General features: G+C 35.9%; 7 protein-coding genes and 1 long non-coding RNA gene across 24 annotated transcripts; 4 read left to right on the top strand and 4 right to left on the bottom strand.

The window, feature by feature from the left end:
- Nucleotides 1-4500: 4500 nt before the first annotated feature.
- tp73 (tumor protein p73) lies at nucleotides 4501-68371 on the bottom strand. 8 transcript variants are annotated; one of them, XM_048210700.1, is made up of 14 exons: nucleotides 68240-68371; nucleotides 56430-56525; nucleotides 54433-54571; nucleotides 45025-45270; nucleotides 29527-29713; nucleotides 27117-27232; nucleotides 22561-22670; nucleotides 22124-22266; nucleotides 20399-20487; nucleotides 20164-20288; nucleotides 18492-18640; nucleotides 15540-15672; nucleotides 9768-9861; nucleotides 4501-7055 (listed from the first exon to the last, which is right to left on the bottom strand). In XM_048210700.1, the coding sequence occupies exons 1-14, from the start codon at nucleotides 68269-68271 to the stop codon at nucleotides 6729-6731; spliced, it is 1986 nt and encodes a 661-aa protein (XP_048066657.1). In that variant the 5' UTR covers nucleotides 68272-68371; the 3' UTR covers nucleotides 4501-6728. The 8 variants fall into 8 exon arrangements, with proteins under 8 accessions (XP_048066657.1, XP_048066656.1, XP_048066659.1 ...); XM_048210699.1 differs by having other exon boundaries at nucleotides 20399-20508; XM_048210702.1 differs by lacking the exon at nucleotides 68240-68371 and adding an exon at nucleotides 60473-60680 and having other exon boundaries at nucleotides 20399-20508.
- Nucleotides 60870-94661, top strand: wrap73 (WD repeat containing, antisense to TP73). Of its 3 annotated transcripts, none has more exons than XM_048210709.1 (13): nucleotides 60870-61011; nucleotides 62963-63060; nucleotides 63167-63319; nucleotides 68349-68465; nucleotides 74753-74825; nucleotides 77544-77647; nucleotides 80169-80255; nucleotides 80500-80634; nucleotides 80725-80802; nucleotides 81139-81241; nucleotides 83597-83722; nucleotides 85317-85508; nucleotides 94011-94661. In XM_048210709.1, the coding sequence occupies exons 2-13, from the start codon at nucleotides 62992-62994 to the stop codon at nucleotides 94118-94120; spliced, it is 1347 nt and encodes a 448-aa protein (XP_048066666.1). In that variant the 5' UTR covers nucleotides 60870-61011; nucleotides 62963-62991; the 3' UTR covers nucleotides 94121-94661. The 3 variants fall into 3 exon arrangements, with proteins under 3 accessions (XP_048066666.1, XP_048066664.1, XP_048066665.1); XM_048210707.1 differs by lacking the exon at nucleotides 60870-61011 and adding an exon at nucleotides 61161-61317; XM_048210708.1 differs by lacking the exon at nucleotides 60870-61011 and adding an exon at nucleotides 61174-61227.
- Nucleotides 94662-99349: 4688 nt separating this feature from the next.
- Nucleotides 99350-106974, bottom strand: tprg1l (tumor protein p63 regulated 1-like). Its single transcript, XM_048210710.1, has 6 exons — nucleotides 106667-106974; nucleotides 104922-105013; nucleotides 103978-104028; nucleotides 103772-103897; nucleotides 103382-103535; nucleotides 99350-100261 (listed from the first exon to the last, which is right to left on the bottom strand). The coding sequence occupies exons 1-6, from the start codon at nucleotides 106865-106867 to the stop codon at nucleotides 100067-100069; spliced, it is 819 nt and encodes a 272-aa protein (XP_048066667.1). The 5' UTR covers nucleotides 106868-106974; the 3' UTR covers nucleotides 99350-100066.
- A 10032-nt stretch (nucleotides 106975-117006) lies between these two features.
- On the top strand, nucleotides 117007-119131 carry LOC125280493 (serine/threonine-protein kinase pim-3-like). Its single transcript, XM_048211064.1, has 6 exons — nucleotides 117007-117337; nucleotides 117536-117630; nucleotides 117797-117847; nucleotides 118028-118400; nucleotides 118565-118735; nucleotides 118856-119131. The coding sequence occupies exons 2-6, from the start codon at nucleotides 117568-117570 to the stop codon at nucleotides 119002-119004; spliced, it is 807 nt and encodes a 268-aa protein (XP_048067021.1). The 5' UTR covers nucleotides 117007-117337; nucleotides 117536-117567; the 3' UTR covers nucleotides 119005-119131.
- LOC125280494 lies at nucleotides 118475-130244 on the bottom strand. Of its 5 annotated transcripts, none has more exons than XR_007187627.1 (7): nucleotides 129815-130244; nucleotides 129631-129709; nucleotides 129195-129326; nucleotides 120494-120718; nucleotides 119125-119302; nucleotides 118819-118953; nucleotides 118475-118709 (listed from the first exon to the last, which is right to left on the bottom strand). It is a non-coding gene; the product is annotated as an uncharacterized LOC125280494 (long non-coding RNA). The 5 variants fall into 5 exon arrangements; XR_007187628.1 differs by adding an exon at nucleotides 121638-121702 and having other exon boundaries at nucleotides 119125-120718; XR_007187629.1 differs by adding an exon at nucleotides 129432-129534 and having other exon boundaries at nucleotides 119125-120718.
- Nucleotides 130245-135430: 5186 nt separating this feature from the next.
- kiaa2013 (KIAA2013 ortholog) lies at nucleotides 135431-148928 on the bottom strand. Of its 3 annotated transcripts, none has more exons than XR_007187571.1 (3): nucleotides 147364-148928; nucleotides 142144-143301; nucleotides 135431-137236 (listed from the first exon to the last, which is right to left on the bottom strand). XR_007187571.1 is itself a non-coding variant. In XM_048210718.1 (3 exons), the coding sequence occupies exons 1-3, from the start codon at nucleotides 148340-148342 to the stop codon at nucleotides 137219-137221; spliced, it is 1851 nt and encodes a 616-aa protein (XP_048066675.1). In that variant the 5' UTR covers nucleotides 148343-148928; the 3' UTR covers nucleotides 135431-137218. The 3 variants fall into 3 exon arrangements, 2 of the variants coding, with proteins under 2 accessions (XP_048066675.1, XP_048066676.1); XM_048210718.1 differs by having other exon boundaries at nucleotides 142448-143301; XM_048210719.1 differs by having other exon boundaries at nucleotides 142397-143301.
- A 1304-nt stretch (nucleotides 148929-150232) lies between these two features.
- Nucleotides 150233-175232, top strand: plod1a (procollagen-lysine, 2-oxoglutarate 5-dioxygenase 1a). The gene is made up of 19 exons (XM_048210716.1): nucleotides 150233-150472; nucleotides 151097-151188; nucleotides 152810-152943; nucleotides 153068-153231; nucleotides 155735-155847; nucleotides 156043-156106; nucleotides 160807-160904; nucleotides 160992-161093; nucleotides 163377-163508; nucleotides 165351-165472; nucleotides 165652-165756; nucleotides 166306-166431; nucleotides 166665-166806; nucleotides 166944-167057; nucleotides 167163-167228; nucleotides 168865-168969; nucleotides 169052-169198; nucleotides 171593-171718; nucleotides 174578-175232. Exons 1-19 carry the CDS (start codon nucleotides 150385-150387, stop codon nucleotides 174731-174733), a joined length of 2196 nt encoding a protein of 731 aa, XP_048066673.1. The 5' UTR covers nucleotides 150233-150384; the 3' UTR covers nucleotides 174734-175232.
- Nucleotides 175233-177050: 1818 nt separating this feature from the next.
- mfn2 (mitofusin 2) lies at nucleotides 177051-208385 on the top strand. Of its 2 annotated transcripts, none has more exons than XM_048210720.1 (18): nucleotides 177051-177435; nucleotides 183800-183978; nucleotides 186186-186321; nucleotides 187251-187413; nucleotides 192885-193009; nucleotides 193339-193447; nucleotides 193713-193820; nucleotides 194078-194231; nucleotides 195011-195078; nucleotides 195164-195285; nucleotides 196733-196859; nucleotides 197619-197723; nucleotides 198090-198192; nucleotides 198279-198499; nucleotides 199212-199367; nucleotides 202827-203023; nucleotides 203568-203702; nucleotides 206881-208385. In XM_048210720.1, the coding sequence occupies exons 2-18, from the start codon at nucleotides 183804-183806 to the stop codon at nucleotides 206948-206950; spliced, it is 2274 nt and encodes a 757-aa protein (XP_048066677.1). In that variant the 5' UTR covers nucleotides 177051-177435; nucleotides 183800-183803; the 3' UTR covers nucleotides 206951-208385. The 2 variants fall into 2 exon arrangements, with proteins under 2 accessions (XP_048066677.1, XP_048066678.1); XM_048210721.1 differs by lacking the exon at nucleotides 177051-177435 and adding an exon at nucleotides 178021-178475.
- The last annotated feature ends 1204 nt before the right edge of the window (nucleotides 208386-209589 follow it).

Here is a 209589-nt window from a genome sequence, read left to right on the forward strand (position 1 = left end):
TTGCGGTCAAAAATGACCGACATAGGAAATGAATGGGAAATACGAAAACTCAGAGAATCTTTAGTTGGTACAAACTACAAATCAGCCACTGTGCATATCGCATATTAGTTATCGACACTTAAACACAAATTATCGGTGTCGGTTCTAAAAAAATCAATATCGGTCGATCACTAGTCCTAAGTTATTGTTACTGTGACTTTAACTGTCTACCGCCTGTAAACTGTTAGTGTCTTAAAGCAGAACTAAGTAACTTTTTTTACCTTCATAAATAGTTTTTTACGAGTCCTTAGGATGGTTAACTGACTTGTAGTGGTGTGTTTGAGGCGAGCACTAACCCCCTCTGGCACGTCTACTCCAGAAAACAGCACTTGCAAGTTGAGCTGCGCCTACCCGACACAATCTCGCCTCATGTTCACGTTCACGCGAGAGTGACAAAATGCTTTACGGTAATTCAAAAACAATGTATATATTATGACTTTATAAGACAATTTCGAAAATTACCCACCTCCATCGAGATTTCTTGTACTGTATTTGCAAAACTACTGCGCTGGTGAGTGTTGTAGTCGTTGTAGTCCAGAGCTGCGCTTGGAGTATTTACGACAGTGTGATTCACTGAAGGAACCTGTAGGGGGAGCTTCGCAAATCTTACTGAGTTCCGCTTTAAAGGGGTCATGACATGAGAAATCAAATTTTCCTTGAGCTTTTGACATATAAGAGGTCATCATACTATAAGAATATCCTGTAAGTTTTAGAGCTGAAAACTTCCTTGTTAGTCCAATAAAAGCTTTTATTGACACCAGACCAAGCAAACGACAGGATTTACAAAGTGGGGATCTATGACGTCAAAGGGCAGCAAGCACCGCCTCTGCAAAAGAAGATCAACGCCTACTTCATCACTGCCTGTTTAGCCCCGCCCACCGATTCACGCATGACATGCAATAGAATAGGTAGCCTAAGTAACATAGGCCTATGTGGTACTAAACCAGATCGAGCTCCCAAGCAATAAACATGCCATTGAGGATTACAAAATATTGTGCAGTGCCTGGACTCGACAGTAATGCAACAACATGTTAGTAACTGTGTTAATACTAATGCCTGATCTGATATTAATGATATTAATTAATATTCATGTACAGTCAGATGTTCTTTGTCTATGTGTCAGTAAATCAAACCCGTGACTAAACGTCAACTTGCGTTGTTTCTCTTAGTAGGATGAAAATAATGTTATTTAACTGTGATTCAATTATATAAAGAAAGCGATCAAAGAAAGCTCACTTTGCAATCGTTGGAGCAGCTGAAGCTGTCAATCAAACAGTGCATGACTGACAGCGTAAAACTCCCGTTTTATTCAACGAATCTTTTAGTTAAATCGCGTTTGCACTGTTAGTGAAGGTGAAAGCATTCGTTAGTGTGCAGAAATTGAGTTGCAATGATGAGATCTCTGCTTTCATGCGCTCAACATGTGATCGGCTACACAGTGTTCACCTCTGCAACCTTTCATGCCACGATCTCAATATAATGCTATAGATCTAAATGTAATGCAACACTTTTCACGATTAGTTAACCTTGAGAGCTGTAATAGTAAAAATGCGCTAAAAGAGAGAGTAATACTTGTCTATTTCAAATGGAAAGATGTTAGCCAATCACAGTAGTGGGCGTTTACACTGAAGTCTCACTGCAGACACGCCCCTTAAAACAGAGCGTTCAAACCAGAGGCTAAAATAAGGGTAGGAAAAATGCCTTTTATTTATAAATTATGACAATTTTGGATGTAAAAAGCATACTAACATTATAAGTGCACCCCAGGAAACATTCTAAAACAATAAAACAACGCAGTTCATGACCGCTTTAAAGGTTCACCCAAAAATGAAAATTAATTACTTACCCTCATGCCGTTCCACACCCGTAAGACCTTCGTTAATCTTCAGAACACAAATTAAGATATTTTTGTTGAAGCCCGATGGCTCTGTGAGGCCTGCATAGGGAGCAATGACATTTCCTCTCTCAAGATCCATTAATGTACTAAAAGCATATTTAAATCAGTTCATGTGAGTACAGTGGTTCAGTATTAATATTATAAAGTAACAATAATATTTTTGGTGCGGCAAAAAAACTAAATGTGTGAAATAAAATAGAAAATTCAGCCACAAAGCAGTAAAAAAAAGAACAGCAAGAAAGAGGTTGCACTCAAAAACATCGAGAGTACAAAACAGAAACACCCACTCAAACACACACTCACAGACAAACACACACACAACACACCATTATACACACACACAAATGAACCGGTGTGGCTGTAACAATATGGTCAAATTGAGCCAAAACTCAAATAAGAGGTTGAAATCAGATCAGACCCAGATTTATTAAGCTGTAATAAAACACAGTTTTGATGTTATGTGTGACAAAATGTCCTCCTCTGTGTTCAGGTTTGACTGTAGTAAAATTATTGCAAAAAACGACACTTCAAATCAACATTTCAAACAAAAAAAATCTAAACTTTGACAAAAAGTAGTCTTTGAGAATGTCTAAGTATAAATCCAAATCCAAAACTTAATAAAAAAATAAGTAGTTGTGTCTAAAAACCACTAGAGAATTTATAAGCCACTTTATATAGAGCTCTAGGAATCTAGTAGTTACGACATGGCATTACATAAGTTTTTCTCTTTTTACCCACACCAGATGGCATTAATCTACCTTCAAAAAATTGGATTTTAAATGCCTTGTCTCTATTTTAACAAGGAATACTGCTTTAAATGAAAAATAATTAAAATATATATTAGAAAAAATTGTGTATTATTTTCAATGGGGGAAAAATAGCTAATAAAAATTGTATAAATATTGCATAGTATCATAAAATACCCTCATTTTATACAATAATTAAAAAATATTATTGAACAAAAATATATTACATTGGTTTTCCTGAAAAACAAAAAAGTTACATTTCAAGGCTTCGGCCACTTTAGACCGTAAAGAAGATAAGTGTGACTCCTAAGCAAAGAGGACCAGAGGGTTAAAGGGATAGTTCACCCAAAAATGAAAATTTTGTCATCATTTACTCAATCTTGTGTTGGTCCAAACCTGTATGAGTTTTTCTTCTGTTGAAGACAAAAGAAGATATTTTGAAGAATGTTGGTAACCAAACAGTTGACGGTAGCCACCGACTTCCATTAGGAAAAACAAAACATACTATGGAAGTCAGTGGGTACTGTCAACTGTTTGGTTACCAACATTCTTCAAAATATCTTCTTTTGTCTTCAACAGTAGTGTGTGTGTGTGTGTTTTAAAGTGTCATCAATATAACACTAAATCAATTAAAATTGTGTTTTGGCAATTATTTAAACAATTGAATAAGTGATGACAGACCAAGCAAAGAGATTCATCTGAAAGGTGAATTATTCTATGATTTATATAGCCTACGGTCATATTTTTTTACAGTCTATGATATATACATATTTATTTGCCAATATTCTAATTAAAGATATGTCATCATATCATTCAAATTGAATGATTTTACTCAATTAGCCTATAGGTTTTAATGAATAAAGATGTACTTCTAACCCACCAAAATTTGTAAGCATTCCATGATTGTTTACTACGGAAGAGGATTAGGGCCAAGCAATAATAAAAAAAAAAAACATCTCGAGATTAAAGTTGTTAAATTTTGAGAAAATATTTTTTAAAATTTCGAGAAAAAAGTCTAAATAAAATGTTGAGAATAAACTTGTTAAATTACGAGAAAAACTCGTTAAATTTCGAGAAAAAACTCGAGATAAAATGTTGAGAATAAAGTCATTAAATTACGAGAAAAAAGTTAAATTACGAGAACAAATTGTTCTCGAAATTTAACGGCATTTTTCTCATAATTTAACGAATTTGTTCTCGTAATTTAACAAGTTTTTTCTCGTAATTTAATGAGTTTATTCTCAACATTTTATCTCGACTTTTTTCTTGAAATTTAACAAGTTTTTTCTCGTAATTTAACAAGTTTTTTCTCGTAATTTAACGAGTTTATTCTCAACATTTTATTTTGACTTTTTTCTTGAAATGTAACGAGTTTTTTCTCGTAATTTAACGAGTTTATTCTCAACATTTTATTTTGACTTTTTTCTCGAAATTTAACGAGTTTTTCCTCGTAATTTAACGAGTTTATTCTCAACATTTTATCTCGACTTTTTTCTTGAAATTTAACATTTTTAATCTCGAGATGGTTTTATTTATTTATTTTATGCTTGGCCCTAATCCTCTTCCGTAGTTTACTGGGCATAACCAACCAGTTTTACTAGTTTTACATGGTGATAAATGGACCAAAGTCCGAAAAGAGCAAATTCTTCACTCAGGTAACTGGCAAAAGTCAAGTGCTCTTTCAGATCTCATAGATGGCTAATCTTGATCATACATTTTAATATGAAATTTCATGTCTGGAATGACTGTCCACTGCTTTCTTAACCCTCAATAAGGGTGATCCTCAACCGTTACTGACCTTGCATTAAAACACCCTCATTTTTGCACACTTTAGTATTTATTGAAAAAGAAATCACTTTACATAATTCAAACATGGTGATATAAAAAAGAAACAGCATTACAACTCTTTAATTAATGAAAACACAAGATAATAACTCTTAAAAACATTTCTAAAATCTGTAGTTGTCAAAATGACACAGCATGACATAATACTGACTGATATTTACTGTAAATATAACATTGTTTACAATATCCTAAAGCCATAAAGTGCTTGGATCTATATGATGGCATTTCACCATCACGGCCAATTTAAAAACTCATTTTTTCCTCCTGAGACCCTTTAGCGGCGTCCAATTTAAGATGTGCTGCTGTTATCATCACATGAATAATATGGTTAACACTAGTTATTTACAAATGCATTTGCATGTTGAATAAAGGTTACAAATGTACCTTTGACTACATACAATCCACCAAATTTTTAATGTTCAAGACAGCTCTTAGTTCAGTTTTATACACAGACTGTACAGGAGTAAGAAATATAAATACATTCCTTATAAACCACAGAGGGCAGTGTTCTCCTCTGATGACAGCTCTGCCTGAAACACTTTTCTGCTTTTCCATTTTAGTTTTCACCTACACAAGACAGTAGGAGTTTGATGGGATCATATCATAATTGTTTGGGTCGGCTGAACAAAAGTATTTCAAACTTTGTCTTCTTAGTACTAGTTGTAGTAAGTGATATTAGAGTAAAGTCTGGGTCTTAAAGAGTTCATATACCAGATTTAATTATTTTGTCTTTGCAAAAATGATGCCAGGTCATATTTCAGCCACAAAATAAGACCAATTTTAGAATTTTTAAGGCAATTACCATTTTTATCCCAAAAAATATTATTGGCATAATGCACAAAATATTTATATGTATTATAATTTTTTATTTGTTTATATGTCTACAGTATTTATACATCATGGCAGCATTTGCTGTTCTTTATGTTGATTTATAAAATGCATTACTACAATGAGAATTTTGTCATGAAATTAATGGCAAACATTATAATGACCCTAATATCAAAATTTTTATTTATTAAGTATATTTTTTTTCTTATCTTTCTGGGATGAAATGTGACCTGGAATTTTTTTTTTTTGTAAGATTCACCTTAATACCTTGGATGAGCCATCATTTAACTATTAAAAACATCATAAAATTAGACACAATTAAAACAGTAACATAACAAGACCATCTGCTAAAGGAAAAATAGATATTACAACAGTACAGCATGATAAATAAAACCTTGTCCTGCAAGGATAATACCACAAACAAGTGAACTCTAAAAGTCTGATTGTAAAGGCATTGAAAAACCCTTATAACGATCCAGTGTCTCTCTGTCAACATAATACTTAACAAATACATAAAAAAATAAAAATAAAGTACCATTTCAAAAGCAGTAAAAGATGTCTTGTTAAAAAAAGATGTTTTTCTTTCAGTTACCTATAAATTCACATGTACATTTATGGTGCTGTCTTCACTGTCATTGTGAAACTTTGATGACATACGTACAAATAATAGGTATGGTAATGACATATTTTAATAAGAGAATAATTCAAATACACAACGCCTTTTGATCTAGCCATACACATATGGCTTTGATAAACCTGCGTTTATCAAAATAAGTAAATATAAAGTATGATTTTGTGGGTCAAAGCATCCACTTTATCTATGGGCATTACTTCACACACTGTTTTTCAATATCATACACGATTGCACACTTATTATTTACACCAAGCCAAAAATAAATAATGTATGGAAGCTTGTTTCCGCCACTAAATAAAAAATGGTAACTGCAACTTTTTATCTCACAATTCTGACTTTTTTCTCACAATTTTGAGATTTAAACTCTCAATATTGAGTTATAAAGTCAGAATTGTGTGATATAAACTGAAAATTGTGAGTTATAAAGTCAGAATTGCAAGTTATTCTGCTTCTAACCATTCATGACTATGTCCTAATAATTTCATTCTTTTTAGTTAACGATTCTTTTTTTTTGTGTGTGATGTAATATTAGCATAAGGCCACAAATGACAATCAAATAAAATGACTGGTTTGAACCCTGGAGCTCATAAAAAGGGAATTGTTTGCACAAAGATTTCTACTCCTCAAATCATTTGTTGTCAAATATGGAAGTGCTGCTATATGGAAAATAAAAACCATCCATTGCAGTTTTAAGAACCCAATACGGACAATATAGAAAACAATGGATGAGCGGTCCTTCTCAGCGAACGTCGCTTTCTGCGAACTCCTCCTTGATGGAGTGCTTGTGTATCCTGCAGTCGGGCATGTCAAAGCCAAAGTCAGCCCATTCCTCTCCTCCCGTGGATGGGCCGCGGTTTGGGATGGTGATGGTGTGACGCACTCGGAAGTGCACGGCCTCCATGACGCGCTGGCGCTGCAGCTCTCCTCCGGGGCCGATGGCCATCGTGGCCATGTTACTGCTGGAGCGAATGAGCTGCTGTCCGTAATCGTGGCCCTGCTTCATGTCCTGCAGGCCCCTCCAGATCGCCAGCCGGAACTGCTCAGGAATCTTCAGGGCCCCAAGATCCTGAGGAATACAAAATCAACAGTACATTGTACTTACAGTAAATACTATGAATACGCTTTCATGGTAGGGAAAAAAAAAAACAGGCCTTTGTGAATCATATCTTACTATAGAGTGCAACAGTTGGGCTCCGGAAGTAAAAACTCCATTCATTTTCACCATAGGGAAATTAATTTTTAATAACTTTTAAGTCTTTAAAGACAGCCTTATGGGGCGTTTGACGCTTGGACGCTTTAACATTTTGAGTTTACTCGCTTCATTCGCACGTGACATTCGCTTCATTCGCGCGTGAAATTCACTTCACAACAGACACGAATTCACGTCTTGAGAGGGGCTCTCCCTCTCCTTTATGTGTCCCAGACTCTTCTACTTCTTTCTGCACACTTCCTCTGAATAACACAACTCGTCAGTGGGAAAGTAGGCGAATAAGCTCAATTTGCCGGCTTTAACTAGCTTGTAGTCTCAGTGTGTGTATATATATATATATATATATATATATATATATATATATATATATATATATATATATATATATATATCCACAGGAGGAGAGGAATTATATATATATATATATATATATATATATATATATATATAGCTCAAATTGAGTAAAGACCGTTTTTTTACAACTTACCAGATTGTCCAACCTCACTCACTTTCTTCCAAGCAAGATCCTTTTTATTCCTGTTTCTATAAAAGTATGAAGATGTACAGATGTACAGCGACAATGATTTTGTCCTCCATTGTTGTTTCGGATTTCTGCCTCCACTCGTAATCACATCACTACTAGAGCAAGCTCCTGATTGGTTAATGCGGCGTGAATTTTCGGCAAAGTTCAGATTTTTCAACTCTATTCGCGCGAATCACGCCGCAGTTTGTCTATTCACGTCTTTGCATTGACTTAACATGTAAATCACTCGCGCTTAACGCTTCATTCGCGTCTGGTGTGAACACACCATTACTGTGAGCTACGAAGTTGTTAATTGAAAGTATTTGGTTCTGTCGAAGCCTTCAGCCCACATTATTTAACTTATTTTTAAAATAATTGTGTTTAACTGTGGAATTTGTGGTGAAAACTACATTACCCATGATGCTGTACAGAAAATTCCACCATAGTGCCAAAAGAGCTCTTTAGCTCCACCCACTTCCATGAAGCACTGGAAATGACGTAATGAAGTCTCCCTATGCTCTCAAAATACTTTAATATTTCTCAATTGTTTTTTAATTAGATTATGCTGTTCAGTGTTCACAGTGCTTCATGGGATTGTAGTTCTTTCCCAACTGCGCTGAAAAAGTGTATGGGCACTGTTGCACTCAATTACAAGACAAATATACGTATCCCACTAAATTTAGTGTTGTTATACAAAAAGATTTGTCCACAAAATGCTGCTGACCAATCAGAATCAAGTATTTCAGAGTGACTGTGTAATAGAGTGCAACATTTGGGCTCTGGAAGTAAAAACTCCATTTATTTTCTCCATTGGGAAATTGATTTTTAACGGTAACTTATAAACCTCTTACTGTGACCTATGAGGTTGTTACTTGAATGTATTTGGTTCTGTTGAAGCCTTCAGCCCGCATTATTTTAACTTATTTTTAAAATAATCATGTTTAACAGCAGAATTTCTGGTAAAAAACCTACATTACCCATGATGCTGTACAGAAAAATTACACCAATCAGAGAGTCAAAAAAGCAACATGCGGCAAAAGATCTTGTTAGCTCCGCCCACTCAAATGAAGTACTGTGAATGGCGTAATCGAGTCGATCTCTCTACGCTCTCAAAACACTTTTTGCTAAAGACATCAGTTTTCATTATTTATACTTATTTTACAATAATCATGTTTAAAGATGCAGTGTGTAAATTTTAGCGGCATCTAGCGGTGAGGTTGCGAATTACAATATAGAGAAGCTACGGTGGCCAACACAGGACAAAGATGTCGTCTGAGACAACAGAGAGTAGCCAGTAAAGCAAACGTGCTCTGTAGAACAGTTTGTCCATTTAGGGCTACTGTAGAAACATGGCCGTTCAAAATGGCGACTTAACATGTAAGGGGACCCGCAGCGTATGTAGATAGAAATGGCTCATTCTAATGTAATAAAAGCATAACAGTTTATGTAAGGTCTTTAAACACCACTGAAAACATTTCTGTCAATAGATCCTGCTAAAATGTACACATTTCACCTTTAACTGCTGAATTTGTGGTGAAAAACTACATTACCCAAAAAATTCCACCAATCAGAGATTCGCACCATAAGAGCTTGCAGGGAACGCCCACTCCCATGAATTGCCACGAATTAAGTGATTGTGTCGTAAAATACTTAAATATTTCTATATATAGGTATTTGTCACTTTTTTTATATTTTTCCATCGTTTCTGAATTGATTATGTCATTCACAATGCTTCATGGGATTGTAGTTCTTTCCCACACTAAAGCTGTTAAGTACACAGTTTTGTACCTTCATCTGGTTTTCGAATACTTTTTTGCTTCAAATCAAAGTTTGTAATGTTGTGTTTCTCCTTGTAGCTGATTGGCTTGGTTCATGGCGCTTATAAAACTTTAATAAAGACTTTTTTAAAATCCCTATAGAAAAAATGAATGGAAAAAAATACTTCCGGAACCAACGAATATGGACGGACACAAATGCACTCTACAAGGATAAAACACAAATGATACAAGAATGAAAAGAGCATATTGACTGAACTGTTGGTTTACCTCCATAGAAAGAGTCTGAAGATGGTAGACACTCTGGAGTCCCTGTGACGTGAAGTAGTCGATACAGTTTTGGCAGCCCAGGCTGGTTAAGAAACTGTTCAGAGAGAAAAGGAATCCCACTAAGACCAAGCGGCTGCGTCCTGTGAATTACATATTCACCCATGGAGAACATAACAAGCAAAGCACCACGGCATTTGCATCTGCACAGTGATTATTATCATCAAGTACTGATGGAATAATAATGTGATTGTATTTAGGCAACAAAATACTTGATTAAAAGAAAGAATTTGTATTTTAATCATAATTATGATTAAAACTTTGATGATTCAAATACCAGTTAAATATGGTGAAATGTTCAGCTGGAAGTGAATGTAATATACGCTACCATTCAAAAGTTTGGTAAATGTTTTTGAAAGAAGTCTCATATGCTCACCAAGGCTGCATTATTTATTTATATAAATACAGTAAAAACAGTAATATTTTGAAATATTATTACATCATTTAAAATAACTGTTTTCTATTTCAATATATTTTAAAATATAATTTATTCCTGTGATCAAAGCTTAAATTTTAAGCATCGTAACTCCAGTGTTCAGTGTCACATGATCCTTCAGACATCATTCATATTTCAAATCATTCTTATTATTATCATCAATGTTGAAAACACTTGATATTTTTGTGGAAAGTGTAATTCATTTTGATTAATGGAAAGTACAAAAGAACAGCATTATTTATTTGAAAGAGATTTTTTGTAAGAATGTAAAAGTTTTTACTGTCACTTTTGAACAATTTCATGCATCCTTGTTGAAAAGAAAAAGAAAAAAAGGTTTTCTGACCCCAAACTTTTGAACAGTAGTTAAATGAAATGCTGCATGCAAATGTTTGTGTGTTATTTTTCCAGAATTTGTATAGGATTTCATTTTATAAATAAAAATGCAATCAAAACATGCAATTACATTAATGATGCGTAACAAGTTTTTCATTGCATTGATCTTTTTATTATAAATATTTCACCAAAAAATTATTTGCTTGATACAATCAAAACAGGAAATGTAGCAAATATAAAGCCGACAGAGTTATTTTAAAGGTAGAGCAAATGAGACAAACAAAACTACAAGAAATTGAGTATGTGTAGTAAATTCAACATCTGACTGTAAAGTGTTTTGAATGGCTTAAAGATCACAAAATCTGATTTAATATTAGCAGTTGTGCAGTTTAAGTCATTTTAAACAAAACATGGATTTGAAAACAAATGTTAGCTTTGTCATAATTATAGACGCTGCCCTTAATTTTCACCCTGATACATTGATAATTAAATGGAGATGGAACATTGATTTTAATAAATTAAATTTGTGACAATGGAGTCGGTAAAACAATGCAATGTGCATGGGAAATGACACATTTAATTTAAAAATAAATATCACTCTTGGTGCCAATATATAAGACTTATGATTGGCAAAGTAGCACAAATGACAACGCTATTAACTTTGTAGATAATGTAAACAGGTTGTTGGTGTCAATGGACTAAAAAAAAAAAAAAAAAAAAAGCGAATCTCAAAAAACCTGTCTAGAATTTATCATACAGGGTCATATTTCAATCCAAAATCAAAAGGAAAAAAAAATATATTTTGCTGAAAGAAAAATGATTTTAGAACCATTAAGATTGTGACATGTTTGACATTTATTATATTACCATTTGTTTATATTACACATTTTAATTATAATAACATTAATTATAATACATTTCTCATAACTGTAATAAAAAAAGAAATGTTTCTTAAATTGTAAAGAATTTAAATAAAATTGTAGTATTTGTTATGCTATCTCTAATGAATTCTTATTTAATAAAAAAAAAAAAAAAAAAAAGTACTGTAGTGAGAATTTAATAAAAATGAGAATGAAAAAAAAAAAGATCTATGAGAGTAATGAGTATTTTTGGGCGAAATGTTCATGAAAATAATATCACAATGCAAAAACCATTAAAGGTGCTGAAAGGGTTGGTTCACCCAAAAATGAAAATTCTGTCATTAATTACTCACCCTCATGTCATTCCAAACCCACAAGACTTTCGTTCACCTTTGGAACACAAATGAAGATATTTTTGATGAAATCTGAGAGCTTTCTGTCGCTCCATAGACAGCTACGCAACTGACACTTTGATGCTTCAAAAAGTTCATAAAGAGATCGTAAAACTAATCCACATGAATTGAGTGGTTTAGCTGAAGTTTTCTGAACAGACTCGACCACTTTATATGATGAACAGATTGAATTTAGGCCTTTATTCACATATAAACATTCATCAGCTCACACATCAGTTGTGGTAAACAGAAGCTCAAGCATGTTTGCTTGACATGCGAGAACCAATGAGGTTCATTCTCGTGTGTTATGCAGCATGTCTGAGCATCAGCAAGAAGTTTGTTCTTGCCATCAAGCAGGTTCAGTTGAGCTTCTGTTTGTGTTCACTGATGAATGTTTATATGTGAATAAAAGCCTAATTCAATCTGTTCATCATATAAAGTGATTGTGTCTCTTCAGAAAATGTGGGCTAAGCCGCTCAATTCATATGGATTAATTTTACAATCTCTTTATGAACTTTTTGAAGAGTCAAAGTGTCAGTTGCGTAGCTGTCTATGGAGCGACAGAAAGCTCTCAGATTTCATCAAAAATATCTTCATTTGTGTTCCAAAGGTGAACGAAAGTCTTACGGGTGTAGAACAACATAAGGGTGAGTAATTGATTACAATTTTTGGGTGAACCTTTTAAAACAAATCAAGCAAAAGGTATTTTTTTCCTTTTGATTTTTGGATGTGCCAGACATTTTTTGTGAGATTCATCTGATGAAAACTGCACAGGCCATTTAGGCATCTCGCCACCCCCTACCCAGCCCAATGTGATAAACAACTGCGTGCGATCGGCCGTATGTATAATGATGTAAAATGTAAACACATAAAGTGTTTGAAATTTGAATATGTATATTAATGAAAAATGCTAGGTTTGATATGTTTTGCACACTGAGGTGTGATTTAAAGTCAAAAGGTTTCTCTGACCAGCAGAGAAATATTTACAAAGATATTACTCTTATGTACAAATTATTAAGTCTGAAACAGAAACTTCTTTAAAAGCAAAGATTTCGTTTTAGGGTGAATTCAGGGTGATTATTTAGTACACATTTTGCAATTGAGATGACTTGGAAAAAGTGTCCCAATCAACCTGAATTCAGACTAATAAAAACCTCTTTTGTGTATTAGCACAAAAGAAAGCATCAGTATACTGTAATTCCACAAGTTTATATGTAAAGATAAATGATCAAATTGAGGAGAAATGGAGATGCATCTAAAGTGGCATTTTGAATGATTTAAAGTTGCTCTTTATCTCCATGGCCCTGTTTCCACCTGGTATCAAGATGCGTTTTGGTCTGTCGGATCACAAGTGGACGAGGGAGTCACATATCATTTACACCTGGTGTTTTAATCCGTCTCTTTTGTCCACTTTCAACCAATTCTGTCCTGATTTCTTCGAGGGGAGGATCTATGGTTGAGTAAATGTAAGGGTTTTTTCAGATCTTTCGATCTAATGGACAAAATAAACTCACGCAGTTTCCATATGAACGCACCCGGAGACGACAGAAAAGCATATGGTACAAACTCATTTATCAAACGATCGTACACCAGAAAACTGTGCGTATACTCGTTTCCATGCAAAATTTGGCATTTGATCAATATGAGCGTGAGCTCAAATCTCACGTCAGCTTGTGTACGCACATTTTTGAGTCAGCAGGAACTTGCGTGTGCAGCATAGTAAATCTGGTAGAGAATTGTTATGAGAACATTTAGATTATTTTCCTGACCGACAATCAATCAATCACTCACTAACCGATCATTAACCATTAAACGGCACAATTAAAACGTCAAATTAAAATAGATTTGTGTCTTAAAATACCACAAATGTTTTTTTTCTTTCGCTTTGTATGCGCAAATGGCTGCATCAGCAGAACATTAGGATTGCAACGCAGAGAAAAACAGAATAATATAGCCAACAAGGAATAAAAAAAAAAAAAAATAGGACTACATGAAATATATTTCACTGAAATAATTAACAGATTAACAAAACAAAAGAGAAAAACTGCATCAAGTAGGGCTAGTACAGACTACGCTCGCGTTGTATTAGTTTTCTTTATTTTATTCAAATATTTATCTTTATTTTATTAAATCCAATTGATCGCGCAGGCGCCTCACTCACACACGCAGACCCAACATATCAGTTCTAGCATTGCTAAATTTAAATTTCAGCCATTTATCAGCAAACTAAAATGCAGACAAAGTTAACACTGCTCAGTTTAATAGTCCGCTATTCGTCTGTACCAGTCGGTGCACGCAACGCCCAACCAAACATTTTGCGATTATGTTTTATGTGGATTTTGAAACAAGAGTGAAATAGAAAGCCTTGTTTACATAGTGAACAGTAGTTCGATGCAACCAATAAATGTTACATTGTGAATATGGAAACGTTTGGATTCCTCCCAAATGAGAGAGGTAGGCTATGTGAGCCCTTTAAATAAATTCATTTCTGCTTTATAATGAATGCCACTATAGCCTAATTTGTGTTTCAATTTATAATATATAGCTACTTATTTTTCGTTCTTGCTCTGTTCTGAATAAAATAAATTTTAAGGATTTTCTGTGGAGTGAGGTACTAAAATAACTACATTTATATATATTAATAATGTTTGTAAGAAGGCTATTTCGTTTTATTTACCGGTATTTTTATATTTTTTGTATTTTGTTTGCAATTACAAGGTTGAGGGGTGTTTTTAGAGTAAGATAAATTTCTTTTTCATGTGATTACTTCCTCTTCATGGCCAGGTTACGTTTCTCTGTGTCGAAAACTATAGGGCAAGGCTCCTAAAATTTGGGGCATGATATTTAAATGAAGAGAGTTTTTAGCCGTCACATTTATCAACACCCGTTCATTCATGCGACGGAATTGGCCGCATACGAAAGTTTAATGAATCGGATGTACGCTGGTTTCTACGTTCGTTTGATAAATGAGGGCCATGGAGAGCAACAGCTGTCGTTTCTGCTCTGACAGCCGAAAGACCACGCCAAATGCAGTGAGTGTGTGTTAGAAATCAGGATTGGTGAGAGAACATTGTGTTTGGTACATTTTTATCTTCAAACTAAATTTGGGTCTTCAGCCGACAAAGTTTAAATTCCATCTGGCTAGCACGCTTCCCATAATGTTTATGCATTAGGTCAGTAGGCGGTCTTTTGTGGTTGTTTGAACACATTCGACCACATGAGCGTCTACACTTCGAAAGCAATCCGGTCGAATGCGTTTTCGACTGCCTCTGGAAGTGATCGAAAGTGGACATGCTCAAAACGTTTTTTTTTTTTCACACCTGTATTTAGTGTCGTCCACTTGTGATCTGATCAACCAAAATGCATCTTAATACCAGGTGGAATCAGGGCCAAACTTCACTCCTGGAGGGCCACTGTCCTGCAGAGTGTAGCTCCACAACACCTGCCTGGAAGTTTCTAATAATCCTGAAGACCTTGATGAGCTGGTTCAGGTGTGTTTAACTAGGGTTGGAGCTAAACTCTGCAGGACAAGAATAAGACAACCTGAAGCCACTGTTGATGAGACACATGAGGCTAATTTCAGTCACACTGCTGTAAGAATCCATATGAATTGCAGTGTTGTAAAAAGAAGCTGAACATCATTTGTAGTCTGTGTACGCGTGTGTCAGGTTGGTGCTACTGCAGGGTGAAGTACCTGACGAGGCTGGGGTCAGGGTTGTAAGGTGGGGGAGGGGTACAGTGAGAGGTGGACACTATAGACTGTGACGGGTGAGCTCCATTCACATCGCCGTTAGACTGCATGTGGTGTCCACCCAGCATGTTTGTACCTGCATGAACAAATCCACAAGAGACAATCAATAAAAACACAAACATCAAATGAGCATCATATAATGCTTCGCTATTGGCCAAATGTGTTGTAGTTTTCATGAATGCAGATGTAACTGCTGGAACAATAGTGTCACTTTTCAAATCAAATCAAAGAGATACTCTTGTGAAAATGAAGTGCGCTTGATTGTATTAAATGTGCAGTTGTAGTGTACTTCAAATCTTAAAAGTATATATATATATATATATATATATATATATATATACATATATATATATATATATATATATATTTTTTTTTTTTTTTTTAAGTACTTGCAGATAATATAATATTACTGAAATAAAATGTCACTTAAGTCTACAAACCCGATTCCAAAAAAGTTGGGACACTGTACAAATTGTGAATAAAAACAGACTGCAATGATGTGGAAGTTTCGAATTTCAATATTTTATTCAGAATACAACAGAGATGACATATCAAAAGTTTAAACTGAGAAAATGTATAATTTTAAGGGAAAAATAAGTTGATTTTAAATTTCATGGCATCAACACATCTCAAAAAAGTTGGGACAAGGCCATGTTTACCACTGCGTGGCATCCCTATTCTTGTCTAATACAGGCTTCTAATTGCTCAACTGTCTTAGGTCTTCTTTGTCGCATCTTCCTCTTTATGATGCGCCAAATGTTTTCTATGGGTGAAAGATCTGGACTGCAGGCTGGCCATTTCAGTACCCGGATCCTTCTTCTACGCAGCCATGATGTTGTAATTGATGCAGTATGTGGTCTGGCATTGTCATGTTGGAAAATGCATGGTCTTCCCTGAAAGAGACGACGTCTGGTTGGGAGCATATGTTGTTCTAGAACTTGGATTTACCTTTCAGCATTGATGGTGCCTTTCCAGATGTGTAAGCTGCCCATGCCACACGCACTCATGCAACCCCATACCATCAGAGATGCAGGCTTCTGAACGAAGCGCTGATAACAACTTGGGTTGTCCTTGTCCTCTTTAGTCCGGATGACATGGCGTCCCAGTTTTCCAAAAAGAACTTCAAATTTTGATTCGTCTGACCACAGAACAGTTTTCCACTTTGCCAAAGTCCATTTTAAATGAGCCTTGGCACAGAGAAAACGCCTGCGCTTCTGGATCATGTTTAGATATGGCTTCTTTTTTGACCTATAGAGTTTTAGCCGGCAACGGCGAATGGCACGGTGGATTGTGTTCATCAACAATGTTTTCTGGAAGTATTCCTGAGCCCATGTTGTGATTTCCATTACAGTAGCATTCCTGTATGTGATGCAGTGCCGTCTAAGGGCCCGAAGATCATGGGCATCCAGTATGGTTTTCCGGCCTTGACCCTTACGCACAGAGATTGTTCCAGATTCTCTGAATCTTTGGATGATATTATGCACTGTAGATGATGATAACTTCAAACTCTTTGCAATTTTTCTCTGAGAAACTCCTTTCTGATATTGCTCCACTATTTTTCACCGCAGCATTGGGAGAATTGGTGATCCTCTGCCCATCTTGACTTCTGAGAGACACTGCCACTCTGAGAGGCTCTTTTTATACCCAATCATGTTGCCAATTGACCTAATAAGTTGCAAATTGGTCCTCCAGCTGTTCCTTATATGTACATTTAACTTTTCCGGCCTCTTATTGCTACCTGTCCCAACTTTTTTGAAATGTGTAGCTCTCATGAAATCCAAAATGAGCCAATATTTGGCATGACATTTCAAAATGTCTCACTTTCAACATTTGATATGTTATCTATATTCTATTGTGAATAAAATATATGTTTATGAGATTTGTAAATTATTGCATTCCTTTTTTATTCACAAAGTGTCCAAACTTTTTTGGAATCGGGTTTGTACTTAAGTAGATTTAAGCACAGATTTTAAAGGTCCCGTTCTTCGTGATCCCATGTTTCAAACTTTAGTTAGTGTGTAATGTTGTTGTTAGAGTATAAATAAAATCTGTAAAATTTTAAAGCTCAAAGTTCAATGCCAAGCGAGATATTTTATTTAACAGAAGTCGCCTACATCGAACGGCCAGTTTGGACTACATCCCTCTACTTCCTTCTTTAATGACGTCACTAAAACAGTTTTTTGACTAACCTCCGCCCACAGGAATACACAAGAGTTGCGTTTGTAGAGTGTGTTTGTCGCCATGTCGTCGAAACGCTGTTATTTTCATCCCGCAGTCCAATCACCGGGTCTGATTCCGGCTCAAATTGATAGGGTAAAATTAAAGACATGTTTACAATAACACTGAGCGCGTGCATCTCCACGTTATGGTAAGAGGCGTGACCTTTCCGGGCAAGGTTCGCTAAGCTGCTGTCGAATCACAACACAGGAACCGCTGGCACAATCAGAACTCGTTACGTATTTCTGAAGGAGGGACTTCATAGAACAAGGAAGTCATCAGCCCGTTTTTATGACAGTGGAAACAGCGGTATACAGATAAGTAAATTATGTGAAAAATACTGTGTTTTTTTACACGCGAAACATGAACACATGTTATATTGCACACTATAAACACAATCAAAGCTTCAAAAAACCACGAAAAACGGGACCTTTAAAAGAGCTGGTAAGACATGAACTGGTATATGATAAGAGTATATGACAATGCAATGACTTGCACTATTTGCAGGAAATAAAAGAAGAAAAACTGCAAATATATATATTTTAAAGGAATAATAAATCAAGTTTCATGACCAGTAAAAGCTGGTAAACTTCCTTGTTCATAACCCACTGGCAGATCTGTCAAAAAGGTAATTATATAAAAGGTATATAAACATTCAAATGATGTGGAGGAGCTTACCCATATGTGACATGGATGCAGAGGGTCCTGCACTCTGCTGAGTCTGTTGTGTCACCAGCTGATTCACTGAGGGAAGCTTGCTAATGGGCCCGTGAATCTTATTCATGTTATTGAGCGTGCCATATGGAGACGGAGAGGCAACATGACTCCTGTGAATCACGTGAGAGGAACACAATTACAATAATAGGTGTTAAAGAATGAGCTGAAGGAGGCCATATCATGAACAGCTGAATATGCTTTCCCATACTGATATGTCAACATACTGTACTTTAAAGGCACAATATGTAATTTTTGCTGCTAGAGGTCGCTTATCCAAAACAAAGGCGTATCTTTGTCGTTTGAAAGTTATGTTATAACGTTATTCTGTGCGTTCGCTCGGTGGCTGCTATAAGAGACTTGTTGCACTTTGCAGTAATCTAGATCCATATTATAATATATTAAAGCTGGATGACTTGTGTTGCTAAATGATATGCAATTAATTTTAAAATATATTGTATTATGGAGAAAGCTCTCTCTGATTATGCTATGTTAGCCACTTGACAAAACAGTGTTGTCTCTGAGGCATGGTAAAACATGGTACTCATGGTAAAAATCAAGAAAACAAGCGATTCAAACAATAAGACTAAACGTTTTGAGCTATATAACAATGATTAGTTTTCTGTCGATAAATGTATCCAAACAGTCACTCACCTGTCTAATAAAACACATAATATATTAAAGCGCCTTTGGTGTTTACGTGGTTTCAACAAAACTAAAAAGTGGAAAATAAAGGTACGTCATTGACAGGCGACGCAATGACACGGTCCGTGTCCTAGTTAAAATTGTTGATTTCTCTGGATTTAAGCACTGTTGGAAATGTTTGAGGTAATGCAAGTAGACAAGTCAACAAAATATATTACATTGTTGTAGTGTTTTTTGGATATTTTAATCTAAAAATTTTACATATTGTGCCTTTAACATTCACAGTGAGTGCACAGTTAGTTATGGCAGTTATGATATTACAGTCAACACTGTAACATGACTCTTTTACATACCAAGGCCTGTATTCAGCAACTCATTAAATTACTAATTTTACATGCAATTTTGTCAGCCAATCATAACAGAGATCATTTGCATAAGTCTTAAAGTTACAGTAGCAAAACTGCTTTTTTTGTGCAAAAAACTTTACTAACATAAAAAGTGGTGTTGTATATGTTGTATATGTATATACACAGTACTGTTCAAAAGTTTGAGGGCGATCAAATGTTTTTGAAAGTCTCTTATGCTCACCTAGGCTGCATTTATTTGATCAAAAAGAGTAATGTATCAGTAATCAGTAAAATGATAAAATTGTGAAATATTATAATTTAAAATAACTGTGTTCGGTTTTAATATATTTTAAAATGCAGTTTATTCCTGTGATCAAATCTGAATTTTCAGCATCATTACTCCAGTCTTCAGTGTCACATGATCCTTCAGAAATCATTCTAATATGACGATTTGATACTCCAGAAACATTTCTGATTATCATCAATGTAGAATACAGTTGTGCTGCTTCATATTTTTGTAGAAAATTATACATTTTTTTCCAGGATTCTTTGATGAATACAAAGTTCAAGAGAACAGCATTTGTTTGAAATGCTTGACTCTGAACTTTTAAACAGCAGCGTATGATGCACTTATAAACACTCACTGTCTCTGTAGGAGCTGCTGCTGTTGTTGTCTGTATGAGTCCACTAACTGCTGTGGTACAAACTCCACAAGTTCCAGACTGTCCTTTATCTTCATCAGGATGTCAAAATTTTCCCGACCACGCACCTTCAAATCAATCCAAAAATATTACAAATATTATTATTATTATTATATAAAATATTATAACTTAAGACATTTGAGGGGGGAAAAAATGTTTTGCACGCTTCCACACTCACTGGTATGTAATACATCTCTTCTTCTCCATGTCGCCTCTTCTTGATGTTGATGGAAGGGCCTGTAATATTGGCTGGAGTCTGTTTGAAATCTGTAAGTTCATAAACAGAATCTCCAGTTTTAACCAGAGATGAAATAACTAAGGGTGTGTTCACATTTTCAGTTCGGTTCCCTTTGTTCATTTGGTCTGGACCAAAAAAAGAAAATAATACATTTCGTCCTGGTTCGCCTAGCATTCATACCGTCAAATTTAACAATAAAGATAATAAAAATAAAAAACGGCTATGACGTATATTTTGCAACGGACATCTAAAACAATGCTGTGTGCTTAGTTAAATGCATTCGTTGCTTGCACGTACATATGATGGTATTTTGACCAGCTGAGAACTCACAAAGAGCTTAGAAAATGTGTAAAGGAGTCAAAACAGCAGCAGGAATTCCTCAGTTGTACACAAATGAAGATCTGCTGCAAGGAGATTGTGTTTCTGATGCCTGTACCAAATTGTAATGGGCAATGTAGCTCCTATGATGAGAAAAATCAGGTATACTTGTGCATTCTGTCTTTTTTAGACTCGCATCTTATGACATCATGTTCTGTTTTTGGTTTGTTTACATGTCTTCGAACCGCACCAGAGTTTGTTTGGAAGCGGACCAAGGGCCCTATCTTGCACCCAGCGCAATTGACTTTGTACACCGACGCATGTGTCATTCCTATTTTGCACCCGCGCAAAGCGCGCTTTTCCCTCCACAGAAGCACGTCGCTAAACTAGTGAATGAACTTGCGCTCCCTGGGCGGTTCAGCGCAAAAAAGGAGGTGTGTTCAGGCGCATTGCGAGCGCATTGCTATTTTAAGGAGCTGAAAATAGACTGCGCCATAGACCAACTCAAACCTGGTCTAAAGTCAATGGCGCAATATTTTTTTGTTAGAGCGCGTTGGTAGAAACTGCGCCTCTGGGCGCGTCCACAGTGCGCGTTGACTTTGCTTATTACACACAGGGATGCGCATCACACAAACATGCCAAATATTAAAAACAAAAGGATTACAGTGTAAAAGAATATTATTGTGTACATAAATATAAAAATGTAATGATGAATAGTCATTGCGTGTATTAGAATTAGGCTACCTATTTTCAATTCAGCCTATTACTACTTATAATGATGAACGAAATTGGCTAATTAATTGAACAATCGTGCCAATACACACACATATATATTAACTGACTCATCGCGTGTACGCAATGTAAATAGCAATCCGCCATGGCGCGAGCGCATCTCGCTCTTAAAGGGAATGAGAGATGACACTCTGATTGGTTTATTTCACGTTACGCCCAAACCACACCTATGAATAATGAAGCTACTTCAGACCAACCCATTTTAGATTTGCGCCGGGCGCAAGAGCCATTTATCCCGCCGGGAAAATAGCAACAGCGCCGAGACCCGCCCACAAAGTTCCTTGCGCTTCGCGCTTTGACACTTGCGTTTCAGATCGTTAAAATAGGGCCCCAAGACTCATCTTTTCAGGGGTTTCGGTCCACTTGTTTGGTGCTCACCAGGGTTCAGATGGCAGCATTCACACTTATTCAAATGAACCGTACTAACTGAGCAATCGCACCTGAGTTTGTTTTAACTGAACCAAACCTGCCAAGTGTGAACACACCCTATGATCACATCTATAAGATTAGGAACTTATGTGGAATATGAAAGTATGAAATACATTCATGGCTCACTTCGTTTATTGGCATTTCCATTTTTGGCCACGCTCTCATTTAGCGCCTGTTGCTCCCTGAAATGATCCTCGTCCGCTTTGCGGTCTCGACCCGGACATGCACAAATCCGGCCCTCGAACGAACGCCTACCGAGAACCTGTCCGCTGTGGAAAAAGATGGTAAAGTTCAGCTTTAACTTCTGCCATAAGTGAACCAAATCTTCCTATTCAGTTTTCCTAGTCATGGAATTGTTGACATGCAGTTCACAGTTAAATGAATACATTTCAATGCTCATTTTTAAGTACATTTTTCTTTACTTTTGTTGTTCTGAAGCAAAATAAGTGAAGAATCACTGTTTTACACAACACACATTTCAGCATGTGACGAGCAAGTAAAGTTTTCAGTGCTGAAGACAACTTGTCTGTATGGAATGAAAGAAAGTAAAGCTGTTCACTCACTCTCGTGTCTCCAGCGTGATGATGATGAGAATAGGCCTGCGGTTCATTCCACCAACACAACTGCTGTTGCACATGAAATTATACAGAATCGTTGTGAACTCAGTTCCCACCTTGAGAAAGAGAAACAAAGAAACAAAGAGAGACATATTCAGTTTCTAGCATTATATTATATTGCAAATATAGCATATAAATATAGCATTTCAGACAAAAAAAAAAGGCATTGGGTAGTGAAATTCACTTTAATGAATTCATTCAGGTTCACTCAGAAGCACTGAAATGAACCAGTTCAATAAAATAGATACATTGATTCATCTGAGTCATCAGTCAATGATGTTCAAGAAGTCCCCTTTTTATTTTACATGCATTTTTTGTTTTGAAAATCAATTTTTAGTTGAAAGCTGCTGTTCATCACTATTTTTGAACCCTTGATACATTTTATTCAAATGATCCATTAAAAAGAAATAGAAATGTATTTATTAATCAAACATCAGCACTGACAGAACGCAAGATATATGTATCTGTAGGTGGCGCCACCAATTTGCCATAAAACACAAAACAGAGCAACAGTGTAAAAAGAGGAATAACTACAGGTATACTAGTTACTGAGAATAATCCTTGGGCTATTTATAGCCAGTCAGAACATGTTAAACATCCTGAACCAAATGATCATTGCATGTATATTGTACATTTACACATAGATTGTGTTCTGAGATTATGTGCATGAATGCACAATATGTTTATATATGTGTGCTTTTGTGACTGCACATAGAAAACTACAGAAACAGTTTGTGACCTAAAACAGCACTAGAACATGTTCTCTACGAAGCATACCCTTGTAAAAAGAAGTGTGCTTAAAGGGTTAGTTCCCAAAAATGAAAAATACTGAGCCTGCGTTCAGACATAAATACTGAAGCTCTGCAATGAAAATAGCGTAGCAGTATGACAGGGGACAGACAAAACACACACACTTTTTGCACACAAAAAGAATTATCGTCGCTTCATAAAATTAAGGTTGAACCACTGCAGTCACGTTGGCTATTTAATTGATGTCTTCTTTAATACCTTTCTGGACCTCAAAAGGTGCAAATGTCGTTGCTGCCTATGTGTGGATCAGATACCCTTGTTTTTCATCAAAAATATCTTAATTTGTGTTCGAAGATGAACGAAGGTCTTAAAGGTGTGGAACGACATGAGGGTGAGTAATTAATGACAGAAATTTCATTTTTGGGTGAACTAACCCTTTAATTGTACTGAATTAAACCCACTACACATGTAGTATACTTCAAATCTTTTATATTTTTAGAAAAATGTTCTTGTAGATAATATAATATTACTCAAATAAAAGGCCACTTAAGTGTACTTAAAGGTGCCCTATAATTAAAAATTGAATTTATCTTGGCATAGTTAAATAACAAGAGTTCAGTACATGGAAATGACATACCGTGAGTCTCAAACTCCATAGTTTCCTCCTTCTTATATAAATCTCATTTGTTTAAAAGACCTCCGAAGAACAGGCGAATCTCAACATAACACTGACTGTTACGTAACAGTCGGGATCATTAATATGTACGCCCCCAATATTTGCATATGCCAGCTCATGTTCAAGGCATTAGACAAGGGCAGCCAGTATTAACGTCTGGATCTGTGCACAGCTGAATCATCAGACTAGGTAAGCAAACAAGGACAACAGTGAAAAATGGCAGATGGAGCAATAATAACTGACATGATCCATGATAACATGATATTTTTAGTGATATTTGTAAACTGTCTTTCTAAATGTTTCGTTAGCATGTTGCTAATGTACTGTTAAATGTGGTTAAAGTTACCATAGTTTATTACTGTATTCACGGAGACAAGAGCCGTCCCTATTTTCATTTTTAAACACTTGCAGTCTGTATAATGCATAAACACAACTTCACTCTTTATAAATCTCTCCAACAGTGTAGCATTAGCCGTTAGCCAAGGATCACAGTCTCAAATTCATTCAGAATCAAATGTAAACATCCAAATAAATACAATACTCACATAATCTGACGCATGCATGCAGTATGCATGAAGAACACTTTGTAAAGATCCATTTTGAGGGTTATATTAGCTGTGTGAACTTTGTTTATGCACTGTTTAAGGCAAGCGTGAGCTCCGTGGGCGGGGAGCGTGAGCATTTTAAGGGGCCGCAACCTGAATCGGCGCATTTCTAATTATGCCCCAAAATAGGCAGTTAAAAAAATTAATTAAAAAAAAATCTATGGGGTATTTTGAGCTGAAACTTCACAGACACATTCAGGGGACACCTTAGACTTATATTACATCTTGTAAAAAATGTTCGATGGCACCTTTAAAGAGAGTACATTTTCATGACTAAAGCGTCCCAATTCAGAGGCTGCATCCTTCGAAGGCTGCTTGCGTCGCCGCAGTGTGAAGAAGGCTGTCCCAATTCAAAGGCTCTTTCAAATGCAGCCTCGAAATGCGTCCTTTGTTTCGCGGGCAATGAAAGATACAACGGATGGATATTTTGCATCCTACCCAACCCAGAATTCATTGTGTGCCATAAAAATTATATATATAGATTGCCCATTTTGGAGAATTACGTTAATTGAAAGCAAAGAAATTGAGTTTAGAAGAGAAACGCAATTTTGTTGCGTAGATTGCAAATATTATAATTAAGTAAATTTGACAATATGTGTTTTTCTATGATTTCAGTGTACATTTAAAGCGGACTTTAAATTCACTTTTGCATGGTGTTTGGCCATAAATGTGTGTTGGCAGTGTGTGTACACAACCACCCTATAATGATAAAAATCCAACCACTCCTTTTTTTAATCCCCATAAATCATAAGCGGTGTCTCAGAACAAGACGTTTGCAGGTTCCTGGCAGTGTGACGTCACATTAGCCACAGGCCCAGCCCACGAATGTTGACAGACACTGCCGTTTTAACATAGAACCGCCCTGAGCGAGTTCATAGCCAGTTGTATAGTCTGCCATTGCTGCACTGACAGGTGTTCTGTAGCTGGATGGATTAATCCACATAGCTCTCTCCATTTACTCCCTAAATCTGAGCCACTGAAGACGAGGTGGAATAATTTTGTTTTCGAAGAAAATGCTCCCTCAACTCTACCAAAATTTGTTTATGTCTGCACGAATCATTTCACACCGGACTGCTTTGTGAACGAATGTCAATACAAAGGGACAATACAAAATAGAGGTTGTGCTAAAAAGTTGTTACTCAAGGATAGATCAGTACAAACTGTTCGTGATCCAGCTTACAGTCTCCAGAGTGTTACTGAATACGGCAGTATTGAAGGTGAGAGCACTTTATTACAGTTCATCGGAGTTGATTAACGGATATAAGTTTACCAGTTTATTAAGCACCACCAAAAAAGGCATAAGGTCTTTATATATTTGTTTACTGTTAGTTGTAACGAGTGTTTCTGTGTACTTCGCTGTGTATGTTGATGATAATGCAAGGGAGAGAGAGAGTTTATGGATAATATTTTAATCCACACTTGCACTGTGTTTTATTAAGCTTTTACATTGATTTTCTAGAGTGAAAACAGACACTTCATATTTTGTGTGAAGTACAATAAATGTTATAAAAGCTCATCGGTAAGCAGGCTTGTACTAATGCAGTGGATAAAAACAAGAAGACAATATTAGTTATAACCGTAATTAAACTAAACTATACCTGTTCTATCTCTACGCAGCATATATTCGCAGTTTCTGACATTATAGTGCGTCCTGACTCTTGACTGAATCCTGACACCGGAGAATCAGCTCTTGAAGCTCCGCCCTCCTAGGCTGAGCGCAGCAGCTCATTTGCATTTAAAGGGCTCACACTGAAAAGGCGCGTTTTTGCTCAACCCCAAAAAGTGGCAATTTTAACATGCTATAAAAAATTATCTGTGGGGTATTTTGAGCTAAAACTTCACACACACACTCTGGGGACATCAGAGACTTATTTTACATGTAAAATGGGGCATAATAGGTCCCCTTTAAAGTTAATATATTTTAAAAATGCTAAATTGCAACTTCATAATTTCAAATTTGTTAATTCAAATATATTTAAATACAAGTTTCAACAGAAAGTGCATTAAAATATATTTTAGTTTTCCATAAAATCTTGTCAGTACATTCTACAGTAAACTCTAACTATATTTCAAAGACAATAGAAATAATTATGAAGTAACATATAAAGATGTACTTAAGTCCTTCTTAATGGGTCAAAAACGACACTCTTAAGTTCAACTAACTGCATTTAATATCAATTTAAACTAAATTACTTTCATTTAATTGCAAATAACAATTAACAAATAATTGCAATTATATCACACTTAAGTATATTCTTTTAAAGTATCTTATTTCTGTGCAAGTACTCGTTTTTCACAAAGGTAAGTGTGAGAAACAATATGCATTTTTACATCATCTGATGAAAATGTGAGTGATTCACCCTGGTTGCCAGGGTGTTGTTTTGTGTTTACTGATGTGTTCTGAGTAGGTTTGAGAATTGTATAACATTGTGCTGTAAAAGACACTGTAGAAATGCAACTCTTCCACTAACCTGTGGAGACTCATATGGAACTAGTACACTCTGTCGGCCTGTCACAGGATCGTCCACATACTGACTCAAATTATTGCCCTCCACCCGTATCAAGTGACTGGCAGGAGCCGTCTGACCTGGACAGAGAGCAGGAAAAGAAAGCTCCTGAATTAGAGGAGGAAGGACAAGAGGAATATTTCTGTTTGTGTTTGACAATCTTTGAAATAACATATCAGGAAGAAAATGATGAGAGCTTAAAGGGTTAGTTCACCCAAAAATGGAAATTCTGTCATTTATTACTCACCCTCATGCCGTTCCACACCCATAAGACCTTAGTTCAACTTCGGAACACAAATTAAGATATTTTAGTTGAAATCCGATGGCTCCGTGAGGCCTCCATAGGGAGCAAAGACACTTCCTCTCTCAGGATCCATAAAGGTACTAAAAACATATTTAAATCAGTTCATGTGAGTACAGTGGTTCAATATTAATATTATAAAGCGACGAGAATATTTTTAGAGCGCCAAAAAAAACAAAATAACATCTTATTTAGTGATGGCCGATTTCAAAACAATGCTTCAGGAAGCATCGGAGCACAAATGAATCAGTGTGTCGAATCTGCTGTTCGGAGCGCCAAAGTCACGTGATTTCAGCCGTTGGCAGTTTGACACGCGATCTGAATCATGATTCGATACGCTGATTCATTTGTGCCCCGATGCTTCCTGAAGCAGTGTTTTGAAATCGTCCATCATTAAATAAGTCTTTATTTTGTTTTTGTTTTTGGCGCTCCAAAAATATTCTCGTCGCTTTATAATATTAATATTGAACCACTGAACTGATTTAAATATGTTTTTAGTACATTAATGGATCTTGAGAGAGGAAGTGTCATTGCTGGCTATGGAGGCCTCACAGACCCATCGGATTTCAACTAAAATATCTTAATTTGCGTTCTGAAGATTAACGAAGGTCTTACGGGTGTGGAACGCCATGAGGGTAAGTAATAAATGACAGAATTTTCATTTTGGGGTGAACTAACCATTTAAATATTATTTACCAGCAATGAAACAACTACATTAATCCTTATTAAAGTTACAAAAGTTATTCAGTCAAAAGCATTGAGTGAGTTTTCTTTGTCATTTGTTGTTTGATTAAAATTAAAGGATTAGTTCACTTTGAAATGAAAATTAGCCCAAGCTTTACTCACCCTCAAGCCATCCTAGGTGTATATGAATTTCTTCTTTCTGATGAACACAATCGGACAGATATTAATAAATATCCTGACGCATCCAAGCTTTATAATGCCAGTAAGTGTTGCCAAACGAATATGAAGCTGAAGAAAGTGTCTCCATCCACATCCATCCATCATAAACGTACTCCACACGGCTCCAGGGGGTTAATAAAGGCCTTCTGAAGCAAAGTGATGTGTTTGTGTAAAAAAATATCCATATTTAACAAGTTATGAAGTAAAATATCTAGCTTCCGCCAGACCGCCTTCTGTATCCAACTTACGAAAAAAGTGTAAACTGGCATCACGTCAGTTACACTTTTTCTGTAAGTTGAATAGGGAAGGCGTAGGACGTAGCGCAAGCTTTGTGCAAGAGTTTTACACTTTCTTCGTAAGTAGAATACAGAAGGCGGTCTGGAATCGAGATATTTTACTTCATAACTTCTTAAATATGTTTTTTTTTTTTTTTTACACAAATGCATCTCTTCTCTTCAGAAGGCCTTTATTAACCCTCTGGAGCCGTGTGGAATATGTTTATGATGGATGGATGTGGTGAACTTTCTTCAGCTCATACTTGTTTGGTAACACTTACTGCCATTATAAAGCTCGGATGCCTCAGGATATTTATTAATATTTCACAGACTGTGTTCACCAGAAAAAATAAGTCATATACACCTAGAATGGCTTGAGGGTGAGTAAAGCTTGGGGAATTTTCATTTGAAAGTGAACTAATCTAAAGTAAATGAAATGTTGAGTTCCCTTTCATGTCTTCTTGCGTTTTCGTGACAATGCAGCACTGGCCCTGTCATCAGTGTTGTTCATGTTTTTTTCATGTTCATGTTCTCACAACATTGCATTGAATCCATAAAAATTTTACCGGCCAAACTGCTGATTGACACAGTGTCATACACATTTTTACTCGCATTTGGCGCTTGGCGAGTGTTATTTTTAGGCCCTGTATAGTAGAGTGAATAATGATAATAATATGTTCAAATGTCTTTGTTAACCAATATGGTCCATTTTCACTTATAAATTTTTTCAGATGTCTGATCCAATCTGTTATGATGTTGTCACATCATATAGAGAAAGAAAGCATGTTTAATTTGACATTTTTTCCCATTAACATGAACAGTCAAACAACAGAAAAAGTTGCTGCATTCAGACCACGAAACATCACAATATCAAACAAGAATGAAGTTTACAAACTTTCATTGAAGTCCCGTCCGAGTTCATGGTTAGGACACCGTTTGACCACCTCTGTGACGTGTTCAGCCTTCTTGTAGATGGGCATGGCTCGTATCACGCTGCCGTTTGGGGGCGAGGAAGCCAGTTTGATCTGAATCGGACAGGTCTTGGCGATCTGACAGTACAGTTTCTTGAGCAATGGAGAGTACTGAGGAAAAAAATGGAAAACCATTGGTTATGCATAAGCATTTGAATCAGTACAGCTTACACAGTGAAACCAAGACAAAATGTTATAATTGCACATTTTTATGAAAACTACTAGGGTCTGTTATGGCAAAATGAGATAAGTTTCCTTCTTTATAAAAGAAGACAAATTCATCATCATCGGACAAGGTCTCTCTCTCGCTCTCTCTCTCTCTCTCTCACACACACACACACACACACACACACACACACACACACACACACACACACACACACACACACACAAGGCACATGTCAGAGCTTGTTTAAAACTATAAAGACATCCCAAATATTCCCTCAAAATCCAAATGTACAGGACTGCTTTGTGTGGACTTGTATTAATGTGATTCAGATTTTATGAAAGGGATATTGTACTCCAGGTGCAGCAACAGAATCGATGTCATGAACACCGTTTGCTGAATGCTACTGATGTTGCAATCAATCATACTCTATAAAATCATAAATGTTTCCCATGAACTAAAGATTATGAAAGCTTTGGTTTATTGAGCTCTATGTTATTCAGTTGTGTAACGTAAATAGTACAAACAACATCTGATCTGGTCATAAAACCTATCACAAGTGTCAGAATTAAACAGAAACCGCACTGTAAAGGAATTGAAATACCCCAAAAAATAAAATGAATGTCAACAAATACTTGCCGATAAATTGTGACAAAAAGAAACTACAAAGAAAATAAAGACAAAAGAAATATTTATATTTCTTACTCACTTTCTAATATACTGCTAGAGAAACATAAGATTAGCATAATTCTATTGGAAATTCAATACTGCCTACAAAGTCCAGTTCAGCCCAGATCTGCCAATTTCATATATTGAATGATAAATTGATAATTTCATAATATTTGAGTTAATATCATAATAAAATCAAAGCGACGCAAGGCATATTTAGGGGGTGAGACTATCATAGAGATTTGACTTGGGTAAGCAAGCATCCAGAACACCCTAGCAAACACATAATAATTTGTGGCATATTATCATTATGACTGTTTCATCATTCAGGCCTATTCTTTCATCTACAATTTCCATAAAAACAACAAAAACACCTCAAAAAGTGGTGCAATAGTCTCTTTTCTGTGTAGTATTGTTTAACTTTGCAGTTATTTTACTATAAGAACACCAGCACAACATCTTCACACACTTTCACTGAGAGATTATGTAAATGAGTAACAAACACAGTCTTTCATAAACACACATACACACACACACACACACAGAGAGCCACACAAATCATTGGGTGCAGACGTGTGAGCACAGGGAGACGTCTCAACACGCCCATGTAACACACACCCCCTTATTCACATCATCTTGCCACTGTTTTACACTTAAGCCATATTTTTTTTTTATATGCACCATTTATCATTCAGTTGAATTTAGCTGAAATGATTGTTGGGTTGAAAGAAGGTTAAATAATTAAAAAACTGACTGATTGAAAGATAAGAACATTAATGCGTTTATACTGACAACTGAAACTGGAACAAGAAGAGCTCCATTAATGATGAATAAAGGTTCCAAAATGGGGGTTTCACAACAATGCCACAGAAGAACCAGTTTGGGTTCCCAAAAGAACCTTTTAGTGAACAGTTTCTAAAAGAACCATTTTTTTTTTTATTAGTGAGAAAAACATCCACATCTTCAAAAAACAGACTTCTTGTCAAGAACCACTGTTCTTGAATTGCTACTCATTCTTGAAGTTACATTATAGGTGCTCCAGATCAATGTATTGGTTTCTGGATTATTTAAAGTGGACATATAATGCCCCTTTTACAAGACGTAATATAAGTTTCTGTTGTCCCCAGAATGTGTCTGTGAAGTTTCAGTTCAAAATACCCCACAGAACATTTATTATAGCTTGTCAAATTTGCCCCATTTGGGTGTGAGCAAAAACACGCTGTGTTTGTGTGTGTCCCTTTAAATGCAAATGAGCTGCTGCTCCAGAAGAGGGTGGAGCTTTAACAGCTCGCGCTTCGGTTGCTCAACAACAACAAAGCTGGAGTATCTCACGCAGCCAAAATGAGGATTGTCAGTAATGGTGTTCAGCCTTACATTGTTCAAACAGACACTGATGGAGAGACTGAGGAAGAAGTTACAACTTTTAGAATGAAACTGGACGTTTCTGAATGGTTAGTGGATAAATTGATGTAGTTGCTGTGGAGTTGATTCAACTCATCCACTAGCATGTGCCGTCATGTTCATCTTTTGTGCAAATCTAACATTGAATTGACCCTCGTTTGTGAAGCAGTCCGGCGTAAAATGACGGCATGGTAACAACACTCTATTACAACAACTCTTCCTCTTCTCTAAAGCAGCCCAAGATGGCCTCACCCCCTCTGTTGTGTGTTCTCGGGGGCGGGGTTTATGTAAATTTTAGGATTAGTGATGTCACCAACCCGGGAAGAAGCTCGTTGTAGTCTCTACCAGCCATTTGTTGTAGTCCTCCTTAAACAAAATATCTCCCTTTGCATTGAACTTTGAGGTTTGTAACTTTGCAGATGTTGTTTATGCTCAAACAGCAACATTACACACTAACTAAAGGTAAAAAAGTGAAATCATAATCAACCACCCCTTTAAAGTACTTAACTTTTATAAAGAACTAGAGAAGGCTGAAAAGACTCTCCTACACTCTTAGAAATAAAGGTTCTAAAAGGGGTTTTTCAGAGCAATGTTATAGAAGAACCATTTTGGGTTCCCAAAAGAACCATTAAGTGAACAGTTCTTAAAAGAATCACTTTTCGAAGTGTGAAGAACATTAATAATCTGAAAAATCTTTTCTACTATTTCCTACTTAGAAACTTTTGTGAAATCAGTCCATGGGTGTTAAAGGTACAATATGTAATATTTTCTGTCCGCTAGAGGTCGCTAGAGGCCTATTCAAAACAAAGGCGTAGCTTGATGACGGCAAGTTTGAGAGCGGAATCTTGGGACATGTGGTCTTCACCTCAACGGCCGGTGGAAAACAATCGGGATAGGACTCGGGAAGAAATCATGTTCATGGATGTGATTATTAACGTTACTGTAGTATGAAGCAGAGCAGGAGCGAGTGTTGTGGAGCTGAACGAGGCGCTGGGGCGATTGTGCAACACACGCCTCATGAGCAGCGGGACTTTTATTACGTCACAGTCGCCGGCACCGCTTCCACTTTTCCGGTCATGAGTATGAGGTAACACAGCGCTGTTTATCATATTAGATACATTTGAGTGTGTTGAAAATGATGTTATAACGTTACTCTGTGCATTCACTCAGCGGCTGCTGTGAGACACTGTTGCACACTGCAGTAAGATAGATAGATCGATTTTACAATATCATATTAAATACTGGATGGCTTGTGTTGATAAATGGCATGCAGTTCATTTTAAAACGTATTGTATGATGGAGAAAATGCTGTATTACTGTTACTAAAAATAAAGCTGCATCTGATTATGCTATGTTAACTACTTGACAAAACAGTGTTTTTCTCTGAGGCGTGGTAAAGTGTGGTACTCACAAAAAAAAAAATCAAGAAAATTAATTTAAATAATAAGACTAAACATGTTGAGCTATATAACAATAATTAGTTTTCTGTCTATAAATATATCAAAACAGTTGTTCTTGTCTACTAAAACGTGTAATATATTAAAGCGTCTTTGGTGTTTCCATGGTTTCTACAAAATAAAACCGGAAACCGAGGGTAACGCGGGTATGACGCAATTGACTCCTCACACGTCCCGCAGCCTTGGTTAAAATTGCAATTTTCTCACGATTTACAAATTGTTGCAAACACTTGGGATATTGTAAGTACTGAAGTGAACAAAATATATAACACTGGCCTAGTGGTTTTTTGGATATTTTACAGCAAAATTCTTACATTATGCACCTTTAAAGGCTCTTCAAGGAATCATATGACAATAAGGAACCTTTATTTTTAAGAGTATATGGCATCAGATGGTCAGAACCCAACCTTTTTGGTTGCTTTTAAAAAATTGCTGCTTTTAAAAACAGCTTTGGGTTTCATGATCATTTTCAAAAACCTTTTTCCACAAAAAAAAACAAAGTACTATACTTGATGTCGTGATAACCATATAGCCCCTCTAGGCCCCTATGATGCTGCAAACAACCCCTGAAGAACTTTTATTAAAAAAATATGATATAATATAATATAATAGTTATTAATTTGAAGAAGAAACAAAGGCTAAGCATTACATGTATAAAGCCCATCTACACTGCAAGCAAACAAAAACACACAAAGCCATTTGCACTGTAAGCACATGAAACAAAGCATAAAATGTGCACTTTGTAGACAGCTTGCTTGATTATAATGGCAGCGCTGCATCGCTCGCCTGCAGTGCAGACACGGTGTAAGTGTTGTAAGGTAGAATAAGATGATGGGCTGGAGGAAGGTGAGCATTGGAAAGGCGCACGTTCGGGCAAGCTTGGCGGCCTAAGTGATAATGACGAGTCTGACAGCCTGATGGACATGTTTCAGCATGCCACCCGCAAATTCAGCCAACTCCCCATCTCCGTCAATAAATTCACAAATGTGCTGCCTATGCTAACGGCTGTGAAATTGCAGCCAGCATCACATACTGCTCCATTGTCCCTCCAAGGACACACTTGGGAGAAATATTTGCACTCCACAAATAAAGAAAATTTCTTTATAAAGTTATTATAAAATGAAATAGTAATAAAGACTTACATGAGCAAGAAAAACCATACATCATTAAAAAAAAAATAAAAATCAGTCATCATTTAATTGCCCTCATGTCGCTCCAAACCTATAAGACTTTCTTCTGTGTATCACAATAGAAAATTTTTTTTTTAAATATCCCATGTCCATTGTTGTTTCCTATGTTTCCCTGCATGCACATGACATGTTGGAAAATATGTTTTTTAAGAATTAAGAATTAATGAGGAGATGAATTACTAAATTGAGGGAATGAATTAATAAGTTGTGGGAATTAATTCTTAATTTGTGGCCATGATATATTTGTCTGCATGTCATGTGCGGGGCTCTGAAGTTTTGGACTCCATTGACTTTCATTGTACAAAAGCAGTTATAACACAATCCAGATGTTCTTGGAGGAAAAGGCCCTCCAGTTCACATCAAAAGTAATATCTGGCATTTTTACAGCACGCCGATCACATTTATTCTCAAGTTTTTCAGATTCACTTTACGTCCATTTTTGCAGCGTCTGAGCTCAGCACATAACTCATTTCCATATTTTTGGAGGGCCTTACTTTGGAGTTGGCTGCTGTTTGCTGACATGTGGAAACAGGTATTCTTTACAGGGAGGGGCAGACCTTTTTTTCTTAATACAATTCTTGTTTTGTTCAAATATTCAACTTAGTTCACCCAAAAATGAACATTCTGTCATCCTTTACTCCCCCTCAAGTTGTTCCAAACCTTTGAAATGTCTTTCTTCTGTAACCAAACAGTTGGTAGCCACTGACTTCCATAGCATGGAAACAAATACTATGGAAGTCAATGGGGTCCATCAACTGTCTGGTCACCAACACTCTTCAAAATATCTTCTTTTGTGTTCATCAGAAGAAAGAAACTCATGCAGGTTTGGAACAACTTGAGGGTGAGTAAATGATGACAGAATTTTCATTTTTGGGTGAACTATCCTTTTAAGAACCCAAAGACACATTTCTTTCTAGATTTCTTTTCAGTTTTATGTCAGATCTCTGAATTCAGAAACTGGGTAGTTGAAAAAACATTTTTGCGCAAAATTTTAGGTTCAATTAAAATTTTTATGTTAAAATAAATTTGTAAAATTAAGAAATATATATATTGTGGATGATGCTACTGACAAATTTAGCCTTTGAATGTCCAAGATGCACATTTATATGCAATGAAAGTGAACTGATAGTTCCCATTTACTTTCACTGTATGGAAAAAAAGCAGCTTGGACAATCTCCTAAATTTATCTTTTTGTGTTCTGTGCAAGAAAAAAAAAAAAGTCACGTGGTTTGGAATAACATGAAATTGAGTGCATGATTTTTCATATTTAGCGGAACTATCACTTTAGTTTCATTGCGAATAAGGTAAAACCGAACTAGAAGAATGATGGGCTAGCCTGATTTCACATCTGAAAATGCATGTAATACGTGTGCGCATTCGTAGGAAATCTCATCATTTGTGTGTGCTGTTAGGTTTTGTCATTTGGAGAGGAAAGGATGCGCTGGCTTTGGGGCGTGTTTAGACCCGCTAGCTGGCTATGAGGGTAAAAGCTAAGAAGAGCAGCCTCAAATACTCCAGAAGCAAAAACTTGCTCAGACTTGCCCTACTTATATGCCAACAATGAAAAAAAAAAGTGTTGGGGTCTTTATTGGAAAAGCTGAGGTGTCAGAACTCATTTTCATCCCTTATGACAGCTCATGCTTTAAGCCTATAATGTGCATTTGAGAGCGAGCTTTTAAACAGTTATCCCTAACACACAATTTGTTTTTATGATTCACTCGGTGATATCATGCTATAATTGGGGCCTAAAAAGACAGAGGCAAAAGCCCAGGCAGAAACAGACATGATTTAGAAAGATAACATGAAATGACCTTCTCAGCGATGAAAAAACCTTTAGGAGCTCGCACAAAGTCCTTTAAGAAACGCACACAGCTGAATGAACGGAAGGGGTTCAGAACCAAGGACAGGGACGTGGTCTCTGAACTCTACACCAATCTGACTGTTACACAGGTCCATTCTGAGCTTGACTGTCTTCGATCTCTTTCATTATTACTAAAACAGGTAGGGAATGGTGAGGAGAAAAGTGTTTGAATGTGTTTTTTTTCTTTCACACAAAAATAGATTCTCAATTATTCACACACAAATTGTTCCAAACCCAAAATATTCTTTTCCATTCAACACAAAAGTAGTTATTTTGCGTAATATCTTGTCTGCTGTTTTTCATTAAAATGAGGGGGGTTCACGAAATAGTATCATAAATAGTCATGTCATATGTCAAAAGTTATGTGATCTCTGTGTGATGAATTTCATTTGTTATTCCCTAAAAATCTCCCCATCCCATGTCAAACCTGGTGTAACATGTCTTGATGTGCCGACAGGAATGTGTTCAAGGACTAAAGACTAAAACTTCTGGTCAATTCTCACACAAAATTATTGTACGACTTCAGAAGACTTTGAATATTGTGCAAAAGTCGTATGGAATAAATTTAAGGTTTTTTTTTTTTGTTTGTTTTCTCTACAGTCCCCATCAGTGTTGTTATTTTTTTTTAACTAAAACTATTAAAAATCCTTTTCGCTAAAAAAAAATATATATATATATATATATATATATATATATAAATAAAAATGCTGCCTTGGCTACTAATTGGGAAAAAAAAATTAAACTGAAGTACTGAAATTACTAATACTAAAAGTGAAATAAAAACTAAAGTTAAACTGAAATATTTAAACAGAAATAAATTTGATAAAAGCACATAACAAAATTACTAAAACTTAAAAAACAAAATGGAAAATGAAAACTGAAAATATAAAATACAAGCTAATATATTTATAATATAAATAATACAGTACTATATAAATAATTCTAAAATAACACCATTCAGTTCCACTGTGTAGGAAAGAGCGGCCAAAACATTCTGCAAAGCATCTCCTTTTGCATATTTATACATTTTACATTTATACATGTCACTCAAACACTCCTTTAGAGTGTTAGCTCACCCAAAAATGAAATTTCTGTCATTAATTACTCACCCTCATGTCATCCCAAACTGTAAGACTTTTGTTTGTGTTCAAATTAAGATATTTTTGATGAAATCTGAGGGCATCTGATCCACACATAGGCAGCAACGACATTGCACATTTTGAGGTCCAGAAAGGTACTAACTGCAGTGGTTCAACCTTAATGTTATGAAGCGACGAGAATACTTTTTTTGCGCAAAAACAAAACAAAAATTACTTTTTTTATATTACATTATTTATGTTATAAATATATTAGCATGTATTTTATATTTTCATTTTTATTCAACAAATTCATCTGTCCTCTGTCATACTGCTATGCTATTTTCGTGAGCGCGGGCTCATTATTGGCCAACTGTTACTGAGCCGCTGTTCGTATGTAAACACTGAAGCTGAAACTGAAGCTCTGCAACAAAAATAGCATAGCAGTATGACAGAGGACAGAAGAATTTGTTGAATAAAAATGAAATGACACTGGTCCCCATTCAGTTCCACTGTATGGAAAAGAGCAGTCAAGACATTCTGCAAAGCATCTCCTTTTGCATACGTTTACATTTATACATGTCACTCACACACTCCTTTTAGCAGGCTGTGCGCAATTCCTGATCATCGGTTTTATTAAAACAATTTATACAAGCATGATTATTGGCAAATATCACAACCAGAGGGATACAAAAGAGTGAGGAAACATTACCCCAACCATTCTAACACAGTCGATTGTGCAATCCTCAGAATTTACGAATGGTTTATCCATGAGGTTGGCTAAGAGGAATGTTGTTTCAGGTAGCGGTGAGAAGCCCACTGCGGATCAAGTAGATTACAGTCAAAATGCCCCCATGCCTCTCCCAAAGCATCCCGAGGCTACACAAATCCAAGAGCATCATGTTTTAACCCTTCATTTCACCGCACAATGAGTCACTTACCACTTACACTGTAATCCCAGATATCCTCATCCTGCAAGCCTTTGTATACCTGGAAATTCCCTGAATTTGAGGTTGCATTGAGATTTTAAATATTGTGATAATAATCCTGAGTCATTTTTACCATTCTCTGTTTCTTTTGGAGGATAAAGTAAACAGTTTAATGGTCTTTAGAGTGGGCGGCAGAGTGAAACTGAAAGCTGTTGCAAAAAAGTAGCAAGGCAAGCAGCTTCTTGTCTTCCTGTGATGGATATTCACATTCAGTAGATGTTCTAAAGTTACAAACAATAACTAGAATCTATGATATTCTTTACATGAAACTATGTAAAGCAAGGGTCTTCAACCGGGGGTCTGCAGTAAAAAACATCATAAAGTCAAATTTTAAAATAAGCACCCTCAAACGAAAGCAAGAGCACCCTCTGTTGATACTGTAATAATATCATACTGGTGAAACAGATTTGAGATTTGGCAAACATGCAGTGTTTTTTTGTGTTTGCGCTCTGGAGAGCTCAAATGTTTCTATTTGCAACTTGTTTTTGCAGCAGTGAGAAATGTAGCCAATCACAGTCATGTTTGTTGATCTTTTGAATGTAATTGCCAATTGGCAGGGTTGCCAGGTCTGTGCAACAAAAGTAGCCAAAAATAGCATGTGATTTTCTCCATTGGGCGACTGAATTCTGCACTGAATTTGTACGTCTGGGGGGTGTTTTGGGGGTGTTGGAGCAACAAAATTATATGTACGGGGGTGAAAATCAACCCATGAAAAAAAAAAAAATTACCCGCGGCAACAACTTAAAAGTAGCCGGAAAACCGCGGACTTGGCAACGGTGATCAGAGGTGTTTAATTTAGTAAACAATACTTAATAATTTAATAATTTAGTGGAACTTTGTGAGATCGTGAACTGGGATGATTGAGAGTTTTTTAGTGATTGTAAGTGACTTTCAAGGCTATATATTATCCATTGAATAAAAGCTTTGTTGTTCACGCTGCTAAGGACCGACGGCCGATTACATGCTACAAAATTTTAGAAGTGACATCTACATATAAATGCGGGATTCACTCTTAAAACTGCAGTTGACATAGTGATAACTAGCACGTGACAAAAATGTGGCATGTCAAAATAGATACACTTGTACATGCAGACTAATAGATTAATAGAAAAATATTCGTATAAATGTATTTTTGATATTCCAGTTATTTGTGTACTTGTAAATAATCTAAACGTCTCACTATTGTTGTTGTGGTGGAGCCGTTGCTGACACAACACATCCGCACTTGACTAGAGAACCCGCAATAATTTCAGATGCTCAGATTCTTAATCATCACACAGTAAAATTAAAATGTGAAGTTTTAGTAAACTTTAAGCTAAAGTTCAAGTAAATGTTTAATTGTCCATCTGACTAGTAAAATTAAAATGTATGACTCTGCAAATACATTAAAATGATTTACAACAACTTTGAACGACTTATGAATTGTGATTTTATGATGCATAAATCTAAATTTTAACAATGAAAAGTAATATACAGACAATGATGCATGTGCAACAACAATAACGTGCATAGTTCTTAACATAACTATCATAATATGGTTGGTTTCTATTAATATCGAAGGCTATATGCTTAATATATCTCTGTGACACAATTCGTATCGGGGTCCATGCTCCATGTCTTTTTCGCCTAAGGGGTCCTTGCCCTAAAAAACGTTGAAGACCCCTGATGTAAAGAATATTTCAGAACAGATATGGCTTTAAAGACCCTTTGTAGCATTTAGCATGTATTTTAGCTTTGAAGCCAACACACTAGTGTGCTAGTGTACTTCTACAAGATATTGAATTTGTAATTTAACTTTTAGCAGACACATACTCCCAAATTTACAATTGGGAAAACAGACCAAAAATAATGATCAGTCATCTTGCACTCATGATCGTGTAGATATTTCTGTCAAATCAAATGCAAGAATGAGAATGTTCCTCCCCTAACACTGCCTTTAGATGTTACTTTGGCTAGAAAAACCAATACTAGGGCTGAATCCGGAATCGCATACTACCCTATACTATATAGCAGGCAAAAAACAGTATGTGACAAAAGAAGTATGTCTGAATTCACTCATAAAAGTCTGAAGTACTCATAAGTACTCATAAAATATGTCCAAAGTACTCATAAAAGAGTAGGCAAAAAGTATGCAGGCGACCTACTACTTCTGCCGAGATTCTGCATCTGATGGGCCCTTTACTATCCCATGAGGCCACGGGAGAGGATTTTTGTGAATGCCAATGAAGCAACGCAACTAAAGCTGGTAGGTCACATGATAATGACAACATGGTTTGCATTCATACTACACACATTCATACTTTGTAGAACATACTTTTGTAGCAGTCACGAAGTAATTACTTATTCAAAATAAGTACCTACTCAAGAGAGTATGTGATTTTGGACGCAGCAAATGTTCTGACTTTATTTGAAACTCCTTTGAAATCTCCCTTCAATTTGTATATGTGGTGAAGACATCAATGACAGCTCACAAATTTGAAACTAGTTTGTTTATAAGCTATGCAACAAAACAAGGAAAGACAAATGTTAACATAATGTTTTTAGTACAATCGCTGGCTATAAAACAAGCTCAAAATAACTGCTTTAGATGTATTTTTCAGTTGCAGTTTTTATGAATGAGTGATCTCCACTCATATGATATGAAGATGCCAGTTATATCATTACTCTATTTTTGACATGTAGCAGGTCATCTCATGTCACATGATCAGCTGGTACTCTCTTTATCTTGATGACCCTTCTATTACTGGACTCTTGGGGTTGCAGAATGAATAAATCATGGCAAAATTAGGTATTTCTACAATGGCAAATTGGTAATTGACTTTGTTTTCTGCTTCAACACCAGTTGAAAAAAAAAAAAAAAAAAAAAAAAAAAATCATATTAATTCACGTGTTACTTGTTGTTTCCTTGTAATTATTTGTGAAATTTCTAAGTGAAAATTAAATCCTCCAACAAATTTGCTTCGGTGTATCATACCAGCTAGCGCAAAATAAAAATACATCACCTTTTTGTTTATGTTGCACTGTATCATGCAGCACTCATCTTGGACTTATAGTGACAACTAGTGGCATGGAGCATCATTTGCATGTAGCGTCATGCAAAAAAGAAAAAAAAATGCTAATTGCAGTCAGCCATTGTTAATTTATTCTGTAAGACAAAGTGTCCAGTAACAGGTAATCTTTCACGAGTTCACACTTACAAATGATCAGACAAGTTAATAGTATGCGTATCGGATAGTAATAGAATGACTGGATTGGATAGACTGCTGATTAGATAGACATGTTGATTGCTGAATGATGACTGCTGGCTGGAGTGATGATTAGTTAGATCATTTGAATGTGTTCCTCCTGAACTTTGTTAATAAAACATCATTTATTTTACAATATTTTTTTCCATATTTTGTTAAGTGTTAAACTGTTTACTGCAGGAAAATTATTTAGTGCATTTTTAAAGGGATAGTTACACAAAAATGGAAATTCTGTCATCTCATGTATGGAGCATGTTTCCGCCACTGAATAATAATAATAAAAAAAAAGTAATTACAACTTTTTATCTTGCAAGTCAGTCTTTTTTTCCTCAGAATTGGACATATAACTCGCAATTACGAGTTTATATCTCACAATTCTGAGAAAAGAAGTCAGAATAGTGAGATATAAACTTGCATTTGCAAGTTATAAAGTCAGAATCAGAATTGCAAAAAAAAAGTCAGAAAAAAATTGCGTCAGTTTCTGACTTTATAACTCGCAATTGCAAGTTTATATCTCACAATTGTGAGAAAAAAAGTCAGAATTCTGAGATAAAAAATTGCAGTTATCTTTTAAATTGTTTTATTCATTGGCAGAAACAAGCTTCCATACTCATCTCTCTTTTACAGAGCCTCGCACACAACATGCAGGAAAGGCCAAATCATGCGTACGATTTACTAATTTGTTCCCTCGATTTATGTGCACGATTTATAAATCGAGGGAAAAAAATCAGTAAATTGTGCACACGATTTAGCAAATTGAGGGAATGAAATTATAAATCATGCACATGGGTTAGTAAATTGAGGGAACAAATCAGTAAATTCACAATTTACTTTTTTTTATTGCATGTCATGTGCAGGGCTCCGTACGTTTCAAACCTGCATGACTTTCTTTTTTCTGTGGAACACAAAATATTTTTTTTTTTAAAATTCAGAATGTTGGCAATTAAGTGGTTTTGGTGATCATTGACTTAATTGTATGGACAAAAAACACTGAGACATTAAATCAAAATATCTTATGTTCCACAGAAGAAAGCTAATGATGTGATTTCTATATGATTGAAGAAATGTCAAATATAAACATATACATTTACTTAAAAAGCACAGTAAAGCAAAGTAATTTTTGACTGGAAATGCTAAAATTAATATTTTGATTCATGCACACGAAACACTCCAAAACATGAGGTGATAGCTCAAAGTCCAGAGAAGTATGATGGGTAATCCGGACCAATCAGGAATTTGCGCAACAAGACAGGCAAGTCTTTTTTGAACAGGGAAGGAATATTCCCATAGAGTTCCACAGATTTAATATAAAAAAAATAAAAATCAAGACTAATAGTATGTACCAGTATCATTATTTAGCTATGGCGGTAAGTGAGGTGTCAAACGCACTCAAATTTAAAGCCTGCTTCTCTTATCCTAAAACGTAAACAGCAATCTGTGCTGGAAACTCCACTCATGCCCATTGTGGAAGCTTATCCTCATGTTATTGTTGTTCACAGAGGCCTAGTCTTTGAGAATGAAGCGGAACGTGGCGCGTCAAAGGTGACAGTCTTCACAGGCAGACACTGAGTGATGGCCATAGCACTCACCTTCCTGGAACCGCTATCACCTTACACATTCACATCAAGTCAGAGACCAAGCCTCACGCTTGACTTCATCCAACAAACAACCTAAGAGCCACCGACACAAGAAAGAGCCCCATCTCCTGTTTCAGAGGATCACCTTCATGACAGACTGATGTAGCACCTTTCTTCATGGCGACACTGGACTTTAGGGAAAACACTGACTGCTCTGATTTCAACCATCTCCGCTGTGATTTCTTTTCTTCGGTGGATGCAATATATGTATAAGAAAAAAAAGCATGAGCGCTATCTCATACTCTCATACTAAAGATCTGAACTAACCGCTAAACCTACAACTTTGATGCAAAATTCTGTAAGCAACCGACCAGAACCATTTAGCAATGCTGTGGAAACCACTCAAACCAAACATTTGCATGAGCAACCATCGAACACTTTGGACCACTTACGAGGAAAATGTATCAACAACGTTAAAAAACTGATGAAATTCAGCTCCTAAGTTCTTTCAGACTCCTTAAAACTCAAGAAGAACCACTTGGAAATGGTAACAGTGTAGCGTATAATGATATACATCTTTATAGTTTGTGAATAACTTGCTTTGAGCTCAAGCAAATTCTAAAATCCACTCAGACACATTAAAGAATTTAAATGTATGTTTCTTTAATTTAAATATTTAACAGGGAATTCCAAAAGTGCATGGTGTTTCTGATAAGGCAAACTAAATTGACACTAAATATAAAGGTTTTGCACTTTTTGAATGATTGTTTCTCTGAGAATTGTGCTGAATATTAGGGAAGTGACTGTGGCAGTTTACTTTCAAAACTACAATCAAGGTAACCAGAGAAATTATTATTAAAAAAACATTTATAGGTAGCTGACAACTAAACTTACCAGATGTTGAAGGGAAGGAATATATTTCAGTTTTTTTTCCTTGTCATTTAAATTTTTTATTTTCTCAATTTTTCAATTTTTCAATTTTTTTTCGCAGTTCACTTTAATAGTCATGCTGCATGACAAGAGTTTTCAATTTTTATGTGCTCATAAAACTGCATATATAATTATATAAATAATTAAGATACACTACTGTTGAAAAGTTTTGGGTCAGTAAGAATTTAAAAAAATAAATTGATACTTTTATTCGGCAGGGATGCATTAATCAAAATTGATCTAAAAGTTGTATGTTTTAAATAAAAGCTGTTGATTTATTTAAACTTTCTATTTCTATTCAGTAAAGAATACTGAAGAAAGAAAAACATATCAGTTTTCACAATTTTTGATTTCTAAAGGATCATGTGACACTAAAGCCTGGAATAATATATTTTAAAATGTAAAGAGCTATTGTAAATTGTAATATTATTTCACAGTATTACTGTTTTACTGAATTTTTAAATTAAATGAATGCAACCTTGGCGAGCATAAAATAAATTTTTTCAAAAACATTACCAAACTTTTAATTGGTAGTACAGGCGATAAGGAGAATACTAGCAGGACACTGCTGTCACTGCTTGAAATTTCATGTCATCTACCCATATACAGATGTTTAGCTCTAAGAAACACATTTAATAAAAGAGGAACAAAGCGGGAACGCAGCCAAAATGAGAGTCTTGAAGATGAGCCACCAGAGACAGACAGCGAAGAAAGGGCAAAAGCAACCAAAGAAAAGTAAAAGTTCTGTGTGCATTTTGAAACGAAGATCGTCAGTTAGTGTGGGAAAAGCAGAGTGGGTGCACGGGTTCGCAACGAACCTCACGTGATACGGTTGCGCCACAACAGAGACGCTCTACTCACCGTCCATGTGGCTGACTTGGCGGTGCTAGACTGCTGGAAGGTGACCTCGAAGTTGTGCGGCCCAGGGTAGTCGGTGTTGGAGGGGATGGCCGGAGCTGGAGACATGGCCTCAAAGGTCGAGTTTGGCTGGGAGTAGGGTGACGGCGTTGGCACGTTGGAGGTGGTCTCGGAGCTGTAGGGACTGGTAGACGCTGGTCTGTTCCCCAAACCTTGTTCCATACTGCTGCTCAGTAGGCTGTACTGAGACTGAGTGAAAAGGCAGAAAGAGAAGGAGGGTGAGACAGGTAAAGGAGTGGGAGGGAGACAGGTGAAGGAGGGAGGCAAAAAAGTTGACACTGAAGGAAAGAGGGAGGAGATAAGACTCCATCCACTCCACTTCTACAGCTCCGGTTACACCGTGTTGGGACGTACGAGAGGGAGCCATGCCTCCAGGCAAAGGGTAGGTTGTAAAACACAACCATAATCTGTCCAATGTCTAATTGCCTGCCATTCTCTTCTCTAACTTACAAACACAAAACTCACAGATCATACCCACCACTCATAAATTACGTCTCCATGTGTTGGGCTAGTAGTACCTCAACAGGTGTGTTGAAAGTAAAGTTCAGATGGACTAATTTGGTAACAAATGATGTATTCTCATGCTTTTGATGAGTTCAAAGTCCTCAAATATAGACTTCACTTTTACATTTGTTTCATCTTTTTTTTTTTTTTTTTAATTAGAGGATATATACATTACAGATAATTTAACAAAAATCATATCAGAAGTTCCTCCGAATTTTCCATATGCAAAAAAAAACAAACAAACAACCAAGTTATAATTTCTTCTGCAGTTAACTATACATATTTGTACATACATATACACACGTGTACACCAATAATTGCTCCTATACATGCACATATCATCCAAGTATACACTGTACATATAATATATGCACATATTCCACCATACATAAAACTACTAAAACAAAACTACCCACCCGCCCGCCCAACCATTCTACCACCCACCCACCCACCACCTCTCCGTCTGCCTGATACGCACCACATAGGAGGAGTGCTTTAAGAATCAAAAAAGATAAAATAAATCCAGGAGTGGAATGGATCTTGGATCCAACTAAAGTTTAATCAGCATCCCTTTCCTCCAGGTCTCCTCCTGTATCCTCTCCCCTTAAATATCTTATAAAGAGATCCCAAGTTTGAACAAATTGTTGTCTCTTATTCCTTAGACAGAGCCGTATACGCTCCAAATGTAGTGTATTTGTGAGTTCGTCAAGCCAAAACTGGAAAGAAGGTGGCAGTTTATTTTTTCCAGAATGTTAGAATATGTTTTTTGGCTGTTAAAAGTCCATAGGAAATAAATCGTTGTTGAAACTTGGACAGACAGAGCTCATGTCTTGAAACACCAAAGACGATTAAAAACTCATCTGGTTCAATATGTTGCCCAGTGATTTTAGAGATGACACCAAAAATCTTGCACCAGGAGCTTCAAAGACTGGGACATAATGCATACCTGTGAAGCAGGGTCGCATCTGCCGTCCTGCATTTGTCACATATTGAAGAGACTCCGGGAAATATTCTAGATAATTTTGTCTTAGAGTAGTGTGTTTCATCATTTTTAATATTTATAGCTTTATAAATATTAACATCTCTTAACATTACTCAAACTTAGGGTTAGTGAATTATCCCATACCAGTTGTGTGGACATTAATGACATTTCAAACGGTGTAGTTTGTTTAAGAGAGGTGTGTCATTATTTTTCTAAAGCCGCGTTTCCAGCAAGGGACTTTCCCCAGGAACTAGTGACTTTGGGGTTGTACTCGGTGTATTTCGACCACAGGGATCAGGGTCTAAATGAAGTTCTGGGTAAAAATCTCCACCTCAGAAAGTCCCTGCTCGTGAAGTAGTACTTTTTCAAAGTTCAGGAACTTTTGGGGGTGGGACTTATTGAACATGCTGATTGGTTGAGTTCACGCAGCATTTTAATTGGATGACTCCACGTAGCATTTTAGTTCAACCACCATTTTTAAAAGTCTGTTGCGGTGCGTTCAGTAAGAGTTGTTTACTATTCAAATCAACAATGGAGTTTAAAAATACGACCAATGGAATGATGACGAGGTTCCGAATTTATTAAGCTTATATGCGGACAACGAAATCCAGCTGGAGCTGGAAAGTCGCGCACAGCCCTACGTCATCGGAATTAATCTTTGCGGTACTTAAGACCACGATGGAAATGCAGACAGCAACAGGTCTGGGGGGGGGGGAGTTCCTGGGACAAATTGTTCCAGGTAATTTCAGTGAAAAATCGGCTTAAAGGGATAGTTCACCCAAAAATGAAAATTTGATGTTTATCTGCTTATCCCCAGGGCATCCAAGATGTAGGTGACTTTGTTTCTTCAGTAGAACACAAATTATGATTTTAAACTCCAACCGTTGCGGTCTGTCAGTCTTATAATACATGGCAATGGGAACTCCATCTATAAGAGTCAAAAACGATCGGTTTGTACGAGAAACCGAACAGTATTTATAATTTTTTACCTCTAATACACCACTATGTCCAACTGCTTTGCGCATCCGGTTGGTGAGGTCTGAAAACGCGCTCTGATGACGGAAGTGATCTCTCGTGTGTATGTCTATGAGTGCGAGTGATCACTTCCGGCGTCAGAGTGCATTCAGACCTCAGCCAGATGCTCAAGGCGTTGGACATAGTGGTGTATTAGAGGTAAAAAAAAAAATGATACAAATACTGTTCGGTTTCTCGCACAAACCGATCGTTTCGTGTCTTAGGACATCAATGTGTCGTCACGAGCCGCAGGGTTTAATTTGGATTTGCCTATGCATGTTTTTTTTTAATCTTATTGATAGAGTTCCCATTGACATGCATTATAAGACTGACAGACCGCAACAGTTGGATTTAAAAATCATCATTTGTGTTCTACTAAAGAAACAAAGTCACCTACATCTTGGATGCCCTGGGGGTAAGCAGATAAACATCAAATTTTCATTTTTGGGTGAACTATCCCTTTAAGTTATCAGATGTACAATTTCACCTGACGGACTACAAAATGCAGAAACAAATGTTGACAAACAAAGTCAGACTTGGAACCCAGATTAAGAAGCCACTTTTCCACTGAAATTACCCGGAACAATTTGTCTCTGGAAATTTTTTCCCCCAGACCTGTTGCTATCTGCATTTCCATTGCAGTCTAAATTGAAGATTAAGTACGGTGACATAAGACTGTGCGCGACTCTCCAGTTCCCGCTGAATTCCGTTCTCCACATATAAGTGATATATGCCTTAATAAAGCCTGAACCTCGTCGCCAATCCATCAGTCGTATTTTTTAAACTCCATTGTTGATTCAAATAGCAAACAACTCCAACTGCACACACCGCGACAGACTTTTAAAAATGGTGGTTGAAATAAAATGCTGTGTGGAGTCAACCAATCAACTACCTCGCGAGCAGGTACTTTCTGAGGGGGGAATTTTTGCCCAGAACTTCATTTAGACCCTGGTTCCTGCGGTCGAAACACACCGAGTACCACCCCAAAGTCCATAGGGAAAGTTCCTGCAGTGGAAACGCAGCTATAGCTAAAATCATAACATTAAAGAGACTTTAGGTGGGATCTTTTGACTTGGGACAGTGAGGACCCACCAAAAAAATAACCCCGAACAACTTAGAAACACCCTAGCAACCACCCAGAACACTCTATCAACCACTCTAGCAATGTCCAAGAAACCACAACACTACCATCATTGCAGAGGTTTTCACTGACAATCACCACTTGCATTTTCCTCAGAAATCAAATGTAAAAATCTACATTTTGCTGTTCTTATATAAATATGATATAAAAATGATCTTCAAAACCTCAAAAAAATTAAAGCAAATAAATGCTATTATCACTTGACTCATGCAGAGCAGAGATGTCTTGATATAATGACTCAAAGTCCAGGAAAAAAGCATGATGGGTAATGATTCCCACAAAACCTCTAGACCAATCAGAGCCATGTGAAATAAGATAACCAAAACTGAAACACAAGTCAAGCAAAGGGTTGTCTTTACCTTCTTTTTCAGATAGTACACTGTCCAAACCGACAGAACCACATGTCCTCTGCTGTCAAACGACACACTGACGAACCCATAGGAACCATAGTGAGTAAAACACTCATCTCTCAAAGACATTAGACTTTATCACCTGTTTTCGCTAGTCTCTCTCTCCCCAAGACATCTCCTCTGGAGTCATGATCCTTGTGGACATAGTGAATGGGAGCGGGTGGAGTCCAGAGGGACGGAGGTCAGTAACCACATATTGTCCTAATTATGGCATATAAGCAGTCAGACAACACCTGCACAAGTATATACTTGCTGGAAAACACTTTCTCAAGACTCTTCCTGTGTGAATAACACAAGCATGCACATGAGAAAAGGGAACAAGAGAAACATAAAGCAAATGGTTCAAAGGTAGAGAGATGAGTTTTTCATGCATGCAATTCATTGCAAACTAGAACCATGTGGTGCTTTCTGTGCAAAACTCACCAATAAAATTCTAGGGTGTTGCCAGGATGTTGCTAAGTGGTTGTTAGGGTGTTCTGAGTCATTATTTACTGGCCCAAGTCAAAAAGCTCACTCCAAGTTTTTATATCCCTCCTTCAGTGTAAGTCTATGGGACATTTCAACTTGTTTTATCGTCCACCAGAAGGCAATTGCAAATCTGACCACTAGAAGCCACATCTCTCCTCAACAAGTAGCAAGACTTGAGGAATCATACATGCATGCGAGTTACATACTTAAGTTTAAAACTTTGAGGTTTGTTCAAATCCATAACCGTAAGTATGTTCAGCAGTAATTGTGATGCTTGCTTTAGCATTTACCTACAATATATCCTATATGTCCTACTAGTTTTCTGAATTTAGTTTTTGCCTGAAATAGGGGGCTTTCCATAAAGGATCTCTTCAAATGAACAAGAAAATGTGAGAAACGCTGTTTCAGAGTTAACCACACATACACACACACACACTCAGGTGTGCCTCATCAGTAAGTCTCAACATGTTCTGTGACAAGTTGAAACAGAACGGAAGCATTGTTTTGTGTGTGTGTGTGTGTGTGTGTGTGTGTGTGTGAGTGAGTGTGAGAGAGAGAGAGAGAGAGAGAGAGAGAGAGAGAGACAGATGTGTGCTTTGTGAGTAAATGATTCAATGTTTCATTTTTGGAACACACATGCAATGTCTCTCTCTCTCTCTATCACTCTACATATAATGAATGAATGAATTGTCCATTAAACTATAATCCATATCAACATTAAATATCAGCATTTTTATATAACTGACAAGAGTACAAAATAAAACCAAACTGACATTCATTCAGACAAGAAATTCAACTATATAATGAAGGCAAATTTTCACCGAAAAGTTGGAGAACTCACTGCAAGTTGTCACATTCGTTTAAAAAGTTAAACATTTATTTATTATATAATATTTAATTTATTAATTACATATTTATTCAATTTTATTAAATATTTGTTGGTCGAAACAATGGTATCTTGGATTTTACATCATTTCTTTTCACTTATTTTTTTTGTGATTCATTTTTGTTTTTCTGTTTATATTTTGCTGTAAAGCCTGTAATATGCTGCTTAATGCCAGGACTGTTGTGACAACTTACCCCATATGATGTGAGAACGTGTTCTATGAACTATGTGACAACATGCCCATGAATATCTGTCAGATTTTGCCATAACACAGTAAGCAGTATGCTGATGCATCTGTGGGCTGCAGAAAAGTTTTGTATAATAACATGTAAAAACAGCACCCTCTGCTGAAAACACAAAGAATTGCCATTATATCCTAATGAAGATTTATTTTTTGTACTCCGTAAACAGGTGTGAGATCAGATGACCGAGCTAAATTGCAAAATATTACTAAAACCAAAACAATCAAATGTTGCATTTGCTTAATTCAACTAACAAAATCTCTGAAATCCCTCAAAAATTAAATCAAAACAATACCAAAGTTCACAGAAAGGAACATCAACAGGTGTCCATCTTACAGATGTGCTGGAGATATAGCATCAAAACAGATCAAGCAACATAATACATAATCAAGCCAAATTAATAATAAACGAACATGTTTTAATTATAATTTAAGTATGTATATTCACCAATTATAATCAAATTATTATTTGTAAATCAATTACAGATAAACTTTGCACTGAAGAGCCTTACCAAAGACTGCTATATCAATATATGGTGCAATAGGAGATCAATTTAAAATAAAATAAAATAAAATAAAATAAAATAAATCAGCGAGTAGAGAAACAATATTGCTCCGGAAAAATCAATGGAATCATTCAGAAACTGCTCACCTACCGTGCTGTAGTAATGAGGCAGGTCACCGATACACAGCATTGTAACGTTCCCGCTAGGCAGGCAAAAGACAGGGGAGATTCTCCCACTGGTCTGGTCATGTGACCTCACAGAATACACAGGTGAGTTCTGCAATTCTCAGTTCTTCCCGTCTCACCTCTTCACTTCAGATGCTCTGAATGAAACTAACTTGACACAACAACTCAAGGAAAGGTAACGCACTGCCAGTTGCTTTTTCTGATTTTCCGCCAGTTCTCCTTGCCCTGTCAGCTTCTAGATGCAGCCAACAACAAATCTTTGGCCCTCCCACTTTTTGGCCTCATGACTATTCATTAACTAAAAAAGCAGGCCTAGACTTGCCCACTTGTCTTTTAGACTATACCATTTTTTTTTTCAAGGGGGTTGGTTAGTTTGCTTTGGCTTTCCGGTTTTTTGTCCGTATATTTTTTAATTAGTTCTGAAATTAACTACATCTTTTTAAATAGCTAGATGTCACAAAAAGATAACCAAGAGGTTGGAGCAATTCCCCATAAGCACCAAGTGAAAAACAAACACTTGAAAATCAATAGATTCTTGAAAATGCTTGTCCAAGTCTAAAGTCAACAACCAAAACATCTCAATAAAGAGAAGGAAATCCATATGCCCTAGAACGGATATTTCATTGAATTCTGGAAGCACTGATGCAGAAAGTCAAATATGCACAAAAGCAATGCACAAGATATATAATGAATTAATCTCGCAAAACCGTCATATTTCACCTCAAAAAAAAAAAAAACATATATATATATTTTTTTTTATTATTAAATATTTTATGTATTTGCTGTACTCCTTTATGCTGATTTAATTAACAAATCTTTTATAATCCATCATTATAAGTAAGAAACAGTAAGAACAGCAAGAAATGCTTTATTACAGTAATAAGAATCTAATGAGATTCACAATTTAAAATAATGGAAATTCAAAATAAAATGTTTGGTATGCATTAATATTGTAATGACAACTGTGGGAAATGTCATATAACATCATATAATTAAAGTCACAACATCCTAATGGTCCTAAAATAGACTTAATTTTCTTTATGCAAAATATAATTTCTTATTTCTTTATTTTGATTTTGGGGTAAAATGTGACCTTGTGAGATTTAGCCAAATATCCTGTGTCTCCATCTATTCATCCATCTCTCCTGCTCTCTGTTTCCCGGCACGTGCGCCCCAGATGGGAGGCAGCAGCAGGTGTCGTGTTCCTGGCTTGGCTTTTCTCTCTAATTAAGGCATCACAACCTCCCACTCATATACCCTGACCTGCTGCAGAGCCCGAAGGGAGGGAAAAAACAGCACAGGAGAGGGAAACTAGGGACTGAGGAGGGAATCCTGATGGATAAGGAGGGAAAACCAAGAAGTTTTTTTTTTTTTTGGTGGATAGGAGGATGACGTTGCTGTACTCTATGGAGCCCCACACATGACATGCAAGGAAAAAAATTGTAGGCTAAATTGTGCACATGATTTACTAATTTGTTCCCTCGATTTGCTAAATCATGCACGCGATTAATAAATCAACGGAATGAATCAGTAAATTGTGCGCACAATTTAGCAAATTGAGGGAACGAATAAGTAAATCTTGTGCACGATTAATATATCGAGGGAACGAATCAGTAAATCATACTTATGATTTAGCAAATTGAGGGAATGAATCAGTAAATCATGCACACGATTAATAAATCAAGGGAACAAATCAGTAAATCGTGAGTACAATTTTGCAAATTGAGGGAACGAAACAGTAAATCGTGCACATGATTAATAAATAAAGGGAACAAATGTGTGTATGATTTAGTAAATCAAGGGAACAAATTAGTAAATTGTGCACACGATTAATAAATCGAGGGAACGAATCAGTAAATCATATATACGATTTAGCAAATCGAGGGAACAAATCAGTAAATCGTACATACGATTTAGCAAATCAAGGGAACGAATCAGTAAATCTTATGTACAATTTAGCAAATCCAGGTAACAAATCAGTAAATCGTGCGCACGATTAATAAATCGAGGGAATGAATCCGTAAATCGTGCATACATTTAGCAAATTGAGGGAACGAAACAGTAAATCGTGCAGACGATTAATAAATCGAGGGAACAAATCAGTAAATAGTGTGTACGATTTAGTAAATCGAGGGAACGAATAGGTAAATCGAGGGAACGAATTAGTAAATCTTGTGCACGATTAATAAATCAAGGGAACGAATCAGTAAATCATGCACATGATTAATAAATCGAGGGAACAAATCAGTAAATAGTGTGTACGATTTAGTAAATCGAGGGAATGAATTAGTAAATCTTGCGCACGATTAATAAATCGAGGGAACGAATCAGTAAATCATACTTATGATTTAGCAAATCAAGGGAACGAATCAGTAAATCTTACGTACAATTTAGCAAATCCAGGTAACAAATCAGTAAATCGTACGTACAATTTAGCAAATCAAGGGAATGAATCAGTAAATCACGCGCATGATTTAATAAATCGAGGGAACGAATCAGTAAATCATGCGGCGATTAATAAATCGAGGGAACGAATCAGTAAATCATACGTACGATTTAACAAATCGAGGGAACGAAACAGTAAATTGTGCTCGCAATTTGGTAAATCAACGGAACGAATTAGTAAATCATGAGCATAATTTACTTTTTTTTCTTGCATGTCATGTGCGGGGCTCCGTAATAATCTAACTAAACCTTTTCACTTAATTTTTGTAATTCATTTATTAATTATTATACCTTCAGTTTTATGCTTTTATGCTTTTCACCATCTTAATTGACAGATTACATAGAATTAATTCATATTAATTATGCTTGCATAACTGCAAAAAAAGCTAATTATGAACAAAATACAATAAACAAATATTAATACCGCAAAGATAAATACTACCGCATTCTGTCAAGTTGAATTCACTTCTCTTTGATTGGTTTTACTGACAATGTATTGTATGTTTGTAAATCAATAGATTGCAGTTGTATTTGCTTGACACTCAGAGAATGTTCCGCCGGCTTCTTACCATCACGTTGTCGTTCATGTCTCTCATGTGGTAGACGTCCATGCAGACTTCAGCGCGGTTGCTGGGCAGGCTGCTGGAAGCCACCCTGTCCCCTGAGTGTCCTGCCTGAGGAAGCTCAAAATATGTGCTGTCTGGCTCACTGTAACAAGACAAAGAGACTGTACGTGAATCAAAAATGGATTATATAAGCAGGTTTAGCTTATATTTAAAGGTCATGTAAAAGATTTCACATATGTTAATTCAAAGAAAACAAATTGCAGTTTATCTTGAAATAGTGCAAATTAATTGTTACTAATATCAAAACGTGCTGCTGATATCACACACATTAATAAAACATTGATTAATTTTTCACACCTGTTATTCATTTCATTGATTGGTTTGTCTGTGTATTTAAGCTCTGGATTACTTTCTGTTCATTGTCTGTTCTCATCATGCTGTAATCAGTTGTTCTGTTCTTGCTTTTCCAGTGTTCTGAGTATTTTCTTTTGAGTTTTGTTAATAAATCTGATACTGCTGCTTTTAAATCCGTTTCCTCGTCATTCGCAACTGAAAGTTGTCAATGACCAGTGTTGGGAAAAGTTACTTTTAAAATTAATGCATTACAAAATTGTGTTACTCTCTTTATGGAAAGTAATGGGTTACATTTCTTTTGCATTGCTTTTTCTCACCTGGGCTGGGTTTGCTTGTTTGCTTTATAATAACAAACAAACGTTTTATTTTTGGCAAATATAAAAGGCCAATTCACACCAAAAGGCTGAAGGAAATGCAGATTCACGCCTGTACAGAGGGAGCAGCTCAAACAAACCTTTCAGCTGTGCTGCTATTCTGGGGTGTGTTTCCCGAAAGCATCGTTAGCCAACTATGGTCGCAAGTCCCATTGAACTCTATTGGTAACGACGGAACTTGCGACCATAGTTCGCTTTGGGAAACGCACCCCTGGATTGCAAAAGAATAGGATGCAGGAGAAAAAAAAAGTTACACCCTTACTTCAGCAATCAAAAAGAAACACAAATGTGACGTTTATCTAAGTAATTTTTGCTTATTAGTATGGTTCAATTTATTTAACATATTTAATTAATTCAGGTTTGCATAATATTCTGAGTTTGCATTTCACTATTTCATTTATTTTGAGGAATACTGGATCTTTTTTGCACAAGTGAGATGAGTATATGCATGTTCACATTTAGTCTAGAACTACAATAACCATTATGTTCACACAGCACACACAACGCCTCTACATTTAACAACAAAAGAGCTGTCAATCAACAAATGGGAAAACAAAGTTACTTATTTGAAAAAGTAACTCAGATATTTTGTTGTAAATTGAAAGGGATAGTTCACCCAAAAATGAAAATTCTGTCATCATTTACTAAACCTCAAGTTGTTCCAAATCTGTAAAAATTTCTTTGTTCTGCTGTACACAAAGGAAGATGTTTGTAACCAAGCAGATCTCGCCCCCCATTGACTACCATAGTATTTTTTTCCCTACTATGGTTGTCAATGGGGGGTGAGATCTGCTTGGTTACAAACATTCTTCCAAATATCTTCCTTTGTGTTCAGCAGAACAAAAAAATGTATTCAGGTTTGGAACAACTTGAGGGGGAGTAAATGATGACAGAATTTTCATTTTTGGGTGAACTATCCCTTTAAAAGTAATGCATTACTTTATTAGTTACTTGATAAAAGTAATCTGATTAAGTACTGATTAAGTCGCATTACTTCTTAAGCCCGGAACACATCAAGCTGACGCCGACGAGCTAGTGGTGACAAAAGCAGACTGACCGACGAGCTCCGACGCCGATTCAACATGTCGAATCGGCAGAAAAAATGCAGACAAGAACCAACTTCACTCAGAGAAAACTTGGTCGGCCTGACGAACAAAAACCGCCTGACGGCCGACCGTCAGTTTGGTGTGTTCCAGGCTTAATGCGTTACCCCCCAACACTGCATGTGACAACACAACAAAAATGCATGTGACTGCCAGTAAATAAACTCACAGGGTACTCCACAAGTGTTCAAAGGTTGTACCCTCATCAGCGGTGGTTGACTGGGACATCTTGGATGTTGGACAATCCACCGCAGGGCAGATCACACTGAAAAACACAAACCAAACAAGAGGGTTACATAATAAAATAAAAGCACCAGTGACAAACAAAATCATCAGTAAAATGACACATTGCAGTCAGTTACATACAGTATACATGCAAACGTAACTAGCCAAATATGCAATACAGTGAACATGGACTTCTTTAGTACACTTTCCAAAAAAATATAAATGGTTAACTGATAATAACATCTAAATTAATAAAAAATAATATTCTTTAATATTGCTGAATCAACCTAAATACATAAAATGTATTTTATTGGTATAATTTAATGTATTAAATCATGTAAAAAACAAACAAACAGCTCTTTAAGGTAAACAATGGCACTTTTTACAGTGAAGTGCAAGATCTTGACAGTATGAATCACCATCCATTTTTTTGTAAGGGAAAAAAATATCTTGTGGTTTGAAATGGCACGAGGGTGAATGAATTATTACAGAATCTTGATTTAAAGGTGAACAAGTCCTTTAAAAATTATTGTGAAATTGGTATGAATACTCTAAAAAAGAGGTTAATTCAAATGTTTAAAACTACATTTGATATTATTTGATGTTAAATTAAAAAAAATAAATGGATAGTCTTCCAAATTATATTTAATACCTATATAATGATTAATCACAATTGTTATACATTAATTGACCCTGTAATTTTATACTGGACCCAGATTCTAAAGAGAGAGCATTATAACTGCTCTGTACTCATGCTCTGTAAAATAACTCTACATCTTAAATGCATCTTAAACTGCATCACTGTGTAGAAATTGAACACACACAGGATTCGATTTAAAAGTAATTTCCACCCTGCTGCCCAATGCATCATCTGAAGTTTGAATCCCAGCAGATTTTGAGGCTGGACGCAGAGATTCAGAATAAAGATGCCAGGCTTGACGTGTCCAAACCTGCCTGGCACTGTTCCACAGTGACCACATACTTCCTCCATCATATTACTCATAGGAAATGAGGGCTAGAAAACTGTATCCTAACCACGCAAGAACAAGTCAACACAGAAAGTGAGTCTGTTGCAGTTGTGAACCATCAAAACTGTAACACACTACACACCTAATAGAAAATCCTCAAATTTTCATTCATTCATTAGGTTATGCCATTTAATTAGCTATATATTGATCATGATTTTGCAATTATTTTATATTCATTTGAAGATAAGAAAAAGCATTAATGTTTATTAATGTTTGTTTTTTTTTATTTTAGAAAAAGGCAAGATAAAGGACTCAAACACACATATTAAATGCCCATATCCTATTACTAAAAAATATCAACATCCCTTATATTGTGGATGATATTTAAAGTAGCTATTTTAAAGATGATTCATTTCATTCATGTTCATGTAAATTAGATAAATTTAAAGATGACAATCACAGTGCTATTCTTTGATACACTGTTATGTTTCCACATACTGTAGGTTGAAACTGAATAAAAAAAAATAAAAATTAAAAAAAATTCATAGGAGCATAAATTATGCATTTTTAAAATGGTGTATTCACCTTATCAATCAATCAATCAATCAATCAATCAATACAATCAATAAAAGGCAATATTTTTTACTCCAGTAAATATTTCTCATAGGCTTATTCAATTCTTATTCAATTTCTGTATGTGCTAAAAAAGATACTGAAGATTCCCTACATTTTTGTCTAGGAAAAAAGTTAAATAAAGTAAGCTTAGTTTATTAAACACACATTGACTTTGAGCCTGGCATAGGTTCTTCAGCAAAATCCCAATAGTAAAATAACTGTAAAACGCACAAAAATGTAAAAGTAAACTTAATTAATTATAATATATGTATAATGTATAATATATAAATGTATATATATTAAATGTATACATTTATAGCATGTATATAACATTTATAACAAATACTCTTTTAAAACAGTTAAGCGTTTCAGTTAAATACCGACTCTGTGGTTTTATTTTGTTCACTTGATAGCTATTACAAAACAAAAAGATGAGATTATAGGCTCCTTGTAATTTGGATGTAACAAAATAATTTTAAGCGCTTTCAGAAACGTTTAAAAACCAACATTCTGCTATAGAAAACATTTATTTTTACTCAAGATATTACAGAGATGATTCTTGTGACAACTTCAACTAGCCCGGTGTCCCCTTAATTTAAAATAGAACAGACAGGTAAATCTAAATGTGCTAATTTAAAAAAAATATAATAAAAAAGAATAAAAAAGAAAACGTTTTCTCATACAATAAGTGCTTCAGGCAGAACACACAGCCTGTTTACTGTTGTGCAACGCGCGTCGCGCCTGTTCCCTCGGTAACGCCGAGTGCAAAAGACGACCTATTAGCATAAGCTAAATTAAGGTTTACTCAAACAAAACTTATCGAACACTTTTCAAAAGACTATTATATGATCACAAAAAAAAAAAAAAACACCTCATAAAACTATCGTTTGCTCCTAAATGCTTCTCAATATCTGCTTTCGTTGAGGATTTTAGTCCAATCTCCCTGATTTCGCATGTCAAATTTTAAAATCAACACAGCAAAACTAAAATAGTTTAAAAAAATAAATAAATAAATAAATAAAATAAAACGTGGCTAAATAATTAATTCCAATCTGGGAAAGACAAGTGAATTGGGATGAGGGCATTGGGATTTCGTTTACATCACCTCAAAGTGAAGTCCGACCTCTGTATTTTTACGAACGAGGCAACATCGTGTTTACTAATTTTGAGCAGTATTCCCGTGATAGCTGCCACCTTGAGATGAGTTAAAGCTCTGCCAGCAATTATACACACACAACAGGGATTCGAGCGGAGAATTGAATTATCACCTGACGAAGGCCTTGAATTTTAGAGCTAATGAAGCTGTGTCTTACCGATGCTCACACCGAACAGCCCCAAAACTGATCAGCCATAGCCAGGAGTATAGCCCACTTCACCGGTTAATGCGTCATGGACAAAAAGTGCAAAATTCTTCCTTTGTACCGGTTAATTTCAGGGTGGATTCATATAAAGCACATGTTAAAACAGAAGAGCCTTGAAAGGCATAGGAAAATTTGCGAAAATATTCATAAAGATTGCAAACTCCTTCGAGCGACCATAACTCAGCGCAGTACTGAACTAATACAGCGCCCTTGACAACGAGTTACACAGAAGCCGTCACACATCACCTGCCTTCATTTCACCTCTAACATTGATGTTTAATTAAAATACATACAATTATATATATATATATATATATGGTCCCCAAAGGCCTATATAATATTAATATATTAGCCTATATATTTATAATAATATTATAAACATTTTAATGTATTTATTTAATTTTCTTTACCGTCTATTTAGGCCTATATTGTTTGGAAATAATATTTAATACCTGTAACATAATATAATATAGGTCTAATATATTATCTGTAAAATTATTAGGCTAGACAAACACAAATAGATCAAGGTCTAGTGGGAAAAAAAAACATAATCGCTCTCAACAGAAGTTCATGTTTCTTATCAAGCTTAAGGTTTAGTCTACTGTAATACATGTTGACAGACAATTATCATAGTGAACTCTGACCACTGCATCACCTTTCTAGGACACTCATCGATTTTCTAACTGACAGATAAAAAAGAACAAATTAAAATGCAGAATACACTTATTGTTTTGTGCTTTAGCCTTTAAAATAAATAAATTAAGCTACATAAATGAAAAAATAAGTCGATTAGTGGAGTGATTTAAACATATTTATACATTTTAGCATTATTAACGTAAAAAAAAAAATGCTATTTTTTTTAACACATCTAGTCTAAGCTATTGAAGTGAATGATGAAAACATGAGGAGATCTTACTGCGTTCACTTAAAGTGGGTGGGTTTAAATGCTTACCTTCAGCAATGTGAGCACTGTATACTATTCCCATACCGTGAGTACTAACGAACCACAATACTAGATTTATATTAGATTTGACGTTACTTACCAAACAAGTTATTTTCCTGGCTTAACAAACTATGCCGATGATCCCAAAATCACTTCCTTGACTTGCAGCTGACCCTTGTAAACTACAGCCTTGTCTTGTAGCAAATGAGCTCCGAATTAAGCCATTGAACAACAGAACGTAACTTGAATCACTCCTTATAGTTAAAAAGCAGATGAGAGAGTGGCAGATGAGGCTGATTATGCAGGTATAGGGTAAATAGGCTCGCGGAGTGTGAGTGCACTTGGCTGTGGAGGGTTGGGTTGGGGGAATTGGTGGGGGACGGGAGGAGGCGTTAGCCGCCGTTTGGGCTCACACGAGCGGGAAACACTAATCCCATATGAAGAGGTCGCTAAAATGTGATGAAAGCTTTACGTTTACATTCTCACTTGAATCTGTGTGCGGTTTGACAGTCTAATTCGGTGGTAGAAAGACTTCTGTCCATAAGAAAATCTTAGACCGCTGCCTCTCCTGACAGCATAAACACGTTTTTGCATTTGCTTTGAAATGCATATACGGTATAATAAAGTAATTCAACGCAGGTAAGTAATACAACTACTTAAGATGTGCTTGATAAGCCGTATTTATTGTTAATTCTAGAAAATAGAGATGAAACATCATTTCCCACAATTCCCTTGCGACGCCGACAATTAGCTCGGCGCTGATTGGCCGTCAGCACAACACATATGACGTTTTCGTAGACGTCACTTCCGAAACAATAAGAGATTCGGTTGAGGGCTTTAGCGCTCCTTGGCTGGGTCAGTTGAATCTTATGAGTATCTTTTTGTTTTGTCTTGCAAAGGTCTTAAAAACTAACCGTTAAATTCTTCGGATCAATACACTAAAAGGTAAATTGTTAAAACGCATATAACGAGTCTTTTGTTAACTTAGACGTGTAACCAGTGTTGTAACTTAAGTAATCACACTGATACAGAGCCGTTAACGTTTCCTAAACCTGACAAAAGAGAATTTAGGGATTATTACTGGTCGTTTCTAAAATCCAATACAGTTACAAAGTAGTCGTAATATTCATACCGGTAGTAAACTCAGGATTTGTGGTAAGTAGAATAGGTTTTGTCTTAAATTCTAGATTTAAAACAGGAATCTCATGAATAACAACCTGTTATTAAGACACATGTTTAGCATAAAGCAACATTTTTATTCATTGTGACATTATTTCCATGTCTGTCGAGCACCTTTCCCCTCTAATTGGTATTAAAAATATAATTTTCATTACTGTACTGTGAAAAAAAGCATACCAATTGAAATTGAAATTATTTATCCATAATGGTATTATTAATAATTAAATTCTAAAGGATTTACGCATAAAGGTATTATTTATAGTACAATTTATTAAATTACCCAATGATTACTGATTATAATAAAAATATTATAATTAATATAGTTTAGTAATAAGAATATAATAAGAATCACCTCTGAGAATAATGGTGTTCTCTAAATAGTATTTTTATTATTACCAAAAATGTATTATGTTTATTTGATTTGATTTCTTTTTATTATTTGTTTGTTTTGATTAACTATGAGGTGTTCTTTTACTCGGATTAGACACAGTCTTTGTGTCTCTGTTTGCAATCTTAAAGGGTTAGTTCTCCCAAAAATGAAAATAATGGAATTTATTTATAATGTAATTTACTCACCCTCATGTCGTTCTACACCCGTAAGACCTTCGTTCATCTTCGGAACACAAATCAAGATATTTTTGATGAAATCCGATGGCTCAGTGAGGCCTCCATAATAATGACAACAATGACATTTCCTCTCTCAGGATCCATTAATGTACCAAAAACAAATTTAAATCAGTTCATGTGAGTTCAGTGGTTGTATCTTAATATTATAAAGTGACGAGAATACTTTTTGTGCACCAAAAAAATCAAAATAATGACTTTTTAACAATGTCTTGTGATGGCCGATTTCAAAACACTGCTTCGGAGCTTTACGAATTGAATCAGTGATTCGGATCTCCTATCAAATGGCTAAATTGCTGAAATCATGTGACTTTGGCGCTCCGAGTCACTGATTCGATTTGTAAAGCTCTGAAGCAGTGTTTTGAAATCGGCCATCACGAGACATTGTTGAAAAGTCGTTATTTTGTTTTTTTGGCGCACAAAAAGTATTCTCGCCACTTTATAATATTAAGGTAGAACCACTGAACTCACATGAATCCTTTCAAATGTGTTTTTAGTACATTAATGGATCTTTAGTACATTAATGGATTAATGGAGAGAGGAAATTAATAAAACTGTTGCCGTTTCATTCATGGATGGATCACTGAGCCATCGGATTTCATCAAAATATCTTAATTTGTGTCTATTTATTGAATTAATGACATTATTTTCGTTTTTGTGTGAACTAAACCTTTAACATTTTGGTAGTATGTTAAGGTCAAAATTTTAAAGTATGCATCAACACAGTAGTCAATATATTTTATGTTGTATTTAATTTATAGTTACATTTTTATATTTGTCTTTTCAGTCACAGACTAATCAAAGATTTCCAGTAGCATGAATTTCTCAGAGGTCCTCAAGCAGTCCAATCAATTGTGCAAAGTTTCTCCTGATGGGAAATATTTGGTAAGATGTTTTTCTTACAGGCAATAACATCATCAAATTATGACCATGATCAGCACACTGATCTTACAGTTTCTTGTTAATCAGCACATTTAATTTGGACTTGTAGGCCACCTGTGTTCAGTACCGCCTGGTTGTCCGTGATATCAACACCCTTCAGATCCTGCACCTGTACACATGTCTGGACCAAGTGTTGCACATGGAGTGGTCCTCTGACTCCCTCTTCATCCTTTGTGCCATGTACAAAAGAGGACTAGTGCAGGTATGTCAAGTTGCCCGTTGCGTTTATTGATACAGTAGTAATGATTTATCTTGAACTTTGTCATGGAAACTAGCATGTATAAACCTTAAAGTCCCCCTGTAGTCAATAATTTTATCCCTTAAAACTCATCTTTGATCACCAAAATGTTAAATGTTTTTTCCTTGTTTTTTTTTTTTTTTTATGCCTAAAAATAGCTTGAATGTAACTCTACACCCTTGCCTCATTTAATATACTTGGATCAATGAATATGCAAACTAGCCCCGCCTCCACTCACTCACTCACGGCAGCTCAGAGATCCACTCGGTCAACTTACTGAGGTAAACGCTGCAATGGTATCGCTCTTTACAACATCGGACACATAACGTTAATTAATATGATTAGCCTTTTGCTTGACTGTTATCAAACAGCTAATAATGTGTTGCTAATGTTACACAAAACATGTTCCCGTTCGCCATGTCAGAGTCAGACAGCTGCCTTCTAACAATCAGTATCCTTACAAACGCTTTAACAACTCAGGATGTCGGTGGAGAAAGGCATATAATTCATCATAACATCGTAATATACATCATACACCTGTCATGTTGCTAAATGTACGTGATTTATCATATCAACAGAAAAATATATCGGGATAACCTGCCTTCTCTCGAGACTCCCCTGCTAAATCGCTGTTAATGATATGCTAACTGCGGGTTTGACACTGTCTTTTTTTCACTGCAGTTTTAAGGAGAAAATACTCAGCAATGGTGTTGACTTATGAATGTGCACTTGGTTTGTCTAAAAGCATATTAAAAACACCACATAGACATATAAACAACATTAAAAACTTGATTTTCACAACAGGGGGTCATTAATTAAACAATTCAATAATCAATTAAAAAGGAATTTATACCTGTATGATATTAAGCTGTTGCCACATTGGACCAGTGGTTTGGAAAATGGATGGATGGATGATTCAGCTGAGGGCGCCATCTTCTGGCAAGACGTGGGAATTCATTTGGCACGACCCTCACAGTGCAATATGGGTATTCTCTAGCCGTTGAGTGTAAATCAGGTGTACACTCGTTATTGTGGTGCATTATGAATGAGTGCACTCAATAATAACCACTATGGTTTCGGACACCACTACAAGAGGCTGTCCCCTCAAATGGTGCCCTATTTAACGGTATAAGGGGCAATTTTGACACAGCCACTGTTTTTGAACGAATCTCTTGAGTGAATGATTCAATGACAAATACATTTAAGTCACTTGTCGCCACCTACTGGCATAACGATGTAATTCATAAAATCTTTATTTGAAGCATGTTACTTTGAAAAGGTGAATTTACTCTATTTTGATCGCTACCGTCGACATCAGTGTTTATATGCGAACTATAAACTTTTATCCCAGTACTTCTGTGATAATTTGAATGATTGTAACACATATAAATAATGATACTGTGTGGTTGAAAAGACTGTTTGTGAAGCTGTTTCATACTTGTGCATGACAACTTCTCTCTCTGGATCTAAATGTGAGTCGGGCCGATAATGTGGAAAAACAATGAAAAAATCGATTTTCCCTTTATTTTTTAGCTAATTTCAAAGAACAGACATTCAATAAATAATCTCCCAAAGCAGGGCTCAACCAAGCGGCAACCTCCCCCAGTCTCTCGTGAAGCCAATACGGAAGTGACTTAAACTGCGATTCATCGACTGGCCGCTAGGGACAGGCTCCAAAAGAGAGCAGAATCTCATTGAGTCCCATGTTAAATTGGCCAAGTTTATAGCAGAAAAAAACATGTTTACAAGTTGGTTCAAATTGTGGTTTTGGTCTATACTGCTAATGTTGCCCTTCATGACAACTCTGAGGGGGGTGAATTTTTTTCTAACTCATTCTTTTGAATTATATTAAGCCTTAAAGTTCTGCATAATTAAGGGTGTGGTCACTTGAGTGACAGGTAGATGCCGCTGCTGTCTGTGAGCCGTCACTTACGTAGTGGTTCCATATTTTTTTACAGTCTATGGGCTCAACACTAAGGATTTTTTCTGCTGGCCCGGTCGGGCCAGTGGTTCAAAATTTTCAATGGCCCCTCAGTTAATTCCAGCCGCTGAATTTGGCATCTCAGCCGTATTTGTGCTCGATTATTTTATACAATTATAAAATATGGCTTGCTGCATAATATTCGAGACTGATGTGTGTCTGTGTAGATGTGCATGCATGTGGAAGAAACAGAACACACGTTGTTGGATCGTGGCATTGGCTAAAAGTTTTGTTTGTGAGATTTACTACAGTGACAATAGCGGGAGGATATCAAAATCTGACAGCACTGCTTGGATATTATAACTAAAACTGCTGCACTATTTTGAAAAAAATATACTTTGGACACGGGCTCATTTGTTTGTTAGATACGATCGTATAGAGTTTTACAACATAAACGCTGCTCAGATTGCATTATTTCTTGAAGAATGATGACAGAGAGCAGATCATTCAGAAGAAATGTTATGCAAACAATGGATAATATATCAATATTTCATGGACAAAAAGTACTGTTTTGCAATGGACATTTATATTTTACCCAAGTGCCACAGATTGGATTCATCTCGCGATCTCTATTATAAAGGTATGAAGTCTCATTTCGATTTTCCATGTTGTTATTTGCACCCAACACAAATTACTGGTGTTGGAGCATCTATATCTTAAAAAACACAGTAGATTAGCAGTAAACCTTTAGAACTTTCTGATGATAAAACGTATCTTCATTAATAATTTAGATAGTATCTAGATAGATAGCTCCTTTGCTTGCTAACATGGTCACGTCGAGCTAGGCGGGCATGGTTTCAGCAACCAGTCACATCAGCTCAAACCACCTACCCGCCTCTTTGCCCATTTTCAGTTATCCGGGAGTGACGTGCGGTGACGTGCAACTAAGATGGCAGCGGCCTCATTTACGCGTCAAAACTGCTGTTCAGAAATCTATGGGTGACGTCACGGACACTACGTCCATATTTTTTTACAGTCTATGGGCTCAACACTAAGGATTTTTTCTGCTGGCCCGGTCGGGCCAGTGGTTCAAAATTTTCAATGGCCCCTCAACAAAAAATTAATAAAAGTAAAAGACAAGAACATGGGCCTATAAATCATTGTCTTTGTTACATTTAACCTCAATAAATAGGGTTATGACACCAAAAGCTACTAGATTAACTTATATTTTAAATATTGTTAGACAAATAAACATTTGTAATAAATAAAATATTAACAAATAATCAAATTACGAGTAATAGCACAAATAAATAAAACAGAACAAACAATGATATAAATGTTGCTTTTCAAGTTTTTCATGTAGGTTTAAACAGGAGATTTTCAGGTACAGAAATTGTAATCTAATGTATAACTATAGAATAGATTAAACTTTATTAAAGTTAATCAGTCAAGAGCAGTTACAGATGCATAAAAATGTTTTTAATGTTGAAAATATAAATCGTTAAATACTGTTATTTGAAATTATAAAAAAAAAAAATGAAGACACTTTAAATGTGAAATTAAACCCGCCAGTAGGTGGCAGCGAATCACTGTTAATGAGCGAATCATTGAGATTCAACCGATTCATTCAAGCAGCTGATTCATTCAAGAAGTGTTGCTCAGAGACGCAAAACAATTCTGTGGACTTTGGAATATTTTCTTTGGCGAAATACATATCTATGGGCGAAATAGACGATTTGGTGTCTTAAATGTAAGTCACTTTATATTAAGTTCTTGTTCATTAAACTGTACGCTGAATAAAATCAATATCACATCTGTAATCATGCTAATATTTGGAGATGTACACAAACAGTGACATAAACGCTGGTCATTTGTCAATGGGAAGCCTCGTTTCAACTGACCGGCACGCGATTGGTCCAGCCATCCTCCTGTCAGACTAGCAGCGCTCTGTGTAAACAAGCTAGCAGATCTCCTCAGAAAGATAGTTCAATACTCTGTAGTGTACTATACTGTGTTTAGTATACTAGTTCTGTTTATTAATTTGAGACATGTCGCTGTCAAAAGAGAGCAAAGTCGCCAAAGCGTTAAACTCATTCACTCTCTCACACGCTTTCTCTCAGTGACTGTGTATATGTGCGTGTACGCGCAAGGTGACAGTCAAGGATGCACACACACACACACACACACACACACACACACACACACACACACACACCCTCTCTCAAGCAAAAATGTAGCACCTGTGTTCAATCTTTCTGATTTTAGCAAATCTTTGTAAAAGTGCCTTTTAAAATATTTATTCAAAAAAATACTTTAAAATAATTTGAGCTTCAGCCTGGTTTAATAGCATTCATATATATACAAATGTCTTTGGTCAAATTAAGCTGTAAAATTAATAGTTTATCCCTTTAAATGCAATGGATTTTTGAAGGATATCAACAAAAAACAGGCAAAAAACTTTAAAAGTGATTTTCTCAGGTTTTCAATTGGAAAAAGAGGGCAGACAACCATAGTACAAATGGGTATATATTTAAAACCATTCAAGGTATGACTTTGACTAGGATATCATTTTAAAGCTCCTCTTTCCATTGATACCAAAATCTCAGTTTTGAAATTTGGGTCACTGTGACTCATTTTGCTGGATCAGGTCACAAATGTTCGCTGTGATAGACAGCAGAATTGTTGTTATTTAGGAATAAGATCACGTGTGTGTATGAATCAAAATCATGATCTTTTACATAAGACACATGATTAGAGGTCTCATTCACATCTGTTGCACAAATGGTATGAGCTAGACACCAATTTTAAAACTTAGGTTTAGGCGTTTGTTCAAATAACCATTGCTTCAGCCTAATAACCCCTCTAATAACTTTAAAGTATTAGGTTATAACTTTAATTATCACTTTTTTAACAATTAGATAAATTCTTCTTTATAGTTTAATTTACACACAAAATGATCTTACCTCTGTAAGGGAAGCCAGCGCCAGTCTTTCATGTTGAGCCTTTCAACAGGGCAACAGGACACAAATATTTTATTTAAGAGCCTTTGTGTTTCTCTATATTTGCTCTCAGGTATGGTCTCTAGAGCAGCCGGACTGGCATTGTAAGATAGACGAGGGTTCTATTGGACTAGTCTCGTCACGCTGGAGTCCTGACGGGCGACACATACTCAACACCACTGAGTTCAATGTAAGTATGGCAGTAGGAGGAGTCAGTTCTGCACCGTGTCAACTGTTGCTGCTCATAAATAAAGACCTGAAAATAACAGACAGTCCATGGGCAGGACTGAGTTCAACTCTGTTGATTAATTCTGTGGGGTCACAGTCAGAATGCACTGTTCTTCTGAAAATTACTTTTTTTATTTATTTTTTTTTTAAATTTTTTTTACTGAAAATTATTATTATTATTATTTTTTTTTTTTTTGTTATTGTTTATATCTACTTGAATGAAAAATGCCCATGTTCACTACTGCTCAAAAATGTATGGTTGGTAAGATGAAAAAAGTCTCTCTTGCTCATTAAGTCTGCAATAATTTGATAAAAAAAAATACAGTCAAACAGTAATATTGTAAAATATTATTACAATTTAAAAAAAAAAAAAAGCTTTCTATTTGAATATGTTTTAAAGCATAATTAATTCTTGAGAGGACAATTCAGCCTTACCATTACTCCAGTCTTCAGAGTCACACAATCTTTCATATATTTAATATAGTGATTTGGTGCCCAAGAAACATTTCTTATTATCAATGTTTAAAACAGTTGTGCAGCTTAATATTTTTGTGGAAACCATGGATAACCGTGGATTCAGGATAATTTGATAAATAGAAATTCCAAAAGAACAGCATTTATTTGAAATAGAAATATTTTGTAACATTATAAATGGCTTTACTGTCACTTTTGATCAATTTAATGCATCCTTACTGAATAAAAGCATTCATTTCTTGAATAAAAATCTTACTAAACCCAAACTATTAAACTGTAGTGCACTCTAAAAAATAAAACATTGGTTCAACAACAAAAAAAATATGTTAACGTTTTCCACTAGAATTTTTAACTTAAGCCAATTGGGAGAATTACATTAATTCAAAGCAATATTTTGAGTAATTTTTTAAGTAAGGTGAAGAAGTTTTTTTGCCACAATAAAAACACATTTCTAAGTAACATGAACTTAATAATTTTCAACATGAATGCAAATATTTAAGTTGATCCAACATAATGTTTTAAGTAAGGTGAAGACACTTTTTGGACACAATAAAACGCATTTCTAAGTAACATGAACTTCACCATGATGGTAAATCTCCAAAAACCCACATTAACAGAAACTCTTCTAAATTAGCATACTGCTAAATCTCCCTTACCATTAATCTTGTGCAAAAAACATTATATAACACTTAATTTTAGCATTTACTCTCCCTTTCAAATGCCATGGGCAAAGCATGATGGGAAATATAAATCCCAGCCCAGTTTCACTTAACTTAAGTTCGTCTAAATTAAAAGAAGTGTTCGTACAACTCAAAACAATGAAACACGTTTACACGTCATCAGATTGTATTTTACATTAACAGAACTTAAAATTAAATACATTTTTGATTAACTGAAAATGTTCAACTATGACAAGTCATGATAGCATATCGAATCAATTGGCATAATTTGTGTGTCATCCAAGCTCAATAAAATAACAATTACAAGTAAAAAGTCTAACAGCATTTCAGAACTTGATTTTTTTTATTTCACAACAATATATATATTTAAGTAATGACTAAAGGTCCCCTGAATTAGTTTTTAGAGTGTGTATTATGAAATCTCGATGCCACTCTCTTTCTCTCTCTCTCCTTCTCTCTGTCTGTCTGTCTGGATTACACTTGGGCTGAGTTCCACAGTAGTTCTCTGTCGCCTGAACTTGATTCCAAGAATTACTGACAGGTGTTGAGATGATGGACAGCTGTGTGTGTGTTCACCATACACTTGGAATGAAGTGTCTGTCTGTCTGTCTGGAATTCTTGCTCTTTGTCTAGTGTGTGGGTGAATGATGGCTGGACAACTTGTCTGTTGTCTTCCATCTGACGTCTCTGTTACAGTTTTCCACACTATTTGTTTTAATGACAGCACACGCAGTATTTATGAAAGTAATTTTGCAACGGTCATGTTTAAAGCAGCTTATCAAGGTTGTCTAAGGCAGTGGTACATATTCGTTGCAGTTTGAAAAATGGACAAAGGCTGAAATCATAGACCATTCAAGTCAGCTTGCTTCTCTAGTGTGCCACCTAGAGGAGTGCCAACTGAACAATATAAAGGTGGCAAGTGCATACTAGATTTCTAATACTGGGTCATTCCATGTCAAATCAACCAAATTTCGGAAACTCAGGAAAAACTCAGAATTTTTGATTTTGTTGATATTTCTGTATTTCTGAAGAAATACGAAGATAAATAGTGATGAAAGCCAAAAAATTAAATGTCACAGATGTATATTTACTGAGTATTCCATTATTTTGTAGAGGGGGGGTCAAAATTACCATTTTCACCTAAAATTTAGAGCCAAATTACAGGGGAGTAAAATTACTTTTAAAAAATGGCAGAATCTTTATTTTATTTTTACACTGAGATTGGTAGGTCTATTATTCTGTTTACTTCAGAAATTATATGCCAACAGTTAGGGTTAGTTTCAATTATATATGCCAACATTAGTTTCATTATATGCCAACGGTGCAGTTCAAAAATGGCAAAAAGCACTTCTTGTGTTTTTTTTGCCCCAAGTTTGCATGCATGTAACTCAAGAAGTATTAAAGATATCTTAATATCCTTTTATATTTTGGTTTTTAATAAACATGTCTTTTGGTATCTTCTTTTTAAAGGCCCCATATGATACAATGCCAGAGATTTTAATTCGGCTCCATGCGTAAATTGGTCAGTTGTACACCTTGTCAGTGGCCAAAAAGAAAATATGGGTCAGTCTGCATACAGCTGATACTTTTTTTTTGTTAAAGAGGAATATCTGAACAACAAATAATTTTGAAACTAGAAATTGATCTTGTTTTTTTTTTTTTCTGTTAGCACAATTGCATAAAACATACCTGTCTGAGTATCATAAATATTACTTTTCCAAAGTTTGCATGCCTGTCACTCAAAAAGTATTAAAGATATCTCAATATTTATATTCTAGTTCTTAAACTTTTCTTTTGAAATCTTTTTCAAGGCCCTATATGGTTCAATCCCATAGATATGGGGATGTCAATGAGACTCCATGTTCGATTTGTTGTCTTCAATGGTCAAAAACCAAATGTGGTTCACTTTGCAGTTTGCACACAGCTGATACATATTGCATTTAAAGAAGAATGTCTGAAGAAAAAATTATGTTTAAACTAGAAATGTATCTTGTTTCCCTCTATCAAAACAATCGCATACAACATGCCTCTCAACATGCCATATTCTGTAAGCGCAAGGGCAGTTGCAGCTCCAAATTCTTTTATGATGCAAAATCAATGTAAACACAGTCCGTTATGCCTTAAGGACTGGACAAAACATCTGATTTGTTCAAATGTGAACACAGCCTATTAGACATGCCACTATCGTCATCAGAAACAATCAAAAAGCAATAATGCAGAGAAAAAGAGAAAAATTCTTTACTTCCCTTGTCTGGAAAACTTTCAGGTACTTAAAGGATTAGTTCACTTTCAAATCAAAATTTCCTGATAATTTACTCACCCCCATGTCATCCAAGATGTTCATGTCTTTCTTTCTTTTTTTTCGAAATTAAGGTTTTTGATAACTTTTTTTTTAGGGTTATTCTCTTTATAGTGGACTTCAATGGAGCCCAAATGGTTGAAGGTCAAAATTACAGTTTCATTGCAGCTTCAAAGCATTCTACGCGATCCCAGACGAGGAATAAGGGTCTTATCTAGAGAAACCCTCGCTCATTTTCAAAAAAAAGTTTTTTTTTTTTTTTTAATTTTATACTTTTTACCATAAATGCTCATCTTGAACTAGCTCTATTCTTCTTCTTCTCTATTAGAATTCCAGCAGTGTAGAATTCCAAGTGTATTACTGCCCTCCACAGGTCAAAGTTTGAACTAATTGTTATATACTTGCACTAGCATATTGTATATGACAATTTAGTTCAAACTTTGACCTGTGGAGGGCAGTAATACTCTTAGCAGCGTCTACACTGCTGGGATTCAAATAGAGAAGAAGAGAGCTCAAAATGAGCTTTTATGGTTAAAACGTATACATTTTTAAAATGTATTTATTTTTTTTAGAAAATGAGCAACGGTTTCTCTAGATAAGACCCCTATTTCTCGTCTGGGATCGCTGTAAACTGTAATTTTGACCTTCAACCGTTTGGGCTCCATTGAAGTCCACTATATGGAGAAAAATCCTGGAATGTTTTCATCAAAAACCTTAATTTCTTTTCGACTGAAGTAAGAAAGACATGAACATCTTGGATGACATGGGGTGAGTAAATTATCAGGAAATTTTAATTTGAAAGTGAACTAATCCTTTAAACGACTCTTATATACTGAAAGCACTTTTTGTTAATTGCTTGTAATGTGTTATTTGTTCCCATTTACTTCTTTATATCTGCTTGTATGTTGTTGTGAAACTATATTTAGTTACAATTGTTTTAATTTATTAATTTAATCATTTTAGTACTTATAATTATCAAAGTTGTTTAAAAGTTCTCTAAGCGATCCTGAACGGAGTAACTTCCTGTTGACGTTCGAAGTGTTGTCAAACAAAACAGAGGCTAGCTAGACACCCCCCCCCCCCCATTCTTCCTGAAACAGTCATGAACGCATTTAAAAACATTCTTGTCGGTTATTGGCTGGAGCATGTTTATTATGATTCGTGGTCCAGGCTGCACCAGTTTGTTTTTGTTGCCGTTTGTGCTTGTGGCGACTACAGAGACCGCGTTTTTTACAGTGTGCTCAGGGGACAGGCAGCTAGCGGATAGTGAGGAGATGTTTGCTGTAATGTTTTGGCCTAAAAACGCATGACATCGCTTATAGGACCTTTTGATAAAATTCAACATATTTGATATTCAAAGTTGGTAAACTTATTCATTGATAAGAAAAAAAAAAAATGTTTTAGAATCGAATCAGAATCAGATTGTGAGATGAGATGCCCAAAGATTCCCACTCCTAATACACACACCTATTAATTAAATAATATTTTGCACAACTATTGTGTCTTGTTTAATATATAATAATAATTTAATATTTTATTTATCATATCTTTGGGTCTCATTCACTAATAATTAAGTAGATTATTTCTTATTTGTACGCACAGGAGAACTTCTCATGAAAAAATTCCGCCTAATTCGTAACATGCACATGAATTTGTTCTTAATCCCGTTCTAATGTTAGTGAATTTGAAGTATTCTGAATGAGCGGCCGCGTGCACAAGGTTAGTCATTTGCATAAAACACGCCCAAACCATCTCCATATAAGGGCTTTCTGCATACCTTTCCTTTACAGCCTTTCGTCACTCACAGACCTCTCATTAGCCAGCTGTGCATACGTGTAAATCTGCGTTATTCAGAGAAACCTCGCAGCTGAAGCCATAATGCAGCTTTTCTTACTCTTCCACTGTATATGATGAAATAAATTTAAGATGAAATTATATTTACTAATAATATAATATATTATAATATATAGTCATGTTAAGATTAAATATAACTTAACACGATTATAAGGTCACACAGAGAAAGTGCGTTTTGCGAATGTGTGGTTTCAGTTGTTCCTATATATTTTCATAAATTTAGAAAAAACTTTAGTACAAAAGTTTTTGGTGAATCATGATTTGTTCGTGAAAATGCTCTTACACAGATTTCATGCACAAACTTGTGCGTATGCATGAATGAGTCCCATTATGGACATGGCTTTGTTCCAGTAACAACAAAACTGTGAAATATACAGTTTGTTCCTCTCCTACTTTTCCTCTCTCTCAGGATAAAGGCATATCATTGTTTGTTTTTAGTTTGCAAAGAATTGAATTCATCCAAATGGAAGTTGTTTGTAACTTTTTGGATTTTGGGCCCTATCATACACCCAGCGCAATGCGGCGCCAAGTGCGACGCAAGTGTTTTTTGATAGTTTCAGGCTGACACAGTTATCATTTACATGTCCTCCGCCACGTTGTTTAAATAGCAAATGCATTTGCACCTATCTGCTCGCCTATGGGCGTGCTGGTCTGAAAATGAGGTGTGTACTTCAGGCCCATTGCTGGCACGTTGCTATTTTGAGGCAACTGAAATAGACTGCGCTATTGACCAACTGAAACCTGGTCTAAAGTCAATGGCGCAATATTTTTCCTGCTTGTCCAATAGGCTTTGTCAGTTAACTGATACTGGGGATTTTCTGGTGCTTAAACCTGTTTGTACACCACTGACCATAAGGTTGACAACTTGAAGGTGCAAATTGGGTTTCAAATCATTACATTTAAATATTTATTTCTCCATAATTTTTTGCTTTATCTTCACAGTTGAGGATCACCGTCTGGTCCCTATGCACAAAATCTGTATCCTACATCAAGTATCCTAAAGCCTGCCAGAAAGGTGAGTGCATGTGAGTAAGTGCAGACATTCAGTATCTGAACTAGTTATACTAGTCTGGGATGTAGCTAGTTTTATAAACTATTTGTCGGAGGGGAGATGTAAGGACAGGGTCACAGAAACATGAATCATGTGAGAGTATTTACCTGTAATATAAGTCTTGTCCCTGGACGTCTAGCCAGACGTGAGCTCTCTCAGACAGCTGGTAAATGGCACATAGTCCTCATAACCCTCCTGTCAGCATAGAGCGAACTTACACTCCAGAAGACATTAGCTTCATATCATGCATTACTGCCAGAGATTCTCATTTTCTGGCCAACAGCGTGTGGATCCAGCTATCTGTCACCTCTGTCGCTCGTGGATTGAGCTGTAACCTTCAGATCAGCTGATGGAAAAGTTGTGTTGAAAGGTGCTTCTGTGCTAGCATTGTGTTGTCTGTCTAACAGAGTGAATTATGAAAATTTTAGTCATTTATTGTTTGCAGTCATGGGTCAAAGTTATGGATCCGAATTCCATTCATAACATAATTGACCTTCGCCCAGTGTTGGGGAAGCTACGTTGACAATGAAGCTCATAATGTAGAGTAGTTCAACAACAGTCAAGTTACTTTTTGAAAAAGTAGTTTGCTACACCAGAAGATACTAACAAAACTGAGAACTACACTTAAGCTACTTCTTAACTTAAGCTAGCAATATTTTTTAATATGTATACTAGCATTCAAGTTGTATTTCAGTGTTTTTGAAAGAAGTGTCTTATTTGATCAAAATTACAGTAATACGGTAAAATTGTGAAATATTATTACAATTTAAAATGACTTGTCTAAGTTAAAGGTGCTAAAGAGGATGTTTTGTTTTATACATTTTTGCAATATTATTTGAAACTGTCTTTACTGACTGATAAAAGACTATTTATTAGGTGCACTGAAAGGAATAATATTAATATACATCATCTGTGCACGAGGTAGGGCCTTAAAAACATCAGCCAATCGTTTACGCGATTGGCCCTCTAGCTTGTCAGTCACTGCCATGACGTTCCTTGTGAGAGACGTGCGCGGCTGCGTGCTCCAGTAACTTTCCACACTCCACAGGCGCCGCATGCAATGTTTTTGTCAGGAGACAGGAGTAACAACTGCAGATTATGAGTTACCTGCGGTGAGTCCGACATAATGAATCCACTAACACGACACAGCGAATGCCGGTGGTAAACACTCGTGTTCCAATACTCGTGCACGAGTTTTGGGAGGCGTTCCCTCGAAATGAGCTGTGAAGGAGGGGGGGGGTTTTCTTACGCATGCGCTCATTTCAAAAACTCACTAACAGTCTTTGGTTTCTCAGTCGACGAAAAGATCCTCTTTAGCACCTTTAATATATATTAAAATGTAATTTATTCCTGCAATGGAAAAGCTGAATTTTTAGCAGCCATTATTTCTTCAGTCTTCAGTGTCACGTGATGCTTCAGAAATCATTCTAATATGCTGATGTAAGAAACATTTCTTCTTATTATCAGTGTTGAAAACAGTTGTGCTGCTTAATATGTAATGTAATTCAGGATTTTTTTCAGGATTCTTTGATAGAATAGAATAGAAAAGTTCAAAAGAACAGCATTTATTTAAAGGCACAATATGTAAGATTTTTGGACTAAAAATCCAAAAACCACTAGAACAGTGTTACATATTTTGTTGACTTGTGTACTTACATTATCCCAAGTAAGAGTTTCCAAGAATGTTTAAATACAGAGAAAAAAGCTATTTTAATCAGGACACAGACCATGTCCGTGCATCGCCTATCAATGACATCATACCCGCATTACCCTCGGTTTCCGGTTTTATTTTGTAGAAACCATGGGAACACCAAAGACGCTTTAATATATTATGTGTTTTATTAGACAGGGGAGCAACTGTTTGGATGGATACATTCATCAACAGAAAACTAATCATGTTATATAGCTCAACACAGTTCAATGTAATGCATCCTTGCTGAATAAAATTATTAATTTTATTATATTAATATTAATTCTTACTGACCCCAAACTTTTGAATGCCCTTGTAACTTGTAACTGTCAAATTATGTTTTTGTTTTTTTGCATTTATAGTACTGAAAACATGTGCTTTAGTGTGATGCTCTATCCAGATTACTAGGTGTCAGTGTAAATCCAAGGACTGCTCTATCAGCCAGCACTTCTAATCCCTATTGGCAGTGTTTAATGTTTCTAAAGCAGGTAAATCTGTCAAAATGACAGAAATCACTTTGAACTTGAAGTATTATCACTCAATGTTCCAGTTAATAAACATTTGTTATATGTTTCAATACAGACATATATTACTAAAGTGATATTTAACACATCCTCAGTATTGCTGCGGAAATAATAGAGTTTTGGGCTTATTCATGGTCTGTTGTAGTAATTTGTTAATGCTTTTACACTTACTACATGTCCTTTTAATGTTCAATGGTTGAAGGGTGAGTAGAATAATGTCATAATCTCATTGTACCCAGTTTTTTGAAAATGCTTATTGCGTTCATAGAGCGAACCTTTCGCTGATTGTTTACAGTTTTTAATGGAAGTAACTCCTATAATTTGCTCAAAGCGTCAAAGAGGTGGATACTGTAACAGTGCCCCGGTCAGTTGCTGCTCATCGAAAAAAGCAACCACAAATCTCATGAAACACAATCTATAAAATATATGGCTGACTGTTTATGCTTAATGCATAAATGTGTTTTTTAGGTATGGACTTCACTGCAGATGGCCGTTATATGGCTCTGGCGGAGAGACGGGAGTGTAAAGACTACATCAGTGTGTTTGTGTGTGATGACTGGCATCTTCTCAGAGTGAGTGCAGTTATCAAAGGTAGTATGCAGTTGTGTCAGATCTGTGGTCTAATGGTTAGCACACGTGCTCCAGAAAATTTGAGCTTTGGTGAACATGTAGAAATAGGTTCAAATGCAGCCTACAGTGTGTACTCATCATTTCCACACTTCTTTCTCCTAAAATGTCCTGCCCTTTTGTCTATTGTTTTCATTAGTAAAAGTGGCAAAATGTCATTATATCACTTCAGAAGAAGATGAATGATGTGATTCTCAAATACAAAAGTTTTATCTGTTAAAATTAGTTGATGCATGGCTTTTCAATCTTTTAGATGCTACGGACCCCCAAATATGATAAATGGCAGCTATATATTTTCATGCATAATGATCCCATTAGTACTGTGAAAACTTAAAATTATAAATAAACTTTTTTTTTTTTTTTCTACTAGCTGTACTGTACTGACATTTGTAAGTTAGAAGCATTGGATTCATTTATTTTTATCAAATTATTTTAATCAAATGTATTTTAGTTACTTAGTTTAATCTTATTTATTTATTTTTACATTTTTACACTGGTTTTCTAATTGTAATTTATTTAAATCAAGTTTTATTTATTTATGTAGTTTTATCAATTGTATTTTTTTTAATCATGTTTTATGTAGTTATTTATTTTTTTTATTTAAAGCATGTTTTATTCATTTATTTTAATCAAAAGTTATATTTGTTTGATTTTATTTAAATACAATTTTATTTTTATTTTAAGCCAATGTATTAATTTATTTATTTAAATTAAAAATATTTTAATCAATTTTTATTTTAATCAAATTTATTTAATGCAGTCTTATTTTTATTTTTATTGATTCATTTGTACATTTTTACACAGCTTTTCTCTAAACCTTTCCATGGACCCCCTAGCCCTATTCCCTTGTGGCTCCCTGGGGACCCCTGGACCCTAGTTTGAAAAACCCTTGAGAACATTTTTATTAAGCAACAGTAGCAGAGGTTAATAAATGCTATAAAAAATACAGTATATTGCTAATTGTTAGTTCATGTTAGTTAATGCAGTAACTTATGAGATATTATTGTGAAGTGTTGCCAAACATTCTTATGTTTTAAAAGAACAACCCTTTGTTTTGGGAACAATTGTTTTAATTAATATTTTTTTCTTTAACATTTAAGTACTATTATTATTATTTTATTTTTATCACTTTTTGTAAATAACCATTTTAGAAATTCACAAAAAACATCTACATTTTAAATAACTGTATATATTTAATATAAATGCATAAAGGCAGTACAACAAATATTACTTAAACTTTACAATTTTAAAATTAAAATAAATAAATTATTATTATTAATAATATATACAGTGGTGTGAAAAAGTGCTTGCCCCCTTCCTGATTTTAAATTTTTTTGCATGTTTGTCACACTTTAATGTTTCAGATCATCAAACAAATTTAAATACGAATCAAAGATAACACAAGTAAACACAACATGCAGTTTTTAAATGAAGGTTTTTATTATGAAGGGAAAACAAAATCCAAACCCACCTGCCCCTGTGTGAAAAAGTGCTTGCCCCCTAAACCTAATAACTGGTTGGGCCACCCTTAGCAGCAACAACTGCAATCAAGCGTTTGCGATAATTTGCCATGAATCTGTTACAGCGCTGTGGAGGAATTTTGGCCCACTCATCTTTGCAGAATTGTAATTCAGCCACATTGGAGTGTTTTCGAGCATGAACCGCCTTTTTAAGGTCATGGCGCAGCATCTCAATAGGATTGAGGTCAGGACTTTGACTAGGCCACTCCAAAGTCTTCATTTTGTTTTTCTTCAGCCATTCAGAGGTGGACTTGCTGGTGTGTTTTGGATCACTGTGGTTCGCTGGAGTCCCAAAGCTTTAGAAATGGCTTTATAACCTTTTCCAGACTGATAGATCTCAATTACTTTCTTTTTCATTTGTTCCTGAATTTCTTTGGATCTCAACATGATGTGTAGCATTTGAGGATCTTTTTGGTCTACTACACTTTGTCAGGCAGGTCCTATTTAAGTGATTTCTTGATTGCGAACAAGTGTGGCTAGAGAAACTGAACTCAGGTGTGATATACCACAGTTAAGTTATGTTTTAAAAAAGCACTTTTTCACACAGGGCCATGTGGGTTTGTATTTTGTTTTCCCTTCATAATAAAAACCTTCATTTAAAAACTGCATGTTGTGTTTACTTGTGTTATCTTTGATTCATATTTAAATTTGTTTGATGATTTGAAACATTAAAGTGTGACAAACATGCAAAAAAAAAAAAAAATCAGCAAGGGGGCAAGTACTTTTTCACACCACTGTACATTATTCTCAGAATGAGAAATGAGGGTGATTGTACTTTAAGGAAAATCAGTATTTTTTTGTGGGGAGGGGGGACTTTGGGGGGCATGTTTTTAATCGGAGACAGTGTTAAATAGCCAGGAAAAATTTAGATATTACTTTTTTTTGCAAGAAACTTGGTTTGGCTAGCATTTACAAATGGAGTTCCATTTTGCCATTTTGTCTGTAGCATTTTGAGAGCGAGACTCAAGATCTGGCAGGGCTGGAGTGGTCTCCTAATGGCTGTGTGCTTGCTGTGTGGGACAACTGTCTCGAGGTAAAGAAAATCAATGCTTATGGTCACAAAAGATTTTTTCACAAACAGATTATGGTCATTGATCTAAGATGTAGATCAAATACTCTGTGAATGATTGACGCTCATTTTGTCTGATGCAGACACAGGGTTTTGAATGCCTTTTATCATTGATCAGCAAAATTTGACTTTTTGTCATTGAAACAAGTTTAGTTTAATAAAATTTTGAAGTATTTAATAATCAGATTAACTCTGTTTCTCTCCGCAGTATAAAATTTTATTATATTCACTGGATGGCCGCCTGTTGGCTTCTTACAGTGCATATGAGTGGTCTCTAGGCATAAAGTCTGTCTCTTGGAGTCCCAGCAGCCAGTTCTTGGCTGTTGGCAGCTTTGATGAGAAGGTAGGAAATCTATTAAAGAAACGGATGGAAAATATCTGTTTAATATAATATAATCTGTATAAAAGAGAGTTTTGATGGGCTTTCCATCAGGTTCGGATCCTGAATCATATCACCTGGAAGAAGATCACAGAATTTGAGCATCCAGCCACCATCGTAAACACCAAAGCTGTAGGTGTTTTTCTCCTGAGTGAATGTCTGAGGGGAGTAGATCTGTTATTTAATGGGGGAAAACTCGCAACTTTACTTTAAAGTGACTTCTTTTCATGAGGTTCCTTGCGCAAAACTATGTTAAGACCTCAAAACACTTTTACCATAGTTCATGATTTGTAAATTTGATACATTTTAACATTTGCATCACATAACCAGCTCCATATGACTTTTCTGACATAGTAAACCTGCTTGCTACAACAACCAAAGTAATAAAATGTTGCCAGATTCAGGTTCATCTTTCTTTTTTTCTGACCGAATACTGTTGTTTTTTTTGTTTTGTTTTGTTTTTTCTAGGTGGTATTTAAGGAAGTGGAGAAAAGACCTGTTGTGGGCAGTGAAGATCTTTCTATTCATCAGCTGACTATGGATAATTCACTATTTAGCACACAGAGCAAGTGTAAGTTTCATTAATCTTGTGTTCAGTGCTTGTAGGTAAACTATGTTCCTAATGTGAGGAGGGTGTCTGTTGTGTGTGTTTGCACTAATATTACCTGCTATGCAGACAGCAATGTCTCGGTGGATGGCAGAGATTTAACTTGGTTGTAGGTCATTAAGAATGGGTAACTATTTTTATTGCTGGACTACTGACAGAGGTCCGAAGATACACTACATAAATCTCACCAACATCATAGTAAGATCTCGTGTTACAATCAGACCTAGCACCCAAACTCTTGACCCTTTTGAAATGATGAGTATGTTGTGCTGTGTAGACATGCTCTAACGTTCATGGTGCAAAGCTCTCTCCAGTCCATCTTGAACATTTGAAACATTTTTTCATGTATCATAAACTTGAGCACATTTATATATGACTGCACATCATGTAATAGGTTAGCCAATCACAACAGAGACAATTTACATATAGAAGTTTTAAAGGTACAGTACCAAAAATAGCCTTTTTTGGTGGGGTGAATTTCATGAAAACATGTTCTTTCTATATTTCACCCCAAAATTGTTGGTAGTTAACAGAATATATTTAATATATTTAATAGTAAATGGGGCAATGACGGTCATTTTTTTTTGTCCAAAGGCCTTAATAATAATAATAATAATAATAATAATAAAAAACAAAGATATGACATCCAAAGTATGTAAGGTAGTACAACTAGATCCAAAAGATTTTAATTATATTTTGCTACATATAAAGGTATTTTAAAGATTTTGAAGTGTCAAAAGTTCATTCAGTTTATCCGTCCAAAGGCCAATACAGCCATTTCATTTGTGATTAAAATATCTTAAAATGTAATAAATATATATATTTTTTTATTCTATATCAACATAGTGCAAAATGTTATTAAAATTCTGTGTAGAAGTCATTGCTTTTATGAGAAAGAATGAATTTCATTGATGTCATTCGGAGTAACCAATATAAAGGGACCATTTTGGATCAAGTCATGCGGTCAATATCATGTGACAGAATGTGACATCATTCAGATTCCTGCAAAGGACCACATGGTCATGAAGCAAAGTAATTAACTCTTATAGCTATTTGAAAAAATTTATGTTTTCACTTGCTCATCAGGTCATTCGGTACAACTACTATAAAATATGGAAAATGTTGTAATATTTTAAAAACTTGTACTAAGTATAAAATGTTTGATTGTCCGTTTGCTAGCTAGCAAGCTAACTAGCTAGCTAGCTAGATATCAGCCTGTTAGCATTGTTTGACAATATTGTCATTCGGTATAACCAAAAGTGTTATTCGGTAAAACCAAAATTTTGGATAAACCGAATGACTTTTTTGGTGACATTTTGTCCATCTTGATTTATAAAAACCACATAATCTCATTGTTAACACTTTAATAAATCTTCAAAAATGAATTATATCTCCATTATTTTTTTCTCTTTTAAAAACCTTATTCGTCAATGACCCAAATACAGTGATTATTTTAAAATGAACATAAAGGCAGTACAGCAAATAATACTAAAACTTTAGAATTAAAAAGAAATCAAATAAATGTTTCTATTATCATTAATATATACATTAATACCAGATTCTGGTATGTAATATTAATTATTTTAGTAGCCTAGATGTGCATTTACAATATGTTATATATGTGTAATTAGCATTTGGACTGATGTACTAATTACTTGTTAATGTATATAATTTTTTAGCCACAGAATTTTTGTTAAAGCAAGCAAATTAGATTGCAGCTTTTTGGAGCAATTTTGGATGGCTATTGCTGTTTCTGAGTGCAGTAGGCATAAATTAAATATATATAATGTTGTTATTATTATTAATGTATACATTAATAATTTTGGGGGAAATCGCTATTTCCTTGGATTTTGGAGTGCATGTTTTTGATCATAGAGAAGGTGGAAATTGGTAATAAAAAATCAAGATATGCAGTGTTGGGGGTAACACACATTACAAGTAACGCAAGTCTGAGTTACTTTTTCAAACAACTAATGCAAGTTACTTTGTTTTCCCATTTATTGACTGACACCTCCTATCCCCATGTTGAGAGAAACGAAGTACGCAATTAGTTACTTATTAACCACAAAATTGTAATGGATTACTTTTAAAAGTTACTTTCCCCAATACTGAAGATATGACATTGTGGTGCAAGAAACATTGGCTAGCATTTATAAGTAGATTGCAAGGAAAAAATGAATGCTATCAAAAAAGTGTAAAATATGGCTTTAGCATTAATGCCCACAATCTGTAAGCATTAGTGAAAGAGATGGTGAAATACAAATAAATTATGAAAGTTATTCTTTTACATTTTGATCAGACTTCAATACCTTGTTTCAGATGAGATCACACAACTGCCAACCCAGGTGCCAGTAATCAAGCCCGATCCAGACCGTGCCAACCCTAAAATCGGTGTCTCTGCTATGGCTTTCAGTGCTGATAATCGCTACCTTGCTACAAAGAATGGTGAGGCTGTGTGTGTTGTGTATTCATGAAACAATCATGAGTCCTGAATCCTTTCAACCTATACATTTTCTTGACTTGGATTGATAGGTGCAGATTTTCAAACGTTGATAGATCACAAAGAGCTATTTCGAGTTGATGAAATATTTTAGAGCTGTGCATAACTACAAACATATTCACTCAAGGCGAGACACTACAGTTAAACATGTAACTAATAGATATCTCTATACTTTTCCCAGTTGATTAATCACAGTACATTAATAAAGCCATGTTCAAAATTCCTTGTTTCATTTTGTTGACATTAGAGTTGGTTTTTACAGAGGGGATTTTGGAAATCTCTTTTAATCACTCCGTAAATCAGAACAAAAAAACTCTCAACAGCTATAAAAAAAAATAAAAATAATTACCTTGTTTTTAGGAATGAAGTGTTCAGCATAGTGTTAATTTTGTTAACAAAATCTATGACAAAATGTTTGTTGACATCCTTTTCCATGACAAAGACAACGGATTGACAAGACGACACTAACATTATTAATCGATAACTGATAACAGCTCTGTGAGACAATATAAAGTCTTTTTTTGCTGTTGTTTTAATAGAAGTCATTTATTTTGGAATTATTGGAATTAGGAATTTCGCTGTTGTATTTTTTGAAATAAGCTTTTTGATTTACCAGTTTTCATAATGTAGAGAAAATATATTTATATGATATATTTTCAACAAAATATCTGAGTTAATTTTTCAAACATGTAATGCAAGTTACTTTGTTTTCCCATTTATTGACACCTCCTGTCCCCATGCTGAGAGAAATAGCATTACTTTTTATAAAAAGAACTACTATTAGTTACTTTTTAGGGAGTAACACATATTGTAATGGATTACTTTTCAAAAGTTACTTTCCCCAACACTAAAGATATGATATTTTGATTCAAGAAACTGGCTAGCAAGTGGATTATAAATAGCCGATAATAAATCAAGAAACTAGATGAAGTAAGATAAACCGTGTATAAGATGTTCTCTTGATTTGTGCTTATAGGTGAAATAAAACTAGACTAAAATGCCCGGACTTTTATTCTATTAAAACTTGACTAAAGAAACAAGGTTGACCAAATGTGATAAACTAAAAAGTACATTTGACACAGGAATAAGACTAAATTTAAAAATAGCTGACAAAATTAACACCAGTTCAACATATATGAGGCAAATTTTATATGAACAAACTCTTCTGTAAAAACCTTCAAATAGATAGATAGGAATACAATTTGCAGTATGTAAGTGCTACTGAAGATTTCCAGGCCCTTAAATCACAATTTTAAAATTGTCCATTCCACCTAGCTGTGTAGTTCATCTCAATCTTCATGCCCCTTGTTCCATTTGGCAACAATAGCCATTACGAGAAGTATTACATTCTGCCAACGCCACCCTGGATCGGATTTTCAGAGCCATTTGGTGCCGTTGCTTCCTAGGAAATTCCCCTAACAGACCTTATTCTTCCTATTCAGATGTCCTAACAACTGTGCTTCCTAGGCTTGTGTTTGTGAGGGTGTTGTTATTGAGATGCTGATGGTTTCCAGTGACGCTGTGTCCAACTTCTGTCAGATAACATGCCTCAGAGCCTGTGGGTGTGGGACATGCAGAGACTCGGTCTGCTGGCTGTCCTGGAACAGACGGCTCCTGTGCGCTGCTTTGTCTGGGACCCACGCAGACCTCGACTGGCTCTCTGCACCGGAAACACCAAAGTTTATCTGTGGTCGCCAGCTGGCTGTGTGTCTGTGAATGTACCAGTTGAAGGTATGGATCCAGTTTCACCACAGTTCATGTTTCGACATAAATTTCAAACAAGCTTTTACACTATTGCTTAAACAACACTTACAGTTCTGTGTGCTGTTGGTAAATTTGCCTAATTTTTTTTTACTGGTCATAAAACTGTTTTGTATATATTTTATAAAGAATATATGTAATCTTTATATATAAGTGTTTGGTTCCAAAATGCTATAAATCCATTTTGATTAATTTGAGTAAAAATGTTCTTTACCAAGAAAGTGGCAAGATGAACACCACTATTTTCTGTTTTAAACTTTCACATAGCATCTTTTGGTTATAAAAACATTAAAATCTAGATTTTGATTTTCAAAAGTTTATTATAAAAATGTGTAATTTTCCCCCCAAAATGCAATAAATCCATGCCACGTTTGTTTTCAAAATGAAAATATTGAAAAATACAAAGTAAGTTGATTCATATATGATAGCCTCTGAACTTTGTCAATACTAATATTTTATAAAGGCATTTGACTAAAAATACATTCAGTCGTCGCTCCCAAAATGAATTCAACAAGTCATCTTGTTAATGTTATAAATTACTTATCTTCTTTTCTCAAGTAAATGATTACATTTCGATGACATACGTTTCTTCCCCACCGCAGAATCCACCACAGGTTCATCAATGCTGCCAAAATTAGTAATTTTTCTGTTTTTGTTGATCACAAAATACAAAGTAGATAAGGAAAACTAGGATGCCGGGTGTACTCAGAGTGCAGCATTACCGTTTATAGTGCGTGGAATGGTGCGCTGTGATTGGTTGAGCGGATATATCGCATTCTGCAGAGAAGCGAGACTGGCCTTTGTTGCATTTTGGAAAGAAAGGGAGAAAACATGACAGAATAACACGGTGGAAATTGCATTTTGCGCAAAATTAATAAATGACTTTTCAATACTGACCAAATACAATACTGATTTTGGAAACTCAATTTAAATTAAAAAAAAAAAAAAAAAAAAAGCTCATATATATATAATATTTTAGGGCTGTCAAACAATTAAAATTGTTCATCTAATTAAATTACATGATGTGGCAATTAATTTGGACAGCATTTCTCATGAAAAAGTGGATAAGTATAAATAACAGCGCAGATCATAATCAGCGAGCATGTTTTTAAATAAAGTTGGAGACTGTTGTGTAGACTAAGTATTTAAAATGTTTGATGTTTATTATGAATAAATAGCACTCATAAACGGCCGTCGATGGCATTCTCAAGTGAAACGAGTCGAGGCTTGGACCCGGAAACGGCGTTCCTTACGTCATGACTTAACAAGCGGATAGGGCGTCTAGTGCAAGCGGCAACCTCCCCCAGTTTCTCGTGAAGCCAATACGGAAGTAACTTAAACTGCGATTCATCGACTGGCCGCTAGGGACAGGCTGCAAAAGGGAGCAGAATCACATTGACCATCATGTTAAAAAAGCCAAGTTTACAGCAGAAAAAAACATGTTTACACTCTGGTTCAAATTGTGTTTTGGTCTATACTGCTAATTTTGCCCTTCATGACAACTCTGAGGGGGGTGAATTTTTTTTATAACTCATCTGTTTAAATTATATTAAGCCTTAAAGTTCTGCATAATTAAGGGTGTGGTCACTTGAGTGACAGGTGGATTGGCACTGCTGTCTGAGAGCCGTCATGTTACCTCAGCTAATTCCAGCCGCTGAATTTGGCATCTCAGCCGTATTTGTGCCTTTTTTCTGGATTATTTTATACAATATATGGCTTGCTGCATACTCGAGACAGATGTCAGTCTGTGTACATGTGCTCGCATGCGGAACACACGTTGTTGGATCGTCGTGGCATTGGCTAAAGGTTTTGTTCCTTAGATTTACTACAATGACAATACTAGGAGGATATACAACTCTGACAGCACTGCTTGGATATAACTAAAACTGATGCACTATTTTGAAAAATTGTACTTTGGACATGTGCTCATTAGTTTGAGAGAACATTTGAGAGTTATACAGATATCTGGTACCTATACGTATAGAGTTTTACATTATAAACGATGTTTTATGTTTTGAAATGGACATTTTACCTAAGTGCAACGGATTGGATTCATCTCGCGATCTCTATTTCATTAAAGGTATGAAGTCCCAGTTGATTTTTTTGTGTTATTTGCACACCCCACACAAATTAATTAGCCTACTGGTGTTAGAGCATCTACAGGGAGTGCAGAATTATTAGGCAAGTTGATTTTCTGATCATATTTTTTTCCCAAGCACATTTTACCAATTCCAATCCACATCAATCTTAATAACTACTATTAATATTGTTTTTAATCATTTATAAGTGATATATAATTGTTCATGAAGGCTGGAAATGAAAAATGCCTTATATTCAGGTGTGCAGAATTATTAGGCAAGTTTTCTTTTACAGGCAAAATGAGCCAAAAAAGAGATTTAACTCAGACTGAAAAGTCAAAAATTATTAAATACTCATGAGAAGGACGCAATACTAATGCAATACTAGAAATTGCAAAGTTAAAGCATGACCAATGGACAGCAAAATGCTCATTGGGTCAGCGGGGTCAGACAAAAACAGGTGGAAAAGAAAAGACACATGTTAACTGCAAAATAATTAAGAATTAAGGTGAAGAATTAAGTGTGAAACCATCAGGAACCCTTTAGTCTCCAGCGCCACCATTTTCCAGAGCTGCAACCTACCTGGAGTCTCCAGAAGTGCAAGGTGTTAGGATCTCAGAGACTTAGGTTAGCTAAAGAATCCTAAAAAATGACCTGCACTTGATAAGAATCACAAGCTGAAGTGTTATAAAATACATGAAGACTGGGTTTTAATAGGGCTTATAGACAGACAGCTTGAGAATGACTCCTGATGGACCAGCACCACATCCTCTTGTACCGCTGTTTGAAGAATTTATCCAGAATCTGGCAGTAAGGTGTTTGAGTTCACTTTTAGTCCATCTCTTATCCTGAAATGTCTGTCTTGCAGAGATGGACTAAAAATGATCTTCCAAAACTTACTGCCAGATTCTGGAAGATAAATTCTTCAAACAGTGGTACAAGAGGATGTGGTGCTGGTCCTTCAGGAGTCACTCTCAAGCTGTCGGTTTATAAGGCCTATAAAAACCCAGTCTTCATGTATTTTATAACACTTCAGCTTGTGATTCTTATCAAGTGCGGGTCATTTTTTAGGATTCTTTAGCTAACCTAAGTCTCTGAGATCCTGAGACCTTGCACTTCTGGAGACTCCAGGTAGGTTGCAGTTCTGGAAAATGGTGGCGCTGGAGACTAAAGGGTTCCTGATGGTTTCACACATAATTCTTAATTATTTTGCAGTTAACGTGTCTTTTCTTTTCCACCTGTTTTTGTCTGACCCCGCTGACCCAATGAGCATTTTGCTGTCCCTTGGTCATGCTTTAACTTTGCAATTTCTAGTATTGCATTAGTATTGCGTCCTTCTCATGAGTATTTAATAATTTTTGACTTTTCAGTCTGAGTTAAATCTCTTTTTTGGCTCATTTTGCCTGTAAAAGAAAACTTGCCTAATAATTCTGCACACCTGAATATAAGGCATTTTTCATTTCCAGCCTTCATGAACAATTATATATCACTTATAAATGATTAAAAACAATATTAATAGTAGTTATTAAGATTGATGTGGATTGGAATTGGTAAAATGTGCTTGGGAAAAAAATATGATCAGAAAATCAACTTGCCTAATAATTCTGCACTCCCTGTATAACGTTATGTTAAAAATCACAGTAACGTTAGATTGACAGTAAACCTTTAGTACTTTCTAATGGTATTGTTATCTTTATTAATATTTTAGATAGTGTCTAAGATAGATATGCTAGGCGGGCGTGGCTTCAGCAAAGTTGCATGGGCTCCAACTACATCCCGCCTCTTTGCCCATTTTCAGTTATCCTTGAGTGACGTGCGGTCACGTGCAGCTAAGATGGCCGCGGCCTCATTTTCGCGTCAAAACTACTGTTCAGAACTCTATGGGTGACGTCACGGACACTACGTCCATATTTTTTACAGTCTATGGTCTAGTGTTTATTATATGTCTATGGGCTTTCAACGAGGGAACCCGTGCGCCGCTAACTTCCGGGTTGGCCTACAAAAACGTGCAATATGGCGGAATAAGTCCCGCCTTCAAAATAAGAGCCAATCGCCGACTGGTAAAATCATCGCGTCACTGCAGCGGCCGTTAGAAGCACTGGTTTCTATAGAAACAGTCAGACGCGCGCCTCCGAAATAAGGCACAAGAGACGCGCATTTAGGTCTGCATATGCGCATTAGCTTGATCGAGCCTAAAAAATAAAAAAACTGTCATGATTCGAGCGTTTGGAAAAAAAAAATTATGAGACAGTTGTCAGAATTCATTGGTGATTTCAAATATGAAATTTAATCGAAAGCTTGGCAAACAGCTTTGGAGAATTTGATGTTTCCCCATTGAGCTCTTGCCCTTTGATCGTTGTCCTCCCCCGGAACGCGATTTCTTCCGAGGGAGACCAACAACCCCCAAATTAGCTCCATTATATCACAACATCATATACAAAATGAGTCACCCTGTGTCTCAATCAGCTCCCTAGTTCAGTAGTCAGGGCACTGACCAGGGAGTCAGCCATTTTAAGGGCTGTCTCAATCGCAGAATCCTTCCAGGGCACTGAAACGTTCGCTCCCTGAAAAGTCCCACAATGCACCGTGAAAACCAGGGAGCATCGATGCTCACTATGCTCCCTTAAAGGCAGGGTAGGCAAAAAAATGTATAAAAAACTTTTTTTCAAAATTTGTTTAAACTTTATTTATATATCAATACATAATTAAAATGTAAGTACTCTGAAAAAGAAAGTATAAAAATCGAGTGTCTGTAGACCTCTCACGACTGTTTTAAAGACAGCTCATTATTTCCATTCACTCCACCCCCTCCCTTCTGGGCTCCTTACAAAGCCACGCCCCCAAAACGCATGAACGTGCGACTCCGACCACTGAGCTGGAAGACGCATTATTTACCTGAGACGAGCGGAGAGGAAGGAGCACAGTGCATGTAGTGACATCATGTCAGAATCACATGTAATAAAAATAACTTTATAATTATGAAGATAAACAAACAAGATGTATTTTAGTACTCACTATCAAGCTAGCATATTGATATTGGTAAAGTTTAAAATATATATTTTTTTGATTTGCTAACGAGCTAGTTATCTATAAGGCAAAGCTAAAAACAGGTTGCATGATACACGTTTTTCCATTACCATCATTTACACTGTGATGAAGATGAATTTCGTGTAAGATTCATAACATATACGTTGTTCTACAGATCAACAGAGTAACATACACTCAAATATCAACTCACAACTGCATTGCAGACACAAAATAATAACACACACATACAACAAAGTGTGTACGACACACACAGATACAAGATAAAGACATCAGTAAACATAGGTAGAGAATATAAAAACAAAACAAAGGCGAAAAAAACGTGCAGGTAAACTTACAGGTGAACATGGTAAAAGAGTTAGACAGAGGGTAAAATTATGCACAATTCAACACTGTAGCTATCATTATTTATCGTCTCTACTACGGCTCGCTAAGTAATGTTATGTTAGCTATATTACGCAGTTACGTGTGCTAATGACACATGCTTCATGAAAAAATAAACAAAAAAATATGTATGATCAAAATACAAAAAGAAAGATTTACCTGTCCAGCAGAAATAAAGCCATCAAGGAGTCACTTTTCAGCCCCTTGAGTTCCCTCAGTTCTCGCCATCGCTGGAAAGCCACGCCGATATTAACTCGCGTTTTATTTCTTTGTTTATCCAAAGACTTTTTGATCATTGCCTTTTCTTGTACTGTTACTGTCTTCCTTTTTTGCCTGGTTTGCCTTCACTAACTGCATAGGCCGGTACTGTGAATTTAGCTTGCTGTTTCTCTGCCATTGTTTTGGTATTCCTAGGATCGCGTGCCTCTTGGATTCCCCAAATCAAACGTGCGCGCGCAAGTGGGCAGGTCATGTGTGGCAAAAGGGTGGTTGCCATGGTTGCGAGAGAGTGACAGCCGCCTAAGCCAATCCTATGTTTCGTCCCGGATGGAAATAATGAGCTGTGTTTAATACAGATTAAACGGTCTAGAGTCACTCGATTTTTATACTCTTTTTATCAGAGTTCCTACATTTTAATTATGCATGTATATATATAGAAAGTTTAAACAAATTTGGAACAAAATTTCTTACCTACCCTGCCTTTAACGGAAGTTCTGAAGCGCGAAACTTGAATCACGTGAGCCAACTCACTACACACAACGATACGATAGATGTTTTTAAAAATACAAACCGTTATTTTACTATATTTCAGCATAAACATACATCGCTAGACAGGTAATGAACATAATCTAGCTAACACTTATAATTTATTCACGGCTGAAATGTTGCACGTAAGCAAATAATTAATCATAATGTACTTTAAATAACATTACAAGTAATGTCAGAAAATATCAGCTCTGTTGTTGTTCATAAATACCAGTAGTGATGTTGTACAATGAGGACGTTGTCACGTCGCCGGAAATAGAGTCATAAGTGTCCCAATGTGTAGTGAACCAGCATCTTTTACTGTCCTTATCAGTGCCCGAATTCGTACACGATATACTGATTCACGAGCTCGGGAGCTAGGGAACTGATTGAGACACACCCTCAGTCTGTTTCTTGGTGAGATTGCACCAGTCACAAAATCCTTATTTTCAGTCAGAAAATCATGATTTTCTTTCTCATATTTTCATTTAAGTGGCTTTAATGTGACAAATATTTCACCCGTATCACCACATGAAGTTCTGGATGAACATAGGGTGGTAAATTTCTACTGATGTAAAAGATGTGCAGATTTCCCATAGGCAGATGTTTTTGCCCATCAACCATGGTAAAATCACTATAATGTACAACCTCTCATTGCTTAATGCTTTATAAAATGACAGCAAAGCTAGTGTGATGAAAATGGTCCATAATTTCATTTATTAATAATCACTGCAATTAATTCTAGGAATATACAACTATTAATAAAACAAATGTTGTTACCGTATCAATTATTGGCTTATATTAGAATGTTTTTATTATTATTATTTATTTAATTGGTATCAGTGAATATCAGTGATATTTAATCAGTGGTATTTAATTATACATGCTTATTAAATTTTTTGTTTTGATTTTTAGATTACCTTTGCTGTCATCTAATTCTCATTTAAAGGGGACCTATAATGCCCCTTTTACAAGATGTAATATAAGTCTCTGATGTCCCCAGAATGTGTCTGTGAAACTCAAAATACCCCACAGATCATTTATTATAGCTTGCCAAATTTGCCCCTATTTGGGTGTGAGCAAAAACATGCCGTTTTTGTGTCCCTTTAAATGCAAATGAGCTGCTGCTCCAGAAGAGGGCGGAGCTTTAACAGCTCAACAACAACAAAGCTGGAGAATCTCACGCAGACAAAATGAGGATTGTCAGTAACGGTGTTCAGCCTTACATTGTTCAAACCGGAGTCGACACCGATGGAGAGACTCAGAAAGAAGTTACAACTTTTAGAATGAAACTGGGCGTTTCTGAACGGTTAGTGGATAAATTTATGTAGCTGCTGTGGAGTTGATTAAACTCATTGACTAGCATGTGCCGTCATGTTAATCTTTTGTGCAAATCCAGCGTTGAATTGACCCTCGTTTGTGAAGCAGTCCGACGTAAAATGACGCCATCGTAACAACACTCTACTACAACAACTCTTCCTCTTCTCTAAAGCAGCCCAACATGGCCTCGCCCCCTTTGCTGCATGTTCTCGGGGGTGGGGTTTATGTAAATTTAAGGGTTAGATACCCAGGAAGAAGCTCATTGTAGTCCCTACCAGTCCTTTGTTGTAGTCCTTAAAAAGTGATTTTCTGTAAAACAAAATATCTCCCTTTGCATTGAACTTTGACTTTGTAGATGTTGTTTTGCTCAAACAACAACATTACACACTAACTAAAGTTAAAAAAAAAATAAATCAACCACCCCTTTAAGTGAATCTTCTATATCACATCTCTAAATAAATATCCATTTTTGTGATGCCTAAATTTACTCATAGGATTGATTTTAGTTTTATTTATGTAGACAAAATAGTTTTATTTTTTTACATTTTATATTTTTTTATTATCTGCCATAACTTATCAATTATGATATTATCAGTCATAACATGATAATAATTACAGCTTTTTATATTGGCCAGAACTGTAATATCAGTGCATCCCTGAGCAATTCATTCATTAGGCTGATCACTGTTGCCATTCATTCTATAAGGAAATTATTTCTTCAATTAATATCAAACATAACTGATGCGCAGACACAGGTTTGAGTATATCAGCCTTTTTACAACTTCTGATCATATATAGTTGTTTTAGGAAATATGTTACCTCCTAAGCAATACAGGAAGCTACTTGCATAAAAAGAAGTTGTGTGAAAACGTCTAACTTCTTCCTCTGTTTCTCCTCACAGGCAGTTTTCAGGTTCAGTCTCTATTTTGGCACTGCAGTGGCAGCTCACTCATCCTCCTCTCAAAAGAGCAGCTCTGTCTGTGTTACATGGAAGCAGAGGAGGAGAAATAAACCAAAGCACTCCATCACACTCCCAAGAGTCTCTCTGCTCGCATTTGAGTACGAGACTCGTGTAAGAGATCTGATCTCCAAAGAACTCAAGACAAAAACACTGTCTGCAGATATACCTCAGCACTTTTGTGGTTTTCAGGTAGGGTTTTTATAACATTTTCATCTTGACACAAAATGTTGATTGTCAATACAGCACATGCTATGAGTAAAATATTTATCAGATATGTGTGATTCTACCCCACCAGCCTGGTGCAAATGAACTGCTTTCACTCAGATCTGTTTCTTAAGGCCTTAGACAAGCGAAATAGCTGATACACGTGCTCTGTGAAGGACCAAGTATATCATACAATCGAAAATCTAATTTATGTCACTTTAGATCTGCTGTGATTTATAGATGAATGTGAGTTGCTGTGAATGTGAAGCTTTTTGCTTCATGACAATAATGTCTGTAGAATTTCATTGTTTTTCCTGACAATGTTTCAAAACTAGATTTATTTTTATAAAACTTAGATCTGTTTGTAATAAAGTTTTCTACATTGTTTCCCACAATTGTTTTTCTTTTACAGAGATTACAGGCGAGTCTCACAACACCTGACAAGAACATTTTACAAAAATGCTTATTACTTTAGATATTGTCTGGATGTTTTTCTTAGTGATGATTCTTATTACTGTAATAGACTGCTAAAGGATTACTGTAATAAATCTAAAAATTAAAATAAGAATTGAATTAAATCATCAATACACTAAATACAATTAAATACTAAAAAAAAAAAAAATAAATAATTGTGCTTAACTGTCATCAAAATCTCTCGATGTAAAAAGACTATAGTCTTGATGTTTCTGTTCTTGCCAGGTTTTGAGATTCACCCTTGCATAAATCATTTTGAAACAAATGAAAGAGTCCCAACAAATGAAATGCATTAAAATAACCATAATTTTACTTAAAGCATGATTATATTACATAAATTACAAAAACAAAAAACAAATATCAGGTAGTAGGTAAATCAATTTTTAAACAGAAACCTGGTGGAAGAGTTCAGAGCTAGGCTTTATTTGGGTAATAGAAACAGTATTGTAATGTAATACCATGGTTGAATGGATATTCAAACAATTTATCATTTAAAACAAAAACAAAAAAAGACATGCGTTTAAGCAGAGGAAAAGTGCTTACGTTTCGGTGAATTGAGGCTGTGATCTACAAATATCAAGTTGCAGGCATAATCTTCATGCACAACTTTACATTACATTAAAACAAAATATGTATGTAGAAAACAAACAAGAGATTTCATTTCAACAAGCCACTATTTCTTTATGCATAGCAAAAAAGCAAACAAAAACAAAAGTGCATAAGCATGAAAAATACTCTGAACCCGTAATCGCTCAACAGCGGGAAACCTTCCTGGTCAGAACGTTCCTCCGTGTCATGCATCCTTAAGCAAACGTTTTATTTAAAGCCAACCTGTTGACCAACATCACCTGAGAAATTAACAGCATATCTATTGGCCTTAGATAAATAAAAGCATAACTTCATTTTAGCTTTAAATAATGTTGTAGTATCCAGTATCATCAATATTTTCTGTAACTTATAAGAGTACAGACAATTTGTCTACATGAAGGTTGCAGAAATAAGGCATGAATAATCAATAAAGCACATAAACATGTGTAACAGTAGTACACTACTTTTCATGAGGTTAACATTAACCACAATAAGAAATTCACTTTGAAATGCACAGCCACTGGACTTGAACAGAGTGTGAAAATAAATGTCAGGCAGGTGCTTCCTGTGGACATGTTTGAGAACACACTATTCTCAATCTAACAATGATTTTTCTTTTTTTTGGCACGGGGTGGGGGGGGGGGGTTGGGGTAACTTATGGAAGCTTATTTCCGTCATGAAATAAAGTAATTGCGACAATTTATCTCACAATTCTGATGTTTTCCCTCGCATTTGTGAGTTTATATCTTAAAATTCTGACTTTAACTCGCAATTCTGAAGTTTAATTGAATTTAACTCACAATTGCAAGTTATAGTCATAATTAAGTCATAAAAAGTCAGAATTATGACTTCTGACTTTATAACTTGCAATTCTTAAGGAAGAATATAACTTGAATTGTGAGATATAAAGTTTTGTTTTATTTAGTGGCAGAAACAAGCTCCTTAGTAACTTAAACAGGCTTTTCTGAAGAGATCATACTGTTTGGAAAGCAGATGAAGTTGTATCCTCACAGAATTATTTTCATAACTTTTTGTTACACTAATGAGAATTAGATTTTTCACATTACATTACTGAGAATTGAGAATTTTGGAGTGAAATATGACCCAGTCATTTCTTTGTGAAAATAAATTGTGTAAAGACGATGGTACTGAATGTGAATTTAAAAGATTTAAATTTAAAAGAATTTAAAAGATATATGGGTCTAGACCTAAAAAAAAATTATTTCTTTTTAATTAATATCTTCAGAAAAGGTCCAAAGAGTTGCACACCTTATCAGAGCACTGCAGAACAGAACATACATACATTTTACAGAATGCAAGCCTTAGTTTTAATTTGATAGTAGTGCTGTTCAGAAGGCATGCAGTTTTTCTATGACAAGCTTTGAAACCTTTTTAGTCACACTGGACCCCATTCATCAAACAAACAGAACGAATTTCCATCCAAATCGTTCATAAAGCGATGTGCGATCAATTGCATACTTTGAATTAAATGTGACCTATTATACAAGTTTTAATATAAGTCTCGGGTGTCCTCAGAATGTGTCTGTGACGTTTCAGCTCAAAATACCCAATGGATTTTTTATTATACCATGTTTTAACTGCCTATTTTCGAGTGGGAGAAAAATGCACTGATTTGGTGTGTGTACCTTTAAATGCAAATGAGCTCGTACTCCCCGCCCCTAAGCTCTCAATTCCAATACACTGAGGCATAAATAGGAGAAGCTCACACAGCAAATATAACTCTCAAAATGGATCATTACAAACTGTTGGTGATGCAGCATATCAGATCACGTAGGAACGGCATTTATTTTGGGTTAATGTTTGCTAACATTAGATTCTGAAAGAGTTTGTTAGTGTGCTGCACGGCTAACGTGGCTAAAGCAACACACTGTTGGAGAGACTCAGAATTCTACAGACTGCAAGCGTTTTTGGGTTAAAAATGAAAATAACGACATGGCTCTGGTCTCCGTGAATACAGTAAGAAACAATGATAACTTTAGTCACATTTAACAGTACATTAGCAACGTGCTAACGAAACACATTCACAAAGACAATTTGCAAACATCACGAAATATATATGAAATTAAATCATGAACAGCTGGTATTGGTCCATCTCTTGAGAATCAACTTCTGTGCAAATCCTGTTTTACTGACCCTCATGTGCAAAGCAGTCTGGTGTAAAATGACTTGCATATACTGGTATATGAATTTATTTGGACACTTTCCCTTCATAATATATACATTTACTTAATTTATTAATTAAAAAAATAAAATTACACCACTGCATCTTTAGTGGCTCAGATGCCAGAAGTTTATGGAGACTCATACTTTACTATTAATTTAATAGTAATTTTACTATAAACCTTTAAAGCAGAACTAAGTAACTTTTTTTACCTTCATAAATAGTTTTCTAAGTCCTTACGATGGTTAACTGACTTGTAGTGGTGTGTTTGAGGCGAGCACTAACCCCCTCTGGCACGTCTACGCTAGAAAACAGCACTTGCAAGTTGAGCTGCGCCGACCCGACACAATCTCGCCTCATGTTCACGCGAGAGTGACAAAATGCTTTACGGTAATTCAAAAACAATGTATATATTGTGACTTTATAAGACAATTTCGAAAATTACCCACCTCCATCGAGATTTCTTGTACTGTATTTGCAAAACTACTGCGCCGGTGAGCGTTGTAGTCGTTTTAGTCCAGAGCTGCGCTTGGAGTATTTACGACAGTGTGATTCACTGAAGGAACCTGTAGGGGGAGCTTCGCAAATCTTACTGAGTTCCGCTTTAAATGCGTTAATTTACCAAAAAAAAAAAAAAAAAAAAAAAAATCACAAATTCTGTTTTGTCTTATGAATGAAGTACAACATTTTAAAATTGACGAATCTCCAAACTCCACTAGTATTTAAAGTTGGCATGAAATGAAAAAAAAATAATAATCACCCTATTTTCTAATATTATAAACCTTATTATAAACAATCCATCTGTGCATATTGCAATTTTGAAAATTGTTTTTGACCTCGTAATGTTTAATGAAAATACCATAACTGGACCTTCCGGTGAAAACGACAGACTTCTATCTGGTGACATAAGCCGATTCCTCCAATTATTTAAACTGCGTCCGAAATCGAATACTTCCCTACTATATCATACGCGGAAAACAGTACGCCAACAGAGTAGTTTGTCCAAGTGCACAGTATTCAAAAACAGTAGTCCCCTGATAACCTACTACTTCCGCCGAAATTCTGAAGTGCGCATTTGATGGACCCTATACTATCCCATAAGGCCACGGGAGAGGATTTGTGCATGGCTGTGAAGGGACACAACTGACACTAGAAGGTCACATGACAGTGAAAACATGGCAGATGTAGTACATCCAAATTTCATTCATACTACTGTGACGAGCAGGGCAGGCGAGAGCCGTGAGGGAATGGCGCGAGGCCGGTGACGCGAGTGTTAACGATCTTCAGCTGCGAGTCGCACCGGCCTCGAGTCTCTCACGGAGGAGCTACGGAAGCATAAAAGGAGGAGCGACGACAGTGAAGGACGAGAGGTCTGCCCTGCTCATCACAACTACATACATTCATACTATACAGAATGCATTTTTTAATGGTTGCTAAGTAAGTTTCATTCAAACCAGATGTAGTACTTACTATACATTATACGAGTTCGGACGTTAGTCTGCTTAAACCCACCCCCTGCAAACTCGCGTTCAGCTGCCTCTACTTTTAATTGCCACACCCACAACTCAACATCCAATCAACAACCTATTCATACAACCCAAGTCCCATCCTTACATTTTTTTGGTTTTTTGATAATCCAATACACTCAACGTACATCACAACATTGGAAGAAAAATCTGTTACTACTCCCATTTCATCGCTTCAACTGGAAAACCTACATTTAAAAGTAAACGCAACAAGTCTTAGCCCTAACCCTGAGGTCAGAAAGTTTTTATAATTTATATTTTTGGCTGCAATGCTTTAATTAGCAAACTGTGCTTTAACTGTTTTGACTGTTCACTTGGTAAAACACTTTTGAAATGTTTTTTTTTTTTTCTTTTTCAATCTGCACTATAGTCATACACATGCAGATATATGTCTTCGGTCATTGCATTGCATTATGTATTTTTGTTTGTTTGTTTGTTTTTTGTTTTTCTGAGCATCCTTCTATTAGTATTGGCTTTTTTAGCTTTTCAACTTTTTTTAAAAACGCATCTCGAAACCCCAGGGTTTTGTTCCAGTGCACACAGTCAAGCTGTTTTCAAAGGCAAGAACATGTCATTATCTAAATGCCCCCTTTAGAAAGTCAGCAGAGTGGGGTCAGGTGAACCCTAAACATATCTAAACTGAAAAAGACTTCCTTAAGTCATTCAAATCAACCTACAAACTAGTCGACTGCCACAATATTTGTTAAAAATATTCAATGGTCATCAAAGCATGCCATAAAACAGACACAAACTGCCTCTCTAAATCATTCGACCAAATTAGAAAGGCTTTTTTACTACATGTGAATAGAGGAAGAGGGCATGTAGATTGGCATCGGGTTAATCCAGGCACATCCTGCTGCAGTGACCATGTCTTACTGCCTGGCACATTTCACACGCTATATACATCCAAACAAACAACAAAACAAGTAGTATGTACTCAACTCACATACTCGAGTGTAGCAGTATCACTCAAAAACAGCACTTGACTGGAGGATGACGGAGATGGAGGGAGAATTCAGTAGTTAAAAGCCGATTTTTCCCCTTGTCATGGCGTAGCCCAGTTTGGCTTCATTGTTGATAAAGGACATGATGCCCAGGTAAGTCTCGATAAGGAGGGGCCGCTCCAGTATCAGCACGCCATTGGCTCGTCCTGGGATAGGGAATTCTTTATGGGCTTTTTTCACAGCCTGGATGAGCTGGGTCTTGAAATTCTCAAGCTGAAATGGAGGAGAATGAAATCTTTTTTCGGTCTTCCTATGCATATAGCAAAGTATGAAGAGCACGCTGAATGATTTTAGCATCTGAGATTAAGGGTACGTTTACATGACAATGATGTAATAAAAACTGATTTTTTTTGTGTGTGTGTGTTTTTCATGTACAGACAACAATGTTGTCAAAACGATCCCAGTTCACACGGATCTGCAAAAACAATTAAAAATGCTGTATTATGCTGCCAGGCCAGTAGTTGGCGATGTCAATTTGTAAAGAAAAACTACATGCTTATAGAACCGAACACGTAATACAGATACACGTGACGTCACAGTTTTTACAAATTTGCATTTTTGTTGTTTACACAGTACGGAAGAGGATTAGGGCCAAGCAATAATAAAAAATTAAAACCATCTCGAGATTAAAGTTTTTAAATTTCGAGAAAAAAGTCGAAATAAAAATGTTGAGAATAAACTTGTTAAATTTCGAGAAAAAAGTTGAGAATAAAGTCGTTAAATTACGAGAACAAATTCGTTAAATTATGAGAGAAAAACTCATTAAATTTCGAGAAAAAAGTCGAGATAAAATGTTGAGAATAAACTCATTAAATTATGACTTTATTCTCAACATTTTCTCGACTTTTTTCTCGTAATTTAACGAATTTGTTCTCGTAATTTAACAACTTTTTTCTCGTAATTTAATGACTTTATTCTCAAACTTCTCTTTCGACTTTATTCTCAAACTTCTCTTTCGACTTTTCTCGAAATTTAACGTTTTTTTCTCATAATTTAATGAGTTTATTCTCAACATTTTATCTCGACTTTTTTCTAGTAATTTAATGAGTTTATTCTCAACATTTTATTTCGACTTTTTTAATTGAAATTTAACGAGTTTTTTTTTTCGAAATTTAACAACTTTAATCTCGAGATGTTTTTTTTATTATTATTATTGCTTGGCCCTAATCCTCTTCCGTAACACAGAGACACCAAAGGTAATTTTTTTTCAAAAACTTGCACTTTGAAACCCGTTTTCAAAAGTTTCCATTTTCAGGCCCCCAAGATGCAGTTTTTGTGTAAATGACATGCCAAAACACATAAAAGGTTTTCTGTTTTTAGTTAAAAACTGTGTAAGCTTTTGCATCCCTGAGATTGCAAAAGATTTCTTGAAGTTGGGCAAAGCCTGCAGTCTTTGATTGCTAAGTTGACTGCTGAAGGATTTTGAGGGGCGAACACCACTCACATTTTCCTTTTGTGAATTGTGAAATTCTAGTTATGGATACCATCATGATTTTTTTCAAATTTCCTTAAAGGGTTATAATTCAGTTCTGTCATTAATTACTCAGCCTCATGTCGTTCTAAACCTGTAAGACTTTCGTTCATCTTCGGAATACAAATGAAGATCTTTTTGATAAAATCTGAGATTTCTGTCCCTCCATTGACTGCCTTTGCAACTACTACTTTGACACTTCAAAAAGAGATCAGAAAACTAATCCATATGAATCAAGCGGTTTAGTCCAAATTTTCTGAAAGGACTCAAGTCACTTTTTATAATAAAGCATGCAGCACGTTTGAGCTTCTGGAAGAGGTTCACTTTTGTGCATCATTCAGGTTCGGTTGAGTTTCTGTTTATGTTCGCTGATCAATGTTTATATGTGAATAAAAGCCTAATTTCAATCTGTTCATCATATAAAGCAATCAAGACTCTTCAGAAAATTTGGACTAAACCGCTCGATTCATTTGGATTAGTTTTCCAATCTCTTTATGAACTTTTTGAAAAGTCAAAGTGGTGGTTGCAAAAGCAGTCAATGGAGGGCAGGGTTGCCAGGTTTTCTCAACAAAACTCGCCCAATTGCTACTCAAAACTAGTCCAAAACTAGCCCAATGGCGTTTCAGGGGGGTCCCCTGGTAAAAATCAAGTTCCAGGGGGTAAAAGCCTCGTTTTTGGCGGGGCTCCCCTGGTAAAATTCGCTATTCAGGGGCTAAATTTCATGTTATTCAAGTTTGTTTCAACCCGCAGACATGAAAAACAACCCACGGCAACAGTGTAAAAGTAGCCCAATTCCGCAGGAAAACCGCAGACTTGGCAACACTGATGGAGGGACAGAAAGCTCTCAGATTTCATCAAAAAGATTTGTGTTCCGAAGATGAACGAAAGTCTCACAGGTTTAGAACATCATGAGGGTGAGTTATTATTGACAAAATTTTAATTTTGGGGTGAACGAACCCTTTAAAGGGTTTTAAAATTGGCCTTTGTAAGAAGTAGTGTTGTCACAATACTAAACTTTTTCATTTTGAGGAAAAATTGCCACATTCAGAACATTGTTCAAAATTTGATCCGTATCCAAGTTAATTTACTTCTGATGATAGACAAAGTATCTTATCAACAGAAACTGTCTGAGATTCTTTTGACCCGATAGCTCTGAGTAGGATTATATAATAATAATAATAATAACCACAATTACATAACTATTATAATTATTCCAAGATAGAAACATTACTATTGTAATACAACTGCACTGTAAAATAAAAAAATGAATATTTCATAAGTATATTAAATATTTTATTTTCTAGTTTCTAGGACAGCAGGTTTACAGACACTTCTGCAATCATTATGCACATGTGAAAAAGTGTAACTTTACGTGCTGCGTTCTCAAATGCATGTTAAACTCACAGCACAGGCAGCACAGGCACAGATGATCACTGCATTACCTCTAAAATGTTGAAAACATCGAATCATGAACCTCTCATGTCCATTCGTTCACTCTTTATTAATTTAATCAAGGTTGATGTAAAAAATAAAAAGAGATCAATACATAAATACAAAATTAATATACTAAAATCCCTATAAATGTTCACAATTTTGATTCAACAACCAAATTTTAAAATTTCTAGAGAACACAGTGCCACACTCCATGCATTGCACTGCATGGTCTATAAACTTATAACTTATATTAAAATACACTGCAGTGTGTGTCAGCTTGATATTGGAGAGCAAGAACACAGCTGGTACCAGTGTATCAATAATGTGGAAAATGAGTATTGAAACAGTTTCAAACAATTCAGTATCGATATGTATAGAGAAGGAAAAAAACAATATTTTTGACAACACTACATTGAAGGCACATTTACCTGGCAGAGGGAAGCCACCTTTTCATCTGCGTGTGCCATGGGGTGTTCAGTGAAGGTGGCGAAGGGGATGTCAGTGGACCAGGGGTTCCAGCGATTTATGAACGAAGGTCTTGGTCGCTTATCCCACTGGACACGGATTCCGGTTCCCTCTCTCCTTCACACACACACACCTGATCATACTACTATCCTGCAGTATAATACTACCTAAATCTCATTTTGTTTTGTTTTTAAATGTTTGTTATATAATGTGTCAATTAATATGTTTGGGTAATTAACAAAATGTTGAGAAAACCCTCAGATATTTGTCTAGATGTTGAGCAGCTATAGTGGGCCAAAAATGTACAAAGTCACATCAACAGAACTGTGTGCTTGAGAATGAAAGCGTCTTACTTGTTGAGGGATTTTGGAGGAAACTCAAACTCGCCGACAGAGATTGTGTCAACAGCGTTCAAGGAAATTCTGATGACCTGGTGACACTGGAGGTTTATGAAGTCATATTTGCACACCAACAAAGACCTACAACATAACAGAAGCAGCTCATTCAGGACTGACTTCCTGCTGCTAATGTCATTTTCAATAATTAATTACTTTCGTACCTCTCAGTTATAAGTACCAGTCTCTCTTTTTCATTGTTCCAGTGATCAATTCTGTGGTAAAATAAAAAGAGGACATGGATCTGGTTTACATCTGTCAGTTTTTATCAAGAGGTAATTCTTGATGTTATTAGATGGTAATATCACAGTATTTTGATGCATGTTATGGTACTGGCGGATCACTTTTCAGTAAATTCACACTGTACTTAAAGGGTTAGTTCACCCAAAAATGAAAATTCTGTCATTTATTACTCACCCTCATGTCGTTCCACACCCGTAAGACCTTCGTTAATCTTCGGAACACAAATTAAGATATTTTTGTTGAAATCCGATGGCTCAGTGAGGCCTGCATAGCCAGCAATGACGTTTCATCTCTCAAGATCCATTAATGTACTAAAAACATATTTATGAAGCGTTATGAATCTTTTGTGTTGAATCAGTGGTTCGGAGCACCAAAGTCACATGATTTCAGCAGTTTGGAGGTTTGACACGAGATCTGAATCATGATTCGACACACTGATTCATTATGCTCTAAAGCTTCCTGAAGCAGTGTTTTGAAATCGGCCATCACTATATAAGATGTTACTTTGTTTTTTTTGGCACACCAAAAATATTCTCGTCGCTTTATAATATTAATATTGAGCCACTGTACTCACATGAACTGATTTAAATATGTTTTTAGTACATTAATGGATCTTGAGAGAGGAAATGTCATTACTGGCTATGCAGGCCTCACTGAGCGATCGGATTTCAACAAAAATATCTTAATTTGTGTTCCGAAGATTAACGAAGGTTTTACGGGTGTGGAACGGCATGAGGGTGAGTAATAAATGACATTATTTTCATTTTTGGGTGAACTAACCCTTTAAAATCGCATGCAATGGTAGTAAAAATGAAATTATGCTTCAATCTGTGGATGTCCAAAGAAAGGACAGCAATAGACTCACTCTGCTAGCAGCCACACACTAAGAACCTCTCCGTCTTCTGAAGGCAAGGCAACCGTGCGGATATCATTGACTGCCTGCTCTATGGTTCCTGGCTGGGACGAGAACAAACAGAACAACTATTTTAGATGTTTGAAAATATCTAAATTAGCATGAATGTAAAAATATATTTTTACAGAGATATATATATATAAAAGGTACTAAAGACATTGTTAAAAAAAAAACAAAAATAACTACTTTATTCAAAGTCAACGCATGCGTGTGATGCTGACGCAGGAGCCGGCCAATAATGAGCCGGATTTCTGACGTAGAACCTGGAAGCGCTGAACGTAAACAGTGTATGAGAATGACACAGAAGAGAAGATATTGTTGAATAAAGTTATTTTTGTTTTGTTTTTGCACACAAAAAGTATTCTCAACACTTAATAAAATAAAGATTGAACCACTGCACTTTTAACGATATCTTTAGTACCTTTCTGGACCTTAAAAGCGGTAATTATATTGCTGTCTATGGACGAGTCTATGAAGGTGAGTAATTAATGACAGAAATTTCATTTTTGTGTGAACTAACCCTTTAAGTTCAGGGTCCAGTTCTCACCATTAATTAGTTGCTTATTAGCATGCATATTACTAGGATATTGGCTGTTTATTAGTACTTAAAAAGCACATATTAATGCCTTATTCTGCATGATCATATTCTACATCCCTTAATCCTACCCATACCTAAACTTAACAACTACCTTACTAATTATTAATAAGCACTAATTAGGACTTTATTGAGGCAAAAGTCATAGTTAATAATGAACAGAAAATGTGTTTTTTGGTCACACTTAATAATAATAATGATGCATAAATTAATTTTCATTAAAGTTTATACTATATGTATGTTTAAATTTTGAACCAGCTGAAACCACACACAAAACTCATATGCTCCTTTTAGATTTATTCATTTAGCAGACATTTTTATACAAAGCAATTTAGAAACGAAACAAAATGAAAACAAAAGTATTTTGTAATAGAACATGAACACCATTTAATTTTTAACATAATTTTTAAAACTCCCAGCAAAAGCATCAAGTGGAAACCACATTTATTTTGACTCTTTGTCTACAAAAAAAAATAAAAAAAATTCATATGCACCATAAATGCTAAAGAATTTGAATCTTTTTGAAGTGTTTATGACTGATGTTAATTTATAGCCTAAGATACTGTCTTTACCCCTTCTTTTTTTTTTTTTTTTTTTGTAAAAATAATCAACTTTATCTGAATACTATCACAGTTAGCAAGTTTTGTAATGTTAGGTGGGCTTCATAATTATAGTTTCATATTAATGTTACAAGGTCACTGTATGTACTGCTATCTGACATCATTTAGCTAAAAAGAGGCTGCTGTTTAAGGTCACAAATCAATGGAGGTGTCACAAAACCTGCTGTGCTCCCTACGTAGACAGCATTTTCGAGCAAAGAAGGTGCATTATGGCCTATTTTTCTTGCGTTTTTACAGCGCGTGTCAAATTAAACACAATTAAGCGTTTAAACTCTGTGGGTTTTGTTCCTTGTCACTGCGCTCCTTCGATAAACGCGATCAACGTGCCTATGACGCTCATCTATGCTGTCTACGTAGGAAGCTTCCTGTGTTTTGACATACATCCTTGTCTAGTCAACAAAACACTAAGAAACAAAACATTCACAGATTACAACCTTGACTGCCGTGTCCGGACGTTTTGTAGCAAATACCCAATTACTCACCCTAAAGACGAAGTAGTCTTTGACTTTAGCTCGCATGGTTGGGTTGTGAACATGGAAAGGCGTGAGGGTCTGTAGCGGGGTGCAGCAGGCCACTGAAGCTCCAGCTCGGGCCGCCACCTCCAGTCCATCATCACAGTCCCCCGCGTGTAAGATAGCCGCGCCCGGGCTCTCAGGATCTACACTGTCATTCAGCTGCAGCATTTCACTAAAGCGTCGAGCACAAGCTGAAAGTGTCTGAGAAGAAGAGATTCCGCTCAGTTCCAGCAGCGCTGTGTTGCGCAGAGGAACGCCCACCTGCTCCACTCTACAGGGGATTTAAAGGGACCCGTTCCGTTTATGAGTTAGCGGCTTCATTCGGATGTTTAAATAAACAGTTCAGGCGTCGTTCTATAATTTAGGGTACATTTAATGTCCATTGATGATAATTATAATTTTTTTTTCCCTAACGACTGTCTTCATTAATATCACATTAATAGAAGGCATTTAATCTCACAACAATATGCACCCTGTTTTTCATTTAGTTTGAAATTAACTTTATGATCCCAAATTACAGTTTTGGCAAGATCTGCTTTTTGAAGTGAGTGGCTATTGGGTTCAAAATAATGAATAAAAACTTTAAAGTCAAGAATATCCATATTAAATTTATTTCTACTATCTAAAATACCTTAGAAAAATAGACTTGATTTAAATTTTTTTCAATTGAGAAAATATTTCATTTTAATAATGTCTGTAAAAAATTACTGTCTACTACACTATATTGCCAACAGTATTGGGACACCCCTCCAAATCATTGAATTCAAGTGTTCCAATCACTTCCATGGCCACAGGTGTATAAAATCAAGCACCTAGTCATGCAGACTGCTTCTACAAACATTTGTGAAAGAACAGGTCACTCTCAGGAGCTCAGTGAATTCAAGCGTGGTACCGTGATAGGTTGCCACCTGTGCAATTTCCTCACTACTAAATATTCCACAGTCAACTGTTAGTGGTATCATAACAAAGTGGAAGCAATTGGGAACAACAGCAACTCAGCCATTAAGTGGTAGGCCACGTAAAATCACAGAGCGGGGTCAGTGCATGCTGAGGCACACAGTGCGCAGAAGTCGCCAACTTTCTGCAGAGTCAATAGCTACAGACCTCCAAACTTCATGTGGCCTTCAGATTAGCTCAAGAACAGTGCATTGAGAGCTTCATGGAATGGGTTTCCATGGCCGAGCAGCTGCATCCAAGCCTTACATCACCAAGTGCAATGCAAGTGGTGTAAAGCACACCGCCACTGGACTCTAGAGCATTGGAGACGTGTTCTCTGGAGTGACGAATCACGCTTCTCTGTCTGACAATCCAATGGACGAGTCTGGCTTTGGTGGTTGCCAGGAGAACGGTACTTGCCTGACTGCATTGTGCCAAGTGTAAAGTTTGGTGGAGGGGGTTTATGGTGTGGGGTTGTTTTTCAGGGGTTGGGCTTGGCCCCTTAGTTCCAGTGAAAGGAACTCTTAAAGCTTCAGCATACCAAGACATTTTGGACAATTTCATGCTCCCAACTTTGTGGGAACAGTTTGGGGATGACCCCTTCCTGCTCCAACATGACTGCGCACCAGTGCACAAAACAAGGTCCATAAAGACATGGATGAGCGAGTTTGGTGTGGAGGTGTGACCTGCACAGAGACCTGACCTCAACCCGACAGAACACCTTTGGGATGAATTAGAACGGAGACTGTGAGCCAGGCCTTCTCACCAACATCACTGCCTGACCTCACAAATGCACTTCTAGAAGAATGATCAAAAAATCCCAGTCCCATAAACCTTGTAGAAAGCCTTCCCAGAAGAGTTGAAGCTGTTATAGCTGCAAAAGATGGGCCAACTCCATATTAAACCCTACGGATTAAGAATGGGATGTCATTAAAGTTCATGAGCACGTAAAGATAGGTGTCCCAAAACTTTTGGCAATATAGTGTATGTTACTAACCAAACACACCCCTGAAAACAAAAAATGGTTTATCCTAAAACCATGCGACCAGCATATGCAATGTAATTGAGTTAGCAGATTAACATAGGTGGACTTGAACTTAAAAAAAGGTAGGTACTGACATCTTTCCGCGATTAAAACAACATTCCTTAATTTACTTATGATGTTCATTCATGTTTATTTGATGCTATAAATGAACGAGTAGGAAGAGATGACCGGTTCCACGATGTATTTTTCACTGCGTGAAAACATGACGTGTGGCAAGAGATCGGCATGGCTTGTCGGACATAGCAACAGTAACTAAAGGGGGCGGGTCTTTGCGAACAGTCAGTTAGGCTTGTTTGACTTCATGCGGCATCACAAAAATCGTCTGCCATCTGACAAAAGCAATGCATTCTGGTTAGAAAATTTGTCTGACTTTGATCCAAGTACAGGTTTCTGCAGAACAGTAATAGGAGTTACCAGATCAGTGCTGAGGCCATAAACAGAGGGACATTTTTGAGAGCGTTACCTGATTTGCCCACATCAGAGTGTGGGTAGGGTTTAGGGTTGGGGTCGAGTGAAGGGGATCATTTTCATTGCATGATTTATAAACACCCACCAGTATGAAAACACTCACAAATACAGATACGCCCACTTTTGTTATGTTGAGATCCGCGTGTTTTCCGGAAGTCTTTTAAACAAATGAGATTTATATAAGAAGGAGGAAGCAATGGAGTTTGAAACTCAATGGAGAGGGAGTAAAATCTTTGTGTGGCAGGGGCAGCTGCCACTGAGACCTGTCACTCGACCTGTCACCGCTAGTGGCAGCTGCCACTCGACCTGTCACCGCTATATGCGCCTGTCACTCGACCTGCCACCGCTGCCACTCGACCTGTCACCGCTATGCGCCTGTCACTCGACCTGCCACCGCTGCCACTCGACCTGCCACGGCTATACGCGCCTGCCCCGCGACCTGCCACAGATATACGCGCCTGTCACTCGACCTGCCACGGATAAACGCGCCTGTCACTCGACCTGCCACAGATATATGCGCCTGTCACTCGACCTGCCACGGCTATACGCGCCTGTCATTCGACCTGCCACGGCTATACGCGCCTGCCCCGCGACCTGCCACGGACATACGCGCCTGTCATTCGACCTGCCACGCCCGCGACCTGTATGCGGTCACGCCATCTATGCTTAAAATGTATTGCGTGTCTACATGAGGTTGCGTGGTAGGTGTTTAATATCGGTAAAAAATATTTTTAAAATTCATTTAAAAAAAAAAAAAAAGTTTACTGCAAATTTCACCTGATTCTTGTTATACATGTCCCCAAGTACCACTGTGGTGACTACTGTTTTACTCTTTTATTCTTTTTAGAATTATATGTCAAAGCCATAGACTATTTACCGCCTACAAACATATTTTAAAAATTCATAAAAATATATGACATCAAATTGTTTTCTGCAAACTCCACTTGTTCTAGATCTCCCCAAGTAACACTGTGGTGATTTTCATGTTGTTTTACTGTTTTATTTTTTAATAATTATATGCCAAATTTTACGTTCCTATACAGACATATTTTAATAATTCATAAAAATATGAAATCATTTTTTTTCTGCAAACTCCACCTGATTCTTGTTCTACATCTCCCCAAGTGCCACTGTGGTGATTTTCATGTTCTATTCTTTTTACTATTTTACTTTTTACTATTTCTTTTTCTATTCTATTTACTGTTTTATTCTTTAATAATTATATGCCAAAGTTATGACAAATATGGTTTACGTTGCTATACAGACATATTTTAAAAACTCATAAAAATGTGTATAAGACGGGAGAGTGTAGATGTGGGTGCGTACTGCTGAGTGTGTCGATCTTGTGCTGTTTCCATCAGAACTCCAGTCGCCAAGCGGTCACTGCCACTGTCTTTAGCTCAATGAGCGTGGCGCAAACTTGAGGGGAAGCTCTTGCGGTCGTCACCGGGTGTGTTCAAATGAGCTCCGTGTGCGTCCTGATGTCAGTTGTGTATTGTGTTTTATTTTCCTTGTATTTCTTTTCATGTCTTGTTGATCTGTGTGCTTCTTTGTTTACTTTTTAATTGTATTTGTGTCAGTGAGTTGATTATTCTGTGCTTCACCAGTTGCCTTCGACACGTGAGTGCAGTGGTATTAATAAACATTTAAATTGCCTTTTTGACTCGCGTGTCCTTTCTATGTTACTTGCCCCCTTAACGAGCTTTGAAAGTGGGGTTCGTAACAAAATCAAATTGTTTTCTGCAAACTCCACCTGATTCTGGGGGGATTTCCCCCCTTCTGGTCTATGTATCCCTGCCTCTGCTGAATTATTTTTAAAAAATATCCCCCCGGGTGATGCTACTCCACAAACCACCAACAGAGCACATAAAATACCAAAAATAAAAATATTTTTTAAAAACATCGCCAAGTAAAACGCTGCGTTTATATAAAACTGTCTCTTTACCACCACAACAAACGGGACACCTCCCAGACGCGCATTCCGACTTCGCCTCAACGCCAGGAGCAAGTCTAACGAGCGCGGAAAAGGTAGACTACAGGTGACGAGGGAGCTTCAGTTGAACAACAGTGAACTGCGGTCAGATGAGATGTTGTCAGGCTTTGTCGGTAAAACTCAGAGAAATTAACATGACTGTTCAATCAGCCGTTATACTGTGCTCGTGGCACGCACTCAAGAATTGCATGCGCAAATGCGCCGGCGCGCTGCATAATTACTTTATTATAGCTTAAACAAAGCGCAAAATAAACTACGAACAATGACCGTTATTGTTATGTTGTAAATTAAGTCATGAAATTACCAAACATGCAATTAAAGCTGCCTCAAAACTGTGCATGGATGTATTTGTTGGCATGGATTTAAAGCTATTGTTATCCACTTTGTTGGCCTTAAAACGTCTTAAAAATGCACATATGTACACCAGGGAAATCTAAATTTTCTCGGGGGAGCATTCCCCCATACCCCCCTAACAAACTACTTTTTTTGACCTCAGTAATTATGAAACTCTGCGTACGGCCCGGCTTATATTCTATCGAATGAAATCTGAGGTAAACGTGTATTTCTGCAAATGTGCGCACTTTTGGACTAAAAGTTTGTATGTGTATGCACTGTGATCACAAATAAATGGGACCAAACTCGATTGAATATAAATGTTTGTGTCTCGTTATTCTATTAATAACTACCGATTGATTTTGCATTTCTATCAGAAATTAAGAATTATTAGTGTCATTGTAGATAGTGGTGCAAATATTTAAGCTTTCTAATACTTCAAATCTCAAGGTTAAATCAGATGATTTTTTGTAAAAATGTTGTAACAGATGCCAAAAATAGTATAGCTCCACTGTGGTTTTTATCAAAAAAAAAAAAAAAAAAAAAAAAATTCAAAACATCCCCCCTCTGTTTTTTTCACAAATCGCACCCTAGCTGGTCTTATGTATTATATGTGCTTGACAATTTAATGTATTAAACTGTTGATCTTGTTACCGATCTATTAATTAGTGTTTTCACAATAGTTGGATAGGCCTATTCATATCCGCTACAAGAGCTCATTACGGTCCGAGCGAATGAACGCTAAACAAGGTCTGCAAATAGATCGGTGGAATAGAAAGGTAAATCGTATTGGTCATGACTTTGGCATGTAATTATTAAAGAATAAAACAGTAAAAGAACATGAAAATCACCACAGTGGTACTTGGGGATATGTAGAACAAGAATCAGGTGGAGTTTGCAGAAAACAAATTGATTTCATATTTTTTATGAATTTTTAAAATATGTCTGTATAGCGAGGTAGTCTGACTTTGACATAATTGTAAAAAGAATAAAACAGTAAAACAACATGATAGTCACCACAGTGGTAGGCCTACTTAATTGGGAACATGTATAACAAGAATCGGGTGAAATTTACAGTAAACAGTTTCCTTTTATTTATTTTTTATGAATTTAAAAATATTTTTTTACCGATATTAAACACCTACCACGCAACCTCATGTAGACGCGCAATATATTTTAAGCATAGATGGCGTGACCGCATACAAGTCGCGGGGCAGGCGCGTATAGCCGTGGCAGGTCGAGTGACGCGCGTAAATCTGTGGCAGGTCGCGGGGCAGGCGCGTTTATCCGTGACAGGTCGACTGTCAGGCGCGTATAGCCGTGGCAGGTCGACTGTCAGGCGCGTATAGCCGTGGCAGGTCGAGTGGCAGCGGTGGCAGGTCGAGTGGCAGCGGTGGCAGGTCGAGTGGCAGCGGTGGCAGGTCGAGTGACAGGCGCATATAGCGGTGACAGGTCGAGTGGCAGCTGCCACTAGCGGTGACAGGTCGAGTGACAGGTCTCAGTGGCAGCTGCCCCTGCCACGCAAAGATTTTACCCCTACTGACTCAATGTATGTCTTTTCCATGTACTGAACTCTTGTTATTTAACTATGCCGAGGCAAATTCAAATTTTGATTCTAGGGCACCTTTAACTCAAATATTGTTTAAAAATGACTGTATTGCTTGATTAAAATGAACCCAAAATATTTTGGAAATTACACTGGTTAATAATGTACCTACTATGGAAAGTAGGCCTGATTTGTGTGAAAGTCTAACAAATTTGTGGCATGATGTCCTCACTTCTTTAACTATGCTCAGTATGCTTGACATTGCCCGGATCACTCACAGGGCAATCGGCAATCATTACATAAATATAATTTTGTTATTGTTTTGTGCAATATTATACACATTTACCACTTTGTTCATCTGATTGCAATTTGCAATGTTTTGTTTATTGAGCAGGGAGACCTCAAGATGGCGGCATGAGCGGTTGTGTTTTTTTAAAACTGAGACAAATAAAGGGTTCACTCAATCTAACAAGCTATAAATCAAATGGTTGCTTAGTATTGCTTTGACGTGTTTTTTTAAATAAACTTTTAACTTTGTTTTATATTCTAACAATACAGCCACTTTCAACTTAGAATTGACAGACAACGTAAAAGATGGAGGATTCTATGGAAATACAGACAGAACCTGCGAAAGAAAAAACTGTAGGCCTGTTGAAGATCTCCACTCTTGCACAGTGGCTGAAGGAGGTGCCTGTGACACGACATCGAATCGCAAGTTTATGAATCGAATCGTGAAATTTGTGTTAATTGATTTATTATCAACACAAGTTGGTTACAGATAAAATATATGAAGAAAAAGCAGCAGATACGTTTATTAGATCAAGATAAATGGTTAGAACATGTGAAGAACAAATACTAAGTTATTTTTTCATCAATAATACACAATGAACATCTGCGTAATAATTTAAACTTCAATCCAATTAATGAGTTAGTTTGCCCATATAATCTTTAGGGTATTATTAGCTAATTTGGCTTGCTGTCCACTGAGGAGGGGCTCGATGAAGCAGCTTCAACTCAATCTCTGATATATATACTCTGGCTGTTGATTGGAAGATTAGATGGGCTCGCTCCTCCCTAAATTACGTTTAGGAACTTCACTTATTAATAAAATTAGACGTTTAATAGAAAGGGATTTGTCAATTCAGGGTAAGGTTTTGCCAAAATCTAAAGTAATTCTGTTCTTATCATTGGATATTCCCACCAAAGTCACCAAAAAATAGGATAAAATGCTTTTTGATTTTGTTTGGAAAAACAAGCCGCACACTCTAAAAAATGCTGGGTTATTTTTTCAACCCAAATGCTGGGATGAGACTGCTGGGTAAGGACGCTGGGTTAATTCAACCCAATTTTGGGTTGAAGATCCTTCTTAAAGGGTCAGTTCACCCAAAAATGAAAATTCTGTAATTTATTACTCACCCTCATGTCGTTCCACACCCTTCGTTAATCTTCGGAACACAAATTGAGATATTTTTGTTGAAATCCGATGGCTCAGTGAGGCCTCCATAGCCAGCAATGACGTTTCCTCTCTCAAGATCCATTAATGTACTAAAAACATATTTAAATCAGTTCATGTGAGTAGAGTGATTCAATATTAATATTATAAAGCGACGAGAATATTTTTGGAGCGCCAGAAAAACAAAATAACGACTTATTTAGTGATGGCCGATTTCAAAACACTGCTTCAAGAAGCTTCAGAGCATAATGAATCAGTGTGTCGAATCAGCTGTTAATAGTTAATTTTATTGGGAAAGTTTCATACTCATAAAATGAAATTGTCTAACTCCAAACCAAATTGTTCTCACTTTAAAAATTGTTTCAAGCTTTATTGTGTTTTTTGCAATTGCACAGCTAAAAAAGGCATTCAGAAGCCACTATCATATTATTGCATAAAGTGGTACCCTCTTATTTATTTATTTTATGTTTTTATTACTGTCGTATTATACTTTGGCACTGGTTTATTTATTTTTTTCTTTTGAATAAGTCTTATTGTATTGTTCCTGTTTTATTGCATTAATGATAATAATAAAGCTTACAAGGGGAAACTTCATCAGCAGACTGAAGTGATAAATCACTTTTTCAGTGGTCAGTTTCTCAGGCTTCTGCATAAATATAACAAGTATTCACATCACATCTAAAACGATTTTTTAATTATATAGACCTGTTTTTACTGTAAAGATCATGTATTGTTAGCGCTAAAAAAAGCTTATGAAATTTTAGCAAAAATTATGAATTATATTTTAGTGAAAATCTACATTCAATGAGACAGTATAATATTGTTTTGTCTTTGTATCCTAGCCTATGCAGCTAAAAAAATGTCAAATTCTAAACATTTACGTTGAAAACAGTAATAAAAAAAGACCTTTAGAAGTCCCTGCATGCCGCATTTGATTCTTCAGTTTTGTAATCATTTTAGGTTAATTGTTATAGCATTATTTTAGCATCACGTATAGGCTATATGATGTTTACTGTTTAGTCAGCATATGTTCATTCATTCATGCTCATTTTGATTTTTGCTGTGGCAGATGAAGACATTTACTTCCACAGAGGGACCTCAAAGTAATAATTTTTACACAGAAATACCAAAATATCGATGTTTAATTATGGGAACACTGACGTAGCCTACTTTTATAAAAAAAAAAAAAAAAAAAAAAAAAAAAAAAATATATATATATATATATATATATATATATATATATATATATATATATATATATATATATATATATATATATATAAATATATATATATATATATAACAGCTTTTAATGATTTTTTTTTTAACTGAAGATTGTGGATTTTGAATTACAGAAAGGATTAAAAGCATTAAAGTTACTAACAAATTGAGGGCCCATGAATTTGCCAGCATTATAAATGAAGTACAATATTCCTTTTCTCATGGCACCGAGTGTCTAGTTTAGTTCAGCACCTTTTGTTCGGACAGCTCCCGTGACGATGCGCTTCAGATCTTCAAACCATCAAATAACGTTATCCAGAACTCCGACATCAGTTTATTACAAAATAAATAAATAAAAATCATTAAAAAATAAATTCTTTAAAAAAAAAAAGAGGATGCATTTCTGCATGTAAGAGGAAATATTGTTCTCACACGAGTCATATTTGGATTTCAGGATATACATTTAAAAACAAACAAAATAAATCTCACAAATGTTCAAATGTAATGTCAAGATTTTGATTAATAAGAGCATAACCATTCAATAAATGTGTTGAAATGAGATTAATCACGCTATGCAAGACGAGCTCGGTGTTTGACGTCAGAAGTTGTAATCATGACATGAAGGTTTTGAAAAAAGAAATGGTTACAAGTTTACATTTTAAACAATAACATGTATTCATTTATCTGCGCTCTATATTCTAATGACCAAAACATTCGAAAATTCCCATGGCAACTGGCCGACGGGGCAGCACCTGTGACGTCACAGTCAGAGGCGCATATATTGTGGAACAAGTTGCAGTATAGCTCACTTGGTTTCTGGTATATCAATCGATCTGACTAGTATTGTACATCTGTGGTGAAAAATCGCTCAAATTGTGTTGTTATATCACTTGATTTGTAGTTTTTCACTCGATCTGTGCTATACAAGTTCAGTCGACTTGTGATAAGTTTGTGACAGAACATCAGAGAGACATCTGGAGCAATGGGGCAGTGTAAATCTCGCAGCTACATTGTAGAGCAAGATGCTCCTGCGTGTACGTCACCAACACCAGTACCAGAGAGAGTAGAAAAGAAGAAAGGGAAGTTATTTAGATGGCCTTTTTCTCGAAAGTCCAAGAAAACATCCAACGAGGCCCAACAGAGTCAGTGCGGAAATGACAGCAGGCAACCGCCTCAGAGATGCTTTGATGGTGAAGTTGAACAGAAGGGCAACAACACCCAGAGCATTTCAAAGATCAGGCGTGTGTTTATTGTCACTGCTGTGGCGGATGTTAATGAAGACATTAACACTGACAGCAACAACAACATTGTTCCGTCACTGGACAAAGCTGAAGTGAACAACGATTCGGTGCACAGCCGTGTGTGTTCCCTCACCGCTTTGGAGAATGTTAACGAAGACATTCCCAAAGCTGAAGAGAACAGCAGCACTAATAACACTTCAGTGTACAGCTGGCACAGCTGTGTGTCTTCCCTCACCACTGGGCACGACGCTGATGTTCCCAGGCAAGGGGGCATCAGCACGAACAGCAGTACTTCTACATCTGAGTCCTCTGAGGAGAACAACAGCACTCCTTTGCCATCGGACGCCATTCCATGGAAAAATGAGGATGAAATTATCTATTTAAGTTTAAAGGGAAAGACAGGTCAGTTTACTACCACATACTGCAACATTAATGTCATCTTGTGGACATTGTCTTTCTTATCCCAATGAAAATGTGGACTGAGTATGGATTTTGGTTGTGTGTAACACCACAAAAATGTGTCCATTTTTTAAGTGATATTTAATCAGCTTTTTTTATGGTTTATACTGTAAATTTACTATATACCTCTTTTTTTAACAGGTAATATCGAACAGCACTATGAAATTGGTAGAATGCTGGGTGAAGGATCATTTGGAAATGTCTTCGAAGGAACCCGTTTGTCCGATTCACGAAAGGTTTGTTTCTTTGTTTCAAAAGGATTTGGTACTCTCTTCTAATATAAATTCGTTAAAAGTTACATCGAGGTTCATTACTGGAATCATGTGACCTCAGCACAGATAATTAATTGTAACCCATTCTCACAAAAAAAAAAAATCTCTCTTTTTTCCCCTTGGAGAACAGGTGGCATTCAAATATGTGGCGAAGACAGAACACATGGAAAATATTCGTCTTGTAAGTAGACTCCCTTCATTTTCTTACTCTCAAGAGTATACAATAACATTTTAACAAAGGTCCATTGTCAATGGCCTATGAACTTCAGTTACTATTTACTTGTGACATAATTCTGTTGTAGTAATTCAGATAGGTTACACCACTTATCTCACTTTCGTATAACTTTTCTCTCACCTGTAGGGTGGAAAATCTCTTCCAAAAGAGGTCGCTCTGATGATTCGTCTGAACAAAGGCCCCAGAGTTCCTCAAATAATAAATCTGCTGGACTGGTATGAGAAACCAGAAGGATACATACTGGTCTTAGAGCGGCCCACGCCATGTACAGATTTGCAGAATTTTTTAATGCGGCACGGTGGCAAAATCAACGAGTCAAAAGCACGAGTTGTGATGCGACAGGTCGTCACTGCTGCAAGGATATGCGGTGAAAGGGGTGTCTTCCACAGCGACATCAAGTTGGAAAACCTGCTCATCAACCAAAACACCATGCAGGTGAAATTAATAGACTTTGGTTGTAGTAGACCCCTGAAGAAGTCTGCATATTCAAGTTTCAGTGGTACGTATTATTCCACAAATCTATGGTGACAAGTTATAATGAGCCTTCCAGACAGAGCCAATAACAGCAGCAGATCACTTATTGCATTCTAATGAAAAAAACTGATAAAAAGCTTTGGAAATACAGATTCATTGCAATGGACAAAATCTTGTTTTTTCTTCCAGGCACAAGAGTTTACGCTCCCCCTGAGGCTTTCCAAAGAAGGTACCACGCCAAGCCTGCAACAGTGTATTCTCTAGGCGTACTGTTGTTCAAGATGCTGAGTGGGAGGTACCCTGAAAAGCTGAAACCTCAGACCTTTACCTGGACCTTAAACAGAGCAAACATTTCCAAAGGTGTGAGCATGTGAATGGATTATACAAGAACATTTATTACAGCTTAAAGTAATGTGATTAGTTTCATAAAGTATAAAACTTACAATAATAATCAGACATCTCTTCCCTCTTCCTTCACAGAATGCAGAGAACTGATCAGTTCATGCCTAGAAAGAGATCCAGCCAAGCGAATTCATTTGGAAAAGATCATCCTCCATGACTGGTTCCAAGCATTAATCCTGAATTCGGAGACGGAGAAAGAGAAAGAGAAAAAGAAGAAAACCGAGTAGTAAGAAGAGGTAGAAAAAGGAGAAAAATCACGTGTGGATGTCATGAGAAAAAAAAATCCACACGTGCGAGGAAAAAAGGATATGTACATAGATGCAAATACAGGTCCAATCACAGCTTACATGTACTTTGCAAAAGAAGAAGAAAAAATATCTATTTAAAAGTGCTCATTAGCACTCAAGCCACCGGCCTCGCTTTGTTCCCATGGCTCTCGGCCCCACCCTGCTTGCCACATACTCCCATAACCTCTCGCAGGCCGTGGGGTACCCTCTGGGGGGAGTGTCATGGTGGCCGCAGCACCTGGGAGTAAGGACAGATGAGGCGAGAGAAAAGGAGACGGAAGGATGAGGAGAGACAGAGACGAGAGAGGGAAGAGAAGAAAAAAACCTTCTTAGTCCGGTTCCCAAAACGCACTGCCATCTGGTCCTCCACCAGCTGGGTGAACTCCTCCATGATGCCTGATGGTGGCGCTGGATACTAGGGCTGCCCTCGACTAAAGATTTTTCTAGTCGACCAGTAGTCGTTCATTTAAGCCATTAGTCGACTAATCGCGCATTTATATTAATAAGCCATAAATCATTATAGCATAATCAGCGCTCAAACGCACACATAAAGCTTGCCTCAGTGCATGATGCTGACTCGTCATCTCCACATTAGTGGACGCACATATATGCAAGCTTCATATGGATTACGTAATCTGAGAATAATTATTTTCCATTTGAATTGGCTCGTTTAAAAGTAGACATTCCAAGCTTTATATTAGATATATTTCTCATGTTTGTGAGGCAAGTATACGATACGAGTTTCGGTTCATGTTTGTTACGTGCTCAAGTTCACTGAGACCGAGAGCAGAAAATGCATCCTGATTGCTTTCATTGTTTTACAAAAGCACAATGTTTTGCTGTTATTGTGAGTTAACAGAAATAATAGTAGACCCTTAACATTTTGCATTACTCTTATCTATGACCAAAAATTAGTTGAATGCAATGATTGCATCGGCGCCTCCTTGTCATGCAGTAAGCGCGCTCTCAACACAAGCACATGGATATGCGGCAAATAATAGCGCACATATCTAAGACTAGGCTAACATTACAGCGAGTGGACAAGTTGCTACTACTTGTTTTACGTGATAAGCCATATTTGAGGTTGATGCATGATGAATGATAGGCGAATGTTTGGATTTCCTGCCGTTAACGATCTGTCCCTCACGGACTGCGTGACCTCACAACTTCCTGTGGAGGTTTTTTTTTCTGCGACTAACCGATTAAGAAAATCTTGGTCAACCAAGCCTCTTCAAGTCGACTAACGGTTAGTCGACTATTAGGGGGCAGCCCTACTGCATACCCTTCGGTGGGCGGCACCCTGTAGCAAAATTAAAGGCTCAGGGAAGGAGGAGGAGGGAACCGATGAAACAAAACAAAAATAAAGCAGCAGTCGTCCTCATGAATTAAAACAAAACAACAACATAAAATCCAGGCATGGTCCTCTCACGTCTTGCACAGTTGTCTCTCCTCTTATCCTTCCGGAGCTCCTCCATGGGACTCGAGAATGGAGACGCTTATAAGCATTTGCTCCACCGGCCTCGCTCCGTTCTCATGGCTCTCACCTCCGTTGGTAGCACTGTCGCCTCACAGCAAGAGGGTCCCGGCTGAGCCAGGAGGCCTTTCTGTGGTGAGTTTGCATGCGCCCCCAGTGTCTGTGGATTTCCCACAAAATCTAAAGACATGCAGGATAGGTGAATTGGAGAGACAGAATTATTTATTAATTAATTATATTATTTATAATTATTTATATTAAATAATTATTTATTATTTAAACACTTATTTTTAATAATAATAATAAAAAAAGAAAGAATTAAGGAAAAAAAAAGAAAAATATATATGGTGACATTGTTTCAGGTATTACGGGATGGCATATTAATGCCAGAATATTTAGGGCCTGAGCACCGGTGATGGTGTGAGGACCCTATTGTAATTGCTCAGTCAATTCTTCTTCTTCTCTGAAATTAATCACATTAATGAAGGCCTAAACATGCTTAAGCTCATGAAACTTTGCACACACGTCAGAAGTGGTGAAAATTTACGTCCGATATGGGTTTCAGAATTAGGTGTGGCAAAATGGCTCGATAGTGCCACCTACAAAATTTCAATTAAGCGCCCTTCGCGTTATGTTTCAAGTACAGGTATGAAATTCGGTACACAGATGTAACAGCCCAATACCTAAAAAAACGTCCCTGGGTGCAAAATCTGAAAACCCAACAGAAAGTGAGATTTTGAATTTTCTCTGCAAACTTTTTGCAGTTTTCCAGACATTGTACTTTTAACAAACTCCTCCTAGAGCTTTAATCAGATCAACATCATATTTGGTCTGTCTAATGTAAAGGCCTTTGCAACGTTAAATTGTGAAGATCTGGCAGCCTGACAAAGTTTGATGTTTCGCCCTGAAACAGGAAGTTGTTGTAACTTGGGCATACAATGTCCGATCTAAGTTATAGTCATAGTGCCACCTGTGTGCAACAGGAGATGTCATGTTTTACGCTGTGATTACCTCCTCATTCAGATTTAACCAGAACAACATCATATTTGGTCAGTCTAATCTTAAGGGCATACAATGTCCGATCTGCCCCAAACTTCACCTGTTTGATAAGAGTCCTGGCCTGAAGACATCTACACACAAATATTCAGTTATTCATAGCACCACCTGATAAAAAAATACAGTGACATTGTTTCAGGTTACGGGATAGCATATTGGTGCCAGTATATTTTACAACTTATAACTGTATATTTCATCAAGTGATGTTAAATCATATATATATATATATATATATATATATATATATATATATATATATATATATATATATATATATATATATATATATATTTAATTAGGGAAGTTGCAATATACCGGTATTGACCATAATCGTGATATTCAAAGCATGAAATATCAACATCGTTTTAGTACTGCACCTTAATGCTGACGCCTGTCAAACAAGAAGAAGATGCAGCGTGCGCAGCTATTCTGAGAAGAACCATGTCGTCCAAGCGGGAGAGCGAGAGGCTCTGTCCACACCCAAAAAAAGTAAGCTCGACAGTATGGGAGTTTTTCGGCTTCAACGAAAACAGCACCTTAGACAGCCCAATCTGCAGAATTTGCAATTTACAGTCAGTGCGAAAGGTGACCTTTTTACCCACCTCCGTGTTTATCACCCTGCAGATTACGCATATATATATATATATATATATATATAGGAACTTCTTGAGCTTGAGTAAATGATTAATTTTCATTTTTGGGTGAACTATCCCTTTAATATCAACTTGTTTATTGGACTTTTGTACAAGATCAGTATCACATTTGCAATCATGCCAATATTCTGAGAAACAGAAGTCTGCTCGTGTGATATTGCTTAACTTAGACTACTATATATCAGGCTTGCTGCAATAGTCAGATGATAGGTGATGTTCAGCTGCAACACCGGTTACCAGTCGCAGCAGGTATCAGATTTCACCTAGTCTGAGCCTCAGACGTCACGCCCACGGACCGTTGGCTGAACGTCTGATGCATATGGCACACTTAACTCGAAGTCATCATCTGGTTGGTTGAATTATACAGGATGTTGTCACATTCTTTAATGGTCTGCCTGGAAACAAATGCCGTGCCACTAAACCCCCTCGTGGAAGAAGGTCGTGTTTACAAGCGCTTACCAGGATCAACTAAACACTGGATTTGTATGGAAGTATGTGAAGTCCGTGGCTCCATTGTTGCAGTAAACTTGCACAACACTCTAGAATTTATAATTTATAGATGCAAGCCGGTCTGTTATTGCAGGGACATCGACTTTACATTTTCATGCCCCTAAACATGATGCGGAACAAAACGAACTGTGATTGGTTGCGTTACATGTCAGTCAAACGTCCTCTTGGGCAGTCCTTGGCCAGTGAAAGCTGCGACAGAATCCAGACCTTCTGCTGTAAGTCTGAAGGTCTGCCTATGCAAGAGTAGATTTCACCTCACTTCGCCTCACTCTTGACTGACAAGCAGGGTTGGGAAGGTTACTTTTAAAATGTATTTCACTACAGATTACAAAATACATGCTTTAAAAAGTAATTTGTAACGTATTTCGTTACATTACTCAAGTTTAGTAACTTTAACTACTTTGGAATACTTTTTAAATACTTAACAAAAAGGACCATATTAACTTGATGTCCTGTTTTAAGTTTACAACCAGTAAATAAAAATGACCTCTACCCATCATAGGATTTGGTTTTCCACTACATTTTATTTTTAACATCAGTTTTCAACATAAAATTAAATATTGTTAATAATATAGGTTGTTTTATAGGTTGTTAGAGTTGAATCGACACAGTGGTTTAAATTATGTTACATAAACAAAGTTTGTTTGTAACATTTAGAACATTGAGAAAGAAAATGTTCAAATGATCTACCCAATCATCTTGTTAGAAGGCCTATATATTCATAGCTGACTCACCTACGATTTCTCAACAGTTTTTTGCATCCCTCCACCACCATCATTCTCTTTTTGTGTTTCACAAGAAAGTAATCCAGGTTTGGAAAAAAAATATGTCAAATGTCATTTATTGTGAACTATCCCTAGGATAAGTATGTTTCTATTGCAGCAAGTATCCTGTCAGTAAGTGTGGTCTTTACAATAAATGAAAGGAAGAAAAAAAAATTAAGCTTTTTTCCTATTATATATATTACAGTGAATGGGATTCAGAGTTAAGCTTCAAAACGAATCCAAACGCGCCAATGTAATAATAAAAGAAATAATAAAAGTAGCTAAGACAACTTGTTCTCCAAGTAATACAACAGATTTGCTGAGTGATTCTTTCACTTATTATCCTCTCTATGGAGAGACTAGTGCCACAACAGAATCGCCGAGTGAAACTTAATAGTCAGGATGCGTTTTGTAAATCAAATATGGTCGCAATAAAGTTCAATAGAATTTACGACTATAGCGATGCTTTTGGGAAACACACCCTTGATCTATCAAATTCGTGAATAATTCATTCACAAAAACAAATGATTAATTAAAAAGATCAAAAGAACAATTTGTTCACAAATCGGATCATGAACTTGCATAAACGTGCCATATACCTGAACATTTGAAATGAATTATTAAGATTTAAAGTTTGTCTGTAAAGTACACAAAGCTATTGGCTTTATAAAACAGTATTTAATGCATGATTAATTGGATGTTAATTCATGAGGATTTCATGTTATTTTTCAAAGACCTTGAGTTAGCTACTTAAAATTCTAATAAATATTAAACGTAGGCTAATGATAAACCATACAAAGCTCAACTTATAAGTAAATAGGAAAATACGGAATAAATAAGGAAAATAACATTTTCAAAGACCAAGAACAACTTAGGCCTACTTTAAGATGATTTTTCAGATTAGATGTTGAATCCTTTGAAGCCAATTGAAGTTTTGTTGCAGGTAGACAAAGCTTGCATTGCATTATGATGTTACGTCCTTTTTCATGTTTATAAGTAAAATTGTCTTTTCCACGAGAGAAATGCATTACGCACTGTTTTCCCTTCCATTTTTGCATGGGATTGCATGTCTGCACTCTGCAGGTTGCTAACTGAACAGGCTGCGTGCAAGAGTCACAGATTCATCAACAATTGCCTCGTTGGTTAAAAATCCTCAAACCGCTTAAGTTAATATTAAATGAAATAAATGACATTAAAATTCAAAGTAATCACTTTGGTAATCTAAAATACTTTTTGAATGTAACTGAAATGTGATTACAATCTATTTAAAATGTAACTGTAACGAAATACAGTTACTCAAAAAATTTTGTACTTTAAATACGTAATGTCATTACATGTATTTCATTACTCCCTAACCCTGCTGACAAGTATATGGATGAAGATTCGGTTTCAAAGCGAAATGTAAAAGCACCTATTTAAGCGAGTTTGCTTTTGTACCGTTTTGTTGTTTTTAATTAAGAATAATAATTATATCCCAATATTGGGATATTGGGACCAAAGCATATATAGCAGCAAGCACCAGTGACCCATTAACTGAAATGTATCTTATGATATGGCTTTTACAGCAAAGTCCACCTTGAATCTTCACTGAAAGTTACAGTTTGATCATAATATGTGGTGTATGTGTGGACTCATTCAACATTTAAATTTTGATGAAACGCATGTGACAGGATGTCACAGGACAATTTCAAATAAATATGAAGATATCATTTACAGCTATCTGAAGTATTTATCTTTTAGACCCTTTTTATTTTTTATTATTTATTTATATAATATGTGTAGCCTTTTAAAGGTGCCGTAGAACGTTTTTTTAAAAGATGTAATATAAGTCTAAGGTGTCCTCTGAACGTGTCTGAAGTTTCAGCTCAAAATACTCCATAGATTTTTTTTAATTCATTTTTTTAACTGCCTATTTTGGGGCATCATTAAACATGCACCAATTCAGGCTGTGCGGCCCCTTTAAATTTCAGCCCTTTTAAAGTTCACAAGGCTAATATAACCCTCAAAATGGATCTTTACAAAGTGTTCGTCATGCAGCATGTCTAATCAGGTAAGTACAGTATTTATTTGGATGTTTACATTTGATTCTGAATGAGTTTGATGGTGCTCCGTGGCTAAAGCTAACATTACACACTGTTGGAGAGATTTATAAAGAATAAAGTTGTGTTTATGCATTATACAGACTGCAAGTGTTTAAAAATTAAAATAGCGACAGCTCTTGTCTCCGTGAATACAGTAAGAAACGATGGTAACTTTAACCTCATTTAACAGTACATTAGCAACATGCTAACGAAACATTTAGAAAGACAATTTACAAATATCACTAAAAATATCATGTTATCATGGATCATGTCAGTTATTATTGCTCCATCTGCCATTTTTCACTATTGTCCTTGCTTGCTTACCTAGTCTGATGATTCAGCTGTGCACATCCAGACGTCCTGCCCTTGTCTAATGCTTTGAACATGAGCTGGCACATGCAAATATTGGGGCGTACACGTACGGTTACGTAACAGTCGGTGTTATGTTGAGATTCGCCTGTTCATTGGAGGTTTTTAAACAAATGAGATTTATATAAGAAGGAGGAAACAATGGAGTTTGAGACTCACTGTATGTCATTTCCATGTACTGAACTCTTGTTATTCAACTATGCCAAGATAAATTCAATTTTTAATTCTAGGGCACCTTTAATCCGTAAGGTTTAATATGGAGTTGGCCCATTCCTTTGCAGCTATAACAGCTTCAACTTTTCCAGGAAGGCTTTCCACAAGGTTTAGGAGTGTGTTTAAGGGATTTTTTGATCATTCTTCTAGAAGCGCATTTGTGAGGTAGTTGTGGCAAATGTAGATGGCTGCCACTGGGGTGTAGGCTTGGGCTCAGAACTGACAAAAAGTGAAATCTGGAATATGTATGATAAGACTGCACAATTTTACTAAACATTATACAACTTTATACTCTGTTTTGCAAAAGGTTATGGATTAGATCTATTTCTCATGTTGACAAAGCGTACGCGTTGAATCAGAAGTCACATGAACTACACGTTTACTGAAATCACATGACTTTGGCGCTCCGGACCACTGATTCGAAACAAAAGATTCGTAAAGCTTCAAAGCAGTGTTTTGAAATCGGCCATCGCTAGATATTGTTGAAAAGTCGCTATTTTGTTTTTTTGGCACACAACGTATTCTCATCACTTTATAATATTAAGGTAGAACCACTGTACTCACATGAACTGTTTTAAATATGTTTTTTGTAACTTTATGGGCACTGAAACTATTAATAATCTTGCTGGCAATAGAGGCCTCACTGGGCCATCAGATTTCATCAAAAATATCTTAATTTGTGTTCCGAAGATGAACGAAGGTCTTACGGGTTCGGAACGGCATGAGGATGAGTAATAAATTACATAATTTTCATTTTTGGATGAACTAACTAGGGCTGGGCGGTTTTTCCGATTTTTCCGATTAATTCAAATTTTTGTTTTGCCTCGATTTTATTATTGTTGGAATCGAGAAATCGTGATTTTGAATAAAAATGTTAGCAAGTGTTCAATTAGATATGTTGACAATACAGCAATGATAACCGCATTAGGAGAAGAAAATGATCCGACCTCAGGATGGCACCGGCGCGCCTGATTAACCGCTCTCATGTGACGCTCTATTCTTAAGCGGCTGTTCATTCAGAAATGCGTTATCGCGTTATAAAAATGAGACGCAGGCAGTGGAAAAAGGCAAAGTTATTAAACGCAAGTTGAGCTTTCAGGCATATTTCTGCAAAGATATTTAACAAATTGTTTTACATTTACATCATTTTAATCACTTCATGTCCCAGGTTAAAAAAAGTACATTTCTATAATATACTTAAAGTGCTCTATTTTCGTGCACTAATTTTGTACTTAATATACTAAGAATTCTAATTTAGTACTTCTTAAGATAATCTTAAGAACATCTAAGTGTACTCAACTGTGCTATTTTGAGACATTGATTGCTATTTTGAAATATGAACTAAAATATACTAATAATATACCATCTCTGTATTTAAAAAAATGTATTTAGATACCACTTATAGTAAATTTGAACTCATAGTGTGCTACAAGTGGTAGCTAAATATATTTTTTAAATACAGATATAGTATATTAAAATCACATTTTAGTTCATATGTCATATGTTCATGATGTTCTTAAGAAGTATTAAAGATGAATTTTTAGTATATTAAGTACAAAATTAGTGCACGAAAGTAGGGCACTTTAAGTATATTATAGAAATATATATTTTTTTTCACCTGGGTGGTGCACTTGGAACAACTTTTTTTAACCAGATTGTTAATAAAGAGCATGTTACTTAAATCATATTGTAGTTAAGTTTTTAAAGTGACTGGTTAAACCGAAAAAAGAAAAAAAATCGAAATCGTGAATCGGTCAATCGTTCTGAAAAATCAAGATTTTATTTTTTTGCCATATCGCCCAGCCCTAGAACAAAAAGTTAAATCGATAAATACTTTTTGCAAAAACATTTAATGTGAAAGAATTACTTACATACCCATTCTAATTCTAATATTCTAATATTTTTCCTCCAAATAAGGAAATAAAGTGACGATTTTTTTTTAAGTGCATTATTGGTCCACATTATGTGGAGTTGTTCTTCTGTTTTTTTCTTCTTGCTTGTAAACGAGAGTAAAAGATAGTTTGAGGATGAAGACAAGACTTTTTTCATAATTTTTTCCTTAGTTTTAAACTCAGACCCTATTCAAAATAAATTAATTACCTTAAAATTCTTACCCATGTACTTCAATCAAACAGCAACAAGTATATTAAAGTGTGAAAATTTACTCACATTGACTTCCATAGTATTTTTTCCCATTCTTTCATGATAATTTTCTAACTACCATCATGTCCCTGACAATAAAACTTGTCAATAAGTGGTATGCACCATAGACTGTAAAAAAAGATGGACGACGCAACGCCGCTTCCATTGTAATGAACTGAACGTAAAACGTACGACGATGGACATTGACATGTTACGCAAAAACGTCAGTTTGAGTGGAGCCTGGGCATGCGCAGAGGGAATCGTCAGTGGAGCCCGGAGGCGGCGTTGCGGTATCAAACTTCCGCATAGTTTGACACCTATTTGTTTTATTATCTATTGTTTATTATATTTTTCTTTTTTCTTACTTTTTTCATTTGGCTTAAACGAGGCTTAATTACATCTGGCAAAGAGGAATTTACATTTATTTGAATATTTATTAAAGTACACTGTTCATTTTCAAATAAATTACTAGTGATAACTAGGTCAAAACAACCTATCTTAACTGATGTATTTTAAATATATTAACACAATATAAAATTCTACCTGTAAAATAACATTCTGTTTCTAGAGCAATCATATTTTTGAAACAGCAAATTCAGTAGATAAACTCAATAGACCCTTTTCACACTTCCGGGTTTTTGGCTTCCGGAATGAAAACAAAAACGCACATTTTACCCCCCGGAAAGCGATTTTTTTGCCATGGTTTTGTTGAGAAAACCTGGCAACCCTGCCGCAGCTTCACTTTACAGGACGTATGAGGCATACCCGGTATGCACAAGAGGTCATAGTTGTGCTTTATTGTAAATAAAACACAGATATTGACTAATAATCTTCCAAGACAACCAATACACATTTTTCATATACATACCTTTTTTTCTGCTTGTTTATCAGAAGAGTCATCTGTCAGCCTTGGTTTCCTTCTAGGGGGACTGTCTTAAATCAAAAGTTGATGCAGGAGATGAACATGATGCATCTGAAGACATCAGACAGGTCTAAATTTCTGTACAAAACAAATGGTCAAATTTTTCAAAAAAGTTCAAGAAACAATCCTGCCTAAACATCACAAATATTGTCATAAAACAATATAACATTATAAAATACATACTGTAAATGACAAGCTTAAACCCGTTTGGTGTTTTCTCTGTTAAAAGCAAACTGTGTGTCTGCACAGCATCATGAGTCAAAGATGTAACTTATGTTAGTGAGGCCTAGAGAAAGGTACAGGCGCGCACATCACATAATATCTTTATAAAACAACATCATACCATGAGATACATGTTGTACATTAGGCTAAACACACTTACTTTCTGTGTTTTCCCTGTTACAAGCAAACCTCCTCGTAGTAAGCTAAAGCTCCGTATCGCGAGTCAAATAAGATGTCGCCTGTGAGAAACGTTTCGGCTCGTTTAAGCGTGCAGAGCATTTAAATATTGCTATGAATCAATATGTTATATAAAATACATATTGTAAATGAGATAAAACACTTACTTTCGGCGTTTCCCTGCTGAAAAGAAACCTCCTGGTCTGCTCCGCATGGCGCGTCAACGAAAATGCCTCTCTGAGAGCGGTTTCGTGCACAGCACATGAATTATAAAACAATATTATGCTATAAAATGCATATATAAAGGCGATAAAACACTTAATATCGGCGTTTTCCCTCTGCATCGCGAGTCAAAGAAAATGGCGTCTGTGAGAAAATTTTAAATTGGTTTCGTTGCGCACAACGCATAAATGTCCCGGATGTAACTAACGTTAATTACACTCTCTCAGGGTGTCTCTCAATCAGTTCCCTAGCTCCCGAGCTCGTGAATCAGTATATCGTGTACGAATTCGGGCACTGATAAGGACAGTAAAAGATGCTGGTTCACTACACATTGGGACACTTATGACTCTATTTCCGGCGACGTGACAACGTCCTCATTGTACAACATCACTAACGTTACTGGTATTTATGAACAACAACAGAGCTGATATTTTCTGACATTACTTGTAATGTTATTTAAAGTACATTGTGATTAATTATTTGCTTGTTACATATAAGTGCAACATTTCAGCCGTGAATAAATTATAAATGTTAGCTAGATTATGTTCATTACCTGTCTAGCGATGTATGTTTATGCTGAAATATAGTAAAATAACGGTTTGTATTTTTAAAAACATCTATTGCGTATCCTTATGTGTAGTGAGTTGGCTCACGTGATTCAAGTTTCGCGCTTCAGAACTTCCGTTAAGGGAGCATAGTGAGCATCGACGCTCCCTGGTTTTCACGGTGCATTGTGGGACTTTTCAGGGAGCGAACGTTTCAGTGCCCTGGAAGGATTCTGCGATTGAGACAGCCCTTAAAATCCTTAACAGTTTATTTTACACACTTTGTGTTTAAGTCTTGCACTTTTTTCACAAAACCTTTGAATATTAAATCATAGGCATGTAACGTTTCCCTGTTGATGTAAAACACTTCCATTGTGCAGCTCTTCTATCAGTTGAGTCAAAATTGAGCTTGTGCGTATATAATGTGCGCGGCCAGTGTGCAATACCTGTGAGATGTCAGAGACGCGAACGCGCATCGCAGAACAGAGCAAGGCGAGCATTTGTGCTTATAAAACTTAAACTTTTTAAAAAAAAAATTAAATGACAGATCGTTTCACTAGATAAGACCCTTATTCATCGTCTGGTATCGTTTAAAGCCCTTTGAAGCTGCACTGAAACTGTCATTTGGACTTTGAACCATTTGGTGCCCATTGAAATCCATTATATGGAGAAAAATCCTGGAATGTTTTCATTAAAAACCTTCATTTCTTTTTGACTGAAGAAAGAAAGACATGGACATCTTGGATGACATGGGGGTGAGTAAATTATCAGCAAAATTTATTTAAAAGTGAACTAATCCTTTAACTCTACATATTTTCACCAGCCAGAGGCAGCTGTTTACACTAGTGTTAATCTCTTGAAATCCAACACCAGAAAATTTCAACACTGGAGATGTTGCTGTGTACAGCAGCAGAAGTTGTAGAGAGAGCTGCTCACCCAATCCAAAATAAATAAATAAATTTACAAAAAAACCCCATACCTTTTTCTCAAAAGTCACTACTGTTATATCCTGCCCACTTTAATGAGAAAACAGAATACAAAAGCTATCAGCCTAAATGGCGGACCCTGGAGAGAAGATCGAGGAATGCCCGGAATGTCTTGAAGCAAAATATGAATTTTGCATAAAGCCAGAAGCAGTAGAATTCAAAGACATGGGGACTTGATCAGTTTTATTAATTTGACTGTGACTTTTGTCCTTTATTTCAAACATGAAAGTCAAGTAGGTTATCAAATGGGCACCAAGGAACTGGTAGTTCATATACTAATTCCTTAACAAATCCTCCAGTTCGGTCACAGTTTCAGGCAAGCCAGATGAGAAAAAACAGTCAGTCTTCACATAAAATGTGGATATAGGATTTAGGATATAGTTGTAAACCTTTAAAGGCACAATATGTTAGATTCTTGTATTAAAATATCCAAAATCCACTAGAACAGTGTTATGTATTTTGTTGACTTGTGTACTTACATGATCCCAGATGTTTCCAAGAATGTTTAAATCCAGAGAAATAAGCCATTTTAACCAGGCCATGGACCGTGTCTGTGCGTTGCATATATCGATGACATCATACCTGCGTTACACTTGATTTTATTTTGTAGAAACCATCGAAACACCAAAGACACTTTAATATATTGTATGTTTTATTAGACAAGGGAATAAATGTTTGGATACATTTATAGACAGAAAACTATTCATTGTTATATAGCTAGTCTTATTGTTTGAATCTCGTTTTCTTGATTTACCGCAAGTAATTTTACCATGACTAATATCGATCTATCTTACTGTAGTGTGCACACAGCAGCTGCCGAGCGAACGCACAGAGTAACGTTATAACATCATTTTCAACACACTCAAATGTATCTAACGTGATAAAACAGTGCTGCGTAAGTCCATATACGCTTGACCTGAAGATGTGGATGTGGCGACTGTGGCATAAAAGTTTCGCTGCTCTCAAGCCGTGGAGAGTATATTGTGCCATATTGTGCCTTTAAACGATTGGTTTACAGACCTAAATTTGACTGGAAGGGTTAAAATGGCAGTTATTTTTGTCAGCTGCAACTCATTATTCTGCATTCTGCCCCCAGGGTGTCACTCTTAAAAATAAAAATTTGCTAATTTACTCACCCTCAGGCCAGTTTTCTTCAGCAGAACAGAGGATTTTTCACTGAAACTGTGGTCCTTGGTGATTCATATTATGCAAGTCAATGGCTGAGAGTCAAAAAAACTTAAACAGGTAAACAAAATAAATACCCTTGACCACTGATGATACATTGAGGTCTTGTAAATCTAAACTAAAGAAACTGAACATTATTCACAACATTACAACATTATTATACCTGTAACAGCCTGGGCAAACCATGGGGAAAATGATCCTGAGCGCGTTCATGGCAGTCTGGAGCACAAATTTCCTCTTGCATAATGAAGTACGAGTGGAAGCAAACTCAAACATGAGCTGACGCTGTGTTTGTTTTTAACAGAGAGTCTGGCAGGCTCATACATAGACATATAAAATACATTGTATTGTCCATGGAATAACTGGCTGTAGCATTGTTTATCGAAGAAACAAATATATGAACTTGTATATATATATATGGTATTTCAAGCTTTAGTACAGTCAAAAAATTACCATATTTCTAAGCACAATTAACTTCGCTAAGTAATTAATTGACATTAAACTGACTTTAAGAAACAAATATAACTTATAAAAAAAGTTGAAAATTGCTTAAAGTCCCCTTTTAGTCAATTTTATCCCTTAAAGGGGTGATGAACTGAGAAATCAAATTTTCCTTGAGCTTTTGATATAAGAGGTCATCATACTATAAGAATATCCTGTAAGTTTCAGAACTGAAAACTTCCTTGTTAATCCAATAAAAGCTTTAATTGACACCAGACCCAGCAAACGACAGGATCTATGACGTCAAAGGGCACCAAACACCGCCTCCACAGAAGAAGATCAACGCCTACTTAGTCACTGCCTGTTTAGCCCCGCCCACTGATTTGTGCATGACATGCAATAGAATAGGTAGCCTAAGTAACATAGGCCTACGTGGTGCTAAACCAGATCGAGCTCCCAAGCAATAAACATGCCATTGAGGATTACAAAATATTGTGCAGTGCCTGGACTTGACAGTAATGCAACAACATGTCAGTAACTGTGTTAATTCTAATGCCTGATCTGATATATAATGATTCATGTACAGTCTGATGATCTTTGTCTGTGTGTCAGTGAATCAAACCCATGACTAAACGTCAATTTGCGTTGTTTCTCTTAGTAGGATGAAAATAATCTGTTATTTAACTGTGATTAAATTATATAAAGAAAGCGATCAAAGAAAGCTCCCTTTGCAATCGTTGGAGCAGCGCGCGCTGAAGCTGTCAATCAAACAGTGCGAGTTTATCAGTGACTGACGCGCAAAACTCCCGTTTTATTCAACAAATCTCTTAGTTAAATCGTGTTTGCACTGTTAGTGAAGATGAAAGCATTTGTTAGTGTGCAGAAAGAGTTGCAATGACGAGATCTCTGCTTTCATTCGCTCAACATGTCTGTGATCGGCTACACAGTGCTCACCTCTGCAACCTTTGATGCCACGATCTCAATATAATGCTATAGATCTAAATGTAATGCAACACTTTTCACGATTAGTTAACCTTGAGAGCTGTAATAGTAAAAACGCGCTAAAAGAGAGAGTAATACTTGGCTATTTCAAATGGAAAGATGTTAGCCAATCACTGCAGTGGGCGTTTACACTGAAGTCTCACAGCAGACACGCCCCTTAAAACAGAGTGTTCAAAGCAGAGGGCTAAAATCAGGGTAGGAAAAATGCCTTTTATTTATAAATTATGACAATTTTGGATGTAAAAAACATACTAACATTATAAGTGCACCCCAGGTAACATTATAAAACAATAAAACAACGCAGTTCATGACCCCTTTAAAACTCATCTTTGATCACTAAAGTGACATATTTAAACATTTTGACTGTGAAAAAATGTCTTAATGCCATAAAATAGCTTGAAAAACTTTACACCCTTGCTTCATTTAGTATACACGGATCTATGAATATGCTAATTAGCCCCGCCCCCACTCACTCGCACAAACGAGATCCACTCGCTCAAACGCTGCTGTACACATGACGATAATTAACATGATTATCCTTTTGCTTGACTACATTATCAAACAGCTGCTAATAATGTGTTGGTAATGTTACAAACCATGTTCCCGTTCGCCATCTGAGTCAGACAGCTGCCTTCTAGCAATCAGTCTCCTTAGAAATGCTTTGAACAAGTCAGAACGTCAGTGAAGAAAGGTATATAGTTCATCATAACATCGTAATATACGTCATATACCCGCTATATTGCTAAATATACCCGATTTTTCATATCAACAGGATATCTTGAGATTCCCCTGCTTCAGAGGGGTCATTGTTAATGCTAAATCCCACCGGCACGTTGACGTGATTGGTTACAAGGTAGTTTGTGACGTCACAGACACCAGTGATTTCAAAGCGCAGGGTTGAGACTGTCTTTGGTTTACTGCAGTTTTAAGGAGAAAATACTCAGCAATGGCGTTGACTTATGAATTTGCTCTTGGTTTGTCTTAAATCATATTAAAAACACCACATAGACATATAAACAACATTAAAAATTTGATAAATTGGATGAGTTAAAGTAATGTAAAAACATATGTTGTCATAATGTATTGATTAGTGTTGACTTGCAGCATCATAGCATAGATGGAATACACAATATTAATAAAGCTTATATTAAATATTTTACTATAAAATGTATGTTTATTTGCAATAATTATTATTCTGATTAGAATTTGCCCTGGCATAAAATATTAAAGTGTATGCTACTACATATAATTATACAATATACTATAAATACACTGTTTATAATGGATCCTCATTTTTTCAGTGCAGTTACAACACTGATGCAGCAAATATTATTCACTTAGTACCAACACAAGGATTAAGTAAAAGTAATGAGGGAGTGTACACAATAAAAATGCAAAAGAATTGTTGCATTAGCTTATTTTAATAAACTGAAGAGCAGTAAAAATCATGTTGAGTGAATGTCATTTGTTTGAGGTCTGAATCAGGATGAACAGTTTATTACAACTTGATCATATTACTTTTTTGGTAAATGTGTTTAATTTTGCATAATTTACACCATATAACTGTTCTTGTCTCAAACATAAATATATTAAGTTGCTTTTAAGTGTATTGTTTCAATTTTCAATAGAGCATCTTCCCCCTTTTTTTCAGAGACATCAAAGTAGCACAAGTATACAAATGCAATTGTTCATACCTGCAGTTAGAACAAAAAAACAAAAACAAAAAAAGAGCCTATCAGAGCAGACAAACCTGTGTGATACATTTGCTATTATCTGCCAAATGAAGATGCAGCCTATTGTCTAGGTTTCTTGCAATTAAACTCAATGCAGCCTGCGACTGGGTGGGGAAGCCCATGGTTTATTTTTTTCATATTGTTAGCAGAAAGACTGTGAATTCAGACATCACCAATTAACAAGCACCATTGTGTCTCTGAGTAGAGACTGTCTAAAAAAGCGTTACTAAAAGTTACTTAAGATAAAAGCATCAGCTGAATGACAAACTAAGTCAGAGAAATTCCACATTTATTTTCTTTTAAACATTATAGGACATTATTCAGTAGACTTAAGCCATGTTGACTGCACACAACAAACAGGACACAGAGACATACTAATATCATCTGCATGTAATTTGAGCACAACGGTGATGGCCTGATATTATTAAGAAAAGAAAAGAGACTTTAGTCTCTGTCAGTGATGCTCAGAGATCTTTCAAATAAATACAAGCAATATTCCATCTTCCCAGTATTTTTACTATAACCAGGTGTCAGATTAATTTCCTAATAAGATCTTACTGTGAATGATTCGACTTCTCCAATCATTTTGTCCCCTTAAATCTCACCCAAACACAATCGACTGCAAGCTCGCATTCATTTTTAAAAGGTTAGTTCACCCAAAAAAGAAAATTGTCATTATTTACTAACCCTCAGATTATTCCAAACCTTTACGAGTTTCTTTCTTCGACTGAACACAAAAGAAGATATTTTGAAGAATATGGGTAACCAAAAAGTTGATGGGCCCCAATGACTTCTATAGGGCCCATCAACTTGCCAACTTTCTTCAAAGTATCTTCTTTTGTGTTCAGCAGAAGAAAGAAATTCATACAGCTTTGGAACAACTTGAGGGCGAGTAAATGATTTTCATTTTTGGGTGAACGATCACTTTAAGTGCAACGTCCACATCTCAAAATCCAATCAACAGCCAATGAGTAGAACCACCAAGTACCACCCATTTTATTTTTCGATAACCCATTTAACTTGGATGTACGTTAGGGATGAACGTACTGTTGCTACTTCCATTTCATCATGATTAAAAAATAGGCAAAATATTTTAGTTGAATTCACATAAAATCAATGGAGGTTTGAACATGTTTAGGAGTTGCATATTTGATTTTTTCCCCATTAAAATTGTATTACTGTGCTTGTTTATAAGCTAAAAGAATGAATTAATACAAAGCTTGTTTGGATCCTTCATAATTGATGATAGTTTATCATTATTTTACACACGACTTAGCACTTCTAAATAGTCGTCATATTTTAACCATCATTACATAATCCTCAACAAAAATCAGCTTATGTTCATTATTAAATTCACACAGCAAAACGGAAAAACATGTCTTATATACATTGCTACATCCTGAGAGGACATCCAGAGATAGAGCCATATTTAATGTTTCTGCACACTGGATTAGGCTTCAGACAGTAACATCATCCTGTTGAAATAACAAATAAAGTGTAAATATGCATGTTTAAGGTGGAAAATACATTTGATGTGATTTCTTAGTGCAAAATTTGTTAATATTTAAGTTAATCTCTACCAAGGGATGTGAACGGGAAAGTTTTATCTTAAGTTTAGGTTTTATTATTATTATTTTTCATTTTTTTTCATGGCATTTAACACTCATATTTTACACCTGTTATATTTTCTCCATTCAGTGGTTCTACTACCTCATTTGCTAAGCTAATTATTAAATGCGGACCAATACACAGAATGCAGGCATTAGTATTGACAGCGTCAGTTAAATAAAAAAGAATGTTGTTTAAAATATTTTGATTCATCTGAGTTGACTTTTCAAATCCAAAACAAGCAATTTAGTTTTTTTTCCCCCATATACTGTCAGGAACACATATTGAAAGTACACTGTATGATAAGCATGTTTCATACCGAGACACATTTTTAAGGGTTAGTTCACCCAAAAATGAAAATTCTGTCATGAATTACTCTCCCTCATGTCGTTCCACACCCCCAAGACCTTCATCTTCGGAACACAAATTAAGATATTTTGATGAAATCCGAGAGGTATCCGACTCCTCCATAGACAGCAATTCAACCACCACTTTTAAGCTCCAGAAAGGTAAGACATCGTTAAAAAAAGACGACCTGACTGCAGTGGTTCAACTATAATTTTAGGAAGCAACAAGAATACTTTTTGTGTGCAAAAACAAAAATAACTTTAACAATCTCTGCTGTTCTATGTCATTCTCATACGCTGTTTACGCTCAGCACTTCCAGGTTAAGTCAGAACTTATACGTTTCTTGTATGCTGTGCAGAGTCAGCGCAAGAATGACAGGCAAACAGCAACAAACAAGTGGCACTGGACCAGAAGAAAGGCAGTCTTAGAAAGGGCTATAATGAAAAAAGGCTGGATCATTAAAGAGCTAAAACCCCAATTAATATCGTTATTGTGCATATAGCCCTTAGCACGAAAAATAGTTTTGTGTTGTTCCTTTGCTTGATATTCTGACAATGTTTACATTGTATTTTTGCTGAAATACTATCACCTTTCTGGTTATAGAGAGAGTGATGTGGTTTATTTTGTGCTCAATGCTGCTAGTTTTTCATCCGCTGTCACGGTAAAAATGTCCAGCATATCCATTTGCTGCATCTAATCTAGTTTTTAAAAAGTTGTTTATTTTCCTTATTGTAGTACTGTTTCTCACTGTACTGTAATGTTTTCTCACCGGTGAATGACACATAATGTAATCCAATAATGTGGTCTCTGGCCATCTCGCTTCTGGTCTGTGCAAGTTCATGTTTTGTGGGCGTGGCTTTGGACGGCAATTTGCAGGGAGGGTGTGACGTACACTCTCAATGCTAGCAGGCTAAAGTTAGCATTTTCCCAGAACACCTACTGCACCATTAAGTTTGAACCACTGCAGTCACATCAACTGTTGTCTTTAGTACCTTTCTGGACCTTGAAAGTGGTGGTTAAAATGCTGTCTATGGACAAGTCATATACCTCTCGGATTTCATCAAAAATATCTGATGAACGAAGGTCTTACGGGTGTAGAACGACACGAGGGTGAGTAATTAATGACAAAATTTCCATTTTTGGGTGAACTAACCCTGTAAGACAACTCAGATGAAGCACTCACCTTAGTGATGAGTAACTACTGCTAAAATTTCACTGTAGGGCCCCAGATTATGTAAACCTTTAAAAATAAATGTGAATGAATGTCACAATGAAAGAGGGTTGTCTAACTCTTGATTGTTAATTTAATCAAAAAACAACAGAATTCAAACAAATCAATCACTGCAAAAAAGAAAAAAAGATCACTTTTGTTCACTCTAACGTGGGAAAAAAGCTTTGAGACCCACACGTTAACCCAGAACATTAACACCCAGAACATTAACAATAAGAAGCAAATAATAAATGGACAAAAAAAGAAGAGATTTTTCTGTGAGCTACTGTTACTTAGGTATTCATAACTGTTGGCAGAGTTTTAACGGAGTATGTGGCTCAGAGTGTATAATATCAGTGCATATTCAGCAGTGATATGAATTATACCATGTGAAACTGTATTTGCCTACTACTTAAACATTTACAAGAGTAATACATGTTTAATAATAAGCAAGTAGTGCTTTTTAAATCGTCCCATCTCACTCTAGTTTTAAATTCAGGTGATTAAATGTCAGTCACAGTCACACACACTTACTTTATGTACTTTTATAGATTGCTCCAATTAATTTTCATATATCACAAAAAGAAGCCTGTTTTTTGTAATTTCCATTACTGTCAGTTGATTCTTTTTAGATTCTCCAAAAAACAAACAAACAAACAAACAAAACAACACTTAAGAGTGCAACAGTCGAGTTCTGGAAGTAAAAACTCCATATGAAAAAAAAAAAGATTTGTAACAATAACTGATAAACCTTTAAAGACAGACCTACCGTGAGTTCTGAGGATGTTAATTGATGGTATATGCTTTTGTTGAAGACATTCATGCACATTATTTCAATTGGTTTTAAAATAATTGTTTTTAAAGTGATAGTTCACACAAAAATTAAAACTCTTAAAAATTAAATATCCTTATTCCTCCAAGGTGGTGAATGGTAGCCCAAATTTTGAAGATGAAAAAAAAAAAAAAAGCACCCATCCATTAAAAAAAAAAATCCATATGACTCCACACTCTTAGAAGAAAAGGTTCTATATAGAACCCTAAACGGTTCTGTCAGGTGCTTCATATTTGGAACCCCTAAAAGGATCTATATAGAACTCCAATTAACCTTTTTTCTAAGAATGTAGAGCGTGGGATGGCCAGTACACACATACTGTACATACAGTACACATATAGACTAAATAATTTAACAGACATGACAATGCAATATTTTTCTGAAATTGGAAAAAAACTAACTGTGCTTCATACATGGACTGATTTTGGACACATACTCTTAAAAGAGAAGGTATAAATCCTTAAAGGGTTCTGTCAGGTGCTTCATATAGAGAACCTTTTAGGGGTTTCCATCACGGGATCATTATATGGATTTTTTTTTAAAACACAAAGCTTGTAAACATGTTATCACTAGAAAAAATATAAATAACCAGTTAAACATGAAAGTATTAAGAAATGTCTCATTATATAGAACTTTTTTGGAATAAACGGAGTTGAGAACCCTATAGGGTTCTGTATACAACTCCAATGAACCCTTTTTTCTAAGAGTGCAGGGGGTTAATAAAGGCCTTCTGAATCGATGCGTTCGTGTAAGACAAATATCCTTATCTAAAACTTTATAAAGTAAAGTAACGAGTTTCCGACATGACAGCCATACGCATTCAACATACTTCCAAAAAGTGTTAACTTCTGTGACGTAGTACACAATGACATGACGTACTACATGTTATAGCGTAGCATGTCCATGTAGTGTAGAAGGTCAATGCATTGTGTACTACACTTTTTGGACGTACATGCTGGAAGCTCGTTATTTTACTTTATAAAGTTTTAAATAAGGATATTTGTTTTACATGAATGCACTGATTCACTTCAGAAGGCCTTTATTAAGCCCTGCCTGTAGCCGTATGGATTATGGATGGATGCATTTTTTTGCAATGCGGGCCCCCATTCACTACTACCATTCTAAAACTTGGAGGAATAAGGATATTTTTAAATATATCTCCGATTGTGCTTGTCGGAAAGAAGATTGAGGGTGAGTAAATCATGGAATCATTTTCATTTTTGGGTTAACTATCCCTTTAACAGCTGAATTTGTGGTTAAAAAAAAAAAAAACACAGAAAATTTCACCAGAGAGTCACTTTGAGCAAATCGCACATAAAAAAAGCTGGCAGGGAACACACCCTCCCATGAATGACTGAAAATGACGTAATCAAGATGGTCTCGCTATGCTGTCAAAATACTTAAATATTTGTGTATATACATACATGTTTCTATAAATATAATATATCACTAACATTAAATGAATAGTTTTCCATTTCTCCATAGTTTTTAATTTATGTCATTCACAATGCTTCATGGGATTGTCTTGTTCATGGCTTTTTTAAAAAAAAATCCCTATGCATGGAAAAAATGAATGGAAAAATTTCTTCCAGAACCAACATGACTGAAAAAATGGAAAGTTTCATTTTATACACATTTCTTTTTTCTTTTTTTTTACTGTGGGGTGAAATGACCTGGTCTTGTTCTTGATGGGTTTTTTGAGATTAGCCAGCTTTATGTTGGCAGTTTATGTCTATCAACAATTTCACCAAAATGGCCATCAGTATTGAGATTTTCTGGGATGGTAGATGTATGTGATAAATGAAAAAAGCTGATGCATTTGGTCATGTTTCCCAAAGAAGTAACAGCTTCACTTCACCAAACCAACAAGATACTTAAAGTTAAAAATGCACTTTCATTTAGACAAAATCATGAGACCCCTACGTAAAAAAAAAACAAAAAAAAAAACATGGTCAACACATGGTAAAAAAACAAAAGACTTTGCAGAAAGCAGATTTTAAAGAAACAAAACCCCTTAAACCAACTTGGAAGAAGAAAGACTTGAAGGCACCAGTGAAAAGTTTACTCACAAATTTAAGACTAAATAAAATCCTCACCTGCTGTCCAGTCAAAAAAAAAAAAAAATTAAATACTCAAAACCGATTTTTTTTTTTTTTTTTTTTTTTTTTTTTGAGCTGTAAAACTACATATAAAAGATGGGAAAGTCTGCTGAAAATCATGAGATAAATTACATTCAAAAATTGTTCTTCAAATGGTTCGAATGGTTATTCTGCAAAGCGGAATAGCATTCCATGTATAGATATAAAAAAAATAAATATCTTTTTCTTTGACACAAATCAGTTCCAACTGTGTCAGACTGAATGAGGGGAAAAAACAAAGCTCACCAAATAGTGTCTTTAGAGCACTGGTGCTTTCAGCTCATCAAAAAGTTCAGAGAGAGAGAACACCCAAACTGAAGATTGCAGACAACTATTTCCAGCACACCCGACCCTCCAATTACAGCAGATTGAAAGTTTGATGGGTTACCCAAACCAATTATTGTCACTTAGTTTCCAGAGGTAAAAATATCTTGCAAGGCAGAATTTGAGAATTGCACAAAATGAGAGCAAGAGGAAAAAGGAGAGGAGATTCACATACACCACCATTACTACCCCCAAAAATGGCTTGTCTTCACGTCGCCGTCTATACCTTACTCCTGAAGAGCGGCTTGGCTCCAGGCCCACAGTACTCATTGTAGATGAGTTTGAAGAGGAAGAGGTGGAAAAGCGTGATGAGGGATGCCACACTGAACCAGAAGAGGAAGGGCAGGCCTGGGTACTGTTTGGCCATGTGGTCCTCGTGAGCCAAGATGGCCTTGACGTGCATCGTGTGTCTCAGGTCTTGCAGGTGAGTAAGATCAGTGGAGATGTAAAGCAGAGGCGTGATGGGCTGGGTGACCATCACAGGAAACATGTGACCTCGCAGCTCTGAGGTCAGTTCCACGGGCTCGTTCATGCAGCCTGCCTCGCAAGCGTACAGCTTCACGGGTTTCTCCTGAGGCTTGACGGACACATGCAGGAAAGGTTTGCCTTCAGCGTCCTGCAATACGGCCAGGTTGATGAGGTCTTTATTGTAATGGATACCCCTCAAAGAGTAGCTGTTGTGAAGAACATCTGGGTCTGCCTGGAACTGAAGGTGGTTTTCTGTGAACTGCAGACCTCCAAAACTAAGGACCATGCCTTGCATCATACCATGAGTGCCTGCTGCAACAAGTACTTTGCATCCTCTTTTCTGGAAAGTCAAGTTCCAGAGATTCACAAGCTGCAGGATCTGAGCTACGTTTGTCAGACGCTCTGGCCACAGGTTCTCAGCATGCATGGTGGCGTGGCCGCTGAAGCAGTGGTCGGCGTAATTCAGACTGGACTCCAGGCGTTCGTGCTCTTCTGCTGTGAGACTCTGATCTAGTATGGGTGCTGTGGAGGTCGACAGAATGTAGTATAGGGTGTTGTTGACTGTACGACTGGATGGAGTATGGGCGTCTGTGATCTTTCTGATTTCCACACCTGTAAAGCAGCAAAAGACTATGAAACATTTCCTTTTAGCTTCTTAAAGCAAGTGAACCCGTGAATAGAAACCCTAAATGGGTCATATCATACTTATTTTACTTTTTCCCAGAGGTCCACCAATGTATTTTTTATATTTAGGCAAATTCACCAATCCATCAAAATTTTTCCCACACCATTTTTTAAATTAAACTGTATAATTCAAGCTTCATGCATGACAAGTGCTTACACCAGGACAACAGGACAAAAAGGCACTTAAAGGCCTGCTGAAGTGTTTGGAACACGCAGCAGTTTTTCAATGTGTTGACGTAATTTCTACTGAAACAGGAACAGCCCTGCCCCTTTTTTAAAATGGCCAATAGCGTTTCGTTTATATCACAGCTCGGCCAGAGCCGTTAAACTCTGTAAAACCTCTGTTTCCTTTTAATATCTAACCGTTTATCCTCATAATCCTCTATATCACTTTAAAATACAGCATTCTGTGCAGAATTCAAATGGGTCCTATACCGTTTTGTGGTCTGTGCCGACTCCTATATGATCCTCTCTGTGCTCTCGTGTCCCTGGGCCAGAGCCGACTGTGCTGCTTGCGCTGAGGCAGTTCACGTTATACTAACGCGAAAACGGACTTCATTTGCGTTAATGGAAAGCTTATTTACACTGTCTGAATCGTTCCCTATTCTCTATATAGTGCACTACGTGCCATTCACCATGTAGAAACTAGTAAATGTGTGAACAAATGACCGATTTCAGCCGCAGCTTCAGTGTCTGTTGATAGTGTAGGAGGGGGCGGGACTTTAGATTCTAGAGAGCATTTGATTGGACAGAAGATTAAAAGCTAAAAAACTTAAATTTTGATTTCAGGGGGACTTTAAAGGCTGGAACCCCCTAGCGATTGGGGGACGTGGCCCGATTCAAGGATTGAGAATCGTGATAACCAATGAGAGCGAGCAAGCTTCAACAACCGGATGTTGCATGCTTTTATAGCTGAAACTCAGCAGCCGCAAACATGCCACAAAAGTGGAGTATTGAGACAGAAGACCACCCATATACTTTTTTTTCCTTTGTTTAACAAAACTCACACCAGGAGAACCAGCTGACAACATTAGTCGTCCTCCATTTGTTTTTCTTCTAGTCACGTTTGATCTCACGTGTCTCCATGAGATCTCATCTCACTGTGAAAATGTTACTACAGTCTACAGGTGTGTGGTCTCACGGTCTGGACGAATCCTAATAGTATGTGTATTCGGAGGGTAGAGGTCGACCGATATTGGATTTTACAGATACCGATAACTAGGTAGGACCATATTTGCAGATAACCGATTAATAAGCCGATAGTTTTTAAAATGGATACTGGATAAAAAAATAATAATAATAATAAAAAAAATAATAAATAAAATAAAATAACACTAAGTAAAACAGTGCTGAACTTTTTTTTAAATAAGCACTGAACCATGAAAATGTGCTATGAAATAAATCTAATATGAATACATTAATTATATGAATAAATATTGAAGTAAACAAAAGACATTTAAACTGAAACAAAAAGTAACACTAAAAATGTATTAGTAAATGTTAAAATTAAACTATAAATGAATAATACTTCTACAGCATTTATTAACACTGTATTGCCATTTCAACAGTCATGCTTAAAGATGGTCATCTTTAAATATCTAGAGAACTGAAATATTATAAATGTATATTATATGTAGCCTATAGTCTCTTACTTTCTTGGCCTTTATTGTAGAACACTTGATGATCATCTATACATCTATACACGTTCTGATGACGGAAGTGATCTCTCGTGCTTTGCCTCACTAACCGGATGTGCAGGGCAGTTGGACATAGTGGTGTTTTAGAGGTAAAAAAAATGATATAAATACTGTTCGGTTTCTCGCACAAACCGATCGTTTCATGTCTTAGGACATCAATGTGTCGTCCAAGCCGCAGGGTTTAATTTGGATTTGTCTGTGCATGTTTTTTTTTTTTGACTCTTATTGATCCAAGTTCCCATTCACTCCCATTATTTGACTGACAGACCGCAACGGTTGGAGTTAAAAATCATCATTTGTGTTCTACTGAAGAAACAAAGTCACCTACATCTTGGATGCGCTGGGGGTAAGCAGATAAACATCAAATTTTCATTTTTGGGTGAACTGTCCCTTTAAATTACACTCAATGATGTTTTTATTATAAATAAAGTTTAGAATTACATAATCATATTTCTACTGCAATTCGTTTTTTTGAAATATAAACATTTAAATCGCGGCTGTCATAACTGATTTATTCAAACATGCATTAAATATTGAAGAACATTAACATTAAAAATTATAATGAATATGTAACAGTGCATAGCTATATTTATCAGAATGTTGCTTTCTAGAGTACACTTTTCTAGCTGACTAATGAGTTTATGGTCACTGAATATGTTTTTCTGAGGTAAATGTTACGTTACGTGACATTGTTTACAAGATGTTTTATTGACGTCTTTCCGAGGTTGAAACACTGATTGAGCGATTACACGAGACATGATACGGATTTTGGTAAGTTGTACTGTATATTTTAACATACCTTCAGATGTTTAGTCGTGTTTATTTCACGCTGTAACTGGTATTAAAGTGGAGGAGAGGATGTTCAGATGTGCTCGTGCTGCTGCTTCTCTTTAACTGAGGTGCTACAGTGATCTGTCACGTCACATTAAACAGCGCCAAAACGGTATTATTTTTTGAATCTCATAATAAGATGGACGTCATTTGAAATCTGAGACTTTGCTTCATATCAAAAGTAACAAATCACAAAGATTATTGCGATTTATTGGCGCTACATATTCTGCTCATTCATCAACTGAAAACAGACTAGACTAATCGATTCTTGGGATTTAAGAATCAATATTTGTTTGTAAAAATGAGAATCGATTAAAATCGAGAAATCAATATTTTTTACCCAGCCCTTTTAGTTACTGTTGCTATGTCCAACAAGCCATGCTGCTCTCACGCCACACATCATGTTCTCACAGTGAAAAATACATCGCGGAGCAAAGAGGACACTGACAACGTATTGACAGACAAGACAGAGCAGGTTACTTATGATATGAAACAAATTCTTAAATTTCAAATTTTGTAATTTTTAAAAGAAATTTAAACAATAAATACCGTTTTATGGCTCTCATCTCTTCTTACTAGTTAATTTATATCATCAAATAAACATGAATGAACCATATTTTAAACACAGAAAGATGCAAGTACACATAATTTTTCAAGTTCAAGTCCACTAACGTTAATCTACTAACTCCCCTGACTGCTTTGTCGGACAAAATAGCATTATGATTGGTTAGACCGCCTGTCAATCAAACTCCCGGCGAAGGGTCAATTGCTGCGGTCTCATGTGAGTGACCGGAGGGACTGAGTTATTGTACCGCCCTTGCGCACATCATTTGAGAAGAGATGACGTTGCAAGGGGAGGAGAAGTTATTTTGATTAAAGATTATGACGAGTGCACATGAATTAAAAAAAATTATCATTTATACTAAATGATCCATAAAATATTCCATAAAAAATAAGAATTGTCAATTTTGATTTCATGGTGACTTTAAGCTCAACAGATCAGACATGCATCTCAGATCTCATCAGCTTTTCCTTCACTTGTTCCTCAAAATATAATCAAATGTGTTGTTGTTTCTAAACAGCAGAACTTACTGTCAAAGGACAATCTAAAGAAAAACAAGTTTGCTCAACAAAGTGGCTGGTAGATAAGGCCAATTTAATTGACACTCGATAATAGGATTTGGCTAGTGGTTTCCAATTTTCTAAATGAGCTTGATAAGTTTCACATTTTTTTTTTTTATTATTTAGAAGGTTGAGTTAAAACTAAAATGTTCTGTTTGTTTTCATAGCATGTTAAACACTTTCAAAAAGATCAAGTAAAATTTGATTTATCATGATATGACCTCTTTAGGATTTATTCATTCAGAATTCTACAAAGTATCCAATGAACCTGAAATGTATGTACTGATATTATTTACAACGAATAATAATGATGTCAGCAGACAGTGCTCAGTCAACTTGCCAGATATGAAGAGATCCACCCATGCTTGCTGGTGCTCTTGCATGAATTCTTCCACATTAGCTCGCATGAGATCCGTCATCTCTCTTTTGACTCCTTCTCTGAGCTTGCCGAGAGTCTCGTCCAGTTTCCCAACTTCGGTGGGCTCCGAAGTGTGAATCACACTCACCAGGCTTTCTGAGTATTCAGATTTGGGAGGAACCTGGATCTTGGTGCCCAGTTTCTTTGTGGCCACCACCACTAACACAGTGTCCTTCTTTTCCGTGAGCACCTTACCTGTGGAGAGCACAAATTCTTTGTCCTCCATTATCTCCACGGTGCTCCTAAATGAAAGTGACTCCATGGCCACGTCAATCGAGACCACATGGTCTGTAGGGTTTGATATGTGAATCCTCTGAATATAAACATTGGGTCGGCTGCGATGCGCAACAAATTCCTCGCGTATGACTATACAGTCATGAGAAGTAGCTGTCAAGAAGCACCGGGAGGACAGCACAGAGCCTTTTCTGTACCACAGCATCATTCCCCGAGCTTCCGAGCGCGTTCCTGGCACCTGCAACCGCACAATCGGGCTGTAGTCTGTTTGGTGAACCGGCGCAGACCCAGGCTGTGAAGATGAAGCTATCCAGAGTTTGTTAGAGTCCACATCCACCAAAAAATGTCCATTACCGACCACAAACGGAACTGATTCTTTGGTTTGGGGGGTAAGAACCACCCCCTCCCCTCTGTCAACCAGCGGCTCCCACCTGTGAAGATCAGTCTGCAAACACACCCCCGCAGCTCCCCCGGTCTCCCTGGATAAGCTTAGAAACTTCAGGAGCCCATCTGAGCTCAAGTACCAGTAGAAAATGAGGAAGAGCAGTAATCCAACCAAAACACGGCGGGCCCAGCTGCTTGAAAGTAAACCAGGCAGCCCCTTTAATCTCTGCTGAAGCCACATGATCTGTCTTTTGCTCCAAATGCTCTTGGACGGTTTAAACATAAACTACGTCTGTTTTCTTCAGTTTAGGGTGATCACTATGTAGGGCATCAGTGACTTCCTGACAGCAGTAAAAGCTGGGAGTGGCTAACAGCTTTGACAGGCATAGTGGTTATAAAGCTAATCTTGAAGAGCAAAACGCGCGAAAAAAAGTGTTAGTAATTTCTTCGGACAGACACAGTGCTGGAAAACTCTATTTCCTCATTCAGAAAGCAAACGTGTTTTTCGAATACTTGGTCTTGAACTTATTTTCCGTTAAAATAAATGCAAAAACAACTCCAGACATTTGTTAAACGAGCCACTTCTATCTGCAAAAAGTTTGCATTAATTCCAGTTGCTGTTATCAGGCTAGTCAGCTGACTAGACAACACATTTCTGCTCACCCATTTCGCGTTCACTCTTCAAGATTTACTTTGTCGCGTCGAAGCAATGTTTGCGTCGCGTAATCACGTGTGTCTGCTAAAGTTTATTTCGTCGTTGTTTGTTTGCTGTATTATGTAGCAATGTGTACATGTCATCTCTCAACCAGCTGACATCTCTGTTGGTGGAAGGAAACCAGGCTGCCGTAAAATTACCGGAAGTGTCGGAGTCCAAGACCTGTCGTAGTTTAAACTGGACTAGCGCCTCAAATCGCTGTTCTATCATCAGCCGTTGGCGGCCTGTCTTACGTCATTTCAACGTAGCAGTGGAAGACGAAACTGATCCTGGACCAGTATATAATACTGACCTAGAAACGTCTAAACGGCTTTACGGCACTTGTGATGACTGCTGCCTTTTTTTTTTTTTGGAGTTAATGGATGTGAATTGTTTTAAAACATGGCATTTTCCAATATAAAGAAATATATACACTGTACATGTATTAATTATATCGAGTAGCCAATTGTTTAAAACAAAACAAAAATGAACAAAAGCTAAAAAACATGCTGCAAGATTTTAGATACCTATAATTCAGGTTAATTGGGACACTTTTTCTCAGTCATCTCAATGTCAAAAAGTGTCCCAATAAACCTGAATTCACCCCTACTTTTGCCACTTTTTAATATATATATATATATATATATATATATATATATATATATATATTCAGGTTAATTGAGACACTTTTTCTGGTCATCTTAATGTCAAAAAGTGTCCCAATAAACCTGAATTCACCCCTACTTTTGCCACTTTTTAATATATATATTCTCTTAATATATTCAAATTATTTCTGAATATGAATAATAGGGTTCTTATAATACGATCTTTCCTGAGCCAATAAGGGTTAATGGATTTATTGCTGTAATGTATTCTATCTTTCTGACTTCATTAATATTTTTAATTACTCTACATTTTAGTGACAGATTAATATCTAAGCTTACTATAGACAAGAGTTTACTATATAATGAAAGGAAATTTTACCTGGAAGGTTATAAGTGAATGTCAGGTCAGGGCAAGTTGTCACGTGTTTGAAATGAAATGTATACTACTGTATATATATAATGAAATGTATCTATTAATTAAAATATGTGTTGGTCAAAACAATGGTTTAATATTTTTACATGTGGCCTTTACATTTTTGCTGTTTCATGAATTGTATTGTGTTTCATAATTGTTTTACTTTTGCTTAAAAGCACATTGCGGTTTAATTTCAGGTTCCGTTGTGACAACTTACCCCATACAGGGTGATAACATGTGTTCAATTAACTGAATGTTTTTTTTCCAAGGGTAATAACGGTGGAAAAGAAAGTTATTCTCTTTTCTTTCTTTTACTTTAACCTACCCTGAGAAATATGTGAATGTATATGTGAAGTCCCTCACCCACTTTGTGTGTAAAATGTTCTGATAGATAGATAGATAGATAGATAGATAGATAGATAGATAGATAGATAGATATTCTGTGTTGAATTGTGTGTGGTCAGGGATCGAGGGGTGGGGAAAGGCACTGAGGCAGAAGTGGGCAGGCTGTGTTTGTACGGGAATATAACTAACTTTCCCTCGAGGAAAGGCCTTATTTCATCAGTCGCCGTTAGGCTACTGTCGCGGTCTGAAGATTAACGGAACCGAACATGAGAGAAGTTTTGATCTTTCTCGTGTTTTTGTTTGCGACCTTTTCTCCGCTTCACTGCAATCAGCAGCAGGGCTTGATCCCCGAGGGTAAGGCTATGATTTCAGCTTATCACAGCTTAGATAAACCACACACCGCTTCTGTACATGATAATGTAACTCACTACTACAATTTTACCATGATTCAGTGTAAGGGTTCGTTGCAAACCTGACTTGCTAGGTAAAGTTAGCCAGGCGTTACGGACTGACGCCGCTGACGTGGACCCCTTCATGCAGAGATCAGCGATGATAATTTACAACAAAATCACAGTGCAAACAGTTACGTAATGTCTCAAACTGTAGTTGTGCGCAATAAGAGTAACAAAATGCGCAAAAACATTTGTTACTTACATTGTACCTACGCGTACCTAGTTTTCTCGTAACCAGATATTGTCTTGGTAACCAGGAATTCTTGTAAATTGCATTGCAAAAGAAAACAAAAATCACAGTAGCCTACATGTGATAGAACACGTATTCGTACATAGCCTAATATCTGGCTTTCTTGCGCCAGGTTTAAACATGGTATGTTAATATTCCAGCTGTGCATGGAGTTCCTGTCTGATCCTCACAAGAGATGTGGGATACCCATTAGGATGTGCTCTTCCAGCACGTAGGCAGAAGAACTGAGCAGAAGTTTGACGAAATCCACTCTGATTTGTGTTTTCTGTGTCTCAGGAGATCTTCTAGTGCTGACTGTAGCCACGCAGGAGACTGATGGCTTCAGACGTTTTATGAGATCCGCAAAACTCTTCAATTACACCATCAAGGTGAGACACTTTTTCCAGCAGTTTCCCTTTGAGAAAGTAATGAATATAATGTTCAGTTAAACACTGAGCATGTTAATAAAGTTTAAAGTTCTATTTAAAGGGATAGTTCACCCAAAAATGGGTCATTTACTCACCCTCAACTTGTTCCAAACCTGTATGAATGTCTTTCTTCTGCTGAACACAAAAGAAGATACTTTGAAGAATGTTTTTGGGTGAACTATCCCCTAATCCAGGTTATAATCCAAGGTATATAAATTGCATTATGACATTATTTTCATGATAGTTAAACACATTTTCTTTCAAAGTGCTAATTACCATAATGCCATAATCCAAAGGAAATGCGTGATGAAAATCAATTTGCTATAATACACAAAAACATAATGATATACTGTTAGTATAAATCCTTACTAACTTCAATTTATGCTGATTTAAATAATTCTATTAATTAAATCTATTAAATTCTATTAATCTAGTATCATCCTGTCACATTTATTTTGTTAAATTCAATTAAAATAAATTAAAATAAATTCAGTACAGCAGATACTACCATCATGCATGCTTGTAGTCAAAAGATTAAGCTTAGTTTTCTTAATGTAAAATGTTATTTCGGTAACACCTTATTTTAGGGTATTTTAACTAGTTGCTTATTAGCATGCATATTACTAGGATATTGACTGTTTATTAGTACTTATTAAACACATATTAATGCTTTATTCTGCATGAACATATTCTACATCCCATAATCCTACCCAATACCTAAACTTAAAGGGTTAGTTCACCCAAAAATGAAAATAATGTCATTTATTACTCACCCTCATGCCGTTCCACACCCGTAAGACCTTCGTTCATCTTCAGAACACAAATTAAGATATTTTAGTTGAAATCCGATGGCTCAGTGAGGCCTGCATAGCCAAGCAATGACATTTCCTCTCTCAAGATCCATTAATGTACTAAAAACATATTTAAATCAGTACATGTGAGTACAGTGGTTCAATATTAATATTAGAAAGCAACGAGAATATTTTTGGTGCGCCAAAAAAAACAAAATAACGACTTATATAGTGATGGCCGATTTCAAAACACTGCTTCAGGAAGCATCAGAGCATTATGAATCTTTTATGAATCACTAAATAAGTCGTTATTTTGTTTTTTTGGCGGACCAAAAATATTCTTGTCACTTTCGCCACTGTACTCACATGAACTGATATAAATATGTTTTTAGTACATTAATGGATCTCGAAAGAGGAAATGTCATTGCTCCCTATGTAGGCCTCACGGAGCCAATCTTGATTTGTATTCCGAAGATGAACAAAGGTCTTATGGGTGTGGAACGACATGAGGGTAAGTAATGACATTATTTTCATTTTTGGGTGAACTAACCCTTTAACAACTACCTTACTAACTATTAATAAGCAGTGATTAGGAGTTTACTGAGGAAAAGTCATAGTTAATAGTTAGTAAACAGTGAGAATTGGACCCTAATCTAAAGTGTGGTGTTAATTCTTATGATTTCAGGGTGAAATATGACCCTGACATTTTTGTTGGATGGACCCTGTATAACAGTGTAAGTAAGGTCTATAATCTGCAGACCGATGCCTGACATTCCTTTGCGTTTTTTTAGGTTCTCGGAAGGGGGGAAACATGGAAAGGTGGAGATTACATGTCGCCTCCAGGTGGAGGGCAGAAAGTGCGCCTGCTGAAGTCTGCTCTGGAGGACATACATGAGGAGAACAAAGTCATTCTTTTTGTGGAGAGGTAGTTATGTCCGTTATAATTAAATACATTATATCTGGAGTGTGTTGATAATATGTCTGTACTCTTACGAGCATCAGTGTTGATCATTGACAGCAACAATTATTTATGCTCTGGCTTTCCACAGCTATGATGTAATCTTTTCTTCTGGTCCAAAAGAGCTGCTGAAGAAGTTTCAGCAGGCCAAACACAAAGTTGTGTTTTCTGCCGAGACGCTCATCTGGCCAGACCGTCACCTGGAAGACAAACATCCTCATGTCAGGGAAGGGAAGAGGTTCCTTGGAGCAGGAGGTATTGCTCTCTTTTCTATTATCATTGAAGAGCTTGAGATATACTGTATGCTCTGTTTGCTTAATTTTGTATAGTTTTGGATGTTATTGGGAAGTTTGTATTAAAGGTGCTAAAGAGGATGTTTGTTTTATACATTTTTGCAATATTACTTGAAACTGTCTTTACTAACTGATAAAAGACTATTTATTAGGTGCACTGAAAGGAATAATATTAATATACATCATCTGTGCACGAGGTAGGGCCTTAAAAACATCAGCCAATCGCGTAAACGATTGGCCCTCTGGCTTGTCAATCACTGCCATGACGTTCCTTGTGAGAGACGTGCGTGGCTGCGTGCTCCAGTAACTTTCCACACTCCACAGGCGCCGCATGCAATGTTTTTGTCAGGAGACAGGAGTAACAACTGCAGATTATGAGTTACCTGCGGCGAGTCCGACATAATGAATCCACTAACACGACACAGCGAATGCCGGTGGTAAACACTCGTGTTCCAATACTCGTGCACGAGTTTTGGGAGGCGTTCCCTCAAAATGAGCTGTGAAGGAGGGGGGTTGTTCTTACGCATGCGCTCATTTCAGAAACCCACTAACAGTCTTTGGTTTCTCAGTCGACGAAAAAATCCTCTTTAGCACCTTTAAGTGTTCAAATCACTTTAGTTGGAATAAGATGTCAAAGTCTTTTTCTATAAAACAGCAATATTTTTTACTCTACTAATAAAGAATGCACATTAGGTGTGTTTTTGCTTTTTTAATGTTTTATGAAGTCACTGTAACCTTAATCATTATAGATTGTGTTGTAATTGTACAGTACTATAAAATTTTGTTCATGAAACTTAGCTAGTTTTTATTTTACAACAACTTCTCCTTGGTCTTTAAATATGACTGACATTAATTTAATGATTAAATTCACACTCTTATGGATATGATATGATACTATTTTGTAATTATCATTTAAATCTGATTATTTTTCAAATAGTTTGTTATAAATCAACATCTCAGAAAAAAATATTATTGGCATTCTAATCAAAATATGACTTTCTTTTACTAAAGAGGGCATTGATTTCATACATGTCCACTGTAGAGGACACCAGGATTTAAATCATGTTTATCAGGCATTTTGGGAGACACAACAAGTGAATAGCGAAATAAATTATTTAGCAATATTCCTATTATTATAAGATATTATTATGAAAATGTTGCCAATTATTACTCCCATTATTACACTTCTTTTTCATCACATGTTGCTCCAAGAATACATTAATGACTAAGATGCATTGTATTGAATGGGAAAACCCATGTATGACTATTTTACCCACATATGGCATAAAGTAAAATGGTATATCTTCCATAACATGGTTGAGAATCATCTTTAAACAAAGTTTGGTTAAAAAAAAATCCTGAAGCCTTAAAATTTTAAAAAATTCATGTCATTTTATTTTTTAACCAACTCAGTCCCACTACAGAGGACATAGCACAACATATGAATAAAATATAATTTTTCAAAAAAAACAAACATTTTTTTTTCATTTGTTTCTTATGCTCTAAGCAATGTAATGACATGAAAAAATACTAAATTCAAAAACCTTTTTTTTTTTCTTCTGGGTATATGTATATGTATATATATATATATATACAGTATATATATATATAATATTTTAAACACATTTGCAATCACTTCACAGTTCAGACACTACATTTATAGCACCATATATTTCACCAAAAAATTAGTAATTAGTAATGTAAATTAAGAAATTATATTTCATTTAAATACAACTTTTTTTTTAGGATCTTTATAATTGCATTTTTGTGACATTATTTTTATGACAATTAACCACCGTTCATTCTCATGAATGTAAAACCGCAATAAAAACCATTGTTTTGGCAAGATAAAATTGCTATATTAAATAACAACTATGACAGATATACAGTTGTACTTCACGGTTCCAATTACAGTAAGAAGGATGACTTTTTTCAGAATAAAGTATGTGCTTTAATTGGGGTTTGTTTATTTCAAAACTCTGGAATCAGCAATTATCATATTTTTGGTTTTACAGTTGATGGATGCTAATAATGTGCTAATAATGTTTAATAATTCATCATGCATTAGCTGATACCAAACATACCACCAACCAAAATCAATTTTAATCTTAGAATTTACTGGTTGAATATAATTGTGATTAGATCACATTCTCATGTTTAAAGAGAGTTACATTTACTAAGAATTGCTTACCAAGAAGTTTGAGGCTTCTTCTCTTTTTAAATTTCCTTTTTCACAATCTCTGAGAATGTTCTAGAATCATTCATATTTATAGGGTGATGTCAGAGATTAACAGCTGTGAAATAATCAGCACATACTTTTTACGGTCTGTATTGTCATCTGTGGCCTCTCTGAAAATTCACTCTCTTTAAATCATCCAGTTTCACATCTAAACCAGATAATAACACGTTTTGCGTCTATTTATAGGCATTTCCCATTGTAATGCTGGGTGTTTTCTTTTTTCTAGGCTTCATTGGTTATGCACCCAACCTTAAAGAGATGCTTTCTGACTGGTCAGGAGCAGATAGTGACAGCGACCAACTCTTTTTCACCAAGATATATATCAACCCAGAGAAAAGAGTGAGTGTTGTTTTTGGTATAGATTCTATTTTAAGTGGTGGCAACCATGGTGTGGTTTCCTCAAACTTTACTGCTCTGTTTTAGGAGATGTTGCCTTGTTTACAGAATGCACATTCAAGTTCACAGTTTTCAGTAATGACACATATTAAATTTGCGTATGCTGCGTTTTCTTCTTCCCTGTCATTTCCTCTTTAGAAGTCCATAAATATAACTCTGGACAACAAGTGCAGATTGTTCCAGAATCTTCATGGAGCTCTGGGTAAGTGTATCATTTTGTGTTCTCACCGCCTGATTTAGAAACATAGCCGTTATAAGATTTTAATTGGAGAGGAGTTCCAACATAAACTCAGTGGAGACTTTAAAGAGGCTTCTGCAAAATTCTCACTAGCATCAGCTCTCTAAAGGAGAACATCCTGTTTTATGCTTTCCAAAGTGCAGCGTCAGTATAGTTCTTGCTCTCTGATACCTGCTGGGAAGTTTCCTTTTCCTGTAACCTGTAAGTTTAATGAGGAACCGCTAATGAAATGCTTTGCTGAGGGTCTCAAATGCTGATTGGTTTCATGTGGACTAAAGCTCTTCTGTTTTCTACTCGACTGGCAGCTGTAGTTTTGACTCTCTGCCAGATTGTGGGAGGAGAGTGAGCTTCCCAGTTGCCTGTAATGGCATTTGTGGCTGGAATGCTAGAGCTGTAAGATGTGCCTGTGCACACGTACACCATCTCAGCAGGATGTTACTTACAACCCAGGTGTGCGACACTGCAGCTATGTATAGTTTTGCTTAAAGAATACACTGTACATTTTGTCCGGGAATAGGCTGTTAGAGCACCATAAATATTTAGGTGTGCTGTCATTTGTATGAGATTAAAAGTGCAATATGTAAGATTTTATGCAGTAAATTATCAAAAAACCACTAGGCCAGTGTTATATATTTTGTTCACTTGAGTACTTACAATATCCCAAGTGTTTGCATCTATTTGTAAATCGTGAGAAATTTGCAATTTTAACCAAGGCTCCGGGACGTGTGAGGAGTCGCCTGTCAATGGCGTCATACCCGCGTTACCCTCGGTTTCCGGTTTTATTTTGTAGAAACTATGGAAACACCAAAGATGCTTTAAAGTTTACATGTTTTAATAGACAAGGGAACAATTGTTTTGATATATTTATAGACAGAAAACTAATTATTGTTATATAGCTGAACATGTTTAGTCTTACTGTTTAAATCTAATTTTCTTTATGTTTTGTGAGTACCATGCTTTACCGTGCCTCAGAGAAAAACACTATTTTGTCAAGTAGCTAACATAGCATAATCAGATGAAGCTTTATTTTTAGTAACAGTAATACAGAATTTTCTCCATGATACAATATGTTTTAAAACTAATTGCATGCTATTTATCAACACAAGCCATCCAATATTTAATATGATATTCTAAAATCAATCTATCTTACTGCAGTGTGTAACAAATGTCTCACAGCAGCCGCTGTAACGTTATAACATCATTTTCAACACACTCAAATGTATCTAATATGATAAACAGCGCTGCGTTACCTCATACTCATGACCAGAAAAGTGGAATCGGCACCTGCTGCTCTAAAGGCGTATGTTGAGCAATCGCTCCAGCTCCTCGTTCAGCTCCCACAACACTCGCTCCTGCTCTGCTTCATACTACAGTAACGTTAATAATCACATCCATGAACATGATTTCATGAGTCCTATCCTGATTATTTCCACCAGCTGTGAGGTGAAGACCACATGTCCCAAGATTCTGCGCTCAAACTTGGCGTCATCAAGCTACGCCTTTGTTTTGAATAGGCCTCTAGCGACCTCTAGCGGACAGAAATATTACATATTGCACTTTTAATAACAATAAAAAAAACGAGTGTGTAAACTATGAGTTCATATAAATACTCTTTGTATGGTTCAGTATTTCTGTTTAAAATGTCTTTCTAAATTAACCAACCTATTGACATGAGAAATTATACCCCCCACATTTTAACCTTGAGATTCATTTTGAAATTCATGACAAATTCATACATGTTTGATTCAGGTATAACTGAGCTCTTTAGAAAATTTCTGGGAATTTTTTTTTTCTGGTCCTAAAAGTGTATTCTGATAGAATTGCGCATCATATGGTTAAGTACTGAGTAATATATTCATTAACAAGACATAATTATAGGCTTAGGGTTAGGGTCAGAAATGAACTTTTCATTAAGGGACTATATTTGCCACCTGGAATTGAAGTCAGCTGCATCGGACGTGGCATTTATGTTTATTTACACAGACTGATCAATTCATTTACAATGCTGATCAAAGGTGACATACATGCATTTACACAAGAAATGCATAATGTAAATGTAACGTATGGGACGGGAAAACAGAGTTGGAGATCCACGTTCAGGCTTTATTAAAAGGATGACCAAGTTGATGAACACAGACCCAGGGCACGTGTAACAGTAGATAGCCTACATAAAATATATATATATATATATATATATATATATATATATATATATATATATATATAAAAAAATTAAAAAATAGGAACTCATTACAGGGTGAGGCTGCATTTTACAACAAAAGTCATTATTGTTAATTATTGTAATATGTAATAATGATTATTAATATTGATTAATAGAATACATAAATAAACATTTTTGTCTTTGGGTTGTTGATTTTTATATATTAGAACATCAAGAGTTCAAATTGGTTATTCCAGTAGCATGATATGGTTTTTCAAACTGGGAAAAAATGATAGGTAACACTTTATTTTACAGTGTCCTTGTTAGACATGTTACATGTATTTACTATAGCAATGACTATAAATTGTGCATAATTACATGCAACTAACCCTAAACCACACCGTAATCCTAATCTAACCCTATATTAAGTACATGTAATAGTTCATTAATATTACTCGGTATAATTGCACTGTAACACGGACAGCTTAAAATAAAGCGTAAGGAAATTATTTTCAGAAAGCGAGCAAAGAATGTTCCATATCACTGAAGTGGTCTGCTTCGGTTTAGCGTAAGACCTGATGTAATGCTGCAATCAACATTTTTCATTCATTTTCACATTTCACCTAAATCACAACAGCCCTAATAGAATTAGTTTAATTGTGCAGGGACTTTTTTTTGCCCCATTTTTGTCCATTTTTGTTTATTTTGGTGACATTTTTCCATCCCTGGTTAGGTTTAAGATTATGGTTTGGTGTAGGGTTAGTTTCCTGTAATTATACATAATTCACTGTTATCAGTACAGTAGGTACATTTAACGTGTAACATATTACCAAGGGGCAGCATGTTGAAAGTAGTATAGGGCCTAAAACAGACCCTTGTGGCACTCCTTAATTTACTGACGATAACTTAGATAATTCCCTGTTTAAATAAACAAAATGGGAATGGTCTGATAGGTAAGATCTAAACCACCTTAATGCCTGTCCCCGAATAGCAGTGTAATTTTGTAATCGACCTGAGTATGTCATGATCTATAGTGTTGAACGCAGCAAGTAAGTAAGTAAGTAGCTTGCGTATTGACGCTGCTTGTCGGTTATTGGCTGGGGCACTGTTTATTATGTTTCGTGGTCCAGGCTGCACCAGTTTGTTTTTGTTGCCGTTTTTGGAGCTTGTGGCGACTACAGATGCTGTGTTTTTTTTACAGTGTGTTCAGGGGACAGGCAGCTAGCGGATAGTGAGATGTTTGCTGTATGTGACAAAAAATGTTTTGGCCTAAAAACGCATGACATCGCTTAGAGCACCTTTAAGATCAAGTAAAACTAGTATTAAGATCCAGCCTTGGTCAGGTTTTTTTTTTTTTGTAAGAAAGAGTACAATTGAGCAGACACAACTTTTTCTAGAATTTATATAAATATTGATTATATTATAAATATTAACTTTTAGTAATACAACTTTGATAATAAAAAAAGAACATTAATGGATTAGTCCACTTTTAAATAAAATTTTCCTGATAATTTACTCACCTCCATGTAATCCAAGATTTTCATGTCTTTCTTTCTTCAGTCGAAAAGAAATTAAGATTTTTGATGAAAACATTGCAGGATTATTCTCCTTATAATGGACTTCAATGGAGCCCAAATGGTTGAAGGTCAAAATTACAGTTTCAGTGCAGCTTCAAAGGGCTTTAAATGATACCAGACGAAGAATAAGGGTCTTATCTAGCGAAACGATCGCTAAACGATCGTTGTGGTTTTTTTTTGGGAAAAAAATCCCCACAACTGTATATGCTTTATAAACACAAATGATCGCCTTGCATGTGCTTCCGCTTCTCCAAAATGCTTACGCTGTATGTCCTACGCTTTCCCTATTCTACTTACGGAACGAATGTGGTGCCATTTTTGTTTTTTTTCCGTAAGTAGAATAGGGTCATTTTAAAAACTGTAATTTTGACCTTCAACCATCTGGACGCCATTGAAGTCCACTATAAGGAGAAAAATCCTGGAATATTTTCATCAAAAACCTTTTCTTTTCAACTGAAGAAAGAAAGACATGAACATCTTGGATGACATGGGGGTGAGTAAATTATCAGGAAATTTTTATTTAAAAGTGGACTAATCCTTTAAGAAACAATAAAGAAAAGAAACATCAAACTGTGAATGTTGCTATGAATCCCTCATTCATCCTAATGGTAATATCAGATCCATTGGCATTCATGTGAACAGTGAAAAGTTCACTGTTTAAGCTTCAAAAGGTTGTTTCAAAAGCTTTTTTATGCTTTCAAGATCAGAGGTATCCATTACAGATACCCAAGAGAGATTCATCCAAACATTTGTGGAGGAAATCCTTTATAAATGGGTCTGTGGATATTTATGGCTATTTAACTAACTACACAATGATTCAAACAGAATTCATGATTTAATAGATAACTGTAGAACAAAATTATTATATAGAATATTAATCTGAATATTACATTTTTTTAACAATTATTTTTTTATTGCATGACCAGATGAAGTCGTGCTGAAGTTTGAAGATGGACGTGTGCGAGCCAGAAATGTCCTTTATGACACTCTACCCGTTATTATACATGGCAACGGACCCACCAAAGTAAATTGATTTTCTGTCATGATCCAAATAATTAAGCTGTCTGTCTTTTTCACTTTAATCATTTTTATTACATGCCATTTCTTTCAGCTTCAGATAAACTACCTAGGGAACTATATCCCAAATCTGTGGACATTTGAGACTGGCTGCAAAATTTCTAATGAGGATCTGCGTCCGCTTTCTGGACTCCAGGTGGGCCTCACATTTACTACTCTTACCACAGTTTCCCAGCAGTGTTTTTTTATTGTTAAAATAATTCAGAACTATATTCTTATGGCTAAATATAGTGGTGCAGGTATGATGTCAGAACCCGGAAGACTAATTCGCTGCTGATTCCTTCGAGATTTTCCTGTGGGGATTTATGTGTAAAATAAAGCTTGTGGTTAACATAACTTGACTATACTTTAACGTTTTATTCTATAAATTACACACACTCAAACCGAAAACACAAATTTTGAAGCAGTTATGTTCATTTTTGAAAATGTATGTTTTTAAAGGTGCCCTAGATTGTTTTTTTACAAGATGTAATATAAGTCCAAGGTGTCCCCTGAATGTGTCTGTGAAGTTTCAGCTCAAAATACCCCATAGATTTTTTTAAATACATTTTTTTAACTGCCTATTTTGGGGCATCATTAACTATGCACTGATTTTTTCATCCGCCCCTTTAAGAGATGCGCTTCCTCTGCCCCACGAGCTCTCGACTATATATACATCGCATAATCAAAGTTCACACAGCTAATATAACCCTCAAATGGATCTTTACAAGATGTTCGTCATGCATGCTGTATGCATGCTTTGAATTATGTGAGTAAAGTATTTATTTAGATGGTTACGTTTGATTCTGTGTGAGTTTGAGGCTGTGCTCTGTGGCTAAAGCTAACATTACACACTGTTGGAGAGATTTATAAAGAATGAAGTTGTGTTTATGCATTATACAGACTGCACGTGTTTAAAAATGAAAATAGCGACAGTCTCGTCTCCGTGAATACAGTAAGAAACGATGGTAACTTTAACCACATTTAACAGTACATTAGCAACATGCTAACGAAACATTTAGAAAGACAATTTACAAATATCACTAAAAATATCATGATATCATGGATCATGTCAGTTATTATTGCTCCATCTGCCGTTTTTCGCTGTTGTTCTTGCTTGCTTACCTTGTCTGTGCACAGATCCAGCCGTTAATACTGCCTTTCCTTGTCTAATGCGTCGAATGGGCTGGCATTATGCAAATATTGGGGTCGTACATATTAATGATCCCGACTGTTACGTAACAGTCGGTGTTATGTTGAGATCCGAGTGTTTTCCAGAAGTCTTTTAAACAAATGAGATTTACATAAGAAGGAGGAAACAATGGGGTTTGAAACTCAATGTATGTCTTTTCCATGTACTGAACTCTTGTTATTTAACTATGCCGAGGTAAATTCAAATTCTGATTCTAGGGCACCTTTAATGCATAACTAGACAGGTTGGGGTGTGAGTGTGTGCAGTGAACAAAACGTCAAAGTATCGTCAAGTTATGTTTACCACAGGCTTTATTTTACACACAAATCGAAAAACCCCATTATAAAACCCCATAGGAAAATCTCAAATGAACCAGCGGCGAATTAGTCTTCCAGTTTCTGACGTCATCTCTGCACTACTATATTCTGAAGACATTTGAAGAGTTCAGATGCAAAAGCCTCTAAGTGCCATCTGAAATTTTCTTCTAAAATGAGCATTTTTATCAAGCTCATATGTTCAGGTTCAGTAATTTCACTTTAATGTCAATTAATAGGTCATTTTCATTGCCATTAAAGTGAAATAACTAAATATAAACATACGAGCTTGATAAAAATGCTCATTTTAGAAGAAAATTTCAGACGGCACTTAGAGGCTTTTGCATCTGAACTCTTCATTTATAAAGGTATTATTATTATTTTTTTTTTATTAAATAATTCTAAGTCCACTTTTATAGAGCCCCACATGACATGAAGGGGAAAAAAGATATCGTTATTATTAAGGAATGGGAATGAATTCTTATTTGGTGGCCACAGTATATTTTTTTCTTCTGCGTGTCATGTGCGGGGCTCCATACATCTTTTTAAATAATCATGATAATAATGTAAAGATCGATACTGTGTAGTTGTTACTTTAAAGAGCAGTTTATACCTGATCTGACCCTTAAAAAGAACTGGTGTTCACATTAAATATTATTGTTGATACTGCATATTGTATAAATAAAAATAAAAATCTAAAATTGAAATAAAAAGTTAAATTAATAAGAAATATTACAATGATTAATATAATTATTAAAATGTTAAAATAATATACACTCAAACTTACTACATTAATTTACACCAATAAAAGTCATTTTTAAAAACTTTACACTATAAGCATTCATAGAAACTTCTATAGAGAGTTAAAACATATTTATTTCAATTTAGCTGAATAATTGTTTGCCTGTTTTTTTGTTTTCTTGTTTTTCTGCAGGAGAGTGAATATCCTGTTGTGGTCATTGGGGTCTTCATCCAGCAGGCCACCCCCTTCGTCACTGTGTTCTTTGAGCGCTTACTTAACCTCAAATACCCCAAAAACCGGCTCAGATTATTCATTTATAATCAGGTAAAATATTATGTGCATTTTTATAACTCCTGTAGGCACTTTTTAACAGTTAAGCAGTAACAGTTTACTCTAAGGGTTCATTTGTTAACATTAGTCAACTACATTAGTTAACATGAACTAACAATGAACTAATAACTAACAACTTTTACTAATATCTATTTTTAAAATCAAAAGTTGTATTTGTTAACATTAGTTAATGCACTGTGAACTACTATGAACAGTGAACTAACATTAATAAATGCTTTAAAAGTATATTACTCATATTGCTCATTGTAAGTTTATGTTAGCTAATGCATTTACTGATGTTTACAAATGTTGCCAGGTAAGCTCTTAAAATTTGACATTCTTTATTGGAATCTATCTTACAAGACATAATTTGCTAATTCTATATAAAATGAACAATTTAAATACAAGTTCTGTCATGAAACTCTAGATGGCACAGGCTGAAATGTCCTTAACTCAACCTGCTCGTAATCACAAAGGTTATCTATCGGGCACAGCTGATTGGTTCCTGCTGTATCAGTAACCAATGAGCTTGCTGCTCAACCTTCAAATCCTGGTCAGCATTTCAGAAACCCTCCACCTTCCCCAGCTCCACCTGTATAGATCTGCTATGGGTAATTCATGTATGCTATATTTTACAGCAGCAGCAATAATAACAACAGCTTAGCAGATCTGTTCCACCAAGACCAAACATATCAATGTTGTCATATCCATTACCATGCCACACACTCCTAGAGTTGTCATGACAGAACTAGGTGTTATGTGAAACAGACCATGTGAATAAGATCAGTATCAGGAAACTTATACACCTGTCCTGTCCTGTTTAATACAGTGTGCCTGTTGAGTATCATCTTGTTTTCATAAGTTCATTGTTAAAGGCAGATCAGATCTGGGGTGCGTTTCCCAAAGCGAACTATGGTCGCAAGTTCCGTCGTTACCAACAGAGTTCAATGGGACTTACGATCATAGTTGGCTAGCGATGCTTTCGGGAAACGCACCCCTGATTGAATGTTTGTTGAACAGCAGTTTTTTTCTTTTATTTGTTAAAGGATTAGTCCACTTTCAAATAAAAATTTCCCGATAATTTACTCACCCCCATGTCATCCAAGATTTCCATGTCCTTCTTTCTTCAGTTGAAAAGAAATTAAGATTTTTGATGAAAACATTCCAGGATTATTCTCCTTATAGTGGACTTCAATGGACTCCAAACGGTTGAAGGTAAAAATTACAGTTTCAGTGCAGCTTCAAAGGGCTTTAAATGATACCAGACGAGGAATAAGGGTCTTATCTAATGAAATGATCAGTCATTTTCAAAAAAAATGTAAATGTATATGCTTTATATAAACAAATGATCGCCTTCCAAGTGGTTCCGCCAAAACCGCACTTTCATATTCTTCAAAAAGCTTACGCTGTATGTCCTACGCCTTCCCTATTCAACTTACGGAACGAACACAGCGCCAGTTCCATTTTTTCCATAAGATAATATTTTTTTCCGCTAGATAAGACCCTTATTCCTCGTCTGGTATCGTTTAAAGCCCTTTGAAGCTGCACTGAAACTGTAATTTTGACCTTCAACTGTTTGGAGTCCATTGAAGTCCACTATAAGAGAATAATCCTGGAATGTTTTCATCAAAAACCTTAATTTCTTTTCGACTGAAGAAAGAAGGACATGAACATCTTGGATGACATGGGGATGAGTAAATTATCAGGAAAATTGAAAGTGAACTAATTCTTTAATGAATCGAATTGCCTACATTGACGTTCATTATTGTTATTGCTCTTTTTTATATTCATTACATAATAATGAAGGACAATATTTCTGAATTATTTCTTTTGCAGGAATCACACCACGAACAACAAGTGCTTACATTTCTAAAGCATCATGAGTCTGAATATCAGGGTGTGAAGCTGATTGGACCAGAGGAGGATATAGATCCTGTGACCTCACGTAATATTGGCTTGTAAGTGTGCTTTTTAAATTCAGAATTAATTTTTTTCAAAAATCAAACAAAGTCCCTACATTTTAATATGGTGCACCTAAACACCATATGGAAACTGGCAAACAGTTTGTCGTTGTACAAATGGCTCCTCGATGCTTTGAATATTCCATTAATTTCTTTCTTTTTCTTTTTTGTTGCAGCGATATGTGTCGAGACGACATTGACTGTGAGTACTTCTTCAGCATAGACGTGGATGTGGTTTTAAAGAATGAAGACACACTTAAAATCCTAATTGAGCTCAATAAGTAAGTGAAAAGAATTGAATGTACTTGACAAATGAAGGCAAATTGTGGCAGTTTTCTTTAATGAGCTCATGTCCTCACAATTTTTTGTTTTTGAAAGTCTCAAGTTTGTATGGTAGTGTATAGTAATGTATTTGGTGGCTTTAAAAGAATAAAAAAAATCTCTACAAATTTCTATTTTGGCAAACGTAAAGGTCCTTTCACACCAATAGTGAAATGAAAAAGCCTTTGACTGAAGGAAATGCATATTTACGCCTGTACAATAGAGGGCGCAGCTCAACGATACTGATTATTTGTATCATTGAATTGGATCATCGAATGTCAGCAGCTAAGACATTGATTCATAAAGTGAAATTAAATACAAAAATATAATTGTATTATTTAACATATTTAATTATTGCATGTTTGCGTAATATTCTGTGTTTGCATTTCTCTGTTTTTATTCATTTTGAGGAATACTGAATCTGTTTTTCTAAGTGTAGAAACTTCTAGTTATTTCCAATGGGCCTTTTTTTTCTTTGATTATAATCATTATTTTTATGAACCTCACAGGCCTTTCATTGCACCAATGATGACCAAACCTGGGCGACTGTGGACAAACTTCTGGGGTGCGCTCAGTGCAGATGGGTACTACGCCAGGTCAGAGGATTACGTGGACATAGTTCAAGGACGCCGCATGTAAGTTGATTTTTAGCTAATTTCATTTGTTCTGTTATTTTATACAGTCATGTGATATCATAGAGAATCTATAGAGATGTATGTATATGTGTGCATTTTTATCTAATTTGAGTGATCATTTTCTTTAGTATGTAAAATGATGAGTGCATTTCGCTGCTCTAAAAATATAAAAAAGTCTTTGAAATTCATCAAACCAGGATAAATGGCAAATATGTGATCATTCTCCTCCACAGGGGTTTGTGGAATGTGCCATACGTCTCTAACATATTCCTGGTAAAAGCGGATACATTGAGGACTGACCTCAAAGCTCCTGACCTGTTTGAATCCGCAACGCTTGATCCAGATATGGCCTTCTGCGCCAACGTTCGGAACAAGGTCAGACATTAAACTCAAATAAATATTGCACAAATCACTATAAGAAATCACTTAGTGACAAGTATAATAAACTACCAATTACTCTTCTGTTAATGATTGATATGTTTTTGTTTGTTTGTTTGTTTTTTCATTCCTAGGGCATCTTCATGTTTGTAACAAATATGCACACTTTCGGTCGAGTTTTATCAACTGACAATTACCAGACAAATCACTTGCACAATGATCTCTGGCAGATCTTTGAAAATCCTGTGGTAAGATAAAAAATAATTTCAGACATGAATATTAAACAAGACATTTTTACTTTATTGTTAATTTATTTACTGTTTGTTTTTGCCTATTTTTTTTCTGTGGAACAGGAATGGGAGGAAAGATACATTCATGAGAATTATTCCAAAATTTTGAGAGATGGACTTATAGAAACTGTGAGTATTCTCCCAAAGCATAATAGCAGAATTTTAATATTAAATACTGTACCCGATTAGGTAACACTTTATAATAACTCACGCTATGAAGCATTAGTTAAGCATTAGTAAACAGTCAATTCATCTTTTATAAAACATTAATAGACATTAGTAAGCCGTTTATAAATACAGCTATAAATGCTTTGTTCTTGATTTATAAGCATATCTATAATGAGCCTAATAATTGTATTTTCATACTTTATTAATGATCAATTTATAATTTCTAAATTATGTGTTTCATTTTCCACAAACCAGTTATTTAGGAGTTGTCAGTGGTTCATAAGATCATTTAGGAAGTTTAAGTAAATGATTAATAAAATATTTAAATGTACATTTATGCATCTTATTATTTAGACATATAGTATTAGTTACTTGACAAAATGCTTTATTAACACATATTCCTAGTGTCGAAACTACCTCAGTACTAACTTTAAAACATTAGAGAACAGCAGTGCAGAAGATCACTGAACCTTTAAATCTCATTTATAAAAGCATAAATAGTCCTCACTTTAGATGAGCTCACAAAAATAGTTAACTGACCACTTCTAAATGTTTTATAATTACCTGAATTAATCATGAATTGCAGTAGGAATATGTGTTAATAAAGCATTTATTAACACACTAAGTAACTATTGCTATATGTCTAAATAATAAGATGTATAAATGAATGTTTAAATAGTTTATTAATCATTTACTTACACTTCCTAAATGATCTTATGAACCACTGACAACTCCTAAATAACTGGTTTGTAAATAATGTAATACTTAATTTAGAAATGATAAATTGATTATTAATAAAGTATGAAAATACAATTATTAAACACATTATAGATATGCTTATAAATCAAGAATAAAGCATTTATAGCTGTATTTATAAACTGCTTACTAATGTCGATTAATGCTTTATAAGGGATGAATTAACTATTTACTAATGCTTAACTAATGCTTCATAGTGTGCAGTTATTATAGTGTTACTGAACATCAGAGACTTTTTAAAAAACATTTAAAAATCTTACCGACCCCAAGCTTTTGAACCGTAGTGTCGATATTGGTAACTCTTTATTTCAATAGTCCACTTCAGGCACTCTACTAGCTATACATGACTTTGCAACTACATGTCAACTGAAGGTGATGATACACAGGATGGGCAACAAATTTCTATCTGGATACTTTAGATTGAAATTTGTTGCCCAAGCAACATCGCTTGGCAACATTGATCAAAAAGATGCCCCGTGTATCATCACCTTAACTCTCATTAGAGTATTAGCTTTAATTTTGAATGTCCCACAACAGACATTCTATAGACTATAAGTAACTTTGCAACTACATGCCAACTTATTCTACTAACCCGAACTCTAACACTAATATAACAGTCTACTCTAATTCCAAGAGTTAGTTGACATGTTGTTGCGAAGTTACTATAGTTAGCAGGAGGTCTAAAGTGAACTATTGAAATAAAGTGTTACCAGTATTTTTAGGTGTTAGGGGTTTGTAACAATCACCAAACTTAAATAGGAGAAATAGTAACAGTGATGGCAAGCACCACAAAAAAAGTCTTTATAATTTAAACTTTGTTTATTTGCAATTCTCTGTGTAGCCGTGCCCTGATGTGTACTGGTTCCCTATTTTCACCGACGTGGGCTGCAATCATCTTGTTGAAGAAATGGAAAATTTTGGCCAGTGGTCAGGAGGTGGAAATGTGGTATGTTGTTGTTGTTTTTCTGTCTTTCATCCCTATTGCCTTACCTTAGTATTGCTCTGAGCAAACTGTTTTGTACTTTTAGGACACCAGGATCCAAGGTGGATATGAAAACGTCCCCACAATTGATATCCACATGAATCAAGTGGGCTATGAAAAAGAATGGCAAAAGTTCCTTTTGGATTATATAGCGCCTGTCACCGAGAAAATGTTTCCAGGGTACTACACAAGGGTAAGGCTTTCTTTGTTCTCCTGACATTGAAAAACAAATTATATTTGTCTTGAAGTACACTACCGGTCAAAAGTTTGAAATAATTAAGATTTTTTTTTATGTTTTTGAAAGAAGTGTCTCACCATGCTCACCAAGGCTGCATTTATTGGATTAAAAAATACAGTAAATATTTCTCTAGATATATCTGTCTCCATATATATCTAGAGAATTGGTGCGGTCTCGCTTTCACACCGGAAAGCCCGCTGATCGTGTAGCCTGTATACCAGATGCGCCATCGTCTCAACTTTTTTATTTATCTTTATTTTCACCACGGAAACAAGTCAAGACTTCTCATTTTACACCTACCTCTGACTAGGCATAAGAGTCTCAGACATGCGCTACGCCCAGATGGTGCAACAGGCATTAGTTCTACGCAGGACTTAAAACGCATTTTACGTTAAGCTTAGTCTTACGACCGGGTGTACATCCAGAGGACTCCTAAAAAACTAAACCAAATCAAAACAATCCTAAAATGGCAATCCACCTCAGCAATCCGCCCAAAGACACTGTACACCATTGAGGCAATAGGCGATAGAGCCTTGACTGATAAGCCTTTTCTTTATAAATGCAATAAATATTTTGATTTATAGATTTTAATCTGTGATGACAACATGAAGGTTAATGTACAGGCAAAATGCATTGAATGATGGAGAATAAAACATTGGCGTTAAGTTGAGAATAACGTCCTATCATCTGCACCGATAGACTTGTGGGCAGCTCGCATGGCCCGAGTTCGAGTTCCAGCTTGTGGACGTTTCCCGATCCCGTCCCTCCTTTCTATTTTCCACTTCGCTTCCTGTCGACTCACTGTCCATCATAATAAAAAGGCAAAAACGCCAAAATAATTAAATAATGTCCTATTACCTGTGGTAGTTGTTTTCATGAGTTCACACTTACAAATAATCGAATAGAGTAAAAGAGTAAAATAAGCGTATTTGGTGTGCTGTCGGAAGGTTTGTCCAAGATGTTTGCTAGATTTGTCCCTAAACTTTAAAAAATAGTCTCAAAAAGGGCTGGTGAAGTCACTAAATCTAGTGACAAAATCCCTAAATTGGCAAGGAAAGTGAGGAGTCGGGTGGTGTAGGGATGCAGAAAACTGTCAGGTAACTAGGTGAGTCGGCTGTGTATATCTGCCCCCTCTCGAGCTGATTTTAGCATGCTCCTCCCGAACTTTGTTTATAAAACATCATTTGTTGCTTGAATTCTGCAATCTCTCGAGATGCAGACATGAGGCTGACAATTAGCTGAACATATACTTGTTTGATTAATGACACTTAGCCTACAATCACTGTGTGCATAATTAGTAAGTGTGTTGACATCATCCATAGCAACAAGGTCAGCCCCACCCTTCCTCTTAGCTTAAGACTTCTCTCTATTCCTTAGTAAAAGTTTGTCTCAGCAGCTTTGTGAATAGGTTTTAAGAGGAAACCTAAGAAAAAAAGTTTTACTGCTATTTAGGAGAACTCTTAGTGTTAAGATAAAATGTTTTTGTGGATACGGCCCCTGTTTTATATTTTAATATGTTTTAAATGAAATTTAAAGTGACACTGTCCTTAGGCAACAGACCGCAACAGGCCCCGCGCTTAATGGGTCCCCATGCCATCGCAAACAGAGAGTCCTTCCTTCTCGAACTCTCCGCTCTTCTTCTTTGGGTCTCCTCCATACACCTTCTGCTCGTCTTACCACCATGGGCCATAGGGCCTTTAGCCATGTTTCTCCTCGCCTTTGGAATTCTCTCCCAGCCAACATCCGTGATTCAGACTCCTTATCTCAATTTAAAGTTAAACTTAAGACTCATTTATTCAGAACAGCTTATCCTTCATGATTACTGTATGCACTCAAGTCTAGCACTTTTGTTTTTTTGTTATTCTTATATCTGTCATGTTTTGTATTTGCTGCCTTTTACTTAAGTTATTGACATTTACTGTTATTTATTATTTTTAACATTGTTCTTGTTGCTATTTCTTGTTGTATGGTGACCTTGAGTGATTTGAAAGGTGCCTAAAATAAAATGCATTATTATTATTATTATTATTATTTATTAAACAGACCGACGGGGAGACCACCACCCATCATTCGAATACATTCTTCATTTGTCATTCAAATACAATAAAATATCTTTATATATTCTTTATTTTATATAATATTTATATATTTATACTAATTCGGGTGATGTTTGATATACCTTAAAATCAGAATGAAGCGTTGTGAGAACTCTTTTATCCTTGTGGTCACAAAAAGTTCTGTTATGTTCCAGAATGGGGTTGTTTATATTTTTTCTTTGGGCCAGCTGATCCTCTACACGTGAATGCTGCATGATGACTCTGCATCTGTCTGTGTGATTTTCTCCTGCAGGCCCAGTTTGATCTGGCATTTGTAGTTCGTTATAAACCTGATGAACAGCCTTCGTTAAGACCACATCATGACGCTTCCACTTTCACTATTAATATAGCTCTCAATCAAGTGGGGATTGATTATCAGGTGAGTGATTATCAGGTGGCTGTGCTATGTGTTAAATATTTTATATTTTTTTTACTTTTTACTCTAAAAAAGTGAAACGACTGTGTCAAGTGCATTTTTATATTGGTCTAATCGAAAATCATGGTTTCTCCGGAACACAAATTAAGATATTTTTGATGAAATCCGAGGGTTTCTGAAAATACAATAAAATATCTTTATATATTCTTTATTTTATATAATATTTATATATTTATACTAATTCGCACACACGGGCAGCAGTGTCATTGTACCTTATGAGGCCCAGAAAGGTAGTAAAGACATCGTTAAAATAGTCCTTCATTTGTGACTACAGTGGTTCAACCTTAATGTTATGAAGCGATGAGAATAATTTTTGTGTGCAAAAAAACAAAAATAACTTTATTTAACAATTTGAAATGTTGTCGTATGCAGTTGACGCAGTGAACGCAGTATGGCTCAGTATTGGCAGACGCTGTTCACATGAGCAGCACGACGCATGCATGTGATGCTGATGCAGGAGCCGGCCAATAATGAGCTGGTGTTCTGGCGTAGAACACGGAACCTCTGCACTGCGTTCACAACGTCAACTGCATATGACAAAATTCAGTCATATTATTTGTGATCTACACAACCAATTTCATTTTCTTCTAAACTAAAAAGGGGGAAACTTGAGAGTGTTTAATGTTCAGTTATGTTGGTGTTTAGAACTGTTACACTCTGTTAGCATTACAGTGAAGAGTGGAGCTATTTCTTAGGCTGAGGACAGGTACACAGCAGATTTAGCATGCTAAAATGTGCTGTTGCCTGTAGAGTGCTGCAGTGATGACGTATTTTTGTAGGCCAACCCGAAAGTTAGTAACACCCTGGTTCCCTCAACAAAAACCCAATAGGATTTTTCTATTGGCTTTTGGATTATTGCAGAAACATGAGAGGGGGTGACCAACAAAAGCTTTCTTTCACGTTTTGTTCGTCATAATAAATGAACATGAAAATTAACACTTTTAAGAATTTTGAAGCGTAAATACAATCGACAGAAGTCAAAATCTAAATGCAGGCAATAATCAGACAACACTATGGTCATGGTCGCTCGACTTCAACGTCAGCATCTAAACTTCTGACAGCTGTTTTAGTCTTCATTTAAAAAAAAAAAATCCCTGTAAGTTCATTTTAATAGTTTGCATGAAAAATCAATGGACTTTTGACAAGGCCCCTGAAATAATCAGGTCTTCATTTTAAGCTTTCATTTAGTGATGAGGGATTTTTTTGCTAGATAAAAAGCAGGAGAAATACCAAGCTGGTGTTGCTAGAGGAGGAGTACAGTGAGAAGTGCCTGGTTCCCACAGTAAAGTTCAGTGGTAGTAAAGCTCTTATATAGGGATGTATGAGTGCTGAAGGTGTGAGGGAGTTGTGCTTTATCAATGCTGTCATGAATTCCCACACCACTGTGTGATGTAATACAAAAACTTGAAACAGAAGATGTTACCCTTTCCTCATTCCCTGCATTGTTGGGCACTTTTTTCAACATGACAATGAGGATATGCATTCTCCCAAGCTGAAAAACCTTCTGTGGACATGTATTACACTCAGTCTTAACACTCTTGAACGCCTGTGGGGGATTCTGTAGAGACGAGTTGAGCAACACTCTCCATTAAAGATCAGGGCATTTAAAGGGTTAGTTCACCCAAAAATGAAAATTATGTAATTTATTACTTACCCTCATGCCGTTCTACACCCGTAAGACCTTCGTTAATCTTCGGAACACAAATTAAGATATCTTTGTTGAAATCCGATGGCTCAGTGAGGCCTGCATAGGGAGCAATGATGTTTCTCAAGATCCTCTCTCAAGATCCATTAATGTACTAAAAACATATTTAAATCAGTTCATGTGAGTACAGTGGTTCAATATTAATATTATAAAGGGACGAGAATATTTTTGGTGTGCCAAAAAAACAAAATAATCACTTATATAATGATGGCCGATTTCAAAACACTGCTTCAGGAAGCTTCGGAGCATAATGAAAAACTAAAATCTGAATGTTTATTCTACTGAAATCTTACTGATATGTCACTTGCATAATAATTTGGAACGTGGTGTACTCATTTCTGCAATCCTTAATTTAAACAAAATTGGCTAATTTACTTTTTTTATGGCTATTAATGACATATATTTCTCAGTTTATATTATGTATATGTTTAATACATTGTAGTTTTGCCATCTTTCCATGATTTGTATTAATCATTTTGTATTTGCACAGAGGGGGTGTACTCATTTATGCTGTGCACTGTATATATATATATTTTAACAAAAAAAAAAAAAAAAAAAAAAATATATATATATATATATATATATATATATATATTAACAAATTGTTAAAATGTATAACTAAAATACAATTTGTGAAAAACTAATAAAAGTTGGCTGTAACAAATTAAAGCATTTTTTAAAATTTGGTCCAGTGTATCATTTTTTTCAGTGTAGTTTTGTATACAGAATCAAACCTACAGTACTATAAATGTAGGTTTACTTCATATATTAAATTAAGCTATGTAAACTATTGGTTTGTAAAATGTTCTTAACGTAACACAGCAGCATGTCTTGACCTGCAGCTCTCCCTAAAGCTTGAAATGTGCTGACATGCAGAAACTTTCTTAGATTTTCCAAGTGTTAAAACACTAATGGGTCTCTGGCATGGGAAGGCCTTTCATTCTACTTTTTGGGATGTAAATTATTACAGTATTTTTATATGTCCTGTTTCTCTCCTTTTTCATCTTTGTAAAATGTTAACTTTTGTTTCTGCTATTTTGAAGCAGTTTGATAGAACAAGAGCACATTGTATTAACGATCAATGATTTTGTGTTCAGGGTGGCGGCTGTCGTTTCTTGAGGTATGACTGCTCCATTAAAGCTCCCAGGAAGGGCTGGGCGCTCATGCACCCTGGACGCCTCACTCACTACCATGAGGGTCTGCCCACCGTAGAGGGGGTTAGATACATCGCTGTCTCATTTGTGGATCCTTGAACTTCTTTTATTGGAATCTTGAATTTGCTTGGAATTCAGAAGACTCTTGAGTGCATAGTCCCACTGGAGGCTAGAAAAATAATCAGCAAGAACATTTTGACGCAGTGCCTTACACTGTGAATGTGTCAGTGTGTATATATATTTCCACATTTTTTGTAACATAAAGGCATCTTTTGATAATGATCGATGAATGTTGAAAGCAGTTTGACAGATCACTATGCAATGTCATTTATATGTAGTGGCATTTTACTCATTTATTTATTACCATTTATTGAAGGGAGTATTCCATACAGACGATGTGGATTTCAATAATTTATCTGTCCTTGCTTTGACATTCACAGGAGTTGTTTTCTTTATTGATGCCCTTCAAGCAATTGGTGCTGCTGTTTGAAAACAGTCTGACATATGGTTTGCTTAATGTCGCTTGTTCTTGTCGTGTTTATAAATCAGTCATGCCATAATTTTTTGGAAGAAAACACAATAAAAACGAGAAAAAATTCATAATGGTCAATGGTACAATTACATTGTGTCTGCAATTCACTGCTGTGTATGGCAAGCCGTTTTGACTTTATTTCAATTATTTCAATCTCGGGATATGAATTCTTGATATAAATAATTCAATTGACCCTTCACAAAGACCCGCCCCCCTTAGTTACTGTTGCTTTGTCCGACAAGCCATGGCGCTGTCACGCCACGCGCAGTGAAAAATACATCGCAGAGCAAAGAGGACACTGACAACACGTCGACAGACAAGACAGAGCAGGTTACATATGATATTAAACAAAGTCCCAGCTCAAGAGGCCCGTGAACCGATCATCTCTTCCTACTAGTTCATTTATAGCATCAAATAAACATGAACGAACATGAGAAGGAATATTGTTTCAAACGTGGAAAGACGTCAATACACACCATTTTTCAAATTCAAGTCCACCGAGGTTAATTTTCTAACTCCTGACTGCTTTGTTGGACAAAATGGCGGATTCGGCGTTATGATTGGTTGGATCGCTTGTCAATCAAACTCCCGGCAAAGGGTCAATTATTGATATCGGGAACTGCATTTCCACTAGTAAAACTAGAATTCTTGATATCTGTAATTGTATTTTCACTAGTGAAATGTCACCATAGGCTGCCATTCAGATTCAATTGTTGATATCAAGAATTGATTTCTTAGTAGTTGAAATTCCAATTTCACATATCAGAAATACAATTCTTACTAGTAAAAATCATAATTTCTGATATCAATAATTACATTGTTACTAGTATAAATTTGAATTTTTTATATCACTAGTTGAAACGTCAGTTCTTGATATCAACAACTGAATTTCTACAAGTAAAAATGTTCATTTTTGCTATCTGAAAATTTATTAGATATCAATAAAATTTCAGATATCTAAAATGGCTTTCTTACTAGTTTAACAATCACATTCATGATATCAGAAACTAACATTGTCACTAGTGACAATGAAATTATTGATATCAAAAATTAACATTGTTACTAGTAGCAATTCAATTGTTCACATCAAGACTAGATATTTGCACTAGTAAAAAAGTAATCAAAGTAACATAGTAATGATTTTTACTAGCAAGAATTGTATTTCTGATATTGCAATTTCAGCTAGTAAGAAATCAATTCTTGACAACAACAATTGAATTTGAATGGCAGCCTATGGTGACATTTCACTAGTGAAAATACAATTACAGATATCAAGACTTGGAATTGTTGATATAGAGAATTAACATTGTTACTAGTGGAAATGTAATTCCTGAAATCAAGAATTGAATTGTTGATATCAAGAATTCATATCCTGAGAATGAATAAAAGTCGAAACGGCTTGCCATAGCTGCTGTTTTAGGCAGAGCTCTTGTCTCATTCCACAAGAAACGCTCATCTGAAAATAAGAAACTATGAAAATTATGTGTTTTTTAAAGCTCTATTATGAAACCGAATCCTTCCCACAGTCCCCCAAATTTCCTAAACCTTTTAAGTAAACAATGAGTTCACTTTCTTGGGCGCTTCGTTCACAGTAGTCACGTGCTACCTATGACTTTTCACTTCGCTGGTCAGGATGGACCAATCACGGTTGTTTGATGACTGGAAAATATTTCCTTTTTACTGAATATATTTTTAATATCACAATTAAATATTAATATGAAAGTGTTTTAGGTGGATTTGTGTTTGTATGCCATATACAAAGCATTTCAATGAATAAAATATGAATGCGCCTCCATGAAGGATTGGATTTTATGAGCCGCTGAGCGCCCCCGTGCGGGAGGAAAATATTTTTGTCAAATGAAAACCGTCGCACATACATGACGTAAGACATCTAACCAACGTTAGAAGCTAATTGCTAAGATAATGGCGACCAAGTAATAGCAGAGCTGTTAGATAGATAAGGAATAAATTATTAAAACGCATATTTATCTTGAACGTCGAGCTAAAAACACTTCATACTGACGTCAAATACATAAATATGCTTTTTGTCAAGATAGTTATTTAGCAGCATTGCTTTGATGGTCAGCAGTCTGATGAACATTTATTTCGTTATTACGGATCTTGTTTCAGTTTCGTTCAGCTTGTAGTGCATCAACAGTCTTCTGGAAAGCTCTTCCAGGAGAGGATTTTCGAGTTTATTAATAAGAGGACATCGCTGGATCAACATGCTCGAGGACTGTTATGAGATATAATCACTTCGCCCTTGCTGGTAAACATATTTAATTATAAAACAATACATTTGATTATAATATATAAAATAATGAATATAAAACTGTTGGTATGTCATATTTGATTATAAAATAATACATTTGATTATAATATATAAAATAATTCATATGAAACTGTTGGTATGTCCGGTTTATAATTTCACCAATGTCTCCTTTAGTTTCTTAGGAATGTTATAACGTTTTAGACACCTATAGAGACTATATAACGTTATATATATGAAATAAATATTTTCAAATATCACTGTAAAATTCTCGTCTCTATGACAGCCAGTCTCTATAAAGAGTCAAGGGGAGCGACCCGCCCTTTCTTAACGAATCGAAATCCTTCCCCCTGTCAATCATTCTGCGCTTTCCGAATTGCTCACATGGGATTGGCTGACAAATCTTTGGAGGCGGGTTTTGTACTGAGTGAGGGGTTTGTTGTTAATGCGATGCAAAATCGCTTTATTTCATATTACAATATTTTAATATATTATATTGATACTAATATATACTATATTATAATATAGTTTATTATTACATTTTACACATGCTGGCTTGTTGTGAAATTAAATCACGTGATTACGGCACTTGGTCTAGTGGAGGAGTGGATAGGAGTCGAGCGCTACCGCTGCTGTCAGTGACATTGAGCTCATGAAAATACTCTTCACTGGAGCTATGACTCGAATATCAGTCTATCTGAACCTGTTAGAGCTCAACTAAACACTGGAGGTGTTTGTCTCGGAATATATCACGTGCTTTAGACACGTTTAATCCGTGTTGATTTCAGTCTCGTGGAGGAGTGGATTGGAGTCGCGCGCTGCTGCTGCTGCTGTCTGTGACATTGGTCTCGTGGAAGTCGTGACTCTGATATCAGTGTATGTTAAGGGGTTTAAAATGATCATTACATTTTATCAAGACTCCGATTTGAGTTGAACTCGAACAGCGTAGGTGATCGGACACTGCAGGAGCAAATGCTGGGCAGCTGATACAGCTTATTTGATCGTCACTGTTTTATGTAAACGCTTACACGCACTGTCAGGTAAGACTGCGTTGTTATATTAGTAACACATTTTTCTATTCTTGTTTTATCCGTTGTGGCCTGGTGAAATGTGTGTGTTTTCAAAACATTTTGACAACGTTCAGCTGAACAAATCTCTTAATCAGTTCATCACCAGTATATTATCTTAGTAATTTGGACTTAAATGAATAGATGAACGCTTGAGAATTTTAGTGTGGGTGTGCACTAGTAAGAAAGCTTGCACAATATAAAGGGAGTGTATATGGGAGTGTTTCCTCTGCTTATCAAGAGCTTGATAAAGGACATACTTATGTGACATACATAGATCTTTAGTATTCAAGATGATGTTTTGGCAGACACTGTTTTTACCATGCTACAGTAATTTATAAGGAGCAACCCTTGTTGAGTATGACTAAGGTGTGCAGATGGACTAGTTTTAATTCAAGCAAATGCATTCATATGCATTTGCATATTCCACAGTTTTAATCTTTGGCATGGAATTTAAAAAATTGTCTTTTAGAATGACATGCAATACCTGAATTAAAACAGCATTTTTCTAATTCTAGTATAATTTTTATACATGCATTGCAGTCTTGTGATCCCATATTACTTGGGAGGCATGACACTACTGGACTGTTTGCCAGAAAATATATGGCAGAGTCTTTAAAGAATGTAGTGATTTTGTTTTTAATTTTCAGAAGCAATAGAACCAACCTTGTATTTTTTTGGACTGCAAATACAATGCTGTTTTCTGCACACTGCAGACAGTCTCCAGATTACTGTAATGTGGTGGAGGGTTGCTGATAGTTAGATCTGTTAAAGTCAACCTCTGATGTCTGGTTACCTTATGTTAAGTGCAGACAGCTGGATGCTTTTCTGACGTTGCATTTGTCTTCTTAGTATGTGCAGTGAAGGTGACTTTCCAGAGCACAGGAACGCTCCATGTTGCACGTATTTGCCAACGGCATGTCCAGACTTTTTAATACGACACCACTCTCAGTTGTTCAGAAGAACCCTGACTTTACCAGCACTGAATGTTAATAGTGTACAGCTGAGGTTATGCTCATGAACGGTTTCCAAATTTGGTTTATTTTGAGGAAGTAACGTGGTTTCAGCAGTGTCTTGAGTTTTTTTTGTGGAATATATATATATATATATATATATATATATATATATATATATATATATATATATAAATTATAATTGAATCATTGCAGCAATGGAATTGGTCTGTCTTTCTGGAGCAGATGATTTCTAGTCCTTTCTAGTCCTACATCGTTGTCTTGATCTATTAAAGGGTTAGTTCACCCAAAAATGAAAATAATGTCATTTATTACTCACCCTCTTGTTGTTCCACACCCGTAAGACCTTCGTTCATCTTCAGAACACAAAAATAATGACTTTATTCAACAATATCTAGTGATGGGCGATTTCAAAACACTGCTTCATGAAGCTTCGAAGCTTTACAAATCTTTTGTTTTGAATCAGTGGTTCAGAGATATTGACTGTTATGTTATGTAATTTTAATTAGCCTAATCTTTTATTCCTGTGATGCAAAGCTGTATTTTCAGCATTATTACTCCACTCTTCAGTGTCACATGATCCTTCAAAAATAATTCTAATATGCTGATTTAGTATTAATATGCTGCTATATATATTTTTTGGAACCTGTGATATTTTTTCAGGATTCTTTGATGAATAAAAAGTTAAAAAGTACAGCATTTATGTAAAATATTAACAAGTCTTTTCTATCACTTTTTAACACACATCCTTTTGAACAGTAGTGTATAATATTGCTACAAAAGATTTCTATTTTAAATAAATGCTGTTCTTTTTTTTGCTTTTTATTCAAATATTCCTGAAAAAAGTATCACAGGTTATAAAAAATATTAAGCAGCACAACTGTTTCCAAAATTGATAATAAACCAGCATATTCGATTGATTAGTTTATTTTTGTAGATGCCTTTTTAAGAGACTGCATAAAATTGAAAAATGTATATATATATAAAATTCAACCAGCCAAAGTGGCACTGCTGAAATCCACCTGCATCTGGCGGATTTGCATTTGTAAGTTTGAAAGGATTTTAAATCTTGTAAATCAAGTAAAATGACTCAAAATCTAGTAATTTAAGCATGCCAAAGTCAACTTTAATCATATAAAATGTAATTTCCCAACAGCAAAATTGTGGCCAGTGAAAATGTTGAGTGGCTAGTAAAACCACTAGTCACAGTGGCTGGTGAGCAAAAAAGTTAATGTCAAGCCCTGGTTGCAGCCCTAATCGCGATATGTTTTTAAGGTGATAATCAATAGGATATTTTTTATGTATTGCCCAGCCCTATTGCATTTTCTGTTTCTGTAAATAACAATTGCTGCTATCACAATTATATTTATTTTACAAATGCACTAAATTAGAAATAATTAATTGGAAAATGGATCAATGTGAAAAAAATTATTGTGAATTAAATGTTGACCTGTTTAAATTTATATATATTTTAATTTGCCAAATGCCAAATGTTTATGAGAAAGTATTGTATAGTTTGCCTTTCTATTATATTTGTTTAACAGTTCTGTAACAGTATAATTTATTAGACAGCACTGTTCAAAAAGTCACTAAACTAATGTGCATCAAAATCAAAGTCCACATTCAACATTGGACAAGTTTAATAAGCCAGTGCCAAAAAACAAAGATAAAGCGCAGCCAAACTGAACTTGCGTTTATGATGTATGTCGCCGGTGTTGTCTCTGGCGTGGCGGGGCTCGGATAGACGATATAATCGGATATTGCGATATATTTTTAAGGCGATTAGGATATTAGGATATCTGTTGCATTTTTCTGTTTGGCTGATACGAGTCGTAAGGCTTTTATTTAACTCATCACTGATCAAAGTACAAAAACTCATCTAGAAACTGTAGTAAGCACATTTAGAACAGCTTGTGCATAATGTGTTGTTGACACTCGGCTTTTTTGGGCGACACAGCATTTCCCATCAACACATGGGACTTAAACAATAGCTCTGTGCAATGCATTTAGGCAACAACATAGCTCTCAGGGAGTAGTTCTCAGGGAGTGTTGTGTTTGCATGTGACAGAGAGGGTTTCCAAGTGTTTGTGTTGTGTATTTTATGTTGTGTTCATTTGCAAAAATGTGTCTTGTGGGTGTGTAATCCCTTTGTTTCACCTCCTTTATAAGATTAAATGGTCAGATTGTGTGAACATTAAATCCTTCAGCCCCAAATGGAAACTGCTAGTGGGATGTCCTTAAAATTATGTTAATTCCTTTTCTGTATTCCATTGTGTTCACCTCATTTAGAATTTGAAATGCATATTGTTTTTACATGGTGGTCAACCAATATGAATTTTTTTGTTGGCCATTTCCGATGTCTTAGTGAGCAGGGTGGCTGATGACGACCAATATTTCATATACATGATGTGATATCACACTATGGACCCTTTTCACATTTCTGGATTTCTCAGAAGCAGAATTGTCATAGTTGGGTAAAATTCTATGGCGGTTGAAGGGTAGACTACATCAAATATATTTTTTGTGTTCCCATTTGCTCAGATAGCAAAAGAAAAACTTTTCACAACTTTCAAAAAGAGGAAAAAAATATAGAGAGATTGATAACGCCAGTCGGAAGAGAAAAGGAGGTCAAATTTACCATCACTCCCACAGCTGCTGTATTATAAACACTTTCACTTTAACTTTTTTTTGTAATTTGATGCTAAGGTAATATAATACAAAGTATAGTGTTATAAATGTACATCATTTAAAAAAAAAAAGTAACTTTGTAGTAGATAACATGAATAACAATTGCTGCTCACAATCTCAATTATATTTATTTTACAAATGTACTAAATTAGAAATTAATGTGAATTAAATTATTATTTGATATTCAAAGACCTGTTTGAATTATTTACATTTTAATTTGCTGAATGCCAAAGGTTTATGAGAAAGTATTATATAGTTTGCCTTTCTATTATTTTCTTTGTTTGTTTAACAGTTCTGACTGTGACAGTGTAATTAATTAGACAGCACTGTTCAAAAAGTCACTAAACTAATGTGCATCAAAATAAAAGTCCATATTCACCATTGGACAAGCTTGTCTGCTTATGCCGATCATTAAAAAATGCCAAATATTGGCTGATGTTGGTTGACGACTAGCCTTTACCTTTAGTTTTTGACACATAGCATTATAAGTATTTAATGCTTCATTATTAAAGAGTTTGTGCTACCAGAAGGTATTTAGATAAAGTTTGAAAAAAACTCAGATTGTTCTGTCAACCACCTAGAACACCTCAGCATTGTGCCAGCTAGTGTTGCACGATATACCGGTACTAGAAAGGTATCCGATACCCTGCTTTTAAAAATGGTCCGGTTCTTCATTTTATTAGTACCGGTACTTTGAGTGCTAGCTGTATTTCCTAATGTGCGACAGCAGGGGGAAGTGTGCGTGCGGCGCGCTGCTTCTAAAGCACATTGAGTGCGTGTTTATTCCTCTCAACTGCGCAACGGCTTTTATGGTGACGAAACGAGAGGTATGGTTGCAGTACATGTGCTCTTGCAGACCGTCCACAAATTGTTGAGAAAGCAGATGCACGAAGCGAAATATGGCATTATTTTGCTTACAATGCCGACAGTCAGGGCAAGCCCACGTACACCACAAAGCCTGTCTGCAAAAGATGTTACAAAATAACGCAAGCGAAGGGAGTCAAAAGCATCTTGCCGACAAATATCCCGATTTGTACAAAGAATTTAAAGAGCGACAGGTTAGTGTGATACCAGCATTGTTTACGCTCTCAAACATTAAATGAGTGTTTTTTTAATTTATTTTACTCGTGCAAGCAGACCTGAGGTGTATTATTGAGTCTAAGTTTAATAAGTGATATCTGGTTGCAAAAATAAAATTAATTTAAAAATACATAAATATGTGAAGGGTATATAGTTATTTTAAACCAATTTATGCTTTAAAACATTGCTCTAAGTATTTACAGTAATCTAATTTTTACAATAATCTTACTGTCAAAAACACCTAACAATTTTATTGTGCATGAAAATAATAAACATAAAAAATTATATTAAATCTAACTCTAACTTCACGGCAATGTAGCTCAAATCCAGAATTATCAGCCTGCACACTGGTGAAGAAAGTTCTGTCATATATGTTATTTATTTACTTTTCCTGCTGTTTTAGGTTTTTGCCGTAGTATCGTTTAAGTATCGGTATCGTGATATTTAAGTTGGGTATAGTATCGAAGTCAAAATTTTGGTATCGTGACAACACTAGTGCCAGCGAGTTTTTTGAAAATGAGTTGTAATTAATTTATCTCTGTCTGTCTTTTCTAGTGAGATGTCTCTGGTTTTCCCGCGACCCAATACCAGTGTGATCGGCAAGAAGGACAAGCGACTCATGGCTGAGGTGAACGCCTCTCCGCTCAAACACTTCGTCACCGCCAAGAAGAAGATCAACGGCATCTTTGAACAGCTGGGCGCCTACATCAAAGAAAGCTCAGCCTTTCTGGAAGGTGTCTGCTTTCATTACTCTTGGCAATTCATTCCAGTCCTTGTTTCAGGAACTCAAAAGCACACTGTTGCGTGCTGTACATCTGTCAAGCTGATAAGAGAAACCTGGTTGGTTCTGACTTGCATGCCTCAGATAACAAAGACAGGTTACGTAACAAACTGGGAGACGGCTGAAGGCTCAGGGAAAAGCATGGCTTAGTCAGTGTATCTTGTCTGATTTTGTCTATGAACACCTCAGGCTTTCTTCTTACAAATAATAACCCTAAAGTACCTTCTTACAAATCTGCCCTGGCAGTTGTTTCAATAGTCTGCTAAGCTTTTTACTGGAAGGATTTTAGAGGATTTATATTAGGTTTATTTGAGGTCAGTCATATTTTGGCCAAAAATGCCAAAGCTTACTTGTTAAATAGAATTGGACGTGCAAGTAAAAAGGTATCTGGCCTACGGTGTTTTTCTACTTCACCACTGTAAAGAATGCAAATATAGTAATTAAAAGTCAATGAAAAGAAAAGTTTATAATCTCCTGTGAAAATGGCTGAGACATGAGTGAAGATTAGGGAAAAGAAACAAGATTCTATGTTCAGTGGAATAACTCATGGAATATTGTTAAATTTGCAGAAAATCGTGTAACCAGATCGCAGTACAAAGCTGACAAATGGCTTAAATTTATGGACTCATGTCCAATGTTTCAATGGTTGCGACGTAACTTTTGATTAATAACCTATTTCTTTTGTAAGCAAAGTTTTGAGCTTCACTCATAATATTCACGTAAAATAGCATTCACATACAAAAAAAAAAAACGTTTTGTGACCTTCTGGTGGAGCAGTTGTCAAGTTGACCTGCACAACCCTATCTGGCTGAAAACCAGATCTAGCTGCTTTTTGAAGAGAGGTTTGCTATTGTTTTTCTTAGTGATCTGACATTGAACTGGAAAAAAAAAAGATTTGGTTTACATTCAAGGAGGAACCCGAGGCGTATATTGAGAGCAGGGGCCGGATTCACAATAATCTTCTTAAAAAGAAGTTAAGAAATTTCTCAAGATAAATTCTAAGAAATCCATAAGAATGTTCAATTTGTAAGAAATTGCAATTCTGTAAAAAATGTTTAGAAAATTCTCATATTTTCTTATGGACAGTTATATTTGTTTTTCTTAAGAAGAAAATGACAGATTTTGGCATTATCTGATTTTCGGGCAATTTATTTTTCTTATTTTGTAGAGTTCTTACTGAATTTTCAAATTCAGCTAGCAAAAACATCTATCAGTGGTGTCATTTCAGAATACTCATGCGCGTATAATACATATTACTATTATTAGAGATGTGTATAATGTAAGCAATGTTATACAGTAATGCTTAATATTTGAAAGAACCCATTAAAGTCATTAAATGTCTTACCTTTGAGGATTTAAGACACGTTGGAGGTTATCATAACTGTAAGAACTTATTAATGAAGATTTTAAGGACGTTCTTTTCAGGAAAGTTTTGTCTCAAGTATATGGTATGTGCTAAGTGGTTAACAACAACCTAACATTGGCATCATGACATCATGACTTTTGACTATTAAAGGGTTAGTTCACCCAAAAATGAGATTTCTGTCATTAAATACTCACCCTCATGTCATTCCACACCCGTAAGACCTTCGTTCATCTTTTGAAAACAAATTAAGATATTTTTGATGAAATCCGAGCGCTTTCTAATCTCTTTAGACACAGCAACGTCATAACAAATTTCAAGGCCCTGAAAGGTAGTAAATATATCGTTAAATAGTCGTTCTGACGTAGAACCCGGACGTGCTGCACTGTGCCTACTATGTGAACACCTAGGAGACTGACATGAAGAGAAGAAATTGTTGAATAAAGTCGTTATTTTTGTTTTGTTTTTGTGCACAAAAAGTATTCTCATCACTACAAAACATTATGTTTGAACCACTGCAGTCACGTTGACTATTTCTGCGATGTCTTTAGTACCTTTCTGGGCCTTAAAAAGTGCAGTGACGTCGTTGCCTATGTGTGGTTCGAACACCTCGGATTTCATCAAAAATATCTTAATTTGTTTTCCAAAGATGTTACGGGTGTGTAACGATTTGAGGGTGATTAATAAATGACAGAAATTTCATTGTTGGTTGAACTAACCCTTTAAGTCTAAAGTTCTAAATGTTGTTGAAGTATTAAAATATCAAGTGTAGCTGAACTGGTCTCTTTCTCTGACAGAAACCTACAGCAATGAAGAGCTGGATCCTGTTACCACAGAGGAGCAGGTGGCAGAGGTGCGGGGATACCTGTCCAAAGTGGCAGGGATTGGGGAAGTCTTGTCCCGTAGACACATGAAGGTGGTCTTCTTTGGCAGGTACAGTGCATATATATTGCCCCTGACAGCATGAACTCAAAATTTGTTGTGTCATGCTCAGAGTAGCACTAAAGCTTAACGTATACTTGATTTTTTTATGCAAATGCTTACAGGGCACTTGAAGTACATTTTGTGCCAGATTTTCAGTACACCTTGCATATGCGCCTTGAATTTTTTTTTTTTCACCAATTAGTTTGTGAGAAGGTGGCAACACTAACCCCGGTCCATTGTTGTCAATAATAGCTGTCCATATTGACGAACACTTGTGTGAGGGAGTCAATGCAGCTCTAGTGTAAACTACACAAAGACATTTTTATTGGTCAACTTCTGTAGAGACATAGTTTACAGTTCTGTTGCGCTTGTGTTGACCACCTACGTTCACACACGCTATCAAATGGCGAATACTGTGAATTGCTGCATGTTCAGCTGTACACGAAAGTATCAGGTATACTTATTTTTCCACATTCTGCTTCGTCCACCACACAGTTGAGTGTGTAATAGGGATGCGCGTTATTGGATTTTTGCCGATATCCGATATGCCCATATTTTTCAACTTATTTTGGCTGATAGTCGATGCTGATACCGATATACATATCTTTTTTCTCTCCCCTGTGCTGGAATTATGAATTGATGCAATAATTACATTTTAAGCCTTTTGCGGATGGACACATTCGGCATGTGGTCATTTGTTTTTCGAGTGCTCAAATCACTGGTGCATGCACAGTTGCATAAGTCCACGTGGTCACACAAATCAGGCTGCACACAGACATCAGCGGATTGTGCTGATGACTAAAATTACATCACACATCATGGACTGTCCACAAGCCATAACAGAACGCGTCGTGTACAAGGGAAATATGCTGTCATCTTAAGTGTTCATGTGAAAACTGAATTACTTTGGGTTTAAGTCACACCTTTTGCATTTACAGAACCAGTAATGGGAAGAGCTCTGTCATTAACGCCATGCTCTGGGACAAAGTGCTGCCATCTGGGATTGGACACACCACCAACTGCTTCCTACGGGTGGAAGGCACAGATGGAAATGAGGCTTTCCTGCTCACAGAAGGATCGGATGAAAGAAAGAGTGTTAAAGTAAAAACTCTCTACCTTCTCAATTGTCATAAAGTCATTCCTTTTTAGGCTGTCATTGGGTGTGTCTGACATGCTGAGTCAGATAAGACCCATGCAGTGGGATTGGGAATGAAAATTGATCTCTTGCATAACAGTGCATCTCTCTATAGCAACCATAAATGAGCTTTGCTCACGGTAGGTGTTAATAAGGGTGTGTAATCTCTTCAATCTGAAAAGTAGGAAGACACCCTGTAGAGCTACACATGTGTTCTTACAGGTTTCAGGAACACTGTGTCCAAAATTGTGGCCATGTAGTGATTTAATTTTGACAAAGCTGAAACTGTATACTTATTCTGAGTAAACCTACAGTGTACACTACACACATACACTGTTCTAGAAGCTAGTGAGGTGTCTATGAAGGCAGCATGTTCAGCCATCATAGGTGTGCCTCTAGCTTGAAGGCTGGTCATAAATCAAGTGTCAAGTAAATCAGCATCAAGTGTTCTTCATGAAGAAGACAATCCCAGGTTGCGTTACAACAAGCTCAGTATGTATGTTTATATGCACAAATTTTTATCAATCCGAATGAGTCCACTCCGATTTCAGATTCTGAAAGTTATGTATATATGATAGGGCTGGGCGATATATCGCATGCGATTGTCACGTGCATTTCGTCAGTAAAGCCGGTTCCCTGATTACCGCTAAATCGCCATCACCTGCTTTCAAATGGAGCGGCATTTAATAGACAGAGCCGTAGTTCACTGACAAGCTACGCAATATCGCGTTCATTATCTAAGGCAATTCATCTGCATAAATATAATGAAATAATTAAAAAAAAACTTTTTTGTAAACTACTTCCTTTTATGCATGTACATACCTCATTTAGACCTGTAAATGCCCCACTATTGGCCAATGCCGATACTGTCATGAATATATATCGTGCTTTAATTTTTGTATCATACAGTGTGATCAAATTGGTAAACAATGAGCAGATGTGGTCTGTTACGAGCAATAAGGCAAAAAGTTGTGTTGTCTAATTGCCTGTGCTAAATGAATGTCTCTAGATCTTGGCTGACTGTACATGAGCTGCAGTCTATAATTACACCCACATGAGTCAGGGGCTTTTTCCTGCCAGCTGTCACAAGGTCGCAGCACGTTTTTGTCATTTTGGACTTGTCTCATGACCTTTCCTCTGCATTGATATATTACAGGGCTGAGGAAACATGTGTGCGCTACAGTAAGCAAATTGTTTACTGTAGAGGAATGCTGGGAATGAGCATGCCACTGTTCTTTGCAGTTTATCAGATGTGTGCATGAAATGGAGAAAGACGCAACTATTTATGAAAAAGTTTTATTTATTTTAATACTTGCATTTAAACATTTAGAAATGAGACTAATGAAATTTATAGGTTGATATAGTGAAAAAAAAGAAACATGTTGACTTGCACATTTGCACAACAGTAGATAAAATATAACAATAGCTATAGTTCCATCCACATATTTTAGTGTGAATTTGAGGATATGGCCAAAAAAACAAAAAAAAAACAAACACTGGATGGACATGTCAAGATGTGCACATGTGTTTTTTTTTTTTTTTATTCAGATCATGCACATAAACTATGATAGAAACACATTTACCAAATTAATTCCTGCATTGGCAACAAAACTCCTGTGACTTTGCCTCAACAGATCATGTGGCTGGATAACTGGACTAACCAGCTGGACTCACAGAACTGTCTCACACGATTGCATTCCCAAACATCAGGCACTCTCCTCTGAATGTAGGATAACATGGCAGCGTTCATTATTGTGTTTCATCTGTGCGTTATTTTCTTCATCTGCGCATGGGATGAAAATGGTGATTTTTTTTTTCCGCAGTTGTTCCACAGGGATGTTGAATGCTTGATTTTTATTGGTTAACAATGTTCTAAGGTGTGCAATTATTTCCCAGTAAATGCAAAGCTATGAAGTAGTTCCAGGTCTGTCGACCGCATAACAGTTCCATATCGCCACTTTATTTGACTTATTGCAAAGGTCCTTGCAGCCTAACAACAGTAAATCTACCAAAACCGTAGTATAAGCGGAATAATTGGCTCCTGTTTTTTTAATTATTGAAATAATGAGGTGTGCTCTTTAATTATTCTTTTTGTTTAATGCAGTATTCCAATTTGCCAAGTTTAATTCACCACTTTGGATGGAAACATCTAGTGACTAAACATTCTTAAAATGTTGTTGTTGTTTTTTGTTTTTTTTTGAGCTCTAGATCTCACCATGATTAACATGTTTAGGTGATTGCATATGAAGCATACACCAGAGAGTAAAGGATCAGAACAGAAGTAATAAACCTACAAGACTTGCTTGGAAGAACTGTGTGACCTTTGGCCCACTCTTGGGATGGAGTGCATTTGTTTATGTCATCATCATATGTATATGCAGTCAGGCAGGACAGAAATGGCCTCTTTCAGATGGAAAGAGACACTGCGAAAAGCATTAAGAGAACATGTCTCACATCCTGTAGAGTGCACACTCACACACACACACACACACACACACTCACACACACACACACACACTCAGATTCTCACTCACACTTGGACTCAAACTCGCTCACTCATACACTCAGACTCACACAAAAACTCACACAAACACTCGGACTCTCACACCAAAACTCTCTCTCTCTCTCTCACACACACACACACACACACACACACACACACACACACACACACACACACACACACACACACACACACACACACACACACACACACACACACACACACACACTCAAAAAAGCATCTATCATCCAGATGCTCTGTTCACATTGTCTGTAGGTTATATTTAGCTAGTAACCATTGTTCTGCATGAATATAAGTATTCATAACCAAGTTAGGACTGTAGACAAATCCCAGATGTCACAAAAGGACTGTTAGTACACTAAAGCACAGCTCTGAGACGTTGTGGCTCTAAGTCAGTGAATCTCAACCTTTTTTGAGTAATGGACCCCCGTCATATTTGGCACCATCCTCTATTCAGGACCCAGAATAAAATTGGCTCATTGGTATCATTAATGCCTTTGTGACGACCAAATGCAATCAAGTATAATTTATTACTACATTAGTAGACTTGTTCTATAGTTAGTCATATTATCAGTTATATTATACATAAATTATCTTCTTCTTTTATGGGAACATGTCAAATGTCAAAATATACAAAAATTCATATTCAGATATTTTATAAGGACCCCCTGGCATTGTCAAGAACCACTAGGGGTCCATGGACCCCTGGTTGAGAAACACTGCTCTAAGTTATTTGAGAATTGTGTCTCCCTTTTAAAGGTGCAGTAAGCGATTTTTGAGAAACACTGTTGATATTTGTAATCAACCCAAACAAACACACACTAAGGCTGTCAAAATGGCTTAATCTAAATATCAAATATTTCTAATATTTGAATTCTATTCGAATTTAAAAGGCATAATTTCAGTTAGGAGAAAAAAAGCTTTTGGTTTGTCTCCTGAAGCCACAAGCGGGTGCACAATCAGTGAAATAACATCACTGTAAAAAAAAAAAAGAAAAAAAAGTGCATCATGTTTAAACTGTTTATAAACCTAACAATTTCATTAATTGCATAAACGGTAATGAACAAATCAGCATCATTTATTTATACATAGTTTTATACAAAGAGCTGAAGCGCCGATCACTTTGCGGCTTTCTTGTGCAAGACTCGAGTGCAACAAAGATGTCTGTCTAGCGCATGTTTACATAGAAAACAATGGAAAAGCAGCACAGAAAATGCGTTGTGTAAACGGCTTGGTTATGCTTTTGATAACCTAGATCTTCTCTGCATTGAGCATCTCTATTTGTGCAGTGTTTTGAACTAGCAATGCAGCAGTGCTGCGTCTAGTGTGTTAAAGTGATAAGCTTACAAAAACAATAAAACGCAACAACTCTTCCATCATCACCACATCTTGCGTGCCACTGAAAAGGTTGCCTGACACACAGAAAATATTGGAATGCACCGTTTTTACATTTGAATGTAGATTTTATTTTAAATTCAACTAATATTCGAAATACGAATTTTAATTTGACAGCCCTAACATACACTGTTCTCACTGTAGCTCCATCCCCAAATGCATAAACATGCAATGAAAGAGTGGATGTCTCTTTAACATAGCTGAAGCGAAGTAAAATAATGCTTTGCGAAAAATAAAGCGAAGATAATGAACAAACAACAAGGAAGAACAAACAATGAACATACTGTACAAACAGTACAAGGCTGATTTATACTTCTGCGTCGGACCTACTCCGGAGCCTCTGCGCCGTAGGCTATTCGTGTGTTTTCATTTATACTTCTTCGTCGATGTCTGTGTCGACGTGCATGCAGACCACTAGTAGGCAGTGTCCACGGTCATGTTGAGGATCAAGGCAAAAGCCGAAGAAGAAGCAGCTTGTCATGTACGTTGTCAGAGAAGCTTACAAATAGACGCGGCAAATAGGTAACAACTTTTGTTGCAGTTTGACTGCATGTGTTACCTGAAACATAGCGTTTTTCATTCCTATGTAAGTTGAAAACGCTCGCTCTTCTCCTATTGCTCCACGCCAGTTTTTTGACCCGAGGGAGGGGTTCTAGCAGACCAATCACAGCGCTTGCGGTACGCGTTGTTACATTTTTGAAGAGGTGCATGTCAGGCTATGTCGTAGGCTACGCGTGGTACAAACAGCCCTATGCCATAGCTACGGCGTACACTCGGTGCAGAAGTATAAATCAGCCTTTAGTCGCCAGCAGCTCCAGACAAACAATGAAACTCAAAACTGTCCTGTTGCTATAGCTAACAACAACAGCAGCATATCTTAGTTCTGTGAACAAGCAAAACCAATGTTACTCATGTATGGAGCAGAAATGACGCAACCTCTGTGTCTGTTTTCAGGTTTTTCATATCTGTTTTTAGGTCTCTCCAGTGCTGGAAATCTTCTCTACTTAATATTAACGCAGGTCCTAAAGCTCTTGCAGGATTAAAACCCTTCTTTTTCCAGTGATATTCCTCTGACCTTTTCTCTTTTGTAATGTCTCTCAGCTGTCTCTCTTTCTACAGTCTTTCTTCAGATCTCCCTCTTGCTCACTCTCTCTCCTCCCCCATCATGTGTGGACAACTCCTACTGCTCGGTTTGATCCACTTTCAGCAGCATTTCTCAGAAATTGCTTACTACACCTTTAAATTAATCTGTGCTAAAATTATTAAAGTAGTCGACCCTACTAATCAACCACTCAGGTGTTGGTCAACAACATGACCATTCTGGCCAATCCCCAGTAGCCTCTGATTTGATTGGCTTACCTGTGCTTGAGACTTCTACACAGTATGTCATGTGTATTTGAAAAGAGCAAAGTCATGTTTTCCATGACAAGACTTCTTAAATTTCAGTTCATTTTAAAATAGTCTAAATAAATCTACGTGATAACGCTAATGTGTGTGTGCACGTGTGTGTGTTGGCAGACGGTGAACCAGTTGGCCCATGCCTTACATCAAGATGAGGATTTGGATGCAGGCAGTCTTGTGTGTGTCATGTGGCCTAAAGCAAAGTGTGCATTGCTACGTGATGATCTGGTACTTGTGGACAGGTAAACGCATTGTTGGCTGTGAGGCCTGAGACATACTGACATATTGTTAGGAAATAATTTATTACCATAAATATTGTCCTTTATTGCATTCAATACATTGCCTGTTTTAATTTAAAGATCTGTAATTTTCTGCACATATTAAACTTTGTATGCATGTATTTTTTATTATATTTGCTTTGCTGGATCCTGTTTTAAATATTAAAATGATGTTTAAGGATGCCAATGCAGTGGCATTATAAGCCTACTGCATTATATAACCAATTTAGTGCATAAGAAGTCACATTAGTAATATCTGTCAGTCTGAAACTTATCAAATCTTTCTTTTCAAGCCCTGGCATCGATGTCACAACAGAGTTGGACAGCTGGATTGACAAATTCTGCCTTGATGCTGACGTTTTTGTGCTGGTGGCCAATTCAGAGTCCACTTTAATGCAAACAGTGAGTCTAATATGAACTTCAGTTCATAAAAAAAAGGCTAATTAAATGTGGGAGCACACAATATTTTCTATGTATTACAGCATTATATAAATTGCATTGATTTTATGTGTTAAGATTTGTGTATAAATCTTTATTGCAATGCAAAATGACTAGTCAAGCATGATTAACTTCTATTTTTCTCCAGTCCTTGTGAGGTTAAGTCATTTTAAAGTGCACTCACTGGTGTCAGCTCATTAAAATATGGCTCCCCTCTGCCCTCTCAAAGGAAAAATCATTCTTTCACAAAGTGAACGAGCGCCTGTCCAGCCCCAATATCTTCATCCTGAACAACCGCTGGGACGCCTCAGCCAGCGAGCCTGAGTACATGGAAGAGGTTTGACTTGCGTGACACATTTTCTGAGTCTGTTAAACCTGAGATGCGTTTTAAACCGTTAGCATCCCTGATTGTTTAACCTAATACTGTAAGCATGATTATTGTTTTTTTTTTTTACAAAATGAGGCACAAGGTGAAACTTGTTTTACAAATGAAATCAAGCAAACAAATTGGACCTTGTAGTAGATTTTTTGAAACCAAGATGAATGATACCTGGTGTTTTTGCACTCTTAAAATGAAACTTATGTGTTTGTCAGGTGAGACGGCAGCACATGGACCGCTGCAGTAGTTTTTTAGTGGATGAGCTGCGGGTGGTGGACCGAGCTCAGGCCGGTGATCGGATCTTCTTCGTCTCTGCTAAAGAAGCTCTTCAGGCACGTGTCCAGAAAGCCCAGGGAATGCCTGAAGCAGGTAGATTTGTTACAGCAGGGGTTCCCAAACCTTTATGTCAGCCAAACCCTATAGATCAGGGGTGTCCAATCCTGCTCCTAGAGGGCCACTGTCCTGCTGAGTTTATCTCCAACCCCAATTAAACACACCTGAAACAGCTAATCAAGGTTTTTAGGCATACAGGAAACTTTCAGGCAGGTGTGTTGTGGTAAGTTGGAGCTAAACTTTGCTGGACAGTGGCCCTGCAGGACCGAGTTTGGACACCCCTGCTATAGATGTAAAGTATTTTTTGGTAAACATTTTATTTTGATTGTTTTTATTTTAATAAATTCTTTATATACAGGTCTGCACAACAACAAAAAATATACAGTATTGTCTTATTTTGTCATATATTGTTATTTGAACTGTGATATAATAAACATTTCAATTTGTAGCTGGACATTAACATGGACTCAAACCTCTTTTTAGTTGTGATGGAGTCTCAGTACATTCACACTGGAATACAAGGAATCCAATCAAATTAAATAATAGTATTATTATTAGGTTTAACTCAATATTATAATTTTTATTTTATTTTTACACTTTAAAAGATATAATACTAATATTTGTCGTCTTAAATTCTTCACCTTTTTAAATATTCAAATCCTAAAGTCTTAATTAAATCGCAGCATTTGATAAGTGTAATAAGCTTTATTTCGATTAATTGTGCAGCCCCATTTATTTTAATGTTTCTTTTGATGTTATTAATTATTAGTTTTCCATGCTATGACCCCTGTAAAGCATTCTTGTTGGATTTTCAGGTGGTGCTCTGGCTGAAGGTTTTCAAGCGAGAATGTTTGAGTTTCAGAACTTTGAAAGACGTTTTGAGGTGAGTGTTGTTGGGTTTGGGAGTGTTGATTAGTTTAAACGTGTCTGTATGTTTGTCTGACTGTCACATACGTATATGCTTACAGGAGTGCATCTCCCAGTCAGCAGTGAAGACTAAGTTCGAGCAGCACACAATGAGAGCCAAGCAGATTTCTGAAGCTCTGCGTCTGATCATGGACTCTGTGCACATTGCAGCTCAAGAGCAGAGGTGAGCGCAAAGACGCCTGCTTTTCTTAGCAGTAATCCATCACGCTAAACACTGATCCACTGCTGACATTGAAATGAGCTTAGTGCCTGATTGTGCTGTTACAGTCTGAGGGAGTCAAATTTTGAAGTGATAATATCTACAACTTACTTCTACTTTTTAATCAAAATTGTAATTTTGCAGTGATTTTTATGAGCTTTTTACTTGATCTTGAAATGTCTCAAGGACATCACATTTACACTGGTTTTGTGGTCCTCCCTTGTCTCACAATTCAAAGATTAGATTCTTAAGAGGAATATATTTTGATAGCATCTGTAATTTAAAATTCAACAAAGTTGAGGTTCGATTAATTTCTCAGAATCATTTAAGATATCTTGTTTTCAAATCAACTGAATACATTGGTTTAATCAAACAAAACTGATGCTTGCAGGTAAATAGTTGTTTTTGACAATATATTGATGTATTTGTGCATAGTGCATACAAATAAAGTAAAAAAAAAAATTGTATTAAAAACACTACTGTTCAAATGTTTGAGATTGGTAAGATTTATGTTTTTGAAAGAAGATTCTTGTTCCCCAAGGCTACATTTGTTTGATGAAAATACAGTTAATTACAGTAATATTGTGAAATAATATTACAATTTAAATAATTTTACATTTTAGCATATTTAAAAAAAAAAAAAATCCTCAATTTTCAGCATCATTACTAGTCTTCGGTGTCAAATGATCTTTCATAAATCATTTTAATATGTTGATTTGGTTCTTTTTATTATCACAGTTCAAAATGCTTGTGCTGCTTAATGAAGTGTGGAAACCATGATAAAGCATCTGTTTCAGGATTCTTTGATGGGCAGAAAGTTGGAAGAATATAATTTATATGAAATATGAAAGTTTTGTGACATTTTAAGTATATTTACTGTAATTTTTTATGAAATCAAGTATCATTTTATTTTAAAAAAACTGTAAAAAAAAAAAAAAAATTGCGTGTTGTCATAAATTTGTGCCAAATCAATGTGGAAATAGCTTTGATTATTTTAATTATTATTTTGACTATTAGCAACAATGGTTGAAATGGTCCTCCTAATAGAAAATATAGATTTTTAAAATATAATTTGATCATCCAGCTGTTTTTGTAAACATCTAGTTAAATTAATATAAAGTGAAATATATATATATATATATATATATATATATATATATATAATTAATAAAATATTCAGTTGTTTATCATCAAATAAGAAAAAAAACTTTTCATAAATCTATATAGAATATTTTCGTCCATTATTCTATATATTTTAATCCATTGAGCTTTCAGACTGTACAGGGCTACTCAATATGGTAAAAATATATATTATCAAAAAGAATTTGGTTTGTTATATTTGAATGATAGTTGACTATGCATAGACTGAAATTAATAGTTAGTATAATGATTTTTTTGTGTTCTTGTTCAGGATTCATTGTTTAGAGATGAAGGAGGAGAGGGAGGACAGGCTGGAGTTCATCGATAAACAGCTGGATCTGCTCACTCTGGACTGCAAGAGCAAGATCAAAAAGATCACAGAGGAGGTGGAGAAACAGGTGATGCTCCATTTATGACTCGCTTGTTTTTCTGTCTTTTTCAGGAGTGTTAATAAGTAGTTAAAGTCTAATGTGTTTCTGCTTTGCTTTTCGGAGCTGAGCATACAGAATATTCAAAGTTAGAAATATTGGGCTGTATATACAGTTTGCGCTTACAATGCCGATGATACAATTTATATCAAGCACACTGTACACATAAAAAACAGTGTACTTTGGGCTTTAGTACGACTTTACAAAAATCAGATTTCAAAAATCACTGATTTTCAGTTGGACTAAATCGGTTCGGTTAAAAGAAAAATGTTTGCTTTAGTTTGGCTGAAATCAATCATTTAAACTTCATGTAAACCTATTTAATGTGCGACTTGTCTTTTTTGGCACATCATACAAATCCATTGAGTCTAATGCACTGTAATGATGGGGTGATGTGATGAATGTGCTATATCAAAATGTATTTTTGTTTATGAGTTTAGGGATTGCAGTTGCCTTTTCAACTTGGTGAAAATGCTGATGATACTTTTAAAACTGGATAAAGATCATTTTTGTTCACGGGTATTATATTTATGTTAGGTCTTTTATTTTTTGTTTTATATGATTCATTCAATCTTTTAAAGTTTTAAATGTAAACATAATGTCACTTTCAAGGCATTACTTTTTGGTCATGGGCATTCTGGAAAAGCTGTTTATACAAGTTTCAAGCATAATAAAACTGGCATTTGCAAGGTTGTTTCCAGCTTTTGACCTGCTCATCTGGATGTGTAGGTATCTAATGCTATGGCAGAGGAGATCCGGAGACTGGCTGTACTAGTGGATGACTTCCACATGGACTTTCATCCTTCACAAGTGGTGCTCAAAGTATACAAGAATGTGAGTTGGACTTCCTCCAATTGCCCACACATGTCTTTCTCCTTTTTATTTGTATGTTCCTTTATCCACTATTGTTTATTGTTTAGTGTCAACATCTAACTCTCTGCATGGAAATTCCCCAGCTACCCAAAAATGTCATGTGATCTTATCTGTGGGACAAGAACCTTGTCCTTGTTAACTTTCACTTTTACATAGGGTTTTATACTGATAAAAGCAGTTAGTGATTCATTTCATGATTTAAAAAAAAAAAAAAAAAAAAAAAAAATTGTAGTTAATATATTTATCTTTTGTAGCTCTAATTTTAAAAGGTGATGATTTTTTTTTTTTGTCTTTTTTGTCATGTTTTGATGGAATGTTTGATTTTAGGAGCTCCACAGGCACATAGAGGACGGTCTTGGCAGGAATATGTCAGACAGATGCTCCAGTGCGATAACTGTAGCGCTGCAATCCACACAGACTGAAATGATAGGTCAGTATCTCTCTTATTCGGTGAGCTTTCAAACAGCTCATACCAGTAACAGCAGCAGGTTAACGAGACACTTGTGATCGTTCCAGAGGGTCTGAAGCCCCTCTTGCCCATCGGCATTCGAGAGCAGGTGGATAAGATTGTGCCCAGACAATGCTTCGCCCTCAGCTACGACCTCAACTGTGACAAACTCTGCAGCGACTTCCAGGAAGACATCAGCTTTCACTTCTCCCTGGGATGGACCATGCTGGTCAACCGCTTCCTGGGTCCCAAAAACACACGCCGCGCCCTCATGGGCTACAATGACCAGGTAGCACATGTTCATTTTGGGTGGTCCTTGTGGCTCTTTTTTCTTTTTCTTTATTCTTGATAACAGTTTAATGGTTAAATTAAATTTTAGTAATCTATTAGTCAGTTAACAGTCAAATTAATTGAAATTATGATACAATTTAACAACAATGTATTAAAAATGTAACTAAAATTACCCTATGAAATTCGTTTAATTTTTTCCCAAATTCTGTTTCATTCAGTTTAATTTTTTCTTGATTTTGTTGTAATGGTTTAATTCAATTTTAGCACCAGACTTTTATCAAATGAAATGGTGAAATACTTGTGTATTGAAATGCTTTCAGAGCAGCTTTAGAGATGAAGTTCATGTGTTTATCTCCTCATATAGTCAGATGACAGACACTGAAAACACCACGAGCTTCACACGTGCTTGAATATGTGTGTAGTAGATGAAAATGCACCACTTATTCACTCCGAGACACACATGACTTCATATTTAAATAGCAGTCTTATTATGCTTTAATATTTAATCACAATTTGATTAAGTATACAGCCCTAGCTTTGATTTATTCATCCCAAATTTTCCAAATTCTGTGAAATTCTGCATTATACTGTAAATTCCATTTTTATGACTGTATTTCGTGATTCTGTGCATTTTCCGCATTGCAGAAATTACAGTGCCCTACATCCTGTGTTGGGTTCTATTTGATAAAGCATGTGTGCTGTGTTGACAGGTTCCCAGGCCCCTGGCCATCACTCCGGTCAGCACTAGTATGCCACCTTACCCTCAAGGGTCCATGACCCAGGAAGAGCTTATGGTTTCTATGGTGACAGGATTGGCATCACTCACCTCTCGGACATCAATGGGCATTATAGTTGTTGGAGGAGTGGTAAGAACGTACCAAATATCTCTAACACACCAAAATGCATGTGTTCCTACAATATATACACTACCTTTCAAAAGTTTGGGGTAGGAAAGATTTTTTTATGTTGTTAAAAGAAGTCTCTAATATTCACCACGCTGCATTTACTTGATGAATGCAGTAAAAACAGTATACCACTTTTTCCAGAACGGGTATCGATTCTGATACTGTCATTTTTGGCACTCCCGATACAGTACCGATACCTGTATTTTCATTGTACTTGTAATTTTTAAATGTAATTTAGATGTCATATTTGAATATAATAATTTAAATAAATAGTTATATAATTTAAGGAATTTAAATATAATAATTTTTTAAAATGTTGGGTAGAGAAACCAAAAGAATTTGAATCATATTAGTTGGCTTAAAGGTGCCATCGAACGTTTTTTTACAAGATGTAATATAAGTCTAAGATGTCCCCTGAATGTGTCTGTGAAGTTTCAGCTCAAAATACTCCATAGATTTTTTTAAATTAATTTTTTTAACTGCCTATTTTGGGGCATAATTAGAAATGCGCCGATTCAGGCTCCACCCCCCCAGAGCTCTCGACTCTATCATTGCATAAACAAAGTTCACACAGCTAATATAACCCTCAAAATGGATCTTTACAAAGTGTTCGTCATGCATACTGCATGCATACATCAGATTATGTAAGTATAGTATTTATTTGAATGTTTACATTTGATTCTGAATGAGTTTGAGGCTGTGCTCTGTGGCTAAAGCTAACATTACACACTGTTGGAGAGATTTATAAAGAATGAAGTTGTGTTTATGAATTATACAGACTGCAAGTGTTTAAAAATGAAAATAGCGACGGCTCTTGTCTCCGTGAATACAGTAAGAAACGATGGTAACTTTAACCACATTTAACAGTACATTAGCAACATCAGGGCTCTCAAGTTTTGAACTGAGTTCAGAGTGAGATTTCGGCGGCGGCAGCAACGAGGGTTTGGGTGGGGATGGGGGTCTGATATGAAAAATGACAAATTCGTACAAATAAAAAAATATTTATTTAATTCAGCATTTTAGTGTGTATGTGAGTGAGTGAGAGAGATAGAGAGATAATGGTAATATAATCATACACATTTTATTTTATTTTTTTCCTCAACATTATAATGTGAAACAATATAAACATAGTAACCATATTCTGACTCTAGTGTACATTATATGTACATTACGTTCTGCAGTGTTTTTTCCCGCTCGCTGCTTGAGCTTATAATGCTTGTTCTTTAGGCCGATATTTTTTGTTTACACATATTGTTTAATGTTTTAAACTGAATGAAAACCTTAAGATAAAACGTAAACTTGTGTATATTACCTAATAATAAGTTTGTTCAGAAATGGTGATGACAACTTGAATAAAAAAATGTTTAAAAACGTCTCTCATTTTCTCAAAATAATCGTAATTTAAAGCTGCTGTCCGCGATTTTTGGCCCTCTAGCGATTAATAAACAGAACAGCACGCGTCTTGCGGAGGAACATTCTAGCCGGAGCTACTTTTGGAAAATGGATTCATGTTGTATATTCTCATTATATAATTTTTGTAAATTTTTAACACAAAAAAAGTTGCGGACTGCAGCTTTAAATACACGAATATTCATTTTTTTATTAGCCCAAATATTCGAATACAATATTTTGGAAAAATGCCCATCCCTACTAGCTAGGCAAGTTCACGTAAAGTACTCTGGACAAACTGTTAACTAACCTACCAGCTGCCTGGACACAAAGATGACTTACTGTACTCATAGTATATGGTCCCATATCAATCACGATCAGTCTGTAGCCAGATGTGAATCAATGTGACTGACAGATGTCCTCTTCTAACTACTTAAGCGAGCATCTGAATCAGTGAGCGAGCCCGTGAATCACAGAATGTATCATTGGAATCAGAACATAAACATTGTTGTGGCGGGAATATCTAAATCTTACCCGGATACAGCAATTCTATTTTCTGATTGGCTATCCGGTAGCTATATTTTTTTATTAGATTAACTGGTGCGTGGCAGGGCCTTCTGAACTCTATGGGGAACTCGCTTGATTCCTCTAATAGCGGCGCAACTTGTGCGTTATCCTGGAGATTTCTCTGCGTGAGAAATACAAGGTGTGGCGTGTGAGCGTGTGAACGGGTTGAAATGCGTGTGTCTCACGCCCAATGCGTGAGACTTGAGAGCCCTGCAACATGCTAATGAAACATTTAGAAAGAAAATTTACAAATATCACTAAAAATATCATGTTATCATGGATCATGTCAGTTATTATTGCTCCATCTGCCATTTTTCACTTTTGTTCTTGCTTGCTTACCTAGTCTGATGATTCAGCTGTGCACATCCAGACGTTAATACTGGCTTGTCTAATGCTTTGAACATGGGCTGGCATATGCAAATATTGGGTGTCGTCAGATTAATGATCCTGACTGCGTAACAGTCGGTGTTATGTTGAGATTCGTCTGTTCTTCGGAGGTCTTTTAAACAAATGAGATTTATATAAGAAGGAGGAAACAATTGAGTTTCAGACTCACTGTATGTAATTTCCATGTACTGAACTCTTGTTATTCAACTATGCCAAGGTACATTTTTTAATTCTAGGGCACCTTTAATTTGTTTAGCAAATAAATGTTTCCTTTAGTTATTTTTATGTTTAAACGGTTAGTTCACTCAAAAATGAAAATTCTGTCATTAATTACTCACCTTCATGTCTTTCCACACCCATAAGACCTTTGTTCATCTTCGGAACACAAACTGCGATATTTTTGATAAAATCCGATGGCTCTTGACAGCAAGATAATTAACACTTTCAATGCCCAGAAAGCTACTAAAAACATATTTAAAACAGTTCATGTGCCTACAGTGATTCGACCTCAATGTTATGAACCAACGAGAATACTTTTTGTGCACCAAAAAAACAAAATAACGACTTTTCAACAATATCTAGTGATGGGCAATTTCAAAAGCTTTCCGAATCTTTTATTTTGAATCGTTGGTTCGGAGCCCATATCAAACTGCCAAAGTCACGTGATTTCAGTAAACGAGGTTTCGTTATGTCATACTGCAAGTGTTTCGAAATTTCAATGGTTCACCACTGGGGGGCGTGACTTTGGCAGTTTGATACACACACCAAATCACTGATTCGAAACAAAAGATTCGTAAAGCTTCAAATCTTTACGAAGCAGTGTTTTAATTTTTTTTTTACAAAAATATATTACTGTTTTTTCTGTGTTTTTTATTCAACAAATGCAGCTGTAGTGAGGATAAGGGACTTCTTAAATGAAAACAATCTTAAATCTTTCGAATGGAAGTGTATATAGTTAACCTGCAAATAGATATTTTGTCATTATTTACTCACTTTTCTTGTCTAATATCTTCAGTCATTATAACTGGAATATTTTCCTTTCAAATGGATGTGTGATTCTCTTTCTCTGTGTCTCAGATCTGGAAAGCAGTGGGCTGGAGGCTCATTGCTCTGTCTGTGGGTCTCTATGGACTGCTGTATGTGTACGAGAGACTCACATGGACAACCAGGGCCAAAGAACGAACGTTTAAAAGACAGTTTGTGGACTACGCCAGCGAGAAACTACAGCTCATCGTCAGCTACACGGGGTCTAACTGCAGCCATCAGGTTCAACAGTAAGTCTGAGTCTGAATCTACCTTTGCTGTAGCAAAGTAGCGTCATGTCAAATACTACATGGAATCAAATAATATACAATGTATCAGAAGTGCACTAATGCTGAATAAAAAGTATTAATTTCTTTCGGGGAACAAATACTGACCCCAGACTCTAGAATGATAACAAATAACATCATGTAAGGTAATAAAATAGGTGTCTGACATCCTGTGTGAAAGTTTTTTTTCGAATCATACAAATCCTCTTAGTCTAGTATAATCTAGAGTGTAGGTTGTTTGAATAGAGTTGATCTAATTCTTGATGTCAGTGCAAATGTTGTGGTATTCAGACATTATATAAGCACTGGCATCTACAATAAGTACAGATTTCAGTGACCTGAACACCTATTCACTACTGCCCTCTGGTGGAGAAAATAAACATATGAACAATTTATGAAGTTCTTATTTTAAGAGATTGCTTTCTGTAGTTGTGTTCACAGAAATGTGTTTTTCAAGCGTTGTTGAATCCAGACTGCTTTCTTATGAACAAAATCTTGTTTGACACAGGGAGCTGGCCAGCACCTTCTCTCAGCTGTGTCAGCAGGTGGACGTGACCCGACAGCAGCTGGAGGATGAGATTCGGGATTTGAACAGCAAGATCGAACAGTTAGACTCCCTGCAGAGTAAAGCCAAACTGCTCAGGTGAGAGTCTGTGACATCATTGACTGTTTTGATTGCGCATTTGCTGTTTAGCACTCGACTTAATTTATATGTTGTCTTGTTCAGGAATACACTGTGACAACATATATACATTTACAGTTGAAAAATCTGGGGCCGGTAACTCCGGTAAAATATATTAAAATAAGTAAGTTATTTTGGTAACACTTTACAGTAAGGTTCATTAGTTAAACATTAGTTAATGTATTAACTAACATAAACTAACCATGAGCAATACATTTGTTACTGTATTTACTAATCTCCATTAACGTTGGTTAATGAAAATACAGTTGTTCATTGCTTATTCATGTTAGTTCACAGTGCATTAACTAATGTTAACAAGATTTTAATAATGTATTAGTAAATGTTGAAATTAACATTAACAAAGATTAATAAATGCTGTAGAAGTGCAATTCATTATTAGTTCATGTTAACTAATGTAGTTAACTAATGTTAACTAATGAACCTTATTGAAAAGTGTTACCGTTATTTTAAATTGTAATTTTATTTCATAGTATTGCTATTTTTACTGTATTTTTTTTTACACATCAAATGCACTTAAGTGTCTTTAGCCTCTTTTCCACCATCAGGCCAAACCCAAAATCAGGATGATAATGGACCTCTTTGGAATGTAATACAAATGCGTCAGTCATTGTCTTGTTAACACTAGATTTTACAGAGGGTTAGCCAACCATGCTGATAATTATAGGCTGAGAACGGTTTGTAACCCTGCCATGCCGAACCAAGCTCAAGTGGAAATATAACTGGAACCGTTCCTTACCGCTCTTAGAAACAGGCAGTTCTAGGGTTAGTGGATAAAAGTGATTTAAGGGAATAAAGAAAAAGAAAGGTCTTACTGTATTTTTGACATAATCAATTGAAACTATTTGCAAATAATATCTTATTGGTAACACTTTACAATAAGGTTCATTAGTTGAACATTAGTTAATGTATTAACTAACATGAACTAACCATGAACAAAACATTTGTTACAGAATTTATTAATTTTTGTTAATGTTAGTTAAAGGGTTAGTTCACCCAAAAATGAAAATAATGTCATTTATTACTCACCCTCATGCCGTTCCACACCCGTAAGACCTTCGTTAATCATCGGAACACAAATTAAGATATTTTAGTTGAAATCCGATGGCTCAGTGAGGCCTGCATAGGGAGCAATGACATTTCCTCTCTCAAGATCCATAAATGTACTAAAAACATATTTAAATCAGTTCATGTGAGTACAGTGGTTCAATATTAACATTATAAAGCGACGAGAATATTTTTGGTGCGCCAAAAAACCAAATTAACGATTTATATAGTGATGGGCGATTTCAAAACCCTGCTTCAGGAAGCTTCGGAGCGTTATTAAAATCGGCCATCACTATATAAGTCGTTATTTTTTGTTTTTTTGGCGCACCAAAAATATTCTCGTCGCTTTATAATATTAATATTGAACCACTGTACTCACATGAACTGATTTAAATATGTTTTTAGTACATTAATGGATCTTGAGAGAGGAAATGTCATTGCTGGCTATGGAGGCCTCACTGAGCCATCAGATTTCAACAAAAATATCTTAATTTGTGTTGCGAAGATGAACGAAGGTCTTACGGGTGTGGAACAGCATGAGGGTGAGTAATAAATGACAGAATTTTCATTTTTGGGTGAACTAACACTTTAATAAAAAATACTGTCGTTCATTGTTTGTTCATGTTAATTCACAGTGCATTTACTAATGTTAACAAACACAACTTTTGATTTTAATGAATTAGTAAATGTTGAAATTCACATTAATTTAGATTAATAAATGCTTTAGAAGTGTTGTTCATTATTAATTCATGTTAACTAAAGTAGTTAACTAATGTTAACTAATGAAACCTTATTGTAAAGTGTTACCATTTTACGCAGTGCGCACACATTCACTCTTTATCTAAATGTCAAAAACGCAAAACGTTTCTTGTGTCGTCACATTCGGTTATGAACATTAATCATGTAAATGATTAGTATATTTTCAATTCAAAACGGTGAAATTTTTTATTTAAAAAAAGTTAGTCATTTGCATCACTGCCTGGATATTACTGTCGGTCATTGAACATTTCTATATCTCTATAAACTATACACTATTTCTAATTCTATATACAGTTGTCAAATATTAAATGTTTAGCTGCTTTTGCTTACGCAAAACAGATCTTCAGATGCTGCAAAAGCATGTTGTAAGTAGTAACCTTTCATGGGAGAAAGTATAAATATAATGCTGTAATATGCACTTTTCACGATTAGGTAATCGCGGCAGCTGTAATTTTATTTACATTTTTTTTTTTCTGATTAATTGTTAAGCTCTGTGAGAAAGAAACGATAACAAAACATTCGGGGCTTTTCGCGACTGCTAAAACTGTTCAGCCTGATGGCGGAAAAGAGGCTTTTATCTACTATGTACTAACATTTTAGTTAATCATTCGATACAGCGCTCTTATTGTATACATACATGATTTTACATTGTATTTATATTTTAAAAATACCTGCATGTAATTACATCTATAATTACACCGTTAACCCATTCCCTTACACTTGAACCCACCCTTAAACCTACCCATACCACCAAACCTGTCCCTGACCTTACCCGTATCCCACCTCAATAGCAGCAAAAGTGTTTTGCAATACTGTATGAACACAATAAATACATTGTACATAAGAATTATTGGTAACACTCTTTTAGTGTCCTTGTTACACATTACATGTAGTTACTATTGTAATAACTATAAATTATACATAAATACATGCAACTAACCCTAAACCAAACCTAATCCTAACCCTGTAATAAGTATGTTGTTAATTAATATCACTCAGTACTTAAATGTATAATTACACTGTAACATTTTGGACACCTTAAAAATAAAGTGTAACCAAATTATTTTTGTTATGCAAGTACATAGTAGTTAAAGACACCTAATATAAAGTGTGACCAGACTTCTTTCAAAAACATTTTAAAAAATCTTATACCAACCCCAAACTTTTGAAATGCAAATGGCCTAAAAGGGTAGGATTTTTTTCTTTTTCTTTCAGAGTAACCATTCCAACTAAACAGAAATAATTAAAGCACATTAAAATCATTTAAATTATTTGTGATGTTTATTAATTGTACTTAACATTTTTTTTTCTACAGGAATAAAGCTGGTTGGCTGGACAGTGAGCTAAACATGTTTACCCAGCAGTACCTTCAGCAGGGTCGATAGAGATTCTGTCTGAAGCGACTGTACGAGCGTGTAGAGCAGCTCATCTCCCACTGCTGCACTTTTAATATCTACTGCAGATAATCTAACACTTAACTATGCTTTCAACCATTTATTTAAGCATACCAAATATTGGTCATTTCATGTTTTTTTGGGGTTTTTTTGCCTTTGAGAGTAGTGACATGTGCCACTTTGAAGAGAGCTTCCTTTTGTTTTTGTACACACAGTTTCTTTTGTATTTAATACAGGGTAATTATTTATTCTTGACATAAGAGGTCGTGTAAAGTTCTTGATCTCTTTGTAGATTGTGTTATATAAATTCCCATATACATTTTCTTAGCATGCCACAGCAAGTTGTGAAAAGTGAGATGTCCGTTTTAAGCGGTCTCTCACGTGCCTTGTGTTTTGTCTGACAGTGTGCTGTATGCCGATGAACTTAATGTGGGATTCTCTTCTTTGGTCATTGGCACAACTCTACTATGTTTGACATATGTAATGTTATGCAAGCGTAATGCAGTGTCTCCATTACAGTTGTTTGCAAAGTCTGGGATCTGCTAGCATGTGGCGGACTCTCACTGGGTAAATGCTGTAAGGAGGTTGATCTCTTTTTTTCTGGAGTCTGTTGGAATTCAGTGAAAATGAAAGCGGAGTACTGTCAGTTTCATCCACAATTACTTGTGAATTCGCAAATATAAATTATATTGCTATCACCCTGTTCCCAAAGTCATGATCTGGCTGACACTTTTGGCAACATTTAAAAAAATGAATCGTTTTTTGAATATACACCCGCAACTCTGGCTGCAAAAAATAGAAGGTATAAATAGTATTTTTTTAAAATACAAGTTAAGTATTTTTTTTTTTGAGTAATCTGACTTAATGAAATCAGCAATATTCTGGTGCCTCTTCAGTTTTTTCTTCCATAACTGCACCATTTTGCTACTAATCGTTTGTTTAGTAGCAATATGGGATAAATGAATATTAATATAACATTATATTTATGAATTGAAAAGGAAAACTAGCTTTATGTAAACCTGGACACCAGTTAAACTAAACATATAATTACAAGCTCATCATACATTTATTTCAACTCTGACATCCACATCTGAAATCTAATCTGTGAGATCTGACTGTAAATGTGTGTGATCCATTACTAACCTGTTAGTTCCTCACATATGTATGGTATAGTGTATGGTAACGTGTTTAGTTTGGATTACGATGTGTGCCAAGTGTTAAAGAAAGTGATCTGGAGAGCTCTTGTGATGTGCACTTTATATTTTGCTGCTTTTCGTCTTTATTTCCAGCAGGTTTATTAGAAAGAGAATGGTACACTGAGCTATGTCAACAGTAATGTATAGATGAGCATGCCGACCGTTGTAATTTATTGTCATTCACTATTACTGTTAGAGGAAATAATAAAGTGACACTGTTGAAAAATTAACAATAGACTGATTTGTCAGTTTTTCATCTAAAATAATTCTTAAAGAAACATGAATGGCTTGTTTGTAGTTTTCATGCAATAATACACATCCAACAGTTTTTCATTATGAGTTTCTGCTGAATGGCTAATATGCCCATTAACAGTCAGGGTTTCCACAGTCCTGGAAAACTTGGAAATATTAGGGAATTTCAACATTTTTATTTTTTATTTTAAAGGTGCAATAAGCGATTTCTGAGAAATGCTGTTGACTGTGAATCAGACTGCACCAAAACACACTTGTAGCCAATCAGCGGTAAGGGGCGTGTCCACGCATGAGGGGGGAGGTGCCAGTGCTGCATAGGGTGCTTCTCAATTCTTATTTGTGCATCCTCGTTTCCTTTCCTCGCGTCTTGGCTCCACCCCTTCAGGATGCGAGGGAAGGACACAAGGAAAAGAAGCGAGGATGGAGGAATTGAATCAAGTGAAATGATATCCTCGCTCCCTTTAGCATCACTTCAAAGCGCCATCAGCTGCACTCGAGGGATCTACCTCGAGTTAAAAAAATATAATAAATATTAATAAAGCAAGATGCCCTGTTGAAATATGTGAGATGTAAAGTTTATTTAAACTGCATATGTTAAAGCAGGGGTGAGAAACTCATTTTAGGTTGAGGGCTAGATTGGAAAAAAATAACCATGTGCGGGCCGAATTAATAAAAAAAAAAAAAAAAAAACTTTTGATAGTTGCATTAATATTAACCATATAAACAACAAATTATAAATATAAATATATATAAATATAAACAAAAAAAAATATGTGTTGCTCTGATATTAGAGGCAAACATTTTATCACAATCCCAACATAGATGTTATGCACATGAGTATGAGCAGTTGATTTCATTTAAATTATTGTATAATTTTAAGATTAACAGCAAAAACAGCCTGGTCTGACTTTAGCTTTGTGAAATTATGCTACATAAGATACCTGCACAAAACAAAATCAGCAGATGGACTGAATGAAAATGCAAATTCACTCTCTGACAGTAGGTGGCGCTTATGGAACAGCAGTGATAAAGCGTTTCCATGGTTACAGCTATACACAGCAGCGCTGCATAAATAGGCTCTTAGAAATAAGAGAAATAAGAAAAAAAGCCTCTTAGAAATAAGAGGAAAAGCCATCAAAACTTTTCTGAAGACAGTTCCATTCACAGATACATTCATATCAA

Source organism: Megalobrama amblycephala, linkage group LG12 (assembly GCF_018812025.1).
Source record: "Megalobrama amblycephala isolate DHTTF-2021 linkage group LG12, ASM1881202v1, whole genome shotgun sequence".
NCBI classification, from domain to species: domain Eukaryota; kingdom Metazoa; phylum Chordata; class Actinopteri; order Cypriniformes; family Xenocyprididae; genus Megalobrama; species Megalobrama amblycephala.

Bases quoted from the DNA above. Each gene is read 5' to 3' on its own strand.
- wrap73 (XM_048210709.1), top strand. From the start codon at position 62,992: ATGAATTTCTCAGAGGTCCTCAAGCAGTCCAATCAATTGTGCAAAGTT. The intron at 74,826-77,543 runs GTGAGTGCATGT...TGTGTTTTTTAG, and splicing joins TCCTAAAGCCTGCCAGAAAG to GTATGGACTTCACTGCAGAT. The intron at 77,648-80,168 runs GTGAGTGCAGTT...TTTTGTCTGTAG, and splicing joins ATGACTGGCATCTTCTCAGA to CATTTTGAGAGCGAGACTCA.
- tp73 (XM_048210699.1), bottom strand. From the start codon at position 68,271: ATGAAAGACTGGCGCTGGCTTCCCTTACAGAG. The intron at 54,572-56,429 runs GTGAGTTTATTT...GTCTTGTTACAG, and splicing joins GAACACTTGTGGAGTACCCT to TGAGCCAGACAGCACATATT. The intron at 7,056-9,767 runs GTAAACCAACAG...TGTATTCCTCAG, and splicing joins TTCAGACTCTTTCTATGGAG to GATCTTGGGGCCCTGAAGAT.
- tprg1l (XM_048210710.1), bottom strand. From the start codon at position 106,867: ATGCTGCAGCTGAATGACAGTGTAGATCCTGAGAGCCCGGGCGCGGCT. The intron at 105,014-106,666 runs GTGAGTAATTGG...TTCTCGTCCCAG, and splicing joins AAGACTACTTCGTCTTTAGG to CCAGGAACCATAGAGCAGGC. The intron at 103,898-103,977 runs GTACGAAAGTAA...GTTATGTTGTAG, and splicing joins CTGGTACTTATAACTGAGAG to GTCTTTGTTGGTGTGCAAAT.
- LOC125280493 (XM_048211064.1), top strand. From the start codon at position 117,568: ATGCTGGGTGAAGGATCATTTGGAAATGTCTTCGAAGGAACCCGTTTG. The intron at 117,631-117,796 runs GTTTGTTTCTTT...CTTGGAGAACAG, and splicing joins GTTTGTCCGATTCACGAAAG to GTGGCATTCAAATATGTGGC. The intron at 118,401-118,564 runs GTACGTATTATT...TTTTTCTTCCAG, and splicing joins TGCATATTCAAGTTTCAGTG to GCACAAGAGTTTACGCTCCC.
- kiaa2013 (XM_048210718.1), bottom strand. From the start codon at position 148,342: ATGTTTAAACCGTCCAAGAGCATTTGGAGCAAAAGACAGATCATGTGG. The intron at 143,302-147,363 runs GCAAGTTGACTG...GCTGCTTTACAG, and splicing joins GGTGGATCTCTTCATATCTG to GTGTGGAAATCAGAAAGATC.
- plod1a (XM_048210716.1), top strand. From the start codon at position 150,385: ATGAGAGAAGTTTTGATCTTTCTCGTGTTTTTGTTTGCGACCTTTTCT. The intron at 161,094-163,376 runs GTGGGCCTCACA...GTTTTTCTGCAG, and splicing joins GTCCGCTTTCTGGACTCCAG to GAGAGTGAATATCCTGTTGT. The intron at 165,473-165,651 runs GTAAGTGTGCTT...TTTTTGTTGCAG, and splicing joins ACCTCACGTAATATTGGCTT to CGATATGTGTCGAGACGACA.
- mfn2 (XM_048210720.1), top strand. From the start codon at position 183,804: ATGTCTCTGGTTTTCCCGCGACCCAATACCAGTGTGATCGGCAAGAAG. The intron at 197,724-198,089 runs GTGAGTTGGACT...GTTTGATTTTAG, and splicing joins TGCTCAAAGTATACAAGAAT to GAGCTCCACAGGCACATAGA. The intron at 198,193-198,278 runs GTCAGTATCTCT...TGATCGTTCCAG, and splicing joins CACACAGACTGAAATGATAG to AGGGTCTGAAGCCCCTCTTG.